This window comes from Ursus americanus, chromosome 24 (genome assembly GCF_024610735.1).
Source record: "Ursus americanus isolate L20-20 chromosome 24, mUrsAme1.1.p, whole genome shotgun sequence".
Lineage (NCBI taxonomy): Eukaryota > Metazoa > Chordata > Mammalia > Carnivora > Ursidae > Ursus > Ursus americanus.
In genome coordinates, this window is record NC_142150.1 from 4,360,866 (window position 1) to 4,649,223 (window position 288,358).

General features: G+C 39.4%; 2 protein-coding genes across 5 annotated transcripts; one reads left to right on the forward strand and one right to left on the reverse strand.

The window, feature by feature from the left end:
* The first annotated feature begins 31,651 nt into the window (after nucleotides 1-31,651).
* On the forward strand, nucleotides 31,652-202,896 carry PDE3B (phosphodiesterase 3B). 3 transcript variants are annotated; one of them, XM_045796544.2, is made up of 16 exons: nucleotides 31,652-32,655; nucleotides 130,608-130,658; nucleotides 147,429-147,677; nucleotides 150,153-150,298; nucleotides 156,900-157,006; nucleotides 167,931-168,141; nucleotides 168,684-168,760; nucleotides 174,630-174,781; nucleotides 176,143-176,280; nucleotides 177,234-177,345; nucleotides 179,835-179,948; nucleotides 185,552-185,751; nucleotides 193,699-193,902; nucleotides 195,778-195,939; nucleotides 199,578-199,830; nucleotides 201,065-202,896. In XM_045796544.2, exons 1-16 carry the CDS (start codon nucleotides 31,672-31,674, stop codon nucleotides 201,277-201,279), a joined length of 3,375 nt encoding a protein of 1,124 aa, XP_045652500.2. In that variant the 5' UTR covers nucleotides 31,652-31,671; the 3' UTR covers nucleotides 201,280-202,896. The 3 variants fall into 3 exon arrangements, with proteins under 3 accessions (XP_045652500.2, XP_045652502.2, XP_045652503.2); XM_045796546.2 differs by having other exon boundaries at nucleotides 150,156-150,298; XM_045796547.2 differs by lacking the exon at nucleotides 199,578-199,830 and having other exon boundaries at nucleotides 201,065-201,255.
* A 36,774-nt stretch (nucleotides 202,897-239,670) lies between these two features.
* Nucleotides 239,671-252,664, reverse strand: CYP2R1 (cytochrome P450 family 2 subfamily R member 1). Of its 2 annotated transcripts, none has more exons than XM_045796549.2 (5): nucleotides 252,417-252,664; nucleotides 246,910-247,051; nucleotides 242,858-243,349; nucleotides 241,783-242,112; nucleotides 239,671-240,954 (listed from the first exon to the last, which is right to left on the reverse strand). In XM_045796549.2, the coding sequence occupies exons 1-5, from the start codon at nucleotides 252,639-252,641 to the stop codon at nucleotides 240,779-240,781; spliced, it is 1,365 nt and encodes a 454-aa protein (XP_045652505.2). In that variant the 5' UTR covers nucleotides 252,642-252,664; the 3' UTR covers nucleotides 239,671-240,778. The 2 variants fall into 2 exon arrangements, with proteins under 2 accessions (XP_045652505.2, XP_045652504.2); XM_045796548.2 differs by having other exon boundaries at nucleotides 242,717-243,349.
* Nucleotides 252,665-288,358: the final 35,694 nt, after the last annotated feature.

The window sequence follows — 288,358 nt, forward strand, 5'->3', positions numbered from 1 at the left end:
TACGATGGCAGTCACTTCCAGTTTTCTGGAGTGGAGAAACTGTGGGCTTAGACTCAACTGTGAGAAATCACCCATCAAAAAATTAATCTCTCACTTCCAGTCTCGGAGGAAGAGACACATCTGCATACTATTTCCTTTCTCAGGGAGTGGCATTTGTGACACTTCTGGCTTCTAAAACAGTTGAAAGATCTTCACAGGATGGCCGCCCTAGTCAGTAGGCTTTACTTGAAGTGCCATTCCTTTCCTTCCTAACGTACTCAAAACCTCTTGATTTCCCTTTTCCCACTGAGTCTCATGTTTCCGACATTCCCATGCTGAAGCGTGGGGCTCCGTCTAGTTACATAGCCTCCGTGACGTCTTACGAACAGCATTTCAATCCCGAGCCCTGGAATTGTTGCTGGTACTTCTTGCCATAGTTAAGACGCCTGCCTCCTACGGATGACTTCCTTCTGCTTTCTACAGTTGTTTCAACAGAATAATCACTCTCAGCAGAGATCTGAATTAATGCTGCTTTTGGACCTTGTGGCCCTATGGGCCTGGTGAGTTTCTATTACCCGTGTTACATCCTACTTAAGACCTTGTCTTTCACTTTAAATGTCACAAGCCTCAAGTAGCATTTCTTTGAGCTACATCTTTTTCTGCAACCAGAGATTAGGCCTCTGGTGTTCTCTTTCCTTCCTCTGTTCCACTGTTACTTTTCAGCAAGACTCATCTGAGTTGATAACATTTCAACCTGTTTTTTAGCTTGTTCCCCTTCTTTTTCTACCTATGGGAAGGCTAGTACTGTGTGCTAGATTTGAGCATGCTTCTTTCTTTTGCTTTGTTACACAAACATTTTTCTTGCCTCTCTTTTTGTTTTCTGGCCCAGACATGTATCTTTCTTTTTTTCTTTTTTGACAGAGAGAGAAAGCCAGCGAGAGAGGGAACACAAGCAGGGGGAGTGGGAGAGGAAGAAGCAGGCTCCCAGCGGAGGAGCCTGATGTGGGGCTCGATCCCAGAGCGCCGGGATCATGCCCTGAGCCGAAGGCAGACGCTCAACGACTGCGCCACCCAGGCGCCCCCAGACATGTATCTTTCTTATACACACTTTAGGTTTTGCTTTCTGGGGTCTTTCATAGAGAGACATGTGAAATCAATACATTTTGTGTTTGCCAAAAGCGAAGAAATTCTCACCTTTCTAAGCTGCCTACTATTCCCAGGAGACAGTCTCCTAGCAAATCAATATCCAATCCAGGCCTGGCAGGGACAGGACCTTGACCACTCTGCTACTGGCTTGTCCAGAGCAGACCAGAACAGGTGCTTTTTGCAGGCTGGAATATCTGAGGGAGAATGGGGAAGGGGAAAGGAACAGTAGCTATATTTGCTGTTTATCATGGGCCCTCACCCCAAACTCATCAAAGTTGCTTCTCCTCTCCTGGGAAAAGTAAGTGGATACAGGCGGGGAAGATGCAGCAGTCCCTCCTTACCCATGATTTCTCTCTCAGCAGTTTCAGTTACCTGAGACCAGCGGCAATCCGGAGGCAGATCATCTTCCTTCTGACATCTCGTCAGAAAGTCAGTAGTAGCCTAACGCTACGTCACTGTCACTGTGCCTCCGTCATTCATCTCATCACGCAGGCATTTTATCATCTGACATTATCACAAGAAGAAGAGTGAGTACAGGACAATAAGGTATTTTGAGAGAGAGAGAACACATTCACTTAACTTTTATTACAATATATTGTTATAATTGTTCTATTTTACTCTTAGTTATTATAGTTAGCCTCTTACTGTGCCTAATTAGTAAATTAAAGTTCATCACAGGTATGAATGTATAGGAAAAAAAACAGAGTTACGTAGAGGGTTTGGGACTGACCACAGTTTCAGGTATTTACTACTGTACTGTAATGGGAGGAAATGTACCCCGTATGGAAGGAAATATCAGGGGGTAAGTGTTTGCCCATAAAGATATGTAAAATACTTAGCACAGTGCCTGAAAAGAAATTAGTACTCAAATGTTGGCCATTATAAATCAAAAAGGAATTGAAAAATTGAGATGAAAATTATTTCCAGTTCATCATTTAGAGGAGTAGGGCTACCAAGCACATTCTACAATATTGGATTTTTTTCCTCCAAGTCTCTTTTTAAGAGTAAAACTCTATGCCTTTAAAGTGTCCTTTTAATAATCATCCATGAATACAACCTGCTTCCAACATGGAACCCGACAAATGAATGCCATGAGGTCACTTGTGAACTTTTTTCCCTCGGATCTCAGGACCATAGAATTGGATTAATCCTAATCTTTGCTTATGACGCACTCTCCTCTTTGGTTCTTTCCTCTTTCCCTCTTTCCCTTTCTTTTCTCCCACCCTCTTTCCCTCCCTGCCCTTTCTGCCACCCCCCCCTCCCCCCCCCCCCCCCCCCCCGCCTTCTTCCTAACTCACGCCCCCTCCTAGGGAATCTGACCACACCAACACCACTTTCTGAGCGGAATAGAACTGGAGGCCTCTTTTGCCTTTCTCCTCCTTTCCCTCCTAGGCAACTGTCTTTATTTGTTGGGCTGAGTTTCAGATTTGAATAAACGCTGAAAGTGACAGACTTGTCACATCTGGAGGACACTGCTGCTGTCTTTTTGGTTTCTCACAGAATTCTAAGCGCATCCCAAAAGCTCAAAGGACGGGTGTGGTTTTGACTCAAACTTTGCCCTGTTTGCCAACCTCAGGGAGTCTAGGTTGAGTTAGGGAGACTGTAACAAAACCTGACAGTGGACAAGCCTAGTGTGGTTTGGAGTTTTATTATGAAACTTCCACGTAGTTCTGCTTTTCACCCAGTTGTGTCATAAGAAAACAGCCAAGAGTCATTTCAGTTTTTGCTCCCCATCTTCTAGAATAACACACACATTCAGTATCTAAATATTCTGCATTGAAACGAACATTTTATCCTAAGATGTTGAAATTGTATCATGGACTAGTTCACAAGTCCATGTGAAGCTATTTTCTTACTTTGTTTCAATTATGACCATACACACACACACACACACAATATACAATATCAAGATCTACATAAAATACACACACTAAAAACAAACAAAATATTGGACTTTTAATTATTTTTATTATATAAACAACTTATATTCATGAAAGAAAAATTGGATAATACAAAAAATTAGAAAGAAGGGAAAATTATATGTGGGGCAATTTCTTAATTCATTTCTCCTGGCAACTGATATTGTGCTGTGTGCTGAGAAAAATACATAGATGACTAGGACAGGGACTGTACCCTTTAGGAGAGAGATATAAATAAAATACATGTATTTTAAAAATTCAATGAAAGGTTAAGTTTGTCAAGCACTTGCAGTCCTTCAGAAGTTTCCTGTTACCTTTAACTCAGTCATTTGGAGGTAGGCTCTGTTTACCGAGAGATCCTATGATCTGTGGGAGCCTGGGTTGTATCATGATTTACCTTGAGGTCCAGTCCTCTTTAGACCGCATGTATTTGTGTTTTATTCTTTAGAGAGGCAGCAGTTGGAGAGAAATCTTTCCACTTGTTCCACCGGCTGGGGGGATGAGTGGTAAAACATACTGTTGCTAGTGCCCATGGGAGACAAAGAAACTACATTAAAATGAAGGTAGAAAGGGGACATGGTTACCCAGTGTATTAATGACTCATTCCACATTTCACAAGGACAACCACCAAACTAGAATGTTTTTTTCTAAAGCTATTTTGAATAAAATTTCAAAAAGAGGATTTTTTTTAATTAAAATTTTTTTTTTGAAAAGAGGATTTTAACAAAATTGGGTCTAGTCAATAATTTTATAATTTTCAATAGGTGTATTAAGACACCTATTGGGACACCTCGGTGGCTCAGATGGTTAAGGTCTGACTGCCTTCAGCTCAGATCTTGATCCCAAGGTCCTGGGATTGAGCCCCATGTAGGCGCCCAACTCAGTGAGGAGTCTGCTTCTCCCTCTGCCTCTCTCCCCTGCTCATGCTCTCTCTCTCTCTGTCTCTCTGTCTCAAATGAATAAATAAAATCTTAAAAAAAAAGACAGCTATTGATCATGTATAAATTTGGAGTCAAAATCAATTGACTGTTTATGCTATTAATGGTAGACCTACATTGGTTTCAGATAATTAGAACTACATGTCTAATATTTTTAAATAATTATGCTGGGAACTATACCAACGAAGTAAAGTAAAAGAAGTAAAGTTGAGAGACTCTGTACCTGTGATCATTTAACATAGCAAAAAAACTGGAAGAAAAGAGGCGGCCGGACATAAGGAAGACACTGGCAGCTGTCTAATTCTGGCTTTCTTCCATTGATGAAGCAAAACCAGACAGTTTCTAATTCTCTCTTGATCATATTTTTTACATACTTATGTGTGCATATCAAACTCCTAGCAGAATCATCATGATTTTAATATGATCCACTGCCTTCATTTATCCACGTGTCTACCATCCATTCATCCAGTAAATATTTGTTATGTACCTACTATGAGGGAGAGCGCTTTTCTGGACAGGGTATTACCAAATGCCTCAGTTGAAGAATAATTGCATGTCACTGAGATATGAGTTTATATAATAAAATGAAGCTGCTATGGGAAAGTTGGAGTTTATTTACAAAAGAAATGAGTTTAAATTTAAGGAGCAAATAGCACTCAGTCTTTTCAAAACGTAGGGTCGCTGGGTTGTTTGTTTTTTAAACTACCATGTGGTTCTGAGTTCTGAGTTTCTTTTACTCACGAACAAACGAAAAACCCTTCCCATGGCAAGGAGCATCAGCAATGGATTATTTGACTCTCATTGTGGTTTATTTCATTATACGATGAGTCACATTTTTTTCCTTTGTTAGTTACAGAGATTGAAAAAAAAAATCTGGTGGCTATATTTTACATAGGCTACAAAAAGTCAATTGCTCCTCAAGGTGTCTCTCTGGCTCCTCAGTCCCTCTCTGGAGTCCCTGCCATCTTTCACCATTGGCAACTAGACATTTCCCCGCTAGTGTTCCACAGGCATAGCAGACTCAGTATGTATAAAGCTGAACTGTATGTTGTCCAGTCTTCTTGAATTTTCTCCCATCTTTAGTACTACCACCATCTACCTGGTTTTTCAGACTAGAAATCTAGAGCCTGTCTTTGCTGGCATTCATCATAGTCCTTACTTAGGTCATCAAGTTCTGTTAATTTTATCTTCGGGATAGGTCCAGAATTTTACTTCATCATCAGTGCCCCTGCTTTAGTGCCATTCTTGCCTGGACTATTGGAAAGACCGCTGATATGATCTTGCTGCTTCTGGTCTATCCTCTATACTGCCATTCAAGTTATCTTTTTCTGTCTTAAATATGCTCATGCCTTTCTCACTCTCTCTCTGAAAGTCTTGAATGGATTCTCATTAACTATAGGAATGAGTCCAGTCATTTTAACATAGCACTTAAGAACTTTTGTAATCCAGTCCTGGATTTTCTTTTCAGGCCCATCTCTCCCCAAGTATTGTGTGCTTCTGCCAAATGGGACTGCTTGCCTAAATATACCGTACATGCCCTGTTTATATGTATGAGCTGTTGAAGATGCTCTTTGCCTGGAATGTCATTACTCACGTCTCCACTTGGTAAACCCTACTTACCATTCAGGAGATAGCTCAAATATGACCTCCTTTAAAAGGTCATCTTTGAAGTTCTCCGGAAATATTAATACCTCTACGTGCTAGGCTATATTCTTTGTTTGCCCCTGTAGATTCCCTGTCCGTCATTCTCCACCTGCCCTGTGCCATTGGAGGCTCACCTCTTTGGACAACATTAACCCGATTTTCTTGCCTTCTGACTTTTTGGTGGATTTGAATGACCGGAGTCACTGGAAGAAGTTCAGAGGGCACAGAAGATAGTGAGATTACAGTAATATTTCCCTAACTCTCTTCTTCCTGGGCTGGGTTTTGGTGGTAGCTCCTTTCCTCAGCCTCTTCAGGTCTAGGGGTGGGGACAGTTTCTCAGTGTTGACGCTTAATTATCCTTAACTCTGCCTCTACCTTTGTAAATAAATCCCTTAGTAAACTTTCTTTATTTTTTTTAAAGATTTTATTTATTTATGTGACAGAGAGACAGCCAGCGAGAGAGGGAACACAGCAGGGGAGTGGGAGAGGAAGAAGCAGGCTCCTGGCGGAGGAGCCTGATGTGGGACTCGATCCCGGAACGCCGGGATCACGCCCTGAGCTGAAGGCAGACGCTTAATGACTGCGCTACCCAGAAGCCCCTAAACTTTCTTTAATCACTCCTTTTAAGTATGCCATCTGTTTCCTGTGCTGACTGGTACACTCCTGTTTAGATAGCTCTATAACTGTTCGTAACACGTAGTATTCCAATTATTTTTGCCTATCTGTCCATTTCCCCCATTCAACTCCTTAGAAAAGGTCTGAATCCCGGGAAAGAATCCTTGTGACTAGGTAGAAAAGAGCATTCATTTCCTAGGAGGGCTTTGGAAAAACCAGGGTAGAACATGCAGAGGCCAGAGCAAGGAGGGATTCCCCAGAATGTGCAGGAAACCTGTGGGACACGGGTGTAAGCCTGGAGAATCAGGTAAGGAACTGCCTGCCTTCCTTAATCCAATGAGTCAATCTGGTTGAAAAGGGAGACTATACTTAAAAGGAAAATCAGAAAGCAGGGACTGAAAAATCTGACCCAACTAATTAGCTATGTCAGCCTCAATACCAACTTGGGCTAACGTCTGAGATGCTTGGCCTGGCATTTGGAATTCACTGATAGAGTCTTCCAGGTTTCATCCAGTAAGGACACAAAAAACTATGAACAAAAGGGCAATGACTCCAAGAACTTTCATAACTGTTAGAAGTGAATTGGAGAATCCCAATATAGCACTTCTCCTTCCTGCCCAAGTTTTCAACAAATTGAGAAAAAAAGACGAAGACAGATGGAGTCAAAAATAATAATGGTAGTAGTAATGACAGCTCAAATTTCTAGAGCACTTATTTTGTAATAGGCACTATTCCAGGTGCTTCAGATGTACGACCTAAATCTTCATGACAGCTGTATGAGTAGAGACCCTTAGTCCCATCCTGTAGATGGAGAAACCGAGGCACAGGGAAGTTGAGTGACTTGCCCAAAGCCACAGGGTTATATTGAATGGCAAATCTGGGGTGTTATACAAGTTTGGCTCCAGCACCTATGCACCTAGCCACTATGCTATATTGCCTCTGGAAGTATGACATTTATTTTGGATGACACTAATGTTGGAGAATGTGATTTGTACCAGTGAACAAGAAGGATTTCTAAGAATGAACCTTAGTCACAGATAGTGCGGGACTTCTGCAGCCTTCCTCGCATGGGGCCCGTCTCTGGAAAACGTGGGACATGGAAGAGCAGGCTTCTTCGCAGTCAGGCTGCCTGCAAGGAGAGAAAGAGAAAGAGAGAGAAAGAGTGAGAAAGAGAATAAACAGGGCTGGCCTAGGCATGCGCACTTTTTTTCATACTCATCAATCAGATATAGTAAATTCTCCTCTCCTGAGAGAAAAGAGTTGAGGGGTGGAGGAAGTTTTGGGGTATGATACTAGGGGAGTTCCCTCCACCAGGAAGGACACATCAGGAATTGGTAAGAGGTACTTCCCCCCAAGGTACTGTCCCTATATTTATTACTTTTTATTACCTATTTAGTTCTTAATATCAGTGCACATTGCACTGTAATCATTCACTTGTCTGTTTCTACCACCCCTTTCCTCACCTATGCACTTCCTAACAGCAGAAACCTTTTTCTATTAGCCTCTGGATCTCCAGTGCTCGACACACAGTAAGCACTCAATAATTGCTCATTAAACAGAAGAATGAATAAATAAGTGTTTTTCTCTCACCCCCGGAAAATACAGAAGTAAGAATTTAATACGCACTAGGATTAGTTAACTCAGAAACATATTAGCAGCTTCGGAACTTCCTATGAGCTCGTTCTCAAGCTCTTTAATTCCTGGCTTTTTTTTTTTTTTTTTTTAAATATAATGTCTTAGCAGGTGAAGTGGACAAGCTGAAAACTTCCTGCTTAACAGTGCTGCTCATCATGACTTTTCTGAAACTGGACTCAGAAAAGGTGGTGAGGGGGGCGCCTGGGTGGCGCAGTCGTGAAGCGTCTGCCTTCGGCTCGGGGCGTGATCCCGGAGTTCCAGGATCGAGTCCCACATCAGGCTCCTCCACCAGGAGCCTGCTTCTTCCTCTCCCACTCACCTGCTGTGTTCCCTCTCTCGCTGGCTATCTCTCTGTCAAATAAATAAATAAATAAATAAATAAATAAAATCTTTAAAAAAAAAAAAGAAAAGAAAAGGTGGTGAGGAACAACAGAGTAGCAGCTTGACAACTAGCTTGGTTATCCCTGTCCAGCAGAAAGTAGACAAGGGCTTTGGTGTCATTCAACCTGGTTTTTGAAGACCCACTTTACAACTTACCTGTGTGGCCTTGGGAAGATTATTCTTGTAGCATAGGAACTATGTTCTAGATGTTTTTAGGCAATTCCCTTCTGTGAGGACATCATCTACTTTTCAGAAAGATTCTCATTTGACTGCTTTTATGGAATTACACCCTGGCCCCATGGCCTCCTTTTCCATTTTTAAAACCTGCCTGCTTTATCTTCTAGACATCAGATTCTGCTGTCTGATAGCATGTGACTATCGAGAAATGTGATTATTCCACTTACTCCTTTAATTTATCCTGTTTTTCTGGTTTGTGATCATATCTCAATTAACTATTTCCCTGGTTACTGATTGACTTAATGGAATCCAGCTTCATTGACACAATTGTGAACTTTGGCTACCACTAACATCTATTTGAACCATAGTAGCTTGTCAAATTGCCTTGATATTTTTATTGCTTCTTCCCAAACCACTGAAGCTTACTACCAATGGTCACTTCAAAATGCTCCAGTTATTTTAGCATCTCAACAGAGTCATCCAAATGTAACACGTTTCCTTGACCAATCAGGCCTGTATATTTTGTACCTGGTAACACCTATTTCTGGGAATGCTGTGTGGAATTATCCAAGTCCTAAACATCTAAAGAAATGGTCTTTTATAAACCAAGACACAGAAATGAATAATCGAGGAAGACTTCAGCAAGACCCCGTTTTCCAAAACTGGACTCCCACTGTATTAGGGGACAACTTCTTGTCAACATGCTTCGTTTACCCCTTCATGGTCCTCCTATTCCAACAAGCCAGCTTCATTCCTGTTTTCACAGACTGTTGATTCACAAATTCAAAAACTATTCCCCGAGGGTTGCTGAATAATAAGTAACCGGGATATTTGCTCATATTCATGTAGGATTTCACAGTTTATAAAGCATTTCATGTCCATTCTCTTAACTGGATTTGAGTTCTAGAACAGAGGATTTTACATGGGTCCATGTTTAAACTACTAAAAGAATGATTCTCTGTTTTGTATTTTTGACATGCTGGGTATTTTTCTGCCTCAAGGCCACTGTTCATTCATTAATTCATTCATTCAACTAATTTATTGAATTTTCCTCTGTATTAAAAACTGTGCTAGAAATTCTGAAAAATGGGGTACCTGAGTGGCTCAGTTGGTTAAGCATCTGCCTTTGGCTCAGGTCATGATCCCAGGACCCTGGGATCGAGCCCCGCATCAGGCTCCCTGCTCAATGGGGAGCCTGCTTCTCCCTATTCCTCTGTTTCCAGGCTCGTGCTCTCTCTCGCTCTCACTCTCTCTCTATCTCAAATAAATAAATAAAATCTTAAAAAAAAAGAAAGAAATTCTGGGGAAAAAAAGATGAATCTGACATGGTCTTTGCATTTAAGCCAGGAAGACAGATTTAAAATTAACCAACAAAAATACAATGTTCAAATACTGTAATGTGCATCTATACAAAGAGCTAAAAGAATCCAGCAAGAGGAGAGGTTAATTCTAGCCCGAGCTTAAGGGATGCTCAGGCTTCAGGGGAGAGGAATTTATATATAAGAAATCGACGACAAAATAAAACCCTGAAACAAAGTAAGATAAATTTAAATTCATCTAAGTGGTTTTTTAAAAAAAATTCCGTATAATAGATTAATAATTTTTTCTTGAGGGTGTGATGAACAGTAATAGGCAGGATAGTTGTGAAATCTCACAAATAAGATAGGTTGTCACAACTTCAAAGGGGTTAGAAATCCTTGTCCTAGTACGCTAGAAGTTTCAGTGCTGGATTACTCAGACCTTGTTACATATAATTTTTAGTAGTAACCGGGAGCAATTTGTGCCAAATAAGCAGAACTAAAGGGTTTTAATAGCAATCACTTACTTATCTTTATCTTAATAATTATGATAAGGTTAGTACATGGCATCAGAACCTAGATGAGTATTTCCCATTTCATAAATAGGGACATTTAAAGTTTTATACCTGAAGAATATTGGCAAAATACTTCTAATTCTCACGTATCCAATAGTAAAGACAACAATGATGACCTATCTGGTTATAAACATTCTTGGTTAGGGTGTGTGTGTGTGTGTGCGCGCGTGTGTGTTTAATGGTGTTTTAGCATTATAACACAGCAAAAAGCTCTACTTGAGTTCTTTATAAATCCAACTATAACAGAAGGAAGAACAAATAGGATTTCCTCTATAACTAATATTGACTTAACTTTATAGGGTCCCACGCCTGAACTCCTCTGTTTATTCATGAAACCGATCCAGGCTATTGGTCCATTAGGATTTACTTCCAACCTCCACAGTTCAGACTGTACAGCTAGTTTAACTCTTGGCCTCTCAGGTGACTCGACTTAAAAGGGCCACAGCAGTGCTGGGAGGTTGCGAAAGAAACCCATGCCCTGGCCCCTAGCCCAGTAGACGAGAGTCCCTCCGCAAAAGAGACTTCTCTGGTGACACTTGGGAGTTACCCCGGGTCTAGCCTTTGTCTCAAACCATCTGGATGCCGAAAGTACTAACAAGCCACTGAGTCACTGGTAGAACAGAGCGACTTCCTAAGTTTCCAGGTCTTCTGAGCCCAGTTGTGAGATGGCATATTGATCACTGACACCTGTCCTAGTGGCCAAGCTCTTTGTAGATGAAAGGAGCCCTGTTTAGATTTTGCCTGACACCCTTTGCCTAGCTCTCTTCAAAGTAGCTGGTGTGGGGGCGCCTGGGTGGCTCAGTTGTTAAGCATCTGCCTTCGACTCAGGGCGTGATCCCAGGGTCCTGGGATCGAGCCCCACATCGGGCTCCTCCGCTGGGAGTCTGCTTCTTCCTCTCCCACTCTCCCTGCTTGTGTTCCCTCTCTAGCTGGCTGTCTCTCTCTCTCTGTCAAATAAATAAATAAAATCTTAAAACACACACACACACACACACACACACACAAAGTAGCCAGTGTGGAGCCCTTCTTAGAGACAGCTCTCACTGTGATAATTGTTGGGAAAGTGTAATGACACTTGGCAGTTCCCTGAGAATCATCAAGATCATTGAAAATTTGACTATGAAACTAATGCCGGAGTGTAATAGCTTTAAGTTGTCTCCATCACAGTAATATGCAAGAACAATATTTGTCCTAAGGAAGACTGTGTGTGTGTGTGTGTGTGTGTGTGTGTGTGTGTGTGTGTGTGTTCTGGGATACTACTTTTTCATTTTTCTGTACTGGCTCTTGTGCTAACTAATTTTTTACAATTTTTAAAAATAGGCTTGAACTCACAACCTCAGATCGAGGGTCACAAAGTCTACTGACTGAGCCAGCCAGCCACCCCTTCACTAACCTATTTCAGAGAAAAGAAAAATGTGAATATATATATTTTTAATATATAGAAACAGATGTTTAGGTAACAGAAAAATTTGTGGGTTTTTTTGTGAGGTGGCTACTAGGCACAAATGCATTTATTTGTTTTATTTCAAGATCATGTTTCCCTTTATTATTAGTGAGAAGCATTTGTCAAGCATCCCAATTTCAAGATTTCATGAAATTACAGCAACACTGGTAATGAATTGGCACACAGTAACCACCATTTCTTCCCATTAGGATAAATGTCTATTTCTATAAGTAATTATTTCTTTCCAGCTTTACAATCATTTTCTTTTGAGTTTTCCTTGGAAACGTCACACCCTCAGGAAAAATATTCCAGGCATTCTCACTTTAAAGGGCAACTCACCTTACTCACATTTCACTTAAAACTCTGGTCAAGGAGTTAGCCTGATGTCACATCTCTCTATCATCTGATAGTTTTCTATGACCTGGAAAATAAAATCAATAAGAAAAACGGAGTGCTTTTTAGGTGCCAGGCGCTGTTGTAAACACTTGGTAGGGAGCTCATTTAGTCCTCGTGACAACCCCATGAGTTAGGGGTCAGTTCATCTAAATCAGCCTGAGTAGCTATGTTCTTGAATTTGATTCCCAATTTATTAATTCGTTTATAAATTACTTATAGAATGTCTGTTAAGTGCTAGGTACTGTGCTAGTTGCTCTAGATACAAAAATAGATAAGGCTGCCTACCCAGTCTGCCTTTTAGAAGTTCAGGGTTAAGCAATTAGTAGCCCTAATTGCAGCTGATTTGCTGGACGTTGTGTAATAAGGCTTCAGACTCATGGTACGTGCAATCTATATGGCAAATACATTCTTTTCGGGGTGCCTGGGGGGCTCAGTTGGTTGACTGCCTTTGGCTCAGGTCATGATCTCAGGGTCCTGGGATTGAGCCCCACATCAGGCTCCCTGCTCAGCGGGGAGCCTTATCCCTCTCCCTCTGCTGCTGCTCTTTCTCTCTCTCTCTATCAAATAAATAAATAAAATCTTTAAAAAAATACATTCTTTTCTATTCCAATTAGAAGATAGATTCAGAAAGAGTTTACATTCCTGTAGGACAGACAATATTTGTTTAAGCTTTTGCCTCAGGGCTACATTTACTCTCCTGTACTCTGAAGAGATCTGGACTGCCTGGACATCCCACAGGACAGCCCACTGATGCATTACATTGATGGCATCATGCTGATAGTTCAGGATGAACAAGAAGTGACTAGTATGCTGAAAGACTCAGTGAGACACAGCGTTCCCTAGGGTTGGAGATAAATCCTATGGAGATTTAGGGATCTGACCCTTCAGTGAAGTTTTTAGGGGTCCAGTGGTCAGAAGCATGACAAGATATCTTCTTCAAGTAAAAGAATATTGTTGCATCTTGCATTTGCCGCTACAAAGAAGGGCTCTTTGGGTTTTAGAGGCAACACACTCCACATTTATAAATGGTCTGTATACTGAGCAACACAGAAAGCTGCTGTCTTTGAAAGGGGAGGTCCATGCCACAAAGCAAGTAGCCCCCCTGCTTGGGCTATACAGTCCAGCAGTTCTTATGGTGTTGGAGGTGTCTGCGGTGGGAAAAGATACAGGGTTTATGGCAAGCCTGTTGGGGAAAATAATAATGCAGGCCTCTGGGACTCTGGAGCAAGAACAAGCTATTTGTAGCATAGAATTATATGCCTTTTGAGAAATAGCTCTTGGTGAGTCGTTGGGACCAGGTGAGGCAGAATGCTTCATGGGGCACCAAGTGACCATGGGTCCAGAGCTGCCCATTATGAGCTGGGTTCTGGCAGATATGTCAGATCATAAAGGCAGACAGGCCAGACAGTAGTCCATGGTAATATGGAAATGATACATCTGGGATTGAGCCCGAGCAGGGCAGAGGACACAGGAAACTACACTAGCAGGTAGCTCAGACCTGCATGTCGCTCATACCCGTAGCAGCCGCACCCTGCCTCAGCTTGCTCTTGTGACCCTTTGGGGGTTCCTGTAAGACCAATTGAAGGAGAAGGAAAAGCCCAAGCTTGATTTATGGATAGGTCTGTTCAATATGTGGGTACAAGCTGAAAATAGGCCATGGCTGCATTATAGCCACCTTCATGGAGATAGAGAGGGAAAAATCTTCCCAATGGGGGGAGCTGTGAACAGTGCACCTAGTCATCTATGTTTTGTGGAATGAAACGTGGCCCAGTATATACAGATATGGGAAGTGGCTCAGAAAGAAAAGAATTAGAAAATTGGAAACAAGACAATAGAGGCAAGTATATGAACATGAAGAGTGCTTCACACCTTATAGCTCAACAGAAAGCATCCAGCACGAAGACGTACTGTAAATAACCAAGTAAAGGTAAGAACTAGATCAGTGGACATAGGCCAGCCTTTGTCATTGGCCACCCTGGAACAGCCACGATGGCACATGGACAAAGTTGCCAAGGTGGCAGAGGCAGGCTATGTATGAGTCCAAGAGTATGGACATCCCATTATCAACGCTGATCTAGCTTCTGCTGCTTCTGAATGTCCAAGCCTGTCAGCAACAGAGACCCATAGCATTATTTCTTGATGAGACCAACTGGTTAATTGGTAGAAAGTCAACTACAAGAACTAGTGGTTTGTTCTCACAGGCATAGTTACATATGCTGGGTACAGTCTTGTTTTTCCTAATTACAGTGACTCAGCCGGCACCACAATCCAGAGGCTTGGAGAATGCCTGATCCGTGCATATAGAATCCCACACAGTAAAATATCTGAAAAACAATTAAAAATTAAAAATAAATAAATAAAACATCTGAACAGGTGATCCACTTCGCTGTGAAGGAGATGCAGGATTGGATTCAAGACCATGGGAATGCACTATCATATTATATATCCTATCCTATCCTATCCTATCCTATCCTATCCTATCCTATCCTATCCTATCCTGCATCATTTTGAAGCAGAATACTGGAATAACTTTCTAACGGCCCAGCTGAAACACCAGCTCAGAATCAGTACTCTGAAAGGATGCAGTGCCGTCCTTCCTCAGGTTTTCTTCCTTCCCCGCTGGTCATATGAGACCGCTCTCCTTCTTGCCCACAGAAACCATCGGTATGAGCTGGGGGAGGAGCGTTGTTGCAACTGCAGCAGATGAAATGGGGATCTGGGCAAAATCAGAGACCCCTGTATGGTCCCCAGTAGGAAGAAGACAATGAACACTGAGGGGGTAGAATCAAGAATGTTCCCACTTACCATCACTCCCAAAATTTACTGGGAGATTTTGTGCCTCCTGTACCTGCAATTCTGGCCATTCTTATCCCCAGAAGCAGTGCGCTCTTGTCAGAGGATAGAGTAAATGTCTCACTGAACTGTAAGCCATGGATACTGCCGGGCACTTTGGACTCCTTGTGTCCAGAGACCAGCAGGTAAAGAGGACTCACCATCTTGGCAGGGGTAATCAACTCTGATCATCAGGAGAGGATAGTGCTGCTTCTAGACAACAGGGATAGGAATATGTTTGGAACTCAGGAGATCTACTTAGAAGCCTCCTAGACTCCCTTGATCTACTCTAACTGTGGATGGATATGGACAGCAACACCAACTTGAACAGGATGTGATTGCCAAGAACTGAGGCTCATCAGAAATGAAGGTTTGGGGGTGCCTGGGCGGCTCAGTCAGTTGAGCGTCTGACTCTTGGTTTCAGCTCAGATGATCTCGTGGTCCTGGGATCCAGCCCCACATCAGGCTCCATGCTCAGTGCGGAGTCTGCTTGTCCCCCTCCCTCTGCTCCTTCCCGTGCTCTCTCTCTCTCTCAAATAAGTGATTAAATAAAATCTTAAAAAAAAAAAAAAAGAAATGAAAGTTTGGTTCACACCATGAGATAAGCTACCTGGCTTGCCAAAGTGCTAGCTAAGGGTAATGGGAATTGAGAGTGGACAATAGAGGAAGGAGTGGATGAGTACCAGTTGTAGCCCCAAGACCAGCTGCAGCAAGGGGGGCTCTGATTTATCTCACTAACTTGCTTCTTCTAAGTTTTCTCTTGGGAGGAAAGGCCCATAGGAATCATGGAGGATCTGTTCTCTAAATCTGCACAGAGAAGCAGATTTCTCCATAGCATGGGGTGGACTGTGGCAACCACAAACATGTGCCACTCAGACTGTTGTGGGGGGCAAAGGTGACCATTGGACCTAACCCTACCCTCCAGATCCACTCCTGTTTTTGCACTGAGCTAACACTTCCCCTGGGCTTTGCTGAGCCAATGACGGCATAGCAGGGCTTCTAATGGAAGCCCATTTCTGGGAGACAGGGACTCCTTAAACAGGTGACTTTGGCTCAAGGGCTCATTGTTGGCCTGGTTGAAACTTAGAACTGTGCTGTCATGTAAAGCTGTTTCTACCTAACCTTGTTTCCTTCCTGCTCTCTTTCACTGGTGTCAGACTGGAATCACCCTCTGAAGGCTCTCCCTGCCTTCTCTGACTTTCTCTCCTTTATCCTTCACAGGCATTTCCCCCAGTAAATCCCTCACGTGTCTGATTCCATCTTGGCGTCTGCTGCTCGGAGGACACAAACGAACACAACGCTGCTGGGGAAATGAGACCTTAACTGATAGGAAAATGTAGGGTATGAAGAAAACAGACTTAGAATCTACCTTCCTGTTGGGTGTCTAGAAATTGCTCATATGGTGTTGACATTGTTGCCTGCAAATACCAAGTCACGATTTCTTTATTATTTTGCTACCTGAAAAAAAGGAAGTGCTAGCAAAGGGAGAGAAAATGAAAGTAAAGGAATCACTTCCTCTATCTTTAACTGCTACTACCCCCCCCCATTACAGTTTCTGTTATTACTTAAGCTGTAGCCCATTGTACAGTCTGGCATTCTGTAAACTTAATCACTTGGCATCTCGAGCAAACCCATTCCTATTACTAAAAAACCACTCAGAAGTGTGCACCCTAAAGAACCATAGGCATAATCTTAGTCCATATAAATGGGAGAATTTTGTTACTGCCTAGTCAATTGTTTGAGAAGAGAACTAGACATTAGGAATCTGTACAGTATTTTGAGCTCATCTTTGCTATTAATATTTGGGTACATTTCTTGAATTCCTGAAACCATATCTTACTTAACTAGAAAACAAGGGTAAAGCTATTGACTTCCTAAAGCTAAAGAAAGGTATTTACCTCGATGGGCCTTTTACATAATAAGCATACTTCATGGTGTGTGTGTGTGTGTGTGTGTGTGTGTGTGTGTGTGTGTGTGTGTGGTGTAGCAAAAGCAAGCTTAAGTTTTGGGTTTGGAAGACCTGAACTCAGCCCTACAACTTACAAGAAACCCCAGGCAAGTCCTATTGCCTTATCGAGTCTTGCTGACCTCAGAGTTTGTTGCAAAGTTGAGTGCAACAGAGCATGTGAAAAGGCTTTGTAAATTATAAAATGCCACAGAGGAGAGAGCTTTAAAGACAGTGATGATAATGAAGGATCTTCTTTGGCACTGTTTCTGATCTACGACAAATCTACATAGCTTAAGAGAAACAGGAAGTTAGTTCAGCTCATTGTACTAGTCTACTAGGGCTACTGTAACAAAATGCTACAGACTGAGTGGCTCAAACAACAGAACCTTATATTTTCAGGGCACCTGGGTGGCTCAGTTGGTGAAGCATCTGACTCTTGGTCTCAGCTCAGGCCTTGACCTCAGGGTTGTGAGTTTAAGTCCCGTGTTGGGCTCCACGCCCAACGTGAGGCCTACTTTAAAAAACCAAACCAAACCAACAAACAAAAAACCCATATACTTTCACAGTTCGGGATACTGGAAGTCCAAGATCAAGTTACTGGCAGGGTTGGTTTCTCTTGAGGCCTCTCTCCTTGGCTTGCAGATAGCCATCTTCTTCCCATGTCCTCACCTGGCCTTTTCTCTGTACAGGCACACCCCAGGTGTCTCTTCCTCTTCTAATAGGAGCACTAGTCATGATGGGTCAGGGCCCTACTCTTACAACCTTGTCGAACCTTAATTACCTCTTTAAAGGCCCTATCTCCAAATACAGTTGCATTGGGAGTTAAGGCTTCATCAAATGAATTTTTTTTTTTTTTTTTGGTGGTTCAGGTTCAGTCCTGTACATTAATCTTTAAGTATGTTCAAGGCTGTTCTAGGTCCACTCAGTACTGCCTTGGTCTACCTCAAGATAGTGTGGTTTCTGAACCTCCTCCAGGTGTTTGGTAGAAATGCAGATTCCTCAGTCCCATCTTGGTTAATATATAAAAACCAGAATTGTTGAGATCCAGCAAAATCTGCATTTTTACCATCTGGGTGAAATTATTTAGAAGATTTTTATGTACCAATTTAATCATTACGGACACAATGGAAAACACATAGATGTTTGGAGTCACACTGCCTGGGTTTGAATCCTTGCTCTACCAATTACTAGATGTGTAATCTTTGCCGAAATACTTCACCTCTCTGTGCCTCAATTTACCTAAATGTAAAATGAATATTATTACTACCTTCAGATTGCTGTGAGGAGTAAACATAGAGGATTAGCGGATGCTTCATAATTTATTTTTTTAACTTATTTTATTTCAATTCGATTAGTTAGGTGCTTAATAATTTAAACATGTTTATCATTCTTCAACTTTATATCCTGATAAAATAGTGGCTCCATGAAAACTTTCTTCATTTTATGTTCTGTTATCTTCCTTGCAATGTGCTCCTCTCTCATCTCTAATTCTATCCATCCTTTAAGGTGAACTTTAAATCCCACGATTTCATGGCATCTTTCGTGAGCCGCATTACAATCTGGCTATCTCTTAGTGTATTCCATTTTGCATCACGGTTATTTGTATATGTCTTGTTCCTGCTGGCTGCTGACAACTGATCCCATCCCAAACACATACACGTATGCAACACACACACACACACACACACACACACACACACACACAACATGTATCCTTGAGGGTAACTAGAATCAGGTTTAAATGAGTAAGTATTTGCTGAATGGGGTCAAAGGTGATCTACTTTTTTGAGCTGAAGATCTGGTTTAGTTCTTTGCAAACTTACTCTCTCTATGCTCATGATATACTAGGAAGTAGCTCATGATTTAGGGTCTGGTAGTGTACAGAAAAACTAGAAACAGAATTTTGACAAATGTAAATGTATTCAGGAAATGACACTAACATTGTTCTCCATTATTATACCCCAGTGGTTGCATAGAAGTGAATCCTAAAGGGGAGTAGATTTTGCCATCCCCAAATATGTCTCTTTGGCATAAGGATTATTATTATCTTTTTAAGATTTTATTTATTTATTTGACAGAGAGAGACAGCAAGAGAGGGAACACAAACAGGTGGAGCTGGAGAGGGAGAAGCAGACTCCCCACTGAGCAGGGAGCCCTGACTCCGGAGACAATGGATCCCAGGACGCCAAGATCATGACCTGGGCCAAAGGCCCACGCTTAACGACTGAGCCACCCATGCGCCCCATGGCATAAGGATTATTTTGAGCTAAAGGCAATCAAAACCCAGCAGATTCAGGAAAAACTCTTTGCTTTCCCCTCAATTGCCTAAATTTGCAATGGAAAAGGAGCCTGGACCAGGAAGAGAGCTATTGGTAGGATACCTTTTTACCTAATAAATTTATCTGCATAACAGGGCCATCTTTGTTTTCTAAACACCTCCTCTGCCCGCCTGGGACCTGCCTTCCCATTTTGGCTTTCCTTAGTTTAGGATCTTAGATAAACTTCAGTTACCTGGCTGCCGTATTTTTATGGGGCTCTTGTATGTATAAATTTTGTTTTTCTCCTGTTAATCCATTTTACATCAATTTAATTCTTGGGCAGCCAAAGAACCTAGAAGGGAAGAAGGGAAAATTTGTCTGCCTCCACCACCCCTTAGTTCTTATGAATACGTGGCCAGAGTGATTGCTTGCAATGTAGCCCTGGAAGAGTAAAGAGCTAGAGAACGAAGTTGATGAAGGACGAAGGAATTTTGATTGTTAGAGAAACTTGGAGCCTACAGTTTATTTTGAAACTATTTTTAGTAATGATTTAGTCAGGTTCATTCCTATGAAGGCTTGGAAATGTCTGGTCTATTTTATAGCACAATAAAACCTCATGGTTTCCTGGTTGGCTGGTATTTGTTTAAAGAGAGTGGGTTGCTGGTCCAGACAACATTTGAGAGGTTATAATGAGAGGAAATCTGATGTAAACCTTTTCACCTGTAAAAAGAAGTTACTAAGGAGTAAAAATCAGCCATACCCATGAGGTTTATTGGTTACAAATCATAGTTTTGGTTTATTTAAAGTCTTGTCCATATTCGAGTGGATGTTAGTCATCCTTTCAAATATGATTACACATCCCATCCCCAAAAGACAGTATTAAAATCTTGAATTTATATAAGGGTTCTTGTTATTTTTCACAGTTTGCACTTACATTTAATATAGTTACCAAAGCACCAAACCATGCTAGAGAGTTGTCACTGGGAACGGTCCAAACAAAATTGTAGTGAAGGCTGGTGGTAGGTTAACTGGAACACTGCGTTGAATCCTGGTTATTTAGCAGGAAAAGGACGTTAAATATGCTTGCTTTTGTCTGAATTATCTGACCAGATATTTTTTTAGAAATTCTCTAAATGTACAATTCCACCTCTTGTTTTTCATTAGATCTGGTGGCTTGTTTACTATTTACAGAGCTGGTGAAAATATCGTGATTTTAAGCAAAGAATATTGAACAAGGGCATTTAAATGATCTTATCAATGGAGTCTTCTCAAAAAATGACTTCTTGCCAGCTTCAAAGGGATACAAGAAAAAAAGAATCAGACTGAGTCTGCACTACTCATCAAAGCTAAATAATAACTGCTTAGTTAAAAAAACCTTTCAGAGATGAGTTAGACATTTATTAGCTTCTGTATCTGTCTTATTTTGTATTCCTTTATTGTAGGACACCACTATGAATACAAAATAAATGCTAGTTTATGATACCTGTTTATAAAGATATAGGGAAGGAGACACCTGGCTGGCTCAGTCGGTAGAGTGTATGACTCTTGGTCTCAGGGTTGTAAGTTCGAGCCCCATGTTAAGTATAGAGATTACTTAAAAATTAAATTAAAAAAAAAGATGTAAGAAAGACTGTAGATACACCATTAAGGGGAATGCTTTTATTTTTACACAGGAGAAGTGTGTGTGTGTGTGTGCGCGTGCATGTGTGAGCACGTGCGTGTGGTCTTTATATTTTATCAGTAAGCTATTTAAATGATGCTTTTTAGCTGAAACTAACAAGAAGTACTGATGAAACTAAAGGTAAATCTTTTTCCTGGCTAAACTTTCTAGAATGAAACTTATCCTAATGTTATCATAAATATGAATTCATATTCATAAATATGAATTCATGCTTCAATCCACTGCAATCTGGCTTCTGCCCCCACCACGGCAACGGTTCCACATGTGGTCAATAATGACTTCCTCTGGATTCTTTCCTGTCCTCATCTTTTTAGAAGGTGGCATTTTATGTCTTTTGTCCCCTTTCTTGAAATGTCCTGTCCTTACTTTAGTAAGGATTGTCTTTCTAACTTTGCCACTTCCTTTTCAGTCATCCTTTTGAGAAATTCTTTTGCTCCCTATCCCTTAGCAGTTGGTATTCCTCAGAACTCAGACACGGAATCTCTTCTTATAATATACACTCTCCCGGGGAATGTCCCATTTTACTTCGGGATATCCACTTCTACCTATAGACTACAGGCTTCCAAACTGTCTCTAGTCCAGACTGCTCTTTTGAGCTTCAGACTCATCCATTCAACTGCTAAGGAGCATCTCCACTTGGATTCAACCTGTTCAAAATGAAACCCATAATCTTTATTCTAATGATTCCTCTAGTACTTCTTATCCTGGCTAATGGCTTCAAGGTATTGTAGTCCCCTAGCCCAGACCCAGGGAACCCTCTCTGCAGTCCCCTTTTCCACCTGTGGAATTGATCAGAAAGTTCTGTAGTTGCTATTATTAATTCAATCCTTCCTTCCCAAATTTACTGCCATTGCCTTACAGAACTTTATGTTTCATTTAGTCTATTATAATTGTTCCTGAATTATTTTTCTGGCTTTGGGTTCACATTCTTCCAAACTATTCTTCATGCGGTATCAGCTTTGAGATTTGTAATACACAATTAAAATAGGTCTGCAAAAAAAATAAAAATAAAATTTGATCATGCCTGTTCCTTGCTTTAAAACCTTTAACAGTTCCTTATCACTCACAGAATAAATTCCACGCTCTTCAGAATGGCCTGTAGGGCTTCCCAGAATTTGACCTCCACCCATTTACCCACTCTCATTTCTCCATGCCCGTCCTCCCGCCATCCCAAATCATACTAACCTGGTTACAGAAATATTCGTGCTGTTTCATGCTTCCGTGTCTTTGGACATACTGCTCTCTGTCTGGCATGCTCAACTTTCTCTTTGTCTACCTAGGGGCCCCTATTATTCTTCTATACCTGAGCGAGCATGTCTTTATCTATGAACTCCTCTCTGTCCCACCACTGTACTTGCTAAGAGCTATATTAGAGCATTTCCTACTGTGCTGCACTTGCTTACATATTTTCTCCTCTACCAAACTGAGGGCAAGGACTATATCTTATTCGTATTTGTATTTTCAGTATCTAGGGCAATGCCCAGCACATGCTGAATGAATGAATAAACTTTTGCAAACATAAATGTTTTCTTATCTTCACTAAGTTTAATGCTACTATGGGTGAAATTGGTTATTGAAGTTTGATTTTTGTTTTTTTTTTCTGTTTCTCCATGTTACCACATATGGGCCTTAAATCAACATCTTTCCAGCAGAATGAAATCTAAGATGAAAGGACCACAAAATTATGACAGTAATATGCAGTCATTCCTTTAAGAGTTAATGTATTATAATTTTTTGCATTTATAGTGCATAATTAGAATAGAACATGAAAACTGCTATAGCGTTTGCCTTCTGATGAAAGAGAGTTGCTAATTTATCTATTTGATTGCATGGTGAGGGAGATAAAGACTTAGCAAAATGGCATTGAAAGAAAGCCTTGAAAATGAGTTGAACAGATGATATAATCTGGGGCTCTCCTTGGCAAAACTCAGAATTGATAGAATCTTGAAAAGCCCTGAAAGGATGGGGAAAGGTAGGGAAGAGGAGAGGATGTAAGAAAAATACATTTACTGGGGCACCTGGGTGGCTCAGTCGGTTAAGCGTCTGCCTTCGGCCCAGGTCATGATCCCAGGGTCCTGGGATTGAGCCCCACATTGGGCTCCCTGCTCAGCAAGGAGTCTGCCTCTCCCTCTCCCTCTGCCCCTCCGCCTGCTTGTGCCCTCTCCCTCTCTCTGAAAGAAATAAATTTAAAAAAATAACATATACTGAGCATCCAGTAATTTTTAGTCATTTTACATATTAATTTAATTTAGTCCAGGACAATGAGCCTATGGCAGAGACACTGTTATCCCCATTTTGTAGATGAGGTGGGTAACTGGAGACAGTAAGTGATCTCCAAGATCATGCGGCTACAAAGTGGTAACTAGATCTGACTGATGAGTTTCCTTCCTTCCCCGCACGCAGCCCTGACTTTCAAATAAAGTTTCCAGAGCGGCCTGCTGCCGGGTGCAGCTTACTGACACACACGGAGACACACACAGAGACACATTATTTGCTCCTATTTGCAATGATCACATGTAGGTGGCTCGCTTAGTAGTTAGGAGTAATATAATTACAATGTTATTTCCAATCTCAATGCCTATTTTAAAAAATTTATTAATGAAAAGAAGAGCCTCACATTTATCGATGATGCTAGATAATGAATCGAATGAATCTTTTCGAGCTGCTCTTGCGAAATCACAAGAATACACTTTCAGGAGGTTTAGTGGAGAAAGCATACTTCTAAATTTTTCTTTGGTGTGCCCCGCTGCTGGCTCTGTTTGGAATCCAGAAACGACTGCTGTCTGGGGTAAAAGGCAGTTTGCTCTTGCTGCCTCCTGTCTATTGCTTGGCCTGGCAGTTTGTCACTCTCCTGGGCAAAAATCCAGCTTGTGGTAGTGAGGTGGTTTTGTGGCAGAACTCCACAATTAACCACAAGTTCAGTGTCGACGGTAGGCTGCCCGTAGTGCCTGTGATCCTTCAGATCTGCTGGGTTAGCCAGAGCCGAAGAAACTACTGCTTGTCTAGGGAGGGAACAGGAAAACTTGGAAGGAGTTTGCATTGCTGTTTATTGTTCAAGGTTCAGGTTTTAGGTTTAATACACAAAATCCAGGAAATTTCAGATTAAGAGTTACGTATTTAATACCTTTATCGGTTGTTTTTTGTAAAAAGTATGGTGGATTTGTGTCATAGATGTAATTGTTGCTCTGAAAATGAGAAAGAGAGAAGGGAAAATTCTCAAAGGAATAGAATATATTCTTTCATAGCAAAAGACATCCAGGTACCATCACTTGAATTTAAAAAAAAAGTCACCGATACTCTCTTACACACTTATTTTATGTTGGAAATTAAACCAAGCATAAATATATGTATGATGTTTTCTGTAAGTCTAAAATAGAAAGGGTTCTTTTACTGATTTCGTGAAAATGGATGTTAATAAAAACAGTTTTCAATATCAGTATGGAAGCTTTTTTGGTATTAAATCATATATTAAGAGTTTCAATTTAAATTCATCGACTAATAAAAAATCCAAGGACATAGAACTAAAAAAATCTGATTTATTAAATTTTTTTGAGACATACAAACATACTTCAAAAAATATTGAGTATTGGGGTGCCTGGCTGGCTCAGTCAGTGGAGCATGTGACTCTTGGTCTTAGGGTTGTGAGTTTGAGTATTGGAGATTACTTAAAAAAAAAATTTTTTTTTGAGTATTAACTGAGTACTCTGTTAGTCATGGCATGGAGATTGAGCTCAGATTGAGTAAAACAGAATTCTTGTGTTTAAAGAGTAGAGTGAAGAGGTAGCCATGTAAATAAACAAATATGATAACAGAATATGAACTTTTATATAATAGTAACAATAAATTCCAGTTCCATATTACAGCTACGCCATCTCTCTAGCCTCCTCATTTTTGTTCTTTGTCCCTGTATCCCTTACACTCCAGCCACAGGGTACTTGAAATTACCTGAATACCCCGTGGTTGTGTTCCTCTGGAGTTTTGCCCTTGCTTGTTTCCTTTGCCCAGATTATATTTCTCCCTACTTTATGTAGGTAACTTCTCAACTTTCAACACCAAGCCCAGAATCTCTTTCTCTGACTCCCTAAGAGCATTATTCCTTACTCAATATTCCCACTGTGGTCTGGGTTAGGTGTCCCTCTGAACTACCAGACTACACTGAGCTTCCTTACCCCCATATCACAGTGCCTACTACACTGGGCTTTAGTAGTCTTTGTACTTTTTTAGCTTCCACTCTGAATCCGCCCCCTTTTTTCTCCACTATGAACCCTTAAAGCAGGAACTATACCTGTCATCATTGTGTCCTTGTCCGCTAGCACAGTGCCCAGCACAATGTCAGGTACTTAACAACTGCTGAATGAATGAATGAATTCATTAAGAGAGAGGGATTAAATGTTGGGGGGAGGGGAGTGGCATCTAGGAGAACTGAAGAAGTCAAAGAAGTGAGGGAATTAAACATAAAAATGAAAGAGAGAAGACAGGGAGAGAGGAGACAGGAAGATGGCCATGCAGAGAGACTCTGGGGAGGGAATTGGAACTGGGAGAGGAGAAACAAATTGTGAAAACAAGCTGAGAGAACCATACAGGGGGGAGATTCTGGAAAAGAATGATGCTCTTCTTCTTATTATTATTTTTAAAATATTTTATTTATTTATTTGACAGAGAGAGAGTGAAGAGCGCAAGCAGGGGAAGAGCAGAGGGAGAGGGAGAAGCAGGCTCCCCGCTGAGTAGGGAGCCTGACATGGGGTTTGATCCCAGGACCCTGAGATCATGACCTGAGCTGAAGGAAGACACTTCACCGACTGAGCCACCCAGGAGTCCCTCTCTTCTTTAATAGGTCTGAAGCACTGTTTTCCACAGTTTTTATCATATATTCTCTTGTGCTCCTTTACAGTCTATGTGCATAGGCCCTATCTCCCACATAGAGCTGCAGCTTGAGGAAGCTTCTAAAGAACTTTATTGTTCTTAATGTTCTAAATAGCAGCTGGCAGAGTGCTCTGCATATAGTGGGCACTCAGTAAATACTTGTCAAGATGAACTAAAGAGTGAGTCAAGGGCACCTGGGCGGTGCAGTTGGTTAAGCATCGGACGTCTGGTTTCAGCTCAGGTCATGATCTCAGGGTCTTGAGATCAAGCCACATGTTGGGCTCTGGGCTCAGCATGGAGTCTGCTGGTCCCCCTCTCTCCCCCTCTGCCCCTACCCCTGCTGGTAATCTCTCTCTCTCTTTTTAAAAATATTTTATTAAAAAAAAAGATTTTATTCATTTGAGAGAGTGAGAGAGAGAACAAAAGCAGGGGGAGTGGCAGAGGGAGAGGGAGAAGCAGGCTCCCCACTGAGCAGGGAGCCCAATGTGGGGCTTGATCCCAGGACTCTAAGATCATGACTTGAGCCTAAGGCAGTCACTTAACCCACTGAGCCACCCAGTGCCTCCCCACCTCTCTTTCTCAAATAAATAAATAGATAAATAAATAGGTAGATAGATAAATAAATAAACAAAATCTTTAAAAAACAGGAGTGAGACAAAGTGAGGCTCAGCTTCTGAGATGAGTGTTAGCTGGAAGTAAAATGGATATTTTAACATACTTAGACAATTGAGTTGCCACTGTGTATTGAACACAGGGACCTTTCTATACCAGAGAAAAGCCAATCTATTTGACTTTCAAATGTATATTTGTAAATGCTAATTCTTTCATTCTTTCAAAACCCTATATGGCTTTCATATACCTTAAGGAATGGCTCTAGTTTTAGGAACTTGGAATCTCAGAGCGGTTTATTTACTGACTATTCCCGAAAGTTTCTTTGATACTTAGAATTGTCAGGCTGCTTTATATCATTATTCCTCAGAATTTAGGGCTGCTTTATTACTGAATTCAGAAAAACTGCATTTTAGAAACAGCGCTTGGTTCTAAGCCTTTTTCCAAATCCAATTCAAATCCATTTTTTATGGTCTATTTCAGAGGTTTAAAATCTTCCTTCCTCCCTCCCTCCCTCCCCTCCTTCCTTCCTTCCTTCCTTCCTTCCTTCCTTCCTTCCTTCCTTCCTTCCTTCCTTCCTTCCTTCCCCAGCCTTTTCCCCCTCCTTCTTTTGCCCAAGGGTTCTAGAGAGGGGCTTCAGGTCAGAGTAGGAGGTGTCAGAACTGCCTAGTTGGGGTTGTCAGGCCTTGGGGGTACCTCCACTTCAATAAGAGCATTCTGCTTTTATTTGCATCATCCATCTTCCTTCCTTCCTTCTCTCTCTCTCTTTCTTTCTTTCTTTCTTTCTTTCTTTCTTTCTTTCTTTCTTTCTTTCTCTTTTGTAAATTTTTTTTTAAAGATTTTTTATTTATTTGACAGACAGAGACAGCCAGCGAGAGAGGGAACACAAGCAGGGGGAGTGGGAGAGGAAGAAGCAGGCTCACAGCGGAGGAGCCTGATGTGGGGCTCGATCCCAGCACGCCGGGATCACGCCCTGCGCGGAAGGCAGATGCTTAACGACTGCGCCACCCAGGCGCCCCTCTCTTTTGTAAATTTTAACTTAAATTCCAGTCAGTTAACATACCATGTTGTGTTAGTTTCAGGTGTACAATAGAGTGATTCGACACCGCCATACATCACCAGGTGCTCATCACAAGTGCCCTCCTTAATCCCCGTCACCTGTTTCATCCATTCCCCGCCCCCCAAACATCAGATTGTTTGCATAATATTTCTCTTGAAAAACGTTTTAAAATGCTGGTTGAGAGGCAGCAATGCTGTCATAAAAAGCTCTTAAAGAACGGGTAGCCAATTATTCCCTGCTTTTCCACTGCTCTTAGCAAATCTTTAGAGGCTGCCCATTATCATCCTGAGGAGTCAGATCCTGAGGAGTCACCTGACCGCAGGACAGCAATAATGACTGGACCGAGTCCTATTCCTCATCGGACCGCTTTACTACCCCTTCCTTCTTGCATTCCATGAGCATAACTGTAATAGTCACCAACAGGTGTAGCTGCTAAGATCCATTTAAAAATATTTAATTTTAGAAGGCAATTTCTGGGAATACTGCTTGAGACATGGATTTTTTTTACATCTGGATTTTAGTTAGAAAATAATCCTATCTTCTTAAGAAAGGTTGAAAACGCAAGTTACAAGGACAGATAATTGCACTTTATCAGAAGACAGGGAGAGTGGGGAGGAGCAGCTGAGACCTACCGTAAAGCTCAATTGTTATTTCACTTATCTGAGGATGAAGGTTAAGGAGAAGAACAAGGTAATTTATAGAGAAGGCAGTTTCCAGGCCAGCAATGGCAAGCACCAGAGGTCCCAGATGAAGAGGCAGGTGTTCTAACAGTTGGGCTGAGCCCAGTAATGGGACATGTGGGCAGGCAGTGGCATCTAGAAGGCCTATCAAGGGGGATCCTTAGCTACTAGGTTAGTGGACTAGTGTTCAGGGATACAGCTTTTGGCCCTGAGCCTGGAAAGATCTAAACAGGGTTTTAGTTCCTCCATAGTTAATTGGGGGCACTATCAGCTTACTGGTGTGGGTACCTAAAATGGAGAAGACAAATCTCATCCTACAAACTGAGGAACATGGGAAAACTGGTCTTTGGAACTTGACAGCAGGGACCCCATTCAGAATAGAGGAATACACACAGGGTTGCATTGCACCAGAACAACTCGGGAGCTGGATGGTAAGCACTGGGATCCCATGTCATGGATCATCAAACTGGAAGAATGATTCTGGTGGAGAGTTCATGGGTCAAGATGTGAGCAAAGGCAAAGTCAGGTAAAATAAGGTAGGGGTAGAGTACTGAGAAAAGTCAAAGGTATGCCGTGACTCTAGGTCTTTTTTTCCACAACAGATAATGGTCATACATTCCTGAACCTAAAGACAAGAGCTAAGTAATTCTATTGGTTGTTTAAATCTGGCAAAAGAATAATTAAATAATTTGAACTCTAAGAAATGCAGCTTACTAATCTTTGACATGGATTGTAAACAGAGAGGGGAGTTGCTATAAACATAGCAAGCTTATTCTTTTTGTGCGTATTTTTAGTTAAGTAAACTGATGGCCTTTGGTTATGTTCTTACATTTTATTTTAGAATCGTCTCAGGTGCTGGGGTTGGTGTTTAGAGGTATGCATTCCAAATATAGGGTATTGCAAGAGTTGGGCTTTTAGCCTTGGAAAGACCTGGGAAGACAGCCGAAAGAAGGTGAAAGAACTGGGGAGTATGAAGAGTATTTTGAATTTTATTTGCCAGATAATAATTCTTTGATACAAATTCTTTTGATTTGTCAACACTGAGAGTTTGCTTTAGTTTGATGGTACAAATAATTCCAGGGTTGCTCTTGGCAATGTGAAGCATGGATCCTAAGGATGCCTATATATTTTTGTCATACAGAAATCAAACTTTTTAAGACCAGGAGGGACCTTTAAGGTCATCAAAATTAACTTTCGGCAGTTTTACAGTTGAGGTGAACAGGGCCTGGAAATGTTATGTGACTTGCTTAATGTCAGGGCATGAATGGCTGGGCGAGGATTAGAAGCTATGAAATAGATTTCTAGCCCATTACTATTACCATGCCTATCCCACCTTGGATTATTAACTGAGGCTTTAAAACAACAACTTCAATCTGAATTTGTTCTAATTTTCAAATCAGTTTATTCTTTCTTTCTTTTTTTTTTTTTTTTAAGATTTTATTTATTTGAGAGAGAATGTGGAGAGAGCAGGAGAGCGGGGTGAGGAGCAGAGGCAGAAGCAGACTCCTGGCTGAGCAGGGAGCCCAGCACAGGCGCTCAATCCCAGGACCCTGGGATCATGACTTGAGCTGAAGGCAGATGCTTAACTGACTGAGCCACCCAGGGGCCCTGACAGTTTATTATTTCTTATGAGAATTTATAATGGGCATTTCAGTGATGCCAGGGCTAGTTTTGCCATGCCCTCTGTAAAAGCTCAAAATGTATCCACAAAGTTCCTACTTTAATCTTTGGCAGTGATGAGTGCTGTGCATATCATTTAAAAAATGTATTTGTTGAGTTGTGTTGAAATGGTACTTAAAAAAAACCCCCAAAAACACCCCCTTCCATTGTCATGGTGGAAAAAGGACACCATGGCTTTTGATCTTTTAAGGAAAGCATTTGAGTAATCAATTTGAAAACTCTTATTAAATATTTTTTCCTTTGTCCAAGAGACAGAAAAAGAAAGGGAATTCTGGTCCTTTTTTTCATTTGGTCAAATGCTTGTGCTAATTTCTCAGCGATTTCTGCTATGTATGTGAACTATGGCCATATACGAAAATGGGTCTGTTTTAGGTCATGGCTGTGGGCAGAGATTAATTGGTGAAAAATGGGCCTGTTTGTGGGATTTACCACACAGTAAGGTTTCTCATCTCCCTGGAAAAATGTGGAATTAGCTCTTTGAGAAATGCAGGCCTGTCATGAGGTTGAAGGGAGAGTTTTGGTGGAGGGAAACACAGCTCACTCTCTAAGGCAGTTATGATTGGTTAGATTCCAGAGCAGTCCCTTTGGTACAGCGAAGTTCTCACTTTCAAGTCAGTGTTTCCATGTTGCTAGTTTCACCAGTAATTCGCAGATAGCATCTTATTTGGCTCCTTTCGTGGCCAACCGATCCAAACTGGGCAATGGTCTTGGAGAGGACTCCTAATCCCCCCATTCCCCTTCTCTAGAACACGCTGTTACAGTGAAAAAGACTTCAACGTGGAACAACTTTGTGACAACAGATTTTCTATGCTTGTTTAAGGAGACACAGACGTGAACCAGTGGGCATGTATGGTAAGGGTGTGAAGTGGAGGATGGGACCTTAGTTCTTTGCCTGTGAAGACCGTTCTTGAGGAAGACAAGCTCAGTAACATCTACTCGGATGCTCCCGGAGAGCACTCCACGTGCACGCTCCTTCTTAAGTGCCGCCGCACATCTCCCGGGACTGCTGCGTGGCCCAAGAGTCCACGTTGCTGTTGAGGGCAGACCCAGCCACAGAGGTTAGGGAATCCTTTGCCATGCCCAAGGCGGTGGCTGGTCCTTCCCAGTCACAGTTCGGACGGTACAACGGCCCACCCTGAACCGGGATGAGTTAGAGGCGGGTCCCGCTTCCCCCCTCAACTCGGTTTCCCAACTAGGCACTCCCCTTGGGGGCCACAAACGCCCTCTCTCCCCCAAACCCCAGTGGTAACCTGTCGGAGCCTGGCTGTGTGTCTGTGCCGTACCCCCAAAGGGAACCTGCGCGCCTGGGACCCCAGATTGGCGGGCTTGCCCCCTCCACCCGGAGAGGACCCCGCCCGCTTCTGGCGTCTCCGGCCGGTCTCCGGGAAGCCCGGCCGCGCTCTCCCCGGGCCCGGCACGCTCAGCCGGCGGGGTCCGCTGCTCGCGTCCCGGACGGCGGCGGCGGGACGGGGCGCGGGCGCGCGCGCGAGGCGGGCGGGGCGCGCGCCCGGCCGGGGCAGGCACGGGGGAGGAGCGCCCGCCCGCCCGCCGCCGCTCGCGCGCCCAACGGACCAGCCTGGGGCCGGGAGGTAACTGTTGCAGCCCGCGGGAGCTGGGAGGCGACGCCGTGTCTCCAGTCCCGAGAAGTGCCCGAGGGACACGGAGGGGGCGGCCGCGGCGGTCCCGAGAGCAGTCCCTTCCCCCCCTCTCCTCCGCCAGCATGTCGCGGACCCCGCCGCAACTCCGCCCGCGCGGCGGGGACCCCGGGCCGCGGCGGCGGGCGCAACCCTGACGCGCCGCCGAGCAGAGCCGGGGGGCGCCCCGAGCGCGGGGGCGGGGGCTGAGGGAGCGCGAGCGGCCGCCGCGGTCGGAGCGGGGCGTGCGGAGCCCCGCTGCCAGCCCGGGTCCGGGCCATGAGGAGGGACGAGCGAGACGCCAAAGCCATGCGGTGCCCGCAGCCGCCGGACGGGGCCGGCTCGCCCCCCGAGAGTCTGAGGAACGGCTACGTGAAGAGCTGCGTGAGCCCTTTGCGGCAGGACCCTCCGCGCGGCTTCTTCTTCCACCTCTGCCGCTTCTGCAACGTGGAGCTGCTGCTGCCGCCGCCGGCCTCCCCCCAGCAGCCGCGCCGCGGCTCCCCCTCCGCCCGGGCGCGCCTCTCGCTGGGCGCCCTGGCCGCCTTTGTCCTCGCCCTGCTGCTCAGCTCGGGGCCCGGGAGCTGGGCTGTCGGGGCCGCCCGGCTGCGGACCCTGCTGAGCGTGTGCTCGCACAGCCTCAGCCCCCTCTTCAGCATCGCCTGTGCCTTCTTCTTCCTCACCTGCTTCCTGACCCGGAGCAAGCGGGGCCCCGGGCCGGGCCGGAGCGGCGGAGGCTCCTGGTGGCTGCTGGCGCTGCCAGCCTGCTGTTACCTGGGGGACTTCTTGGTGTGGCAGGCGTGGGCTTGGGCTTGGGGGCCCGGAGACGCGGGGGCCCCCGCCACGGCCCCGCTCACGCCCCCGGCGGTGGCGGGCAGGTTGTTCTCGGTATTGAGCTGCGTGGGCTTGCTGACGCTCGCGCACCCGGCGAGGCTCCGGCACAGCATCCTGGTGCTGCTCTTCTCCAGCTTCGTCTGGTGGGTCTCCTTCACCGGCCTCGGGTCGCTGCCCGCAGCCCTCAGGCCGCTGCTCTCCTGCCTGGTCGGGGACGCCGGCTGCCTGCTAGCGCTGGGCTTGGATCACTTCTTTCAGATCAGGGAAGCCCCTCATCATCCTCGCTTGGCCAGTGCCTCCGAGGACAAAGTGCCTGTGATCAGACCCCGCAGGAGGTCCAGCTGCGTGTCGTTCGGAGAAACTTCGGCGGGTTACTCCGGCAGCTGCAAGATGTTGAGGAGACCTTCGTTGCCTTGCATTTCCCGAGAACAGGTATGTTCCCAGAAAGCACGGCTTGGTGAGGAAGGGAGTGCGGTTTCCCAGCTTGAATTAGCGTACTTGAAAGCAGGTTCACTTCCAGGGTGAAAAAAAGTTTTGTTCTGGAAAGAATTCCTAAATGACAGGAGGCTTTTTGAACACGCAGAGGTACCTTTTATCGTGGAATAGAAATGAAAGAGCAGACTGATCATATTGCACTTTTTAAAGACTTTGCTCGCGCGATAGATGAGTTCTCAGGAATGAAGTGAATTGTTTGCGGTTTAATAGATCGGCGACTGCCACTTGGGCATACACTGATGTAGGTCTTTTTGATGCCATTTGTCTGTTGCTGTTATAACAGTGGTGTTTCCCCAACGATAATATACAGGCATTAGACTGAATACATATATATATATATATATATAAATTTTAATCAGTGCGGTTTCATACTTGATAATCGAGACGAAGAATTTGAGATAATACAATGAAGAGCGCTGCGCTTTGGAACTGAGGCGCAGTGTAGATGAAAAGATCGTTGGAAATAATTTTAAAGGGTTCTCCCCCCTCCCCCATTTCAGTACTATAGGCCATATTATAATCTTTTACAGACTAACTCATGGTCGTGTGTATTTGTTGCATAATTAGGAGAATGTTGTAACAATTTAACCTTTAAACTTAGTAATGTCTGGAAAGATGCCAAAAGCATTTCAATTTTTTTTTTCCCTGTAGGTTTACATGTTTTTGTTTTTTAAAGGAATTGAAATCATCCTCAGGGAAGAGTTTCTCTTTATGTGGTTTACAGAAATCTTGTTCTACATCACAAGGAATCAGTAAATATAGTCGTTATTCATTGAGCATGTGCTAGGTGCAAAATATTACGTATATTGTCCCAAATGCTCACAAAAACCCTGTATGGTAGATGACAACCTCAATTTAGAGATGAGTAAATTGAGGCTTGTAGAGGCTACCCAACTTCACACATCCAGTAAGTGGCAGTGCGGGGATTTGAACCTAGATCTCTCAGTTTTCAATGCTGTTCTAAGCAACTGAAAGGATGTGTATAGAGGTTTTTAAGTAGGAGAGCGGGAGTCTATACCATTGGTTTTCAGGGTTCTTAATTGGTGATACATTTTACACTGGTGTATTTGAAACAAAAGTTTCTTGTTCTTGCTGCACCTGGTGCTCTCTTTTCTTAATAATGTTCAAGCTACTACATTGATTTTATGTATAACATAGATCTGTAGTGTTCCAGTGAGACCACACTTTGCTTCTTGAAAAGTGTTCTCAGAGGCTGCTTTTGTGGTCTGTAGTTATTTGGCCAAACGCTAGAAAGAATTGTTCAAATAATGTTACGCCTTTTGTTTTCTTAATTTACAGCCAGTGATACTAGACAATGCTTAGAAAAATGTGTGTCAGGGGAAAAACTGTGTGAGAAGATTTACTGCAGAGCAGGGTAATACCAGCCCTTTTCATAGACTGAATGGCATTTGGTTTGAAGATATGTGAATAGTTTGTATTTTTTAACACCGGAAACGTGTTTTAGCAATCTCATCACATTTATAGGCAAATTTCCTGTACTTAACAGTATTACACTTTAATGTATTTTAATTGTAACCTGTTGGCATAGTCAATTATGGCTGTTCTCTTGTAAATCGAAAATTCCTGGTCTTAATCCTAGTCTGGTGCTCTTTCCACAACAGCAACCTTTTCAACCTTCTGCTAGGTACAGTGTTGTTATTGCTAGGTTGCTTCATTTATTATTTGTATTAGAGGAAAATACAATTTCACTTTCTAAAAGGGCATATTTTCTTATTTCAGAAAACTTTTTCACATTCCACAATGAATAGGAACATTTTTGGGGTCTTACATATGATGTTAGTCCAAGGGTTTAGACATGGTTGTTTAACATGCAGTGTCATAAAATAATACTGTTTTGGCATTACTAGAAATTACTAGGTATTTTTAACTTAGCAGAGATTGTAATAATACACATTTTTACTTATGCTAAGTTCCCGAAGTATAACAGTGGGTCTGTGATTTTGTTTTCATATTGTTTATGCTAAAGAAATTAAGGGGAAATCAGTACTTTTATGGAAGTAAAAGATAAGAGATTTTCTAATTTTCAAAGTGCTGGACTTCGTATATATGACAATTGTAAAGCCACCTTTTTGTTTCAAAAAGTGAAGGAAGACAAAAAAGATTTTGGGTAGAACCTGATACAGGGGGAAATGTCCTGAATTCATCGGCAGAGGGTCAAGGGTAAAGTCTTGGCTCTGCTGTGTAATCTTGGAAGAGTGAGTGAGTGAGTTTTTCTGATCGCAGGATCCTTTCAAGGTAGGGGATCCCAGTACATTAATTCTATAATAACTTTCAATTCTAGAATCCATTTCTTTTAGTAAGTTATAAATAAAAATGTAACTAAAACATCACAGGTTAGTAGTTCTTGAAGTTTTAAATGTTGAATGTTAATACTGCTAAGCTATATTTTTTAATTGGAAAAGATGAACAAATACTCTATTTTTTGAATAGAGAACTTCTAAAAAGTGTAAGTAGATTCATTTTTGGATTGATAGCAAAATTATTATACTTTCATTTCCTTAAGAACTTAAATGTTTTCATGCACATCTTTGAAAAACAATTGAAAACCCATATTAACATAAACGTTTTTAATTGTGTCAGAGTAGATTTAAAATAATTTTTAAGTTTTGGGATGTTAGGTACGATGTTGGAAACCCAGGGCATATATTTGTAAGACACTTTATTTTCATAATTAGATTAGTAGCATTTGTTGTAAATGCTTTGTCTGTGTCAGTTCTTAGTGAAGGGTTTTTGTTGTTATTCGCAAAGCATTTAGAGATTTAAAGTTTAAATCTAGTTACTGCTGGTGGATTAATGGAAAGAAGCACTAAGTTTGTAGTGCATTTGCTAGCAGTCAGCTGAAACTAATAGGAAGCTAAAGGAAAAAAAAAATCAGTTGTCTACATAGAAGCAGTGACCAGAATTTAACAAACTAAATATGTGTGCCATTTTACTTGTGTATTCTGCAAAGTAGTTTTCAGCTTTTCAACCAGATTCTTTGGTGTGTGATAGACTAGGTAAGTACGAGGTTTTGAAAGGTGTAAGTTAGTGTGTGAGAAATTTTTCTATACCTAAAATGCTAAGTGCTTTCTGAATGGTTGGGTAAATATTTAAAAATTGTGTGACCTTAGAGCCCATAAATATTATTTAAAGTGTTAATTTTATTTGAAAAAGTTACTGTATGAAGGCTTTTAAAAAAGATTTTAAAGTTTAAGTGATTATTTACCCCCTTTAAGGAATTTGCAAGGCAAACCCCACTATTAATTTCTTTAGTAATACTTTAGTGTTTGTGTGTTTATTTTATGTTTTTAATGAGTGAGTGTTTTATTCTAATTTCATGTTAATGTTTTGGTAGAAAAATATCAACCTACGTCATTATTTTATGCTCTATTTTGTAAATATTGTATGTACTCTGCCACCCACGTTATCTTTCAAAAACACAGATTTAATCAAATCACTCACTCTTAAAAATCTCTTAGGCTTTTCATTGTTCACAGGATAAAGTTCATGCTCTTGACCCTTGCTTGCAAAGTCCTTTACAACCTGCTTTTAGCCTTTTGCTTGTTTTGTTTTTAGAAAAGCCATCTGGGATTTACAGAGTACCCCTTCCTCACACCCATCCTTGGTCTGGCTGCTTGAGGACTGCTCATTGTTACTGACTTTTAGATATTTTCCTCTTGCTTCTACCATTCACACTGGTTGGAATCTCCTTTAAGGAAATCTTATTTAAGATTAAGAATCTTTAGAAAGTACAGTGATCCTCAAATCAATGTGTATGCTGAGGACGAAGCTCCATTATAATAAAGTTGGCTATATTTAAAAATAAAAGGTTAGAAAAAGAAGGTGACAAATCACGTAAAGCAGTGATGATGTGAGATAGAATATTTTCATTATATCATATGCAATAATAACATCTCCATAGTTTATGTTTTCCCATATGGTGAAAGGTAAGTAGGGTCAACCATGAGTAAGATCGTATAAGGTTTGTTTTCATTGTCCTCTGACTTTTTATCCTCCTCAGAGGGAGCTAAGAACTGACACAGAGGGAGGCCTATTTTAGTCTCTTTCCTTTTTCCCGTTCAGTTACCATGTCAGCCCATTTCCCTAGCACATTCTCCCATTTTCCTATACCCCATCCCAATCAAGAACAAACTATACTTGCTAAAAATTTCCAGTTTATTTCAACATAAATATATTCAAAATAGCTCTAGAAGAGATTTAGAATTTATGTAATTGAAATGTCATTTTATAGAAAGAAAAGTAATTCAACTCCAGAGAGATGATATCGTGTCTAGGTTATGCTGTGACATCCTGGGACACAGGGCCTAGAGCCCAGGTCTTGACTCCTGGTCCCTCCGTATTTGCCATAAAGAGCATATGCGCCTGCAGTCATAGTTTTCCAAGGCTATTTGATTTTGCCAGTTATCTCCAATTATGTGATAAATGATATTCTTGGTAAAAAGAGGTGGTGGGGGGTGGAGAGTGACGGGAGAGAGAAAGGAAAGATAGGAGAGGCTCTTGATCACGTGGTTCGTAATCACCTTGAAGACACATGGGTACCTGATGTGACAAGTCAGGGGTGACTCGTCAGGATGCAGCTGGTCTCAAACTCCACTGCCTTCAGAGGCCAGCTACATAGCACATTTATGTTACATGTTGGGGAAGGAGGGGAGGGTAAGAAGAATGGAAGTGAACTGACTATCGCCTGCTTTGCCTAAGGGCTTTCAATCTGAACAAAACAAACTGAACAACTGTGTTAGCCAAGCAAAACTTGAGAAGAGCTGAGTTCTGAGTCATTTCTGACAGTTTATGACATTGTTCACCTTATTATATACAAGTTAATGTATGTTTATTTAAGTGATTGTTAGAAGCTTGTTCCTAGAACTTGGGGCAGAGGAATGTATTTCCCGCTGTCTTTTTCTTTTACAACCCAGAACTTTCCCTTCACTAGCGCTACCTAGCAGGTATCTTATAAGATAAAGATATTCTTTATCCCTCCTCTGTCAGTGAGAGTACATTGTTTGACTACTTCTTCCTTCAGTTTCATACCACTTGCATTCATTGTATTTTACATTTATTTAGTTAACGTTTAAATTTGTAAATGAGAGATGCCATACATGAAAGACTATATAGTTGTATATTTTTATACAGTTTAAGGAAGAAAGTAAAACTAAAGCCATGTACTCACCACTCATTTTCTTTGAAGTTCCCTGTGCATCTCCTTCCTGAGCCAGAGTCGACACGTCTATCCTGCTTTCTTTTTTTTTTTTTGCTATTCATTCCCTTGCTTATCTTTATAATTATAATCCTCATGAATGTATTCCTAAGTAAATAATGTGTTGTTAGTGTTGCCTACGTCTGAACTTGAAGTAAATAGAATCATGCTATATGAATTCTTCCATAACCTGTTTTTCTGATGTCTTCTGAGATTCATCCATGTTGATTTGGATAGTTGTAGTTAATTTTTCAGGGCTATATAGTATTTCAGTATATGGCCATAGTAAGATTTATCCATTCCACCGTTCATGGACCCTTGGTGGGTTTCAGTTTTTATGTACAATGCTGCTGTGAAAATTCTTGTAAACGTCTCCTGGCGCATGTGTGCATCCAGAAGTACAATTGCTGAGTTGCAAGGTACATTTGTGTTCAACTTTACTAGGCAGAATAATGGCACCACAAAGATGTCCCTGTTCCAATCCCTGGAATTTATGAATTTGTTGCTTTTCATGGCAAAGGGGACTTTGCAGATGAGATTAAGTTAAGGGCCTTGAGATGGGGAGATCAACCAGGATTATCTGAGTGGATTCAGTGTAATTGCAAAGGCCCTTGAAAAGTGGAAGAGGGAGACAGAGGAGGTCACAGAAAGAGATGTGACAGTGGCATTACGGTTAGAGTAACACAGTGTGAGGAAGACCCAGTTCACCTTTGGCTTTGAAATGCGAGAAGGCGGTATTGGAGCCAAGGAAAACAGGCACCGTCTTGAAGCTGGGAAAAGACAAGGAAAGGGATTTTTCCCTAGAGCTCCCAGAAAGTCATGCAGCCTTGCCAATACCTTGATTTTAGCTTGGTCAGAGCAGCCTGACCCATAGAACTGTAAGGTAAATTTGCGTTGTTTTACACCACTGAGTATTTAGTTATTTATTAAAGGAACGTATTCATTTGCATTAACTGCTGTAACAGTTTGCATGGGTCGCTGTAACAGAGTACCACAAACTGGGCGGCTTAAACCACAGAGATCCACTGTCTCTGTTCTGGAGCCTAGAAGTCCCAAGATCAGGGTGTCCCCAGGCAGGGTTGGTTCCTTCACAAGGGCTTTGAGGGAAAAGCTGTTCCGTGCCTGTCCCCCAGCTCCTAGTGGTTTACTGGCAATCTTAGGCATTGTTTTGGATTGTAGATGCATCACCCCTATCTTTGCCTTCGCCTTCACATAGTTTTCCCTCTGTGCCTTTGTGTCCCAATTTCCCCTTTTTGTAAGGGCCCCGGTCATAAAGGATTAGGGCCCAAGCTAATGACCTCATTTTAATTTAATTACTTCTGTGAAGACCTTATTTCCGGATAAAGTAACCTTCTGAGATACTGAAGGTTAGGATTTCAACATCTTTTTGGGGGGAAACACAATTCAGCCCATACAAGTGGCAGTAGAAAACTAAGACACTCTGGCAATCTGAACTGTTTTTCAAAATAGTTATACCATTAATACTTTTGCTAGCAGTGAGTAAGAATGCCATCAAACCAGATGATTCCTATGTACTGGCTTTAACTTTTGTTAGTCTAGGGGGTGTGAAATGGTATTTCTTTGTGATTTTTTAAAAAATAATTTATTTATTTGACAGAGAGGGACACAGCGAGAGAGGGAACACAAGCAGGGGGAGTGGGAGAGAAAGAAGCAGGCTTCCAGCTGAGCGGGGAGCCTGACGCAGGGCTCTATCCCAGGACCCTGGGATCATGACCTGAGCCAAAGGCAGACGCTTAACGACTGAGCCACCCAGGCACCCCTGGACTACATTTCTTATTCAGGGATTACCTGTTTATATCTTTTGCTCTTTTAAAAATTGGGTGGTTCATTTTTTCCTGAATAAATCATGAGTTCTTTATGTATTCTGGACATTAATCCTTTATTGATTATTTGAGTTGCCAGTATTTCTTTCAGCTTTTATGGTGTCTTTTGATAACTGAAGTTCTTAGTTTAAATGCTGTCAGATTTGCCAGTCTTTTCCTCTAATGGTAAGACTCTGTATCTTTTTTTTTTTTTTTTAAAGATTTTATTTATTTATTCGACAGAGAGAGACAGCTAGCGAGAGAGGGAACACAGCAGGGGGAGTGGGAGAGGAAGAAGCAGGCTCATAGCGGAGGAGCCTGATGTGGGACTCGATCCCGGTACGCCAGGATCACGCCCTGAGCCGAAGGCAGACGCTTTAACGACTGCGCTACCCAGGCGCCCCATGTATCTTGTTTATAAAAAAACCCTTCCCTGTCGGAAGTCATAAAATAGACTTCTATATCGTCTTTTTAAAGTTTTCAAGTTCTGCCTTTCAAAATGTTTTTACCCACCTAAAATTAATTTATATGTGTGATGTGATACAGAGATCCAATCTCATTTTTTATCCAGTGAATATTCATTTATGTCAACACAATTTATTGAAGAATTTATTCTCCATTTATCAGCAGTGCTACCTCTGCATATATCAAGATTCAATGTATGTATGAATCTGTATCTGGGCTCTTTATTAGGTTTCTTCTTATTTTTAAAATACATTTTTAAAGACTTATTTATTTATTTGACACAGAGAGAGAGAGGGAGGGAGAGAGCAAGCACAAGCAGGGGTAGTGGCAGGCGGAGGAGCAGGAGCCCGATGTGGGGCTCAATCCCAGGACCCTGGGATCATGACCTGAGCCTAAGGCAGACGCTTAACCACCTGAGCCACCCAGGTGCCACTCTCTTAGGTTTCATTGGTTAGTTTATGCACCCTGTGTTGATAACACACGTCTTAATTATAATAGCTTTATAATAAAACAATATACGGTAAATCCCCTTGAATAGTTATTCTTCTTCAAGAGTAGGTTGGATTTTTTTTTGGACTTTGCTTTTCAATATAAATTTTAGAATAAGTCTGTCAAGTTTCACAAAAAATCCTGTTGGGATTTTGATCAGCATTGAATTAAATCTTTTGGACAGTTTAGAAAATAATTTGTTTCTGATTGAAATTTTTAAGTTGTATTTTTTCTAGGAATTTATTTAATGTAACTTTTCAAATTTTCTTGGTTCATAATATCTTTTTATTATCTGTTTAGTCTGTTCAGCATCTGCATTTATGTCCTCTTTTTAATTTCCAATATCCTTTGTCTCTTTTTTCTTTGTTTCTTACTCAGCCTTGCTAGAAGTTTATTTGCTTTTTAATCTTTTTAAAAAATCAGCTCTTTGGATTGGCACTTATTTTCTATTTTATTTATATCAGCTCTTTTGTTATTATTTTCTTTGAGTCTCTTTTTTTTATTATTTTTTTATTTTTTAAAGATTTTATTTATTTATTCGACAGAGATAGAGACAGCCAGCGAGAGAGGGAACACAAGCAGGGGGAGTGGGAGAGGAAGAAGCAGGCTCCCAGCGGAGGAGCCTGATGTGGGGCTCGATCCCATAACGCTGGGATCACGCCCTGAGACGAAGGCAGAGGCTTAACCGCTGTGCCACCCAGGCGCCCCTGAGTTTCTTTTTTTAAAGATTTATTTATTTCAGAGAGAGAGTGTGCATGTGGGCGTTTACGAGCGGCAGGGAGGGGCAGAGGGAGAGAGAGAATCTCAAGCAGACTCCCCCACTGAGCGAGGAGCTTGGAGCAGGTCTTGATCCTACCACCCTGAAATCATGACCTGAGCCAGAATCAAGAGTCAGATGCTTAACCGACTGAGCCACCCTGGTGCTCCTTCTTGTTCTCTTTCTAACTTTGTAACTGGGATGCCAAGCTCATCAATTTTTAGCTTTTTTACTGTATGCATTGAAATTATACATTTTTCTGTGAATTTTGCTTTAGTTGAATCTCACAAGTTTTGATGTGTAGTATTGTTATGGTTCTGCCCTAAGCATTTTCTGATTTTCTTTTTGATTTTCCTTTGACTAACAAGTTGTTTAGAAATAATAAAAACTTTTAATCATGCAGGTTTTCTAGTTGTTTTGTTGTTGTTTTCTTTTTTTTTTTTTAAAGATTTTATTTATGTGACAGAGAGACAGCCAGCGAGAGACGGAACGCAGCAGGGGGAGTGGGAGAGGAAGAAGCAGGCTCCCAGCGGAGGAGCCCAATGTGGGGCTCGATCCCAGAACGCTGGGATTAAGCCCTGAGCTGAAGGCAGACGCTTTAATGACTACGCTACCCAGGCGCCCCTGTTGTTGTTTTCTGATTTAATTGCCTTGTGGGCAAAGAATGTGGCCTAAAATATGATCAGTTTTCATGAATGTTCTGTGTGCTTGAAAATAATATATCTTTTTCAACTTTTAGGTGCAATGTTTGTGAGCTATCTGGTAGGTAAAAGTTGTAAAATGTTCTTGTCATATTTTTCTGTGCCCTTACTGACTTTCTTTTTATCTTCTTGACCCATCAGTAGCTGGAGAGAATATTAAAAATCTCATTCTACTGGTGGATTTGTCAGTTTCCCCGTCATAGTTTGCAATTCGCTTCTCATGTTCTTGAGTACATAGATGGAGGATAAAACTTTTCAAATTGGATAGAATTGCTTATCAAAGGAACAACAAAAAGGATACATGAGAGAAAGCACATTTCAAATGTCTAAAGAGTTAATGTAGGAAAGTAATGAAAAACTAATTTGATCAGAGTTAGCATATGTTTGCAAATTGCCTATTTTATGTGCCAGGCTCTGGAGATACTAAGATGATAAGCCAGGGTCTGTATTGCAAGGAGATCAAACTCTAATGGAGAGAAAAAGTAAATAAGTAATTACAATTCGTGTGGTAAGTGATACAGCAGAGGTATAAACAAGGTACCATGGGAACATTATGGAAGGAACAACTAACCCTTTGTTAGGGTTAGAAAGCCTTCAAAAAGTAATTAACAATTGACATTTAATCTTCAAAGAAAGTTTCATCTTGATACGAAACAAGTAAAAAATGAATTAAAAAATTTCACTTCTCTGACTTTAAAAATAATTCTTTAAAGTTTATTCCGGCTTAATTTCTACCCTATTCTAAATATATATAGAGGTTAATACTTCTTGTCAACTAAGAGACTGAAAGGTCACAGAAAACATACTCAGCCAAATCAGGCAAACTGCTCACTTTCAGCCATCAATCAATGCTGATAACTATAAAAGATGTTTAAGTTCTCTACCAGAAATGTCAATATCAGTAGTAAAAATAGGCAATTAAGCATTGTAACCCAGGATCAGAAAAGAGGGATTATCAGAAGATACAATTACCAAGTGCTTACTAGGGTGCTAGTTTTAACAACCCTGTGAGTAAGTATTGGGATCCCGTTTTGCATCTGGACACTAAAGCAGAAAGGTGAATTAACTAGCCCCAAATCGCTTAGCTAGTACATAGAAAATACCATAATATGCTAAGTGTCATTTCCATTTTAAGCAAATCCCTAAGAACTCTCCCACTGAAATAACTACAGATGAAAGGTTGTATAGAATACTTTTTGAAAGGAATCCCTGAGTAAGAAAATCACAGATCCCAAAAAAGAAGTGAAAGTAGTGTAGGGTAGGAAACATTTCCCTCCTTCTAGGTTCTTTGGCTGGTCTAATAATTAAATTGACATAAACAGATTAACAGGAGAAAAACAAATTTAATTTTGTGTATATTGGAGCCTCATAAAAACATGAAACTCAAAGAAGTGACCACAGCAGGAATCCTTTATACCTTTTAGACAGGGAAACAATAAATTTATGAAGAATTGACAAGACAAAGGCGTTTGGGCTTGGGGCAGTAAGTTGGTAAAGTTAGGTTTGTTTATACAGCTTTCTTGGCTCTAATTTCCCTATCTCTGGTGATAAGGATGCATTCTACCCTCCTAGCAGAGGGAGAGGCACCTTTCACACTAGAGATTTATCTCCGGCTGTTGGAGGTGGGGGAGATAAAAAGGAGGGTTAGAGTGTCCTTTTTGCACCAGCTGTTTCTCAAGTACCTTTATTTTTATTTATTTTTAAATTTTTATTTTTTATTGAAGTATAGTTGCCATACTGTATTATATTAGTTTCAGGTGAATAACATAGTGGTTTGACAATTATATACATTATGAAATGCTCACTATGATGAGTGTAGTTTGCATCTATCACCAAAGTTACTGTAGTATTATTGACTGTATTTCCTATGCTATTCAGGTATGTTTAATTCATAATAATCAGGATGTCAGCATATTTGGGGAGAGCATATTCTGCTCTCCTTCAGTAGGAATTCTGAGAGGGAAGCGGACAGTAAAACCAGTTTTCACTGGACAAGTTTCTGACCATCCTTAGAGACTTTGAACATTTGCTTCTGTTAGATATGGCTAGGCTCAAGAGATAAAATCTAGAGTCTGTCCAAAGCCAGGAATCTAATAAGAAACCTCTGCATAAAAGCAGAGATTCCAAAGTGCTCCTCCCCCAGTGAAAGGGTAAATGAGAAATAAATATGGCCATGGATATGGGATGCTTATCTTGACCTTGGCACAAGGGAGTTGAGGAGGAATAAAATATAGTAATGTATAACAACAAGAGGCCCTCACATAATTTTTTTTTTTTAAAGATTTTATTTATTTATTCGACAGGATAGAGACAGCCAGCGAGAGAGGGAACACAAGCAGGGGGAGTGGGAGAGGAAGAAGCAGGCTCACAGCAGAGGAGCCTGATGTGGGGCTCGATCCCGTAATGCCAGGATCACGCCCTGAGCCGAAGGCAGACGCTTAACCGCTGTGCCACCCAGGCGCCCCAATTTTTTTTTTTTTTTTTTAATGTAAGCTCTATGCCCAACGTGGGGCTTGAATTCATGACCTTATGAGTAATAGTTGCATGTTTAACCAACTGAACAGCCAGGTACCCCTGCCCCCCATGCCCCGTTTTTTTTTTAATTGAAGTATAGTTTGACACACATTGTTACATTAGTTTCAGTGATTGGATAACTCTGTTGTGCAATGCTCACCAGAAGTGTAGCTGTCATTTGTCACTATAATAATACTACTGACCATATTCCCTGTGCTGTACCTTTCATCCCTAAGACTTATTCATTCCATAACCAGAAGCTTGTGTACCTTTCAGTCCCTTTCACCTGTTTTGCCTATCCCATTACCCCCTGCTCTGGCAACCAGCAGTTCTCTGTATTTATGGGTCTCTTTCTTCTTTTTTTGTTTTTTCATTTGTTCTTTGGATTACACATGTAAGTGAAATTAAATGTTATTTGTCTTTCTCTAACTTATTTCACTTAGTATAATACCTTCGAGGTCCAACCATGTTGTCATCCTTTTTTATGGCTGAGTAATATTCCATTGTATATATGTACCACATTTTCTTTATCCGTTCATCTGTCAGTGGTTGCTTCCATATCTTGACTGTTGTAAATAATGCTGCAACAAACATAGGGGTGCATATATCTTTTTTTCTTTTAATATCTTTTCAAATTCGTGTTTTTTGTTTTCTTTTTTCTTTTTTTTTACTTCTGTGTATTATTTTTTTTTAATTAATTAATTTTTTATTTTAATGATTTTTTTATTATATTATGTTAATCACCATACAGTACATCCCCGGTTTCCGATGTATGTTTTGTTTTCTTTGGGTAAATACCCAGTAGTGGAATTACTGGGTCTTATGGTATTTCTATTTTTAATCTTTTGAGGAACCTCCATAGTGTTTTCCACAGTGGCTGTACCAGTTTATATTCCAATCAGCAGTGTATGAGGGTTCCTTTTCTCCCACATTTTCATCAACACTTGTTATTCCTTGTCTTTAAAAAAAATAGTTATTTATTTGACAGAGAGAGAGACAGAGCATAAGCAGGGGGAGTGGCAGGCAGAGGGAGAGGGAGAAGCAGGCTCCCCACTGAGCAGGGAGCCAGATATGGAGCTTGATCCCAGGACCCTGGGATCATGACCTGAGCTGAAGGCAGACGCTTAACTGACTGAGCCACCCAGGTGCCCCTCTTATCTTTTTGATACTAGCCATTCTGGCAGATGTTAGGTGGTATTTCCTTGTGGTTTTGATTTGCATTTCCCTGATGAGTAGAAATGCTGAGTATCTTTTCATGTCTTTTGGCCATCTGTATGTCTTCCTTGGAAAAATGTCTATTCAAGTTGCCTGCTCATTTTTAAATCAGATGATTTGTGTTTTTAGTGTTGCGTTTTATAAATTCTTTACATATTTTGAATATTAACCCCTTATTAGATATATCATTTGTGAATATCTTCTCCCATTCTGTAGGTTGCCTTTTAGTTCTGTTAATTGTTTCTTTGCTGTGCAAAAGCTTTTTATTTTGGTGTAGTCTCAATAGTTTATTTTTACTTTTGTTTCCCTTGCTTGAAGGGACGTACCTAGAAAAATGTTGCTGAAGCTGCTGTCAAAGAGATTGCTGTCTATATTTTCTTATAGAAGTTTTACAGTTTCAGGTCTCATATTTAGGTCTTTAATCCATTTTGAGTTTATTTTTGTATATGATATAAGAAAGTGGTTCAATTTCATTCTTCTGCATGTTGCTGTCCAGTTTTCTAAGCAACATTTAGTGAAGAGACTGTCTTGCCTTCTGTGTTGTAGATTAATTGACCATTTTAAGTGGATTTACTTCTGGGCTGTCTATTCTGTTCCATTGTTCTATGTGTCTCTTTTTGTGCCAGTTCTGTACTGATTGGATTATTACATCATTGTAATATATCTTAAAATTTGGGATTGTGATGCCTGAAGCTTTGTTTCTCTTTTTCAAGATTGCTTTGGCTATTGGGGATCTTTTGTGGTTCCATACAAATTTTAGGATTATTTGTTCTAGTTCTGTGAAAAATGCTATTGATATTTTGATAGGGATTGCATTGAATCTGTAGGTTGCTTTGGGCAGGACATTTTAACAGTATTAAGGCTTCTAGTCCATGAACACAGAATATCTTTCCATTTGTTTCATCTTTAATTTCTTTCATCAGTGTTTTATAGTTTTCGGAGAACTGATCTTTCAGTTTTTCGATTAAATTTATTCCTAGGTATTATATTCTTTTTGGTGCGGTTGTAAATGGAATTGTTTTCTCTTTCTGCTACTTCATTATTGTATGGAAACATTACAGGTCTCTGTATATTAAGTTTGTATCCTGCAACTTTATTGAATTCATTTATCTTAATATTTTTTTTGGTGGAGTCTTTAGGGTTTTCTATGTTTAGTATCATCATCTGCAAATAGTGACAGTTTTATTTTTTCGTTATGCATTTGGATGCCATTAATTAATTAATTAATGATCTGATTGCTGTGGCTAGGACTTCCCATATGTGTTGAATAAAAGTGACTAGAGTGGGTATTCTTGTCATACAGGGAAAGCTGTCTTTCACCCTTGAGTGTAACATTATCTGTGGGTTTTTCATATGTGACCTTTTCTATGTATATTCCCTCTAAACTGACTTCATTGAGCATTTTTGTCATGAATGGATGTTGAATTTTGTCAAATGCTTTTTTTGTATCTGTTGAGATCTTATGATTTTTATCCTTCATTTTGTTAATATGATTTATCACATTGAATGATTTGTGGATATTGAACCATCTTTGTTTCACTGGAATAAATCCCACTTGATCATGGTGAATGATCCTTTTAATGTATTGTCGAATGCAGTTTGCTGTATTTTGTTGAGGTGTATTTATGTTCATCAGGAGTATTGATCTGTAGCCTTTTGTTGTTTTGTTTTGTTTTTGTAGTGTCTTTGGTTTTGGTGTCAGGGTAATGCTGGCCTTGCAGAATGAATTTGGAAGCTTCCTTTTTCTTCTATTTTTGGAATAGTTTGAAGAGAATAAGTATTAACTCTCTTTTAAATATTTGGTAGAATTCTCCTGTGAATCCAGCTGGTCCTGGATTTTTGTTTGTTGGGAGTTTTTTGATTACTGATTCAATTTCATTACTAGTAATCGGTCTGTTCAGATTTTCTATTTCTTCCTGATACAGTGTTGGAGGATTGTATGTTTCTTTTATTTTTTATTAAAATTTTTTTTTAAGTTTTTATTTAAATTCTAGCTAGTTAACATATACGGTAATACTGGTTTCAGGAGTTGTATATTTATTTTCTTTCCCTTTTTTGTGGTAAAATACGCATAACCTAAAATTTACCATTGTAAGCATTTTTATGTGTACATTTTAGTGCCATTAAGTACGTTCTCATTGTTGTGCAACCATCACTACCATCCATGTCTAAAACTTTTTTACCTTTCTATATAAACTCTATATTCATTAAATAACTCTCCATTTCCCCTACCCCCAGCTCCTGATAACTGACATTCCACTTTCTGTTTCTATGAGTTTTACTACTTCAGATAACTCATATAAGTGGAATCATACAGTATTTGCCTTTTTGTGACTAATTTATTTCACTTAGAATAATCATTATTGGAATTTTCATAGGAATTGCTTTGAATTCATAGATTGTTTTGAATAGTATTGACACATTAACAGTATTACATCTTAACCTTCTGTTAACATGGGATGTCTTTCTATTTATTTGTTTTTCTATTTATTTATGTTTTAATTTCTTTCAGCATTGTTTTATAGTTTACAGTGTATGGGTCTGTTTCCTCTTTGGTTAAATTTTTTCCCAAGTATTTTTTTTGATGCTATTGTAAATGGAATTGCTTCTTTTTTTTTTTTTTAAGATTTTATTTATTTATTTGATAGAGAGTGCGTGCACAAGCAGGGGGAGCGGCAGGCAGAGGGAGAAGGAGAAGCAGGCTCCCTGCCACCAAGCGGGGACCCCAATGCGGGGCTCAGTCCCAGGGTCCTGGGATCATGACCTGAGTCGAAGGCTCACACCTAACCAACTGAGCCAACCGGGCACCCTTGGAATTGTTTCTTAATTTCATTTGTGTGTTGTTCATTGTTAGTGTATAGAAATATAGCTGATTGATATGTGTTGATTTTGTATTCTGCAGCTTTCCTGAATTTGCTTATTCTAACAATGTGTGTGTTTAATCTTTACGGTTCTCATTTAGTTAAAACATTTTAAAACTAAGGCTCAATTAAGTTACTATTATTTTTTAGACTTAATTTTTTTAGAGGAGTTTAAAGTTCATCGCAGAGGCACCTGGATGGCTCAGTTGGTTAAGTGTCTGCCTTCAGCTTGGGTAATGATCCCAGAGTTCTGGGATTGAGTCCTGTATGGAGCCCCACACGGGCTCCCTGCTCAGCAGGGAGTCTGCTTCTCCCTCTCCCTCTGCTCTTCCCTGCTGCTCGTGCTTTCTCTTGCTTGCTCTCTTAAATAAATAAATACATAAATAAAATCTTTTAAAAAAAGTAAAGTTCACTGCAGAATTGAGGGGAAGGTAAAGAAATTTCCCATGTGCACTCTGCCCCCATACTGGTGGAGTCTGTTCCGTTACCAGGATCTCCCACAGGATTACATTAGCTCCAGCTGAGGGCCTACCTACATTGAAACTTCATAATCACTCGGAGTATGTGGTTTACATTATGTTTCACTCTCCGTGTTGTATAATCTGTGGGTTTTGACAAGTGTATAACGACATGTATGCATCATTATGGAAAATAAAAAATATTTTCACTGCCGTAAAAATCCTGTGCTCTTGCATATTTACTCCTTCCCCCGCTCCCACCCTTGGAAACCACTAATCTTTTTACTCTCTTCATACTTTTGCCTTTTCCAGAATTATAATTGGAATTATAAAGTACTCATTTAGTTTCTTTATATAAATTAATGCTATATATGTAGACTGAGAAAATGCAAGTGAAAAGTGTAAAGTGGTCCCAAGGAAGGAAATTCATATTAAGGCCTCAGATAATTCCCACAGATCAAATTCTAAGGAGATTGAGCAGCGCATCATCAGGGATCCATAAAACCTGCAGGGAAACAAGGCACAATGAGTAAGATTCTGCAGGAAAAAAGTATACGGCTAAAAGCACACCCAGTCTTCAGAGGTCAGAACTATCATACACCAATGTAGAAAATATTAGTATGTTTAAAGAAATATGAAATTGGGAAAATGGGGAACAGAGGATCAAAAGAACAGTCATACAGATTTGAAAATGAGAACTTTTAAAGATGGAAAAAATAACCACAAATTTAAAAGCTGGTGCACATATTAATTAGCAGTTGAAGGACAGAATTTGTGAACCAGAAGGTAGATCCATAGAAACTATCCGCAGTGTTTTGCAGAGAAAAAAAAAGAGATGGAAATGAAGAGAAATAGAACAACTTGGAGAATGAGGAGAAAAGGCTTAACATGGATTTAACTGACGCGCTGAAGGAGATAAATGGAAAGCAGGCGATATTTGAGGAGATAATGGCTGTAAAAGAGAGTTTTAGAGCTCTGATGAAAAATACCAACTAGAAAGCCCTCTGAATCTTAAGCAAAGTAAATAAAAATCCATGCCAGATGTATCATCGCAAAATTCGGAACACACAAAAAGGGGAGTACTTACAGAAGTCAGAAGTCAGAGAAAAAAGAGAAATTTAACTACAAAAAAAATGAATGACAGTTATATTGAAAGGTGACTTACTAATGGCAATGGTGGAAGCCAGAACGCCTGCATGTGCTAAGGGAAAACAACTGTCAAACTAGAAATCAGTGTCCCGCAAAACTTTCCTTCTGGAAAGAGCACAAATTAAAATCATTTCAGACCAGCAAAATTTGGAAATTTTTCTCACCAAAAATACATATAGTTCAGACAGAAAGAAGAATTGAAAACAAGAAAAAATGCAGTAATAGACATGTAGGTAAAACTAAGCAACCGTGATGTTATAAAAACATCACTAACCAGACGGAATTTGCACTGGAGGACAAGCTAGGGCTAAACCACTAGAAAACAATAGCATTTACATTAGAAGGAGCAATTAGGAAAGTGAGACTGTCAGATCAGTGGGAGCAAAGACAAATTACAGCTATTTTCATGTGAAGAAAGAAGTCTGGCTTAGTCCCTTAAGGCCTGCCTGAGGCTCAGGTCATAATCCCAGAGTCCTGGAATCAAGGCCAATGCGGGGCTCCGGCTAGCCAGGAAGCCTGCTTCTCCCTCTCCCTCTACTTCCCACCCCCCTCACTTGTGCTCACTCTCCCTCTCTCTCGAATTAAAAAAAAAAAAAAAAAAAAAAAGCCTGAAGATATTTTAGGTCTGGCTGTGTGAAAGGTTAGTGGTATCATTAGTATTATTGGCTACCATAAGGAACATGGGGAAAGGAGCTGGTTCGTGAGAAGTGACAAAAAGGTTGGCTTTATCAAGTAATGCTTATTGTATTCTCATGTGTGTGCTTGCTCCCTGACACGTAAGCTCCCTAAGAACAGGGCTCAGACATTTCTGTTCTGTGTTTCTCGTAGTACATTTGTGAGTTCACAGCGGTTATCTAGTGCTGTATTTACTGCTACTGTCATTTTTTGTAGTAGTTCCGTGTTACCCTTGAGTGAAGGAAAGAACTGTAGGTGGAGGTGAGGCCTAGTCTTTGGCATTCTCAACAGTAAGTTGTGTCGCACGGTGTCGAAGCCAGATTGCTTTGAGTTTAAATGGCATCTCTGCCCCTTACAGGATATTGGGCATGTTATTTAACAAACTGTGTAAACTAGGGGTAATAATAGCATTTATCTCCCTGGCGTGAGATGTTGTTAGAGAATTAAATGAGTTAATAACCCGTAAAGTTTCTGAAAAGCGTCTCGTACCTGGCAAGCTCTCAGTAGGTTAGTTGTTGGTGGTGTTCTTATTTTTTTTTTTTAAAGATTTTATTTATTTATTTGACCGAGAGTGAGACAGCCAGGGAGAGAGGGAACACAAGCAGGGGGAGTGGGAGAGGAAGAAGCAGGCTCATAGCGGAGGAGCCTGACGTGGGGCTCGATTCCAGAGCTCTGGGATCACGCCCTGAGCCGAAGGCAGACGCTTAACGACTGCGCCACCCAGGCGCCCCGGTGGCGTTGTTATTAATAGTTAAAATTTTCATCTTCAGATTAGTTGGTAATTTATGCCAAATTACTCTAAAATCAGTGGTAAGGCTGATAAGTTCAGATCTTTCAAACAATACCTTTTTATTATCCCAATAGTTCTCTTGCAACCGTATTAAGTAAAATAATTCTGGGGGGACATTCTTTCAGCAATTGCCAGTAGTAGGGCAACAAGGAAACGATACAAATGATGATTTAAAAATTGATTGAAAGGGTTTATTGGGATTCCTTACCTTTTGAAGTTTCAGACTTCAAGGTTAAGAACCTTTGGTGTACGAGATGAAGAATTTGTCAGTTACTGCTACATAGCGTACTGTTCCCTAAATTTTTTGTTCCAGTTTTTGTCACTGTGGAGTTTGAGGTACACTAGAACCTGAAACAAATGTCCTTACCCATAACTGTTGTTTCACACATAGTTCACTACTGAGCATGTCGACAGCTATGCAACCCCACCCCAGGGATGGTGAGAGGGAGACAGAGATAAGAGAATAGAAGGAAGAGAAATGGTATGTAAAGACTGGCCTCCGCCAGCGCTGTTTCTCACTCCAGTCAGCATTAGGCACTGCGCTTTACTGCTCCTTCAATTTAACGCTTTGTTTCACTTTATTATTATTATTTTTAAAGATTTTACTTATTTATTTGACAGAGAGACAGCGAGAGAGGGAACACAAGCAGGGGGAGTGGGGGAGGGGGAGAAACAGGCTTCCCGCTGAGCAGGGAGCCTGAAGCGGGGCTCGATCCCAGGACTGTGGGATCATGACAGGAACCCAAGGCAAAAGCTTAATGACTGAGCCACCCAGGTGCCCCTTTGTTTCACTTTTTAGATAAAGTTCTGTGAAGATCTTCCACTACATGAATGGTAATGGTTTAAAGCAGCCAAAAGTAATTATGGATATGAATTTTTCCAAATATATGGAGAAATATTTTTCTTAAGGGGAAAAATGCCTATGTACACATTAGGAAGCACCAGTGCTAGGAGAGCTATGAAGAATCATGTAAGCATATAACACCCAGGAGTTTACTGTAAGATAAGTGAAGATTTTATTTTAAGTTAGAAAAAAAAATAAAGACACTGTAGTATTGTAATGTCTAAGGGGGCTCAGTAAATAACACCCATATTCCTTGCCCAAATTCCGAGTGACAGAGAAGAGATCAGAATACCACCTTCATTCCTGATAAAGCTTGTATTGGAGGACTTGCCTTATTGCCTTATCTGTGCAGGCAGTTTTGTTTTTTAATACTGAACCCCAGAGTTACATAGACAAACCTGCTCACGGGCGGGACGGGGCCTCCCTATTTGTGGAGAAAGCTAAGCATGGAGGAGCCCTGGAGAACTGCTCCCAGTTAGCAGGTAGGCTCCCAAGAGCAAAAAGCAAAGGGTACAATTATGCTTATGTAATTCTTTAGTCTAAATTTGCCAATCACGTAAGTCACCATTCCCCTTCTGGAAAAAAATAGCGAGGGGTTAGAGAGAGGCCAGAGTTTTTTAGGAGAATTCCCCCTCACAGAAGCCATAGGATTGAGGAAAAGGCATTGCCTTTCAACCTGGCAGTAGAAAAAGTCCTTTGTAAGCTCAACACCTTTCGCATAACAAATATTTTAAGTTTTGCATGTCCGTGTTTTTGCAACTAGTTTTTAGAGTCGTATGGAGTGTAGGTCGTTTTAAAACAGATTCTTTCTTTCTTTGTTTCCTTTTCTTTCTTTCTTTCTTTCTTTCTTTCTTTCTTTCTTTCTTTCTTTCTTTCTTTCTTTCTTTCTTTCTTTCTTTCTTTCTTCCTCTTTCTTCTCTTGACAAAATTGAGTCACTTCCTTCTCAGTGTGCATTGATTATTGCTCTTAACACTCAACTTTATTTGTGTTGACAGGTATCTCTTACCTCTTTGTTTTGTGTTCTTTAAATGCAGGGACAGTATCTTACTCATTTGCGTATCCCTGGTGCTTGGTATATACCAGATAGTTCATTGACTTGAATACTGTGGTGAACACTATGCTGTTTATCACTTACCAGGGCATTTTTTCCTAGTTGCTGCATAATATCCATAATTCCATTATTGAAAATAACTTGAAGAGGATGCCTAAAGAATAAGTTCTTGAAATGAGAGAACCCAGCAGTAATCTCTAGTGGGGACGTTTGCTGTAGGTAGTTGAATGCAGGAATTTATAAATGAAGCTTAGAAGAATATTCAACATTGGGAGAATAGAGACTAATGCAGGACTTTGTGGGTAGGAGTTGCCTCTTAAAAAAAAAGGTAGCATACAATTGATGATTTGAGGTGATGTTGTAGTGATTCAGTAATGTTATAAACGACTTTGACATTACTTTTCAGATACGGCTTACAAAAAAAATGCTTACAGCTTGGTAACAGATTCCTAGGTGTTTGGTTCTTAGCAAGTGTCTATAGAATCCAGTCAGTGCTTAGATGCACTTTTTAAAATTTCTGGGTAAACTTCACATTCTTTATACACATCTGCTAATTTTTATAGTTCACCAAGGAAGAAGATAGTACTAATTATTCGTCATAGTTATCTAGCAAACTCTAGAAATGTGATTATTTTATTTTTTATTTTATTTTTGGGACTATTTTAAATTAAGTACGTTTTTTGTCAGGTAACTGAGCTTTATCTTTTTACAAGTAATACCTTTTCAGTTTAAATACGTTTTTGTTGTGACTGTTTCTCCTGTGTTTACCCCCTTTTGTGCTTACCGAGATCTTGATGAGAATATTTCCTAATTTCCCTGATAACACTGTCCTACTGCGGCATGATACAGTGATGCTCTAAGTGGCTTATAAAATCTTCCTGCCACGTACTAAATGATCTCGGACTTTGTGTATCTTGAATTTTTACCTGTGTTTTAATAGGTATTATATTCGCTTCTTGCTGTTCGCTGTTATTTCTTGCTGTTATCAATCTTTAACAGACCCCCTGCCCCCTTCCCAATTTGTTACTGATTGTCAACAGTGGGTCAGGAAACTGGTTAACCAAGCTGATTGGAATTGGCCATGAAAGTAACAATGGATAGGCCTGAAAGTCTTCCTCGTAGATAAAGTGTATGGAGTTATAACATCTATCTTGACTGCACAGAGACCTTTTTTGCTTGTTTTGATAAAGAACCTCTGGATAAATGAGGTATTAGTCATATTGATTCAACATGAGCAGCAAAAAAAACCCCAACTTATTTTTCCTTTTTCTTTCTTAGTGAAGTATACTGTACATACCATAATGTGAACAAACGTTAGGTACACAGCTCAACAAATTTTTCCATATGTATACACCCATATAATTACCACTGGGATTAAAGTAAGGAACATTTCCAGCACCCTAGTTGGCTCCCCCGTGCCCTTTCCCAGTTGATAGCCCGCATCCAGAAATGTCCACAAATTTTGACCTTTATCCTAATAGATTAGTTTTGTCTGTTTTTGAGCCTTTATGGAAACTGAAGTTTGAATTTTATGTCATTTACTTTTGTCATGAAGTTTTCTTTTGAGTTTTACTGTTTTTTACTTTTTCCCATTTATTCTTGAAGCATTCATTTAGTGTCTACTACGGGCAAGAAATTGATGATTTGGGGCGGCGCCTGCGTGGCACAGTCCTTAAGTGTCTGCCTTCGGCCCAGGGCATGATCCCAGGGTCCTGGGATCGAGCCTGCATGGGGCTCCCTGCCCCACTGGGAGCCGACTTCTTCCTCTCCCACTCCCCCTGCTTGTATTCCCTCTCTTGCTGGCTGTCTCTCTGTCAAATAAATAAATAAATAAATAAATAAAATCTTAAAAAAAAAAAGAAGATGATTTGGGAGATTCAAAGATGAGTAAAAGGTACTTTGCCATCAGGAAACTTGGAATCTAGTACAAGAAAAAAAAATCTGTGCCATAAAGGAGGTATAAACAAAATATAGAGAAGGCTAAGGGAAGAGTGGTGCTGTGTCCATTTGACAGAAGTTTTGGCCCCTGGAAGAAAAACGGTGCTAACTAGAGGCGACTTTATTCGATACCTGGGAGAGTAAATAGCCCAGCTCACTTGCTGTCTTTCAGTTAGTTTCCTGCCAGTGTTTTCCATTGGCTGAATCCACTCAGAAGACAGGACAAAAGAGACCATTGCTACAGTTTATTCAGGATACCCTCCTGAAGAGTGGAGAAGAGTGGAGAATGGATCTGGAGGGGCGGGTGAAACATTCCCAGCACAATTGGCTATTTGAGGACAGACAGAGGATACCAGTCTCCGCAGAAATGGAGGAATGGCCGCTTAGGAAGAGAAAGTGGTACAAACAGGTGGAGGAGTATTGAAGTAGAGTGTAGAAAAGGCAGGACTGCTAGTCCTTTCTGTTCTTACAAAGAAGGATCTCCCGCCCAGTGAAGGGCTTATAGAAATGGTGATGAAGGATGCAGATGTGTAATGTTTCTATTAAGGCAGTTTGGGATAAAGGATTTCTTATTGCTCTTAATATATCTCATCTTTGTTATTGAATATTAGGTTAATATTGTTCTTCATTAGGTAGAACTGAAATTCTTGGAATCGCAGTTCAGGCTGAAAAGCTGCTTGAGAACCTTTTAGGCCTTAAGTCCCTCTTCCTGTTTCCAGGATTGTCTCCTTAAGAGATGCAACCTTTTTTTTTTTTTTCCCCTGTTAGGTAGTCAGTTATCACCTATTTCTCTATTTATTTTTCTTCTTCTTCTTTTTTTTTTCTTTTAAGAGGGTTGGTGAGAGGGGCAGCGGGAGAGGGAGAGAGAAAATCTTAAGCAGGCTCCATGTCCAGCGTGAGCATGGGGTTGACCCCATGACCCTAATATCATGACCTGAGCCGAAATCAAGAGTTGGATGCTCAACTGACTGAGCCACCAAGACACCCCAATTTCTCTTCTCTTTTCTTTTTTGAGATTTATTTATTTATTTTAGAGGGAGAGGGAGGGAGAGAGAATCCCAACCAGACTCCCCTGCTGAGCATGCAGCCCAATTTGGGGCTGGATCCCACAACCCTGAGATCATGACCTGAGTCGAAATCGAGTTCGACGCCTAGTGGACTGAGCCTCTCAGGTGCTGCAATTTCTCTGTTTCTTAAGAGCAATCATAATCTTTGGGTTGTTCTATTATAATCTTGATTCAAGATTTTTTCTTTCTTATTTATGTTGCTAATCACTTTCTGATTTGCCTATTTTTTAACATTCAGAAAATTTTAAATTGTGGTATAATTTATATACTTAAGTATCTAGTTCAGTGAGTTTTGATGTTTGCATATACCTACATAATTATGATCTCAGACGAGAGATGAAACATTTCCTCCACCCTAGAAAATTACCTTGAGTCCCTTTATAGTCAATTCCTGCCTGCCTCTTAGAGGTAGCCATTTATTGATTTCTGTTACCATAGATTTATGTTTTTTAATTTTATGTAGATAGAATTATATAGTATGCTTTCTTTTGTTTTGAGCTTCTTTTATGCCATGTAATGTTTGGAGATTCATCCATGTTGTTATATATATTAGTTCTATGAACATATTGAATGAATATGTTCACTGAATGAATATACTTACGACTATATTACAATTTATTTTGTCACAATTTGTTTATACATTTTTATGTTGATGTCTATGTTTCCAGTTTTCAGCAAATGAATTAGGCTGCTCTGAGCATTCTTGTACAAGTGTTTTTTGTAGTAACATATCCTTTCTCTTGGATAAATACCTAAGAGTAGAAGTGCTAAGTCATATAGTAGATGTGTATTTAAATAGGTAAGAAACCGACATACATTTTTTCAAAGTGGTTGTACCAACTTACTCTCCCGTCAGCAGTGTATGATGGTTCCAGTTGCTCCACATCCTTATCAACACTTGATGTTTTAGCTGTACAGTACCTGATGATATTGAATGTCTTTTTATGTACTTATTGGCCATTTGTATTATCTTCTTTTGTGAAGTATTGGTTCAAGTCTTTTCCTAATTTAAAAACTGAATGTTGAATTCAGTTCAAAATTCATTCAATTCAAAAATTGAATTAAAAATTTAAAATTATTGATTTGTAGGAGGTCTTTACATATTCATGAGTCCTTTTCCATATGTACGTATCATGAATATTTTCTCATAGGCTGTTATCTTTTTCTTAATGATAACTTGTGCTTAGCAGGAATTTTTTATTTTCTTCAAGTCTAATGTATTATTTTCCTTCACACTTAGTGCTTTTTTATATTCTAAGAAACCTTTTTCTACTTAAACATCTCAAAGATATTCTCTTATGTTTTCATCTGAGAACTTTATGGTCTATGTTATAACCTGAATTAATTTTTTTGTGAATGGAGTGAGGGTCAAGATTTCTTTTTTCCATGTAGATAACCAGTTGTTCCAGCACTGTTACAGACTTTTCTTTCCCCGCCATTGAATTGCGTTGGCACCCTTGTCTAAAATCAATTGGTAATATATTTGTGGGCTTATGTATAGGATTCTAGTCTTGTTTTTCTTTCTTTCTTTTTTTTTCCAATTTAAACTCGAATGAAACAAAAACTAGGAGTAGAACCTAGGATGAGAAAGATACTTAATGGTACTTAATTTGATTATATTTTATAGTTTTTTTGGTCTTATCATTTCAGAATACATTTGAATGTATCAAAAAAAGGGAAGAAACTTATCTCTTCTTCCTCTTTTTTAATCTCTTCTATTCTTATGCTAAATTACTCTGGAGATTAGGGAAGTAATCAAGGCTTTGGTGTGAGGCCCTTGATAAAGGGTGAGGTAGCCCATAATCTTTACCTTTTTGGGTTAGGACTTAATAAAAATAACTTACATATATGATGAATATTTCCTATGTGTTAGAATTATGCAAAGCGTTTTATTATGAACAGTCTCATTTACTGCTTCCCCCAAACCTTAGGTACTTAACTTTTATTTTTTAATTAAAATAAAATTTTTTTAAAGATTTTATTTGTTTATTTGAGGGAGAGTGCAAGCTGGGAAGAGGTAGAGGGAGAAGCAGACTCCATGCTGGGCAGGGAGCCCTATGCGGGGCTCAATCAGGGGCTCTGAGATCATGACCTGAGCTGAAGTCAGATGCTTAACTGACTGAGCCACCCAGGGGTTCCTAATTAAAAATTTTTAATTAACATAATAAAATGGACCTTTTCGGTCCATAGTTGGATGAATTTTTTTTTAAGTTGGATGAATTTTAACAAGAGTATAGATTTGTGGATCCATCCTAGCAATCAGAATACTGACTAGTTAGTTCCTTTACCCCCCAAAGTTCCCTTGTACTATGTCTTTGTAGTGGTATCTTCTCTCCTTTCCTAACCCTCAGCAGCCACTAATCCTCTTGCTTTCCTTGTAGTTTTATCTTTTTGAGAATGTCAGAAATAGGATCATACAGTATGTAACCTTTTGAGATTGGGTTCTTTCACTTAGCGTAATGCCTTTGAGATTCTTCTAAGTTGTTGTGTGTACCAACATACTCCTTTTTATTGCTGAGTAGTAGTCCATGGGCTGGATGTCCGTTTGTTTATCCATTCACTTGTTGAAGGATATTTGGGTTGTTTCCAGTTATGTTGATTATGAATAAAATTGCTGTTAACATTCATGTAAAGATTTTTGTGTTTTTATTTCTCTAGCATAAATACCTAAGAGTAGAGTTCTTGCCTTTTTGAACTGGCTAGGACTTCCACTACCATGCTGAATAGGAGTGATGAGTCAATACCTTTTCCTGGTTCTTAATCTAGGGGGAAGGCATCCAGTCTTTCACCATTAAATATTGTATTGACTGTACCTTTCTTATAGATGTTTTTTATTAGCTTAGGGAAATTTCTTTCTATTAGTTTGCTAAGAGTTGGATGTTGTGAAATGCTTCTTCTGCATCAAGTGATATGATCATATTTGTCTTTTTTTCTTTAGACTGCTAATATGGTGGATTACACTGATTGGATTTTGCATATATTTTTTAAAGATTTTATTTATTTATTTGAGAGAGACAGAGGGAGGGCATGAGTGTCAGGAAGGGGCAGAGGGAGAGGGGGAAGTAGGCTCCCCCATGAACAGGGAGCCCGATGTGGGGCTCGATCCCAGGACCCCCGAGATCATGACCTGAGCTGAAGGCAGACAGTTAACCAACTGAGCCACCCAGGCACCTCTGGATTTTGAATATTGAACCAGCTTTGTATTACTGGGATAAGTCCCACTTGGTTGTAGTGCATTATTATTCTCGTATATTGCTGGATTTGATTTGTTAATATTTTGTTGAGAATATTTGCCTCTGTGTTCATGAGGGATATAGGTTCGTAGTTTTCTTTGTGCACTGTTTCTGTATCAGGGTAATGGTGGCCCCCAAAATGAGTTAGAGAGTGTTCTCTCTTCTATTTTCAGAAGAGAGTACGTAGAATTGATTTTATTTATTTTTGAAATGTTTGGAGAAATTTGCCAGAGATACCATCTGGGACTAGAAATTTCTTTTTTCTCTTTGGAAAGTTTTAAACTATGTATTAAGTTTATTTAATAATTATAGGATTGTTCAGAGCATCTTTTCCATCATTGGTGAGTTTTGATAGTTTGTGGTTTTCAGGGAGTTGGTCCATTTCTTCTGAGTTGTCTGTATGCAAAGTGTTGTTTGGAGTATTCTTTTGTTACCCTTTTGCATTCTGTGGGGTCTGTAGTGTTATTCCTTTTTCATTCCTATTGTTGGTAATTAGTGCTTTGCTTTCTTTTTTCTCTGTCAGTTTTGTTAGAGGTTTATCTGTTTGTTTGTTTGTTTGTTTGTTTTTTACATTTATTAACATCACCACCAATCTACTTAAAATTTTTTAAGGTAAGCTCTATGTCCAGCGTGGGGATTGATCTCCCAGCCCTAGAGGTCAAGAGTCACATGCTCTACCAGCTAAGCCAGCCTGGCGCCCAAGGTTTATCTTAGTTAAAAAATCTTTTCAAAGAATCAGCTTTGGTTGTATTATTTTCTGTCTGGTTTTTCTGTTGTCACTTTCACTGATGTCTGATCTTACCATTATTACCTTTTTTCTGTTTGCTTTAGGTTTATTTTCTTCTTTTCCTAGCTTGTTAAGGTGGAAGCTTAGATTATTGATTTTTTCTTTTTTTAATTTTTCTCCTTTTCTAATATAAGCATTTAATGTTTACTTTTCCCTGTGAGCAAAACCCTATCTGCATGCCATAAATTTTGGTATGTTGTATTTAATTTTTACTCAGTTCAAACTGTTTTCTAGTTTCCCTTTGAACTTCCTGTTTGAACCGTAGCTTACTTAATTTAATTTCTAAGTGTTTGGAATATTTCTGTTATCTTTTTGTTACTGATTTCTAGTCAAATTTCATTATGGTTGGAAAGTATACATCATATGATTGCAGTTCTCTGCATATATTTGGTTCACAGGCATGATATTTCCCTATATTTACCCTGGTTGGACTTACTAGATTGTAGGTTGTATCTGTCTTCAGTTTTGCTAGGTACTGCCGAACTGTTTTCCAAAGTTTGAAAACAGTTGTATTAATCTGTTACTACCCCCACCACACACCCTGCCCCAGATTGGATATGGATGTACTATATCCTCCTCAGACCTACTGTGCGTTTGATTCACTCATTATCTCATTTAATTTTAAACTTTTCTAGTCTTGGAAGACAACTAACCCCTAAGGTAACATTTTCTCATCTTTCTTGAATTGAGGTTATACATTCCCCCAAATTTAGGGTTATCACATTAAGCATCCTGAAGCTGAAATTTCAGGTTTTGGTTATCATCCTCAGTGACTTGAAGTTTCTCATTGATCATGGATTTTTGTCTGTGAAATGAGCCCTAGGACTGCATGTGGCCAGAGTGATTCCACCTGTGCTACAGGTGGGCATCGTAAGCCCTTTTATAGTTGCTGAATTAAGTCCGTACCCTAGGGATGAGATTAGACTTTCATCCATATTTACTTCAAGCCCACATGATTTAAGTGATCAAAATTTTTTAGTTGGATGTAGGTAGAAGAAATTTTGCACCCATACCTAGTTTATAACTAACCTCTTCCACCAGTCTTTTCACTGCTTAATTGAATTTTTTTTTTAACATTCATTTTATTTGATGGGGATACATGTCTTCCATTTGAATTCTGCAGATCACTCATAGCTTTTTTTGAACCTGAATTTTTTTCTTTTTAAGATTTTATTTTTCTGAGAGAGAGAGAGAGTGAGAGAGCACGGGCTGGGTGAAGGGCAGAGGGAGAAGCCGACTTCCTGCTGAGCAGGGAGCCCAATGTGGGACTCAGTTCCAGGACTCCGGGATCATGACCTGAGCAGAAGACAGACATTTAACTGACTGAGCCACCCAGGCACCCCTGAACCTGAATTCTTTTTTTTTTCTTTTTTTTTTAAAGATTTTATTTATTTATTTGACAGAGACAGCCAGCGAGAGAGGGAACACAAGCAGGGGGAGTGGGAGAGGAAGAAGCAGGCTCCCAGCGGAGGAGCCTGATGTGGGACTCGATCCCGGAACGCCGGGATCATGCCCTGAGCCAAAGGCAGACGCTTAGCGACTGCGCTACCCAGGCGCCCCTGAACCTGAATTCTTAACACTTAAGTGCTAATGATAAATATTTAATTCTGTCCTTAAAGAAGAGCTGATTGTGGGCATCTACTATATTTTATAACCTCCCTAATACAGGTTATGTAACTTTTAGTGCTGAATCTATACTTTAAAGAAAATAATGTTAGTGATTAGTAGAAGTTGCTTAGGCCCCGTAATTAATTTGAGAATATTGAAATAGTGGTCAGTTTCTAAGATATAGAAGGAAGGTTTTCTTTCTTGGGAATAATTTTCTTTCTTAGAATAATTTACCTTAAATTGAGACATTATTTTCAATTTTAAATGGCAGGAAAACACCTAGCTTTTTTTTTTTTTTTTTTTTTTAATGAGCTCCATTCCCAGTGTGGAGCCTAATGCAGAGCTTGAACTCATGGCCCTGAGATCAAGACCTGAGCTGAGATCAAGGGTCAGATGCTTAACCAACTGAGACACCCAGATGCCCCAACATCTAGCTTCTTCAATCATTGATTAAAACTTGAATTCAAGGGACACCTGGGTGGCTCAGTTGGTTAAGTGCCTGCCTTTGGCTCAGGTCTTAATCCCAGGGTCCTGGGATCAAATCCTGCATCGGGCTCCCTGCTCAGTAAGGAGTCTGCTTCTCCCTCTGCCTGCCGCTCCCCCTACTGGTGCTCTCTCTCTCTCACAAATAAATAAAATGGTTTAAAAAAAAAAAACCTTGAATTCAGTCAAGATGAAATTACCTTTATGCTCATTTTAAATTATAAAGCACCTTAATATCTGTTTATCTTAAAAATAAGGCAATATGTTAGTTTACTTAAAAAAAAAACTTGAGTTTTAGAGTTAACTTAAAAAAATAAGCCAATGTTATTTGTTAACGCCAAGTGTCATTTATTAAAATAATTTATAAAATAATTTGTAAAATAATTTGTAAAATAGAAGAATGCAAGCTTATTGTTCTAAGTAAATTTTACTTATATTTGTTCCTTTTGATAATGGTGATTTTGTAAAATTGGACTGAAATATCTCCCAAATACCCCTGCTTTACTTACAGATGTGAGAATGAAAAGCCAGACACTTGGAACAAAAATTAAGCTAATAGCCATTTAGGGTGCTTTTTACTAAAATGGAACTCTGATTTGTGAAGAATATTGTCAGGGAGTGAAGATATAAAATTTTGTATAGGTAGGAAAATTATTAATTTGACTTCCTCACTGTTATTTAAATAACACATTCATAATGAGCTTATAATAAGTTAGGTTGAATTGATTGGAAATATTTGAATCTTGAAATAAAGTGTGGAAGTTGCATTGTAAAGTATCTAAAAACTGAAAAATATTTAAATGATGGAAAACCAGTGGGGAATGTGAAGCAGCATTGTTTACTGCTGCTGTTTTCCTAACAATGAAACTGTGTTGTTTATTATTAAATATTGAGCTTCTGTATGTTTTCCTGCAAGTTTGATTGTTTTTGCTGTCAACCAAAGGTATTTCAAGCCCACTTGATGCATCATACCTGTGCCGTACCAAGAGAAAATGCAAGTTCCTGGGGGGAACTTTCTTACCCTAATTTGAGACAGGATGATAGTTATGGAACCATAAAAAATAGTCTGAGGTTGACACTATTTCTGTTTTATTTGCCTAACAAGGAGATTTCTTATTTCTTCTCTCAAAGATTATGTAGATGACATACAAGTCAGCTTATTTATTAGTATCTAATCGATGAACATATTTTAGGATTATAATTCCAAAGGTGAAATGGATGCTAACTGGAGCAGCGTCAGGAGTTCACTCAGATCACCACATAATTTCTTTTTTTGAATATTCCAAAATGCCCTTTATGATTACGGAGATTCAAAAAGTTTCTGAATAGGCAGGAGCTATTTTCTTTTAAAGCTGCGCTCAGCATCTTCTTACGGTGATGGTAACTTGAAAGTATGCAGTTTGCCTTTTCATTTCATTTTGTTGAAATTGAGTTTTGCTGTTGTTTTTGGTAAAGAAAATAAAAATTTCACTTCCGTTTGCTTTTTTTTTTTTTAACCATAGAGAAAACATGATTGTTTTCAAGAAATTAGAGATTTTATTTGGGATTTTTTTTTTTTTATATATATATATCAAGCTTTTGGTCCATCTTCTGCTTAACTATGGAATCTTTAGACCATGGAAGAGTTGCATGTTTTAAAGCCTAGAGAGAAATGGATACACTGAATCCTAGCAACTGAAGGCAAATAGTCAGCTACGTCAGTGACACACTTAGCTCAGCAGTTTGTTCTGTTTGCTTGGGAACTCTTTTGTTTTAGGAGTGTGTTTACAATGAGGTCTTTCAGTGGTGCAGGACTACATGACTGCATATGTACTCTGTATTGTCTGAGTACACTCTGTGTATAAACTTTAAGACTTATGTATACAGGCATATTTATTGTTACTTAGCTATTGATATTTAGTCTTACTGTATTTTCTTTCCCCAGAGTATTTTATTGGTTCATGTTTGATAGCTAGCTGGAGGCTTTGCATTTCTAATTATGGTGTCTTTGTATAGGGCACTGAGTATGTTCCCAGATAAGTTATTAAAATTAGGTCCATATGGCTGAGCCACTTAACTTGTTTTTAAGGGATAAATTTAAGCTATTAGAGGTAGAATAATATGGATTTTTCTTGATCGAGGCCTATAATTTTGTTGTATCTTAATTTCCTTAAAGGCTACTGTGAAAATTACTTAATAAGAGTTTCGAATGTATCATTGAGTTTTTAAAATGAAATTCAGGATATTCCGTGTGCTATGGGATTTTATGTGTGTTTTCCTGAGGGTAGGGGCAGAAGTTACCTTGGTGGGAGAAGTGCGTAGGCAGTTTAAGATGGCAGGTTTGGAGTTGGAAAGAATGAGGCCAGAGATACACTTTGGAAGTTAGTGTATTTCGTGGAGGGCTTGCTATAAGCCCCCTGGAGTTCATGCAAACCACAAGACTGGCTTTCTTCCCTGTGAATTTGATAGTCTAGTCCCTAGATTCTAGAGGGAGAACTGTTAGCCTGGAAGGTCATAGATGAAGCTTGGTAATGGATGAGACTGAGAAAAAAAGAGTGTAGATGGAGTTAAATTAAGGACAAAATGACTTCGGGAAGTAACTATACTGTGCAGGTTTTGGGGAGAAAGGCAAAGATTATGGGAAGTACCTATATTTTGTGGTTGGCATGGTAAAGAGGAAGACTGAAGAAAACAGAACTAGGGTAGTAGGATGTGGAGAACTTACCATGAACCTAATTAAACTTAAGCTTCAGGTCTCTCACTTGTGCAAAATTTCTTCCAAGACTTTGGGAGAAAGGTATTCACGTGGCCATAGGTTTCTGTAGGATTTCAAAAAATAAAATACTTTAAGTTTGCTGTCTCTTTCCATTCTTGACTTACCCTCATGTTATGTGGCATTGAAGTACTGCGGACATTTTTGGGGTCTAGCTAGGGGAAAGTTGAATTAGAGTTATAATTAGGTTGGGTGGCATATATTTATTTGGTTCATTGTCATGTACGTTTTTGCCAACCGTTCTGCTATAGGAATGACACCTAGAAATACTCTTCTTGTCCTCCGTGCTGGTTCAGTGTTTTGGCACAAAGATGCCAGGCCAGAGATCACAGGTTATATGAACATATTCTGTAGGGCCTGATGGTAGAAGTATGTGGTTAGGGCAAGAGAAACACAGTTTAAAATATACAGAGCCAGAAGCTATTTTGGGGAAAATTCTTCTCAAAGCTTGTAAATAAAAGAAACAATACCAAAATTGTATGATATGGGCCAGTAAGCGTTTGTGAACCTAAAAGAATATCTTCTAAAATATAAATAACAATTGAGTCTATAGGAAGTTTTTAAAATCGCTTTATAGAAAATCTTACATATCATTGTCATGGAAGAGAGGATCGTGAAACATGCAGTAAAAATGTGGAAAACATATTCTACACGTGTGTCAGGGAATTTATTTCTAGAATTATATTGTTTTTTCCTGAATTTTTGTGATGTTTCTGATATGTTTTTCCCCCTCTTTTGTATAAGTATTTGCCTTTCTTCTTTTTTTTTTTAAATGATTTTATTTATTTATTTATTTGAGAGAGACAGTGGGCGTGAGTTGAGGGGGAGGGCCAGAGGGAGAAGCAGCCTCCCCGCTGAGCAGTGAGCCCGATGTGGGGCTCGATCCCAGGACCCTGAAATCATGGCCTGAGCCCAAGCCAGACACTTAACTGACTGAGCTACCCAGGTGCCCCAAAAAGTATTTGCCTTTGCACCTAATTTTGTATTTGTAATCCTACTTTTTTCCCTTAAAGAGGGCCTCCTAAATTCCTTTGAAGTTCATACCCAACAAAACCTGCAAGGCATGAGATCATGCATGTCAAGAGGAGACAGTTGAAAGATGGAAGATGTGTTCTGTTTTAAATGATGCATCGAGGGGCATGTCTGGGTGGCTCGGTTGGTTAAATGATGCATTGAGGTAGCTAAAGAAGGCAGTTTGATTTGGTGATGGATATCATTATTGGCAATTTTTAGGATTCAATATGATTTTGGGAGTGAGAAGTAGAGGTTATGTAATTTTTGGAGAAAGTGCCAGTGGAGTCAAAAGAATGGCATTTTGGGGGAAAACAAGAAACAAGAAAGATGTGTGTGAAATGTGTGTGAGCGTGTGTGTGCACACACACACTTTAAAAATAGGTGTACATCTAAATGTGTTAAAGAGAGGGACAAAGATACAGCAAAGAAGGAAAAGTTAAAGACCATAGCAAGAGAGGTTAAAGCAGAGCAGAGATAGTGGCTACAGCAGGCTGGTCAAAGGAAGTGGGATCAAGGCGTAGGAGTGTCCTACGCAGTAGAATTCCGTGAAAGGGCCACCATCCATCCCTACAGACGTCAGGAGTTCTTTAGTCATCACCCTGTTAGCCCTGCATCAATGCCGAGTACAGTAATTGGTCTTCAGGATGCTGGTCCCAACTATCTTTTTCCTAAAACCATGATGTACGCTATGCTTAGTTGGCTCCACAGTTCTAAAATTTACATTTGGATGGTTATGTTGTTCATGACATAAGTGGAAGATAATCATCTCTATTAGTTTAACATGCTAAACATAGTTTTCCAAATTCTTTTTTGACTATATGAAGTAGTTGTCCAAAATCAAAGATCTATATCAAGGTTATATAGATTAATATATTTGTAAAATAGGTTATTTCTTCGTTTCATAGATGTTATAGCAAAGGGTACAGAATTGAGTAGGATGTTTGTGATTCCATCCACTCCTATTTGTTAGCTGTTCATTATACGCCAGGCCTAGGTTTAGGTGCTAGGGGTAGAGCAATGAACATCATGGACAGTCTCTGACTTCATGGAACTTATATTCTAGTTGGGGAGATAGAAAGTAAGCAAATAGGGGGCGCCTGGGTGGCTCAGTCGTTAAACGTCTGCCTTCGGCTCAGGGCGTGATCCTGGCGTTCTGGGATCGAGCCCCACGTCAGGCTCCTCCGCTGGGAGCCTGCTTCTTCCTCTCCCACTCCCCCTGCTTGTGTTCCCTCTCTCGCTGGCTGTCTCTCTGTTGAAAGAATAAATAAAATCTTAAAAAAAAAAAAAAGACACTGTTTAAAAAAAAAAAAAGAAAGTAAGCAAATAGGCACAAAAATATATAATTTATTATCAGAAGGTAGTGTGTGTCATGAAGTAAAACAAGGGAGAGTAAGATGACCGAGTGGTGGAGGAGGAGGAGGTTTAGATAATGTGGTAGGAAATTGACATAGCACTTTTTGTTAGTGTATTTAGAGAACTATTTTATGCAAGACAAATTGTGTTTACTGAGATCAACTGATTTAAAATTTCATAAGAGCAAATCTAGTCATCACTGTTTTCTCATCTCTAAAACTACTAATTAAAAATAGTAACTACTGGGGCGCCTGGGTGGCTCAGTTGGTTAAGCGTCTGCCTTCAGCTCAGGTCATGATCCCAGGGTCCTGGGATCAAGCCCCAAGTCGGGCTCCCTGCTCAGTGGGGAGTCTGCTTCTCCCTCTCCCTTTGCCCTTCCCGCCTGCTTGTGCTGTCACTCTCACGCACTCCCTCTCTCTCTCAATAAGTAAAATCTTGAAAAAAAAAAAAAAAAGTAACTACCACGGGTGCCTGGGTGGCTCAGTTGATTAGGCATCCAACTCTTGATTTCTGCTCAGGTCAGTGATCTCAAGGTGAGATCAAGCCCTGAGTCAGGTTCCACGCTAGAGGGGTTTAAGATTCTGTTTGATTCTCTCTCTCCCTCTACCCATCCCCCCACCAAAAAAAGTAACTACCAAAACAAAACAAAACAACAACCAGTAACTATCTAGTAGGTTTGTTGCAGGGCAGCAATTAATGTCTAGATTATATGTGTAGGTATGGTTTTGGTACAGTGCTTAAGATATTATCACCTCCCAATAAATGTTGACTCTTCTTTTTAATATGATTTTAATTTCAATTAATTATTATCTGTGCCTTTATGTGAACCATGTAAATTGTAAGATGACTAGCTCTTAAGTAACTTCTTTGCATATACGTCCAAATTCCACGTTGAAGCTTCTGTTTTTTTTTTAAATTTAGGGATCAAAAAATTTTTTTTCCATTGAGGTAAAATGTGCCTACTATAAGTATACTAATCTTAAATATACTGCTCAGTGAAAGTTTTCATAGGCATATATACCTGTGCAATCACCAGCCAGAGTCAAATACACAGCATTCCCAGGACACTGGAAGAAATCTTTGTTCACCCTTGGAGTCATTGCTCCCTTCATGTATAACCAATATTTTAACTTCTGTCTCCTTCTGTTTCTTTTGCCTATTTATGAATTTCATATAAATCAGATTATTGGTATGTCATCTTTTATATTTGTTTTCAGTTACTGAAAAGAATGCCTGTAAGATTCATCCATGTTACTACATGTCCCACTAGTTTCTTTTATAGTTCTGTGTGGTATTTGTAGTATAAATGTACCACAATTTATTTATTCATCCTGTAGTTTATGGACATTTGAGTTATTTCTATTTTTGGGGGACCATTAATACCAAAGCTATTGTGAACATGTTTATGTTTGATAGTTATATATATTAATTGTTGTTGACTATATACTCAGGAGTAGGTTTACTGAATTACAGGGTTGGTATATATTTAACCTCTGAAGAAACTGCCAAGCAGTTTTCCAAAGTTGTACCAGTTTACACACTCAGTAGCAATTGATGAGAATTCCAATCTCCATATGCTAATTAACATCTCGAATGAGTGTTTGGCTGTTCTGTGATATGTGTAATTTGCATTTCATGGTGCTTGAATGCTTTATATATGTTGACTGGCCATTTGGATATTCTGTTCTGTGAAGTTCCTATTTAGATCTTTTGGCCCTTAAAAAAATTGTGTTGTTTTGGGGGCCCCTGTGTTGTTCAATTGGTTTAGCCTCCAACTCTTGGTTTCAGCTCCAGTTGTGATCTCGAAGCGGTGAGCTCAGGGTTGTGATCTCAGGGTCATGGGATCAAGCCCTGTGTTGGGCTCTGTGCTCAGCCTGGGAGTCCGCTTGGGATTTTCTCTCTCCCACTCTGTCCTGTTCCTCCCCCCCCCCCCCGCCCCAAACCCCCCGCCGCTCTGGTCATGCTCTCAAATAAATAAATTTTAAAAATCTTTTAAAAATTGGATTGACTTTTTTATTATTGATTTATAGCAGTTCTTTATATTCTTTAGGAATTCTATATATAAAATCGTTTCTGGATTTATGTATCGGAGGAAATATCTCCTGGTGGTCTGTGGCTTATCTTTTTGTTCTCAGTGATAACTTTTGGTGAACAGAAGTTTTTAATTTTAATGTAGTCCAGCTTATTTTTTTTTCCAGTATGTTAGTAGCTTTTAGTAACTTGGTAGCTTTAGTTTTTAGTGAGTAGTTAAATAGTCTTTTGAATATTAACTTGAAAAATCTTTGCCCACACAGAAGATCATAAAGGTATTCTCTTATATTTTTTTCTTGAAGCTTTACAGTTTTACCTTTCACTTTTAGATCACTTTTTGTGATCTATCTTGAATTAATTTTCATTCATGGTGTGAAATTGGGGTCAAGGTTCATTGTTTTTTCAATGTTTTTCAAGGTTCGTGTTTTTCCAGTACTCTGGCTCCATTAATTGAAAAGATTGTCTTTTCCCCCACATATTTGTGGTGATGTCTTTTTCAAAGGCTGAGTGTCTATATATGTGTGGATTTATTTTTAGACTTTGTTTCATTGGTCTTATTTGTCCATCCTTTGACCATTGTCATACTATCACATTATAGTAAATCTTGAAATCTGTTAGTGTAAGTACTTCAAGTTTGTTCTTCTTAAAAGATGGAAGAAGAGCTTGGCTACTCTGGGATCTTTGCATTTCCATATAAATTTTAGGGTCAGTTTGTTAATTACCACAAAGAAGGTTCCTAGGATTTTGATTGGGATTGCATTGCACCTACAGATTAATAGGGGAGAATTGGTGTCATAACAATATTTAGTTTTCCAACTGAACTGTGGTCTGTATCTCCATTTATTTACATTGTTAAATATTTTTCTCATTTTTAAATTTACTTTTTAATAATACATTTTATTTTTGTTTTTATTAGTCTTTTTTTTTCTATTGAAGTGTAATGAACGTAACACATTATATTAGTGTCAGGTGTACAATATAATGATTTGACAATTCTATAACTTAGTGTTCATCAAGATAATTATACTCTTGATCCCTTTATCTATTTTACTCCTACCCCCAGTGCACCTCCTGTCTGGCAACCACTAGTTTGTTCTCTAAGTGTGTTTTTTTGTCTCTTTTTTCTTTGTTTACTTTGTTTCTTAAATTCCATATATGAGTGAAATCATATGGTATTTGTCTTTCACTTATTTCTGAGCATTTTACCCTCTAGGTCCATTCATGTTGTTGCAGATGGTAAGATTTCATTCTTTTTTATGGTTGAGTAATATTCCATTATATATATATATATCACATCGTCTTTATCCATTCATCAATGGATAGGCATTTCTGTTGCTTTCACATCTTGGCTATCGTAAATAATGCTGCAGTTAACATGGGTGCATATATCTTTTTGAATTAATATTTTCATTTTCTTTGGATTAATACCCAGTAGTGGAATTGCTGGGCCATAGGGTAATTCTATTTTTAACTTTTTGAGGAACCTCCATACTGTCTTCTACATGGCTGCACCAGTTTGCATTCCCACCAACAGCGTGAGGGTTTCTTTTTCTCCACGTCCTTGCCGACACCTGTTGTTTCTTGTGTTTTTGATTTTAGCAATTCTGACAGGTATGAGGTGATATCTCATTGTGGTTTTGATTTGTATTTCCCTGGTGATGAGTGATGTTGAGCATTTTTTCATATCATTTCTGGTTTTTTGTTTTCAGTATATTTTACCCATCTTAGATTTATTATTTGATTTTTGTTATTATATAATAAATGGTGTTTCCTAAATTTCGTTTTCTGTTTATTACCCCAGAGAAATATAATAGAAGTCTTGAACTTACATCAGACAGCCTTACTAAATTCACTTGTTTATTATAGTTTCTTGTTTGTAGATTTCTTTGCATTTTCTATGTATATAATCATATTAGCTATGAGTAAAGGCAATTTTACTTCTTTCTGATCTTTATTCTTTATACCCACCCTTTTATTACCTTATATTGACTAGAACCTCCAATGTAATGGTGGATAGAAATGATGATAGTGGACAGTGTCATTTTTTCCCCAACCTCAGGGGAAGGTATTCAGTATTTTACCATTACGATTGATATTAACTGTAGTTGGTGTGTGTGTATGTGGTGTTTTTTGTTTGGGGGTTTTTTGGGGGGTCATAGATACCTTTTATCATTTTAAGGAATTTATGTTCTATTCCTAGATTGCTGAGAGGTTTTTTAAATGATGAATGAGTATTAAATTTATCATACACTTTTTTCTGAATCTATTGAGATGATCCTGGGATTTCTCTTTTTCATTTTGTGTATGCAGTGATTTACTCTGGTTTATTTCTGAATGTTGAGCCAACATTGTATTCTTAGAATAAATCCTACTTGGTCATATATATTATGCTATATATATGTTGTAGGATATATCTTGCAAAATTATATTATTATTCTTCGAATTTTCATCTATGTTCATGAGACGTGTTGGTCTGTAATTTTCTTTTCTCATAATGTCCATGTCAGATGTTGGTAATAGGATTATGGTGGCCTCATACAAAGACTTAGTGTTTCCTTTTTCACTGTTGGCTGAAAAAATTGTTTACGATTGGTTTCAGCTACTTTTAATCCGTATGATCATTTCTTTATCCTCCCTTTTATAAAGTTTGTGAAGTAGTCCTCCAAACAGGGTTATGGTTGTCTTCTTTATAATTGAGGAAACAAGCTTAGAGAAAGCAAGCAGGGTTAGGCAGCTGGTATTTACTGAACTGGTATTAAGAACCAGTTCTGCCTTTCCTCAGAGCCCATGCAGCATGGTGCACCTGGAGGAAAATGACTGACCCAAGTCTTCATAGGTGATCTTAAGAAATGTTAGAGGAGTTGTTTTTCTGAAAACTTCTTTTGAAACCTGACTTTCTCCTCATCTGAGATTCACACTAATGATGCCTGCATCTTAGCTGGTTGTGGCTTAAAGGAGCTAAGCTTTATAATTCTCTGTTGGCTCTGTCAAATGAAAAGTCCATCCATTCCAAAACTGAACAAATCAGTTTTATTTCTCTGTGGGAACAAATGGTTACTTGGAATTTACTGGAATTCCTCTTTTTCCAAATCCACATAGTCCTGGCAAAAATTCTTTGGCTTTGTAGAAGTTCAGATATTTCCAACCTTGACTTTTTCTAGCATATGATAGGTTAAGATTCTGCTTACCCTATACTGACAGGTCCAAGCATATGGGGAAAAGCTTCATACAAGGGAAATACAAGGTGATTTTTGAGACTTATTTAATACTTTATATTTACCCAGGTTCAATCATTCTTATCAAGGAGCCTTTCTTATAAAAATAAATTTTAACTTTTATCTCATGTGGAAGCATCTTTTCTGTTAAGTGATATAAAATACATGAAAAAGTATACCTTGTTTGTTGATTACCAAAGACTTCAGATTTGCAAATAACTCTTTACTAATGACTTCTCATTCTATAACTGTTTACATTTTATTTTTAGGATTATACTGGAAATGTTTGACTCCTTTATGAGTTTTCAGCAAGTTATAATGTTGTTTAATCACCGAAGTTTATACTGTGCCAATCACATCATTTTATTTCTTCATATGAAAGACTGAGTAAGTTTGTCTCATTTCCAGTCAACTTAGGGAGAAAGTCTGGCTCCCTTTGAAACAGCTTCTCATTTTTAAAGCATAAAGTGTTATTTAGTGAAACCTACAAAAGAATAATATTAGAGTAGGTAGTTCTGTTAGGGGGAAAATGTTCTATGTTAATAAGATCTCAGTACCTTAGAGCTGGAAACTTTCAAGAGACCATTTAATCCTTCTAGTAGATATTGCTATCTCAAGAAGGTTATTTTCCTGAGAAATATAGTATTTACTGCTGTTAAAATTCTTTATTAATTATGGGTACCTCCAACAACAGAGATAGAAATTTAGTTTAAAGGAATAGCTGTTATTTTTAGTCTTATCACTTTAAAAATTTAAAGTATTGGCCTACTGGTTCTTTTCCTTCTCTTTGGTTCTGCTGGGAATAGTAGACCATTATTCTCTTCACATTCTATAGGTCTATTATGTGGACTGTAATATTTAGTAAGGTTATTTATTAGTGTGAGAATTAAGGATTTCATTTTGATTTTTATATAAAGCTAAACACAAATCAACTTGATAGTTACTTATTTGTGCTAGATAATAAAAGTTTAAGTTTTGAAGGTTCAATATTTTAATAGAATTGGGAACATTTGCTCTAGAAGTTGTATTAAAATTCTGAGACAGAAGAAGTTGATTGATTTTATTACAATAATGCTGTTAAATGAAAAATAAAAAAAAATATCAAGGTAAGCTGCCAAAAACAAGTATTTAATAAGGAATATTAATGTTGAATTACTTATGAACTGAAAACTATAATTCTTTGCCCAAGATTAATATCATAGTACAGTGCTTTCACTATCCTAGAGAAGGCTTGCCAGTTTTTCCCATATTTAAGGTATTATTTCTTAAAATATTTGGTGAATTAAAAAAAAAAAGATTACTGAAATTCCTGAAGTTTTTCCTCTCTATGGTCTCACTTCTAATGTTCAAGTGATACTCTCACTAGTAAGATCTCCTAATAAGAGTGAATTTATTCCCCTGTTGTAGACGTTCTGATGTCATTATTTCCTTTTCTGTGTTTTATCGTGGTTCGGTTATTTAATGGGAACCTGACGCAGTGAAAGGGCAAAAGGTTAGCTGGAAGAGAGGAGAGATGAAACTGAAACTAGAAGTGGTTAAATATACACTAGTCAGTTATCAGTTACTCCTTGCGTAGTATCCACGGTCAGTTTTAAATTGGTACTGTCATTTCCTTGTTTTTCAGGAGCGTGGCTTGCAGAATCCCCTTTGATCATTTTGTTAACAGATCCGAGCGTCTATTTTGTACATTTCTGTGAACACCCAGGTCACTGATTGTCCTCAAGTGATAGGGATCAATTTTAATATTAATGTTGTAAAACATAAAGAACTTAAACTTCCCCACTGGTTTTATTTTGTGTATTTTAAGGACAAAAATAAATGAATTTATTAATATCCTACTTCTCTCTCATCGGAATGAATGAATAGGTTTAGCTGTTTTTCCTGTTAGCATTTTCTTATGTTTTACTAAATGAGAAGGCTAAAACGAGTAGTAGATAATTACCTACATTGCAGTTATCTCTGGATTCCAGTTACTTATACCATCTCTTTACAGCTAATAATCAAAAATAGTTTCGAAAGCTCAAAAAGTTTTAATATAAAATTTCTCAATTTTTGGCATGATTTTATTTCTTTCAAAGTAACCCATGCACACAGTTAAAAAATGAAATGGTACTAAAAGACTTAAAATGAAAATTCCAGTCCCCTTTCTAGTTCTTCCCTACACTCTAGCCTTGCTCTGCAGACATAATCACTCCAAATTCTTTTCACTGTTTATTATGGTGTTTGTCTGCATAATTTAAAATAATCTGCCTCTGCCAATATGTTGGTTTCAGCAGTTCTTACTATTGAGAGTTTAGGTTTCTCAGATTCCTGTCCTTCCACTCTTCTTCCATTCTCTTACTGTAGCTATGTCACAATTTTAAAACCTATTTTTGGTGTTTGCATGCTTTGATTATGGAACTAGTGTTTACTATTGAAGTCAGTAGTCTTTTTTCTTTTTTTCTTTTTAAATACAGTGTTACTGTTAAAGAGGTCAAAGCCATTCTGATTTCTCTCTGGAAGCATTTAGGATTTTCTTTACCCTATATTGTGGTGGTGTGTCTTGGTATAGGTCTTTTTTCAATCATGTGCTGACATTTGATGGGTCTTTTTATTTAGAAGATTCATGCATTTTAATTTTGGGAAATTCTCCTGTGGTTTCTGGTACTTTCTTCTTTCCCCTTTTTTCAGTTCCTCCTTTCTGGACTTCCTATTAGTTGGACACTGTATCTTCTAGGTTGACATTGTATCTCCTAGAATAATTGCTTAATTAAAAAAATTGTTTTTTCCTCCCAGGGACACTGGGGTGGCTCAGTTGGTTAAGCGTCTGCTTTTGGCTCAGGTCATGATCCCAGGGTCCTGGGATCAAGCCCCGCAATCAGGCTCCCTGCTCAGCGGGGAGCTTGCTTCTCCCTCTCCCTCTGCCTGCTGCTCCCTCTGCTTGCGCTCTCTCTCTGTTGAATAAATGAATAAAATCTTAAAAAAAATATTTTTCCTCCCAGAGTCCACCTCTTAGGCTTTTTGTTTTTCTAGTTGTCCTTTACTTCATCTTCCCATCCTCCTACTGAATTAAAAAATGTTTGTTACCATAGTTTTATTTTCTCAGAGGACTTTCTTGTTCTCTGTTCCTATTTTAATTCAATGTTTTGTTTCATGGAATAAATATCTCCTCTTACCTCTCTGAGATTATTAATAACAGTTTATTGATTTTTTTTGTTTTTGTTTTTCTCCCATTTCCTAATTTCTTGTGGTTCATTTTGGTTTTTGACTTTCTATTACTTAGTCCTCTCCAAAGCATACTCATAAGTACTTTGATTTGGTTAATTCAGGAGATGATTCCAGGAATTATAATGAGAGAATAGGGAAGTGAGAACAGAAAGAGAGGAAATCTAATGAAGTGTATTGATTGAATGGTTTTCTTCTGTGGGCAGTTGAGGTTCAGTATTACTGGAGACCCTTGGAAAGACTATAGAACTGTGCTGTCCAGTACTAACTACTAACCACATATGGTTATTTAAATTTAAATAAACTAGGGGCGGCTGGGTGGCTCAGTCAGTTAAGCATCCAACTCTTGATTTCAACTCAAGTCATGATCTTGGGTCATGAGATCGAGCCCCACATGGGGCTCCACACTCAGCAGAGTTTGCTTGTCCCTCTATCTCTGCACCTCCCCTTGTGCTCTCTCTCTCCCTCCTCCCTCTCTCAAATAAATAAATAAATAAATAAATAAATAAATAAATAAAATCTTTAAAAAAAATTCTCTCTCGCCTTCTCCCTCTGCCCCTCCCTGCCTCTCTAAAAACAGTAAATAAATTTAAATAAACCAAATAAAATTAAGAATTCAGTTTTTAGTCACACATGCTTTATTTCAAGTGCTCAGTTGCCATTTGTGGCTAGTGGTTACCATATTGGACAGTACAAATACAGAATATTTCCATACTGGTTTAGAACATACCTCAGAATTTCTGCCCCACTGCGGTGTGGGAAAACTGGGCTCTTTATCTACCAGCCTCTGTCCTTTACTGGTTAAAGGTTGCTCCTGGAGTTGTGAACTTCCTATCACTTCTGACCTGCTTCTAACATAGATTGTACCAGTCTACTTACTATCTCACCTCTGTTTTCTCCTGAGCACCTGCCGACACCAAATGCAGAGTTTGTCTAGTTGATTTTCACCAGTTTGAGGGAAGTAGTCACTTGATTCAATATGGTGGAGATAGTCTTTTATAAGCAAAAATAATGTAGATTTTCAACCCAACGCCCCAGATTTTAGTGGGAAATCTTACTCCAAAATTCTACGGCAATTGCTGTCTTTAAGTTCTGTCTTTGGAGGGTTCTGTGGAGTAAATTGACTTCTTATTCAAATCCCTTACTGTAGGCATTTAGGTTTCAATCTTCTTTGATCTACAAATTACCACCCCTTTAGAACTTAAGAAAAAAATTATGACATACAGTAGACTTTTGAACAACATGGGGGTTAGGGACATCAACTCACCTGTGCAGTTGAAAATTCATGTATAACTTCTGACTCCCCCCAAATTTAACTGCTAATAGCCTTCTGTTGACCAGAAGCCTTACCAATAACTTAAATAGCTGATGAACACATACTTTGTATGCTATATGTATTATGTACTGTGTTCTTACAATAAAGTAATTTAGAGAAAAGAAAACATTAAGACTATCATAAGGAAGACAAAACACATTTATAGTACTGTATGTATATTTCTTGAAAAACATCCATGTGCAAGTGGACCTTCACAGTTCAAACCTATGTTCAACAGTCAACTATGTAATGTTTCAAACATATGGAAAAGCATGAAGAAAAATATACTTGTAATTCATATAATGCTGACATAAACTCAGGTTTGTCCTGATCATTGTCTTTTTTTTTTTTTTTTTTTTTTAATGCCCAGAGTCTTTCATTTGATTAAATTTCAGGAGACTTCCACCACTTATTGATAGCAAGTCTGGTAAGATTGTATGGTTTTTTTCTCTTCTACCTTGCTGTGTTAGTTTGCTAATATCTTATTGAGAACTTTGTCTCTATTTTCATAAGAGATCTTGGCATATAATGTTCTTTTCTTATAACAGCTATTTTCATTTTAATGTTAAGGTAATACTAGACTTATGAAAAAAAGTCAGTGAGTGTTACCTCTTTTTCTGTTATCTGGAATACTTTGTACAAAATTGGGATTAGTTATTCCATAAATGCTTAGCTGAACAACCCAGTTTAGGGCTAGTTGTATTTGTGTGTGTGTGTGTGTGTGACACTCCTTTGTTCTAATATTTTTCTTCCTAAAGTACATTTTAAAAAATAGTTCTTTCACTTATGATCTGCTAGTAGTAAGCTCTTTTTGTATATTTGACGGTTTCTTTTTAAAACACTCTTGAGGGATGCCTGGGTGACTCAGTTGGTTAAACGTCTGCCTTCGGCTCAGGTCATGATCTCAGGGTCCTGGGATTGAGCCCCGCATTGGGCTCCTTGCTCAGTGGGGAGCCTGCTTCTCCCTCTGCCTGCTGCTCCCCCTGCTTGTGCTCTCTCTCTCTGACAAATAAATAAAGAAAATCTTAAAAAAAGGAAAGAAAACACTCTTGAATGACAGTTTAGCTAGGTATTGAATTCTAGACTGACAGTTGTTTTTTCTCTTGAGCTTTTTTCCCCCTTCTTCCTCAAATATCTTTGAAAAATTTCCAAATTTCTTCTCTTTACAGTTTGGCATGATGACCAAGTGGCTTGATATTTAGTCTGAGTCTTACTTAAATTTTAAGTCTTTACATTTATAAAGTAGAAACTAATTTTTAAATAGATACCCCAGTTTCTAGTTAGATACCAACAATATTTATGACAAAAAGCATTTTATAATCTCAGATCTCTTTAGTTTTAATGGTAAGAATTGTTTCAAAAGGTTAAACCAGCATTTCTGAATCATTATATTCTGTATTAGAACCTATTGACTTAATGGGTTTGGGGTAGGGGTCCAGGCCTGGATTGTCTTTCAGCGTACCCCAGATAATTCTGATATATAGACAAGGATTAAGAAATACTGAGCTACAAATTGATCTGTACATTCAATGAAATTCTAATATAAATTTCAGCAGTCTTGTTCCTTTTTTTTTTTTTGAAAGGAATTAAACATATAGGGAAGACAAATTAATAGTCAAAGAAATAAAGAAAAAACCATAGTTGGACTTATGTTACCAGATTTTAAAGTTTACTTAAATACAGCGTGGTAGTAGTGATAGGAGAGACATGGTGGATCAGTGGAATAGAATTGAGTGTCCAGAAATAGATCCACATATAAGTTCAGTTGTTTTTTTGGCAAAGGTACCAAAGCAATTCAAAGGCGGAAGTTACAGTCTTTTCAAATGTACTAGAACAACTGGATAATGTGTGTGGAAAAAAGTAAACAGTGACTCTTACCTCATACCATACACAAAAAATGGGTTATAGGCTAAAATTTAAAAATAAAAAAACTGTAAGACATTTAGAAGAAAACATTGAATATGAGAAACACAAACCATGAAAGAAAAAATTAACTGGATTTCATCAAAATGAAAGACTTTTGTTCTGTGATATCTATCAGTAAGAAAATGGAAAGGTAATCTCTGACATGGGAAAAATATTCATGATACATATATCTGGCAAATGACTTCTATCCTGAACATTTAAAGAACTCTTACAACTCAATAAAAAAGAAAACAAATGATCCAGTTAAAATTAGGCAAGAGATCTGAATGTTGCTGGAAAGCATGTAAAATGGTACATACCTGTGGAAAATATTTTGGCAGTTTAGCATACAATCTTTGATTCCTCTACTAGGTATTTGCCAAAGTGAAGTGAAAACATATATCATTAAAAAAATTTGTTCATACATGTTTATAACACTTTTTTTTCATAATAGCCCCAAATTAGAAACAACCCAAATGTTCATCATAGGTGCATGAGTAAACCAATTGGGTATATTTCTGTATGGAATACTAGTCACTAATAAAAAGGAATAAACTTTGAATACACACAGCAACATGGGTGAATCTCAAAACATTAACAAAATCATCATGCTTAATGGAAGAAGCCGTATACAAAAGAGTAAATGCTATATAATTCAATTTATTATATTCTAGAAAATAAAAACTAATTTATAGTGTCAAAAAGCAGATCATTATTGGGGCTAGTGATAAAGAGAATTGTTTGCAGAGGAGTGTTTAGGAATGTGAAGGTCTTTTAAAATAAAATATTTTAACCTTTAATTGAACGTTGATATAGCATGAATGTTAATCATATGTTACAATTACACCCTGTTGTATATTACTGGGAATCTTTTATTACTTATATAATAATAAGGTGAAAAGACTGTATACAATCTTTAAAAATGTAGAGAGTAGGTATTTCTAGATCTTTAATGTGAGCCTATTAAAGACAAAAAAGTTTAACCACTGTTTTGTATATGTTGAATTAACCTCTGAGCAAAATAGGATTCAATGACCATATTGTTAGACTGTTGGAGTAATTGGACACAAATGAGGAAGTGCTGAGTCAGGCACTCCAGGACTTCGGCTGTTGCCCTGGAAACTGTTTGCATCAAACTTGCTAGCAATAACCTCCCTCCCTCCTTCTCTTCCATTTCCCCGTCTCTTCCTCCCTTTCATTTCTCTCCTCCTCTCTCTGCTTTCTTTTTGATGATGGCAGTACAAGTTAAATTTGTGTACTCATCTAGACTCATGGTTGTGTAAATAAAATTTATTTTTTAAAGATTTTATTTATTTGAGAGAGGCAGAGAGAACACGACTGGGGGAGGGGCAGAGAGAGAGGGGGAGGGACAAGCAGACTCCCTGCTGAGCGTGAAGCCCCAGGGGCTGGATCCCAGGACCCTGAGAGCATGACCCGAGCTAAAGTCAGACACTTAACCAACTGAGCCACCCAGGTGCCCCTTGTGTAAATTTTGTAAAAAAATTGAGTTGAATGAAGAAGGAATATCAAAACTATAGTTTCAAGTAGACTTTATTATACAGAACTTGATTAATTTTTTAAAGTATTACATTTTCTTGGCATCTATAATTCAGTTAAGAAGATAGATTGCAGTTTACTGAGGGACCTTGGGTAAATTACTTAAGTTCTCTGTCACTCAATTTCTCATTTGTAACATGGCAGTGATAACAATACCCTAACTCCTAGTGGTATTGTAAGGATTAGCTAAATAATATTTGTTTCACATCTGATCATGACAATTTTTATAATTTTAAAGAAAAATACTGATGTGCCATTTTCAAAGAAATGAAAAGATTTGTATTGTGTATTTTAGATCATATATATGATTGAATTTGTAAAATTGTATATGTTGCCAGTATATTAGGTTCATGTAATAATCTTATAGATTAGTGCAATATTTACTCGTTTTTAGAGTTTTTGGCCACTTTCATAGATTTCAAAGTGGCTGTAAAGACATAATTATAGCTTTCATATATATACATACATTAGCATCTTTGTGTATGCCATATTAGAATATATCTCAGACATCTGATAGCATGTAATGCCAAGATTGATTTCTCCCTCATTGTTAGTCATCTAGCAAATATTGAGTACCTATTGTATATCAGAGGCTGGGGGTACCACAGTGAATAAGACTGTGAAGATCCCTGCTGTCATGGAACTCAGATTTCATTGTTGAAGAAGATACCAGGAAGAAGTGATTAGAGAAGAAAACACAAGGAGCAGGATAACTTGAGATAGTGGTAAGTGCTGAGATGAAAATAAAACAGGATGATAGGAAGGACTAGAAGGACACCATAGCTTACATGGCTGTAGAAGGCCTTTGTAAGAAGACGACATTTGATCTGAGACTTGAATGATGAGGATACGGTCTCATGAAGACCTGTGCATGGATTTTCTAGTCAGTGGAAAAGAGCAAAAATTGAATTGTACATTTTATCCCAAAGATGACAGTTATAGTGCTCAGAATTGTTGTTAGAAAACAACTCATACAGACCATGAATGAGCTGGTGATTAAAATTAATATTTTTAAAAATAATAAGTTATATGCAAGCTAAAGTTCATATAATTCAAGTAACAATAAATACATTTTTTAGACTCCACAGGGTAGACTTTATCTGTCATTACATAATAGTTAATATAAATTTAAAATGAATGATTAAAATGGATTTAAATTTTATAGCCATCATAGTACTGATCGGATCAGGCAAGAGTCATCAATGGATGCTAAATATATGAGAAACTTTTAATGAGGAGCGGGATATTTACATGATTTTAAAGTGTTCCCTCACAGAATGCTTAGTAGTAGCAAAGGAAAAAAATAGTAACCATACAGAGGAGAAATCAGGCAGCATCTTGATCCAATGTCATGAAAATTAGTATTAACAGTAAGGGGTAGGTGGACACCATGTGGTTCCAGATGTGATTCTCTAAGCAGCATTAGTATTTCAACCAGGAATGAATAATCTGAACCTAATTATGAAAAAACAGACAAATCCAAAATGAGGAACATACTATTAAAAATAAAAAAGTTGGGGCACCTGTGTGGCTCAGTCAGTTAAGCGTCTGCCTTTGGCTCAGGTCATGATCCCAGGATTCTGGGATCAAGCCCCACAATGGGGCTCCCTGCTCAGCAGAGAGCCTGCTTCTCCCTCTCCCTCTGCTGCTCCCCATGCTTGTTCTTCCTCTCTCTCTGTCAAATAAATACATAAAATATTTAAAAAATTAAAAATAAAGTAATATTCTCTTTTTTTTTGAGAGAGAGTGCAAGCATGAATGAAGGGGGGAGGGGCAGAGAGAGAAGGAGAGGGAGAATCTAAGCAGGCTCCACACCCAGCGCAGAGCCTGATGCGGGACTTGATTTCACGACCCCGAGATAATGACCTGAGCTGAAGTCAGGAGTTGGATGCTTAACTGAGCCACCCAGTTGCCCCAAAAGTTATATTCTTAAAAAAGTCAGTGTCATGAAAGGTAAAGAGAAGATTTAAAAAGGCATAAGATTAAAGGAGACTAACGAGACATAACTGAATGTAATATTTGTAGGAAAAACTATAGGGTATTATTGGATCAGTTGACAGAATTGGAAAAGTACAGTAGATTGGTACAAATATTTAGTAATGTTGGTATTTCTGAAGTTAATAACTATAATGTAATTACATAAGAGAATGTCCTTATTCTAAGAAATTTACACTGAATGGAGCGCCTGGGTGGCTCAGTCGTTAAGCGTCTGCCTTAGGCTCAGGGCGTGATCCTTAAAAATATTAAGGGCGTGAGCCCCATATCAGGCTCCTCCGCTATGAGCCTGCTTCTTCCTCTCCCATTCCCCCTGCTTGTGTTCCCTCTCTCACTGTCTGTCTCTCTCTCTGTCAAATAAATAAATAAAATCTTTAAAAAAAAATGTACACTGAAGAATTTAAGGATAAAAGGCATCTTATAAGCAGTATTCTCTCAAAACTTTCCAGGGGAAATACATATGTGTAGAGAGAGTGTGCACAAAAGAGTGCGTAAATGATAAGGCAAATAGGACAATGTTAACAATAGATGAGTCTGGGTAAAAGACATACAGGGCTTCTATGCACTAATCTTAGTTTTGCACAACTCCTCTGTAAGTTTGAAATTATGTTCAAGTTAAATGTTAAAAAATAGATTAAAGGGCGCCTGGGTGGCTCAATTGGTTAAGCGACTGCCTTCGGCTTGGGTCATGATCCCGGAGCCCCAGGATCGAGTCCTGCATCGGACTTCCTGCTCAGTGAGCAGTCTGCTTCTCCCTCTGACCCTCTCCCCTCTCATGCTCTCTTACTCTCAAATAAATAAATAAATAAATAAATAAATAAATAAACAAAATCTTTAAAAAAATAGATTAAAGGCTCTTTTCTTTGTTTGTAAAGATGACTCCCAAGAGCTGTTTATAAAAACAAAGATTTTTGATCAGTAGTATTTTATTATGTATGAAATAGGGAGGAGTAATTCCAAAATGTAGCTAAATCTCAATAAGTCAGAAATGGTACTAATTCTGTGTGGAGGAATGTCTCATGCAGAACAGCAATGGCTGCCATAATTAGCAGGTGTTAAATATTGGGTTACAAAGTAAATATTTTTAAGAATCTTGAGCTGGGAAGGATTAGTGTGGGCTCTATGTAAGGACCCTAAAGAAGTTAGTGTAGTAGTACTGATGGTTAGGTGAGAGAGAGAAAGGGAAATGGAGAAAGTGAATTTGGAAGTTATCCATGTAAAGGCTGCCACTGTAGAGCAGTGATTCCAATCTTTTCCTTCCAGAGGTCACTTACATCTCATTCATTTTTTTAAAAAAAGATTTTATTTATTTATTTGAGAGAGAGAGTGCCTGAGTGGGGGGAGGGAGGGGCAGGGGCAGAGAAAGAAGCAGACTCCCCACTGTGCAAGGAGCTGGATGTGGGGCTCAATCCCAGGACCTTGGGATCATGACTTGAGCCGAAGGCAGATGCTTAACTGCCTGAGCCACCCAGGTACCCCATATATCTCATTGATTATTAACATGAACTTTTTTTCTCTTCACATTTAAAACCACTGAAGTCTGGATGTGCCTTACAATCAATGGCATCTGACCATCAGTGTCCGTGTGTGTAGGAGTGCCGACCACACTGACTCCATCTTTTTCTTCATCACCCCTCACTCCTTCCTGCAAGGACCTCCCTCGGGACTACATGTCCCAGGCCTCTTGGAGGTTAATGTGTGCCTTGACCCGAGTGTGAGAAGGCTTGCTCTGATCTTCCTGATGTGGAGCACAGAAGGCGCCACCTGAGGGGACTGGTGGAGACCCTCTGGCACACAGATGATGGCACTTGACAGAACTGCCTTGTGACCTCACCACCATACCCCTTGCTCTGTAAAAGCTGGGGATTAAGGTCTGGATTTGGCAGGGCATGGGGTCAGAGAATGGCTGCAGAGTGCCATGGGTCGTTGGCATGCCCGATAGCCCTCTGTCAGTAAGTTATGCTGAATAAAACTCCGTGTGAATGGTATGGAGTGATGGTGACATTTTTCTGTCCCAGAGTGCCTTCTCGGTCTGGAGGATACTTTACTGACCATTCTTCACCCGGTAAGAGTGTGGATTAAAGTTAATTCTTCCGTAAAAGATGTGCGTTTGCTTCTGCCAGTAACAAGAGGCCATTTTATTTATTCCTTGGTTTTTTTAAGATTTTATTTATCATTTATTTGAGAGAGAGAAAATGAGTGGGCAGAGGGAGAGGGAGAAGCCAGCTCCCCGCTGAGCAGGGAGCTCCACGAGGGGCTCCATCCCAGGACTGGGATCATGACCTGAGCCGAAGGCAGACGCTTAACCAATCGAGCCACCCAGGCTCCCCGACCAGAGGCTATTTAAAATTAAATTTTGTGGTTGAGTTCTTCCATACTAGTAGTATGAATTCAGATTACAAATCCGTGTAAGCTGTCGGTGGTAGTTCACCTTTGGAGAGGAGATACCCCCATTCCAGTAGTGCAAGATTCAGAAGACAAGTTTCTGTGTTGTTGCTTTCCATGTACAGTAGGCCCTTGAACAATGCGGGGGTTGGGGCACTGACCCTGCCTCACAGTCCAAAATCCACGTACAAGTTTTGATCCCTCAGAGCTTAACTGCTGATAGCCTACCTACTGTTGATTGGAAGCCTTACCGAGACCTTGAAGAGTCAATTAACACATGTTTTATATGTTGTGTGTGTTATATACTGTATTCTTACAATAAAGTGACCCAGGGGAGTCCTTCTAAAGGTAAAACAACACCCTGCATCTGTAGTTCAAACCCCCTTAAGCCATTTGTGTTGGCAAGAGTTTACAGTGTGAAGGCACGGTCAGTTTTCGGTTTTGAGTACATTTCGGATGACATTGTAGAATAGATGAGTGAGCATACAAAGGCCTTGGCGTTGGAACTGGTTTTGAATCCTCTGCTGCTTACCTTTGGACGTGACTTCACCTCTCTGAACCTTACTTCCCTCATCTAGAGAATGGATATGCAATACTGTTCTGATGCCATATTGTGGGCCTTCAACCAGACAGTATATGTAAAGGTCTAATGAGGCATCTGGTACACGTGTGGTGTTGGATAGATGATTCTTTTTTTTTTTTTTTTTTTTTGGTTGACTGTGAAACTTGAGGTTTTTGGTTTTCCAGGATATCCCCTTCTACTAATCCCTTTTGTTTTAGAAATACATCGTGGTCACTCATTTCCCATTGCCCCCGAAGGGATGGGCACATTACTACTCATCCTGGCCAATCTAGGTAAATCTGAATTATAGATATAACGGGTACAGGGGATAAAATGACATTTGCAGTTATTTGTGGATTGAATCTTTACTGTCTCTACTTAAGAATCTCAGAGTGAGTAGGGCCTAATTGGTCTGAAGTTTAACGGGTGACCCAGAATGCGGGTGAAAGGACCAGAAGGGTACTGAGTCCATGTCAGCATTCTGAGCTGGTAAAAATGGTATTTGTGTTCTCCATTGGGATAGTCAGCTAGAGATCTCGACGTGGCCACATTCACATAAAAGATTGCAATTTGATTAGGATTTGAGAACATGTTAGGGAAGGAAAAAATTCCCCTTGAAATCATCCTGGACACTGAGTAGTGTGGTAGAAATGAATATAAGCTGAGAAGCCAAGAAAAAATGTCATTCTTCCAAGAGTAAGGATAGCTATATCTAGAGAATAGTATATAAACTCCTGCCATTTGTACTTGCTTTCTTGTTTTGATGTCCACTAGTTTTTAAATTTTACTCAAGATTGGAAAAGCGGTTTATGTGGGTGTGTCAGAAATATGTTTTTAAATTAAGTGATAATCCTTGGGGCACGTGGGTGGCTCAGTCCGTTAAGCGTCTGCCGTTAGCTCAGGTCATGATCCTGGGGTCCTGGGATCAAGCCTTGCTTTGGGCTCCCTGCTCAGCGGGGAGTCTGCTTCTCCCTCTGTCTCTTAAATAGATCAATAAAATCTTTAAAAAAGAGTAGATGATAATCCTGTGGGTTGACTTAATTTTCTTTGTAAATGGTTGCATGGGAGAATCGAATACATGTCCTCCTACTAATGTCAGATTCAAATAATGCCTTAATATAATGTCTTAAATAATGAACTATCTGGTTATACTACAGATTGTCCCATGATTCTGTTAACATATCTTGTAAAGTTGTACAAAAGAATGAGATTGAGATTCTTTACCGTCAGGCACTTAGATTTATTTCATTTAGTATTTATTTAAAAAATGTGAATACTAGTTATATGCAAGACACTATCATAAATACAGAGGATACAAATAGTCTTATGCCTTGGGCCAGTTATATTCTCAGAGAGATTTAAAATATATTTTTTTAAAGATTTTTTTTTTGAGGGGCTCCTGGGTGGCTCAGTCAGTTCAGTATCTGCCTTTGGCTCAGACTGTGATCCTGGGGTCCTGGGATTGAGCCCTGCATTGGGCTACCATATCAGTGGGGAGCCTGCTTTTCCCTCCCCTCCCCGCTGGCACTCACTCATCTTGCTTATGCTCTCTCTTGCTATCTTTGTCTCTCTCTCTTAAATAAATAAATAAAATCTAAAAATAAAATAAAATAAAGATTTATTCATTTGAGAGAGGCAGAGAGAGAGAGCATGAGCAGGGGCGGGGGGGGGGGAGAGGGAGAAGGAGACTCCCTGCTGATGCAGGGCTTGATCTGAGGACCCCTGGATCATGATCTGAGCTAAAGGCAGTTGCTTAACTGATTGAGCCATTCAGGTACCCCAAGATTTAAATCTTTACACAATATCTATTACTCAAAGCACTGATATTAAGTGTATTTTGCTGAGTATAAGCTAAGTGTTTTAGGGTCTGAGAAATGTCTTTGAAGTCCATTTGGGGTATGTGATGGTTGATTTTATGTGTCAACTAGACTGGGCCATGGGGTGCCCAGATTTTTGGTCAAACATTATTCTATGTGTTTCTAGAAGAGTGTTTTTAGGTGAGATTGGCATTTAAATAGGTAGATGGAGTAAAGTAAATTGTCCTCTCTATTGTGGGTGGGCCTCATCCAATCAGTTGAAGGCCTGAGTAGAACAAAAAGATGACCTTCCTCCCAGTGAGAAAGAATTCTTTCCTGTTTGACTGCCTTCAGACTGGGACATTAGCATTTTATCTGCAGACTCAAACTGAAAGATCAGCTCTTCCTGGGCCTCAGGCTTGCTGGTTGACAGACAGGAACTATATCGTCAACTCTCCTAGTTCTCAGGCTTCCTACTCAGACTGGAACTAAACCATCAGCTCTCTTGGGTTTCCCACTTGCTGACTCACCCTGCAGATCTCGGGATTTGCCAGCTTCCATAAATTGTTGAACCAGTCCTTTATAATAAATATCTTTATTTATTTATTTATTTATTTATTTATTTATTTATTTATCTTTTTTAAAAATTTTATTTTTTATTTGTTTGACAGAGCGAGAGACAGCTAGTGAGAGAGGGAACATAAGCAGGGGGAGTGGGAGAGGAAGAAGCAGGCTCCCAGCGGAGCAGGGAGCCCGATGCAGGACTCGATCCTGGGACCGTGGTATCATGACCTGAACCAAAGGCAGACACTTAACGACTGAGCGACTCAGGTGCCCCTAAATATCTTTATTTTTTTTAAAAGATTTTAGGGGCACCTGGGTGGCTCAGTAGGTTAAGTGTCTGCCTTCGGCTCAGGTCATGATCCCAGAGTCCTGGGATCGAGTACCACATCGAGCTCCTTGGTCAGCAGGGAGCATGCTTCTCCCTCTGCCTACTGCTCCCCCTGCTTTTGTTCTCTCTCTCTCTCTGACAAATAAAATCTTAAAAAAAAAAAAAAGATTTTATTTATTTATTTGAGAGAGAGCAGCAGAGAAGCCGGGGGATGGAGAGAGACAAGCCAATTCTGCAGTGAGTGTGGAACCTGATGTGGGGCTCCATCGCAGGACCCTGAGATCATGATCTGAGCCGAAATGAAGAGTCTGGCACTCAACCAACTGAGCCACCCAGGCATCCCTGTAATAAATATCTTTATATCTGTATATTTCCTCTTAATTCTGTTTCTCTGGATAACCCTGACTAATATGGAACAACTCAGGAGGGTATCATGGAGGAAGTGAAATTAAACCACAGGCTAAGCTATTGTATAAGTGGGATTTCACTAGGTGAAGATGTTAAAGGAGAATTATAGGCAGAGGAAATTGTGTATTTGACAGGGGCAATCTCGAGTAGTATAATTTGACTTGGATTTTAGGGCTTTTCTACTGCTGTTTTGTATTTCAAAAGAGTTGTAGGCGAACACTAGTTATAGTACAACCTTGCTACTACTGGGTGGTGGTGATGTATATGTACTTTTTTTTTTTTTTAATTGTAGCAAGTGGGTTGATTATTGGATAAAGAGGAAAACTACTTTCTTAGCATCCTAGTTCATCTTACCTGTGATCATTTTCATTACTTTGCCATGCTCTAGTTCCAGGGAAGGGATGGTTAGATGCAGAAAGACAGACTGTACAAATGTGTGTAAGTGTGTGTGTGTGTGTGTGTGTGTCTGTGTGTGTGTGTGTGTTACTATTTGTATTGGTCTCGGCAGTTTGCAAAGTCAAGATAATTGTATTCTTCCTTTAGTCCCATTTTAAGTTTGCTTTTCTGTTTGTGGATCTAAGTTACAGAAAAGCAAAGGTTTATATAGCTTTGAAATTCATGTTTATTATTGAGCCCATGAACTATGGCTAGTGTGGCTGAGAAACAGAATTTTTACTTTTATTTAATTTTAATTAAATTTAAATTGCCACATATGGCTAGTGGCCACTGTATGGGACTGCACAGTTCTGGAGTTCAGGCAGTTTTGATGTCTTTCTAGCTCTATGGAGTTTAGAAGGGCTGACCAAAGCAGTATTTTCATTCACATATAGTAAATACGTATTTAGAATAGAATATTATTTTAAATTTATTTAACTGTGTTACTGGTGGCTGTGCAGTAAGTGAATTTTTATTTTTGGCAGTTCTTTAGTAAAATTAGGTGTTAATTGATTTATTTATACTCTGCTAACACCAAATATTGTATGTGAATGTTAGAAAGCAATATATTGATAATAGTCTTAGTAAAATAATGATAAAAGGAAAAAAGCCAGATAATAAAAGAAGTAAGAATAGGGGCAGGAGAGGGAGAAAAATCTAAGAAAGGCTAAGTGGAGATAATTTGGCAAAAATCTGTCTGAACCAGCTGTTAGGGGAAAAGGAGACCTCCAATAAAAAAACAGTACTTTTATAGATAATAAACATGCTGTTTTTGTCAAGAGAGAAGCTTTTCCCAAAGAGGAAACACAAGGACAAATTTATTGCAATTTTTTTTTAAAGATTTTTATTTATTTATTCGACAGAGATAGAGACAGCCAGCGAGAGAGGGAACCACAAGCAGGGGGAGTGGGAGAGGAAGAAGCAGGCTCATAGTGGAGGAGCCTGATGTGGGGCTCGATGCCATAACGCTGGGATCACGCCCTGAGCCGAAGGCAGACGCTTAACCGCTGTGCCACCCAGGCGCCCCTATTGCAAATTTTTTGTAAGGGATGTTGAATAGCATAAGGATGACACTGTTTTATAAAAGTTTTATAAATGATAGAGACATTTTCATCTTGTGTCCACATTAAACCGTGTTAGAAATTTGTGAAGCCCGAAAGTCTGCTAGCAGCCATGTGCGGGAACTTACACGTGGACCCTTCATCCCTCGTTGAGTCTTGAGATGGCTGAAGCCCCAGCTGACAGCTTGACTGCATAGCCTTTTTAGGGAACTTGAGCCACAGGTACTCCACTAAGCCACTTTCAGATTATTTACCCACAGCTGTGAGATAAAAATGTTTGTTGTTTTAAGCTGCTACGTTCTGGGGTACGTTTTTCACACAGAAGGAGATAACTATATACTGTATGTTTATTTTATGCTATGGTTTTTTTTTTTTTTTTTTTTTTAGGGTGAAGGTACTTGATCTTAAGCTTTGAACAGATACAATTTTCAAAATTTTAAAAATTATTTATGGAAATATATTTACTGCTTTATACAGTTGAAGGTATAATTATGAAAAGGGCTGAAATTAAGTTAACTTTTACTAAGCCATCCTAAATGGCATCTGACCATTTGAATGAATGAAGATTGCTAATAATAACTGCTAACATATATTGAATTTTTCTCTGTGTCAGAAACCGTGCTAAGCATACTCATGTACATTACCTTGTTTAATCCTCACGAAATCCTATTAGGTACTTGAGGTTTTAAGAGGTTACGCAACTTTCCTAAAGTTACATAGGCAGATTCGTTCAGGACTGAAACTCTTCATGCCAGTATAGCCAGAGTGCCATCTGCTATCAGATAACTTCTCCCGTGTGGAGATCCATGGAGCAGCCATCGGAAGAATTCTTAGATTTTGATAGATGCTGGAGATACAGTGGTGAAGAAAGTGAGACAGTCTCTGCTCTCATGACACTTACAGTCTCTTCTGAAGGAAATCGACATCCTAATAAGCATGTATTTACAAACCGAGGTGGGTGCGATGAAGGTGAGTTCTGTGAGACCCTTGGATAAAAGCAAGAACGTGTTATAGGTATTAGCATGTCTAGGAACTGAAAGAAGGCCAGTATGTTTGTAGCACAGGAAACAAAAAGGAAGAGTGGTGTGAGAGGGCCTGAAAAGAAACATGTGGGTTAGATTGGCAAGGCGCTGGAGGTGATGTGTCGTTCTTCTTCCTGAGGCCCAGGAGAAACTATTAAAAAGTTTTATGTAGTCGATGTTGCAGTGTTCTTTTTGAAAAGACTTCTGTAGCCGAAACACGGACAGTTCCGTAGATAGGGGTACCAGAGTGGCTGGGGGAGACTATTAGGACGCTGTTGCAATACTCCCAACTAAAAGGTGAAGTAGGGTGATGGCAAAAGTCTTTACAGAAGCAGAGACAGAGGGGCGCCTGGCTGGCTCAGTCAGTGGAGCATGCGACTCTTGATCTTGGGGCTGTGAATTTGAGCCCCACACTGGGCGTAGAGATTACCTAAAAATCAAAGAAGAAAAAACAGAGATGGATATTTGAAAGACGGTTACAAGATTAAATCAACAGGACTTGGTGATAGATTGATTACCAGGGGATGGGGGCGGGTGATAACGAGGATGATGAGAATATTTCCAGCTTGCCTCTTGGATGGGGGTGGGGGACAGGTTTGGTGGCAAAGCTCACTATTAGCTCTAGCCAAATTTGAGATACGTTTGAGGTATGTATCCATGATGAAATCTTGAAATAGGTTGGATCTCAGAGAATTCTGGGCTGGAGATAAAAATCTCCAAAACGTGGGCAAATCGACGGAAATTGAAGTGGTAAGTAAGAAATGCCTTTTGAGAGCTAGTGAGAAGAGAATAGGTTCTAGAAATTGAGGCGCTCTAATATCAGCTGGCCAAACTGAGGAGAATAACTCACAGAGGAGACAGTACGAGGATTCTTTGAATCTTTGAATTTGAATCTCTGAATCTTTGAATTCTTTGAATCTCTGAATATACTGATCCATTCAACAAATGTTTATCAAGTGCCTGCTATGTGCCAGGCAATATTATAGGATCCAGGGATCCAGCAGTCGACCAGACGGTTAAGTAAGGTCTTTGCCCTCATAGAGCCTGCACTGTAGTGGATGTAAAAGTGATTCGGATAGGGGCAAGTGCTGGAAGGAGATAGGAAAGGATTATGTGACAGCAGCTGAGCTGGGGACGACTAGAAGAGGGACAAGGTTTTTGATGAAAGCAAGAATGTCCCTTTAGCCGTGCTACTTTTGAGGGGTCGGGTGGCCAAGTGATTATTAGTGGCTGCTGCGTGCTAGCAGAGAGCATTACCGTTCGCCTCCTTTGGCAGGTCAGAACCCCAGCAGTCATTGTTTATTCCTTTCTCTTTATCTTTTATCCCATGTTCAGTCATTAACAACTCCTGACAACTCTATCTTTAAAATGTGAGCTCAGTCTGATTACATGGATCCTGGTACTCTCTATTTAGGCCAAGCCACCATTTCCTCTTGCCTAGACTATCATTGCAGTAACCTTTTCTTTGGTCTTTGAACTTCTAGTCCTGTCTGCATGTAGTCTGTTCTTCGCATTGCAGCCAGAGTGATTTTTTTTTTAAGATTTATTTGTTTTAGAGAGAGTGAGCAGGGGCCTGTGTGCACATTCCTGAGGGGGCAGGGAGGGGCAGAGGCAGAGGGAGAGAATCTCCTGCAGACTCCTCCCTGAGTGCTGAGCCCAACATGGGGCTTGATCTCACCAGCCTGAAATCATGACCTGAGCCAAAATCAGGAGTTGGACACTCAACTGACTGAGCCACTCAAGCGTCCCCAGAGTGATCTTTTAAAAACTGAAATCTTACCATATCGCTTCCTCGATCAAATGTTCCTGTTTTTTCCCATAACAATTAAGTGCTTTACAACAGTATAATGCTCTGTAAGATTTGATCACTTTCAACTTTTCTGACTTCATGTTCGAATGTTCTTTCACTCTACTTCAGGACCCCTCGCTCTTCTTTCCAGGTATCAGAACTATTCCTGAGTTTAAGGCATTTATTATTTCTTCTGCTTAGAATGCTCTTCCTCCATACGTTCATATAGCCTGCTCCCTTCATACTGACTTCTGTTCAGGTGCGACCACGTAAGAGAGGTTTCTTTTTTCTGACCATCCTATATAAATAAGCCTCTCTCTATATCTGCCTTTTGTTCTGTATTCCCTTAACCCACTTTACTTTTCTTCATTCCACTTATCAATTATATATATATACTGGCAGGCCAAAAACCCAGCAGTCATTCTTTATTATTTATATATATTATATTTCTTTTTTTTTTTTTTAAAGATTTTATTTATTTATTTGACAGAGAGAGTGACAGGCAGTAAGAGAGGGAACACAAGCAGGGGGTGGGGGTGGGAGAGGAAGAAGCAGGCTCCCAGCGGAGGAGCCTGATGCGGGGCTCCATCCCAGAACTCTGGGATCATGCCCTGAGCCGAAGGCAGACGCTTAACGACTGAGCCACCCAGGAGCCCCCTATATATATTTCTATATAATTTATCATATGTAGTATTAGCTTATTTTATATATATATATATATGTCTGCTTATTATCTTTCCTTTTCTCTAGAATACAAAGACATCTGTCTTATTTAAAATCTCTGTATCCCAGAAGCCTGGAATAATACCTCATGCATAATATATGTATTCAATAAATATTTGATGAATGAATGAATGAATATGTTTGTCCAGAGCTCAGGGGAAAGTTCAGTGCTGAAATGTAAATTTAGGAGTCTATAGTACATAAATCGTTTTTAAACCATAGGATTGGGGCGCCTGGATGGCTTAGTCAGTTAAGTGTCTGCCTTTGACTCAGGTCATGATCCCGGGGTCCTGGGATCGAGCCCCATGCCTGCTTCTTCTCCCTCTCTGTCAAATAAATAAAATCTTAAAAAAAAAAAAAGGCAACGATAACATGGAATGAGATTATCAAGGGACAATGTGTAGCTGTACCAGAAAAGGGGACCCAGAATTTAGCTTTGGGCTACTTTTCCATCTATAAATCAGACAAAGAGGATCCAGCAAATTAGGAGGAATGCCAGAAGAGATGAATCATTGAAACTAAGAGAGGAAATGTTACGAGGACACAACTGTGTTGAATGATACTGAGAGGTTGACCAAGATGAGGGTTGTGAATCAACCACTGGATTTAACAAGATAAAGGTTGTTCTCTGGCTGGCAGGAGTTATTTCAGTGGAGTGCGTGGACTAGAAACCAGATTTTAGGGCGCCTGGGTAGCGCAGTCGTTAAGCGTCTGCTTTCGGCTCAGGGCGTGATCCCGGCGTTCTGGGATCCAGTCCCACATCGGGCTCCTCCGCTGGGAGCCTGCTTCTTCCTCTCCCACTCCCCCTGCTTGTGTTTCCTCTCTCGCTGGCTGTCTCTCTGTCACATAAATAAATTTTTAAAAATCTTAAAAAAAAAAAAAAAAAAAAGAAACCACATTTTAGAAGAGTGAATGCTAGGTCAAGAGGTAGAAAGAGCGAAGTAGAGAACTCCCTTGAGAGGTTTTGCTGTGAAGGGGAACAGAGGATTGGGTGATTATTGAAGGAAAGAAATGAAGTCAAGGCAAGGCTTAACTATTTCTCAGAATTTTCTGAATTTGGAATGTACCCATCTTGGTTATCTCCTCTTGTACTGAGGTCTAGGTGTCATGAGTTAGCTGGCTGGAGGATTGGCTTATACTGTCTTTTTGTGAGGTGGTAAAGCCTAGCTTCCTCTCCCAACCTTCTGTCTACCAAGGTGCTCTTTCTTCTTCCATTTCTTAGAATCTGGTAAATGCTTCCTGTTTCTCTAAATGATAATTCTTCAGTAAATTAAAGTTTTTCAACTGATGTCTTTTCTTGATGATTTTATTGCATTGTATAACCATTGTAGTTTCTAGTGTCAATATTGATAGTAATTGAAATAAGATGCTAATGTATATTGATATTTACTATGTGTTTGGGACCATTTGAACAGATTTATATGTATTGTATTCAAAACAGTTGTGGGTGACAGGTACTGTTATTATTCTCAACGTAGGATCCAAGGGTATGAGGTATAGAAAGTTTTAACTTAATTTCCTCAAGATTATATAGTTAAGTGGCTGTCAATGTGGTTGTAGAGCTTTTGCTCTTAACCACTCTGCTGTTGTCTCTACATGAAAAAAAAAGTCTCCTTTTCAAAGCAAATGTCTCATTTCCCAGTTATGTTAAGTAAATATGCCTTTGGTGAATTACTTTGATAAAGTCAAGAATTCTCCACTTTTTAAAAGATTATATTTTCTTATTTGAGAGAGAGAGAGAGCGCGCGAGAGTGTGCGCGAGCATGAGTAGGGGGAGGGGCAGAGGGAGAGGTAGAGGCGGACTCCCCACAGAGTATAGAACCCAACAGAGGGTTCAGTGCCAGGACCCTGAGACCATGACTTGAGCCAAAGTCAGCCACTTAACAGATGGAGCCATCCAGGTGCCCCAAGAATTCTCCACTTTTATATCTATTATATGAATGTATGTTTTGGACTGGGTTGATGGTAATTCCATTATTTTTTTAATAATCAGGTTTTAGAGCTAGATGGGACATTTAATTAAATAATGAATGGAATAAAATTTACTAATCAGATAAACCTGTTTTCTAAATTGCTTTCTCCCCCAACCCCTGTATCTTTTTTACCTACCTCTTTTGGCTCTGAACTTTAGTTTTAAATTTATTTGTGCTTGCAACAAGAAGCAATATTTATTTAATGTGTAATTTTACTAGCCTTACAAGGTTCACGATTTCCAAAATGTCAGAGTAGCCATTATCAAGTTTACACTTCTCAAATATACTCTTTTGGGTTCGTGACATTCCATTTTGACAGTGGTAAAGAGCATGCTCATAGGCATCACAGAAAAGGAATGTTAGAACTATGATAGCTCTACAAGTTTCTTTCATTTATCTAACAGAAGAAGGTCTATCGACATGCTTACTATAGACTATATAATACATAGGTATGTTTTTATAAAGTTATTAGTAATATGCTTCAGTGGCAAATAGAAGAATGTGTAGGAATTCACATTTTGGAGATATTTTAGGACTGGAATTTAAATTTTTAAATGATAAATTTAAATAAGCTGTTTCATTTCAGGTGATTGGCCAAACCACCTATGGCTGATAAAAGTTATAAAGTTGTTCTAATATTGAAAGGCTAAAAGCCTCTTTAAATAAGTTTTTATGCTTTTGTGAACGTCGCACTTAAAATTGAATGAAAATATTATTACTGCTGCAGCTGTGAAGAGCTTGCAAGAACAGAGGTTTAGTCAGTAATCTTCACGCTAACGGTATAAGAATGCCTCAGAGGCAATGGGGAGGACCAAGAGAGAATCAGAGAAAAGGAAGAGAAAGAAACATTTTTTTGAACACCTATTGTATTCTAAGCAAGTCAGTGATAGGACTCATATTATCTCATTTAATTCTCACAGAAATATTGCAAGATAAGTATTAATCATTCCCCTTTTACAGATGAGAAAACTGATGTTGCAAAGGTTATCTTGATAAAGATCACGTAGATAGAATTCAAATCTAGATCTATTTGATGTTCAAGCCCAATCTCTACTGTTGCTTCATGAGTTGTTCTTGGTGACATCCTTTTTTTTTTTTTTTTTTTTTTAAAGTAGGCTCCATACCCAGTGTGCAGCCCAGTGGGGGGCTCGATCTCATGACCCTGAGATCATGACCTGAGCCTGAATCAAGAGTTGGTCACTTAACCACCTGAGCCACCCAGGTGCCCCAGAATAATTTTATTTTTATTTTATTTTAATTTTTTAAAAGATTTTATTTATTAGAGAGAGAGCAGAGATAAAGCACGAGCAGGGAGAGGGACAGAGGGAGAAGCAAGCTCCCTGCTGAGCAGGGGGTCCGATGTGGGGCTCAATCCCAGGACCCTGGGATCATGACCTGAACCAAAGGCAGATGCTTAACCGATTGAGCCACTCAGGCGCCCCAATAATTTTCTTTTTAAAAAGGACCAAGAGGGGTGTGTTGGTGGCTCAGTTGGTTAAGCGACTGACTCTTGATTTTGGCTCAGGTTATGATCTCAGGGTCCTGGGATTGAGCCTCTTGTGGGGCTCCGAGCTCAGCGTGGAGTCCGCTTGAGATTCTGTCTGCCCCTTTCCCTGCTCGAGCTTACTCTCTAATAAATAAATAATATCTTTAAAAAAATTATTCTATGTCATAGCAGAATTTCTATGATATTTACATTTTTATTCACTTGGCTCTCATAAACATCAAGGTATTAACACTCCTATATAAGCCTGCCAGTCTTTTCAAATACAAGTACGGAGTTGCACAACTGCCTGATCTATCAGAGTGCTATGGTATAATTAAAAGTAATTGAAGTAGATCTGTCAAGTGTACATGTCGTTGGTGTTTTGTTGGAGCTCAGACAGCTTTTATAGAAGCATGCTTTCAGACCGTGTTCACTGCCACATTGGGGATACCCAGAAACAACCTCCTATTTACCTCTACCCAGTTCATTTATTTTCTGTAGGAGTCCCTGAGTTAGAGAACCTTCCCTATTACCTCTGATACAGTTTCAGATAAGGGGAAGATCACACCTACCTACCTTCCTTCCTTCCTCCCTCCTTCCTCCCTCCTTCCCTTCCTTCCTTATTCCTTCCTTCCATCCTCCCTCCCTTCCTCTACCTCTTTCTTTTCTTCTCTTTTCTTTTCTTTTCTTTCTCCATGCCCAACGTGGGGCTTGAAATCATGATCCTGAGATTGAGAGTCTCATGCTCCACTGACTGGGCCAACCAGGTGCTCCAAGATCAGACATTTATTTCTTGGACATAATTTTCCTTAGCATTTATTTTAGAATGCCAACAGTAAATGCATTATTGATCAATGTGGATATGTAAGAAAGCATCTCAGTCCCTTTATTGATCAGATTTATAGTTCAATTGTTTTAGGAATTTCAAATAAAATGATACTAATATATTAATCTGATGATGCTGAAATTAACTTGAATATACTGACTTTTATGTTATTGGTTTTTTGTTTGTTTGCATTTTATAACATTCAAAGATCACATTGTGCTTATTTTCCCAGTGACCTCTGACCAAGAGCAATAAAGTTCTGTCTTGGGTGGGACTTGGCTAGTTTTAGTTTCTATAATAAGGGATTTTGCTTTAGCAAAAATAAGTCCTACATTTTACTGCCACCTTTGCTTACTTCTCTATTTTTCCCATCTTGGTTGTAGAAATTAAGTACTACAGATTAAAATACTTATTAATTAATAACCGACCTTATGACTTTTCATATTTTAATTTGCAAGCAGAAGGTTTTGCTGAAACATTTGTAAGACCAAGCTACCGTGAGATAAACAAGATTGATACTCAGCAGCTGGTTGATGTAACTTTCAGGACTAGACCCAATGTACGATATGTACTTTCTATATGTAAAGACAGAAACCAATGTTGAGTATAGAATCATAGTCCTAAGTTTTGTTCTGCATTTGAGTGTTCAAATGCTTTGTAACATAATGCATGACTAAAAAGACCAAATAAATTATTAAGTAGGGGTATATAAATTAAAGTTCTTAGTTGCGAATAATAGAAATCAGCTCTGGCTGTTTTGAGAACTGAAAAAAAAATAGGGGAAAAATATTGAGAAATTCACAGAATTACTGGGAAGGCTGGAAAACTAGGCTCAAAAAAAGTGAGGAGAGATCTTGCAGTATCTTGGAAGAGAACAATAAATGCAGAGAGAAGGGCAAGGTCAAAGGCCCTGAGATGGGAGTGTGTCTGACATGTTCAGGTTGAGGCAAGGGAGACAGTATGTCAAAAGCTGGGAAAGCAGAGGAAAGAATAAAAAGAGAAAGATAAAAATAATGAAGAAAGCTTATAAAAGTGTGCCTTTATTCCTTATGTCTAGATTGCATACGGTACCTAACTTTAATGACCGTTTCAGTTGTTAATAGGAATTGTCAGTGCTCAATCAGCTTGTCAGGGGATGGGGTTTGAGCAACTGCATTTTTAATTGGGGCAACTAGATTGAGGTCAAAATGAAAACAGATCCAATTAAATATACTCTGAGGGACTACCTTTTTAATATATGATTTTGGAGGTCTTTTTTAGTGTCCTTTTTTTTCATGTTAGATACCATTGAGAGGAAAATAATGATCTTTTAAAATATCATTGCTCAAACTGACTTACTAGGATGGATCATCTGTGTTTGCCAAATCAAACAGAACAATTTAGAATGTATCAGGTTAGTATTCTAGAGCTGCTCTGTTTTGCCTTGTATAAAATATTGATCTTTAGATTGATTACATGATTTCTGTTTCGTGTGGTTTCATAAAGACAGAATGCAATTATTTCAGTTCCCATTGTTTAGATGCACTTATTAATATTTTTAAAAGGCACATTATGAAAAATTCATTTTGGCAAATTGATAAACTAAGCTTAATTTGGGACAGTAGTATCTACATTGCTTTACAGAATGACAATATAAAAAGTGGCATTCAGATTCCTCTTTGTAAGATGCGTGAACATCTTACTTATTCGGTTATAGGTTTCACTGATACTTGTCAACAAATAGCTACAACAAGAAATTTATGAGGACCCTATAGTGTCAGGAGTATTGAAATTTTAGGAATGTGTGTTTTATCTTACAAAAAGTTATCTTTTAGGAAGGTCTAAAAGAAGAGACAATAAAACTCCAATTGTGTATTTTAAAAATTTCTTTTTCTGTTTCTGTCTTGTCCTCTACTTTCTCTATTTTACTCCTCATCTCTCCTGTTTCTTTTAATCCATCAAAGTTGGAAATTGACCAGTAGTTTTGGTATATTATGAGATCTGAGGTCTTTGTGAATTCTCAAATCCACAAGTAGAATTGTAGTAATTGCTAAGTAATTGCCAAAGCTTTTAATTACTTTTAATTACATACTACTGCCCAAGATGGGCTGTGGGAGTCTCCTGGCCGCGGAACCCAGTTGCTGTCCTACTTTAGAACTTTCTATATGTCCTGTTGACAGTAACTTCCATGAAGTGATAAAGGTTTTTTGTATAGGGTCACTTTGTGGGAAACAGTCCTGAAAAGGGAGCCATTGGTAGTGATAACAGAAAATGAAAAAGGCTAAGAAAGATCTGACTTTTAGCTAGAAAATACAAGTGTAAGTGAGATCACAGCGTGGGGTATCATTCTGTGCAGAAGCTTGGATTCAGCCATTGTTAGGGCCACCACCATTACTTTTAGGAGGAAAAAGAAAAGAGATTCTGACTGTTTCAGAAAGCCTTCTTCTTATATTGAAAAGCATTTGAAAGAGAATACTTGGGGCGCCTGGGTGGCTCAATTGGTTAAGCCTCTGCCCACAGCCCAGGTCATGATCCCAGGGTCCTGGGATCGAGCCCCGCATCCGTCTCTTTGCTCAGCAGGGAGTGTGCTTCTCCCTCTGCCTCTCCTGCTCCCTCCCCCCCCCCACTTGTGTTCTTTCTCTCTCTGTGAAATAAATAAATAAAATCTTTAAAAAAAAAAAAAAGAAAGTGTTCTCTTTCTTTACTTTACTGAAAACTAAAGATTATTAACATTCAGTGTGAGGATATACATAGGAATCACCTTTCTCAAAATTTTAAGTATCGTTTTGACTCAAACATATCATTTCTTCTCAGACTGAAATTAAATGTAGTTTGTATATTGATGACAATCTTGCTGAACTTACTGGTTCTTATAACTTTTAGATTGTTTTCCTTGGAGTTTGCAAGTAAATAATTTTATCATCCGTAACAGTGATAATTTTTGTTTCCAGTCTCAGATTTTACTTTTATCTCTAATTGCACAAAGTCAGGACTTCCAAGACCATATTTTTCAGCATCTATTGAACAGTTACATGCTTTTCCTTTTGTTGTGGATTAATAATGTGAAGTATTTGAATAGGTGCTCAATATTGAATTATTCTTGAATTTTTGGAGCATATGATTCTATTCTTTTTCTACTAGTGTTTTATTACGAAAAATTTCAACACAAGGAAAGTGGAAATAGTTCAGTGAAAATCTGTATATCCTGTGCCTGAATTCAGTAATTGTTCACATTTTGGTGTATTTGCTCAATTTTTCTAAATTGTTTGAAGCCAGTAGAAATTGTGACACTTTACCCTGTATACTTTATGTAGCATACATTTCTAAGAATAAGGACTCCAACATAACCACAAAATCCTATCACATCTAAGAGTATTAATAATGAGTCTACATTGTCTAATATCTATTCTTTATTTTCCCAAATGTCCCAAGAATATCTTTTATAGCTCTCATTTTTTCCAGACTAAGCTAGGTTTATACATTGCGTAGTTGTGTCTCTTTCATTTTATTTAATCTAGGACTGCACCTGCCCCACCCCTCTTTTTTCCCCAATGAAGTGACTCTGAAGAGTCTAGGACAGTTGTCTTGACAGATACTGTCCCTGTTCTCACAGAGCTTTTTACTAATACAAGAGACAAACATTAAATATACAGTTTCATACATAATTTATAAATATGTAGAACTATATAGATGAGAAAACTGGGAAGTAGTGTGATTAAGTTATATCTTATTCAAGATAACACTGTGGATAAGTGGCCAAGCTGTATTTGAACTGGGTCTGGTTTCAAAAGTCATGCTGTTTCAACCATTATCAAGATACATCTAATTTTAAAATGTTAAAGAAAAATTTGAGCCTGTAAAATTCAGGTGAGATTTTTACTTTTCACTGATGTGTATTTCTCATTTATAAATTGTATACCAATAATGTTTCTAGATAAAAAGTAAAATCTTTTTTTTTTAAAAGATTTTATTTATTTATTTGTCAGAGAGGGAGAGAGAGAGAGTACAAGCAGGGTGAGTGGCAGGCAGAGGCAGAGGGAGAAGCAGGCTCCCCTCTGAGCAGGGAGCCCGATGCCGGACTCATCCCAGGACTCTGGGATCATGACCTGAGCTGAAGGCTTAACCGACTGAGCCACCCAGATATCCTGATAAGAAGTAAAATCTTAAAAGACACATTATATTAAGGATTGTCAGGCTGTGGGCTTCTGAATAACGTACAGGTTAACTTTGGCTCAGAGATGCTGTGGTCTGCTGTCTAAAGAAGTAACTTCATGTAGAACTTTGTTTTAGCATCTCCTTTGGTTCAGTTTTGACAGAATTTATATGTTTTTTAAGATTTTATTTATTTACTTGACACGGAGAGAGCTAGCACAAGCAGAGGGAGCAGCAGGGAGAGGGAGAGGGAGAAGCAGGCTCCAAGCTGAGCAAGGAGCCAGATATGGGGCTCATGACCCTGGGATCATGACCTGATCTGAAGGCAGATACATAACAGACTGTGCCATCCAGGAGCCCCAGTTTTGACAGAATTTAATCTTCTCTTCTAATTAAAAAAAAAATTGTTACACATAATCTGTTATCTGGTAAGAAAGACTCATAGGCAGTTAAATTCTCTTAAACACCTGCAGATCAGCTATGTCGGTGATCCGAGAAGCAACCCATATGTTTGTAATTCTTTTAGTCAGGAATTGTTCTAGGCTTATAGGTGATTTCTGTGAAGTATGGAGACTAGAATAAATTCTTTAACTCTTTCCAACTTTGGTTTTAAAAGTTAAGCTACAAGTTCTTTTGTTTTTTGTTTTTTTTAGATTTTATTTATTTATTTGACAGAGAGAGAGAGACAGTGAGAGAGGGAATACAAGCAGGGGGAGTGGGAGAGGGATAAGCAGGCATCCCACCAAGCAGGGAGCCTGATGTGGGGCTTGATCCCAGCACCCTGGGATCATGACTAGAGCCAAAGGCAGACGCTTAACTACTGAGCCACCCAGGCACCCCTAGCTACAAGTTTTAATTAATGTTTGCTTTGGACTTAGGATACAAGCAGGCTCGTTATTTTTTGTGACTGCCATAGCCAAAAAGCCAGAAGTAATGAATGCGTGGATATTACAATAGAGGTGTTGAAAATAATCCATTTAATTTTTCTATAAGATCTGCTGGCTATTTAGGTACTACTAAATCAAATTTTTTTTTTTCCAATATGTTCAGTGTTTGCAGGTTTTTTTGGTCATTAGATCCAGATTGTTAACCTTTGTCGGAGGCAGGGGTGGAGGTGTGTGTGAGGTATTTAAAACACATCGGCAGAGTATTAATAGCATTAATATTTACTGTGCACTTTTTGTTCAAGCACAAGCACTGTGATAAGTGATTTCCACCTGTTATTTTCCTTAATACTCATACTACTAGCCCTTTGAAACAGGTACCATATTAGTTCCATTTTTACAGACACTAGGCAAAGTCAAAACTTTGCCAAGGTCACATGGCTGTTATGTATCAGAGTCTACGTTTGAACTCAGCTCTGGGAAGGACATACTCTATCGCACTGCTACTCCTACCTGTTCAACTCTATTCTACAGAGGAGGAAACTAAGTTACAAAGAGGCTAAGTTATTTCTTTCAAAGGACTTCCTTTGCTACTTAGCCCATCTGAGAATTCCTTGACATTTTTTCTCTCCAATAAATGCAAAGAATGTGCTGCTTTTCATGATTCTAAACATTAATGAAATTTGGTTTGTTTGATATATTTTATATGTAAAAATAATATAAACATGGGCAAAAGCATGAAAACATAAGAAACCATCTAGAAAGTCTTAACAAAATCAGTATTGTTTTGGAACTGCAATTTGAGAATGTTTTTACTTGGATATTAATTTTGGTCCTTTTTAACCAAAATGGGGTACAGGGATAACTAAGGGATGGTCCCTGCTTATGTTGTTCTCTTTTCTGAAATGAACTAACCTTCCATACTGCTCCACTCCCACTGCCCCCATTCTTTCTTCCCCTTTTCTCCCTCTTTCCTGTTTGGAATAATCAAATCCCATCTACCTTCTTCCTCTGGCTCCCTTAGAAACAAACTCTTCTTCCTTTGAATTTCTCTAATAATTTAAGGCTTAACTGTTTTTCTCTTGCTTACTATACTCCTTTGTTTTGCTAAAGCACATTTTCAAACAGCCTTTGAAGAAAGAATACGTGGACCATATGCTTTCTGAGTTCTTCCATACTTAAATATGACTTTATTCACTCCCAGACTTGACTGTATAGTGTAAGTGTAGTTTCTAAGTTGTTGAGCATTGTTTTTCAGAAATACGAGGGTTCTATGATCTTCCTTCATCCAGTATTCCTGGAAGTTGGATTGTAGTCTGATTCTTGGTAGGTGGATTTTTTTTTTCTTCTTGGAAAGTAGAGGGAGTGGTTAGTGCCACAATTCCCTTCTTTGTTGACAGGAAGGTTCTGAATTGACTTTGATACTTTCAATCCTTCATAATAGAGGGAGTGTAGAACAGTAGTTGAGAGCGTACATTCTGGAACCAAATTGCCCAGATTTGAATCTCAACTTCATCATTTCCTTGCTGTAGGACCTTGGACAAGTTACTCAATCCTTCTGTACCCCACTTACCCCAGCTCTAAAACGGAGATGATGGTAATAAAAACACCTGCCTCCTAGGATTGCTAGAATGATTTAATATTCGTACATCCTTAGGATTATAGCAGGTATATAATAATGAGTTAATAAGCTACAACTTATGGGCCAAATCCAGCATATGCAAACTAAGAATGGTTCTTACACTTTTAAAGGATTGTTAAAAAAAAAAACAACAAAGAAGAATATGCATGGCACAAATTCTGAATATTACTGTCTTACCCTTACAGAAAAAATTTGCTGTCCCCTTAACATATGTGTTTGTTAAAAAAAAAAAAAATTGTAATAACCTAACTGCTGAAGAAGGAGGAAGATAGGAAGAAAGTACTTAAAGTTCAGATAATTTTTGGTTTTCACCCCAAAATTGTTTTATCCCACCTAACTTTTTTTTTTTAAGATTTTATTTATTTATTTGAGAGAGAAAGCAGGAGCAGGAGAGGGAGAGGGAGAAGCAGACTCCCTGCTGAGCAGGGAGCCCATTTCTGGGCTCAATCCCAGGACCCTGAGATCACGACCTGAGCCGAAGGCAGACGCTTAACCAACTGAGCACCCAGGCGCCCCCAAAGAAGTGTATTTTAAATGTTGTAGAATTATGTTTCGATATTTATTAATTTGCCTTTTAGCTTTCTTTTTTTTTTTTTTTAAGATTTTATTTATTTATTTGACAGAGATAGAGACAGCCAGCGAGAGAGGGAACACAAGCAGGGGGAGTGGGAGAGGAAGAAGCAGGCTCACAGCAGAGGAGCCTGATGTGGGGCTCGATCCCACAACGCCGGGATCACGCCCTGAGCCGAAGGCAGATACCCAACCGCCGTGCCACTCAGGCGCCCCTGCCTTTTAGCTTTCTAAGAACTAGAAGGCCCTTCCTTTGTCTTCCGTGTAGGGTCTGGATAACTTGTTTGCTGAATAACCCAATTTCTCTTTTGTTTCTTTCCTTTCATTATAATTAAAGTTAAGCTCATGGCAGGAAAAATTTAAAGGGTAATTTCAAGGAATTGTTATTACAGAGAAGAAATTAAAAATCTGTTTAGTTTTAAGTTTGCTGATTAAATAAACCAATACCCAAAGATGTCACGGGGAGGTCTGTGGAGTACGCCGTGGTACAACAAACCAAGGGAATATAATAAGGAAAACTGAGAAAGAAACATGGAAAGGAAGAAAATAGGAGTAAAAAGAAGATTTGGCAATGGTAGTACATAACTAAGAATCGGTCCCTTGTGCTGTTTGGTTATATTCCTGGTTAAAGAATTTTAGGAAATTTGGAAACTGAGTCAAATATTGTTCTAGTCTCCTCCTTTGAAAAACCAAGTGACAAGATATGCCTCAACTCTACTGTTTTCTGAAATAGGGTGTTTATGCTTGAGATGTGCCATTATGGAGCAAAGTTAATTTCTGATGTAATATATCTGATCTTCTTCAGCTTGTGGCATTTCTGTTTTCTCAAAACACGTGTTTGTCATTACTCTGTCTTTTAGAAAGTTTGTAGGCATTCATCCAGGAAAAGAAACTAACTACAACCAAATGAATCTATATTATTGCCTAGGATAAAAAAACTTTAACTTTTATAACTGTACTTTGGTATCTCTTCCCCCCCCACCCCATTTACATTTTGCATTAGGAACTTTTGGGGTAGAATATATACACCGGATTTTATCATTATATAAGACCCTTGTTGTTTTTCCTAAAATTACCGTTTTGTCCATCTATAAGCAGCTTTCATACTTCAGACAATCAGAATCAGTGTTACACTCAGTGGTATTCCTAGTGTTTCTTGCTGAGATCAGAATTTTTATTCTTCATTTGTTATAGTTCAGCTTTCCTTTGATTAGACTTTAAAATCCACTGTTGGCTTCCACCTAACTGGATTCTTATGTTTAACAATTTTTGGACTCTTAACCTAGCAGCAGTGAATTGATTTTAATCTTACAATTAATGAATTATTTCAGACTGTGTCATGTGGCTCAGAGGTTGTAGTTTATTAAATTTTTAGAAACATATAGAATAATTAAGCACTGTGAATTTGTTTTAACACACTTCTATTGAAAAATCTTTCAAGTGTATTACATACATCCCTTAGTTTAATAACCACAAATACACTCTATGATATTTAATTTCTCTTGGTAATAAGGAGCTTTAACTATTAATATACTAAACTAGTACAGTATATACAAGGGATTTCTTAGTACAATATATTCATTTTAGCTCAGTAGTGTCCTACAGATGAGGAAGATAACATATACGGAAGTTACGTGACTTGCCCAGGGTCCCATGGTTAGTAAATAGTAGAGTCAAGTCTTTGGACCTTTGTGGAGTGCTTTATCCTTTACTATGATTTCTATGCCTAGAGAAGGTATGAGATAATAGATTAGCTTCTTCTAGTCCTAGTAATAATATTGCTAGACTAGCTGTTTTGAGTACATTCCTGATATTCCAATTTATTCTATAGTTGGTCTCATTATCATAAAGGCAGAATAAAGAAAGCACAAATATACAAACCATGGAATTGAGAACTAGAAAGGAACCTTAGCTTTTTAGTGCAGTGGTCCCCATAACTGACCATACACCAGGATCAGCTGAATAGTGCTTAACAGTGCGGTGTCCCTGTGCCTGTTCCCAGTGATTCTGATTTAATAGGCTCAGTGTGGAGTCTAGGGATTTGTACTTATTAAAAGTTTCCTAAATGATTCTCACAAAGTTTGAGAACCTCTGACAGCCCATTCCTTTCTTTTATAGACAAGGAAACTGAAAGCCAGAAAGGTTAGAAGATAGTGCTAGTAAGTGGTAAAACTTGGACTCACAGGTGTTCTCTCGAATCTTAGCTCAGTGCTTTCCCTGTGTCAAGGACTTACCTATAATTCTTTAGGTACTCTCTTTTGTCAGGGACATTGATAGGTCCTCCATAGGTGTTATAATACTGAAGAAAAGGTAATAATAATAATGATAATAACAATAATAGTTTTTGTCAATTTCTTTCTCTATTATGAAAATCATTGTTTATTTCAGTGGTACTTACACACCGTTGGTTTAGCCTCCTTTTTAGTAGCTTTCTTCTTTTTCACCTCTCTTAGTTTTTGTTGCTTGGTAGTTTGTGATACTGTATTTTCTACTTCAGAGCTTTAAAATACTTCTTCAGAAGCTAATCCATAAAACTGAATGGACTTAATAACAGAAGGTGGAAAAAGTTAAATAATAAGTGATAGACTTTCTTGTAATTGGGTAGTTTACAATCTTGTAACTGTGTCTGACAGACTGTATTGATTGGTAATAATTGGTGTTAATTTTTTTATGAAGAACCAAACCATATGTTTGGCAGAAGGAGTACCCAGTAGTTAGCAGGAGGCTAATAATTAAAATGGCTACCACTCATTGAATTCTTAATATATACTAAGCCCTGTGTTAAATGCTTCACAGACATTACTTCATCTAATCCTTTACAATAATTCTTGGAAATAACTGCCCCTTTGGAGATTTTTTCTTTTTTTTTAAATCAAGGATATATGGTCCTTATTTGTCTCTTAAAATCTTTTGTTTACATGTCTGTTTTGTCTTGTATTAGTAAGCCATCCCAGCTATCTTTTGCTTACTGTTTGCATGGAAAATCTTTTTCCATCCTTTCAGTTTCAACCTATTTGTTTTTTGTTTTTTCCTTAGTAGTTACCCTGGGGGTTACAATTAACATCTCATTACAATCACGTTTGTATTAATACCAACATTTCAATAGTGAACAAAAACTGATCCTTTACAGCTCTGTTCCCTTTTCCCGTATATTACTATTGTCACAAATTACATCTTCGTGCTTTATGTTCCCTCTTTAACACAGTTATATAATTATTGTTTTATGCATTTGCCTTTTGAATCCTATAGAAATAAGGGCGCCTGGATGGCTCAGTCAGTTAAGCATCTGTCTTTTTTTTTTTAAGATTTTATTCATTTATCTGACAGAGAGAGAGAGAACAGAGGGGGAGCAGCAGAGGGAGAGGGAGAAGCAGGCTCTCCCCTGAGCAGGGAGCCCGATGTGGGGCTCAATCCCAGGACCCTGGGATCATAACCTGAGCCGAAGACAGACACTTGATCGACTGAGCCACCCAGGTGCCCCAAGCATCTGTCTCTGGCTCAGGTCATGATCCCAGGGGTCCTGGGATAGAGCCATGTCGGGCTTCCTGCTCAGCAGGGAATCTGCTTCTTCCTCTTCCTCTCCCCCACCCCTCGCTATTGCTTTCTCTCTTTCTCAGATAAATAAAAATCTTTAAAAAACATAAATCCTATAGAAATAAAAGAAGTTACCAAAATATGATACTACTGGCTTTCATGTTTACTTACCTCAGCTACCTTTACCGTATGATTTTAAATCACTTTTTAGTGTCTTTTCATTTCATCCAAGAGGACGAGGATGGGTCTAGTAGTAACTAACTCCTTCTGTTTTGAAAAGTGTTCGGAATGCCTCCTAGAATTTCCGTCTAAAGGACTGGCGACTGGGACCTTTATCACTCAGTCTTGTCCTACAGTGGTTGAGGATTGTCCTTCCCCTTCAACCTGGGGAACCTAATTTGCCCACATTTCTAAGATGTGTTTCCTCACGGGCTGAGTGGACCATTGTAGTGCCATTGAAAGTGCTGAGATGGGAAAATGGAAAAATGAGCAAATGCAGGTTTGAAGTGCCATTCTGTTAATACGAGGCGAATCTTCCCAGGACAGTCCACCAGAGCTATGACTAGAAGTGGACTGAGGGGCTGTGACATGGCACCTGCTACCCTCATCTCTTGTATTTTACGGGATCTGTCTTCTCTTTTAAAATAAATTACATTTGTTTGTTTCTAGGATTCTTCAGTGGTCACCAGTCACCTCATGTGCTACTGCTCTTGGTATCCTAGAACTAATTCATCTTGACAGGGGCTTCGGGCTTCCCTGTTTTGGGCTTTAGTTCCAGCACTACAGTGTGTGTTCAGCCTTTTCAATCCCTGACAGAAAACTGGGACAATTCAGGAGTTAAAGAGTTTGGTTTTCTCTTTCTTGGGGTTATCTTTTGAGATAAGCCTACTTTTTTCTTTTGTACTTTAAGCCATCCAAAAATTTTTTTAAAACAGAGACTTCCTTTCGTTTTCTCTTCTGTTTTGCAAGTGATAGATATTTTTGAGGTTGGGCCTTTTTGAATCCACTGGTCAACTTAAATTTCTTTTCTTGTCGGTCTCAAAGTGCCTCCCTCCATGGAGTTTGATGCTCTGGAATCATGGCTATATTTACTGTGAAATTTTTGAAATGTTCTCTCAAATGTAAGGAGAGAGACACATGACTGTGTCCAGACTTTCCGTATGACCGTCGCGAACACTGAGCTGACGTGGTCACTGTTTGCGTCTTCTCCTTGGTTCCGGCTAGCCTCGGGCCCTTCAGTACGTATTTCTGTCCACATGCAGTACACACGCCCTGTCATTCTGTCATTTTTGCTCTCCTACCCCATTCTCTTCTTTTGCCTCATCCTCCTTCCCCTCTTCCTCTGAAAGCTATCTAGAAGGGTCTGTGGACTTTTACGTCTAAACTATCCTCATTGCTCTCATTTTTGCCCCTTGCCTTGGGAGCCTTATTCAGTGATTAGAGCTAATCTGATAAACTATTTGTGGCTCGAATATTTGGAATGATGGTGTTTGGAAGTGGCAATATAACTTATTTGTGTTTTGTCAGTAACCTAGGATCTCTGTCCCCACCTCCTTTATTTTTTTCTTATCCGTGAGGCTTTGGGTCACAGGAAGTATCAACTGGCTTTTACATAAGGGAAAAGTAATTTAGTTCTTTGGAAGGAGAACTATGAAAGTTTCTACTCAGGTGATTCTAAAGTGGACATGTCTATGTAGTTTTATCAGTATATATTTTGAAATCCTTTTATTTTATGACTAGTTAAAAGAAAAGTTGAAAGGAAGGAGAAAGGAAAGCAGTGAGTAGCACAGAAGAAAATATTTGAGGAATAGAGAAGACAAGGGCAAATCAGAGGGTATGTTGAAGGGTCATTTTAAGTATGACAAAGTGAGTTCTGCATTTCTTAGGGTAAACTGGAAGAGAGGGTTGGGGGAGAGAGGCCATCCTAGGTACCAGCCCTAATCACTGTCATTCGAGGGCCAAAGATGTGATCGATTTTTGGGATTTCAAGCAAGCCACTATGGAGAGAGAGAGAAGGGAAAGGAGGGAGGGAATGGGAATGAGTGTGACCATACGTTCATCCTGGTCACAGGAAATCACACATAACAGTTTTCAACAAGTGCTTGTTAGTTATGGTAAAGTGATATAGGTGGAACGATTGTTGTGTAGATGTAGTGAACTTGGTATATATCCCAAGTGTAAATGGTTACTAATACTAGCACAGTGGTGAAACTTACTTTCTTGGAAAAGAGCTATCATAGTAATTTGTCTCTTGTTCACTTGCCTTTCCCTCATACATGTGGAATGAAATGTATGCTGCATGACTTTCTGAGTATTGTAAAAGCTTTTTTAATTTTAAAAACCATGCCAAACCAGCCTAATCTCAGAATATTCAGTAATTTTTGCTAGGGTGTTTGGAGGAAACTTTTCCAAAGTGTGCAAAAATTTCATGTTAAGAAGGTGACGTTCCTATAAACATTTCAGCAGGTCATAGTTTTCTTAGGCTTGCTTTGATAGCTGGTTTTTATTTTCTCATTTATCGAGTTTTCATTTATTTGAGTGCCTTCCACGAATCATGTACTTTGTTAGTCACTGAGCATAAATAAAGCAGGAAACCTTGCCATCAAAGAATCTAGGAGATAAGATGGAAACGTAAACAAATACTGAATTTTATTTTGTTTTATTTTTTAAAAAGATTGAGTTTTGGGCACCTGGGTGGCTCAGATGGTTAAGCATCTGCTGTCAACTCAGGTCATGATCGCTGGGTCCTGTGATGGAGCCCCATGTCAGGCTCTGCGGGGAGTCTGCTTTTCCCTCTCTTCCTGCCTCTCCCCCGGCTTGTGCTTTCTCTGTCTCTCTCTCTCAAATGAATAAATAAAATCTTAAAAAAAATTAATAAAAAGATTGAATTGTAATTTCAAAATACAATTGAATGCTCTCAGGATTTTTTAAAATGAAATCTCTTTTGTAATAACAATTTGATATTCTGATAATCCTTGGGTCATAAACCATTTGTGCCTAAAGTTGACATGTTATTCTCAGATACCAATTCCAGTTTCCTTAGGCTGAAAATTATGTTTGTCTAAGAATCCAATAACTTTTTCCTTAAGTAAAATGTTAAGCTAAACATCCATCCCCGTATCATCAGCATTTTCTACAGACAGAATTGTTACTTTTATGCCTCTCTACTTAAATGATAGAGGCAAGGTAATTTAATTGAAAAGATAATGGAAAACTTAAACATACCCATTTTAGGGGATCAAAGGGGAGCAGGAACTCGCCATCTGGTCACAGCTGCCATATTGTTTTCAGACTTTTTTTTAGCATAATAAAAAAGTAAGTTTATAAATATGGAAGTGGTTTAAAAAATTAAAAACTCCCTCAAATTCATTATTGTTTTCCTTAGAAAGGTAATAAATAACATTTTCTGCATTGTTCATTCATTCAACTCAAGTGTTCAAATATTTTATTAAGTAAAATGTACATAAAGCCTTAAAATCATTACTTTTCCGGGAAAACTTAAGCAAGTACTAGAGAATTTTAAATCTTCTCTTGATGTTAGATGACTAAATGGTGTCTTGCTTTGGAAGTTAGAAAGCCAGAATTATTATGAAAATAGTTTATTTCACACCAGTAAAATCTTATTGGCTTATTTATTTTTATTTTTGAAGAAAATAGAGTGAATTTTGGAAGCCTGTGTTTTAGGAACTTCCTGTTTAGATTGTGTTAAATAACATACACTTTTTTTTTTTTTCCACAGCAGCTCTTATAAACAAAGAACTAGGCAAAGTAGTATGGATTGTGAGAATGAACTTGGCTCAGTAGATAGGCAAAGACTTTAGAAAGCATTTTTGGCATAGAGGGATAGTTCACTTTTCATGCATTAGTTGTTCCTTTCTGACTTGTGTGGATATTTATGGAAATTCAACTTAATTTTTCACTTGATAATTGGATACTTTAATTTGATAATATAAATTTACTGGCTAGTTTCTTTAACACTTTAGTTTTAATGTTCATTATTCCTTAACTTTCTATAAACCTTTAAGTCAAGAGAACTCCTTATTAACATCAAATAGTAGTAGTAAATAATATTAACATTTATTGAGATCAGTTTTTACAGTAATACGTAGGGCCTTCATGTGATCTGAATAACCTGAGTATGAGTATTATTACTATTTTATAGATGATATTACTTAAAAGAACTCTGCAGTTAGTCCTTTGGAAAAATGAACTGTATTTAGGAAAGTGAGCAGCCACACCTCCAATTTATCTGCTTTATACACAAGGATTTTTGTATATGATAACATTCCTGTTAAACTTGCTGTTTGTAAATCTCCTCATCCTTAATTGTTATTTTTACTAATGTCATTTTATAATGTAAGTCTCTTTAGACTTGAACTTTCTAGGCACCTTTGTGCACCCCTGGCCTCCCCTTTAGTCTCTCGCAAATCAGGATGTAGCTCAGTTTTGGAAAGACAATCACTGTAATATATCCACTATTGTCTAGTGTGTACTTTGAGCTCAGGGTTGAGATTGAAATTTTTCTGAATGAGAGAACCACCCTCCACCATTGTTAAACACTGAATGACTTTGGACATTAGCTTAGGGTGCAGGCTTGATAATATTTCTTAATGGATTCAACGTAAAATTACAAGGGAATAACAATACTTCAATGCCAAATTTATGCTGCAGTAAAAGTAATTTTGATGAGAATGAATGTTGCTTGAGTCACAAATAATGTCGCGCTGTTTCGTATACTTCACATGTCAAAAGTTAAAACGAGGTGGGATCTACACTTCCACACCGATTTGCAGCACATATATTTCCAAGATCAAAATACAGTTTGAGCAGTGGTTTTCGGAACGCAGTGCAAGTAAAGGCTTTTTTTTATTTCAAAGTCCATTTAACTGCCCAGTGAAGGAACAAGTAACCTTCCATTGGAACAATGTAATGACAAGCTGAAATGCACATACCAGGAGAAGAATTTAATTCTATGAATACCTTTCAAGTAATGAATATGCTCAATTACAATATATGCTTGGGGGCTAGTGTCAATATTTGGCAGCATTTATATCAATGAAAAGACATTTCCAAGGGTGGGATATGTAAGATCATATTATAGACGAGCATTTATAATAGATGAACATTGATTTTCATGGTAGAGAGTACCAACTTTGAGTCACAAGGAAATGAAATGTTCTCATCCCCAAATAATTCCATTCTTCTTTTCGGCAGACTGGCATTATAGAAATTTATACTCACTGTTATATTTTGTATTTTGTCAATAAAAACTATACATTTTTCTCTTGTTAATAGAAGTACTTATACAGTACTGATTTTGTTTCCTGGCTACACAGCCTAAAATATTTACTGTCTGGCCCTTTACATAAGAAGTTTGCCAACATGGAGCTAAACAGTGATTACTTTGTTTTTAAGTGATACCATACTTATCCAAACACAAAAGAGAGACGTCTCTGTTGGTGGGGTTTCAACTATTAGCAGAGAAAAAATAACTCTACATCATTCTTGGAACAGACGTTAGATGACCATTTGATCCAGTTTAATCCAAATTCCTTATTTTGCGATTAAGAATCCAAGGCTTAGTGGGAGCTAGTCATTGGTAGAATTGAAGGTAGAACTAAAATGTTCTTATTTTTTGTCCAGTGTCTTTTTTTTTTTTTAAGATTTATTTATTTATTTTAGAGAGAGGGGGTAGGGCAGGAGTGGGAGAAGTAGAGGGAGAGAGAGAAAGAGAGGGAAAATCCCAAGTAGACTCTGCGACGACATGGGGCCTGATCTCATGACCCTGACATCATGACCTGAGCCGAAACCAAGAGTCTGACACTCAACCGAGCCACCCAGGCGCCTCTGTCCAGTGTCTTTTTAGTATCCTTTATTCGTAGGCAAGTGTTTATGTTTGGTGCTAAGGATGACCAAAAAAAGTATGAGAAGCAGTATCTAAATCATCAAGGAACATAATCTAGTTGAGTAGTGTATCAGGTTCCCAGCAAGAAACAAATGGCACACTAAAATGGAGAGAGGATCGTTAAACAAAGGACAATTTATAAAAGTGTGAGGGAGTTAAGGGAAACAACCGTTATCACCACCCAAGACCTAAAGAGACAAGGGGTAGCTGTAGGAGCTCCAGGAGAGGGTCCCCAACAGAAACTGTGGCTTTTTGTGGAGGAATCCAGTCACTGCCAGCCTGTGCTGTGTAGGAAGGAGCACCTCCTTTTCCTCCTGCCCTTTCGTCTCTGCTGGTGTCTCCCGTAGTCTTCTGCGAAGAGCCAGATGACAACCTTTTGATGCAGGCCAAGAAGGTCAGCCTCCCAGGGAAAACTGCCATTTGGAGAGTGGATCTGAAGGGACGATTGGAGAATATCCAGCCAAGGAGCACGATTGTTTATACAATACATGGTAACATATACTAAGTGTGAGCAATCCAGACAAAGATATTTTAGACAATGGCGTATTGACACATAAAGTATTTTATGAGCATTTTTGTAATGCTTTACATTTTATAAAATATACTGTTATCTTACCTTCATGATAAATTTAAGACAGTGCCTTCTTTTCTATACCGACATCTGGAACAAAAGTAGTGCCATCGTTGATATTCTAAATTGTAGGCCAGTCTCTGCATAAAATTGTTCTACCCTCTAATAGAAACAGATGTTGTTTTAAGTGGTGAAGAACTCAACTTTAGCAGAAGACCGAGTAATAAAAACCAGGAAGGCAAGTGATGTTTTACAAGTATTTATCATTTGAAAATTCATCATTTTCATATTTTTATACACCCATCTTTTCTATAGGGCGAAAGAGACTCATGTGGTAGAGATTCTCAGGATAATAATGAAATGTGAACATTCCAGTATAATATTGAGATTAAAATTCTAGATTTTGTAGTTAGAAAAGCCGCAGTTCGAATTCTGGCTCTGTCACTAACTTGCCATGTAAACTTGGGGCAAATTATTAGTGTGTCTCTCGGCCACAGTCAACTGCCAAAAGGAGAACAACAGGTCTTAAGTGCCCTAATGGCGTATAGGATGCTCTCAATAAATTTTAGCTACTAGTAGTAGTATCGATAGGTTCCATGATTTATAAAATGTGACGAGTGATATTTATAGGTTAATTCACTTTACAAGTATTTGGTAAGCAACTGTTATGTGCTAGGTACTCACTTTGCTAGATATTGGGATTACAGTTGGGAACAAATCAGGCCTTGTCCTCCTAGAGACTGAAGGTACATAATTTGTGTCTGATTTGTATTAATAATTGGTGAATTAGTAAACAGTGCTGATGCTGACATACCTGTCGCCAGCCTAATGGTTTATTTAGCTATCCTCATTAACCATCAGCATACCAAAAAGGCCAGGTTAGTTTATTTTTTAATGGCTTTGTTGTCAAGAATTAGCACAGTTTGTCACTGTGCTAGCCTCACTAATCTCAGCAAAACACTAGGTTGGTGTGCTTTTGTCCCCTAATGAATGAGCAGTTGTTAATTTAGGGGGGAAAAAAAGACTATCAAGTTAAAAATAGAAGTATTTTTAAAATTCTAATATATTGATCATTGACAGGTCTTAATGTAACTATCTGGTTTCCTTTTTTATGCCAGGTGGAGCTACTAATGGTGACTATTACTTGTGCAACACTATCAGAAAGTTCAGTGTTTGCGAAAATCAGTTTATTCCACACATAACAGTCTGCAGTTGCTCTCAGTTTGTAGAGGATTTCTAGAAGTTACTTGAGGCTTGATTTTGATCTGTTGGTTTCTTTAGCTGATCCGTATCACTTTATAATAAAACTTAATTCATGTTAAGTAGTTCTCAGATTTTTTATTTTATACATGGGAAATTAGTGTTTAATGGTCTCCAGCATGGTGATGCTTTTCTTAAAATGTAGTGTCAAATTTATCTCTGTAGTTAAAATTTATTTTAAAAAGTCCTTTTGCTCATACAAAGCATAAAACTTTTAGTACACTTTGTTTCACAATTTTAGGATATACTGTGAGGATCCTTGGGGTCTGATTTTTTTTTTTAATAGACTGGAGGTTGTATTTTCATTTTCACGTCAAGTCTCTATGGGGCTAGTATCTTTGTTTGCTTAATTTTAAGCTCTGTTACCATGACAAAACTTATTTACTCAACTAATGCCTAGCAGTGTCAAACAGATACTGCTGGCAACTTGAATAATTTCTATCTGACCAATAAAACCCCAAATAAAAATGGTAAATTTTCATTTTAAATGCAAAAGAATAGTTTTGTTACTATACATTGATTTTAAAATCTTTCTTGGTTAATTACAATCTACTTTGATGCTTTTATGACAACTTTCTTTAATATCTTTATCTCCTAAATTTAACATTCAGTTGTAATATAAAGGCAGAGAAGGTCCCGGTAAATGTAGCTCTGTTAAAATTATTAACAATAATAACAGTAATTATTATTTAAAATTTCATCCATGTGAAGTTGTTTAATTTCACACAAGTGACAAGAAAATATTCTTAAATATACCTGTGCTGCTTTCCAACAGAGTCTTTTGTGTGTGAAATGTCTTCTATGCTTTGGAGATGTCACCGTTTGGCAGAATCAGAGTTCTTTGTTTCTGGTCTTGAATCTTTACCATGCTGGCAATGTGCTTGTTCATACTGAATCATCTATTTTTGATTATTAGTTTCAAAATTAGCTTGCAGTTGCTGTTTGCAAAAAGCTCTGTTGTTTAAAGAGTACTTTCACTGTGGCCTTCAAGTATGTCTTCCGTTTGAAGAGGCCAGATACATCAACTGAGATTAAGAAATAGGAAGTAGACGATAAAACCAAGGAAAATAAGGTTTAAGTCAGATGTAGAAAGTGGTAAGTGGATTTTTTTTTTTTTTTTTTTTTTTACAGATCTACCTCCTCCCACCCCCACCCATGATGAGTTGGTAGAATTATAAAAGGTAATCAGAGAGAGATGTTTCTATTTTCTTTGCAGAAAGCTTGTTTCACTTAAAACCAAATAGTTCCTTTTTTAAAATTTAAAAAAAAAATTTTTTTTTTTTTTAGTTTGAATGTCTGCCTATAAGTAGATTTTTTTTTAGTTGAATGAGGTTAGACACAGAGGTAAGAAAGACAAGGAAAATAGCTTAATTACTCTGGTCCTTGTTTTGTTTATCTGAAAAATGAGAATATTGGAATTCTTGACTTCTGAATTCCCTTCAGCTGAAATATACTCTCAATATTTATAATAGGATAGTAACATGATACAAATGGTTTTGAAGATTGATTCTATTATATAAAGTAGATGTAATTGTCAGAGAGTAAAACTGATTGGAGGTTGTTTTAAGTGATCCAGGCTTGATGTAATAAAAATGTAAAAAATATACTGATGACAGAAAATCAGAAATATCTAGATTGAATTAGATTGATATGAAGAAGAAGAGAGAGGAATGTTTTAAATGAGTAATTCATTCAACAAGTTATTTAATCTAAGTTTCATTATACATTAACAAAATACTGATCTCACAGGATGAATGTAAAGGTTGAATGTAATAATGTAGATAAAGCCCCCACCGGAGTGCCTACCATAACGGATATACATGTTTTCATTCCTTCTGTTGCAGATGGTTTGCCAGACCATATGATTTGCATATGATGCCTCTTGTCTTTTAACTAGGTTTTACTTTGTTTTAGTTGCAATGAGACAGAAATCCGAGGACACTGGAAGACTGAGACTGACGGACCATTTGTTCTCTCTCAAATGCATGACCCAAACAGTATTTAGATACTACCTACAGGGCTTCCCTCCCTCTGTCCAAAGGTGGATTGGACAGAACTCGTGTTTGAAAATGGGAAACTTCAACAGCCTGAATGGTCGTGGGCCCATAGCTGGCATTGATAGTTCTAATGATCAAAGACAGGGTAGGATGGGTAGATTGCGGAGAGGTAACAAAGCCTAGAGTTGAGCCCTTGAAAGGAATTTCTAGCTTTTTCCTCTTTTTTCTTTTCTTTTCTTTTTCTTTCTTTCTTTCTCTTTCTTTCTTTTCTTTCTTTCTCTTTTTCATTGTAAAGACTTAATTAATTAATTAATTAATTAATTAATTAATTTATTTGACACAGAGAGAGACAGCCAGTGAGAGAGGGAACACAAGCAGGGTGAGTGGGAGAGGGAGAAGGAGGCTCCCAGCAGAGCAGGGAGCCTGATGCGGGGCTCGATCTCAGGACTCCGGGATCACGCCCTGAGCCGGAGGCAGATGCTTAACGACTGAGCCACCCAGGCGCCCCCTTTCCTCTTTTTTCTAAAAGAGTATTCCGGTCTTCTTCAGTATTCCTCTTGAGGCCAGGGATTACACATTAATGATGAAATATAATCTCTGCCCTTGGTAAAATACCATTAGGACTCTCCATTGTATTATTTGGGGATACAAAGATTATGTGTCTCTGTAAACACATTAGACGAGACATAGAAACGAGCCAAAGAGCAGAATTTCTAAACAAAGGGACTTCCAGCAGATTTTGCATGTGTTATTTTTAAATTTTTCCTCAATACATATATGTAACTTTTACCAGTACTGTTTGTGTCTTGGTTGGCTCACCATTCTTAAGTTTAAACTATAATTTATCTGTGCCCAGATAAATTTTAAAGAGCAGCCAGAGAAGAAATACATGTTGTATTTGCTTTGTTAGTCAGAGGGTGTGCCTGTCTATAGGACCAGCTAGTTCCTTTTTTTTACTTGAACGTCTGTTAATTTGTGGATCTTTTAGTTGTCTGAGTTGTATAGAGTTGATTGGGAGGAAAAAAAAGCGACTGAGACTCCTCTGTTTGAGTCTTAAGTAGGTGGGAAGCAGTTTAGTATAGTGTCTGAGAGCCTGGGCTCTAGCATTCGTCTACCTGTTATTGAATGAAGAGATGAGGGTGTCTTTAGGTTTGGTTGTAAGACCACCGTCTTAGGTTGATCTCACATCCCCCCCAGAAGGCCTTTGTGATTGTCTTTCTAGACCCAGAATCAAGTTTGTAGCATATCTTTGTTATCGAAGTGAGGAGCCATTTTTTCTCTTTTGGTCTTGCTCATAAACCACACTTAGAATTCTAGGATATCTATTAGGATATTCCTTATGCAATCCTGAATTATTGACGTGTTTTAGTAAGGTTTTAAAAAATATTAGCTATTATTAATTTAATCCTCTTATTTGCTTAAATTATACCAAAAGTCACATTGTAACTTAAAAGGAAGACATTTTATTTATTCATGGTAGGGGGGAAATAGAAATTGTTTTCTTTAAAGGTTTACAATTCCATTTATTCCAGTTATATTTGGCACATTATCCCCAGAAAGTATATCCTTTGGTGTGAATGTAGAGTCCGTGTCAGGGGTGGAGGTAACATTTTGTTCACTCATAGGCTAGAGAAGGCAGTTGAGGCATGCACCGAGATAGACATCCAGAAAGGCACAAGAGGTCTGGAGGAGGAGCAGGCAGGTAAAACTTTGAAAACCTCTAGAGAGAATAAGAGATTAAGAACACTGGTAAAATAGAAGCTATTACATATTATAGTTAGAAAGTGGCTCTCTGTGCTTGAATTCCCTCAGCACACTAATTAGGCCATGGTATGTGGAACTGTTTTGTAACTTTTAAATGATGATGAAAAATTGTAAGGTTTTAAAAAAGACATTTTACTTAATTTCAGAACATCAAATGAGAAAAACAAAATAGTCTCCTAAGAGCTAATGAACAAAAATTTTAAGTGCTTATTAGTTTATCAGTAGGACGTAGAGATTTAAGTAATTGGTACTTTCACAGGTCAAAGCTCTGTGTATTTCAAACAGTGTATGACTTCAGTACTTTTGTGTTATACTCGCTCAACCTGTGTTTATTCCTGTCCCTTTAAATGTCTTTGTCTCAGATTTTTGTACTCTTGACAAGAAAAAAATGAAACTTGTATTTCAGGTGCTACTTTATAAAATCTGAATTATCAGTCCAGCTTCAGAAAATCACACCTTATAATACAGTATAATGCAATTTATTTCCTTTTGAACTTACTAAGAAAAAGGAAAGGGAAGTGAATTTTATTGGTACTCGCCTGGCGTGTTCAAGGACCAGTAAATAAACCAGTGTAGCTAGATCAGTGTTCTCTTAAGAGAGAATTATAGGGGAGGAATTGGAAACAACAGGCAAACATCACTCCTTTGAGGAATTTTGTTCTAAAGGGGAGCAGAGAAATGGGACAGTGGCTGGGTGCAAGTGTGATCCCAAGAAGGTATGTGTAGGTGAGCTGTGAGAAATTGCAGCACGTTTATAATCTAATAGGAATGATTTTGTAAAGAGAGAAAACGATGTTAGGAGAGAGGGAGAGAGTAGCTTGTGAATATCTTCAAGTAGGCAACATGGGACTGGATCTAGTATGTTTATGGAAAAACTGGTCATTGACTAGAGCTCAGAAAGTCCATCTGTAGTAACTGCATGAAACGCAGGGAACGTGGGATCAGATTTTAGAGGGTGACTTGATAAATAAAAACAAGGTCTTTGGGAAGGTTAAGATCTCATAAAAAGCATGAATAATTATCCTTTTAGCATTAGTGGAAAAGGAATAAAATTGGAAGGAGATAAAATTTGAGTTCACATTCTAGCTCTGTGATTTACCACCTGACATGTGAACTTAGTACAACGGCCCTGTACTGTTTAGGGGTGCAGAAGTAGAATTCATTTCAAGGTGGTTCAAATAAAAAGATTTTAATGACGAATTGACTTTGAGAGAATGAGCAGGGCTGAGAGACTGGACGAGAGATGGTTAGAGGCTAGCAACCCTAAAAAGCTGTTACGTCCCCTGTGGCTGCAGCCACAGGGGTGGGAATGGTGTTTTCAGAGTCACAGCTTCAGCTGGAAGGGAAAGCCATCTGGTCAGAGCTGTAGTCACGGGCGGAGGGGGGGGCCGGGGAGGGGGGTGCAGGGACACACCAGGAGAGACAATGGTGCATACGTAGGCAACAGAAAAGAAAGAACCTTGATTTCTCTTTCCTCTCAGATTCCAGTTTCCTGTTGGTGGGTCCCAGCCTAAGCAGAAAGCAGGGGAGCTTCGGTGAAGCAGAATATGGGGGTCAGCCTCTCTAGGATCGAGGGAAGGGCCAAGAAGGAGTCTGGGAGGCAAATGCAGAATTATTAGTATAATCACCAAGCCTCAACATCTCTGTATAGAAAATGGGGTGACTTGAAAAGCTGTTGTGATTTTACATGGCTGCCGAGGGCCTGGCACACTGCTAGCATATAACAGTGCTTAGTAAATGATAATGAGATGGTATGGCATCACGGTTAAGAATCCTTAAATCTTTGGAGTTAGAGCCCAATTTAGTTTCTGTCTCTGCCACTTACCGATCATGTAACTTTGGGCAGGTTCCTTAACGTTTCTTAGTCTCTGTTGTGTCATCTGTAAAATGGGTAAATAAGGCTTACCACAGAGAATTCTAGTAGAGAATAAAGGAGACAATATGTATTAAGTGTCTAACATAGTGCTGGTACATAGTATACAGTCTGAGTTACCATAATCATATTGTTTGTTGGACTAGTAGGAGCGGTATCCAAGTAATACTAGTCCTACCACCACCTTCCCAACATATACACACACACCTTTTTTCTGCTTCTCAGTTCTTCTCTCTGGGGCCCATCGTTGCCATGAGGGGTCAAGGATACTATCTTTGTGCTTTTAGACTGGTAGAAAGTACAGGTTAGTTAGTTTAACACTTTGGCTATCCATTTATGTTTTTGGTTTATGTTTAATAAACATAATCACAGAGTTAAATGGTTTCTTTTTGGGCCTACGTTGGAAGGCATAGAAATAGCAAAAGTTGGAAATACTGAAATTCAATCAGTTTCATTAGCATAGATTTATACACAAAGCTCAAGTAAAATGTCATTAAAAATATGAGAATAAAGGGTATTGTAACAGTTAATTCACAGCTGTACCATAATAAACATTTTTTAAATTTCACATAAATAATACAGTTCTGTGAGTTTGACTTGAAGGCACATATATGTTTTTCTTTTTTGACTACATAGGGAACAATGAAATAAAACCTCATTGACGTAATTGAACCTGATAACATCTCCTGGTTGTACTGCTGATGTTTCACTGTGGTATTGGTGGTTTTGTAGAGCTCTGTAAAGCATGTTGGACTTATAAACACATTCAAACAGAAACTTATCAGGATTCAACTTTTTAAACCACAAAGTTGAATTTATATGAAGGCATAGTTTTGGGTTCACTTTATCAAATCCACTAAAAAAATTCTTTTAGTAGTGTATACCTCATATGCTACTTAGAAAGAATGCTGTGTTTAAAATTAGTATTGAACAGATAACCACAGCCCGTGAAAATGTATCATAATTTCTGATACAGTTTTTGAGCTTAGAAGGAAACACAAATATTGGAAGCTCCTAAATCAGCAATTAAAATTTTATACTTTCGTTAAATGATGCCTTCTAATATAGTAGAACCATGTTCTGGAAACATACTACCTACTATAACTTCTTTTTTACTGTGATTAGAAATTTAGCTAATTTGAATTATTTATTTTTATATTTAAATTATTTACAGAATCTACTTTGGTATTGATACTAAAGTTTAGATGCCTAAAGTTTTGCTGACTTGGGAACAAGGTATATACAGGACATATACTGTTTGCTTTGAAGTAAGACTTTAAAAGAGCTGTGTGTATTATATTATATGGAAGGAGTGAATGTTTCCGCCAATTTTTCTTAAACTTTTAATATCCATGTACCACATACTATGTATTCAAGTATGCATGGTAGGCACCTGCCAATTTTAGATAAATGTATAAAAATGATTCATTATAATTTTTAAAAACTAAAAAAAATCCACAATATTTTTATATCAGTGAACATTGCAACATTAAGGGTATCTCTCTTGTTGCTCGCTGATGGTAAATAGGTTGTGTGATGTAGATTCATTCTATATCCAACAAATTCTTTTCTCTATTTCTCTTAAATTAGAAAAATCCAAGCAAAATCATAATTGGGCGATGAAAGGCAGCAAGTGTTTTTGGTTATCGGTTCTCAATAGTCAGATTCAGCATGGACCCCGCAGTTGTAAAGAGATTTCTCACTGAAGATTATTTTCGGAGTTGTGTCAGTTGCTAAGTTAATGGCCATTATCATACTTAAAAGCTTGGGAAATAGGGGCGCCTGGGTGGCTCGGTTGGTTAAGCACACGACTTTTGATTTCGCCTGGGGAACATGATCTCAGGGTCGTGGGACTGAGCCCCACATCGGGTTCCCTCTCCCTCTGTCCCTCCTCTCTCTCTCAAAAACAAGTAAATCTTTAAAAGCTTGAGAAGTAGGGGCGCCTGGGTGGCTCAGTCGTTAAGCGTCTGCCTTCAGCTCAGGGAGTGATCCCAGAGTCCTGGGATCGAGCCCCACATCAGGCTCCTCCGCTGGGAGCCTGCTTCTTCCTCTCCCACTCCCCCTGCCTGTGTTCCCTCTCTCTCTGGCTGTCTCTCTCTGTCAAATAAATAAATAAAATATTTAAAAAAAAATAAATAAAAGCTTGAGAAGTAGAAGTTCTGTGCATTTTATTGAAGAAAATGCTTCTATTGCATTTGCTATGTATGTTTATATCTTACATTTGTTTTTTAATATATTTTTATATTTGTTCCATTTTCCACAGCACACTGCAAGGATGTATATACTGTATGGCCAAAAATTGAGTGGTTACATTTATGCTATTTCTTTCACACTGAATTATGACCAGCATATGTGTTTCAACCACCAGCTGTTTTCTGTGAATACAGTAGTGTATAAACTTGCAGTGAGGAGATAGTCTCATTGTTTAGCAAGATTTCTCCTTGCTGTACAGATAACTGATTCTCCCAGAACTTATTCTAACACGCATTTCTCAGTTTCTGTCAGAGTTCACAAAATAATCATTCAATGCCGGGGGGTGGGGGTTCCACTTTTGTAGTATGGGTTTTTGGTGATAGACGCATAAAAACTTGTCTACCACCCTTCCTCATAAGTATTGCACATAACGAGAGTAGATTCAGACTTACCACAGGATTGCTTTTATCCAGCAATAAAGTAAAATATCTGCTGTATGCAAATGTGGCAGTAATTACTCTTTTGCATCATATTTCTTTTCAATTCTGTGATACCCCAAGGTGTCATATGGTACGTATATGTTGGAAATTATTTGATCTGTTCTCTCTTCCAGCATAATGCTTATCATCTGTGTGACTGGTTTTACAAGTCTCTCGGCAATAGTTTCTCATTTTTTTTTATACGCATTTGCAGTGAGGAGCATAGAATCTGGATGGTGCCTCTGTAATTTTTGTCTCTTCTGTTAAGAACAAATGTCTTCAGATTCATATAAGAAAGCATTATGTTCTTGTTCTAGAAAAATTCTATTGGTTTACCAAAAAGATTTTTATGTTTTGTTTGAATATGTCCTTAAAGTTTCTGTGGCTTCCTATTATCATTATTCGATAAAGTTTCAAAGTGGAAAATATGGGTAAATGAATTACAAGTCTAAAAATATTTAGCTTTTTAGATAGTTGTGTGTGCTAAAATATTTTCATTTTTGTGGGTTGGTGTGGTATTTGCATTAGATTTGTATTCCATTTGCATTAGAGTCTTGTTCTTGTTTTGTTTTGTTTTAAGATTTTATTTATTCATTTGAGAGACAGAGCACAAGCAGGGGGAGAGGCAGAGGGAAAGAGAGAAGCAGTTGACTCCCTGCTGAGTCGGGAGGACCTGGAGAGCAGGATGTGAGCGGAAGGCAGACACGCCCAACCATCGGAGCCACCCACGCGCCCCTAGAGTCTTGTTCTTGACCTACACTTAGCATTTATTCTGAGTTATTTATGTTTCTTTTTTTATCAACACCTTAAGCTTTAGGAAACCAGCTTTGAGCCATTTCTTTTTTTGATTGGAGACAGTGCAACACAATGAAAAGAATTTAATAGATGTAAATAATAATATTCCAATGACATAAAAATACTTCAGATAAGATGGTTTGTAAAGAACAACATAGGCCCTTAGGGCACCTGCCCAGCTTTTAAAAATATAATAGTTATTACAATGAAGATGATGAGATTTCTATGGAAATAAGAATTAATCTTATATTTCATAATTTTGAAATATATGTAAACTACATAGATTCCTTTTTTCCCTCTAAATATTCCAGACCACTGATGAACAAGTGATTTATAGATCATAATCTGATAAATAATGGCTAATACGCCATTACTGTTCCCTACTTTAGATTTTATCTGAGTCCTAATATTATACAGCCATTGAGCAGTATTTTCCGTAAGGATTTTGTTATTTTGAATATCTCTCCATCTATCCTGTGTTATTAGTTCGCCTACTGTCCTGGATCATTCCTATCAGGTACAGACAAGCTCTAGAACGTAGAGCTTTTGTTGACCATGTCAGCAACAACAAGAAGTGTTATCCCCACATTCTTTTCCAACTACTGTCTCTTTTCATTCTTGCCATTTACAGCACAATTTCTTAAGTTTTCACTAGCCACTCTTCACTTCTTTACCTTTCTAAATTCTTAATTTTTAGTTAAAGCTTAATAAATACTTATAAAATATGCAGTCTAGACGAAGGATAACAAACACCATCTACTCTCCATTACCATTAATTTTGAACATTACCCGTCACTTTGAAGTTCCCTATATGCCACTCCCAGATCCAGTTTCTTCTCTTCTCCCTTAGGGACAGTCACCATCATGAATTTCTTACAGTTTCCCATATGTTTATATTTCTAAAAAAGTGTATTTCAGTATAGTTTGCATGTATGAAATTATACTGTGTGTATTCTTCTGTGACTTTCCTTATTCAATCTTGTGTTTCTGGGATTTATTTATATAGTACGTAACTGCACTTCATTTATTTTCACTGTTGTATTCCATGGTGTGAATATACCCAAATTTCTCCATTTTGTTATAGATAGATATTTGGGTTATATCTAGTTTTCTCGCTACCCCAACAGTGCAGTTACGCGCATTTAGGTTAAACTGTATAGCAAAGTTCAAGTTTTGGAAAGGTTTTTCTCCTAATTTGTTGTGGATTCATGCTTTTGTAAAATACACTAAAAATGTTTTGGCAATGTTAAATTGCTATAAAAATTTCTAAACATGGTACTCTTAATTTCTTTTTTTATCTTCTCTTACTGTGGCTCGCACTTGGAATAACGCTGCCTTAACATATTCCAAGCCGCAGAATTCCTGGCTCATACATCTTCTACTACTTGTGCAAAAATTTTGTGTTCTCAAAATCACTAATCGCTGGTTGTTCAGATTAAACAGAAGATGGTCTACTAGCAGTTTGTGACTTTCACTGTATCTTTTCTCAGTTGCTAACATGCAGGGGATTTCAAAGACCTCCAAGAGCGGTTAGAATAGGGTGTGTCACCTCTCGTGTTACCACTGCAGCTTCTGAGTGCGCATCCTCAACGCGGTCTCTCAGAATATAGGCTAATGGTGCTTTTATAAGCAACTTTATATCAGTATTTATATCAGTATTTCTCAACCTTATTTTTATTATCATTCTGCTCCTTCCCCCCCCCCCAATCATTCCTCCCCTCCTGTAAAATTTCAGAACTGTAGATTGACAGCCTGTCTGTTTATGTACTGTGGCATTTGGAGGACTACAAACATTTTATTATTTTTAAGATTTTTTTGGTGGGGGGGGTCTCCTAAGAACCAGTTTTCGCCTGCTTGGGAGTGATAGGACTACCTTAAGAATGCATGGTATGAACACAGATACAGTTTGGGCATCAGAGTACAAGCATTTACAAAGATAGTATTTATTTAATTATCATCAGGTGAATGAAGTGGGGAGCAAGGAAGACTCAGTGTTAAGAAACTGTCCTAATGAAAGTGTGCTTGATATAGCAAAAGCTTCTACTTCGACTCCTGAATTGGGAGAGTGAGGAATGAGCATTTGTCATTGATGGCATGCTTTGTAGAAGAAATGTGGAAGTATGGATTGGAGCACGGTACAGTTAGGCAAGTTTGTAGATTCAGAATGCAAATTAGTGAATTGATGCCTATCTCCTAGGTAATTTTTGGTGACCCATCATGAGGTTCTGACTTCACGCCTATCTATTCTGTGCTTTTATTGGTGACTTAAGAAAACCTCAGATGTTTATAAGTGATGAGAGGAATGGTGAATAGGCTAGTCGACATCCTCAATCTCAAAAGAAAACTTCGACAGGCTAAATAAGGACAGAAGTAAAGTTGCAGCTGGGTCTAAAATACCAATTGTAGGGGCACCTGGGTGGCTCAGTCAGTTAAGTGTCAGCCTTCAGCTCAGGTCATGATCCCGGGGTCCTGGGACCAAGCCCTGTGTAGGACTCCCTGCTCAGCAGGGAGTCTGCTTCTCACTATCCCTCAAATAAATAAATAAATACATACATAAATACTTAAAAAAATTGTATGAGAGTAGCATGGACAAAGTGAGCATAGCAATACCAAGTATAAAAGAAACTTAGGGATTTAAGTTACATTACTCTTTAAAAAAAAAAAGATTTATTTTTTTTAGAGAGGGAGAGAGAATGGGGGGGGTAATGGTAGGGGGAGAGGGACAAGCAGACTCCTGGTTTAACTCAGAGTCCCACGCAGGGCTCAATCCCAGGATCTTGAGATGTTGACCTGAGCTGAAATCAGCGGTCGGCTGCTTAACCAACTGAGCCACGCAGGCGCCCCCAAGTTATGTTACTCTTAATATGAGTGTTCTGAGAAAGTAATTAACATCTTAAACTGCATTAATTAATGTCTCTAGAATCTAGAATGTATGCTGGTCAAATCACAACCTGAAATAATTATGTCAGGATCACACTTAAGGCCATAGAAAACACTGAGTAAATTTCAAGAGTCAGTACTACTAGTGTTCGTGAAGTACTTTGCATGTAGTTACACCATAGCCATTCTGTGAGTACTGGTCCATGGATTTTAGATGTAGTTATAGTATGTCTGGATATTCGTTGGGAAGAAATAGGTTTCTTTTCACTGGCAAGAGATGACCTTCTGCAAGGATGTTGACAAGGAGATGGTGATAAAGACAACTGACAATTTTTTGAAGGATTAAGGGTGGGTATATCATCTAAAATAGGGGTCAGCAAGCTGTAGCCCACCAACCAAATCCAGCCAGCAGCCTGTTTTGGTTCGGCTCTCCAGCTAAGAATGTTTTCGCATTTTAAAGCATTGTAAAACAAACAAGAAAAGATTATGTCGCAGTGACCTTAGGTGGCTTGCAAAGCCTAAAATATTTACTATCTGTCCCTCTACAGAAAAAAAAATGCGAACTCCTTATAAAATATTGGACCAGTGATACAGTGGGTAACACTTCAAGATCTTTTACAGACAGGAGACAGAAGACCAAGGATAAAAAACAACACGAATAGTTCACTATTCGGGTGCGCCTGGGTGGCTCAGGTTGTGAGTTGGAGCCCCCCGTTGGGGGTAGAATTTACTTGGAAAAAAAAATAATAGTTCAGTATATAAAAATCAGGTGATTGTGTTACAAATTAACTAGGTTTAAATTTGAGACTAGGGTTCAAAGCTATGTAGAAAATTGCAATTATAATTTATGTTGGCAGAAGGAGACCTATTAAGAGAAATTTAGGATTAATTATAGATAGCAGTTGTAGATGGCTAAATTAAAGCTAATGTTTTCTCCTTGAGCATAGTGACTATTGGAAGGAGAAGCAGCCAGAAAGCTTGCTGGGAAGAAAAAGGACAGGAAAATACTAGTCTTGGACTAAGACGTTATCACTGATAGCTTATAAAGGAGATAAACAGGAAAACCATCACTAATTATCTGCGTATCAAAAAGGGTTGAGTGTTGCTTTTTATAATCCATTACTTTATACTTAATCTAACCTCAAGGACAAGCTTTTTAAACTGCTTTTGCCAGAACTGCCTTATTAGTAAGGAAATAGCACCACCCATTGACCCTGGTGTAGAATGATGACTGATGATCCTTTGAGGATGGGAGGGGGGGAGGGAGAGTGTCTGGTGATTTGTAATTTTTCTTGTTAACGGGGTGTTATTTTGATTTATATTTTCCTTTTTGTGGTAATGGATTTTTTGAAGGTGAATATAATTTATTATAGTGACTTTATTCTGACAATTTTCTTGATTTCCCAATCACAGAGTGTATAATTTATGGAATATTCTTTCTGTAGATAATTTTATTCTCACATTCCCAGTTGCTCTCCCAAACTGTAAGCTATCTTAGGTATCTGTAATTGAAGATGTTCCATTTTGTCTTTACATATATTTGTTTATTTCTGGTTTGTAACTAAGTGTTTTTGTTTTTGTTTTCCAGATGATTCTTTGGGATTGGGACTTAAAGCAATGGTATAAACCTCATTATCAGGTAAATATAGTAAATATCACTAATAATGTCTGTAATGAAACTTTTTTTTTAATTGAAGTATAGTTGACACATAATGTTAGTCTCAGGTATATTGTAATGAAACTTTTAACATTTTGTTATTTTTTGTTTTTTAAAAGATTCTATTTATTTATTTATTTATTTATTTATTTATTTATTTATTTATTTATTTATTTGAGAGAACACGATGGGGGGTGGAGGGCACAGGGGAAGGGAGCAGCAGGCTCCCTACTGAGCAGGGAGCCCAATATGGGGCTTGGTTCCAGGACCCTGGGATCATGACCTGAGTCTAAGGCAGATGCTTAACCAACTGAGCCACCCAGGCGCCCTGAAACTTTTGACATTTTAAAAAAGTTACTTTCATAAGATTTCTGTGTCATAAGATTTTCTTTAACTGAACTAAAATAAAGAGAACTTTCATTTAGGTGATTTAAAAAAAAATACATTTCAATCATGAGAGGAAAAAGAAAATGATACGAAACCATACTTGTTTAAGAATTATTTTTTAAATGTTGCTAATATAATCTGGGCTCAGAATAAACTAATAATTCTATATTAAGGGTGGGATTTTTTTTCCTGATTGTGAGCAACTGCTTCAGAGAGGGGAAAATAGATTGAATGCCATATATGAGAAAAGGCAAAACAATTGGCAGAATATTTTATTAGGGAAACTAAAACACAGTTTTTGGTTAAAAAAATTTTTTTTAAGTTTTTGGTAAACTTTTAATTAAATTATACATACAGAAAAGTGCACAGCTTGATAAATTTTCACAAACTAAACATTCCACATAACTAATACCCGTTTCAAGAGATAGAACTTCACCACTATTGCAGAAGCCTCACTTGTGTACCATTCTCATTATTGACTGTATCCCCAAGGATAATGTCTGTCCTGACTTCCACCAATTAAACTGGTTTATTAATGAACTTTATATATATAAATGGAATCATATAATATATACTTTGAAGCTTTTTTGATCACTTAAGTAGTATATATTCATATCAGAAGAATTGAAAATATAAGTATATGAGAAAAATCACTCCTAAATATCAAGCAATAACTGTTAATTATGTTAACTTTTGATGTATATCTTTATAGATCTTTTCTCACCGTATTGAAATGTGTTTGTGTATTTTGTTTTACAAAAATAGAATGTTATAATAATGATAAATTATATAAAATATATGTAACATATTAACAAAATAAATAAAAACATATAACTATAATTATATATAATATAAAATATAATCATATTTATTGTAATTGTGTTATGCTGGTTTGAAACCTGATAGTTTTCACACTAATAGATAAACATTAATAAATGTCAAATCTCTGTCCTTTATATTTACAGAAACAGTACCCCTGTTTATTAGATTTAGTTAGTTCTCTCTATCCCAATTTTTGAAAAATGATTATTCCTTTCAGTGGGTTTTATTTTTAAGGTGTGAATGGAAGAGCCACAACACCCCATAAGAAGAAAATATTCTCTGGGTTTTGGTGAATAAAAAACATAACTATTATGGTCAGATAAAATCAAGAAGGCCACTTCTGACCCAAAAAAGCCTGGTTCTTTGACCTACACAAGGGCTTTCTCATCAGTCATACTCACCAAGATCCTCACTTTCCAATTAAAAGAGTATTTAAATTACTAGTAAAATCTAAAGATAAATAAGCAGTAATGGTTAAGAGCATAGACCAGTAGTCAGACAGACTGATATGTGGTATTAGGCATCTATCTCCCTTTTTCCTCCCTCTCTTCATTTACCTCTTTCTTTCTTTCTTTCTTTCTTTCTTTCTTTCTTTCTTTCCTTCCTTCCTTCCTTCCTTCCTTCCTTCCTTCTTTCTTTTCATTTATTTGAGTGAGAGAGAGCGAGAAAGTGCGTGCTCATGCGTGCAGGGTGGGGTTGGGGGTGCAGAGGGAGATGGAGAGAGAAACTCAAGCAGACTCATCACTTAGCACAGAGCCTGCCGCGGGACTCGATCCCACGACCCCAAGATCACAACCTGAGCCAAAACCAAGAGTCAGAAGCTTAACTGCCTACACTACCCAGGCACCCCTCCTTTTTGTCTTTCTAATTATCCCTTTAAAAATTTTTTTAATGTAACATTCATATATAAAAATGAGTAAATCATAAGTGTACAACTTGATGAATTTTCTCAAAGTGATTATATACATGTGACATCTTTCAGATGAAGAATTCAGCTCTCCCAGAGTCCCTCTTATGCTCCCCTACTGGTCGTCAGCTTCTCCCAAGCATTATTTCCATCCTGATTTCTGTTATCACAACTTAGTTTTTCCTGTCTTTGAATTTTATATAAATGGAATTAATGATGTGTATTTTGTTTTGCTTCTTTCTTTAAAAAATTTATTTATGAGATGAATTACTGCTATGTGCAATAATATTAATTTTCATTGTATTTAGTATTTCTTTGAATGAATATACTCCACTTTTTTCATTTATTCTCTATTAGGTGGACTTTTTTTTTTTTTTAATTTTCAGCTTTCTGGCTGTCAGGAAGCAAGAATTTCTATCTGCTCAAAGGTCCTGTAGCTGGGCTAAGAATCAAATTGATATAAGACAGATTAACAGGAAAAAATGAAATTTAATAAGGAATCCTTATACGTAATCCACATAGACGTGGAAATTCCAAAGACAGTCGGGCAAAATAAGGTATATCTGTCATTCTCAACTAAGGAGAAAGGGGGCAGGGATCTGGGACGTCAGAGGAAAGGGTTGTAATTCCCAGGGTGGTTAGAAGAGCAAGTGTTTGGTAATTAGATGTTTGCCCTGCCATACAGTGGTTCACTCAGATAAAATATATCTCTGCTGGGGCACCTGGCTGGCTCAGTCAGTAGAGCATCTGACTCTTGATCTCAGGGTTGTAGTTTTGAGTACCATGTTGGGTGTAGAGATTACTTAACATCCTTAAAAAAATTATCTCTGCTAATAACCCTTATTCTGGGGAAGACCCCCCAATTTAGATTCTTCTGTGTACTTAAAGGAGGGGTAGAAGTTTCTCCTGAGGCCACAAGATCTCAAGTGCTTTCAGCGCAAAATAATACCCATGCCAAAGGGGTACATTCTGGGAGGGCCCATCCTGAACCCCTTCATGGCTATTGTAAGTAATGCTGGTGGCACTCGTGATGTTTTTTGTTGGGTGTGTATCTTGGAGTGGATTGCTGGGTCATTGGGTCTGCATATGCTGAGTGTCAGTAGATAGCCCTCTGTAATTTTCCAAGAGGTCGTATCAATTTTTACCCAGCCATCAGCCTTTGAGAGTTCCAGTTGCTCCACATCCTTGTGAACACTTGGTAGGGTATGTTTTAAACCATTCTGGTAGCTGTGGAACAGTGTATCATTGTGCTTTTAATACTTGCATTTCACTGATGACTCATCAGGTTGACTATCTTTTTATATGTTAATTGCTACCCAGATATTCTTGGGTCTTTGACCTATTTTTATACTGATTTACTTGGTGATCAGTAGGATTTGTTTATGTATTTCAGAAATGAATATATATATATTCATATATATATAGTTAAAATGTGTGGGTTTTTTCAAAGATTTTACTTATTTGAGAGAGAGAGAGCAGGAGTGTGGGGGGCAAAGGGAGAGGAAGAAGCAGGCTCCCCGCTGAGTGCAGAGCCCCATCCCTCGACCCCAGGATCATGACCTGAGCCCAAGGCAGACGCTTCACTGACTGAGCCACCCAGGCTCCCCAAAATGTGTGTTTTTTAAAAAGTCCTCTCCTAGTCTGATTTATCATGATATCTTTTGATGAAAATATCACTAATGTTTTCTGTAGATACCCTTTATCAGATTAAGGAAGTTCCATTCCAATCCTAGTTTACTAAAGGCATTTTTTTCTCTTTTTAGTCATGAATGGGTGTAGAATTTTTATCAGATGCTTATTCTGCATCTATGGAGATGATTCCTGGATTTTTTTCCATTCTATTAATGTGGTGAATTATATTGTTTAATCCTATGCTTGTGTTAAACCATTCCCACATTCCCAGAATAAAGCAAATTTGATCAAGATATTTAAAAAAATATACATATATATGATATGGCTATATACCACTGGATTTTATTTTTTGTTTTGGAATTTTGAATTCATGTTTATGAGAAAATTGGCCTATAACTCTTGCTTTTCATAGTGTTTCTTGGCATGTTTTTGGTATAGAGGTTTTAGTGGCGTTATAAAGTGGAATATTCACTCTCTTTCTATTATCTAGAAATATTTGGTGAGATTGGTATTCTTTCTTTAACGTTTGAAAGAATGCTGTGGTGAAGCCGTCTCGGTTTGGAGCTTTTTTTATGAACAAATGTTAAATTATGTATTCAGTTTCTTTAATAGTTTTAGGCCTGTTCTGGTTTTCTGTCTCTTCTTGTAACAGTTTGGTTAGTGGTGTTTTCTAGGAACTCCTTTTTTTGTCTTTCCCTCCAGCACTGAGACTGCTGAAAGCTCTATTTTACTTTCAAAATCGAAATCTGTTTGACAATTTTTGCTTGCTTTTTCAACTCTCAGCCACTGTTTGCGAATTGGCAAATGCCTCTGGGGGAAAGCAGGTCTGAATTCAGCCTTACTTCTTTTTCTTCTCTCTGAGATCTGGCTTAGCCTTTAAAGCTCTGCCTATCTTGATAAGCCTGAACTCCAGTTATGGGCTTCCAGCCTCGGGTGACTACAGAAAGCTCTGCTCTGTTTCCTAGCCTCTTAACTGCTCTGGTTCCTATCCTCTCTGCCCCGTCCAGGTACGAGTCCGCAGCAGAGTCCTTGACGGAAAAGGTAGCACAGTATGGCGGATTCATTTTAATTTATTAACTCTGAGTTCTTGTTCTTCCAAGGTCCGGCTGCTTGACTGTTCCCTGGTGCCTTGAAATGGGTGCTGTTTTTATTTTATTTCAGCTTTTCTAGGCTAGTTATTCTAGGCAGAAGAGTTGGTTTGATACAGCCTCCTTGCTGAAAAATAAGGCAAGCCTCTTAAGTCACTCTGAACCTATTTCGTCATCTATAGATTGGGAATAATACCAGTTTCCTCAGAGGGCTGATTACGACAACAACAATAATAAGTGCCTGGTGGATAGTAGCACTCAATAAAAATGTGAGCTAATATTAATTTCAACAGCAATGAATTCCAAGTATCTCTGAAATTGTAGCATAAGACAGGGTTTAGCACAGTTTTTTCTCCAAAGGGCCAGATAGTAAATATTTTAGCATTTGCAGGTGATACACAGCCACCTACCCCCCCTTCAATCATCCTTTATTTATTTATTTATTTATTTATTAAGATTTTATTTATTTATTTGACAGAGATAGAGACAGCCAGCGAGAGAGGGAACACAAGCAGGGGGAGTGGGAGAGGAAGAAGCAGGCTCATAGCGGAGGAGCCTGATGCGGGGCTCGATCCCCCAACGCGGGGATCACGCCCTGAGCCGAAGGCAGACGCTTAACCGCTGTGCCACCCAGGCGCCCCCAATCATCCTTTAAAATGCAGAATCTATTCTTAGGTCTCTGGGCAAAAACAAAATTTGCCGCATATAAGCTAATGGGAAATAGGAATTTAACTTCAGATTTAAAAATTTGTCTCTCTTGCTTACTACACTCCTCTCGCCCGGAATAAAAGTTGAAGTCCTTATCACGGACCTACGTGACCGTGCACGACGCGGTCCCTCACTTTATTCCCGCTCACTTCTCTGACCTCGGGTCGTACTCATTTCTCCTTTGTTTACTCTGCCCCAGTCACTCGGGCCTCCTTGTTATTCCTCAAGTAGGCTGGGTAGGCTGGGCCTCTGGGTCTTCACACTTGCTGGTCTCCCTGCCTGGAATTCTCTTTTCCCACATCTCTGTCAAGTTCTTAACATAAAGATGGTCTTTTCACCTTCTCTAACCTTTCAGTGCCCTCCATTACTTACTTTTCTCTTTCCTCGCTTTACTCTTCCTCTTTAAACTGCTCAAAATCTGTGATTCTCCCTTCCTCCTGTCCATTAGCCTGGAATCTGGTATTCTCAAAAGTTTGGTCCCAACATGCCTTTCCAAACATATTTTCCAGTGCTCTTAAAAAAAGAAAGAAAGAAAGAAACCTGTACTTTAATAATTTCATGATCCCTGTACTTTGCTATTTTACTGCTTTTGTACCTTTATTTGCATTCTTTCTTGATGAGCTCCCCCAAATAAATTTTTAGTTTTATTGTAAAAGAATTATTTCTCCCTAATCTTTATAAATAAAATCCTACAAATTAATATCTCAGCTCAAATGCTACCCCTTCCATAAAGTTTCTGTTAACCATTCAGATTAAAGTTTATGTATCTTCTTTGAACTCTGATGCCACTTTATCTGTATTTTTATTCCATCACTTTCCATAATATTAATAATAGTACTTATTGTACTTTACCTTTATGCACTATACATTGCTCAATGTGCTCTGCATGTATTGCCAGATTTAATTCTCCCTTCTTCTCTCCACTAAGTATCACTATAAACTCTGGAAATAACAGGAGGCAACCAAAGGAGAATTCTGAAAAATGGAAAGAGGAGGGTGGACTAGTTAGGCACCCCAGTAATGGAGAAAAACTATAGTGATAGGGTTTCTTATAACCCCTGCCTAACAGCAAAAGGTCACCAAGTCCTGACTCCCAACCCAGTAACAGAGTATGATTCAGATAGGCTCCTTCCTTCCCCAAGATTAAATGAGAGTCCTGCCAATAACACCAAATGAGTGTAGTTGCTCTAGCAAGGGAAAACTAATCAGGAACTCCACTGAAAGTAAGAGGTCAAGGAGGGATTCTCATTCCCTGCTGAGCAGGAGACTCCCCTTACCTAGTGAGAGACTGGGTGGCCAGGGGGCCTGGCAGAGGGAATACTGCCAATAATGTGTCTAGTCCAGTAGGTGCTGTTTGTCTCTGTGGCCTGGAGACTCTCTTGCCCCACCGAGAGGTACCAGGTGGCTCAAGGGGAGGAAATTCCTCCCTCCTCCTCCCATCTCCTCACCCACAGAGGTACTGGTAAGGACCAGTGGGAACCCTAGTGGCACCAGAAAACAATCAAACTGAAATACCACTGTGAATGCCCTGAAAACTAAATTGTCATTAGAACCACAGCCTGAAAAAGTAGTCTAGGACCTGTTGCTAAATCTAAACAGAGACACCACCTCTAAATACAGAAGATTTAAATAGGACCCAGAGTCTTCTAGGATAATCGCGAAAATGTTGATGATAAAGAAATCACTTTTCATACCAAGAACCAGGAAAATCACAATTTGAATGAGAAAAAAACAATCCATGCTTAACACCAAGATGAATCAGATTTGGAATTATCTGACAGATTTTTTCTTAAGATTTTATTTCTTTATTTTAGAGAGAGAGAGAAAGAGAGCATGAGCAGGGGGAGGAGCAGAGGGAGAGGGACAAACAGACTTCCCCACGGAGCAGGGAGTCTGATGTGGGACTCTGAGATCATGACCTGAGCCAAAATCAAGAGTCAGGCGCTTAACCAAGCCACCCAGGTGCCCCTGACAAGAAATTTTAAAGCAGCCATCATAAAAAGCAATTACAAATAAACAAACAGAAAATCTCAACAGCAAAAATACAGGCACGCCCCCTTTTACTGGGCCTTGCAGGTACTGTGGGTTTTTTTGTTTTGTTTTGTTTTTACAAATCAAAGGTATGTAGCCACTCTGCATCAAGCAAGTCTGTTTTTACTTTTTTTTTTTTAAAGATTTTATTCATTTATTTGACAGAGAGAGACAGCCAGCGAGAGAGGGAACACAAGCAGGGGGAGTGGGAGAAGAAGAAGCAGGCTCCCAGCAGAGAAGCCTGATGTGGGGCTCAATCTCAGAACGCTGGGATCACACCCCGAGCCAAAGGCAGACACCCAACGACTGTGCCACCCAGGCGCCCCTGTTTTTACTGTTTTAACAACTGCATTTGCTCACTTCATGTTTCTCTAACACATTTTAATAATTGTTAAAATATTTCAGACTTTTTCATTATTATACTTTTTTTTTTAAGATTTTATTTATTTATTCGACAGAGATAGAGACAGCCAGCAAGAGAGGGAACGAACACAAGCAGGGGGAGTGGGAGAGGAAGAAGCAGGCTCATAGCGGAGGAGCCTGATGTGGGGCTCGATCCCATAACGCTGGGATCACGCCCTGAGCCAAAGGCAGATGCTTAACCGCTGTGCCACCCAGGCACCCCTTTCATTATTATACTTGTTAGGTGATCTTCGATCAGTGATCTCTGATGTTACTATTGTGATTGTTCTGGGTGCCACGAATCATGCTCATGGAAGACGGTGAACTTAATAAACACTGTGTGTGTTATGACTGCTCCACTGGCCGCTGTTCCCCATCTCTCCCCCTTCTCTCTGGGCCTCCTCATTTCCCGAGATGCAACAACACTGAAATTCGGTCAGTTAATAACCCTAAAAGGCCCTCTTAGTGTTCAGGTGAGAGTCACACATCTCTCACTTTAAATGAAAAGCTAGAAATGATTAAGCTTTGAGAGGAAGGCATGTCGAAAACTGAGCTAGGTCAAAAGCTAGGTCTCTTGCATCAGACATCCACGTTGTGAAGGCAAAGGTGAAGTTCTTAAAGGAAATGTAAAAGGGCTGCTTCGGTGAACAGGTGAATGACAAGAAAGTGAGGCAGCTTTATTGCTGATAGGGAGAAAGTTTGAGTGGTCTGGATAGACGATCAAACCAACCACAACATTCTCTTCAGCCAAAGCCTAATCCAGAGCGTGGTCCTAACTCTCTGCAGTTCTGTGAAGGCTGAGAGAGGTGAAGAAGCTGCAGAAAAAAGTCTGAAAGTAGCAGAAATTGGTTCATGAGGTTTGAGGAAGGACGCCATCTCCGTAACATCAAAGTGCAAGTGAGTGCTGACGGAGAAGCCACGGCAAGTCACCCAGAAGATCCCAGCCAGTTAATGATGGTGGTTACACTGAACAACAGATTTTCTGTGCGGGTGAAACAGCCTTCTATTGGAGGAAGATGGCACCCAGGGCTTCCACGCCAGAGAGGAGAAGTCAGTGCCTGGCTTCAAGCCTTCAAAGCTTCAAAGGATAGACCGATTCTCTCACTGGGGCTAATTTAGCAGCTGGTGACTTGACATTGAAGCCAGTGCTCATTTACTGTTCTGAAAATCCCAGGGTCATTAAGAATTATGTTAAACGTACTCTGTAAATGGAACAATAAAGCACATCTGTTTGCAACGGTTTACTGAACATTTTAAGCCCACTTTCGAGACCTCCTCAGAAAAAAAAAGATTGAAGTATTACTGCTCGTTGGCAATGCACCCGATCACCCAAGAGCTCCCATGGAGATGTACAACAAGATTAATGTTTTCATGCCTATTAACGCAAAGTCCATTCTGCAGCCTGGGAGCAAGGAGTAGTTTTGACTTTCAAGTCTCATTATTTAAGAAATACATTTTGTAAGGCTGTACCTGCCACAGACAGTGATTCCTGTGTCGGATCTGGGCAACGAAAATTGAAAACCTTCTGAAAAGGATTCGCCATTCAGGAGGTCAACATACCAGCGTTAACAGGAATTTGGAAGAAGTTGATTCTAACCTTCACAGACGACTTTAAGGGGTTCAAGACTTAGGTGAAGAAAGTAACTACCGCTGGGGCGCCTGGGTGGCACAGCGGTTAAGCATCTGCCTTCGGCTCAGGGCGTGATCCCGGCGTTGTGGGATCGAGCCACACATCAGGCTCCTCTGCTATGAGCCTGCTTCTTCCTCTCCCACTCCCCCTGCTTGTGTTCCCTCTCTCGCTGGCTGTCTCTGTCTCTGTCAAATAAATAAATAAAATCTTAAAAAAAAAAAAAGGTTAAAAAAAAAAAAAAGAAAGTAACTACCGCTGTGGTAGAAACAGCAAGAGAAATACAATCACGTGGGCCTGACGATGACTGAGTTGCTGCAATCTCCTGATAAAACTTGAACATATGAGGAGTTGCTTCTTTTGGACGAACAAAGAAAGTGGTTTAATGAGATAGAATCTACTCCTAGTGAAGACGCTGTGAAGACTGTTGAAATGACAACAAAGCATTTAGAATATTAGGGAAGCTTGAGAAAGCACCAGCAGGTTTTGAGAGGATTGACTCCAAGTTTGAAAAAAGTTCTGCTGTAGGTAGAGCATTTATTTTGTATCCTGCCACGTTACTGAATTGCTCTATAACTTCTAATAGTTTGGGAGTGGCTTCTTTTGGGTTTTCCATATAGAGTATCATGTCATCTGCAAAGAGAGACATTTTGACTTCTTCTTTGCCAATTTGAATACCTTTGATCCCTTTTTGTCGTCTGATTGCTGTTGCAAGGACTTCTAGTACTATGTTGAATAATAGTGGCGAGAGTGGGCATCCTTGTCGAGTTCCTGATCTTAAGGGAAAGGCTTCCAGCTTTTCCCCATTGAGAATAATATTTGCAGTAGGCTTTTCATAGATGGCTTTTATGAGATTGAGAAATGTACCTTCTATTCCTACACTCTGAAGGGTTTTAATCAGGAAAGGATGCTGTATTTTGTCAAATGCTTTTTCGGCATCGATTGAGAGGATCATATGGTTCCTGAGTCTTTTCTTGTTGATATGATGTATCACGCTGATTGATTTGCGAATATTGAACCACGCTTGCATCCCAGGTATGAATCCCACTTGCTCGTGATGGATAATCCTTTTAATGTACTGTTGGATTCTATTAGCAAGTATCTTGTTGAGGATTTTGGCGTCCATATTCATTAGGGAAATCGGTCTGTAATTCTCCTTTTTGAGGGGGTCTTTGCCTGGTTTGGGGATCAAGGTAATATTGGCCTCATAGAATGAGTTTGGTAGCTTTCCTTCTGTTTCTATTTTTTGAAATAGCTTTAGGAGAATAGGTATTATTTCTTCTTTGAATGTTTGGTAGAATTCCCCAGGAAAACCGTCCGGGCCTGGAGTTTTGTTATTTGGAAGGTTGTTTATCACTGACTCAATCTCTTCATAATTAATTGGCCTGTTTAAGGAATCAATTTCTTCCGGTTTCAATCTTGGTAGTTTATAGGTTTCCAGGAAGGATTCCATCTCTTCCAGATTGCTTAGTTTATTGGCATATAGCTGTTGATAAAAATTTCTAATAATCCTTCCAATTTCAATGGTGCTCGTCGTGACCTCTCCTTTTTCATTCATAATTTTAATAATCTGGGTCCTTTCTCTTTTCTTTTGGATAAGTCTTGCCAGTGGTCTGTCAATTTTATTGATTCTCTCAAAGAACCAGCTTCTAGTCCTGTTGATCTGCTCTACTGTACTTCTGGTTTCTGCTTGATTGATTTCAGCTCTAATTTTGGTCAACTGCTTCCTCGTGCGTGGATTAGGCCTGTCCCTCTGTTGCTGTTCCAGCTTCTTGAGGTGAGAATATAAAAACTGCATTTTAGATTTTTCTATTCTTTTGAGTGAGGCCTGGATGGCTATGTATTTCCCCCTTAGGACTGCCTTTGCAGTATCCCATAGGTTTTGGACTGTTGTATTTTCATTCTCATTGGTCTCCATAAATTGTTTAATTTGATTTTTGATTTCCTGGTTTATCGAGTCATTCCTGAGCAGGATGGTTCTTAGTCTCCAAGTGTTTGAGTTTCTTCCAAATTTTTCCTTGTGGTTGAGTTCCAATTTCAGAGCGTTGTGGTCTGAGAATATGCAGGGGATAATTTCAATCTTTTGGTATCGGTTGAGACCTGTTTTGTGTCCCAGAACATGGTCTATTCTTGAGAATGTTCCATGGGCATTAGAATAGAATGAGTATTCTTTGGTTCTGGGGTGTAGTGTTCTATATATATCTATGAGGTCCAACTCGTTGAGTATGGCATTCAAAGCCTTTGATTCTTTGCTTAGTTTTTGCCAGGGTGTTCTGTCTATTTCTGAGAGTGGAGTGTTGAGGTCCCCTACTATTAATGTATTTTTATTTATATGTCTCTTTATTCTGGTTAAGAGTTGGCTTGTGTATCTTGCTGCTCCCCTGTTGGGGGCATATATATTTATAATTGTCATATCCACTTGTTGAATACTTCCCTTAAGAATAATATAGTGCCCTTCTGCGTCTCTAACTATAGTCTGTAGTTTAAAATCCAATTTATCTGATATGAGAATTGCTACCCCAGCTTTCTTTTGAGGTCCATTTGCGTGAAAGATGGTACTCCATCCCCTTACTCTCAGTCTGAATGCATCTTTGGGTTTGAAATGAGTCTCTTGTAGACAGCAAATGGATGGGTCATTTCTTTTTATCCAATCTGCAACCCTGTGACGTTTTATGGGATGGTTCAAACCATTTACATTAAGACTGATTACTGAGAGATATGATTTTAATGTTGCCATGTTGCCAGTAAAGTCTTTGTTTGTATTGGCTGTGACTTTCTGTTCTGTATCACTCTTGGGGCCTTTTTACTTTTATAGAACCCCCCGTAATATCTCCTGTAGGGCTGGTTTCATGGTTACAAAATTGGTTAGTGACTGGCGATTCTGAAATGTCTTTATTTCTCCATCAATTCTGAATGACAGTCTTGCTGGATAAAGGATCCTTGGCTGCATGTTTTTCTCTGAAAGAGCTTTAAATATGCTCCCCCAACCCTTTCTCTCATTCCAGGTCTGTGTAGACAGGTCTGACGTAATTCTGATGCTTTTGCCTTGGTACGTGAGAAATTTCTTTGCCCTGGCCGCTTTCAGTACTGTATCCTTGCATCTAATATTTGTGAATTGCACTATGACGTGACGTGGCGTAGGTTTGTCATGGTTGAGCTTGGGAGGGGTCCTCTCTGCCTCTTGGACACGAATGTTTGTTTCCCTTGCTAGATTAGGGAAGTTTTCAGCTACAATTTGTTCAAATATCTCTTCTAGACCTCTGTTTTTCTCCACCCCCTCGGGGATGCCGATGATTCTAACATTGGATCGTTTCATTGAGTCAGTAATCTCCCGTAACCTACATTCGTGGGCGTGGATTTTTTTAAGACCATCTTCTATTTTCATTTTTTCTTCTATTAACCCATCCTCCAATTCACTAACCCGTTCCTCTGCTTCTGCGACCCTGGCCGTCAGAGCCTCTAGTTTTGCCTGCATTTGGCTCATAGAATTTTTAATTTCTGTCAGATTCGCTCTCATTTCTGTCCTTAGGGATTCTATATTCTCAGTAACCTTTTCGTTAATAGTTTTTTCAATTCTACTCATCATTTTGACCATCGTTACTCTGAATTCCATTTCTGATAATTTGGTTACATCCATATCCATTATTTCTGTGGCAGAGGCCACAGACTCACTGTCTTTTCTTTGCTGGGGGGGGGCTTCTCCTTCTTGTCATTCTGATGAAGAGAGGTTGCGGGGTTTCCAGAGCCCAAATTATTGACTGAGTCCCAGGCCGTGCCCCTTGTTTTATAGGGATCTTAGGGATGTGGGCTTCTTCTTTAAAGATTTTATTTATTTATTTATGTGGCAGCCAACCAGCGAGAGAGGGAACAGAAGCAGGGGAGTGGAAGAGGAAGAAGCAGGCTCCCAGCGGAGGAGCCCGATGAGGGACTCCTTTCCGGAACGCCGGGATCACGCCCTAAGCCGAAGGCAGGCGCTCAATGACTGCGCCACCCAGGCACCCGGGTTGTGGGCTTCTTGATTTTTCAGCCTGCCTTCTGGGGGAGGGGCCTGCCGCGCTGATACTCAGGCAGCCCTGTTTGGGTAGAGTCTCGGCGTCCCCTGCGAGGGGGGATGGGGATGGGCACTCCCTGAGCCGGTATTTCCAGGCTTTTGTTCTCTGGCGGCTTTCCCTGGCGGTTTGCTGTGCCTCTTCTGAGAGTCAGAGCAGCAGCGGCCAAATTTCAGCCTCTGTCACAGAACAGAGGGATTGCGGCCCGTTCTCCACTGATGTTCTGGCCACTTTAACTCTGTTTCTGTTGGTGCTGCTCAACCCTGCAGCGTCCCGGGATGTGCGCCCCACACCCGGCGTCCCAGCCCTCACTTCCAGGGCCGGCGTCTCTGTCCTTTGTGTTTCTAATGCCGCCAGCCACCGGCCGCCCCGCGCGCGCTCCCGGATCTCCCGGTCTCAGTCTGGATCCAGTGAGCGCACCGGGATTCCGGTGTTCCGCGAGATGCCTGGTGGCGCGCGCACCCGGCTCACGGTCTCAGTCTGCTGTTTTGTGGGTGCCGTCCGCGAGCCCCGCCCGCTCTCCCGTGCAAGTGGCTACCGCTTCCCGGCGCCCGAACACGGCGGCTCCCTCCCCCTTCCGTTTATCTTCCGATATCTGTGCGCGGTTTCACGGCTCCCCGCTTCGTACCTCAATACTCAGCGCTGGAGATGTTCATTTGTAGAGATCCAGATGCGTCTTCCTGCGTCTCAGGCTGGTTCCGTGGTTGTTTAGGCTGGTCTGGTACCTATCCAGCTCGACTCGGAGGACCGGCTGAAAACGGTGTCTCCTACTCCTCCGCCATCTTGGAAAGCCAATCAGGTAGAATGCTGTCAAACAGCATCACATGCGACCGAGAAACTCTTGGTGAAAGGAAGAGGCCATTGAATGCTGCTAACTTCGTTTATTTTAAGAAATTGCCACAGCCACCCCAGCCTTTAGCAATCACCACCTTGATTTGATCAGTCTGCAGCCGTCAACATCAAATTCAAGACCCTCCACTAGCAAAAAGATGACAACTCACTGAAAACTCAGATGATGGTTAGCATTTTTTAGCAATAAAGTATTCTTTTTTAGAGGCGGGGAGAGTGTAGAGGGGGAGCAGAGGGAGAGAGAGAATAGAGATAGAGAATCCTAAGCAGGCCCCACACCCAGTGCGGGAGCCTGACACAGGGCTTGATCTCACAACCCTGAGGTCATGACCTGAACTGAAGTCAAGAGTCAGATGCCTAACCGACTGAGCCACCCAGGTGGCTAAATAAAGTATTTTTAAATTAAGGTCTGTACATTGGTTTGGTTTTTTTAGACATAATGCCATTGCACACATAATAGACTACAGTATATTGTAAACATGACTTTTATATGCACTAGGAAACAAAATTTATTTGACTCACTTTATTGTGCTATTTGCGCTGTTGCAGTGGTCTGGAACCAACCCTGCAACATCTCTGAGGTAGATCTGTAGAAATTATAAAAAAGAAAGAAATGAAAACTATGAAACTGAAAAATGCAATAACGGAAATGAAAAATTTGCTGCATGGGCTTAGGAGAGTGGAGATGACAGAGGACGGAATTTGTGAGCTTAAGGATAGAGCAACAGAATTTACTGATTTGAACAACAGAGAGGAAATAGACGGAAACAAGATGAACAGCTTTAGGGACCTGTGGGACAATAGCAAAAGATCCAGAATTCATATTGGTGTCTGAGAAGGAGGGAGAGTGAGTTTAAAAGATTATTTGGAAAAAAAAAAAAAAAAGGCTGTAAACTTCCCCAAATGTTGCAAAAGAAGTAATCCTACAAATTCGACAAGCTGAGTGAATCCCAAATATGAACCCCCCCCCCCCCAATATCTGCAAGCCGTGTCATATTTAAACATTCAAAAACTAAAGACCAAAGAAAATAACTTGAAAGCAACTAGAGAGGAATGACACACAATCTGTACGGGAACACCACCTCCGGTATCAACAGGCTTCTCATGTGGATGTCGGGAAGCAGATGCTGTTGTAATACAATTTATAGAAGAAGAGATTTAGCCAACATACAGGAGCGCAGTTTTATAGTAATGATCGAATTGTAACACATTAATTTACTATGGTTCAGCAATTCAATTTTATGGGAAGCTATTTATCAGAAGTATGCTTAATTATCTTATAGTGACATATATAGGGAAACAGATTAGAAATGGCTGGGCTATCCCCTAGTAATAGGGAATGTTTTCAGATAAAAGCTAAGACAAAATAATACTTCACAAGGAAAAAAAAATTCCCCAAAGAGCAAAGACATTATCTAGCTATATATTGTTCTAACTTCCATGACATTTCTTAGTTCTGAAATGTGTTGAGGATACTTAATAAACAGTTTTCTGGTTAAGTCATTAAATGCATTCGATAATTATGAATTTTGGACACACTCAAATATAAGTTCAAAGTACAATAAAAGCAACGAAAGTAACATTTAATTCACTGTTGATTATCCGTGCACTCATTTCTATGGGCAATTGAGTTGAACATTGTATATATATATATTTTCAAGAAGTAAAATTATACCATATGTACACATCATGTGAAATATTTATTGTAGATTTTAAAAATATCTTCCCTAGCCACTCTTTAAGGCCACGTGCGTTGTTAGCCCTTCCATGAAGTTGTTGGTGACCAATCAGTTCAAAGTTAATCACCATCTCCTTCAAACTCTGACACCTTTTTTCCTGTATTTTTATCTTCTTACTTTCCATAATATTGTTGGTTATACTGTGATTTATTGCACTTTAAATATATTGCCTTATGTGTTTTACATGTATTCTCAGACTAAAGTCTCCTGTCAGCCCTCAATGAGATAGTTGTTATAATCTCCGTTTTATGGTAAAGAAACTGAAAAGTTAAGATGTTAAATAGCTTGCTCAAAATCATACAATTAGGATTAAAGTGTAGATTTCAAATTCTGATGTCTTTGCAACAGAGCCATGTCACTACGCTCGGTGCCTCTTAAGTGCGTCAGGTTAACTGGAAGAACTCTGTGGATTTATATTCTGTGTATATATTGATTTAAAATAGAGTGTTTCTTCAGTGTTGGAGTGTTTTCGTAGCAAATCTATAATATTACTTTTTCTTTTCTTTTCTAGAATTCTGGAGGTGGAAGTGGAGTTGATCTTTCAGTGCTAAATGAGGCTCGCAATATGGTGTCAGATCTTCTGGTCGATCCGACCCTTCCCCCACAAGTCATTTCCTCCCTTCGGAGTATCAGTAGCTTGATGGGTGCTTTCTCAGGTTCCTGTAGGCCAAAGATTAATCCTCTGACACCATTTCCTGGATTTTACCCCTGCTCAGAAATAGAGGACCCAACTGAGAAAGGAGATCGAAAACTTCACAAGGTCAAGATACAGTAATCAGCCAGCCCTACTTACCATGTTTTTTGTTTTCAAATTAAAACTGCTCCTTTATAGCTTAGATAAAATACAATTTCTTTTTCAGGGATCAGCTTTTTTATACAGTATATTGAGCTCCTTGGGACTTTGGAGGCAGTTGTAAATCTCAAATAATTCTAAATGAGTATTCAGCTTTTATTCTAAATAACTTTGCTATAATCAGCAGTTAAAACTTCATTGATTACAACTATTTATCATCATTGTTATTGTTTTTAAGTGGAAAACAACACACAAATTTAATTTCAGGCTTGCATAACAAACTAGTGGTCCTATCGTGTCATTAATCTGTTGTATGATTTAGAATCCAGGAATTGTTCTTCCTGAACCACAAAGAATTGATTGTTACAGTATTCATTTTACGAATTACATAGCATTATCTTAAATTAATTTTCACATTTTTTTGGTCTCTGCTTTTCCCCCTTTACGCACTAGAGATTGCTATCGCCCAATAGACATGATTTTTCCATCATTAAAATTGGGATTAATTTTTCTTTAAATATCAATGCTTCGAAATAGGATTTTCTTTAAGAAATAATAAATACTGTTCTAAGTAGGTCTACATTCTGCTTGTTCAGAGTGCAATTAAAATTGCTTTATTTGACTAATCAATATCTTTATCAATAGCTAAAATCATAAACTGTAGAAATAAAAACATTTTAGAGATTATTCTAGATTAATTTACTCTACAGGTCAAGAAACTGTTCAAGAGAAGATAAAATTCAAATCAGTTAATTTCGTTCATTGTAATAATGTTATATACATTATTGAGCTTAGAAAAAGTTAAATATAATTTTGAAAGGATTTCGGTCTGTCAGTTTCATTTTGTTAGTTCTCAGCATTAGGATTTAGAAATGTCGAAAAATTAAGCAAGCCCAATTACTGATCACAAATCTAGACGATAGGTGATTATGTGATGCTTTTATTTTTAAGAAATACATACAGTAACACTTGCCTTCGTCAAAATCCAATTAACAATGGTGCTTAGTTATATGGCATTCTTCTTAGCTCTCTACCTATGAGAAATAGTTTAATCGCAAGCATGACAAGTGACAGTAATAAATTCATCAATAAAATAACTCTAATATATTCTTTGGTTTTCACTTGATACGTTGCTCTTTGTGTTTTCCATTGATATTTGATGTTTTGAATAGTTTTTCTCTTTTTTCAATTGAAGTATACTTGACACAATGGAAGAGCAATTTTTAATAATAATTCTTAAAAATCTTAATCAGAAAAATATTACTGATATCAGTATTATGTTTGTTACTATGTTTATTGTGTAAAAAAAAGTGTACTGGTACATTTTAGAAGAATTTTAAACAATATTAATTAAACAGGATGCCTAAGTGCCTCATTTCCTGACCATTCTAGTTAATCAGGCTTATTTTTGGTACTGGAATCTACTGATAGGAGTAAGTTCTATAAGAACCAGGAAGTAACCCTTGTTTCTTTTCTTTGTGTTCTTTAAACTTCTTTTTTGAATTTCACATCTAATTTGTCTCTGCTTTTGGGAAAGAATAGAAAAAGGCTGATACTACTCCAGAAAACAACAATAGCCATTTATGAAAAGATAATTAGTAAGGAAAAGGGCGTTGTAAAAGATAATTTAATGTAAATGTCCTCTATATGTGTTAAGAACTAAAAGAGACTATATGGACCTAAATTATAGCCAGAAAGGATTATGTTCCACAAAGAACGTTTTCACTGTGAGTCTAACTAACTATGAAACTTTACAAAATCAACATGCTTGGGAAACTTAAACATAGGAGATATTTATCTCTGAGATGGTTTCAGTATTTGCTAATGGGGGAAATTCAGAAGAAGCAAAGACTTTTATGTAAATCTCGGTAAAACACCTATTCGGTGATAAAAAAGAAATAAATACATCGGTTAATTATTTGGATCACTTTAGAATATTTTCAAAAGTTAAGGTAAAATATTAATGCTAGTGGTGTTCTGAGTTAATTGCTAATTGAAAAGCTAGCTCTGCATCTTTCAGTTTCTCCAGGTTAACCCTATGTACATAACCTTTTTTATGTTTAGGATATAGGGCTTATAGTCCCTGATCCTAAGCTTGACCTCTGCAATTGCTTTTCAGGGTAAATCTTTCGTATTTGCCTTTGAAACTATCAAGTGTTTATTTCTCATAAAATGAGGGAGTAAAGTATACAAAAGAATAAAGATCTTGTTAAATTGTAGGGAGTTCAGAAATCATTTTTTAGTGGGAGGAACACTAAATAGAACAACAGTATAGAATGTAAAATTTGGAGTAAATCTGACATATTTTCAGAGTAAAATGTTCTATTTCTCCTGTACATGTTGAAAATAGACTTCGTATTGGTATTTTTTACGTGTCATCTTTACTAATACATACCCAGCATCTCTGAGGGTGACCGTTTTAACCATTGTTAAATCGTTCAGCAGGGACTAAACAGCAGGAACAGTTTACCAACCCCGCAGCTGAGGAGGAGTTCCGCCACCTCAGGTCTGCCTCCCGTTGAACAGGCTTCTTCAAGGTGGGAACGCAGTAATGGCAAGAGGCCACACCAAGAGTTTGGCATTTCAAGGTAAAATCCCCAGGCTTTTGAAGAAACTTGAGTCAAATACATCCATTTTGTCTCTGTTGAATGACTTCGAAATAACTAAAAGCAGAAAGGAGCAGTCGAAATATTTTAGACATAAGACAGCATGAGTAGTAATAAGGCATAAAGAGAAAGATTCTCAAAAGGAAGCTCAGGTGTCTCCTCCAAAAAGTGAAGTACGTTGGGCGTAAGGCATGGTGGGGCCTTAAGAAGAAATCGGGGAGGCCGTTTAGGGAAGCTAGGGTCAGTTTAGGGCAGGCAGTGAGAAAGCTTTAAAGTGAATCTCAGTGGCCGTTATGGGAGCACACGCATCCAGTGCACAGTGTCCAGAGAGGGGTCAACAGACTTACCTTGTTACTCGTTAGAGGAGGAGCTCATTCCCAGGGCTCGTTTCAGATGTTAGATACAAGGTAGCAAAACTCTTCCAAACCCTGGTCTGGCTGGAGGGCAAGACTACTGATCCGTTCTGTACTCACCCGAGGGCTGACTTGGAACTGACCAGTGCTAATAGGACACATGAAAGGCATCAGTAACTCCAGCTAAACGAAGCTGGGAAAATGCAGGGGCTGAACTTTTCTGCATCTAAGTATACCCATTTGCCCTCATACCAAAGGATTCAGTACTTTGTTTTTTAATAGCCAGGAAACATAGTGATCTCCTGGATGAGTTATGAACTTCTCTTTGGTCACTCATCTGACTATGTTAACAGGGTTGGAATTAGTGTAAACTTCCTGTTAAGCCACTGTTGTTACTGGACGGGAGTTGTACTTCGTTTAGCTCGACCTGTGTAGTTACACGTTTGAAACAGCAGATGGCAGGATTGGATCAAACGGATTTGTCTGTTAAAAGTGGTATTAATGTTTGTGTAGGAAATATCAAATAATTATAATGTTCCAGATTTTTGTGTGATTTTTAAATTTGAATTTGTTATATTCAAGTAGATGAGCTCCTTTTTTATAAAAGAAAAATTGAGTGAAATAATATGTAAAACAGGAAGGGATTGATATATAAAAAGTATAGCCCAGGAGAATGCAAAGCTTGCCCAGAGCCTAAACATGACAGTCTTGGTTTTTTTGTTTTGTTTTTTGTTTTTTAATGGAGGCAGGATATGGGGAAGTCAGCAATGACAGGAACTGAAAATATGACATATTTCTTAACCATGGGAAACATCATCATGAGAATACTGTTTGGCTTAAAAAAGAATGATGAAAATGATTGCTTCTTAAACTTTCAGAATCACACTGATGTAAAAGCAGTACATTTGCAATTAAAGAAACACTTGATACAGTGAGTTAAGGTCAGTTTTATCCTGCTGACTTAAGATGATTGATGTTAAAATAGAACCATGGTCCAAAGAAAATTCACTCTGAGAAATGTTCATGTAAAAGTAAGTGTTCGCAGGTTCAATATAATTACTTAGCTCTCGTTAAAACAAAGCCATATGCCTCAGAAAGATTTGGAAATTTGGAGAGTAAAGTAATTCATGGGATTATGCAGCATCTACTTAAAAGAGGTAAGGCTAGAAGTAACTTTGCTAGTGTGCAGACGCTGTAGCGTCTTAGTAATAAATTTCTAAGTGTACTTTGAACATAGGGTAAGGAGTGTATGAAGCATTTACAATATATTCCTTTTGAAATTCAAGTCTCTAGATCAGTGCCGTCCAAGGGAAGTTTTTGTGACGATGAGAATATTTTCTATCTGCACTGTCCAGTATGGTAGTCCCTAGCTACGTGTGGCTGTTGATCGCTTGAAATGTGTCTGGTATGTTTAAGGAACCAATTTCAAATTTGATTTAATTAACTAAAATACAAAGAGCTGTGTATGACTGTCATGGAGACCTGTATGGCAACCATATTAGATGGCATGGCCATAGATCTTTCGTGTATGGTAATGTTTTGTTCAGGAACCTTTAGGCTTTAGTAGCTTTAACCGAAGAGACTTTTGTATCTGGAATCATGAGGCGTTCTTCTTGACTTTATTAGAGTGCCCCAAAACTGAGATCACATGTCCTACATTTTTGAGTCTGGGTTTGAAGGCAGCCTTGGATTCTGACTATAGCTACTCTGACTGTGATTTTAAATGACCCTGACTGTGCTTTCAGCATGGTTCCAGTGTTGAACCTCTCATTCCCTGAAGTTCTATGAAACCAAATTTCTCATCCCTCCAGATGCTTTTTCATGTTAGTATTTTTCTGCCCTTTTTTTTTTCTGACACAATGCTGCTACCCTCTAGTTTCGTGGTTGCTTAAAAAAACGGATTTAGCTAGAAAACGTGGTGTTATCTCTGCGTCCTGTTACCTTATCCTGTAGATACCAGTTGTCAGGTCTGTGTCTGCATCTTGTTTTCTCTCTGCTCCCTCTTCTCCTTTACCACTTTGCTTACACTGTTTCATGATTTCTTTACTCTTTACCTGGGCTATTATCCTCTTAATTGGCCTTTCCATTTCTAATATCCTTCACTGTCTGGATCCATCTCCTACCCTTCCACCACAAATCTTCCTTAAAACCTTGATGGTAGTTTTTCTGGTCATTAAGTTTTGGACCCTTTACCAATGCCTATAGAATAGTGCCCAAATACCTAGCCTGGGATTTGAAACCCAGTCATTCCCTCATGACAAAGCTGCACCAATTATTAGTTGGAATAATTAAACAAACTAAAAGACATGAGCTGTCTTGCAAAGAATGAGAACCGAAAAATAACATGGAAAGCTCTCTAGGTGAAAACAGCAGGCATGTGACTTGAGTTAAAGTCTTCCTTGAACTTTCTCTGATAGTTTCGTGTTTAGTTTAACCTACTTGAAAATTAAGCTGAATTATAGCTTCCAGCCCACCTTGTTTGAGTAAAGAGTAATGTAGGATTCAATTTTGCTGTTCTTCATGCTTTGCCTGGAGAAAGAAGTGCAGTATTATAAACCTCATGACAGCTACGATAAAAGCGATCTAAAGGAAGAAAACCACAAGGAGTAAGAGTTACCGTATTTGAACAGCCACTGCATTACCTACCCTGAAGAGTCTATCACTGTTCATCTCTTATAGAACTTGAAATTTTAATTAAGAGGGCCATTACAACACCGAAACACACCCGTTTTTCTCTGCTTATCTGAAACTCCAGTCAAGTGTAACTATTTGCTATTCCCTCTGTCTGTCCGCTTCTGTGCCCCCCCGGAACAGGTCTCCTCACTTGAAGAATAACACCCTGATATCCTCCTCCCTTGGTTTCAAACTGTTTCACCTCTTAATCTCCTAACACCTTTTCTTTGCCCCTTTTATGGCACTTTCACTTTCTACCGTGTGTTAGTCATCACCGCTCTTCTGAGGCCTCCTTGATCACTGTGACAAGTTGGATTGCGTTAAAATGGATCTTGGAAGACAAACAGCTGCTTCACGAATGCCCTGCAGAAGTGCGGTGTCCATATTGGATTATGACGGCGGTGCCGCCTTCCACTGAAGTTTCAGATGACGGTCCTCTGGTCAGGAAGTTCCAGGAAATGTGGGAGAATGCTTTTTGGGTTAGCTGACAATTGGATTGCCCATCTCTGAGTTCCAGGGTTCGTAGCTATGGTTAAAAAATGGCTACACTTGTACCCTTGGACTGCTGGGCCCCCTCCCTCCTTGTGGACAAACAGAACACATATTTAGAGCTCACAGCTCATTTCCTTTGAACAGGCTTTCCCTGGGGGAAAAATAGGCATGTTGTTTTCCAAAACTCCATGGGCTATCAACTCTGGTTACTCCTACACTAACTAAAAAGACTTGCCTTTAACCTATTCCCCAGTTCATCCTTCATCTCCATAACTGCTCTGTAACTCAGTCTAATAGTTTGTTAGGAACTATGTTCCCTAAATAAGGTACTAGGGAACCAGCTTCTCAGTTCTGTGTCTCATAATTTCTTAGAGATTTATACCAATGCCTGGACCCTATTTGAACTGCAGAGGTTCAGGAGGGCCAATGGGGTCCTCTCACTCAGTTTCTCAAGAGAATAGCTCTGTGAATCTAAGGTTATACGCTTCTCACACACCCACACAAGATGATACAGACCTTATCAAGGTAATTTGCAATGGTTATCTAAAAATCAGCTCTTAACATATGGCTTAACTCTGTGCCCATAACTTTTGACAATCTCTTATAAGTCAAATCTGACTTCAATCATCCTCCAGCCAACTATTGATAAACCTTGAGACTCCTATCCTTCTTGTCCTCTGCTTTCTTCAGTACTGTTTTATATAATCTCATTAGAGTGTACATTTATCTGGTTGTAGGCCAGAAATTAATGAGAGGATTCTAGAACTCAGCTGAAAACCTATAATTTGACCTGTACCTCTCAATTCTAAACAGCTAACTGAATGTATAGTGTACTTCAATTATTAGAAGACCCTGGATCAAGGCAGGAAACTGTGGAACAGTGCAGTGGGTCTGTTTGGAAAAAGAGAAAGTCGTCTTTGTTTTGAATATTAATCAGGGAGTAAACTTTGGTAGAGTACACAGATTTTTCTGTTTGAATATAGCCCTGAGTGGTATTCTTACTGTGCTTTCCTAGTCTCCCCCACTTCACATGTGAGCAAGGAGTACTCAGATACAAAGGATGATTGAGCATGAGCAGGGACAGTTTATCGGGTGGTATTGCCTCTTTTTGTGACATCATTACTACTGGCTTGAGAATAAAATATGATAGACTCTGAAAGTTAGATGTTAAAAGTTCTTACCTCTAGGAGGGATGGTGGGTGGGGGGATGGGGTAACTGGGTGACGGGCATTAAGGAGGGCACATGATGTAATGAGCCCTGAGTGTTATATAAGACTGATGAATCAATAAATTCTACCCCTGAGACAGACAGACAGACACACACACACACACACACACACACACACACACACACACACTCAAGTCCTTATCTCTAAACCTCTAATTTTACAGATGGACAAACACACAAAGTTAGAATCAGAGCTGTGCTATGGAAGGTACAGGCAAGATCTTTGAAAATAGGTAGAAACTAAATGCTTTTGACTCGTTTTAGAGTCAAAAAAATTAGAGGTCGAATTTTAGCTCTGCCACTGTGAACTTCAACTGTGTGAATGGGGGGACATTACTTAGCTTCTTGAAGCTCGATTTCCTTATCTGTTACATAGAAGATTAAAAGAGATAAAAGTGTGTAAACTACCGAAAACAAGGAATGGTTCATAATAGACTCAAAATAGTGCTGTTGTTATAGTTTTTGTTAATGTCAATAAGGAAGTTTTAATGGTTGCTAACTGGTTTTACATGCCTTCTCTTTTTGTAATACAGAATATTTTTTCTCCCATGAGGATAATAGAACAAACTAGATTTCTAGAAAAAGGTCCAAGGAGAGCCTCAAAGCAAGAGTTAGTGAAAGAAAAAGAGTCCATTCGCCCAAAATCGGGGAGCAAAAATGATCTGTTTTCTAGGAAATTGAGACTAGGAACCTGAAAAGAAGATCATTGACTTATTCCACAGTATCTGTTGAACACCTGTGTAAAGCGCTGTGCTGTCTCCACCGAGAACGTAGAGAGATGTGTTAGAGCCCCTAAAGAAAATCACAAAATAATGAGGGAAAAGAATCTGTAAGCCGTGAAATCATAGTACACTGTGGATAAGTGTAATAGAAACACGAACAAAATAGGCCTTCCTTGAATGGCAGGGTTTGGAAGTACAGAAAAGATAAAGCAGTTGGAGAGGGCTTATTGAGAACTTAGCCCACACTAAAAAATACTGAGTGAAAAGTAGAGAATCTAGATTTGTCCTTGAGCCTGTGGCAAAGTGCCCACGTGAGGAGCTGACAGAAGAAAACAGATGAGTGAATATCGAAGAAAAGGTAAAATGTATGGTGTACTTGCTACATGCTTGGCGCTGGAAAGCTTTCAAATATATAATCTTAAATAGCATTTGATGTATCGCATTGCTGCACTATGTGATTACCTACCTATGTTTAATTTCTTCATAAGCGCTCTAAAACCTATAATAAATATTTCAGTTTTAGGAAATGACTGAGTTAATGGGTAATCAATAGCTGTGAAGAGAGGGAGCAGGAAATAGTGAAAACTGTATTAGGCCAGTGATTCTCAGTGAGGTCCCCAGACCCAGCAATGTCAGCATCACCTAAGAACTTATTAGAAATGCAGATTACTGGCCCTGCCCCAGACCTACTGAATCAGAAATCCTGGGGTTAGAACTAGCAATCTGTGTTCTAAAAAGTTCTCCAGATGATATTGATAACCTGCCTTATACCAGGGTTCAGCAAACTACAGCCTGTGGGCCTAATGTGGTCCATAACTGTTTTTTTGCAAGTAAAATTATATTGAAACACAATCCTACTTATTTGTTTATTATTATTTGTGGCTACTTTTATATTACAATGGCAGGGGCGAGTAGTTGCAAAGCCAAAAGTATTTACTACTTGGTCCTTTACAGAAAGCATTTGCTGGCTCCTGCTTTAGGCTTTAAGCACGAGATAGATGTCTAAACTCTGAATGTATAAGCAGATGTTTCCTAGTTGAACTGAAGACCATAAATGAAAAAGAGGAAATTTCCCGTGGCTTTAAAATTCTTAATCTGTTATCTTTCCCTTTTAGTCAAGGATCCTATCTAAATGGGCCTTTTAGTTCAAATCTACTGACAATCCCGAAGCAAAGGTCATCTTCTGTATCCCTAACTCACCATATAGGTCTAAGAAGAGCTGGTAAGAAATTATTCTTTATGATTTAAATGTGGGAGGTCTCAAAGTGTATGGTAGTGCACAGTTTTTTCATTATACATTTAAAGCTAATTTGGAATACCATTTTATGTGTCATAAATTAACATGATTAAGCAATTTGGATTGGCTATTAGTTGACCATTTGCTCATTCATTCATAAACACCTTTTGAATATTCACTATGTACCAGGCACTTTGTTAGGCACTAGAGATTCAGGGATAGAATATAGAACTACTTAGCTGATATGAATACTTGCAGATCCAGATTCACATATCCAGAACAAGGAAAAATTCTATGGAAAGGGTATTCTTTTGCAGTGTGGCAATTATAGAGAAAAAAAAAAAAAACCACAAACAACTGAATATGAGAGTGGAAAAAACCTGACTGAATCCAGTAAGTCATCCTGATAGAATTTTCCCCATTATTTATTTAAGGTATAAATGACATGTAACAGTATATTAGTTTCAGGTGTACAACAATGATATTTGTGTATATTGCCAAATGATCACTACAGTGAGTCTAGTTAACATCTGTCCCCATACATAGTCACGGATTTTTTTCCTGTGATAACTTTTAACATCTATTCTATTAGCACTTTTCAAATATACAATCCAGTAGTATTAATTGTAGTCATCATGCTGTACATTACAGCCCCCTGATTTATTTATTCTGTAACTACAAGTTTTTTTTTTTTTTTTTTTGATCCCCTTCACCCATTTCACCACCCTCACTAATTAAGGAATTTTCTTTAACTCAAGAGATTATAGAACACTTCAAAATATTTTAGGTGGATGATAGAGATACAAATAGCAATAACAGAACAGCATTGATACCTACTTTTAAAGTACATTGTGTCTGGTATTAGGGGCAATGGAATATACAATTACAAATTTCTTTTATATACAATTTTTGGCATGCAATAAAAAACATGTAAAGAGGCAGGAACATGTTATCGGTAAGAAAAGCTGACAGTAGAAGGAGATCTACATGTGATACTGATGTTGGATTTAACAAAGTCTTTAAAATCACGATGTTTTAGAAGAGATAGAAGGAAAGAAAGATGGACAAAAAATGGGTGGATAATTTTAACATCGACCTGGAACACACAGAAAAGAAACAGTGGACAGTCTAGAACGGAGAAATGTGGTCGAATAAACGAAAAGCTCATAGGATGGTTTAAGAACAGATTGGACGCGGCAGAAAATAAGGGTAGTGACCCTGAAGACAGAAAAATAGAAAATATTCAAACCGAAACACAGAGAGGGAAAAAATATATAGATAACAGAATACTTATGACTTCTGGTTCTGCGTGTTAAGGAGCTTTGAAGCTGTCATTCTGTCCTAACAAGTAAAAAGCTGAACAGACTAAAAAATCAACTCTCTAGAATTTGTGAGAGAGATGAGGACACAGGGCAGCTGGTCCCTCCACGGTTGGAGAGACAGGCAAATACAGGAAGTAATGACTTACTGGAGCAGAGACTCACAAGGGGAAACTCAGAACCACTGTCTGGAACCAGTGCTGGGGTAGGGAAGCCTGAACTGTATCTGGCACGTTGCTGGAGGATAACTCTGAGAATTAAAAACTCCAGGGAGACCCAGTCGGAAGGAGCCCCCCACAGTTTTGTGAGATTCACCTCCAGGAGCTTAACCAGATTCTCTCAGAAATAGCAGAGAAAATGCTTCTGTCAAGGGGAAGGGAAAGGAACCATGTTTAAATACATCAGAGCACTTTCTTCTTCTTAACCAGGCGGCCCTCAGGAGAAACTAGTTAACCAGAGCCTATTTGGCTGAGGATTTATCAGAGTCCAACTAACCTGGGGGAAGGGAAATACTCAACTTCAGTCAGCTCTGGTCATTCTTCCACCAAAGGGAGAGGCAAAACCAAAAACCAAAACGAAACATAAAAACAAACACACCGAAAAACAACCTGAGAAACACTTGTGAAGTTCTTAGTCCAGCGGCACAGGCTTACTGAAAGCCCGAGACCTAATTGCAGGACTATAGAGCACTTCTCCCTTTACACCTCAGCACCGTTAATAAAGGCTTATTTACAGCATTTTCTTTTACCTGGTACATCATGTCTGGCTATCAAGAAAAAATTGCAGGGTGTACCAAAAAGTAAACACAATTTGGATAGACAGAGCAAACTACCAGAATCAGATAGGGTTGTTGGAATTGTCAGATGGGGAACTTAAGACAACTATGATTAACATGCCGAGGGCTCTAATGGATTAAGCAGATAATATGCAAGAATGTATGGGCAATGTAAGCAGAGAGGTACAAATCCTAACATAATAAAACAAAAACGAATGCTCACAATCAAAACCCCTGTAACAGAAATTAAGAATGCTTTTAATGGGCTCATGAGTAGGCTGGACACAGCTGAAGAAAGAACCTCTGAGCTTGAGGCTATGTCAACAGAAATCTTCAAAACTGAAAAACAAAGACTGAAAAAATAGAACAGACTATCCAAGGACTGTGGGCAACTACAAAAGGAATACCAGAAAAAGAAAGCAAGAAGGAACAGAAGAAATATTTGAGACAGCAATGACTGAGAATTTTCTCAGATTATTATCAGACACCAAACCATAGATCCAGGAAGCTCGCAGAACACCAGACAGGATAAATATCAAAAGAACAATACCTAGACCTGTCGTTTTCAAATTACAAAAAAATCAAAGATAAAAAATCCTTAAAGAAGGCAGAGGGGGAAAGACACCTTACCTGTAGAGAAACAAAATTAATAAGTACATCGAACATATCTTCATAAACCGTTCAAGTGGAGTGAAACATTTCAAGTATTGAGAGGGGGAAAAAACAACACCAACCTAGAATTCTGTACCCTTTGAAATTCTCCTTCAAAAGTGAAGGAGAAAAAAGGCTTTCTCAGACAAACAAAAATTGAGGGAACTTGTTGCCAGAAGATGTGACAGACAAATATTCAAAGAAATTCTAGAAAGAGAAGAAAAGTAATATAGATTAGAAACTCAGATCTCCATAAAGAAGGGAAGAGCATTGAAGAAGAAATAAGTGAAGGTAAAATAAACTTTTTCTTTTTTATATGATCCAACAGATAATAGTTTAGAATAATGATAGCAACAATGTATTCAATTATATGTGCTTATATATATATTGTATGTGTGTATGTGCACATGCTTATACATGAATGAAGTGAATGATAGCAGTGATGCAAGGCGAGAGGAATTAGGGTTATTTTGTTATTTTCGGGTACTCATAAAGTATCTGTCAAGTGGTGTAGTGCTACTTGAAAGAGAACTTGGGTTAGTTGTGAATGTATATTGCAAACTCTAGGGCAACCACTAAAAAAAGTTGAAAAGAAGTGTAATAGTCTAAGAAAAGAGAGAAAGTGGAATCATAAAATGCTCAATTAAAATCACAAAGGCAGAAGAAGAGTAGAAGACAAAAATAGGAACAAAGAGCAAGGGCAAAAAATAGAAAACAGTAATAGGTATGATAAGTATTATTAATCCAGCTGCGTCAGTAATCAGTGGTCTAAATGCACCAATTAAAAGACACATATTGTGGGGCGCCCAGGTGGCTCCGTTGCTTGAGCGTCCAACTCTTGAGTTCGGCTCAAGTTATGATCTCGGGGTCGGAAGATCTAGCCCTGCATTGGGCCCTGTGCTGGGCGTGGAGCCTGCCCAAGATTCTCTCTCTCCCTCCTCCCCAACCCCCACTCACCCCTGCTCACTTTTGCTCTCTCTCTGTCTCTCTAAAAAACAAATAAATGAAAGACGTCCTGTTAGAGTGGATCAAAAACTATGACCTAACTCTATGTTGTCTGCAAGAATCCCACTTTAAACATAAAGACACATAAAGATTAAAAGTAAATGGATGGAGAAAAATACACCATTCTAACCCTAATCAAAAGAAAGCAGGTGTAGGTATATTAATTTCAGCCTAGGCAGACTTCTAAGCAAAGAAAAGTTATCAGAGATAAAGAAGGGTATCACATAACAAAAGACATAACAGTCCTTAACATATACGAGCCCAAGTAACAGAACAACATTTAAGAGACATATTGGGCCCAATTAATGGTTTAATGTATGTATAAACAAAGTCCCAAAAGGGAAGGAGAGAGACAATAGGGCAGAATAATTTTCCAAAATAATAGGGGAATTAACAAATTCCTGAAACTCCATGAACCTTAAGAAGATAAGGAAAATTATAGCTTGGGATTTCAGCCAAACCCCTGAATTATAACACAACAAGAAAAATCTCAAAAGCAACCAGATAAAAAAGGCTATTTTCCAGGAAACAACGGTAATATTGATACTGACTTTACAACAGCAAATATGAACTCAAAGACAATAGAATGATATATTTAAAGTATTGAAAACCTGAAAAATGCCAACCTGGAATTCTTTATCCAATGAAAGTATCTTTTAAAAATTAAAGCAAAATGTTATTTCATATAGACAAAAGCTGATAGAATTTATTGCTGGTAGGCCTGCACTATTAAGCTTCAGCAAAGGAGGTAGCTTAGGTAGGAGGGAGATGATCCAGATTCAAGCATATAATGGCAGGAATGAATGAAAAGCACTAGTAAGCCTAAATACGTGGGTGAATATAAGTGAATATTGATTAAAAAACACAATAGGAGCTTCCTTTGAGCATGCATGATATATGAAGAAGTCAAATATATGGTAACAATGGAATATAAAGGGTGGAAGAGGGGTAAATGAATTTAAACTAGTAAAAGGTACAAATTTGGAGAAAGTAATACTTCAAAGATGCACATTGTACTATCCAGAGAGACAATTAAAAGAATGAAAGGAAACCGTATAAATAAAAAATGAATATAGCAGGTAATATTGGCATGGTTTTTTAACAACAACAACAACAAAAAACAATCCAAAAGCATCCAAGAAAAGATAAAAAACAGAAAGAAGGAACAACTAAAAAAGAAATAGCAAGATAATGGATTGAACACTATATCACATTAAACATACACTTTGGGTGTGGGGGGAGAGAGGCAGGGATCTGCCAGAGTTGTTAAGCATATTTTAAAAATACCGTTTTCAACAAAAAACTGAAATATACTCCCGTTAAAAGATGAAGATTGTCAGGCAGTTAACAACACAAGACTCAAGCATATGCTCTTTACAAGAGGCACACTCTAAATCCGAGGATGCAGGGGGGTCTGATGTCAGAGCTGTAATATACATGAGCTAAAAATCGACAGAACTCAAGGAAGAAATAGACAAATCTATATGCATATTTGGAGATTTTAACTCCCCATTCTCATTAGTAGGATAAGTAGACCAAAATATTAGTATAGATACGTGAAAGATTAGAGCAACCTGACTTAACTGACTTGACCTAATTGACTGCAAAACACTACATTTAACCATCACAGGATGAATATGTTTTCCAAGAATACACACAAGATCGAGGACAGCAGACCATTTGCTGGACTATGAAACTAGTCTCGATGAGTTTTGAAGTATTAAAATCCTATATGGAGATTGACTTCAGGAAGAGCAGAGAGAAGATCTCCATAAACTCGCTCTGCTGCTAAAACAACAAAAAGGCAAAAAATGAAATTCAGCCATTTCAGAACATTGGGAATTAACAAAAGCCTGAGAAAAAACTGGGAGTCCTCTGTACAAAAGAGACTGCTGAACCTGGGTAAGACCGTGAGTCCTGTGACATTTTATTTGAGGGCTACCCCATCCCCTCTTTCTCCCTCAGTGGCACTGTTGTTAAAAGCAGGTAGCATTGCTACCATCAGGGAGATCTGACCTCTTCTAGAACGCCACTGAGAGTACAGTAAACACTTTGTCCCAACTTGAAGCTCCTGGGGAAATCTCTGTTCCCCGGGTGTTGTGGGTATTTGGACCCAGAGCTCAGTTCTCTAAAAAAAACAAACAAAAACCCCAAACCCTATGCCAGGCAACATTGTGATGGCCTGAGGCTGTGATTTCAGTGGTGGCCAGCAAGAGCTGCTTGGGAATTTAAAGGGAAATCCTGGATACTACTCGATGACCATAGGGAACTTGAGAACGTCTGAGAGATTCCTGGGGGTCTCTGAGGCTATGCACGTGTGTAGGAGAAGGCCCCAGTCACTCACGTGGAGCGGACCCAGGGGCCTCTCGCAAGCAGGACGTGAAATCCAAGGCTGTTTCGAAAACTGAAGTTTGAAGGTGTATCTTTTTCAACAGATACCCTTCTGTAGTTGACATATAAGCAGGACATTTTAAGAAATCTTCAGACTCATCATTGATTGACCACAAAATGACTCTGACCCATGGGTGGCTTACAGGAAGTCAAGCTTAAAAAATAAATCAAGAACGTAACGGTTAAAAAAAACAAAACAAAACAGTGACTACACATGTCAGAGAAAATAGAATCTACGAAATTAGTCCCGGAAAGCCATTCAACAACCAGAAGCAAGAAAACAAACACAATACAACAACTAACAAACCTTGGATGTGGGAGGAATCTGATACCAGAATTGTTAAAATATATTACCTAAAGTGTCCAGTTTTCAACAACAATAAAATGAAACATGAAAGAAAATTTTTGCCATGTACAAAGAAACAAATTTTTGTTAACAGAAAATTTCCCTGATGGGGCTTGGATTTTGGACTTAGTAGACAGTGACTTTAAATCTGCTATTATAAATATGTTTAAAGTACTAGTGGAAACCATATCTACATTTTTTAGAAGATTTTATTTATTTGAGAGAGCACAAGCCCAGGGGTGAGAGGGAGGAGCTGGGGGAGAAGGACAAGCAGACTCCCCACTGAGCAGGGAGCCCAATGCAATGCGGGGCTTGATCCCAGGACCCCGGGATCATGACCTGAGCTGAAGGCAGATGCTTAACTGACTGAGCCACCTAGACATCAATATCTACAGTATTTAAGAAGAGTTACAACAACAGTGTCCCCATCAAAGAGAGAATATGGAGAACTAGAAATTATAAAATAAAACTATAAAATAATTTTAATACTTAGAAAATAATTGCCACATCTATTCAATATTGAATTGGAGGTTCTAGCCATAGCAGTCAGGTAAGAAGGAATAAAAGGAATAGATAAAACTCTATTTGCAGATGACATCATGTACTTATAAAATCTGAAGAAATCCATTAAAATCTATTACAAACCAATAAACAAGTTTATCAGTATGGCAGGAAGCAGGATCCCAATGCAAAAATCAATTCTATTTCTATATACTAGCAATGAATAATGCAAACTGAAATTAAGAAAATAATTCCATGTAAAGTTAGTATTAAAAAAGAGTAAAATACTTGGAATAAATTTAACAAAATAGCCTAAGACTGTAAACCATAAAACAGTGTTGAAAGAAACTAAAGGTCTAAATAAATACAAAAATGCCCTGTGTTTATGGATCTGAAAATATAATATTGTTAAGATGAAAATACTCTCCAGATTGTTCTCGACTTCATGCCGTCTTTATCAAGTTCTGAGATGATTTCTTCGCAGAAATTGACAAGCTGATCATAGCATTCAAATGGAGGGTCCCCTGGGGGGCTCCGTCGGTTAAGCATCTACCTTTGGCTCAGGTTATGATCTCTGGTCCTGGGATTGAGCCCTGTGGCAGGCTTCCTGCTCAGCAGGAAGTCTGCTTCTCCCTCTCCCTCTGCTCCCCCCACCCCAACTTGTGTACTCTTTTTCTGAAATAAATAAAATCTTTAAAAAAAATAAAAAAAAATTCATATGGAAATTCAAGGGACCCAGAATAGCTAAGGCAGTTTTTAATAAGAAAGAAGAAATTGGGGGACTCACACTTTCAAATTTAAAATTTACTACTAAGCTATAGTAATCAAGACTGGTACTGGCGTAAGGGTATTCCATCTCAATGGGGTAGAATTGAGAATCTAGAAGTAAGTCCTTACATGGTCAACTGATTTTCAGCAGGAGTGCCAAGATGATTCAATGGGGGAAGAAACAGTGTTTTTAACAAATGGTGTTGACACAACTGGAAGAATTAAAGCCTAAAACTAGTAGAAGAAAACAAAATTTTAGTGACTTTGGGTGTTGAATACAGCATTCTAATATGACAGCAAAAGCATAGTTCATGAATGAGAAAAACTGATAACTGGAATTCATTAAAATTAAAAACATTTGTATTTCTTCAGACACCTAAAGAAAGTGAAAAGACACAGGATGGGAGAAAATATTTGCAAATTGTATATTTGATAGTGGCCTGGTATCCAGAATATACAATGATGTCGTACAACTCAATAATAAAAAGACAAACGACCTCATTAAAAAAACAGGCAGAAGATCTGAATAGAGTTTCTCCAGAGAAGATATACCAGTGGCCCATACCACATGAAAAGATGTTCAATATCATTAATCATTAGGGAAATGCAAATCAAAACCACACTGACCTAAGACTTCATACCCACTGTGAGGCCTGTAATTTTAAAGACAGACAAGAACAGTGGTAAAAGTGTTCTGAAGTGGGAACGCTGACACATTGATGGGAAAGTGAAATGCTTCAGCCACTTTGGAAGACGATTTGGCAGTTCAGTACTTGAACAGAGAAATAAAATTGTGCTATCTTCATGCGTACAATTTTATACAGCCTTGAAAATTGGAGAATTGCAATCACACCCAACTGCCTGGAAAGATCTTTTTAAAATGTAAGCAAGGCATAGAAGCATTTATATTTACTGTCTAATTAAGTTTATAAAGCTAAAAAAAAAGGGCAAAACTAATCTAAATTGTTAAAAAATGTGTACTTACATGGTGTAAATATAGAGAAAGGCAAGAAAAACAATACCATACAAATCAAGATAATGACTTCCTTTAATGAGAAGAAAGGGAGCTAGAAGACAGGGTTTCTTGAGTGGTGAGCATTCCCATTGTAAATTTTCTGTATGTGTGTTATATTTCACACTAAAGAAGGTTTAAAATTAAAATGGTGAATCTATATTGTAGAAAGCATTTTTTAAAGGGTTACTAGGTTTTTCACTGTTATATCAAATCTCTACCCTAAGATTATGTTACCCTTTATTCTTCTTAGCCCATCTGTCAGGATTTTGGACACTCACTAGTATAATTAGAGAAAAGAGGACTAGAAATTGGACCCTTAGTTTCCGGTTAGTAATTTATCATTATGACAGGCAAGACATTTCTTGTCTGGTCCTCGGTTTCCTCTTCTGAAACATTAAATTGGCTGACCACATTTAAAAAAAAAAAGAATCCCATTCAGCTCTAACACCGTATGAAATTATAGGAACCTCTACATAAATCAGTCTGATAGAACAGTTGTGGCGCCTCTGGAGAAAGGCATATGGATCTCCCAGTGTTAACTAAATCAAGTTTTTAGACTTTTTTTTTTTTTGTAGTTTTGTTTCCCCACATGTGAAAATGAAAATACTACTTAGCTCCAAAGGTGATGAAAATAACACATTGTATTAAATAAAAGAACACATTGTATTCAGGTTCTCGAGAGAACTAATAGGATGTGTGTGTATGTATTTACAGAGAGAGAGAGAGAGATGGAGGGATGGTTTATTTTAAGCAATTGGTTTGCAGGATTGTGAGGGTTGGCAGGTTTGAGATTTGCAGGCCAGGCTGTCCAGCTGGAAATTCTAGGAGGAGCTGGTACTATATTCCTGAATCTGAAGGCGGTTGGAGGCAAAATTTCCTCCTCTTTGGAGGACCTCAGTCTTCTTTCAAGGCCTTCACCCAGTTGGATGAGGCCCACACACATTAGGGAGGGTAATCTGCTTTACTCAGTTTACTGATTGAAATGTTAATCACCTCTGAGAAATAGTTTCACAGCCACAGCTAGCCTGGTGCTTATCTACACCATAGAGAGCCTAGCCAAGTGACACACAAAATTAACCATCACACACATCCATAAGTGTTGATACCACCATGATGCCCGAAAATACCAGAGCTCCCCAATAACTGTTACTTGCTTTCCCCTCTGATTCACACTTTGCTTGGATCTTTAGTTCCAAATAAAGTTTTAAATCTGCCTACTTTTCTCCAGATATACCCATTCCACCCATTCAGGGCACTCGGTGAAGGTTTTTGGAGCGAATCAGTGATGTTAGAGATGTATTTCTGAGGCACTCTGGTTTTTTCTTTTTCAGCACTGAGCACTTGTGTGTATTCTCCACTAGTCCCTAGGTTTGTTGAGTTGCAGGGATGGTATCTTTTTCTCCATTGTGAAACCCAGCACATATTCTACCATATAGAAGAAGGCTCTCAAATATTTGTTAAATGAATGAATGAGCTGGAAAGATTTGGATATATATATATATTTTAAGATTTTATGCATTTATTTGTCAGAGAGAGAGAGAGAGAGAGAGAGCACAAGCAGGGGGCGTGGCAGGCTGAGGGAGAAGCAGGTTCCCTGTTCGATGTGGGACTTGATCCCAGGACCCTGGGGTCATGACCCGAGCTGAAGGCAGACGCTTAACCGACTGAGCCACCCAGGCCTCCCAAGATTTGGATATATTTTTAAAAGGAACCTGCTGTTGTGTTAATATATAATTTTGTCATTGTTCAACTTGCTTAATGATGTTAAGAACTTTGATTCTTCAATAAAGTTTGGTAGCAATACTTTGTTCATATGGATAATAAGCTGGTGGGAATATAAAATGTGAAAGATAAAGATCAGTGTGAATTAGGAAAATTTGTGTCTATTTTAGTTACACTGTTAATATCTGTGCCATCTTGCCACAAGGTATTTATTTCACACTTGCTGATGATGACAAATAATGCCTACAATGTCTTGCAATAGCTCCACCTGGAAATCTCCTTTATCATTTAATTGTAAATACTTTGCTTTATTTAAAGAAGGAAAATGTTCTTTATAAATACACAGAGACAATAAATGCCTACACATGCTTACATATTTATTTATCGATCTCCTTCCTCTCTTTTAATTTTTTAAGGTGCTTTCCCCAGCCTGAGTCCTGTGAATTCTCCCAGCCATGAACCAGTGTCTGCTGGCTCTCTAACTAATCGATCACCCATAGAATTTCCTGACACTGCCAATTTTCTTACTAAGCCAAGTGTTATTTTACACAGATCTCTGGGCAGTGCACCCAATTCACCAGATATTTATCAGCAACTTAGAAATTCTGATAGCAGTTTGTGTAACAGGTAAGTTTCCCAAATGTTCATTATTCTATTTCCAAATATATGTTATTTTAATAAAGTATTACTAGTTTTCTGTTATAACTAGTTAATGAATTAAGACTATACATTCTTTATTGAGTAGTTTTTATTCTTAATTTTTTCTCATTTTAGTGCTATTATTTTCCAATTAAGTGATCTCCATCGGAAGTGATATATAGTGGTATTCTATCCATCTCAAGATACCAGTAAATTATGAGAATTATTTTCATATATAATACTGTAGTACCCAGTTCATATGGTGTTTGTTTTCATTTTTCCATTTTTTATCAGTAATAAGTGTTTACTTCAGACCTCAGTGTTGACTTTCAAAATACATTATTTTCTTCAGGGGCACAGGATGCCTTCCAGGATAAAGCCTGCCTATTAGGTTTATTGATAGATTGGCCTTGTATGATGTTTTGCAGTTAGGATCTTGGTTAAAAATTAAGCAGATTTTCTAATTGTATTTAGGTCAAAATTTGCTTGCCTCATTTATAAATATGTATTTATCTGTTTTATTCTATAAGCTGTGGACATCAAATATTGAAATATGTGTCAACGTCCGAATCGGAGTCTGGGACAGACTGCCACAATGCAAAGTCAGGTGAGATTGCAAAAGTCCTGTGTGCTTGAATTTTGGAGCAATTTCTGACATTGTTTTAGAAGTGAATAAATGAGTGAGTTTAACTTCGGTTTACCCATCTTTAAAATGAAGATCTGATGTTTTGCCTACTTAGGAGGTAAGTAGAGGAGTTACTAGGAACAAGTTACGAATAACAGATGGTGAAAGTGTTTTGAAGACTACAGTGTGCTGTAGAAATGAGGGTGGTCTGTTCAGGTTATGGCGAGGGTTCATAAACAGTGAAAGTAATTACGTTAAGGTTGAACTCTAAGCCCAAAAGAGTTTGCATACATTTTTTTTATGGCATAGAGAGGAGTTGTTCTAAATTTTAACTTGTTGTATGACACCGAAACATTTTATATCCTCAAACAAGAAATGTTGTTGGTGATAAAATTTTGGTTGTTTTATAACTTTAAAAAATTGATGACTCAGGCCTACAGTCATAGTTAAGTAGGTGGTCAGATCATCATTCCCCCTGAAAGTAGTTAGAAAAGCCAGACAAACTATTAACAACAAAAATCTGCTTAAAACCATTGAAAACTAACAAGCTCCTCAGAATTACCAAGTACAAGATCTGGAGGGGGATAGAAATTTACGAAAATGAGCCTGGAGTTTGGGACCATCAAAAGGGTAGTTCCTCCTTCTAGAGGGGCCGGTGACTGATAGAACGAGTAGTCCTTTTGGTAGTTCTGTGGGACTAGGGAGACAGAGATTGGAGTTGCAGGCTTATCATAGTAGGGGTAACTCGGTAAACTCTGTAGCCCTGCCCCAGAAGTGTAAAGGTAAACCGGAAATAGATGGGCCCCCCCCCCGGGACTGGGGGCTCTTATCGATCTCTTTATATACTATGAAAGTCATCCTTGTAAAGTGATGTCATAACCAGACAAAGGCATCCAAGGATACTACAGACCAATACCCCTTATGTATATAGACACAAAAATCCTTAACAAAATAGTATTAAACTGAATCCAGCAACATATGAAAGGGTCACACCATGACCAAGAGGCATTTATCCCAAGAATGCAAGAGTAGTTTAACAGTTGAACATCAATGTAGTACAGCACGTTAATAGAACAAAGGGGGAGAAAAATACATGATAATCTAAATGTGTGCAGAAAAAACAGTTGATAAAATCCAAGACTCTTTCATGATAAAAACAAACTAGTTAGAGCAGGGAAGTTCTTCAGTCTGATAAAGGACATCTTTGAAAAACACACACCTGAACATCATCCTTAATGGAAAAAGACTGATGCTTTCTCCCTAAGGTCAAGAATAAGATAAAGATTTTTGCTTTTAGCACTTCTAGTCAACATGGTACTGGTGGTTTTCTGCAGGAAAAGTAGAAAGAAAAAGAAAGGCATCCTGAATGAAAATAAATAAAACTGTCCCATATTCTTAGATCCTATGCACCTTTGTGTAGAAGACCCCAAAGAACACACATACACGCACTAGAACCAAGAAACCAGCTCAGCAGAGGTAAGATGCGAGGTCAGTGACATTCAAAATTGCATTTCTGTACACTAGCAACGAACCATCATAAATGGAAATCAAGAAAACATTTCAATTCATAATAATATTGATAAGAATGAAGTATTTAGAATAATTTAACAATAGAAGGAGGGATTTATAGACCGAAAACTACAAAACATTGTTGATAAAAATTAGAGAAAATCTAAGTTGAGAGGCATTTCATATTACAAGATTGGAAAACTCAGTATTATCAGTAGGGCTCTTCTCCCAAATTGATCTATAAATTCATTGTAATCCTTATCAAATTCTAGCAGGCTTTTTTTTTTTTTTTGTAGGAATTGACAAGTTGGTCTTAAATTTTACATGAGAAGACAATGACCAACAATAGCCAGATCAATCTGGAGAAAGAACAAATTTGGAAGACTGACACTACCTGATTTCAAAACTTATTATAAAGCCACTCTAATTAAGATAGTGAGGTATTGGCCAAAGATGAGCCTAGATCAGTGGAATAGAACTGCAAGTCCAAAAATAGATCAACTGAATTTTGATACCAAAGCCAAGACAATTCAGAAGAGAAAGGATAGGTTTGTTTCACCACACGGGGCCAAGACAATTGGATATCCACTTGTCAAAGGAAGAATTTGGACTCTTACCCTAACTGTATACACAAAAAGTAACTCAAAATAGATCTGAGACCTAAGTATAAGATTTAAAACCTTGAAACTTGTAGAAGAGAATATATAGTCTTTGTGACCTTGAGTTGAATAAAGCATTCTTAGATACAATACCAAAAGCACAGTCCATGAAAGGAAAAAATGACAAATTGGGCTTCAGCAAAATTAAAAACTTTTGCACTTCAAAAGACAACCATAAGAAAATGAAAAGACAAACCACAGATTGAGCGAAAATATTTGGAAATTATATATCTGATTAGGCTTTATATCCATAATACATAAAGAACATTTATAATTCATTATTAAGTCAGATGACTCAAAAAACGGGCAAAAGATGTCAGATATTTTGGTCTGAGTCATTTGGTGAAGGATGTAAACAAATGGGTAATGAACACATGAAAAGATGAATGACATCATTGATAATAAGGAAATGCAAATTAATACTACAATGAGATACCACTCTACTCAAACCAGAATAACTATAGTAAAAAAGACAGACCAATACCAAGTGTTAGCAAGGAGGCAGAGAAATTAGAACCTTTATGTATTGCTGATGGGAATATAAAATGGTATACCACTTTGGAAAACATTGACAGTTTCTTTAAAAGTTACACATAAATTTACCGTATCAGCCAGTAATACCGTGGCTTAGAATTTATCCACGAGAAAACATATGAACACTCAAAGACAGGATTGTGAGAAAACATATGAACACTCAAAGACAGGATTGTGAGAAAACATATGAACACTCAAAGACAGGATTGTGAATGCTGACATTATTGATGCTGCTGCAAAACCGGAAATGATCCAAATGTCCCTTAACTTGTGAATGGATAAATACCATGTGGTATATCCATACAGTGTAATTTCATTTAGCAACTAAAGGAACAAACTTTGGATACATGCCACTACATCGATAGACTTCAAAACATTATTCTAAGTGAAAGAAGCCAGGCTCAAAAGATTCCATGTTGTAGGATTCCATTTATATGAAATGCTAGAAAAGGTGAATTTATAGGGACAATAATCAGAACAGTAATTGCCTAGGATGAAAATAGGGATTAACTGTAAATAAGCAGGAGGGTACTTTTGGGGTGATGAGAGTTTCCTAAAACCATATTGTCATAATGGTTGTACAACTCTGTAAATTTACTAAAATTATTGAATTATACACTTATAATGGGTAGATTTTACAGTATGTTATTATACCACACACACACACACACACACACACACACACACAGTTCTTTGATTGACTGGTATCAGCTAGGAGATGCTGATTTGAGGACTCTCGTGTGATTGCAGTCAGATATTGGTAAGAGCGACAGTCATCTGAAGGAATGATTGGGCTGAATTTCCAAGCTGGGATTACTCATGTGTCTGATGACTATTGACTAGTCCATCTAAATACGACCTCTCTCTGGGCTTCTTCTAACATGTTTGCTGGATTCCAGGAGAGGAGGAAGTGGAGGCTGCCAGTCAAGTTAATGGCTCAACCCAGAACAGACAAGTGTTACTTCCGCCATATTCTGTCAATCAGAGCAGTGTCACAGGCTGTCTGGATTCTAGGGGATTAGGAAATAAATGCTGTGTCTTGATGGAGGAGTGACAGGAATACATTTCAAAAGCATGCAAGGGGAGTAAGAGACAGTGTTGTGGACAACTTTGGCAAAGAAATTATTACATTTATTTCAACTGTTTTTATTACTGTTCTATATAAGATATAGTTACTAGGAGTTTGGATCATTAAAAAGTATGAAGGGGGCGCCTGGGTGGCTCAGTTGGTTAAGCGTCTGCCTTCAGCTCAGGTCATGATCTCAGGGTTCTGGGATTGAGTCCTGCATCGGGCTCCCTGCTCGGTGGGGAGACTGCTTCTCCCTCTGTGCTCTCCACCCCCCCTTCAAATAAATAAATAAAATCTTAAAAAAAAAGTATGTAATGAACCTCATATGTCATGATGGCTATTTTAGAATATTATTATAGTAGTACTGCCTTGTCTTATCAAGAGTAGTTGCATATTCTAATTTTCGTTTCTTAAATGTTTTTCATTGGGAAAGAATAATATTTTCCAAAGAATATTTCCTGACCATCATTAGTTAATGATTTTTTAATATATTCAGTGTGTTAGATTCAGATTTGACTAACATTTATTGATCATTTATTATATGTAACATCTAGTAAGATAGATGTTATTACCCGTATTTTACAGGGGAAGAAGCTTGCCATTATCAAGTACAAAAATCAGGATTTGAACCTAGTTCTTCTGAAACTCATTTCCAATATGTACTCTTAAAAACTCTTTTACCTAGGGGTGCCTGGATGGCTCAGTTGGTTAAGCATCTGACTCTTGGCTTTGGGTCAGGCTATGATCTCAGCGTCGTGAGAGGGAGCCCCACATGCTCAGCATGGAGTCTACTTGAGATTCTGACCCTCTCTTCTCCCCTCTCCCCCGTTTGTTGTGTGCCTGTGCACGCTCATTCTCTCTCAAATAAAATAAATAAATAAAATCTTTTAAAAAAACCTTTTACTTAGGAAAACCCCTAGGTATTGAAAAGTGAATGAATCATAACTTTATAACTAGATGAGTATTCATACACTTAACATACCTGTGTAATCACCCAGATCAGTAAACCAATAAAATATCACCAGCACCTCAGAATTTCTCCTCATGCCCCCTTCCAGGTGTACCCTTTAAAGATAACCTTTGTCTTGGCTTTCAGTACTCATATGTATCAGTTTTGGTCTGTCGTTGAACTTTTCACAAAGAGAATCAGTAGGTACCTTTGTGTCTGACTTCCTTCATTCAACATTATATATATATTTTGGTTTTAAGATTTTTTATTTATTTGACAGAGAGACAAAGCGAGAGAGGGAACATGAGCAGGGGGAGTGGGAGAGGAGAGTCTTCCCGCTGAGCAGGGAGCCCGATGCGGGGCTCAATCCTAGGACCCCCGGATCATGACCCGAGCCGAAGGCAGACACCTAACGACTGAGCCACCCAGGCGCCCCCCAACATTATATTTTTAAGAATCATCAGCTCTTGCACGTTGTTGCACGTGGCTGTGGTTCGTAGTGCTCGGTTGTGTGAATACACTACAGTCATTTATTCTACTGTTGGTGGGTTTCAGGGAAATTTCCTGTTCATAATATCACCAAGAGAATGAATATGATTTTTTTTTAACACGTGAATGAATGCTGTTTAGCTACCAGTGCTGCTTCCCTTTTCCATGAGATTTGGGAAAAAAGAGTATTCTTAATCACATTGGTAGAGGAATAATTCACAATAAATGATACTGTGTTTTAATTTTTAGATGTGCCTTGATCTCATTCATTTATAATTATGAATCTAGAGTTTTCATAGCCAAAACTCAAACAATTTCAAATGTTAGACATGGCATACATCAAATTACTAACAAGTTCCTATTGATAGGGACTGATTTTTCCTTTTTTTTTTTTTTTTTTTTAGGATTTTACTTATTTATTTGACAGAGAGCGCACAAGTAGGGGGAGGAGTTGGGGGGGAGCAGGCTCCCCACTGAGGAGGGGGCCCAAAGTGGGATCATGACCTGAGCCGAAGGCAGATGCTTAACCGACTAGCCCCCCAGCTGCCCCATTTGAATATTTTTTATAAGTAAGTTTCCTTATAAAATTATGCATATAGGGTAATTTTTATTCTTATTATTACTATATGTCTTTTTTGAAAGGTGATGAAGACAGCGCTGTTCCCTCAAAACCGTCATTCAACTGTACAGAAGTGCAACAAGAAGTGGAAACCGAGAACAGAGACTGCAGGAAATTATCTGTGGAAGGTGATAATCACCTAACAGAAGAGGCCCAGCATGAACAGCAGCCAAATGTAAAAGATAAACTTTCCGTATGATTATGTTAAGGTGAAATATGACATTAGTTTAGTGCTAGTTTCATTAATCTTTGCCCAGAGCAAGATTTTTAATGTAATAGTATTTTTAAATTTTTTACTAAAAAGTCATTATATCGTATTAAAGGAAACCTAAGGTTAAAAATAATTTAATTACAGTTGACCCTTGAACAAGGCTGGTATTGGGGTGCTGACCCTCCCACACATAGTCGAAAATCCCCATATAACTTTTTTTTTTTTTAAAGATTTTTACTTATTTATTTGACAGAGAGATAGCGAGAGGGGGAACACAAGCAGGAGGAGTGGGAGAGGGAGAAGCAGGCTTTCCGCTGAGCGGGGAGCCCGACACAGGGCTCGATCCCAGGACCCTGGGATCATGACCTTAGCCGAAGGCAGACACCGAACGACTGAGCCACCCAAGCGCGCCCAAAATCCCCATATAACTTTGACTCCCCCAGAACTTCATTGCTTATGACCTTCAGTTGATCCGAAGTCTTACTGATAGCATAAACACACGTGTCAGTTAACACGTATTTTGTATGTTGTATGTACTGTATACTGTATTCTTGCAATAAAATAAGTGAGAGCAAAGAATGTGGTTAAGAATCACAAGGCGGAGAACACGCAGTACCGTATGTACTACAGAGTTGCACGCGTAAGTGGACCCGCGTGGTTCAGACTCATGCTGTTCAGGGGTCATCTGTCCTTCCGACCGTCATCCCAGAGCAGCAAAGGGCATTCGTTGTAAAACGAACACGCGAACACGTTTGATTTAGTTTTATAGTAGACATATTACTTTCTGTGCTGGTATTTTCTTCATTGTACATGTTAAAGTACGAGGAGCAGGTGCATAAAGCGTTAAAAAACGGAATCTGTTTACTATAGAATAGCAGTTTTTTTGTTCTTAAGTTCCAAATTTAAGCTTTTTGGGGAAAAAAAAATCCATTCCTTTTGGGAAGTTAAACTAGTAATAAATGCCAGTATAAGGATAGGAGTCTCTTTCTATTATCCTTTGATACCTGTAACTTCTCAAATGAAAATAGTGGATTTTAGATTTGTATATAGTGTTTTAGAAATACAGTATTTTTATTTGTAAAAGTACTGTAGAGATGAATAAATCTTCTCATGCCTAGAAGAGATTCTTACATTTTCCCGAAGATAGCATTTTACAACGAGGGGAAATCGGAAGTACAGATTCAATCTGAGAATAACTTTTGTATCAAATAGTATTGACCATTTTTTCATGTTCAGTTTTAAGTGTTCCCATTTAGATGTGGATTTAATGATATATTTAAAAGGTACGGTTAAGTTGTTTGGGTTTTCTCCCCCCGTATGTACAGGTGGAACAGGGAGCTTCACTGGACCTGATTTTGATAGAAGATTATGATTCCCTGATAGAGAAGATGAGCAACTGGAATTTTCAAATATTTGAAGTTGTAGAAAAAATGGGAGAGAAATCAGGAAGGATTCTTAGCCAGGTTTGTTTAAAATCTCTACTTTTTTTTACTATAATTTTTTTTAAAAATGTGTAATATTGGTTTAGGCACAAGTTCAACATTGTTCGCTGAATTTTTTTTTTTTCACAAATGAAGTTTTCAGTAGAAAATTTGAAAAGAGAAACATATACATAAACCCATATATAAAAATAATTATATTATTGTATGTAATGTATTTCATGTAATTTTATTTGAATAAATGAAAAGTAGTTTTTTGGCCCATATTGTAGGATTTAATTTTACTACAGAATAAAGTTACTTTATATTGAACCCCAAGGTTGAAAAGGGTATGAAAGGTGAGCTGGATCTAACCACTGAAACCTATGCTTTATTTTTTTTCACCTGTCCTCCCTGTACTTTACCCAAGGCCAGATGGTTCATTTCATGCTAGGACCATGGAAAAATAGTTGCTTTTTAACCACCCAGACTCAAGGTCCCCCCTGAGGGGTTCATACAACAGCATCAGATTAACCTTCCCAAAATATCATTCTCATTCTCTTCAAAGTATCTTATTTATGAAATGTACAAACATAAGGGTAAATTACGTGGAGGGCATATAGCTTCATCTCACTGTAGTCTTGAGGGACAAAATGTAATAAATACATTGTTCTGACTTCTGTTAACACCTAGGACTAGAGTAGAATTCATGTGCCCCTTAATAAATTGTAAATAAAAAAGTTAAAGGGAGGAATGGAAAAATTAAAAAACTGGGATATGCTATGGTAATCTTTCTTTGGTTTTCAAGGGTTTTAGGGTGATGTCTTCCTTTTTAATGTTTTGAAAAGAATTTCTCATAGAGAAATTTTTAATAAATTATTAACTTAAAGACACATACATGGGAACATTCCCAAATGCAAATCACAAAAACATATTCTACTCAACTACAAGTAGAAATTCTGATTTTTAAAGTGTATTTTATTTTAATTGACATTTAGGTTATGTATACCTTATTTCAAGACACTGGCCTGTTGGAAATATTTAAAATCCCCACTCTGCAGTTCATGAACTATTTTCGTGCATTGGAAAATGGCTATCGAGACATTCCTTGTAAGTATCAGCAGATCTTATTACTTAAGTTCAGTTAATACTGGTTTTGAAACTAGTATGTTTCCCTTCAGATCTAAACACTTTTTAAATTACATGTTTGGAAAAATTTTAAATAGGGATTTTAAAAAGTAATCTATATCCTGCTACCTAGAGTTAACAGACTATTAACATTTTGGTATATTTCCTTATTTATGTTTCATAAAGTGAATCATAATACAGACATATATTTATAATGTGCTCTTTCCCTTAATTGTTATATGGTGTACAATTTATCTTTTAAAATGTTTAGTAATTAAGTCAAGAGCGTCAGAAAATTCTTGACTTCAAAATATTTAAAAATTATCCATAGAATTTCTGTTTTTAACTGTATCCTGACTTACGGAAGTAAGTAAAATATAATTTGAATTTCATATTAGGAAATGATACAGATTTCTTTATACATGTATATATTCTACAGTTTCCTTTCATATGGACACATTTTGGGAAATCACTTGTATAAACACAGAGCAAGTTATTCTTAAATTGGTATAACTCATAAATAATAATACTTAATGTGAGTTATATGTACTATAATTTCCACTTATAAAATATGCTTTTAAAAATGACTGTATTTTATAAATAGAATAAAGTGATAGTTTATTTTTTTTTTAAGATTTATTTATTTATTTGAGAGAGAAATGAGCATGAGCAGAAGGAAGAGGGAGAGGCAGAAGCAGGCTCCCTGCAGGGAGCCCAACTCAGGGCTGGATCCCAGAACCTCGAGATCATGACCTGAGCTGAAGGCAGACACTTAACAGACTGAGCCACCCGCGTGACCCTAAAGTGATACTTTAAAATGGACTTCAAAGGAAGGGGAGTGGGGGGAAAAAAGAGGCAATAAAGTCTTCACTATCAGCTCCAAATAGGGTGTTAAGAAAAGAGCCTCTGGATCTAACTCTTCTAAACTTTCGTGTCCAAATTTATAAATGGAAATTAAAATAGTCCCTACTCCATAGGTAGTGATAAGACAAGCCATGGAAAGCACATATCAGAATTCCTGGCACATAATACATGGTCAGTAAAAGGTGTTGACTGCATGAATAATTAAGCTCCTTGCAGACTGACATCATGTCGCGTCGATAGCCTGAATACTTCGTATTGTGTCATCGGCTGATTCTGCCTGGTACTCATTAGATGTGTGTAGAAGTGTTGAACTTTTATTGAATATCAGCTGTGACTATCATCGTTAGATCCATGAAGATTAAATCATTTAATGTTTGTTGGAAAGTTTATGTTATCTACCTTTCACAGGTGGGAAGTAAAAGCTCAGAAGAATCTTTCCCAAGATCCTAAAACTTCTGTAGGTCTTGCCTTTTCACATAGTGATGTTTCAGTAAACTCATGTTTTCTTGATTACGTACTATGTCTCAGACACTGTTCTGGATGTTTTCCTATGCCATTTTAACATTTCATCCCTATAGCGGGCCTGAGAGAGAGTTATGTCTCATCGCTTTTTTTTGTTTTTTGGGGTTTTTTGGTGCATGTGTTTTTTTGTGGGGGGGGAGGGGAGTTCAAATATCCAGAATTTGTAAGTGTTGCCTGTGTGCAAACATGGGTCTCCATAATCCAGACGCTATTTAGGTAGTATTTTTAAAGCTACAAAATTAGGGGCGCCTCGGTGGCTCAGTCAGTTAAGCGTCTGCCTTCAGCTCAGATCATGATCCCAGGGTCCTGGGATCGAGCCCCATGTCAGGCTCCCTGCTCAGCGGGGAGCCTGCTTCTCCCTCTCCCACTCCCCCTGCTTGTGTTCCCTCTCTCGCTGTCTCTCTCTCTCTCTCTGTGTCAAATAAATAAACAAAATCTTACAAAAATAAAAAATAAAAAAATAAAGCTAAAAAATAGCAACCATCAATAAATTTTTCAATGCCTTTCAATTAGCCCTTGTTACTTGCCTTTTCTTTGACTGTCTTACTATGTTTTCATTGTATATATGAAAGGTTTTTTTTTTTTAAAACATTTTATTTATTTATTTGACAGAGAGACAGCTAGAGAAGGAACAGTTAAACAGGGGCAGAGGGAGAGGGAGAAGCAGACTCTCTGCTGAGCAGGGAGCCAGACATGGGGCTCAATTCCAGAACCCTGGGATCATGACCTGAGCCGAAGGCAAATGCTTAACGACTGAGCCACCCAGGCACCCCTATATGAAAGTTTTTAGAGGAGAACTTTTTAACACATTAAGAGACTTTAAAAAAATAAGATGAAACAAGGGTTCCTGGCTGGCCCGGTCACTAGAACATACAGCTCTTGATCTCAGGGTCATGAGTTCAAGCCCCGCATTGGGCATTGAGCCTACATAAAAAAAAATAAGATGAAACCAAAATATAATTGTGGGAAGTTACTCCAAGCCATACATTTTGCTTATGAGGATATAGGATAGTAGAAAATTCTTGTACTTTAAAAAATGTCCTATGTTAAACATAACATTTTGTAAAACATTTTGGTGACTTTAGATCACAATCGCATACACGCCACGGATGTCCTACATGCAGTTTGGTATCTGACGACGCGGCCAGTTCCTGGTCTACAGCAGATCCACGGTGACCGTGCAGCAGGAAGCGAAGCAGGTACCTCCGTCTACGAGTCTTCCTTTTAATTATTTGTCTAGAAGTAATAAATCACGCTATCTCATTTCATTACCTCTGTTCTCTTAAAAATTTCACTCAGTGACCTTTGGTACATGTAAACGACTATATAAATTTTGGTGCATAATAATGGCATGCAAGTTAGGAGAACTACGACTCGCCTTAAGAGCTAGGTTGAGACGTGGTACTGTTGGACCTACCATGTTTCTTTTCTGTGTCCCATCCTGCTGCTTGCTATCCAGAATGGCAAGAGAATCTTTTCTTTGCTCTTTTCTTTCAATTCTTGGTTTTCTGTTTTAGGGGTATCATGTAAATTTAACTATATAACCTTCACAGTGAAAGCGGCCATACTTAAAAGCGTCATGTAAGCATTTAAACGATGACATTAAAAACCTTTCATTACATTTATGTTTTGCTCCCAAAGCCTGGTTAATTGTGTTCCTCATCATAAATACAATTATTTATACAAATGTAATGAATTTGCATAACATGGTTCTCTTCCTCTAGTTTGTCAAAGAGGGGAGAACTACTCCAGTGAGGTACACACACACACACACACACACACACACACACACACACCAGGACAGACTCTGCTTAGTTACAGATGCCTGAGAAATACGATTGTGCTAACCCGGGCGAACGTCATAGGCTCAGCTATTGCTTTATTGCTTTACAGTCTTCGGTCATTGAGTCCAAAGTACTGCCATTACATTTTCTGCCATTCCATGTTTACTCTTTCTTAGTCTCCTCGTTCCTTCCCTTAGTTCTGTGCTCCCATCAGGTCACTTGTTTGTAGATGTATTTATTTTCTTAGAAGAATATCTTCATATTTTAGCACATTTGACGATAGTGATTGATTTTGTCCGATCCTTATTATCGAGAGGAAATGAGGTTCCTGCTGTACATGGGAGGATGTATGTCAGTAACCCAGGGGATTTTTTGGCCTTTTTGGTACTCCCATGGCCAGTGACAAAAGGTAATGGAAAACTACAGTGATGCAGTATCATCAGAATCACAATAGTGCAGAAAATAGAGGTCATTCCACCAGGCAAAGTACCATGATCAGCAGAGATGCTGGCTGAGGACAAAGGGAACACGGAGTTGTTGATGGAATAAGAAGATGATACATCTGAAGTACAGCTATGTGACTGGCCTCAGAAGTGAAATCTATAATAGCTATATGTATTTTCCTCATTGATACTTATTTTATGTAGTAAGCAAAATTTTTTTCCCTCTTTCTCATTCTCCTACCACCCACCCAAATGTTGGTGGACTTTTGGGTTCTTTCTACTCTGGGGCTGTTGTGAATAATGCTGCTCTAAGTGTCCTTGTACTAGTTTTTGTGCGGATGTGTTTTCATTTCCTTTGGGCGTATACCCGGCTGTGGAATTTCTGGGTCATAAGATGAGTCTGTGCCTAACATTTTGAGGATCCGCCAAAGTGTTTTCCCAGGTGGCTGCACTATTTTATTTTCTCACCAACGATGTATGAAGGATCCAATTTTTTGCCACTTCTTGTTATTATCTTTTTGATAGCCGTTCTAGTGGCTGTGAAGGGGTATTTCGTTGTGGTTTTGATTTGCGTTTACCTAATGGCTAATAATGTCGAATGCCTTGCCATTTGTCTGTCTTCTCTGAAGAAATGTCTATTCATGTCTTTTGTCCATTTTTAAATTTGGTCATTTGTCTTTTTATTATTGAGCGGTAGGAGTTCTTTGTATATTTTAGACATAAGTCCCTTATCAGATTTATGATTTGCAGCTATTTTCTCTCATTCTGTATGTTGTCTTTTTGCTTTCTTGATGGTGTCTATTGAAGTACAAATCTTTTAATTTTGTTGAAGTCTAATTTATCTTTTTCTTTTGTTGCTCATGCTTTTGGTACCTATTAAATGTTTGGCTAACCCAAGGGTTTTGCCTAACCCACGATCATGATGATTTACTCGTATGTTTTCTTCTAAGAGTTTCATAGTTATAGGAAGTTTAGGTCTGTGACCCATTGGAACTAATTTGGGGAATAAAGGAAGAGGTCTTTCTTTTGCACCTGAATATCCAGTTGTTCCGGAACCATTTGTTGAAAAGAGTTGTCTATATGTACTCCACATAGTCGGCTCTTAAATGTCACTAAATCAGTTTCTACCTTGTAAGATGTGAGCATTAAATGAAACAACACGTATGAAAGAGCCTAACATCATGCAGGGCCATAGATGGCTCTCAGCATGGTCTTAGCACTCTTGTACGAAATCAGTTGGCCATAAATATGAGGGTTTATTTCTGGACTCTCAGTTTTATTCCATTGATTTTTATGTCTGTCCTCATACCAGTGCACTATCTTCATTACTAATGCTTTGTTAGTAAGCTTTGAAATTGGTAAATTTAAGTCCTCCAACTTTGTTTTTTTTCAAGATTGTTTTGGCTGTTCTGGGTCTCGTATTTCCATATGGATTTAAGTCCAGCTTGTGAATTTCTACCAAAAAAAAAAAAAGAAACAAACAAACAAACAAACTAGGATTTTGATAGGGATTGTGTGAAATCTGTAGGTCATTTTGCGGGAGTACTGCTATTTTAACCATATTAAGTCTTCTGGTCCATGAACATGAGTATTTTTTTTCACTTATTTAAGTCTTCTCTAAGTTCTTTCAACAATATTTTTTAGTTCGCAGAATACTGGTTTTGTACATCTGTTAAGTTTGTTCCTAAGTATTTTATTCTTTTTGATGCTGGTGTAAATGGGATCGGGGTTGTTTTTTTTTTTTTTTTGGCTCTTTTTTTTTTTTTTTTAATATTTTATTTATTTATTTGACAGGACAGAGACAGCCAGCGAGAGAGGGAACACAAGCAGGGGGAGTGGGAGAGGAAGAAGCAGGCTCCCAGCGGAGGAGCCTGATGTGGGGCTCGATCCCAGGACTCTGGGATCACACCCTGAGCCGAAGGCAGACGCTTAACCACTGTGCCACCCAGGCGCCCCTTGGCTCATTTTTTGATTATTCATTGCTGTCGTATATATAAATCATCGGTTTTTTGTATATTGATCTTTTATCCTGCCATCTTGATGACCACCTTTATTCTAATAGTTTTTTTAGTGGACTTCTTAGGATTTTTCTATATACAGGAGCATGTCATCTGTAAGTAGAGATAGTTTTACCTCTTTATTGTGTGTTGGTTTTAGCCTGTCAATAACCAGTGTTGTGGCTGGACCAGTTCTTGTGATTATTATAATTGCAAGATGCCCTCTAGAAATAACCATCAAGAAACTTAAAAAAAAAAAAAAGGTTTATTACTTATAGGAATTGAAAATTACCAGCATAGCTGGGACCCCAGAGCCAAGGTCACAGGGGGAGAGAGAGAGAGCACGCGCGAGCGTCCATGCGAGCAGACATACCTGAGGCTCTGTTTTCTGTCGGGGTCAAGAGTGGGGGTTTCACTGGCTCACTGTTTATTGGTGAATTTAAAGCATAAGAGGAATTTTTTTTTTTTTTTTTTTAAGATTTTATTTGACAGAGAGAGACACAGCGAGAGAGAGAACACAAACGGGGAATGGGAGAGGGAGAAGCAGGCTCCCCGCCGAGCAGGGAGCCTGATGCAGGGCTCCATCCCAGGACTCTGGGATCATGACCTGAGCTGAAGGCTGATGCCTAACTGTCTGAGCCACCCAGGCGCCCCTAAAGCATAAGAGGAATTTAAAGCATGGGTACAGGAAAAACCAGCAGCCCAAATGGTCAGTTATATTGAAATCAACCAAGATTTCTAAAACAGAAGCGGCCTGGCTCTTTGTCTAGATAGGTGGCTGGCAGGGTGTTTCTTTGCCATCGGCATCTTTAAAATGGATGCCGGGGAGTTTAAAGCTTAAATCAAGCACTTATGTTACAAAAGCGGGGGGCTGTCAGGGTTTAGACTCTGCTTTTCTCTTCCAGTCTGGATGCCTTTTACTGAGGCCTCCTTTTAAATTAATCAGCCAATTAAAAGAATCACCATTTTCTGAAAGAAAGTAAACAAATGGGATCTGTGATAGTTATGTTAAACTGTCCTTGCCAGCTATTTTATTTTTCATACTATTAATTTCATGTTAAACAAAACAAAAAATAAAACTGAATGTATTAGGATCCTAATATGTCAGTTTTAAGTAATTGAGTTTAAAAGGATGTCTTTTGCCATTTTTTTATATTTTATATGTATATTTATAATTCTAGGGAAATCCAGAATGCATATAACATAGGGAAAATTCAAATTACTAGAAATTTGAATGTTAAATATATCTTTATCCATACATTTAACTGTCTTGCTTTTATTTTTTATAATTATTTTTTAAAAGTTCTAGTGTGGCTGATTCTAAAACTCAATTTAATTAAAAACTATAAACAACATAAAAATAATGGGGTATCTTTATAATTGTCACTAGTGTGTATTAAAGCCTTTAGGTTAAAAAATTCATGTGATGGCAAATATTGAGTGAAATAAATTATGATGAAGATCATTTTGGACTTTGACAAGCCAGGACATTATTCCTCGTTTCCTCCTGGGGAAGTCAGTCAGTGAAACTTTGTATCTCTCTAATATCTTTGTGGTTTTATTTGCTGTCTACTCTAAATATGGTTTATTTTTTCCTTCTTGTACTTTGAGATCATTTCAGCAAAAATAATAGAATGACCGTCTAAATAGATAAAGCCACTAAAATACAAAAGAAAATGAAATCACTGGCAAGATATTAAGACACAGAAAGCACAGTGTTGATAGTGAAAATACTGTCTAACTAGAGGATAAAAAGAGAATTGTTTTAAATGAGACATTTCTCAGTTTCCTGCATCTTTTCATTTTCCATAGTTTTTCCTGCCATTGTCTTTTAAGGGGCTTCAAGGAAAGAAAAAGGGAAGGGGAGGAGTTGTAGTCAGGGCTACAAATGAAATGTAATCTCCTGGTAAGGTTGGAAAAGCACCGATGTTGGGAAGCTTAGTTTGTTAATACATTAGATTCCTAAATCTCCCTACAGTTTTCATGAAATTTTATTCTCTAGATTGCTTTTTCCTGTTACTTCCTATGCCCTGGCCATTTATCTGTGTCCTTAAATAATAAATGTTAAGAAAACCAGAGGTTTTTAAAGATTATTAGCCCAAGTAAGAAGGCATCATAAAAACCTCATAATGCTTATAAAGTAGGTGACTTCCGCGTCATGTGTAACCTTGTTCCTCTCTAGTAGCATGGAAGCTGGAAAGAAGAGACTGTTTAAGTCCTTGTATATAAATAGAGTTTATTTCTTTTTTTTTTTTTTTAAGATTTTATTTATTTATTCGACAGAGATAGAGACAGCCAGCGAGAGAGGGAACACAGGCAGGGGGAGTGGGAGAGGAAGAAGCAGGCTCATAGCGGAGGAGCCTGATGTGGGGCTCGATCCCATAACGCCGGGATCACGCCCTGAGCCGAAGGCAGACGCTTAACTGCTGTGCCACCCAGGCGCTCCAAATAGAGTTTATTTCTTAGCTTAGTCAACAAGTAAGATAAATAATCATATCACCTATGGGGGAATCCCGTCCCTAGTCTCATTTTGTGAGGAAGTTACGTGTAATGCTGGTTTATTTTGCTTGTCCCTCAGACGCTGATGGTAGAATGAACCCCGGGCCAATTGCTTACCTCTCTTCGAGAAGCTGCTCGATTCCAGATGCCAGCTATGGTTGCCTGTCGTCCAACATTCCCGCGCTGGAACTGATGGCTCTCTATGTGGCAGCTGCCATGCATGATTACGATCACCCAGGGCGGACAAACGCGTTTCTGGTGGCTACAAATGCCCCGCAGGTAGGAAACACCTTCTCGGAAAGTTTCAAGCGTGATTCTGAAATTTTACAACCGGGGCGCCTGGGTGGCTCAGTCGTTAAGCGTCTGCCTTTGGCTCAGGTGTGATCCCGGAGTTCTGGGATCGAGCCCCACATTGGGCTCTTCCACTGGGAGCCTGCTTCTTCCTTTCCAACTCCCCCTGCTTGTGTTCCCTCTCTCGCTGGCTGTCTCTCTCTCTGTCAAATAAATAAATAAAATCTTTAAAAAAAAAAAAAAATTTTACAACCGCATAGGATATCCTTTTGTAACGCATCCTCCAGTGGAATCAGATAGCCCTTCCATCTGCATTGTAATTACTTGGATTTTGACATGTGGCCTGGACATGAGATGTGCAAAAGAATGAAGGAAAAGTTACCTTCCTCCACTTACAAATAAATAAAATGGTCATGAAAGAGTAATTCACTGTTTTATGAAATTCGGGAATCCTTGCCGCCAATATTTTTTGCCTTTGATCGAATTGATAAGACCGACTGGATGTCAGCCTGATTCTTCCTTCTTCCTTTCTACGGCTAAAAGCATAATGATGAACGGTCATTTTCGTTGATGTCCTCCTTTTCCCTAAAGACTCCGATTCTAAAGCTCTTAATGCTGCATGTATTGGTGTATGTAAACATTTCTTCTAGTACCACCTTATTTTTGTATCCAGTACAGCTGGTAAGGTGCAAGATTACTTTATGGTCCAAATTTGCGTAAGAGGTGAGAGTTACCACAAATGGATACTGTCATTGCAGTAGCTTTAGACATTAGGTCTTGGAACTAAATCCTTGGTTTTAAGTGGTTGTGGGTGTTTGTTTAAGCTGGTGGTTCCTGAAATGTCCTCTTTGGAACCGTGTGCCTTACAAAGAACGAGAAGTCAGTGACTGCTTGCTGAGTTCATCTTACGTCTTCACCGCTCCGTGTATAAACTTCACTTCTCAAATTTTTTTTTTCATCTTCTGTAGTCATCCTGTGTTGCTCTCCCCACTTCTCTTTCCCACACTCTCACTATGGAAAAGAGAAGAGCCCGGTTCTCGAGTCAGAACAAGACTAGGATTCAGAGACAGAGAGGGAGAGAGGGTTAAAAATGCTGTGTGATCCATTTCTCCAGCAAGGATTTATCTGTTAACAGCTCATGATTTCCACAGGTAACTTTTTCATGAATTTCAGTCTCGATATTAATATTTGCCCACTCTCGAAGAATAGCTGTGGGAGAGATTACGAGTAAGGGGCACATGCCCCCTGTGTGCCGTGCCACTCGGCCCAGAGCAGAGGTGTGTTCTCTCTCTTGCTTCACACTCCGTCACCTTTAAAAACCTGGTCCTGTGGGGTGTCGTGGACCTGGGTGGACGTGGCACACTGCAAAAAGCACTGGTCTTGCAATCAAGGGACCCAAGTTCGATTTCTGATTATGCAGTCGTTAGCCGTGTGATCTCGGGCAAGGCACCCTTGTCTTTCTAAGCCTCCAGATACGGACCTGATATGATTAGGGGTAAAGGGATAGCGTGTGGGAAGTTTTCCATTTCGTGTGTTTGAGAGGCTCCTGAATCAGGTATCATATAGACAGAAGTTACCGACTCTTCTCGTTCATTCTTGGCTTTAAGTCTTTCATCAGCTTCCAGCACAGGTGAGGCAGACTTAACTACCTCTCCTCCAAGGATATGAAGCGTGAGCGAGCTCCAGTGTTCTCTGTCTCACTTGCAGATAAAGCAGTGATACGTGAAAATCATTCCTGCAAGTTATATGCTTAAGACCGTTGTCCTCATCAAAGTAAAAATGTGAAGTCTGGATATAATATCAATAATACGTGGAATTTCTAACTTCCCATTGTTCAGGACTGCCAGCAGAGGAAGCCATGGGAAGTGTTGGAATGGAAAGGAAATTGACAGGGAGTTCAGCTATTGGAAAAGTGTCGTCTTCCACCCAGTCTCCTTGCTTTCTTCCAGCTCCCCGCTGGTCTGTTCTCACCCCACAGCAGCGAGAGTAACCCTGTTTAAATGCGAGTTACAGCACTTTCTGTTCCAGACGCTCCAGAGGCGTTCACCTCACTACTAGTAAAAGGCCTTCTAATGGCTCGGTGTGGCAGACATGATTTAGCCCCTGTTGATTCTTCCGCCTTTATTCACCCAGGTCCGGCCTCTGGCCCCCTGGCTGTTTTCTTCCGTGTCCCGGGCGCACTCCCTTTCTGAGAGCCTTTGCACTTCCTGTCCTCCCTGCCCGGACTGCTGTCTCCCCACGCATCTACATGGCTCACTCTGTCACCTCATTCCGTGTAATACTGCACAAGCCCCCTCCTGGCACTCATGTTCCTTCCCTGCTTTATGTTTTCCATAGCAGTGATCGTTCAGCATACTGTGTATTTTATTATAGGTCTCTCCTCAGTGGAATATGTTTTCATGGGAATAGGGATTTTTGCCTTTTATTCCCTAATACCTAGAATAGTGCCTAACACATAAAAGTCATTTAGTAAATATTTGTTGAATGCTGAAGGATGCCTGATTTCTTTGCTCTGCAGGACTGCTAGCTTGTCTGAAATATACTCTGTTCTTCCCAAAGTAATGAAATTCATGAGATTTTCTTCAGCTAGCGTGAGTGAGATAAGGACCCTTCTGTGAAAGCATGAGGCGTGTTTATTAGGTAATAAAGTAGGTCCTCTCATCTTGGGAAGCTCAGTGGGTCTGATTAGGCCACAATTAGTGAAAAATGTTATTGCTTCAGTGGTAGTGTGTAATACCACCAACTGGATCAAATGTTCTTCACTCTCATGGTAAGGAAAGTACGCCGAGAAGGTATAGGAGGATTATTTTAAATTCTTGCTGTAAAAGAATGTGAAACATTTAGTCAGGTTTATTCTGAAGAGATGCTAGTATTAAAATTCTAAGAGATTTCTGAGCTATTTCCAAATGAAAAGCTGGCTAAAAGATGGAGATTAGTGCCTAAGGTATTAGAGGTTGAGAATATTTTCATGATATTTGAGGTAAAAGGAAATGAAATTTGAGGTTGAGATTTGTAAATTGGAGACACTCATAAATGTTTTATCCCACAAAATACGGATCAAGATGGTGACTAAACACATGCATTTGACTCCTCATTACAGCAGAAGAATAGGTGGGGAAGAGTATTATCATCAGAAGATTAAAGAGCTTTCCAGAAATTTCTATTTCTGGAAAATGAAAAAGATGAATATTGAGAGGTGAAAGTATACTAGAGGAGGCTACAGCTTAAGTGAGAGAGTCCTGATGCCATTTGCCCCGGCTTGCTACACACACACACACACACACACACACACGACTGTGTGCACATGCACCCCCAGTCCCCTATGCACATACACTACACATCTTTAAATAAAGCTACTACAACCCTGCATTTACCTCCAGGCAGAAAACTCATCTCTTAGATATTGAAGGAAACTGCCAGAAGAGAGTAAGAATTACTAGTAGTGAGTATTAGTACTCCAGAGAAAATCCTTCTCATCCTGGACACCTGAGGGCTGGCAGCTGGTCTCATAACTCTAAAGCAAAACCGACTACATAACAAAGGCCATCCACATTCACAGAGTTCCTACTCATCTTTCCCAATTAAAGAAGAGACGCAACACTGAAACAGAAGAGAATCTAGAATTCTTCCCTTTTTTTTTTTTTTAATATCAACAGATAACCAAGGATCACTGGACATGACATTAACCAGTAGCTTGGAAAGAAAAGGCTCAAATGGACAGGGTAACCAGCTACAGAGGAAAAAAAAATCTAGGGAATAGAAAACTGTTAAGTTTTTCTAAAAGGTATTCTCAGAATTTAAGAGACACTGTATCCCTAAGAATAGGAAGCTATGAAAAAGGAACCATCAGAGGACAAGTTAGAGCTCATAGGAAGTAAAATATTACTGCAAAAAGATTTAAAAATTCACCATAAGCCCTGGAAGTAAACTCCAGGTAACCTGTCCCGGAATGCAGACTAAAAAGAGAAGGAGATGGAAAGTATCGGGAAGGGGAAAATGCGGCACAGTGGCCCAGGTCAAGAACTGACTATTAGAATTCCAGAAGGAGAGGGTCTTTGGATGGAAGGGGTTCTGCAGGTGCCAGAGAAGTTGAATGGGGAGAAAACACCAAAAACCTCACGCGGAGTGTCATGGTAAAATTTCTTAAAAAAAAAAAAAAGAATTCCTGAGAGAATGACAACAGTACACGTGTGAAAGAACAAAATCCAACTGGCAGCATATTTTAGCAACAATGGAGGCTCGAGGGTACTGGAATAAACAAATATTGGGCGCCTACTGGGGAGAGGCACTATTCTAGACATTATTCTTCAAACAAAAGAGGCCAAAAAACACCCATGCCCCCATAGAACGTACATTCCGGTAAAGCAAGAACAAGAATAAAGAGTATATGTGGGAGGCAGAGAGAGAGAGACGATTACGACGTAGGTGCTAGGAACGAAGTGACCTGGGCGGGGGGGGGGGGGGGGGGGGGGTTGCCGGCGTGAAGGTGCTATTTTCAAGTTCGCTTTCCGCATCCAGCGAAGCTACAGCCGAGCGTTAAGCGCAAAATGAAGAGAATCTCAGACACACAGGTAAAATAAGCCGTGTACCCATCCACTTCGAGAGTCAGCTAAAAACATGTCTGAGCGAAACAAGGTTGGTAAGGAAGACAGAGGACCTTAGGAGATACAGGGTTACCAGAAATTTGAGAACAAAACCGGAACTTGAGGAGAAAGGGATCTCAGGATGACAGCTGTTCATCTTGACTGTTTCTTTAGGAAGTACCTTCTGTCTCTCTTTTTCCTTTCCAGAACTAGCTGCTTTGTTTTCTGTAGCACCTGAGTCACTACCTCCGTGGGATTTTTTAAGCTAAGAATTTTTTTTAAATGAAAACAATTTTTCTTCCGGGTTTTCACTTTCCAGAAGTCGCCTCTTTAATCTCATGACTGTGACCTAGAGATTTGTTTACTGTTTCCTCCTGTCTCTTGTGTTTCAAAAGGGACACATTCGTTCAGATTTGTCAGCTCTTCCTTTGTGTGATCTAAGTCTCCGACAGGTCTGAGGGGTTTTCTCTTTTCACTTATTGAAAGGTGTTTATTATTTGTGAAGATTAATTCTATCCGTTTGTATTAAACCTGCTTTCAGACCTTTCCAGCTCAAAAACAGGGTGAAAAAGCAAGTTTATGATCAGTGAATTTGCTTTGCTGGATTAGAGACGAGCCTGTGGAGGCAAGGAAGGGGGGGTCCCTGGTTAGAGAGAGCAGGCATCCAGATGCTTTCGTGAAACGTCCCAGCAGGTGGTTAGCGCAGCTCCCAGTCAGCTGGGGTGTGCGCTTCCTTCTCGGGGCGTCAGGCAGCCCTCAGCGAAAGCCTGCTGCGGCTTCCCAGCTCTTTTACCTGGAATGTTGTTCTCACCAAGTTTAAGCTCGGTTTATTGTTCTGTGCGTTCACCGAATATTCGTCCAAAAGTGGAACGGACATTTACCTCCTACTTACTGCTCCATGATTGTTTCTCTACTCCTCTGTGAGGTCATGGGTTTCTTGGGGTCCAGCGGGGGGACTCCTTCCACTTACTCTCCAGGTGGGTTTTTCCTTCTCATGCGATAACTTAGTTGGCCTCTCCCCTCAATCCGTTCCCACTTCCCCATGTATTTGAAGTTTCCAGTATGGTGATACTATCTAGATTTTAATATTGATTCAGATTTTTTTTTGCCCCATTTTATATTTCTTTAGTAATTTCAAAGGGCGATTTGAATGGTGAAGAAATTCTGAATTTACTTATTTCTTTTACTGCTCTTGTTAGCTAAGAGTTATTAAGTGAGGGGCGCCTGGGTGGCACAGCGGTTAAGCGTCTGCCTTCGGCTCAGGGCGTGATCCCGGCATTACGGGATGGAGCCCCACATCGGGCTCCTCTGCTGGGAGCCTGCTTCTTCCTCTCCCACTCCCCCTGCTTGTGTTCCCTCTCTCGCTGGCTGTCTCTCTCTGTCGAATAAATAAATAAAATCTTTAAAAAAAAAAAAAGAGTTATTAAGTGAGCCAGCTGTACAGGGCACTTATTGTATGTTGTGCTTTATTGAGCTGGAAGTTTGATTACTTCTTCCTGAACAGACAAAGCTGTTCTAATAGTTTCTCAGTTTTCATCAGATTTGAATATGAACTAGTGAAATCACTATTAAATATAAATTGACCCCTTAGGGAGTCATCAAAGACTTATTCTTTCTCTTTGAGACTGATATTTGGAAGTTGTAATAAGGCTAGTATAAAATGCCTTTTTTATTGACATATAATTGATAATGTAACATTGTGTTACGTTTAAGGCGTACAACATGTTCGTTTGACGCATGTATCATTGTAATGCTACCACCATGGCACCTAATATCCTATCTTTTTTACGGTGAGTACACTTAAGATCTAGTCTCTCAGCAACTTTCAAGTATATAATCTAGTACTACGAACTATAACCACAGTGCTGAGCGTTAGCGCCCCAGAACCTTTTCGTCCTGTAACTGGAAGTTTGTACCCTTTGGCCAACATCTCCTCAGTTCCCCCAGCCGCTGGTAGCCTCTGGGTTTCCATGAGTTCAGCTCTTTAAGATTCCACACATAAGAGATACCATACAGAATATCTTTCTTGATTTAACTCACTCAGCTTCATGCTCTCAAGGTCGATCCATGTTGTCTCAAATGGCTGGATTACCTTCTTTCTCGTGGCTAAATATCCATCTCTCTCTTTCTCTCTCTCTCTCTCTCTCTCTCTCACACACACACACCCCTTTATCCATTCATCTATTGATATTTAGATTGTTTGCAGCCTTTGTATGTTCCATAACAAAGCTTAATTCATCGTTACTTTCATAAAATCAAATGGTGTTATCTTACATTTAGACTATAGCTTATTTTCACAAATAACACAAACTTGTTTAAGTTCCCAGAATATGTATCTTTTTTTTTTTTTTTAAGATTTTATTTATTTGAGAGAGAGAACACAAGCGGGGAAGGGCAGAGGGAGAGGGAGAAGCAGGATCCCCACTGAGCAGGAATCCCAACGGGGACTCGATCCCAGGACCCTGGGATCACAACCTGAGCTGAAGGCAGACGCTTAACCAACTGAGCCACCCAGGCGCCCCCTCCCAGAATATGTATCTTAATGTGGATTGCATTCTATTGTTATCTTTCCTTCTTGTTAACAAGCAGCTCTATGAAAACAGGGACAGGTTTTTATGTTTATCCCCAGCCTTTACCACTGATTGTGGAAGTTTTAAAAATAATTACTATGCTTATTTAATAATTTTTAATTGCTTAATTTTTAGAGCTAGAAGACGCTCTAACCTATAAGCCACTGCTTTTTAAAATCTGTATTCCAAAGTCCTAGAGTACCGAGGGTCTTGCACTGAAATGAGGTGGATAAGAAGTGAATAGTTGCACACCACCTGAACAGAGAGAGTTGTGTGTTTACCTTACTCCCAGGCACTGTGCCAGGATCAGAGTGGAGGACTGTGTCCTTCCTGGACACGCAGGACTGCTGCTCACCCGGGACAGTGCTGCTGCTTCCTCCTCTTCGGTCCTGAGCACCACTGATTCCACGCTAGCTGAAGAAGAGAAGTGTATCCCTAAACCCGCTCTCTCTCTCTAATGACTTCGCTAACAGAAGCTTTATCTAAGAAGGCTCACGGGTTCAATGAAGTGGACCTCCAATATCAACTTGACATCTCTTGAGGGCAGCAAGCTGTCTGCAAAGACGAACTTTGGAGACGACTTATCCTTTCACTGGAAAGGTCTGCCTTACCCTTCCTATACTGCAGTAAACTCATTTAGAAAATTCTCACAAGCCTTCTTCAGATATTAAAATGCTGGGCATAGAGTAGTTACTCACTGTTTGTATTCTTCCAGCCTAACGCTGTTTATTATTAAAGATTAATATCTCTGAGACGCCTGACTCATTTTTATTACTTTTCAGGCAGTTTTGTACAACGACAGATCTGTTCTAGAAAATCATCATGCGGCATCAGCTTGGAATCTGTATCTCTCTCGCCCAGAATACAACTTCCTTCTTAATCTTGATCATGTGGAATTCAAGCGCTTTCGTTTTTTAGTCATTGAAGCAATCCTTGCCACAGATCTTAAAAAGCATTTTGATTTCCTTGCTGAATTCAACGCCAAGGTTTGTGATACAATGTACTGTCTGGTTTCAGTGGTGGAAATCATTATTGTATTACTGATAAGTTTTTTATAATGTTAAGTGAGAATTAATACTACTCATAAAGTCATAATATCTGATGTGAGACAATATATCTGTCAATATTTTTGAAATAACTCTTACTATAACATGTCCTAAACATACTCTCTCTTGCTACCTTTCCTTTCTGACACATAGTCTTATAACTTTCTTTCGCATGGTGATAAGCCAATTCATGACGTCAAAAGCTTTTAGGGGCAGATTGGAGAAAGTTGTGCAGGGTGCCAAGTAAGCTATCTTAGGAAATTAAAGATGTGTTTCTCAGAAGCCAGTTATGCTTCCCTCAGGCACCTGTTAGTCCCTTCTTTCTATCAGCGTTGAACTGGCTGGTGTGGGAGAGAAGTGCCCTCCACTCTTCCACTTGAGAATAATGCACTCATCGGACGACTACCTGGGATCTCCCTCAATGTGCAGTCGTGCCAGCAAAGAATAAGGAGAGAACAGGTGGAAATCCCTGCCGTCAGGAATTCACACTCAGTAGGGAATGGGGAACCCCTGCCCTGAGGCGATAGGGGTACTCATTGGAATGTGTTCTATCCCTCAGACATCGGGGGGTGGGAAAATGTAGAGAACCACTGCATTACGGATTACTGACGGAAGGATGCTCCCTCTTTGGCTGGCAGGAAGCTGTTGTTTCCCTGATGACATTTGTGACGTATAGGAAAGGTGTACCTTCAGGGGAGAGGAACTGATAACAAAGGAATCCTAGATTTAACCTTCTAGGCGGAGACTCTGTCTGTGGCTGTCATGATATTAATAAAATACTTCTAAAAATCAGTGAGAGATCCATATGCCTTTAAAATTATTTTATAGTTGTGTGGCTCTGTTAACTTCTACTTAATAATAAAATTCATTTAAGCGCTTCAGTCAGGGTAATAGAAGTTTTCACAGGTAAAGGATCACCTAGTCCAGTACTTTTGACTCTGGGTTCCTCAGAGGTTTCTCTTCTGTAGTCTCTCAGGAAAATGCCATGAGTGGGGCTCTAGGGCCCCTGCATGGTTTCAATCAAAAAAGCTCTCCTTGTGTTTTCTATAGTGGTGGTCTACATAAATTCTCCTTTGACAAAAGGGTTTGGTGTTCCAAAAAAACTGCCTTCAAACCAAAGTTCAAAAGCCACTGCTCTGGCCCATTTAACTTCATTTTTTTACAAGAGAAAATTTGAGTTTTTGAAAGGCAGAGTAATATGCCAAATTAGTGATGATAATTACATTTAAATAACGGTGTTAGCATTTAGTATTTACTATGAACAAAACATTTTTCGTTTATTAATCCTCATGGTAATATGGCTAGATTGGTACTACTTTTCCTGTTGTATAGATGAAGACAGATTCAAGGAGATTAAGTAATTTTTCCAGTATTACACAATGAATAAATCATTGAGTCAGGATTTGAAACCATAAGGATCAGCGTTTAAGACTTGTGTTCTTTCAACTATATCATATTTTCCTTTCACAGCTGAAGCCAACTTCTCTGTAGATCCTAAGTGTTCTTTTTGAAGTAGAATTAGTTAGAATTCATAAATGATTTATTGATGTTTTGCATATACATATAATTATGTTAACATATGTTATATGTACACACGTTACAATTTTCTGTGGTAATCACAGATATTGAAACTCCTGGTTTGTTATGTTTTTATGGTGCTCTGCTTCCAGTGAAACAAAATTATAATGACACTTCAAAGGGAAACTTAACCCATATTCCTTCCTATAATTTAGAGAGGAAACAGTTTTAAGATGATTTGGTTAAAAAAACAAAACTGTGCCCTCGGAACCTAAAATAATTGTTTTTCCAAAATAGGCCAACGATGTAAATAGTAATGGTATAGAATGGAGCAATGAGAACGATCGCCTCTTAGTATGCCAAGTGTGCATTAAACTGGCAGACATCAATGGCCCAGCGAAAGTTCGGGACTTGCATTTGAAATGGACAGAAGGCATTGTCAATGAATTTTATGAGCAGGTAAGTTGAAACGTGAGATGGGCGGGATTTTTGAGAGCTGCCATCTGAAGACATTGGTCTTTGGGATTTGGATAGCTACATTAAATGTGTGAAGTCTGGTTACTTTGACCAGAAACAGTTAGAAATTGTAGAACTTGCACTGGTCTTAGTATTTTCTCAGCTCTTTTTTGCTGATAAAATTTAAAAAATAGCTTATTGCCTATCTGACACGGGTCGAATGTCCCTTGAGGCTAGAGGTAAGGCTAGGCTACATCATGATTCCAGGTCTCTTTTAAAACCCTGAGCGCCTCTAACTTAGGATAGTTTATTTCCAGATGAGGTGGTTTTTAATCGATCCAGGGCATACTTAGATTATATTTAAAGAATAGCAACCCATTTTCAACTCTGCTGTAGAAAGACTGCCTGACTGCCTTAGAAATAGCAACTGGGTGGAAGTCTTGGCAGAGGGTAAGGTATTTGAGGGCTAGAAATGGGGAGAGAGTAGGTATTTCATGGTTTTTAAGGATTCAGAGATAAAAACATGCTCTTACAGGTTTTAAAATCTTTCAGATAACACTCCTGTAATTGAACTCGTTTGTATGCCCAACACGCAGCAAAGCCGGTCACCGAGATGCTGTGTGCATCAGAGAGTTTATTGGAGAGGCAGCCACACTAGGAAGGGCAGGCCTCCGATTTGCCTCCTCAAAGTGGGAGAGTCGGGACTACGTAAAGGCAGATGAAAAGGGTGTGGGTAAAAGGGAGAGGAGCTGTGTGATTTCAAAATCAAGCGAAGGAGGTTAGGAAGTGTCGGGAGGGGTTGAAGTCATTTCGTTGTCTACACCTGCGTGGGTCTGCCGCGTGTATTTTCATGTCAGTGAATGACCCCTGACCAGAAAAAATGGCATCCTTAGCATGATGGGAGTTGGGGGAGGGGGGTTAGGCCCTTCTACATTAAAAGCTTATCCATTGGACACTTGTCCGTGCTCAGAGAAGGTCGGTGGTCCTGACCGGTTCTGGCTGGTTTCTTGGTAAAGCCTGAAGTCTCTGCCAAACGACTAACTCAGCATTTTGCCGTCATGATGTCAGGCAGGGTCATCTATAGCAGCACGGTGGCAAGCTGCATTCCAGGAAAGAGCAGAGTTGGGTACAAAGTTTCGGTGGCACTTATGAGTCCCGTTAACCCTTTGGTTACTGGTTTCACTACCACGTTGCAGAATCTGTCATTTTTTGGGTCCAATTCTGAAGCTCCCTACAATGTGGAAGCATATGGATTTCCCCACAGGCCAGCATTTCATTTTCTCCCAAATACCGAACACGTCTTCTTTACTTTGGAATTGCATTCCTTGGGAATCCTTGTTGCCCGTGATAGTCAGGCAAGATCAAGAGGTCTTCGAAATGAGGCCTTCGAGACCGTTTTCTTACCCCGAGTAGCTGCTCCAGCAGGGGTGATGAATTTGACCCCTAAACCGTGTGTACTTATCTGTTATACCGTGTTACGCCCAAACGGTATGGAATAGTGACTGTGCAGTGTCTCTCGGCCACCTTAGCTGAACATCCTACCCAAGGCTCACTCCGCTATTGACAAGTTACAAAATGCTATATGGTGAAAAAACCGCGGGAATACCTAAGTGTTCCGAGATTAATGTTTTACTATTTTGATACATTTGAACTAAATTATATATAATTTGGAGATCTAAAGGGTTATAAATATTTACCTAGAGATTACAATATAGTATTTGCAAATTACCATCTCCATTCTCAAAGATAATTGAAGCTGATCTCAGGCTTCAGTTCGTATTTGCAAAAGAATTTTACACTAAGGAAAATGCCATCTTGATATTATCTGTGCAGAGGTAATAAAGTAGTAGTATATGCCGATTTAAGACTCACAAATTCACTTAGACCCAGTTTATAATTAAAGTTGGAATCAATGCTTGAGGTTGAATCCTGGGTTCTCTTCTTTACCAGCAATGTGACCTTAGGTAAGTTACTTGACCTCTCTGTGCCTCAGTTTCTTCATTGATAAAATAGGAATATTTAATCGTACCTACCTCATAAGGTTGCTGTGAGGAGTAGGTGAACTAATAAAGTTCTTAGAGCAGTTCCTGACACATAAGTGCTCATTAAAGTTCAGCTATTATAATTCTAGATCACTAAAAAATATTATTTCAGACAGTTTTACTTAATCTAAGTATTTGTATGTTAAAGGAAAAAAAGGTCCTCTGACGCCCCACCAGAGTGGTCACGAGGGTTAAAGGTACTGATCTGTATGGAAGGCCTGGTCCGTCTTCATCAGCGCTATCCAGTCTCTCAGTCTGGTCACGCTGTCATCCGGCATCTGCAGATGTGGGTGCACAGTTCTAATCTTGCCCAACTTTTTATTTATTAATTATCCTGTCTTTACACCCCTATAGTCATGTGAGTGCCATGGGCTTAGAAAAGCCAAATTCCTATTAAAAAAAAAAAAAAGCCTGGGGCGCCTGGGTGGCACAGTGGTTAAGTGTCTGCCTTCGGCTCAGGGCGTGATCCCGGCGTTCTGGGATCGAGCCCCACATCAGGCTCCTCCGCTAGGAGCCTGCTTCTTCCTCTCCCACTCCCCCTGCTTGTGTTCCCTCTCTCGCTGGCTGTCTCTATCTCTGTCGAATAAATAAATAAAATCTTTAAAAAAAAAAAAAGCCAAACTTTTAAAATTGTAGAATCCTGTGGATAAACCCAACTGAGATTTTTTTCCTGGTTTTTTTTTTTTTTTTTGTAAACAATGGTTTTTTTGGTCACAGAAAGTAAAAATCATAGCTTTTTAATCATGGGCCAGTCACTAGCACAGTTTCCGGTTCTTTCCCTAGGACAGTGTTGCCTCATCAGAGACGCTGCTTGCCCACAGTTTATACATTCTGGAGTTTATTCCTTCCCCACCAGTTCAGATGCCAGCAACGAAAATGTCAGCGGGGGGAGCGCTCAGCACTGGGCTTTGGGGAGCGCTCAGCACTGGGCTCGGTACCGGAGCTAATACTGCTTTTCCTCCTCACAGCAGCCTCGTAAAGTAGGTTGTTAAGATTCTACACATGAAATGGGCATAGAGCTTGCTCAACACCGCACAGGCAGCAGGTGGCAAAAGCAGGGTTCGGAAACCACATCCGTCCCCTCAGACTGCGCTGTCCGGAGCCCTGGAGACCACGGGGGAGGGTGTCAGAGGGCAGGCGGTGGAGCAGCGGACCACGCCCCTCACCTCAGCCACTCCTGCCTCTGCTCCCGCTGTTAGAAACGGGTAGGGGGTTGAAAGGCATTTGCAAAATTCAACTCTGGGCATTTAAGGTACAACACTAGCTTTCCTGATCCCATCTCCCCCCAGGAGAAAGAGACATAAAATTTTTCAGGTTGTTAGATTTGTTGATTTTTTTTTTTTTAGTGTATATTTTTCTTGTTCACTGAACATCAATCATCCTGGTTGGTGGGGTGTGAAAATAAAGTCTTGCTTAGGATTTTTCAAATATTGGAGAAATTCTTACCGTTGAAATGACAGAGTAATTAGACACTTCTTTGTGAAAATTATTTTGATGTAGACTATGCCTGTTAAAAAATCTCAAGATAATTTTAACAGCAAAGCTCAGTGGTTATTCTTTCAACAGTTCAAAATGTACTTTTCTTCTTAAAATGATCAGGGAGATGAAGAAGCAAACCTCGGTTTACCCATCAGTCCCTTCATGGATCGTTCTTCGCCTCAACTAGCAAAACTCCAAGAATCTTTCATCACCCACATCGTGGGGCCCCTGTGTAATTCCTACGATGCTGCGGGCTTGCTGCCGGGTCAGTGGATAGAAGCCGAAGACGATGAGGACACGGAGAGCTGTTCCGGTGAAGATGGTGACGAATTAGATACCGATGATGAAGAAATAGAAGACAATCTAAATCCTAGTAAGAGTAGAGGGATGCTGTGTTTTCTTAAATGGATAGTTGCAGTTAATAACATTAAATTTGGATCTTTGTTTTTTGGGGGGTGTGTATGTGTTTAGGGAGAGAGAGAATCCCAAGTGGGGCTCGATCTCACAACCCTGAGATCCTGGCCTGAGCTAAAATCAAGAGTCGGACGCTTAACCGACTGAGCCACCCGGACGCCCGTGGATCTTGGTTTTTAAGATACGGATCCAGTAGTTGTATGTTGAGTAACTACTCTCTGAATGTTCAGCTCGAATAGTCTCTTGAGTAACCCCCGAGGGCCGGGGAACGTGCTAGCGCGGCCCCCGTGGTCTTGGTTAAAGTAGCGTCTCCTCGGGGCCAGTCCACTTCAGGAGGCTCTGCTTCTGCACGCGCCGTAGGGCTGTCACCGTGTCGGAGTCTGTGAGGTGAGGAGGTGCGAGGGGCTGGCGCTGCCCCACCTGCTCACCTGCCCTTCCTAACGACTGGGAAGATGGATGCCGATAGTGGGGAGAAGAGGAAACGTATCTTCTGTAGCTTCTCAGGGGAGAAGCAAGTTTTGTGTTATTATGGATTTGGACTGCCAAACTGTAGGGACGTAGTTTCTGTAGAAAGCAGTGAATATAAATGGAAAAAGAAGTGTCACCGTTGTAGCCGTGACCGAAGTCCGTTGTTTGCTCTTTAAAGATCTGAAGTTACACCTAGCATCCCAAGCATGCTGTAAACGAGAACAGGTACCATGATTAGGAAGACCCGCCCCCACGTCCGGTTGTACCAGGACTAGCGTAACGAAGAGTAGTCTTCTGCCACCACCGTCTGAGCATCGTCCTGGACAAGCTGACTGGCTTCCAGAAATTGCTTATATTCACTGAAACCTAGATAAGAGTGTTTAATTCAATACTTAAATCCTAAAAAGGTGGTTTAACTTCACATTGCTATTTGTCCTTCAGAATTTTAGGACCATCCTCCTCTCTCACCCCACCCAGTCTCCCCTAATCCCCTTCTCTGCTTCATTTTCATCCAGTAACAACTTAACATCGTCTCGTGTTTCGCTTACCTAGGTCTTTCCCTTAGAACAGGAGCGCCATAGTGCAGAGATTATTTCTATCTTACTGTTTATGACTGCAACCCCAGCGCCTTAGATAAGTGCCTGGAAAAAAACAGGCACTCGGATATTTAGTGACTGAAGGAATTGTATTGCTATGATTATAAGTATTGCTTTTACATTTCGCAGAACCACAGAGGAGGAAAGGCAGACGGCGGATATTTTGTCAGCTAATGCAGCACCTCACGGAAAACCACAAGACATGGAAGGAGATCATAGAGGAAGAAGAGAAATGTAAAGCTGATGGGAATAAACTGCAGGTGGAAAATCCTTCCTTACCTCAAGCAGATGACATTCAGGTCATCGAAGAAGCAGATGAAGAGGAGGAGAGACAGTTTGAATAGAAGAGAAGGCCTATCGAAGAAGCCCCGAGGGCTGCGCCCGGGGTCAGAAAACACCGCCTGGCGCTCGGTGGGCAGACCCGCAGCGGGCCGTTCCTGCGGGGACAGGCCCGGCTACCGAGAGGCTGCTCGCCGTGCCGGCGGCTCCCGCTGCTGTGCGCGCTCGCCGCACGGGCTACGCAGGTGTCCTTAGAGCGCGGCTTCCGTTGACTCATGTTGCGAAGCGCTGCTTGAGGCCTTCGCCGGTATCCCAGCACTCTGTCGTAATCATGCTTTGCCGGGTAGTAAACTCTTCTTTCTCGTGAGCGGTAGCTAGAACTAAAAATTCAAGTGACTTCAGTTTCCAAAGTGGCCGGAACTTTTTGCTTTCATGGAAACAGGATTCATATTGTTGTTGTTTTTTTTTTCTTTCCCCCAATTTGTATTTTAGGTCTTTGAACATTTTGGTGGGAGGGGGTAGGGCGGGGGAGCCTGTGCCTATCTAAAAAGGAATCCAGTGTTGCCTTTCAGAGGGGTCTGTTCAGTGCAAGACACTGTTCGGTGCTCCGCTCCCAGCTGGGTTTATCCGTGAAAGACCGAGTGACCTTTGTTAAATATAACAGAATCCAGGTGCATCGATTTCTGATGCTTCTTACTGTTGTGTGTTACCTACTATGTGTGTTCGATTCCCGCTCAGAGTACTCAGGTTTGCCCGGGACATCAGAAGTCTGAATTCCAGTCTTACTGACTTAATTCCACGGCTGAGTTTCTGAAGCTGTTCGGGTGTAACAATGAAGCGACTTTCTTCTTCAGTCAAAACTGTTCTTACTACTGTTGCTCAGGATTCGTATTTTTAAACATTTACTTAATATAAACGCAGATTTGTCAGAAGAAAAAAGGTTAACATCTTTAGGACAATTTATGAGATGAGCATTATTCTTTCTTAGATAAATCTGAGTCTAATCAAAAGAAATAGTAGGAGCTCCAAAAGCCACAGCGAATAATTGGAATATGTGCTTATGTCCGGATCCGTATGTTAGGTGTCCTGAGTTTAGTCACTGGAAAACTGATGCTCATCTTTGTGGATTTCCTGCTGCCTTGAGACTACATGACAGAAGTGACCTAGGACTACTCAGTACTGCTACAGCCCAACTGTGAGTCTAATTCCTTTAAAAAAATGGTGGGAATACTTAATTGTGAAGAAAATGGACCATATTTACAATGTTCACGAACTCCTAAGGTACAGATGGGTACCTGAGTCGTGAAAGATTTTTGATGATCTAAAGAGCAGCCTAAATGATAACAGGATGGGAGACTAATCTTTTTTTTTTCTCCTGGAGACCATATTTTGGATCTGTATAGCTTTTGTAGACAGTAAAACCATTAATTTTCCAAGATGATTCCTTTTAAGTATGATGTCAGGCAATTTCTTACCTACCTAAATATTTGGCATATCTCGGAGATATTAAAGATCTATGGGAGTGTTGGAAGTTTTGATCCTGTATAATATTGAATGAATCACCGAGCTTTATTTATTAGACATGTTGAGTGCAAAGTTCCTTCCTGTCACTTTTGCTACCACTGCCACATAATTTGTAACCTGGTCGCACATTACTAAGTAATAAAATTTTAACTAATTTATTGAGTTTGCACTTAAAATGTATATATCCTGTGCTCTTATTTCCTTGGTACACATTTTGCATCCTGCGTAAGTATATTTCTGCTATTGCAAAGTCCATGTGTATAAATTCACATGTGCTCATATGCCTAATGAGACTCAGATTTCCTTTCTACTTTATTAAAATTTTGTACTGGGGTTAATGTATATATTTTCTCAAAAGAAATATTTTTATTAAAAATACTATTACCGAGAACTCATTTTTAAATAATTTAACTTTTAAATTTAACCTTTGCTAAATAATTGACATATTAAAATAGACCAAAGAAACACGAAGAAGTATCCTTGCTGAAACAAATTCATAAACTTTAAGAAATGAATGTGACTATATTAAATATATACAGTGCTATTAAATGCAGTCTTACTTGAAAAGTTGCCATAAGGGGCGCCTGGGAGGCTGTCGGTTAAGCTTTGTCTGCCTTCGGCTCAGGTCATGATCTCAGGGTCCTGGGGTCGAGTCCCACACCGGGCTCCCTGCTCTTGGGAGCCTGTTTCTCCCTCTGCCTGCTGCTGCCCCTGCTTGTGTGCGCGTGCTGACAGCTAAAATCTTTAAAAAAAAAAAAAAAAAAAAAGAGAGAAATTGCCATGAGGTATATTACGTATTCTATTTTGGTTACTACTGAATCAGATTAATTTTATTATAATATCGTTTTAACTCACTGGTCTTAGGAATAATTTTGTAGTGCTGTATCTGTGTGCTTACCCATACATTCTTTTTCCATATAAAACAAACAAACTACTTTTTAAAGTTATTTCCTGATTTGAAGGCTGTTTCCTGCTATTCTTTGGTGCTGTTGGTCTTTTCTTTTTTTATAAGAATCCTGTAAACTCTAGCATTGCTGAGGTCAAACATTTCCTCTCTCTAGATTGCATCTCATAGGAAGGAACTTCACAAAAGAGACGAATAAAGCCAGCCCTGGTTTATTCTAGTTGCCAGGCTACTCTGAGCAGCTCTAGAGAGTGGGCGGGGATGGCGACTGGCCTGTGGAGCCCGGATGAACAGCTTCCCAGAAGCAAGAATTAGGATTTACCTTGGAGGTAGCTGCTTGTGGAGAGATTAACTGTGTGTAGAGGCCAGGACAAGAGCGCAACACCCTTGGAGGAGCGGAAGGAGGTTGAGGGTGGCTGGAAGGCAGTGGTGGAGAGAGGGCGGCTAATGAGGGCCTTGGTGAAGCATGACGTGCCATTTAAACTTTATTCCCTCGAGGAAATGGGGAACTGAAAAAGTTTTAATCTGGAAGAGTGACCTGATTGATTACATTTTATGAAGATCATTCAAATAATATACTATGTCAAATAGAAGAATAAGATGAGACATGGGGAGGTCTCCCTGATCTGGACATGGAAAGATTATAGGAGAACAGAGAAGTGAGTAGACTGGAGATCGGAGATGGAGAATCAGTTTGCCCTGGCGATTAACTGGATATGGTAGTCAGAAGACCACAGGGACTTTGAGATTTCTGCTCCGGGCGGCCGGGTCCATGTCATTCTCTGCGAGCGGGTATACCAGAGAAGGGGCAGACGGTGGATGTGGTGGAGGGGCAGGGGTATGTGTATATCCTATTGGCTCGCTTTTTCTGGAGAACTTCGATGAAAGTCACCAAACCCAAGAAAACAAGCCTGAAGGAGAAGCGCAGAACTCAGGAGCAGCTTTAGATCACCCAACGCCTGTGGAGGCTGCCTTGCCTCATCAAAACAATGTAAAATAACCATGCACGAAACGTTTAAGGAAATGAGATACAGAGTGACAAAAAATGAACAAGCAGTTAGAAATTTAAAAATCACCAGGTACAAGGGCGCCTGGCTGGCTCAGTTGGTGGAACATTTGCCTTCATCTCAGGGTCGTGAGTTCAAGCCCCATGTTGGGCGTGGAACTTGGGGGGCGGGGCGGAGATTCACCAGGTACAAAGAGCCATAAGACTGATGGCAAACTTGTCAGTACCAACAGTGGAAGCCAGAGGTCACTACAACATTAACTGCTAAGTGCTGGGGGGGGGAGGAAGCCAATTACAGTTAGTCACCAAGACTACCAAAAGTGAGGGTAAAATAAAGAGACATTTTCAGATAAACACTGATCTTTTCCCATCAATAGACTTAACCTATGAAATTTTTAGAGCAGTGCTTCTAAAGCTTGCTGTAATATACATATAAATCATTTGTGATCTGGTTAAAATGCACATTCTGGGGGGTGGGAGGATGGGGTAGCCCGGTGAAGGGTAGTAAGGAGGGCACGTATTGCATGCAGCACTGGGTGTTACATGCAAACAATGAATCATGGAACACCACATCAAAAACTAATGATGTACTGTATGGTGACTAACCTAACTTAATACTTAATTTTAAAAAATGGGCAGAAAGTGAACAGGAATTCCATAAAAGCAGCAGAAATGGCTCATAAAAATTTAAAAATGCATATTCTGATCTAGTAAATTCGTAGTGGACCTCAGGAGTCTGTATTTCTTAAAAGTAGTTCCCTGATATTTTTTTAAAAAGTTCTCAGGTGGTGTAATGTTGATGCTACTGGTCTGTTGACCACACTTAAGAGTAGCAAGAGTCTCAAGTGTATACTTCAGAAGAGAAGAAACAGGACCCAGAGGGAAGACAGGCAGTGCGGGAAGGAAAAGTAAACATTAATAAACCATATATTTAGGTAAGTCTTAAATCATTCATCATTTATATGAACGAAAATATTACTCTGTGGCCTTAAAATCCTGGATAACAACATGTCAATCAAGAGATAAAAGCTCTTATATAGTTTCAAAATGGAAATTAAGATATTAACTTTAGACTTTGTTAAATCAGGAAAAATGCTAGAGTTAAGGGAAACTACTAACATTTTAAAAAGTATATAACTTCTGGGGCACCTGCGTGGCTCAGTCGTTAAGTGTCTGCCTTCAGCTCAGAGCGTGATCCCGGTGTTCTGGGATCGAGCCCCTGGGAGCCTGCTTCTTCCTCTCCCACTCCCCCTGCTTGTGTTCCCTCTCTCGCTGGCTGTCTCTCTCTGTCAAATAAATAAATAAAATCTTTAAAAAAATAAATAAAAATAAATAAAAAGTACATAACTTCTAAACTGGTAGTGGTAGGGAAGTAAAAAAACCTGAATTGATAAAAATGTCATAAATGAGAAAAGAGGAACAGGACAAATGGGAAAAAAACTAGGTAGGAACTAATTTTAAAATATCAATACCCACCAGAGATGTAAATAATCACTATTTTGGAGCAGCACATTGAATCTATCAGGATTTTTAAGCAAGCATTTAGGTAGCACTTACAACATTGTTCTCAGTGATTTGTGATTTGATGTCAATTTATATTATCACCACCCTTTTAAGGTTGATATTGTATTATTATCTCTGTTTTGCAAAGGATATTTACCAGGTACATAAAATACATGTACTTACCTAATGAAATAGTCTCAAAGATGCGTAAGTCAAAAGTTGGCAGAACTACAGAGAAAAATTGTCATGTCTACAACCTGTATGGGAGATGTAACACAATAAGTTAAACAGACCGAAACTTAATAAAAATATAAGACAGCACAGTGAACAGTCTTATTAGACATATACACAACATAAAACCCAACAATTAAAGATTTTTGTCCTTAAAAAAATCCAAGAACACTTATAAAACTTGACCACATACTTGTGTATAAAGCAAGTCCCAATAGATTTCGAGAATATGTATCATACAAACCATGTTCTCTGACCACAAGTCCATTAGGCTTCAGTTATTTTTTGTTACTTACTTCTGTGTATGCTTGATAGATAAAGAAATTGCTCCTAAACTCCAGGCTAAATAAAGAAATCATAATGGGCATTTAAACATAAGTAGAGGTGAACAACTAGAAAACCTGTACTACCTTCCAAAAATTAAGATGTAGTGAAAATGGCACTTGAAGAGAAACTTAGGGCATCAGAGGTTAATATTAGGAAAAAAGGCTGATAAGCTGGATCCTTAGCTCATTAAGTTAGACAAACAGAATGTAGGTACAGTACATTCACAAAACGAAGGATAAAAATCATATCTCAAGAGAACAGAAAAAACGTTTGATAAAATTCACCATGTTTATGATAAAATCTCTCAACAAAGTGGGTAATGGAAGAAACATAATAAAGACCTTATATGGACAAGCCCACAGCTAACCTTCTAAAATAAAAACCAGACGAAGATGCCTACACTTACCACTTTCATTCAGCATGGCGTTGGAAGTCCTAGCCAGAGCACTCAAATAAAAGCTTCCAGTTTGGAAGGAAGACGTAAAATAGTCTCTACTGGCAGAGGACATGATATTATACGCATATAGAAAACCCTTAAGACGTCACCAAAAAACAAACAAAAAACAAAAACAACCCACAAAAACCTGTTAGAATAAACAAATTCAGTAAAGTTGGTGTGTACAAAATAAAAAATTGTTGCATTTCTTTAAACCAATGAAATACCTGAGAAATTAAGAATCCCATTTATAATTTCAAAGAGAAAATACATAAAAATACAACTAGGAAGGTGGACAACATAGGAGCACCCGGGTGGCACGTCGATTAAGCGACTGACTCTTGGTTTCAGGTCTGGTCATGATCTCAGTCTTGTGAGATCGAGCCTGGTGACCGGTTCCGTGCTTAGCACAGAGACCACTTGGATTCTTTCTCCCTCTCCCGCACCCCTCCATGCTTGCGCACATGCTCTCTAAAATAAATAACGCCTTGGGGCGCCTGGGTGGCTCAGTCAGTTAAGCATCTGCCTTTGGCTCAGGTCATGGTCCCAGGGTCCTGGAATGGAGCCCTGTATCGGGCTCCATGCTTACCAGGGAGTCGACTTCTCCCTCTCCCTGCTGCTCTCCCCGCTTGTGCTTGGTCTCTTTCAAATAATAATAAAAAAAAAAATCTACATCAAAAACTAAAGATGTATTATATGTTGGCTAATTGAACATAATAAAAAGTCTTTAAAAAAAAACAACATATGCACTAAAAAAAGTAACACATTGAAGAAAATTGAATAAATGCAAAATTCAGTGCTCATGGTTGAAAGAATATTGTTAAAACGTACAGACCACCAAAAACAATCTACAGATTCAGCGCAATCCCTACCAAATTCCAGTGGCATTTTTAAGATTGAGATAGATATAATTGACAAACTTGTATGGAACCACAAGACATAGCCAAAGAAATCATTAAGAAAAAAGCAAAACTAGGGGTGCCTGAGTGGCTCAGTTAGGCATCCATCCACCTCTTGATTTCGGCTCAGGTCATGATCTTGGGGTTGTGCGATCGAGCCCCACATCGGGCTCTGCACTCGGCGAGGAGTCTGCTGTTCTCTGTCTTTCTCTGCCCCTACTCCTGCTTATGCTCACTCTCAATAAATAAATCTTAAAAAAAAAAAAAAAAAAAAGCAAAATTGAAGATAACATGCTTCCTGATTTTAACCTATATTATAAAGTTATAGTTATCAAACAGAATAGTCATGAGATAAAAACAGACATGGATACAAGAACGAGAGGAGAGAGCCCAGAAATAAATCCACAAATAGGGTCAATATATGAGAAAGAAGCCAAGGATATACAATGCTAAAAGAATAGTCTTTTCAAGAAATGGTGCTGGGAAAACTGGGCAGCTGCATGTAAAAGAATGAAACTGGACCACTTTCTCACGCCATATACAGAATAACCTCAACATGGATTACATGTGAGACCTACACGTGAGACACGAAACCATAAAACACAAAGAAAACAGGCAGCTAGCTCCTGGACACTGATGTTGGCATTGATTTTTTTGATAGATCACCACCAGCAAAAACAAACAACTGGGACTACATCAAGCTGAAAAGCCGCAGTGAGGGAAGCCAGCAGCAAAACAAAAAGGCAACTCGAGGAGTGGGAGAAGATATGTGTAAAGGCCTATCCCCTAAGGGGTTAAGATCCAAAACACACGAAGCACTCCTACGCCTCCACAGCAAACCACGCACCACAACAACCAGAGCCCGCTCCGATTCTACAACTGGGCAGAGGCTCTGAACGGACCTTCTCCAGAGAGGAGACACAGATGGCAAGAGGCGCATGGAAAGGTGCTGGACACCCAGTCAGGGAAGCGCAAATCAAAACCGCAGGGAGTGGTCACCCCCACCTGTCAGCTCCTGTCTGTCTGAGAGTAACCACTCCTACAAGTGCTGGCGAGAAAGGAGAGAAAAGGGCATTCTTTAAAAAAGATTTTATTTACTGTGACTCCTGGGTGGCTCAGTTGGTTGAGTGGCTGTCTTTGGCTCAGGTCATGATCCCAGTATCCTGGAATCAAGTCCCGCACTGGGCTCCTTGCTCGGCAGGGAGCCTGCTTCTCCCTCTGTCTGCTGCTCCCCCTGCTTGTGCTCTCTGGCAAATAAATAAAATCTTAAAAGAAAAAAAAAAAAAGGTTTTATTTGTCAGAGAGAGGGGGAGCTGCGGGTTCCCTGCTGAGCAAGGGGCTCAATGCAGAACTTAATCCCAGGACCCTGGGATCATGACCAGAGCCAAAGGCAGATGCTTAACCGACTGAGCCACCCAGGAGTCCCAGAAAAAGGAACTCTGGTGTGCTGTTGGTGGGAAAGTAAACTGGCACGGCCACTATGACAAACATATGAAAGTTGTCCCCAAAATAAAAAGAACTACCGTAAGATCCCACAAGTCCACTTCTGGGTATTTATCCAAAGGAAACAAAAACACTAACTCAAAAAGGTACATACACCCCTCAGTTCACCATTCTTTGCAATAGTCAAGACATAGAAGCAACCTAAGTGTCTGCTGATGGATGAAGAAAGAAAGAAAATGTGGCATAGATGTCCAACAGAATATTATTCAGCCATAAAAAAGGAAGAAATCTTGCCATTTGTGAAAACACGGATGGACCTTGAGGTCCTTAAGCTAAGTGAAATAAGTCAGAGAAAGAAAAACACCATACAATCTCCCTTATAGGTGGAATCTTAACCAATGACAACGAACTCAGGTACACAGAATAGATTGGTGGTTGCCAGAGGTGGGGAGGTAGACAGAATGGGTGCAGTTCATGAAAAGCTACGAACTTCCAGCTATAACATAAGTACGTCCTGGGGATGCAATGTACAACATGGTGACTATAGTTCATAATCCTCTAGTGTATATTTGAAAGTTGCTAAGAGTAGATCTTTAAAAATTCCCGTTGCAAGAAAAAAAAAATTCTAACTGGTGATGAATGTTAAGAACACTTATTGTGGTGATCATTTCATACTATATACAAACATCAAATCATTATGTTGTACACCTGAAACTAATATATATCAATTATATCACATTTGGGGGTTGGGAGGGGGGAGACCTAGTAAAGTGGTCAGGGGAAACCAGCATGGTAGACAGCAAGATGATTGCTGCTCATGACTGCCAGACAATTTCTAGATCCTGCTTGCTGGCAGACATAGGGCACTCAACGTGTTGTTACCACTGTGTAATTTGAGTCCACAAATGGGCAGGACTGAGCTTGCCAGTGAAGGTCCCATGCCTGCAGCGGAGCTCAGCAGGAGAAACACAGGCAGGAATACCTGCAGTGCCTTAACCCTCTAGAAAGAACACAGACAATTTTAGGATCGAATGGGAAATAGTTAATAGTTGATTGCCTACTTTCCCTTTCTTGGGAAAGTTCTTGGTCTCTATGTGGTTGAGACCACCATGTTGAAACCATATGATCCCACCCTTCTGTTCACATCTGACGGATTCAAGAACGTATACCTAACCCAAGTAGAAAATAAGTCCATAGACTAAACTTATTCCATCACATTCCTCAAGAATTTGAACTAGTAAACTAAGAAACCAGGATTAAGAACTATGAACGACACTATCAGATAGTAGAGGTATCGGACTTATATAAGGTCATTGCAACAGACTGAACTTTTGTGCCCCTCCCCCAAATTCGCATGCTGGAACCTAATCCCCAATTCCTAATCTAGCGGTGTGTGAAGGTGGAACCTTTGGGAGCTAATTAGGTCAGAAAGATGGGGCCCTCGTGAATGGGATCAGTGCCCTTCAAAAAGGGACCCCAGCGAGCTCCCTTAGGACTTCACCACATGATGATAGAGGAACAGGTGGCTACATGTTACCCGGAAGAGCGTTCTCACTGTAACCCAGCTGTGCTGGCACCTTGGTTTCAACTTCTAGCCTCCAGAGCTGTGAGAAATTTTTTTCTAGTATTTTAGTTTTTCTTTCTTTTGTTTAAAATAAAGAATGGGGGTGCCTGGGTGGCTCAGTCGTTGAGCGTCTGCCTTCGGCCCAGGGCGTGATCCTGGCGTTCCGGGATCGAGCCCCACGTCAGGCTCCTCTGCCAGGAGCCTGCTTCTTCCTCTCCCACTCCCCCTGCTTGTGTTCCCTCTCTCGCTGGCTGTCTCTCTCTCTCTCTCTCTGTCGAATGAATAAATTAAAAAACTTTAAAAAAAAAAGAAATTAAAAAAATAAAGAATGGAATGTGTAAAGTACAAAATGACAGGATAAAGAAAAAAAAAAAAGCCAATACAATAAAGAACCTCGACAAAACCCAAGGCTGAAACAAAACCAAAAGAAAGAAAAAATACAAAAACAAAAACTCAAACATCAAACTCTGTTTTAATTGCTTAAGGACAAAAAAGAAATATAAATATTAATACTAGGAATGAAAAATCTCTGGAATAGGAAGATAAAGGAATATGTTGAGTAACTTTATGCCAAAAAATTTGAAAACTCAGACAAAAGAAAAAACTCCTAAATAATAAACATAACTTAACAAAATTCATGGGGCGCCTGGGTGGCTCAGTCATTAACCGTCTGCCTTTGGCTCAGGGCGTGATCCCAAGGTCCTGGGATCGAGCCCCACATCGGGCTCCCTGCTTGGCAGGAAGCCTGCTTCTCCCTCTCCCCCTGCTTGTGTTCCTTCTCTTGCTGTGTCTCTCTGTCAAATAAATAAAATCTTTATAAAAAAAAAAAGTTACCAAAATTCACTCAAAAAGAGTTAGAAATCATGAATAGGCCTATAGTAAATAAAGAAATTGTATCAATAGTTAAACATCTACCCCAAACAAACTTCACCAGGTCAAGATGATTTTATGAGCAACTTCTACAAACACTCAAGGAACTGAGTTCCCATCTTATTCAAAGTATTCTACATTATTTATACAAAGGAGGAACCGTATCTGATGCATTCTACGGGCTACTATTACTTTGATATCAATCCCAACTAATAGTGTAAGAAAGGAAAAATTATAGGCCAATCTCAGTCATGACACAGATGTGGAATTCCTAAATAATAGATTTGCAAGTTGGGCTTATCCCAGGATTGTGGGAGGTAGGGGGCGTGGGGCGGAGATGGAATCACCATCAGAAGTTTACTAATGTAGGGGCGCCTGGGTGGCTCAGGCGTTAAGCATCTGCCTTCGGCTCAGGGCGTGATCCCGGCGTTCTGGGATCGAGCCCCGCATCAGGCTCCTACCCTGGGAGCCTGCTTCTTCCTCTCCCACTCCCCCTGCTCATGTTCCCTCTCTCACTGGCTGTCTCTTTCTGTCAAATAAATAAATAAAAAATATTTAAAAAAGAAGTTTACTAATGTAAAAAATGCTGTCATGGAAAATGCTGGCATAGGAGGATCCCAAACTCACCCCCTCCCATGAACACAGCAAATCTATAGCTACATATGGATCATTTTGCTCTGAAAAAAGATCTGAAGACTAGATGAATTTCTCGCCACGACAAAGGATAAAAAGACCACACCAAGATGAGTAGGAGAGACAGAGACATCATCTGGTGGGGAAAAACAAAAGATTCTGTATAATACACATACATACATACATACATACATACACACACACACACACACACACACACACCCTCAGCACAGCGATACACAACAGGGAAGGAGCTCATTAGACAGGCACTCTCCCAGAGGACCCAGGGGTTGGTACCCCGCATCAGTTACCCCAGCCCTTGGGATCTGCAGGGGAGAGAGAGAAGTCCCCAGAACATCGGATTTGGAAACCCACTGGGGCTGACACCCAGGGGTCCCACCGTACTATAGGAAATGGAGGTTCCAGTCTTAGAGGGCTTGTATGCAGGTTTACTCTCAAGACCCAGTGAGAAAACAGTGAAAACACTGAAAAACAGTTTGAGAAACAGTTTGAAAAGCACCTCGCTGTGACCCACAAGTAGGAGGGAGAGGTGCGAAGACCCCCTGAGCGGGGAAATAGGTTCAAGCTCCGTATCAAGCAGCCGGGCCCTGAGGACCTGCACCGAGAAGACTGCCCCCATACTGTCTGGCTTTGAAAATCAGTGGGGCTTAACTCTGGAGCGCAGCGGGGTTCTAGGAAACAGGCTCCACTCCCCGGGGTCAGTGTGCAGTCTCACTCACTCAGCGACCCAGCACAGAGGCACCTGTTTGTAGTGACTGATTTTAGGGTGTATGCCAGAGGGCCAGGGATCTGTAGGAAACTTCTCCAGGAACAGAAGAGCTGATAGGCACCATTTTTCTTGCCTTCCTTCAGCCCAGCTGGCCTGACATCGACGGGCATCTGTTCTGACACTCTGTCTATATTGCTAGCTGGATCCACCTCGCCCAACCCACCCATCCTAGCAGGTGCTCTCAAAAGCTGCTTCAGCCCCGCCACACCTGGCAGGCAGCCTCCGTTAAAACCAGTGCCCATCCAGGGTGACTCCTAGCCTGGGGAGGTGGGGGTGCAGCCCTGTGCACCAACGCACCTACAACAGTTTCAGAGCCCGTCTGGGCAGCCAGCCACACAGAGGGGGCCAACCCTGCCCACCAGCACATCTGTGGCAGCTGCAGCCAGGCTCAAAGCCAGCCATGCTGGGCGCTAGTCCCACCTGCCAGTGTACCTGCAGCAGCTGCCACTGGTCACTACAGGAGAGCACACAAAGTCCACACAGGGGACACTCCTGAAGTGACTGGGGACCAGTGACCAGGAGGGATTGTGCTTTTGGGCCCTGCAGGATGCCTTTTACATAAGACCATTATCTTCAAGAACAAGAGACTTAGCTTAAGTACCTAATACATAGAAACAGACAAAAATAAAGAGACAGGAATACGTTCCAAATGAAAGATCAAGACAAAACCTGAGAGAAAGAACTAAATGAAATGGAGAAAAACAGTTGATCTGATAATGAGGTCAAAGTAATGGTCATAAAGCTGCTCATCGGACTTGGGAGAAGAGTGGATGAACTCAGTGAAAATGTCAAAGAGAAAATATAAAAAAGAACTAGTCAGTGCTGAAGAATACAATAGCTGAAATGAAAAATACACTAGAAGAAATCAACAGCAGATTAGAGAAGGTAGAAGAATGGATCAGCAGTCTGGAAGACAGGGTAGTAGAAATCGTCCAAACTAAAGAGCAGAAAAAAAAAATTAAGAATTAGGATAGGTGAAGGACATCTGGGACAACATCAAGCATACTACATTCACATTACAGGAGAAAAGGGAGGGCGGCAGGAAACTTATTTGAAGAAATAGTAACTGAAAACTTCCCTAACCTAGGGAAGGAAACAGACATCCAGGCCCAGGAAGCAGAGAGAGCCCCAAAGTGATGCCAAAGAGATCCACACCAAGAAACATAATAATTAAAATCAAAAAATCAAAGACAAAGAGAATTTTAAAGTCAGCAAGAGAAAAAACAACAACAACAACTCGTTACAAACAAGGGAAACACCCTTAAGGCTATCAGCTGATTTTTCAGCACAGATTTGGCAGACCAGAAGGGAGTGAGGGACATGACATATTCAAAGTGCTGAAAGAGTGAAAAGAAAAAGGAAAAAAAATCTACCACCAAGAATACTCTACCTGACAAGATCATCATTCAGAACTGAAGGAAGGATAAAGAGTTTCCCAGGCAAACAGAAGTCAAAGTTCATCACCACTAAACTGGCCTTATAAGAAGTGTGAAGGAGATTCTTTAAGTGGGAAAAGAATAGGCCATAAGTAGAAGAACGAACATTATGACAATAATTTCACTAGTAAAAGCAGTAGATCGAGACTGATCACTTATAAAGCTAGTGTGAAGGTTAAAAGACGAAAGTGGTAAAAATCAGCGTATCTACAATATTTAGTTAAGGGATACAGAAGTAAAAGGATGTAAAATATGACAGCAAATACATAAATGGGGGGTGGGATGAGAGTAAAAATGTACTGGTTTTAAGTATGTGTTCAAACAGGGGCGCCTGGGTGGCTCAGTTGTTTAAGTGTCGACTCTTACTTTCAGCTCAGGTCATGATCTCAGGGTCATAAGATCAAGCCCTGACACTCCCAGCTCATGGAAGTCTGTTTCCCCTCGCCCTCTGCCCCTCCCCCTGCTCATGCTCTTTCTCTCACTCTCTAAAATAAACACACACACCCCCCCAAAAGGAATGTGTTCAAAAATTAACTATCAACTTAAAATATACTGCCATATACATAGAGTCATATATGAACCCATAGGAAATGCAAACCAAAAACTTACAATAGATACACAAGGGCACCTGGGGGCTCAGTCAGTTGAGCATCTGCCTTCAGCTCAGATCATGATCCCAGGGTCCTGGGGTTGAGCCCCGCATCAGGCTCCTTGCTTGGTAGGGAGTCTGCTTCTCCCTCTTCCTCTGCCTGCCGCTCCCCGAGCGCGTGCACGCGCGTGTGTCTGTGTGTGTGTGTGTACTCTCTCAAATAAATAAAATCTTAAAAAAAATAGACACAAAAAATAGAAAGGAATCCAAGCATGACACTAAAGATTGTTATCAAATCACAGGGGCAGACAGAGAAAAAGAAGAAACAGAACTACAAAAACCACCAGAAAACAATAACCCAAATGGCAATAAGTACATACCTATCAATAATTTTAAATGTAAATAATTACTTTCAATGTAAGAGAACTAAATGTTCCAATCAAAACACAAAGGGTGACTGAAGGGATTAAAAAGAAAAGAAAAAAAAAGGCCCATCTGTATGCTGCCACAAAAGACTCACTTCAGACCCAAGGACACACAGACGCTGAATATAAAGGGATAGAAGATAGTCCATGCAAACAGAACCAAACAAAGAACTGGGGTACCAATACTTCTATCAGATGAAGTAAGCTTTAAACCAAGGACTGTAACAAGAGACAAAGAAGGGCATTACATATTACGAAGGGATCAACCCAACAAGAGGATATAAAAATGGTAAATGTCTAGCAGCCAACATTAGAGCACTTACATGTATAAAACACATTAACAGAAACGGACAGTATTCTAATAGCAGGGGACTTTAACACCCCACTTACAACAATGAATGGAGACAGAAAATCAAGGAAACCGTGGCTTTGAATGACATTAGACCAGATGGACATAACAGACACATGCAAGACTTTCTATCCAAAAAAACAGCAAAATGCACATTCCTTTCAAGTGCACATGGAACATCTTCCAGAATAGATTGCACGTTAGGCCTCAAAACAAGTCTTAATAAATTTAAGAAGACTGAAATCCTATCACATATCTTCTCTGACCACAACATTTTGAAACTAGAAATCAATTACAAGAGGAAAACTGGAGAAACACAAACATATGGAAATTAAACCACATACTACTAAACAATCAACGGCTTGATGAAGAAACCAAAGGGGAAATCAAAAATACCTAGACTAAAGAAAATGGAAACACAATGGTCCAAAATCTTTGGGACACAGCAAAAGCCACTCTAAGAGGGAAGTTTAGAGCAAGCAATACAGCCTACCTCAAGAAACAACAGAAATCTCAAACAACCTAACCTTACACCTGATATAACTGTGGGGGGTGGGGGGAGAAAAGGAAAAAAAAAAAGTCAATAGAAGGAAGGAAATAATGATCAGAGTGGAGATAAATGAAACAGACTAAAAATACAATAGGAAAGATCAGTGAAACTAAGAGCTGGTTCTTTTTTTTTTTTTTTAATATTTTATTTATTTATTTGACAGAGAGAAAGACAGCCAGTGAGAGAGGGAACACAAGCAGGGGGAGTGGGAGAGGAAAAGCCAGCTTCCCTCTGAGCAGGGAGTCTGATGTGGAGCTCGATCCCAGGACTCCAGGATCACGCCCTGAGCCAAAGGCAGATGCTTAATGACTGAGCCACCCAGGTGCCCCAGAGCTGGTTCTTTGAAAAGATAAAATTGATAAACCTTTAGCCTGACTTAAAAAAAAGAAAAAAAAAAAGTTGGGGGGGGGGGCTCAAATAAATAAAACCAGAAAGGACAGAAGTTATAACAGACCTCAGAAATATAGAAGATCATAACTAGAGAAATTATATCAACAAACTGGGCAACCTAGAAGAAATAGATAATTTCCTAAAAACATACTACCTTCCAAGATTGAATCAGGAAGAAACAGAAAATCTGAACAGACCTATTACTAGTAATGAAATTGAACCAGCAATCAAAAAGCTCCCAATATAAAGAAGTCCAGGACCAGGTGGCTTCAAAGGTGAATCCCACCAATAGTTAAAGAGTTAATACCTATTCTTCTCAAACGTTTTCAAAAAAAAAAAAAAAAAAAAAAAAAAGAAAGAAAGAAAGAAAGAAAGAAAGAAAGAAAGAAAGAAAAAAAATGGAAGAAGAAGAAACACTTCTAAAATTCATTCTATATGGCCATCATTACCATGATATCAAAACCAGAGAAAAACACAAGAAAAGAAATTTACAGGCTGATATCCGTGATGAACAGATGCAAAAACCCTGAGCGAAATATTAGCAAATCAAATTCAACAATACTTTAAAAGGATAATTTACCACGATCTAGTGGGATCTATTCTAGGGATGAAAGTCTGGTTCAGTATCCACAAATCAACCAATGTGGTATACCACGCTAACGTTATGAAGAATAAAAATCGTGTGATCATCTCAACAGATGTAAGAAATGCATTTGACAAAACTCAGCATCCATTCATGATCAAAGCTCTCAATAAAGTGGGTATAAAGGAAACATACCTCAACATATTAAAGCCATATGTGACAAACCTATAGCTAAATAATACTCAATGGTTGAAGGCTGAAAGCTTTCCCTCTAAGATCAGGAATAAGCCAAGGATGCCCACACTCTTGCTACTTTTATTCAACATAGTATCAAAAGTCCCAGCCACAACACTCAGACAAGGTAAAGATATAAAAGGCACCAAAATGCTAAGTAAAACTCACCATTTGCTGACGACATGATAACAAATATAGAAACATTAAACATACTACCAAAAAAACTATTAGAATGAATGAATTCAGTAAAGCAGCAAGACACAAATATACAAAAATCTGTTGTGCTTCTATGCACCAATAACAAACTGGCAGGAAAAGAAATCAAGAAATCTCATTTGCAATTGCATCAAAAAGAATAAAATATCTAGAAATAAGCTTAACCCAGGAGGTGAAAGACCTATACTCTGAAAACTATAACATACTGATGAAAGAAACTGCAGATGAGACAAGTAAATGGAAGGATATACTATGTTCCTGAATGGCAAGATTACTGTTAAAATGCCCGTACCACCCGAAGCAATCTACAGATTCAACGCAATCCTTATCAAAACACCAAGAGCATTTATTTGGAAAACTAGAACAAATAATCCTAAAATTTGTATGAAACCACAAAAGACCCTGAATAGCCAAAGCAGTCTTGGGAACGAACGAAGCTGGAGGTAACACAATCCCGGATTTCAAGATATACTACAAAACTATAATAATCAAAACAGTATCATCCTGGGGGTGCCTGGCTGGCTGGCTCATTGGTGAAGCATGTGTTTGTTTTTGTTTTTTTTTTTTTAAAGAGACAGAGCGAGCGAGTGAGCAAGCACAAGTGTGCACACTAAAGGGGATAGAGGGAGAGAGAGAATCTTAAGCAGGCTCCATGCTCAGTGTGGAGCCCAACTCAGGGCTCGATCTCATGACCCTGAGATCATGACGTGAACCAAAATCAAGAATTGGTTGCTTAACTGACAGAACCGCCCAGGAACCTTGAGCATGTGACTCTTGATCTCAGGGTCATGAGTTCAAGCCCCACGCTGGGGTAGAGTTTACTTTAAAAATATATATGAACTTTAAAAAAAACACCAACAAAGATAATGGTTGACCATTAGCATTCAAAGAAGCCAAAACAATATCATCCTGGCACAAAGCACATAGATTAATAGAACAGAGAACCTGGAAATAAACCCATGCTCATATGGTCAGTTAATCTATGACAAAAACATACAATAAGGAAGACACCATCTCTTCAAGAAATGGTGCTGGGAAACCGGGCAGCTGCACGTAAAAGAATGAAACTGGACCACTTTCTCACGCCATATACAGAATAACCTCAACATGGATTACATGTGAGACCTACACGTGAGACACGAAACCATAAAACACAAAGAAAACAGGCAGCTAGCTCCTGGACACTGATGTTGGCATTGATTTTTTTGATAGATCACCACCAGCAAAAACGAACAACTGGGACTACATCAAGCTGAAAAGCCGCAGTGAGGGAAGCCAGCAGCAAAACAAAAAGGCAACTCGAGGAGTGGGAGAAGATATGTGTAAAGGCCTATCCCCTAAGGGGTTAAGATCCAAAACACACGAAGCACTCCTACGCCTCCACAGCAAACCACGCACCACAACAACCAGAGCCCGCTCCGATTCTACAACTGGGCAGAGGCTCTGAACGGACCTTCTCCAGAGAGGAGACACAGATGGCAAGAGGCGCATGGAAAGGTGCTGGACACCCAGTCAGGGAAGCGCAAATCAAAACCGCAGGGAGTGGTCACCCCCACCTGTCAGCTCCTGTCTGTCTGAGAGTAACCACTCCTACAAGTGCTGGCGAGAAAGGAGAGAAAAGGGCATTCTTTAAAAAAGATTTTATTTACTGTGACTCCTGGGTGGCTCAGTTGGTTAAGTGGCTGTCTTTGGCTCAGGTCATGATCCCAGTATCCTGGAATCAAGTCCCGCACTGGGCTCCTTGCTCAGCAGGGAGCCTGCTTCTCCCTCTGTCTGCTGCTCCCCCTGCTTGTGCTCTCTGGCAAATAAATAAAATCTTAAAAGAAAAAAAAAAAAAGGTTTTATTTGTCAGAGAGAGGGGGAGCTGCGGGTTCCCTGCTGAGCAAGGGGCTCAATGCAGAACTTTATCCCAGGACCCTGGGATCATGACCGGAGCCAAAGGCAGACGCTTAACCAACTGAGCCACCCAGGAGCCCCAGAAAAAGGAACTCTGGTGTGCTGTTGGTGGGAAAGTAAACTGGCACGGCCACTATGACAAACATATGAAAGTTGTCCCCAAAATAAAAAGAACTACCGTAAGATCCCACAAGTCCACTTCTGGGTATTTATCCAAAGGAAACAAAAACACTAACTCAAAAAGGTACATACACCCCTCAGTTCACCATTCTTTGCAATAGTCAAGACATAGAAGCAACCTAAGTGTCTGCTGATGGATGAAGAAAGAAAGAAAATGTGGCATAGATGTCCAACAGAATATTATTCAGCCACAAAAAAGGAAGAAATCTTGCCATTTGTGAAAACACGGATGGACCTTGAGGTCCTTAAGCTAACTAAGTGAAATAAGTCAGAAAGAAAAACACCATACAATCTCACATTTTCAATCTAAAAACAAAACAAATGAACAAAAATAAAAACAGATCCATAAATACAGATATTAAACTGATGGTTGCCGGAGGAGAGGTTTGGAAGGATGGGTGAAGTAGGTGAGGGGCATCAGTAGGTATGAACTTCCAGTTATAAAATATATCAGTCACGCGGATGTGAAGTGTGGCTCGGAATACTGTCGATAACAATGTAATAACATCGTATGGTACAGAAGGTATGGGGCGCCTGGGTGGCACAGTGGTTAAGCGTCTGCCTTCGGCTCAGGGCGTGATCCCAGCGTTATGGGATCGAGCCCCACATCAGGCTCCTCCGCTATGAGCCTGCTTCTTCCTCTCCCACTCCCCCTGCTTGTGTTCCCTCTCTCGCTGGCTGTCTCTATCCTGTTGAATAAATAAATAAAATCTTAAAAAAAAAAAAAAAAAAGAAGGTAAACACCGTGGTAAGGGTTCCCAATATTTACATGTTGAATCACTGTGTGGTATGCTTGAAACAAGTATAATATTGTATATCAACGATATTTCAATTAAAAAATAAACATGTTAGCCAATTAAAAAAGAAAAAAGATTATCTCAAGAGATAAATAATTCATCCTTTTATCATTTAAGGGGAAAAAAAGAAGTGAAAGAAGGAAGGATGGAGGGTAGGAAGGGGGAAAAAGACAAACCTAGAAGAGAAGCAAACTGAAGTTCTAGGGGCATGAAGAAAAACTACAGTAAAGGTCATATTAACAGTGAAATGTCATTCCCTTAAAAAGCTAAGCATGCTCACTATCGTCACTTTCATCAACATTGTCCTAGAGCTTCTAACCTTAGTAAGAAAAACCACCATAATAATTGGAAAAGAAGACACAAAACTGTCATCATTTATAAATGGTATCATTGTTTAAGAGAAAATCCCAAGAATTGAGAAACAGGATTTTTTCAAATTAATTGAAAGTTTAGAATTTTGTCATGTGCTATCAGTGTACAAATTTCTACCGCATTTTTATAGAACAGTCTCAAATCCTGCTGTTACCAATTTCAGTTTGGAAACAGTCCCCAAGCTTAGGGTCTTAGACTTGTTTTAATTCTCTTGAACAAGCTTCACCTGGTCAAAATTCCCATTGGGGTTTCCCAGATTTTTTAGGGAAAGATTTTAATGAGAATATTCACAGTTAATTTCATCGGGAAAACAATTAAGTGGGTATCTGTCTGCTGCAGTTTTATCTTTATTTTCCCTTAACAGCTGTCTCGGTATTACCAGCCTGAATGAAGACACAGAAGATTAGTAAAGATATGAAAATCCACCATTAAGTTGATGAAGTTTAAGAAGAAAAAACATGATTCCTTGCATTTAAACTCAAATAATTGCTCTTAGTAAAGGATAAATGAAGGGCTGGTTTAATAAGACCACTACTGATAAAAGCACTGGGAGCTGTTGTTAATTACCTGTTGTTGTTTTTTTTCTGGTTAAAAAAAAAAAAAGACAAACAGGGGCGGTTCTTAAACTCCATTCCTCAAAATACAGTGTCCGCATCCACTCCATTCTGAACTAGATGATAGGTTTAAAAAACCAAAACCCCAAAACACTGGTAAGTAAAAGAGGTCCAGAGAAGGGGGATAAGGATCAAATAATATAAAGAATCTAGAATATTTTGCCTGTAGAAGCAGATTCACAGTGGGACGCAAGTGAGAGCTTTCTTCAGATGTTTTAAGTGGAGGTCACATATTTAAATACCTACAAGACCAGATAGAAATTACAAACTAATGATGTGGACTTGGCGCAGTAAATATGGATATAGCATGTAAAAAGCCGCAACTAAAGTATACTTGATTTTTGCCATTCGAAATGCCAGTCCAGCTTTGATAGAACTTCATTTTTAAAGACAAGGTTAAAAATACAGATTTTTAGGGTCACCTGGGTGGCGCAGTCCTTAAGCGGCTGCCTTCAGCTCAGGGCGTGATCCTCGCGTTATGGGATCGAGCCCCACATCAGGCTCCTCCGCTATGAGCCTGCTTCTTCCTCTCCCACTCCCCCTGCTTGTGTTCCCTCTCTCGCTGGCTGTCTCTGTCGAATAAATAAATAAAAAATCTTAAAAAAAAATACAGATTTTTATAAGAAGTCTCAATTTTTAAGTGTTAAATTTTATTTTAAAATTAAACCTAAAATTTCTAGCACCAATTCCAATGTGGTTTGTGGTTTTCTCACATTACCACCAAGTAATGAATTCTCCAACACCAGCTGAGTGTCCTACAATTCAACTCAATTTCGACACTATTTACCGAGACACAGCATCACATTCCACAAGGTAAGGGCTGAGTCCCACAAGACTGTCCTCTGCTTCAGACGCCATTCACTGACTGACCCACTGACTACAGATTGGAGGTTCCCACAGCCCCCTCTTTGGGTTCCATTAATTTGCTAGAGTTCTTCACCAAACTTAAAAAAAAATCCATTTACTCACAAGTTACCAGTTAATTACAGAGGATATTAGAGGATACAAACCAACAGCCAGATGAAGAAATACAGAAGGTAAGTTCCCCAACAACGGAGCTTCTGTCCTTACGGAGTTTTAGACCCAGCACAACACCGCATGAAGCATTCTGATTCCCCAACTGGGAAGCTCTCCAAACCCCTTCCTTCTGGGATTTTAAGGAGGCTTTATTCCACAGGTGTAGCTAATTAAATCATTTACCATTGGTGATTGATACAACCTTCAACCCTGTCCCCTCCCCGGAAATCAGGGGGTGGGACTGAAAGTTCCAACCCTTTGATCATGATTGGTTCTCCTGACAACCAGTCCTCACAGTAAGGCATTACTCCGACGTCACCTCCTTTACATAAACCCAGCTGGGGTGGAAAGGAGCTTGTTATGAATAACAAGAAACCCATTACACCTTTATGGCTCTGAAGGGTTTATTTAGAAACCGAAGAGGAGAGATCAAACAGTATAGTAAAAGATGCTCTCTTTGCTCTTATCGCTCAGGAAATTCCAAGGGGTTTGGGAGCTGTAAGCCAGGAACTATGAATGAGGCCCAAATATATATTAGAAATGTATTTTCATTGCATGAATGGCCAGATATATTTCTTATAGATCTCAACATTGCTGACCTTGTATTCATCATTACTACATACAACATTTGAAAATATTCAGTATTCTTCATTCAGTATACAGGCTCCTCTGCTTTAGAAGATAATTTATAAATGAAATGTTTTCACATTAAAAGTGAGTACAAATGGGGGGAGCCTGAGTGACTCGGTCTGTTGAGCATCTAACTCTTGATTTCAGCTCAGGTCATGATCTTGGGGTCCTGAGACTGAGCCCAGCTTCCTGAGTTGGGCTCAGTGTGGAATCTCCTTGTCCCTCTCCCACTGCCCGTGCCCCAGTAGCACTCTCTCTCAAATGAATAAAATCTTTTAAAAAATGAGTACAATGGGTAAAAATTGATGTTTTTGTGCAATATACATGGGAGCATACAGAAATACATACAGCAAAATAAGACGCTCTGAACACCCCATGCAGCAAACCTTGCTGTCTACCCAGAAGCTCTCACATGCCTCTTCCCCACCTCAGTCCCCTCTTCTCCCTGCTGAAGACACTCACCTGACTTCTCTTTGTTTGAAATGCCTTTCACCTTTTGGAGTGAAGCTTATCAAGGCGGAGTGTCATATTCCTAATTATTTTCTTGCAGCATGTAAAGATACCATGCCTTTGTCTTCTGGATTGGCACTGCTTCTATTATGAAGTAAGGGATCAGTTTTATTGTTGCTTTGAAGTGATGTTTTTCTTCTTTCTATTTATTGTGTATGGTGTTCATAGGGCTTCTTAAGTCTCTGGCTTAAACTCTTTTATCGGTTTTGGAAAATTCTTAGCCATTACATTTTCAAGTATTACTTCTGTCCCATGCTTTCTCTTCTCCCCCTCCAGGTTTTCAAGTTCATAAATGTTAGATATTATTATATCCCTTTCATCACTTACACTTTTTTCATTTTCCATCCTTTATCTCTGTGTTTAATTCTAGGCCATTTCTTCACTATATTGCAGTCCACTACTAAATCTATCCACTAAGTTCTTATAATTTAGCTAATTTATGGTTCAGTTTTGGAATTTCTATTTTATAATTTTTAATTCCCTGATGAATTTTTCAATCTTAAACATTATGTTAGGTTTCCTAGAAGCAGAGCCTGAGCTAGGGAATCCTGTGCAACTGATTTATTGAGGGAAAGCTTCTGAGAGGAGCAGAATAAGGCATGGGAAGAAGCCCGACATTGATGTGGCTGAAATCCTCAGCCTGATCCCATAGGATAGTTCTGAAGCACCAATAGCATCACAGAGTTGTGCTCTTTGAGGCAAATCTCAGTACTCCTGGATTAGTGAGTTACTGCCTTCTGGGGCAGGGATGGGGGCGTGAGTTCAGGCTAACCTCCTAGGGAATTCCAGGAGAGAGGACCTCATCAATTGTGGACTATTCTTCTGGGAAAGAGTATGAGCAGCTTACACGTGGGGGTACGAGTAGGGGCATAGGTGGAGTGAGTGAATCCACCAAATAAATACATCATGGTAGAGGACTAGGAGTGGGGCGCCTGGGTGCCTCGATCAGTTGAGCGTCTGCCTTCGGCTCAGGTCAGGATCCTGGGGTCCTGGGATCAAGTCCCATATCGGGGGCTCCCTGCTCTGCGGGGGGCCTGCTTCTCCCTTTCCCTTTGCCTGCAGCTCTCCCTGCTTGTGTGCTGTCAAATAAATAAAATCTTAAAAAAAAAAAAAAAGGACTCAGAGTGTCCACTACAAATGTATTAAGCATATTTATTGTAAAGTTAGCAGTTAATAATTCTATTATCTGGATCTGTTAAAGGTCTTTCTGTTGTCTGTTGTTTTTTTTGATTTGTCATCATCTTGTCTCCTTACATGCTAGTTATCATTGACTGCCAACAATGTATATGAAAAAATTGAAGAAATATTTAAGGCCTAGGATTTTTATCCTCCTCCAGAGAGGATTTGTTTGCCTCTGGCAGGATGCTGGGATTAGGATTATTAATCTTGAATCACCTTCGTCCCACCAGGGACTGAAACAAATCAAAGCTGGTGGTCACTTTCAATGTAGCCCATTTTTTCACTCTTACTCTGAGAGTATAGCTTTTTAGGTCCCTTGGTAGGCTATATTTATTCTCCAAGTGTTTGGCCCCCAGCTCTGTGAATCCATCAAAACCTGTGCTTAACTTCTTAGCCTGTGAGTTACCTCCCCCAGATTGGTTCACAACTCAAGGAGAAAATGAGTGTGACAGTCCAAGCTCACGTCTCCAGATTTCCTCTTTTGTTTAGATCTTGGCCACAGAATTCTTCATTACCTTGTTGTTGTGAGCTTACTTGTATTCCCCCAAATCCATGTGTTGAAGTCTTAACCCCCCAATTGGAGACAGGGCCTGTAAAGAGACAATTAAGTTAAAATGAGGCTATGATGGAGGCCCTAACCAGATCTGATGGGTGTCTGCATAACAACGTTGGTTATATGTGTGATTTACACATATATATTTCTTCACATCTCTGTTCATGAGTGAGATTGGCTTATAATTTCCCTGTCTTTAAATAGACATGAATTTGGTATCAAAGCTATTCTAGCATGGAAAAAAAAAATCATTTGGGGGGTGTGCCTTTTCCTATTCTCTAGAAGTATTCGTATGATTGTTGTTAGAATTCACTGGTGAATTCATTTACACATAGAATTTTCTTTGTAGACATTTAAAAAAATAATGCATTGTTTCTTTATTACAGAACTGTTTAAATTTTCCATTACTGTTCCTGTCAGTTTTGGAAAGTTGAAAAAGAGCTTCTCCTAAGACAGTGTTTAGTTGCATATTAAAATCACTTGGGACCTTTGAAAATAACCATGCCTAATTTCTGTCCTTAGACTAAGCTTCCAATTTAATCTGGGTATTAATACTTTGTAAAAAAAAAAAAAAGATGATGAATTTTAATTTTCAAGAATACCTTTGTTTTTTGTGGTTTCAATTCTATCCATTTATATTTATATATTCACTATGTGTTTGTTTTATATATATAACAAATACAATTACTGATAATCAAAAACTTAAGTAATCAAAGATGGACACAGTAAAATGTCTTACTTCCACCCCATCCTCATCTACCCTTTTCTCTCAGTTTCCTAGGAATGACCATTTTCATTAGTTTGTATTAATCCAGCTACTGCTTTTTATTCAAATACAAGTGCATACGTGCACACACACACACTTTTATTCTCCACTTCATACAAAAAGGGGACATATTTTTTACATCGTTCTTTGTATTCATTAGCCAATGCTAAGAAATCACCCCAAAATATACTGGTAATAATCATCTATTGTAGTTTTTGTGAGTCAGGAAATGGCCGCGTGAGCAGTTCTGGCTCAGGGTCTCTCCCAAGATCACAGTCAGATGCTTGCTGGGTCTGTAGTCATCTGAAGGTCTGAGGAGGATCTGTTTCCAAGGTGGCTCACTCACATGGTGGGCGAGCCGATCCCGGCAACTGATGCTCCCATCAGTTTCTCCGTATGTGGGCCTCTCCACCGGAGTCCTTGAGCGTCCTTATGACATGGTGGCCAGCTCCCCACAGAATGAGAGCTCAGAGACCAAGGCGAAAAACTGCAGTGCCTTTCTTTAGGCAAGCCTTGGAAGTCACACAGTCACTTTCGTCACATCCTATTGGTTACATGCACCAGCCCCGATTCACAAAGCTCTGTTGTTACTAGGTGGGGATCATTTCTACATAGTGATATGGAGCGATCACCAGGACAAATCCTGTCAAACAAAACAAAACAAAACAAAACAAGGCAGGCCAACATACGGAATGTGGACCCAGTCTCCAAAAATGTATGTCTTACTTTATAGCGTCTGGATTTTGAGTTGTAATTAGAAAGGCTTTCTCCTTCCAAAGTTAAAGAAGGATTCATCCGTGTTTTCTAGCATTTTTATGGCTTTTATAAATTTAAACTTTTAAGTCATTTATAGTATATCAAGGCACAGGCTATGAAATACGAATCCAAATTTTTAGCTGTTTCCAAATCACTAGAGAGTACTCTCAATATCAATACCATTTATTTAAAAGTCCATCTGGGGCGCCTGCGTGGCTCAGTTGGTTAAGCGTCTGCCTTCGGCCCAGGTCATGATCGCAGGGTCCCGGGATCAAGCCCCATGTCGGGCTTCCTGCTCAGTGAGGAGTCTCCTTCTCCCTCTCCCTCTGCCCTTCCCCCTCGCTCATGCTCTCTCTCAAACAAAACTCTCAAAAAATAAAAATAAAAAAAAATTAGAAGTCCATCTTTGTTTCACTGACTTGACTTTTTAAATGTAGATTATTCTTTGTTATTTTTCTATTTATCTATTCATATCATTATTATGCTATTTTATTTAAAAATTATTTTAAAGATTTCATTTTTAAGTAATTTCTACATCCAACATGGGCTCAAACTCACAACTCTGAGATCAAGAATCCCATGCTCTACTGACTAAGCCAGCCACGCACCTCTATTAATAGCTATCTTATACTAGGAAGATCGGTAGGGGAAGAAAGGGATAAAGAAAGGGGGGTAATCAGAAGGGGGAATGAAGCATGAGAGACTATGGACTATGAGAAACAAACTGAGGGCCTCAGAGGGGAAGGGGTGGGGGAATGGGATAGACCGGTGATGGGTAGTAAGGAGGGCACGTATTGCATGGTGCACTGGGTGTTACACGCAACTAATGAATCATCGAACTTTACATACGGAAACTGGGGATGTACTGTATGGTGACTGACATAATATAATAAAAAAACATTAAAAAAAATTAAAAAAAATAGCTATCTTATTATTCAAACTTTATACTAGAAACAGGTCTATTAAAAAAACAAAACACCTGACCACATTAAACGTATACATTAACCTATGGAGAACCAACGACTTTATGTTGTCTTTTTACCCAAGAATATAGCGTCTACACATTTGCACAAGTCCTCTTTCAAGAGTGTTATGTTTTTCGACTCATCTTTTACATATTCTTGTTATATTTATTGCTATTTCATTTTTATCAATATTGAAAAATGGTACTTTCTCTTTCATACATCTAATGGTTGCTGGACATATAATAGCTATTGATGTTTTTGTATTTTAATTTTATATCATTACTTTATTGAATTATCTATTCTCACGGATTCTATGGGATATAGTTATACCATCTGCAAATAGAAATACTTTCATTCTGTTTTCCCCAATTCTTTCAATCTAATGTTCTCTAATTGTGTTAGCTAATACAATGTGAAAACAGTAGTGATGATAGTGGACTCATTTTCTTGTTAACGTTAAAGGAAGGTCTCCAATATTCCCACACCAGATTTGGAATGTGCATATATACTTTACATACATATATTCGCAAATATACATATCCTTTTTAAATAGGTGTACATATGTATATATTCATTCCACGATTTGTATTTTACTGAGTGCTGAATTTTATCAAATGACTTTCCAGCATCTATGAAGATATCCACCTCAATTCTTTGTATATGATTAATAATATTGCCAAATGTTGAACCATTCCTATGTTCCAAGAGTAAACTCTATTTGACCATATGCATTAATTTTTAAATGTAGTGGTGGATCTTTTCTGAAGAATTTATTAAAATTTTTTGATTTCAAAAGGATTTAAGAATTTCCTTTTTGTTTTTATGCTATGCGACAGCTCAAATATTTTTTTTTTACATTTTATTTTATTTAACTCCAGTATAATTAACATGCAGTAGTATATTGTTTCAGGTATACAGTATAATGCTCGTCGTAAGTGTACTGTTAATCTCCCTCACCTATTTCACCCATTCCCCCTTTTGCTTCCCTTTGGCAACCATTAGTTCTTTATGTTTAAGACTCTCGTTTTTTGTTTGTCTTTTTCATTGTTTCTTAAATTCCACATACGAGTGAAATCATATATTTGTCTTTCTCAGACTGAGTTATTTCACTTAGCATTATACCCTCTACATCTATCCATGTTGTTGCAAATGGCAAGATTTCACTCTTTTTTATGGCAAAGTGATAGTCCATGGTGGATATACATACCAATCTTCTTTATCCATTCATCTATCAATGGATTCTTGGGTTGCTTCCATCTCTTGGCTATTTTAAATAATGCTGCAATAAACATAGGGGTCCATATATCTTTCTGAATTAGTATTTTCATATTCTTTGGGTAAAGACCCAGTAGTGGAATTACTGGAGCATATGGTAATCCAATTTTTAATTTTTTGAGAAACCTCTATTCTGTTTTCTATAGTGGCTGCCCCAGCTTGCATTCCCACCAACAGTGTATGAGGGTACCTCTTTTCCACATCCTTGCCATTCAGTACGTTGTCTTTTTGTTTTAACTGTTTCCTTTGCTGTTCAGAAGCTTTTAATTTTGATGTAGTTTCAATAGTTTATTTTTTATTTTATTTTTTTAAGATCTTATTTATTTGACAGAGAGAGAACACAAGCAAGGGGAGCAGCAGGCAGAGGGAGAGGGAGAAGCAGGCTTCCTGCTGAGCAGGGAACCCGATGTGGGGCTTGATCCCAGAACCCTGGGATCACGACCTGAGCCGAAGGCAGACACTTAACTGACTGAGCCACCCAGATGCCCCCAATAGTTTATTTTTGCTTTTGTTTCCCTAGCCTGAGGAGGCATACCTTAAAAAAATATTTCTATGGCCAATGTCAGAGAAATGATTGCCTATAGTCTCTTCTAGGATTATTATGGTTGTGGGTTTCACATTTAGGTCTTTAATCCATTTTGAGTTTATTTTTGTGTATGTGTAAGAAAGTGGTCCAGTTTCCGCAACACTATTTGTTGAAGAGACTCTTTCCTATTGCATATTCTTGCCTCCTATCCTGTAGATTGACTATAAAAGAGTGGGTTTACTTCTGGGCTCTCTATTCTGTACCATTGATTTATGTGTCTATTTTTGTGCTGGTACCATACTGTTTTGATTACTTGTGGTAATCTTGTAGTGTACCTTGAAACCTGGGATTGTCATACCTCCAACTTTGTTTTTCTTTTTCAAGATTGCTTTAGCTATTCAGGGTCTTCTGTTGTTCTATACAAATTTTAGGATTACTTGTTCTAGTTCTGTGAAAAATGCTGTTGGCATTTTGATAGGGGTTGCACTGAATCTGTAAATTCCTTTGGGTAGTACGGACATTTTAACAATATTTTTTCTTCTAATCCATGAGCATAGAATATCTTTCCATTTATTTTTGTCTTCTTCAATTTTTCATCAATGTCCTATAGTTTTCAGAATACAGGTCTTTCACCACCTAAGTTTATCCCTAGGTTATTTTATTATTTTTGGTGCAACTGTAAATGGGATTGTTTTCCTGATTTCTTTTTCTGCTACTTCATTATTAGTGTATCAGCTCAAATAGGTTTTTGAAGGCTACATTTTGGGCAACTTCTTGTTTTATGAAAACTGATCTATTGAAGCTATTTCTTTTAGAGTCAATACTGGTAAAAAAAAAAATATATATATATATATACACACACACATATGTATGTATATATATATATATATGTGTATATATATATATATATCAAGCAGACTCCACACTGAGCCTGGTATGGGGCTCGATCTCATGACCCCTAAGATCACAATGAGTCAAAACCAAGAGTTGGGGGCGCCTGGGTGGCACAGCGGTTAAGCGTCTGCCTTCGGCTCAGGGCGTGATCCCGGCGTTCTGGGATCGAGGCCCACATCAGGCTCCTCCGCTATGAGCCTGCTTCTTCCTCTCCCACTCCCCCTGCTTGTGTTCCCTCTCTCGCTGGCTGTCTCTATCTCTGTCAAATAAATAAAATCTTTAAAAAAACAAAAAACAAAAAAAACCCCAAGAGTTGCACACTTAACCGACTGTGCCACCCAGATGCCCTAATATTGGTTCATTCTATTTTCATAGCTTATCAATTAATTCAGATCTTCAAACTTCTTTGCATTGAGTTACTTAAATTAATTTCGTGTGATTATTAAAATTCTGTTTCTGTGATTATTTTCCCTTATCATTTCATATTTGAGTATTTATTCTGTCTCCCTTTTCCTTGATTAATCAAGCTAGCTAGTGCTTAGTTTGCTTGTCTAATTCCAGAGTCACGATGGGGTGGATAGTAAATATTTTAGGCTTTGCAGGCCAAAATATTATGTAGGTACTTATAGAACAGGAATGAAAAATTTCTAAAAAATTTTTATTTATGACATTCGAAATATAATAATAATTAAGTACTGAAAAAATAATATTGATTCACTAATGAGAAAAAAGGAATCCTTTTCCAGGAGATAAAATTTTGCTTAATTGGGGTTCAAAGTTCGTGCTTCCCATCATCAAAACATTACAAATGTTCATCTGTTAATGCTGATCTGTAATGAGATTTACAGATTTCATATTTGAAAGCACCTTTTCACAAAGATGGGTAGTGTCAAATACTGATATCAATCCATGAGCATCTGATTTTAACTGAGTACATTAATTATGGGGAAGGCATTTATGGAATTCTATTAAATTCTTCAATCTTTGCCTTTTTAGCATGTCATTACTTTACAGACTAATCACTTCCAACTGAAAGTTAGACGGAAGCTCTTTGATCGCAAGGTTAAATAAATTTTGAAATATGGAAATTTCCTTTGCACTTGCATTCAGGTCTGAAAAAGTGCTGCTGGAACTTCAGTTTGAGCTCACAAACATACCGGCTGGAAAGATCTTTGAGAATGAAGGCCTCATTTCTCGTTTTAACTTTTGACAGCACAAGAAGTATATAAAGTAGCTTGATGTCAAAATCTACACTTGAACCACACAGGTCTGGACTGAGTGGGTCCACTTATATGCATATTTTTTACAGTACAGTACTATGAATATATTTTCTCCTTATGATTTTTTTTTTTTTTGAGAGAGAGACTAAGCACATGTAAGTAAGGGGGGAGGGGCAGAGGGAAAGGCAGCGAGAGAATATTAGGCGGGCTCCATGCCCAGTGTGGGGCCCAAGGGGCTTGATCTTACGGTCCTGAGGTCATGACCTGAGCTAAAATCAGGAGTCAGACACTTAACCGACTGAGCCACCCAGGCGCCCCTCTTAGGATTTTTTTTCTTTTTAAGATTTTTATTTATTCATTTGCCAGAGAGAGTGAGAGAACAAAAGCAGGGGGAGTAATAGAGGGAGAGGGAGAAGCAGGGTCCCCGCTGAGCAGGGAACTTGATGTGGGACTTGATCCAGGACCCCGGGATCATGACCTGAGCCAAAGGCAGATGCTTAACCATCTGAACCACCCAGGCGCCCCTTATGATTTTCTTAATAACATTTTCTTTTCTCTGATTTATAACAAGAATACACTATATAATATATACAACATACAAAATATGTGTAAATCGACTATTTCCGTTATCAGTAAGGCTTCCGGTCAAAAGTAGGCTACTAGTTTTTTGGGAAGTCAAAAGTTATACCCAGGTTTTCAACTGCACAGGGTTGGTGCCCCTAACTCTTGTGTTGTTCGAAGGTCAACTAGACTGTGATTCAAAGTGTTCTTAGGTTGTTGGAACAACTTCACCTCAGTATGTTTCCTATAGAAGTACTGTTTTGCCATATAATTTTAGGTTAAACTCATTAAGAACGATCAAGTCTGCTGTAAAAGCTAGTGTCTAAAGCCATTCCATATTTGATCACAGTGGTTAAGGGTGGTTGTTCTTATTCAGAAAAATTTCAATTTTGGTCCCGAGCTAAGAAACTTGCAATAAAAAGTGACTGCTAAGTCACTGAATTGTGACTTGGTAGAGCAAGTCAGGATAGCTTCTATTTCTAACAAAAAATCACAAAACTTAAGATGGTTAAGTCCCTGGGAATAAATGAAGTTCACCGCTTGACAACACCAGTTTTGTACCACATGATAGATTCAAGTATTTTGTGCAAAGTACCTGCTGATGAATCACACTTGTCCATGCCTCTTTCTGTTCCACATGTATTTTCACTATCAGTTGTAACACATCTCAGCTGATTCCATAGCAAGTTGACCTGAATTAGTGTTTCCTCATCTTCTTTGAGAAGATCCTCTCCTGTAGTTGTTTCACGCAGACCAGTCACCGAGGCTAAATTTTTAGTCAAACTTGGCATGGATTTCTTGAATAAACAACCGAACAGTATGGGTAACATCTGTTCACCCATCAAGAGCCATGGAAAATCACTCAGAATCACGTGCATTGTTTTTAACTGACTATCAACATTGCTCCAATGTCCTCAACTTTGAGCAACTGTTCTCACTGAAAGACTATTAGTCTTACACAAGTTTGTTTTCTGGACATATTTCTTTGGCTGCTTCAATTAAACACAATTAATTCACAAGTAATAAATGTCTTTCTCTGCCTGGATAACAAGTGAACCACTCAGAAACTTACTTTGGTTGCAGCTTTGTTTTCATTTTTCGTGAAGAAATTGTTAGGATGTTCGATTGTTAGATATCATTAAAAATATCTAATTTTTCTGACCATTGCCTCCTGAGGGATATTGTGCTGAGTGCTTAGTGTGGGAGTGCCAGAGCATACTGTATTCTTCTGGCAGAGCTACAGTGTTATTCTATAATAAACATAATGTTTTGCCACCTAAATTGGTTAAAATAATCCACACTCCACTATGCCCTAAAAGCAGGACATTCAAAATTCACTTTTCTCTCTCTTCTTGTTCTTGTTTGATGTGATGACCATGCGCTGGCAAAAACATTAAATTTAAGGTTTTTAAATAAAATGCTACAATACGGAGATGTGCATAGAGCTGGGAGTGCTGCCATGTTCTGACCACATCACTGATCTGCAGTGTGTCAAGCAGCATGCAAAGGGTAAGACATGAGAGTGCCACATACACTTTCTGTCACAACTACTCAACTCTGCCATCATTGCACAAAAAGCAGCTATAGGCAATGTATTTTTTTAAATGAGTGTTTCTGCATCCCAATGTAACTATGAATACTCAAGTTGAAATTCAGAATATCTTCATGTGTCACAAACTATTTTTTCAAACACTTAAAAATCTGAAAGCCATTCTGAGTCTGTAGGCCATACAAAACAGATAGGAGCCAAATGTTGACTGTAGAGTATAATCTGCTGACTCTTGATCTAATGTACTGATTGACTGATAAGTAAGTAAGTAAATAAGTAAGATCCAGAGCGCCTGGGTGCCTCAGTCGGTTAAGTGTCTGCCTTTGGCTCAGGTCATAATCCCAGGGTCCTGGGATCCAGCCCCTAGTCATGTTCCCTGCTCAGCAGAGAGTCTGCTTCTCCTCCTGCCCCTCCCCTCTGCTTGTGCTCTCTCTCTCTCAAATAAATAAATAAATTTTTTTAAAAAAAGATCCAACTTATTAGTTTTATTTCTCTACATTAATTCCTACCTGTCGGGAATTTATAATTGCTTTCTTATGCTTTCCTTTGGTTTGTTTCCTATTTTGAAAAAATAGAGTATGCTTAATTCATTTTCAACATTTCATTTTTCACTGAAATAAGCATTTAGGACTAGGAGTTGTCTTCTGAGGACTACTTTAGGGGATTCCATAGATTCTGATAGTCAGAGTTTTTATCATTTTCTAGAAATTCTGCAATTTTGGTTTATCTTTCCCCTTTGCCCAAAGTTTGTAATTTTGTAAAAATTTCAAGATATATGGGACACTTGGGTGGCTCAGTAGGTTAAGTGTCTGCCTTCAGCTCGGGTCATAATCCCAGGGTCCTAGTACTGAGCCCCACGTCGGGCTCCCTGCTCAGTGGGGAGCCTGCTTCTCCCTCTGCCTGTTGCTCCTCCTGCTTGTGCCCGCTCGCTCTCTCTGGCAAATAAATAAATAAAATCTTTAAAAAAGTAAAATAAAATAAAATTTCAAGATATAGGGGCAATTTCATTTTCTGGCTTTGTTATTAACACCCATTCTTAATGTATTATTTTCAGAGAATGAAATCTGTATTATTTATACTTCTGGAATTTATCAAAGTTCACTTTTTATCCACTGATAAGGTCAGTTTTCGTGAATATTAGATGGCACTTGTAAAAATGGCATTTCTACTAATACATACAGAATTTGATGTGTATTTGCCAGATCTACCTTATTGACTATGTAATATGGGTCTTCTTTACTTCATTTGTTTTTTCTTTTTCTGGGTCCACTTGATTTTCCTAGGCTGAGAGAAGTGATTTAGTCTCCTAGTATTAAGGTACTTCGCATATCTCTCCATGTAGCTCTTGTCGCCTTTTGCTTTATGAAAGACACTATTATGTTATTAGGTGCAATCGTTATTCAAACTATCATAACTTCCTTGAGAATTAGTCTTTAGGATTAGAAAGTGCATTTCTTTGTCTTGCTTATGCTTTTCTGCTTTGAATTGTACCTTGTTTTACTAAGATCATGAGTCCTGCTTTCTTTTTATTTGCATTTGCCTGGTATGCCTTTGCCCATCCCTTTTTCACTTTTAATCTGTTTAAGATGTCTCTTATGTACAGCATGATATAGAATTAGGTTTTGTCTGTGAGCCAATCTGAACACCTTTTTATTTTAATAGGTGAGATAAGCCTATTTACATTTCTTCATGTGACTGTATGTACAGACTTAGTTTAGTTCTCTCATATTATTTGCTCTTTCCGAAAAAAGTAATTTTATTTTTATTTTTTTTTTAAAGATTTTATTTTTATTTTTTTTGAAGAGTTAGAGACAGCCAGAGAGAGAGGGAACACAAGCAGGGGGAGTGGGAGAGGAAGAAGCAGGCTCCCAGCGGAGGAGCCTGATGTGGGGCTCGATCCCATAACGCCGGGATCACGCCCTGAGCCGAAGGCAGACGCTTAACGACTGCGCTACCCAGGCGCCCCCAAAAAAGTAATTTTAGCTTTAACACTTACAAAGGTTTGTATTTTTGATTTAGCGGTTTTCTTTATCCTTGCACCTTTATGTAATATCTTTGAATCCTGTTTCTTTGGACAGTATCTGCTTTTCTTTTATGAGTAACATCAGCTTGTACTTCTTCTTCCTCCATACCTTCCACTACCCAAGTTTAGGTCATGTTACTATCCTTTACTTTTGTACTCTTAAATAGACTTAAAATTCTACTCCTTGCTTTGTCAGTTTTAAATTACTACCTTTGATTTGATTCTCATTATATATGGGGCAATCAGGGAGCTTATTTTACATTCTACCTTTTTTCCTTTTTTTTTTTTTTTGTTGCTGTTGTTAGATGCATTCTTTCTTTCTTTCTTTTTTTTTTTTTAAGATTTTATTTATTTATTTATTTGACAGAGAGAGAGAGAGACAGCCAGCGAGAGAGGGAACACAAGCAGGGGGAGTGGGAGAGGAAGAAGCAGGCTCCCAGTGGAGAAGCCTGATGCAGGGCTCGATCCCAGAACGCCGGGATCACGCCCTGAGCCGAAGGCAGACACTTAACGACTGCTCCACCCAGGTGCCCCTAGATGCATTATTTATACACTGTCAGAGAGTAAAACATTTAGGTATTCCTGTCACACTTATTCCACTTTCGTTTTAGTCTTAGTTGATAGTTAAATATATTAAATTCTTAATGCTAGCCCTTTTGCTGACATTTCCCCTATAATTACATGGAACTTGGAACTTGCCCCCACACCTGATGAACGGTTTGAATGACGCAGAACTTTAGGATCAAAATCAGACCAAACTAGGGGGCTGCCCATCTAGGGCACCAATCCCTCTGTAGGAACACCATCATCTCCTAGGCATAGCGCTCGATTTATTTAGATTTTTACTTCAGCACTGGGGGCAAGTCCTACAGCTGCACAAACAGGAAGAGAAAGTAGAGTGAGGCCAGGGCACTGGCTTGATGTCTTTCCACTCTTTTTGTCCTCATGAGCTCCTCTCCTTATCTACTGATTTTCTCCATAGCTGTCCTGTGAAGAATGAGCTCTCATCTTACCTCAGCCTTGGACTATGCATGGTCTTGTCTGTAGTTCTTGCAATATTACTCCATTTGCCTTCCACCTTTTAGAACTTGGAAGTACAGAATTCCTTAATATGGCCCTCCATCCCCATTCTCAATGCCTTTATCCCTTTTTCTATCCTTAGAGTTATTTCAATGGCATTTGAGAAGTATGCTCAGTTGCCATCTTGAATCAGAAGTTGATTTCCTACATTCTGGGTAGGAGCTCACCACTGACTGATGAGAAAGAAGGCATTTCCACTGCAGGAGATGCACAGTCTATTACTACATAGTTCCCCAAAATAAATATTTTCCATTATGGATTACTTACTAATTCATGTTAATTTATATTTTTCCGGGGTGCCTCAGTTGGTTGAGTGTCTGCCTTCAGCTCAGGTCATGATCTCAGGGTCCTGGGATCATGCCCTGTGTTGGGCTTCCTGCTTAGCGGGGAGTCTGCTTCTCCCTCTCCTCCTCACTCATGCTCTCTCGCTATCTCGCTCTCTCTCTCAAATAAATAAAACCTACAAAAAAAATTTTTTTTAATTTGTATTTTTCCAAAACTGCAATATTTTATTTTTACCACAGTTACTTGGTTCCAAACAGTCAAGAGTTGACACTATATAAAAAACAGCCTTGGGTTGCCTGGGTGGCTCAGCTGGTTAAGCGTCTGCCTTCGGCTCAGGTCTTGATCCCAGGGTCCTGGGATTGAGTCCCGCATTGGGCTCCCTGCTCAGTGGGGAGTCTGCTTCTCCCTCTGCCTGCTGCTCCCCTATTCTTGTGTGCGCTCTATCCCTCTCTTTCTGACAAATAAATAAAATCTTTAAAAAAAACCCAACCTTATAATAAACTGTAAAGCACAGTATAAATCATTAAGAGTAGAAAGAATATGGGATGAAGGACATGCATTTGTTATGAACTAGAGGAATCACTTCCTCTGAACTCCTATTTCTTTGGCTGTAACATGAGCACATTAAGTGAGATTAAAGTTCTTTCACCTTTAACAAGTTATAAGTCTACATTTTAAAATTATTTTTGTCAGGATGGCATTAACTTCAGTAGGAAAAAATAAAACATTTCTTTAGATACAAGGTAAAGAAAATAAATAGCATGTTCTTTATTCTCTGTAGATTTATGAAGGTCTTAATCATTCCAGAAAAAACAGTGATAGTCTTCAAGAGCAAAATAAGGCCTCCTTAATTTTTTTTTTTTTAAAGATTTTATTTATTTATTTGACAGAGGTAGAGACAGCCAGCGAGAGAGGGAACACAAGTAGGGGGAGTGGGAGAGGAAGAAGCAGGCTCCTAGCGGAGGAGCCTGATGTGGGGCTCGATCCCAGAATGCCGGGATCACGCCCTGAGCCGAAGGCAGACGCTCAACCACTGTGCCACCCAGGCGCCCCAGGCCTCCTTAATTTTGATTATACTCTATTCTAGTTCAATAAATTTCTTTGCTAAGACCACCAAGCTTCCAGAATCCCTAGTCTGTAGAGTTCAACCTAGGCATTTATAGGAGAATGATAGAAAGTAGGAGGCCCAGGGATGAGAGATTTGCTGTGCCAAAGGAAAAGCAAAGATCAAACATTTTCAAGAGTCAGTGAAGCAGGTGGGAAAGTTGCTTGGGTTAGCAAGTGGTTAGAGGGCAGTGAGGTAGATGTTGTAATTAGTCTGCTGGTCAGGAGTTCCTCTTCTCATAACTCTCCTTACTGTTGTTTAGATAACTATACTGCCCCAATGTAGCACGTGTACTTTGGCGGAAGCCAACTCCATCACTGGCTCTAGTAGTCAGGCCAAAGTGAACCATAATCCCACTCAAAAGACCTAGTTTTAAAAGATGGGCATGTAACTTAGTTAGGACCTATGGGACACAGAGAACAGTTTTGGGAGATTATCTGAAAAGCTCCCTCACTCCCCCAGAAACAACCCAAGCTCAGTTTCAACAAGGAGGCAAAGCACATGTACTTCTGTGAGTCAGTCTTAAGGTATAAGCTGATCCCATCTGGGAGGCAAAATCGAGGGATGCAAACAAGCAGACCTTTGATGACGCCATGGAGCACGCAGGTCACACCTACTCTAAAACTACCGCACTACCGCCAAATTTCTCCTTTATCGTAAGTTTGCCCAGGACTTCTTCCTCTTGCAACCAGAAACATCTTAATATATCAGAGATGCAAGAACTCCTGATTCACCATACAGAAACTTGAAAATATTCAACAGATGAGGTTATTATGGTTAAATTCATATTCTTAACAGAAGTCATCGTTATGTGCATTTATTCTAAGGCTGCAACTACTCAAGAGCCAAGTTATAAGAGCAGAAATCCTTGATGTACAACCTTAGAAGAAATCATGTTAAAAAACTATAAATGAGAGAATATACATACCAGTTTGATCAGGACAGTCATGGTTCATACTTATTTTCCTGGCATCATTATTACTAGAAGCCCATCATTCTCAAGTGTCCCAATGTATACACTTACCCGGGCTATAAAGCATGTTTTTTGGATTTGTACAGTATTCTCTTCAGAAAAATAACAGTAATCCAAGGAAATGGCTGGAGACCTTTAAAAGGTAAAACAATTCCATCTTTAAGACCTGTGACTGGTTTAGGAAAAAAGTGTACTAGGAAAAATGTCTGTGCCTATGAAGAATTAATGATTATTTTTGCAGTGTCATTTTTTATTATAATTACATTACTGTAATTTCCTTCTACTGAACTGGTGCTATGGGGATGAATACTCGGGTCACAGGGACCCTCATTTGTAATAAGAACAAGGTAATTCTCACGAAGACGTAATGGGGGCAAGATTTGAAAGCACTGTGGCAGGTTCTTAAATACATAGATATTTCTTCTATTATCTGCCACTATGTCTAAAATACCTCTGTACTCCAAACTCATTTATTTAGGTTCTAATTTATTTAGTCCTCTATTAAACTGGACGCCTACCACACCACCCATTAATAATATCTTACCAGAAGGGAACTGGCATTGGCATTTGGAAGCAAAGGCCCCAGGACAGGAGCAAGATGGAGTCAAGAAGGGAAAAGCAGTACCTGGTGCTCAACAAGAGGCTGAAAACTCAGGCTCTGCTTAGGGCATCCATGGCCCGGCTTCCTGAAGCAACACCTGTCATTTGCACCTTTGTGTTCCCCCAGAGATAATTCCACCTTAGAGGTCATGAAAGCTTGGAAAAAACCATAGCTAATGCTTATTATTGCTTTAGTACTATTTTCAAAGACATGCCTGTGTTCCTTTGGCTTTATGATGCTGTGAGTTTTGTCCACACATACACACTGATTAGATAAATAAGGTTCAGGGGTAAAAGGCAACCAGGTAACCTTTTCCCACAAGACGTCCAGCACTTTCAGCGTCTTTCTGCACAGATGAGGTAGGGCTGGGGTTGCAATGTCATGCCTAATCTGGGCTTCAGATCCGGCACCAGCCCGTGTGGGAAATGCAAGTGAAACCGCTGGAGCAATGCTGTGAAAAACAGGAACATCTCCATCCGAGCCAGCTGCTCTCCAAGGCAATGTCTTTTCCCTAAGCAGAAAAGAATAGACGTAATCTTTAAAATTCATAATATTAACCAAAATTTATATCTACTACATGGGTACCATTCAGGAAATCTGGTATTTAAAGAAATTTAGAGGAGCCATGTTTATTAAAAAGAATAACAATTGGCACTTCAGCTCCCAGAGTCCATTTCTTTACCTTCTCTCGTCAGATCACGGACTTCTGTAAGCATATTAATGCCCTTCCACACTTCCCTTGCACACTGCCACACAGCCCAACGTATGCCATGAAAGATCAAACTTCAGGCACGCCATTTTGTTCTATAGATTCAGGAGAAGTGCATTTCATTTCAGATGATTAAATGTGAACCTTTCCCCAATGAAAGGAAGAGTTTCCAGTCTGTCTTCCATGGGTGTTGTGGTCTGTGTACTTTTTCACAGCAGAAGCAGTATTTTTGGAGATGAGGTACAATAAACAAGGAGCCGAGAGAGCTACATTTCAGTTGCACTTCAAATTATGATGTCATTTCTACCCCTGGGTCTCAGTTTCTCAAGCTACCTATTACTGACTTCTAGCTCCACAGGTTTTGCTTACAAGCCAAAATCCACAAGCAAAAAAAGTTTCAGAAGAAGCCAGAGCTTCTCAACAATTTCTTTCTAGTTACTAAATTAAGTGTTGAGTAGAAACAGGTGTTAATGACCTCTAATTACACCAATCTCTCCTGTAGGAATCACTGCTGTGTTTTCAGAGTTAGAATCTTTAATTCTGCAACAGAATGCTTCAGATTAAGATGTCAAACATGATCATTCATCATGACCCTCTGTCCTAAAGCTGTGTCCCTGTGAAAGTTCTTACCTAGGGAAAAAGGAACCAAAGCCTCCTTCTTGGCAAAATATCCACTGCTGTCCAGAAATCGCTCAGGAGAGAATATTTCTGGGTTTCTCCAGTACTTTTCATCAAAGTGTACAGAATAAAGGTTGGTAATTATTGTTGTGCCCTTAGGAATGGAATAACCACGTACGACTGTGTCTTCAGAGGTTGCGTGGAAAATCCCTAATGGCACGATATTACAGAACCTTAAAACTTCGTGCAGAACTGCCTCCGTATAAGGCATTTTGCTTTTGTCATCCCAACAAGGCTTCCCAGTGGGTCCCATAATTAAATCGATCTCTTTCTGAACTTGTCCTGTCAGAGAAAAAGTGTTCAAGTCATTATGCAATTCTTAGAATTATATCCAAAGTTATTTCCCTTTGGATAACCTGCAATGTAATAAGTCAACAAGGTATGGGTACAACCGGATTCAGATTTTTCATTATCTGGGAGTTCTATTTGAAAATATGCCACATATTGTGTGCCACCAGAAACCAACGTTCTGAGTACCTTTGTTGTGAAAAACACACTAAAAGTCATGGAAATAAAAATTAAACCAACCTACAATTGGAGTAACATCACTTTCACCAAGGGAAAGAGTGAAACATAAAACCTGAATTAAAAAAATAAATAAATAAAAACCAGGGTTCAGGTCCCAGTTCTGCCACTTCCAGGGGCTGAGCTTAGGCAAGTCAGCCATTTAGCCTTTCCCCTCATTTATAAAACAGGCATAATAAGGCCTATCTCTGAGGTTCTTACATGACTTGAGAGAACAGATGTGAAACTCTTTATAACTATGAAATATTTTTCTTCTTGGCTAGCACAGCAGAAATTCCTAAAGTGCTTTGTATATAGACAAAGACTCCAAAACGTGTGAGCCCTAAATGGAGGGACAGCCTGAGATCAAGAGGACCCTCACCTTGAATGTTAGGGTAAAGGGCCATGAAAAGAATTGCCCACCGTAGCACATTGGTGGTAGTTTCGGTTCCCGCAATGATGAGTTCACCCACGGAAAAAATGAGGTTTTCTTTGGAGAAAGTACATGATGGGTCATTTTTACCTTGATCCATCTCATCTAAATAAGCATCGACAAAATGCTGAGGTGACTGAGGCTTTCTGTTGATGGAAGCTTCTTCAATAAGCCTGGAGAGAAAATCATAGACCACAGCTGCATTTCTAAATAGCTGTTGATGTTTTCCAAAAGGTAAGATGCCAATCCATGGAAAGGCATTATACAGGAAGACGGAGGCACTGGCAGCCAGTTCCACATTTTCACTAAATAACTCAATCATGTGCTGAAAATCAGTGTCTTCATAAGTGAATCGTTCTCCAAAAATGATCAGATTGGTTATGTTTGAAACAGCATTTGTTATTAACTGTTTAAAGTCAAAAGGTCTACCTTTGTATGTTTCAATAACATCAGTAAAAAATTTGGTTTCTTCTAAGATTTTAGATTCAAAAGACTTTTGGCCATATCCAAAACAGCGAAAGCTATTTACAGCTAATTTTCTGTGATCAACCCATCCTCTGCCGTATCTGGAATTGAGTAACCCTGAAAAAAAAAATAAAGTATTAAAAAAACTTTATCATCCCTACATTCGTGTATCGAACACCTGAAAATGCTATAGAGTAAAAAAGGATGGTTAGTCACTCTTCTCCAAACTATCTTTCTCTAGTAAGACTAAAACTAGACCTGCGGTTAAGCCCTGTTCTCTGTTCATCATTAGCCACAGAATATTGTCAACAGATAAAACTTGTCTCCTTTTTATCTGGGGATAGGCAGAAAAGACCTGTAATTCTCCCACCGCAAGAAACTGGACAGTCCTATGTAATTCAACCTGGGTGAACCAGACACGGTGATTTTATCTATTACTATAAGCCTCATCGACAAAAGACAAACCATTGCATGTTCTATGGGCACATTTTATCTTGGACTAAGAAAACAACTGAAAACTATCCTTGTAGGATTCGAAATTTTGTTTGTTTCTAGATTTTAGAACACAGATTTTCTCCTGTTAAAGGCATATGTTACCTGACAAGGTAACTCTGGAAGAGGCTAAGGAAGCCTGAATGAGGTGTCAGTGTGGTGGAAATATTCAAGCCAAAAGGAGGATAATATGGATTGAGTGTTTGTGTCTCCACAAAATTCTTATGTTGAAGCCTAACACCCCAAAGGTGGGGCCTTTTGGGAGGTAATTAGGTCATGAGGGTAGAGCTTCATGAGCTAGACTGGTGCCCTTATGAGAAACACAAGAAGAGATGACTGTTCTCAGCTATGTGAGGATACAGAGAGAAGACATCTGTCTCCAAGTTGGGAAGTAGGTTCCTTCTAGACACCAGATCTCCTGGCACCCTGATCTTGGATTTCCCAACCTCCAGATCTGTGAGAATCAATGATTGTTGTGTAAGGCACTAAGTCTATGGTATTTTTACTAAAGCAGCCCAAATGAAGACAGAGGGCAAACCTGAAACTCAAACTTCTAATGTTGAAATTGCTGCCTTAAAGTTTCAGAGTCTCCACAGTATACCCCACTCTTATGATGTGGCTACTATAGAATATATTCCCTTTAAATTATCAAGATGCACCCCTATGTTTATTGTAGAATCATTTACAATAGCCGAGATATGTAAGCAACCCAAGGGTCCACTGATAGATGAATGGGTAAAGAAGATGTGGTATGTATATATACAATGGACTATAACTCAGCCCTAAAACAGAATGAAATCTCGCCATTTGAAATAGCATGGATGGATCTAGAGAATATAATTCTAAGTGAATAGGTCAGTCAGAGAAAGACAAATACCATATGATTTCACGCATATGTAGAATTTGAGATAAAACAAAGAAAAAAGAGACAAACAATAAAACAGATTCTCAAATAGAGAGAACTGGTGGTTACCAGAGGGGAGGTGGGTGGGGAGAAGAGTGAAACAGGTGAAGGGGATTAAGAGTATGCTTATCATTATGAGCACTAATATATGGAATGTTTAATCATTACATTGTATACCTGAAACTAATATGACTATAGTTAATTATACTTGAATTAAAAAAGTGATTTGCAAAAAATTTTTTTAAATTACCTATCAAGAGAAAAACAGGGGCGCCTGGGTGGCTCAGGTGGTTGAGCACCCAATTTTTGATTTCAGCTCAGGTCACAACCTCAGGGTCATGAGACAGAGCCCCGCCATCAGGTTCTGAGTTCAGCGTGGAGTCTGCTTAAGACTCTCCCTCCCTCTCCCTCTGCCTCTCCCCACCACGCTCTCTCTAAATCAATCAATCAATCTTTAAAAAAAAAAAAAAAAAAGACAGGAAAACAACATCTTTAGCACATTTATGTAACATGTACTTTACTCAAAATTTCATTCATAATTGGTACATACACATACCTTTGATGAAAAATACCACATTCTCTTGTGTACATGAGGTACCTATAAAATTTATATCTCAGCAACCTTTATGCAGCGGTTTTTGAATTTGGAGCTTATGATAAAGCTAACCATACAAGAAGGGGTCTTTAGCGCTATGTAGCCATCTTATGTTCCCACAGTCCATTGTCCTTCCTAAACTCCCAGATGACCATTCAACAAATAGTCATTCAACATGTATTTATGGAGCACGTACTGTGCTCCAGGCAGTGTTCTAAGAGTCACAGATATAGAGGCAACGATGCCTGCTCTTCTTACACACTAGTGAGAAGAGGCAAACAAATAAATTATACAGCAAGGAAGGGGACACAGAATAGTCAGGGAAAACCTCACTGAGAAAGTGGCATAAGTACAGATATAGGACATGAGGGAGTGAGTCAAGCAGATATCCAGGGAAAGATCCTTGCTATAGAGGGAACAGCTAGTGCAAAGCCCTAGAGCAAGGTATGCATATGGGATCCATGTACAAGAGGGTACAGAGGAGCTGTGTGATAACTCTATGCTGGCCAAGCATGGGCTGAGCCCACCTATAAGACAACTTCTACCCAAAGAGTGGGCTAATGGTGGCTCTGAATTCTCATTTCCAAGTTCCGTGCATATGTATTTACAGTAACACATAATTTTCTACTTCTTTCTCTCACTGCTTTATGCAAATATCAAGTCAAACTACAGCTTTGAAAAATATATATAGTATATACTTTATCCCAAACGTTACTCTGATAACATCATCTTTCATTTTCACAATTTTTTAAAGATCTTCTATTATAATTGTGGTATAATTTCTTCTTTGGTCTAATTATTATTGAGAAGAGTATTTAAGAAGCTGGAAACTGGTGTTTTATTTATTTTATTGCTTCCAAGTATCATTATACTCTGGCCTGAGAATTTGTCCTTTAAAACTGGTGTTTTCTTTGTATTAGTTGATCTGCTTTGTGATTTAATATATGGTTAATTTTTATCTTCTTTTCAATGTCTTCATTTTTAGTCTATGTAAGCCAAATTTTGTTACATTTTTCTTGGAAATTGAGTGTGAAGCTCTCATCAGAGAGTTCTGGACACCATCACTGTAAAACTCTTACACTATTAAGTATTCAAATTACTGCATCTGACTTCCACATTCTAGTTTAGGCTTTCTTCTCACCAATTCTTTTAACCTTCAGCCTTTCTCCCTTATTGAATATCAAATCACCCAAGGCTGATCAACACTAAACCAAACAGAAGCTAGTCCTTTACACAAATCCCACAATTCTTCGTTTACATGTCATACTGGTTAGTAGTTAAGAAAGGCTGCTTCGTATTCTATTCTGATGGTAAAAATGTCACCAGGTACTCAAGAGTGGCTTTAAAAATCACTTCTGATTTCAAGTGTGCATGCACGTGTATGTAAACCTAACTTGCTTCACAAAACCTGCAGGTATTATGAAATGCTAATTCTTTAAAACATTATTTACAATATTTATTAGACAGGATTACAACAGTAGAATGAGCATGTACTGGTCTAAAATACGGGTGTAATGCAGCCTGAAAGGTCTTCAAACATTAAGTTCTGTAACCTAAATTAATTAATTAACTAATTCTTTCCTGCTAATCAGTACAACAGAATCTACACTCTATATACTAAACTTACATAAGATAAGGAGCGTAACTTAGAATAGTAAATCACTAAATAGGTGAAAATAAACATACCTCCCATTTTTGTCATCTTCATGAATAAAGGAAGGCATGGTCTGTCTGCAAAAATCTCACTTTGATGAACAAGGCATTCCTTTACTACATCATAGCCATTTAAAACCACAGCTGATATACCTCCAAGATCTAAACTGAAGATCTTTGAAAAGAAAAGAAAAACAATATTTAAATGACAAAATGGAGAAACAGAACTATGGAAATCCACATGTGCTAAACCCAGTTCTCCCAGTATTTGTTACTTCCCAGAAAATGGAAGGATTTATTATTCAACTGACAATGTTGAGTGCCTTCTCTCTACAAGGCATAGCAAACACTACAATTTCATCACCCAGTCAGTACCTGAAGACATCATCTTATAAATGGTATAAGGAAGAGAGTACCGGGCTCATGAAGCCTGGGTTCTAGTTTAAGCTTTGTCACTAAACAAATATAGGACCCTGGGCAGAACCCTTAACCTTTTTGGGCTTCAGGATTGCTACAAAAAATATACTTGATTCAGATGCTCTTTTAAGATTCATTCCAACTCAGTGCATTGAGATCTAGGAATCTCTTTTTATTTCCAAGATAAATCAGGAAGCAGCACCATCTATATATGATTTATTACTCCAGGCTTAGATAGGGGAGGGGATTACCTGAGACAGAACTTTGAAGTATAAACATTATAATTAGGCTCATTTGGATTTGGGTCCCTGAATTCCATGGAGTTAATGAAGATGGCCCCTAAGGGAAACTGACCTTGGAGAAAAGGCATTTACCACACAGGCACAGGCGGGTGCCCCTCAGCTAAGGGGAAGGCGAGTATCCACCCTATGCCTTGCTGGAGCGTCTCAGTCGCTTCCCCTCAGGTTCATCTACCACAGAACACCTCCTGTAGTCTATACTAGCTAGTCCAAAATAAGAGGCTAGTCCGGTGACGGAACAATGCTACTTTATCAGTGGGGTGCAAAGATGGCTTATCTTCATCCTCGCAGGGCTTGGCTGAGAGCTTTTTAGGGCCAAAATACTGAGTCAACCCTCATCTCTGTGCAAATAAGTAGAGCAGATTTAACTACAGTTTACACTACTTTGGGGGGAAAAACAAATAGGAGGTTTAATGGAGAACAGAAGTTCAGTAGAAGTAATTACAGGAAAAAATATGATGACCTCCAAGTAGTAACAGAAGCAACCCACTGAACAACGGAGTCTTTGGCTTAGGGAAGGGCTCTGCCAACCAACCGAGTAGTAAGAACATCTAGAACCTTGGGGAAGTAGCACGGACTGCGTGTGACAAGCAGTGGTATCAGTCAAAAGTGGCAGTGGAAGAGTTTCAGTGTCAAGAGACTGGCTACCAGCTGAGCAAACGTGGGACTCTTTCAGTTCCCAAAGCAGTAATGGAATAGTCTTAAAATCATTTCCCAGAAGTGTAATTTTAACAGATATAAAGGGAAAATGCCTCCTCCTGTGTGTCTCCTCTAATCTCAATACTTTAACACCAGCTGTGTGGGTTTTCCACGCCTCAACAATCTGGGACACCAGCTAGGTGTCCTAGAATTTAACTCAATTCTGACACTATCTACCTGGAGATAGTGTCAGATCCCGTAAGTTAAGGGCTTGGTCCCAAAGGATGCTTCCTATCTCTTCAGATGTCATTCGCAAGTCCAGGTGCTTCTGACCAACAGACTGTAAATCAGAGGTTCCCACGACCTCCCCCTTGGGTTCCATTAATATGCTAGAGTGACTCAGAGAATTCAGGAAAATAATTACTAGAATAACGGTTTATTATAGAAGGATACAACTCAGTAACAGCCATATGAAAGATATGCATAGGGAAGGTACGGGGAAAGGGGAGCAGAGCTTCCATGCTCTCCCCAGGCATGCTCTCTATTCTCTGCTCACCTCCACCTGTTCACCAACATGGAAGCTCTCTGAATCCTGTAATTCAGGGATTTTTATGGATGCTTTATTACCTAGGCACAACTAATTACATCATGGGCCACTGGTGACTAATTCAACTTCCAGCCCCTCTCCCTTTCCCAGAGGTAGTGGGGGTATGACTGAAATTCCAACCCTTTAGTCATGATTGGTTCTCCTAGCAATAAACTCCCATTTTAGGGACTGTCCAAAAATTACCTCATTAGCGTAAACTCAGGTGTGGTTGAAAGGGGCTTGTCATGAATAACAAAAGACACCTTTATTATTTTTAACACTTAGGAAATTCCAAAGACTTTAGGAAGCATATTCCAGGAAAGGGACAAAGACCAAATATGCATTTCTTATTATAAATCACAGTATCACAGCAGGAAAGGATGGCATTAGTGAATGCAGGAAAAAAACGGACTGATGGTTTCACAAGCATGGTAGAAGACCCCAGAGTTGAAAGCTGTGCTAATATGGAGTGAGAACAAACAGGAGAGTCATATTGTATGGTAAAGCTATCAGGTGTGGACACTATGGATTACAAAGACCAAAGAGGAGCCATGGCTTGAGAAAGTTGTTATACAATCCACTTTGACTCAAAAATTTGGTCCCCTATTTGAGGCTAGAACTGGGGAAACTGTCATTTGAACTAGCATCTATTCTGGTATATGCTGTTTTCAAGGACTTTTGGTAATGGTTTGCGAAACACTTTCCTTCTCTTCTAGAAGTCACTCTGTGATTGTCAAGTTTCTCCCCCCTCCCTGCAAACCAGCTCTGCCCATAATTTTTCACTGTCTCAGGTAATGAACACTCCATCCATTCTTCCAGCTGTTCAGTACCCAAACTGCCTGTGTTGACTCTATTTTTCTTCCCAGGCCCACATCACTGCTTAAAGTCACGTTGCCCCTATTTTCAGAATATAAACAGGAGATGGCAATTTCTTACCCTTCCATCCCTGACACTCTGATCCAAGCCACCTTAATCCCCCCCCATGTTATCACAACAGCATCTCAATTTGTCTCTTTATAGGTGATTCTCAACAAGGCATACTCCTGCTTCATGGCCTTTGTACGTGTTCTTTTGGTCTGGAATGTTCTTCCTCTAGAGTTTGCACCTTCCATTTCCTTTAAGCCTTTGCTCAAATGTCTTCTTTGCAGTGAGGCCTGCTCTACCCCAGTTAAAATTCCACCCCTTAGCCTTCTCCATCTCCCTTCCCCTAATTTAGCTGACTTCACACTCTGTACTCTGATATATTATATCATTTACTTATTCTATTTATATTGTCCATCTCCCCCCACCCCCAAACCACCTCAGCCCCCAGGAGAACATAAGCTACACCAGGACAGGGTTTTTACCACTGTTTTGTTTACTACTATATTTTCCCACCTATGACAGTACGTAGCAGATGCTGATAACTGATAAGTGTATGTTGAATTACTGAATAGTGGTGAAGACATACATTTAAGTATACTATTATAGAACACCATGGCTGAAGGGCTAGTAAGAGAGGGATGTGAAAACTGCCATTGATGAAAACTGATAAACAACGGTCTCCCACTTTTCAACCTTTGCTTGGGCTGTTTTCTCATTTGAAATCCCCCTCGACTGCCAGACTGTCCAAACCACACCAAGTCTTTAGGGAACATCCTCTACGAAGGCTTTCTTGGTTCACTCTCCTCTCTCTCTCCTTTGAACCGCCACAGCACAAGCAGAGATACTCCCACGGCACTTATTTAATACTACCTTGCACCAGAAACCAGAATATTCTTGTCTTCTGCTTGGCTGCTAAATTATAAACTCCACAGAATCCGTGATTTCATCTCTTTCATCTTCTGAACCTTCCATAGAATCTCACTCAGTGCCTTGAATAAAGGTCTCAATAAATGCGTACTGTATAAATAAATTAATAAGTTGGCAGATCCACTTGCCTTAAAGTAAAGGAATTGCTTTATTGTCCTTACATGCATTAACTGAAAATATTCCGTAAAAAACACTTTTACTACCTTGCTAGCTAGGCAATGCTTCTCGAAATTTGGATTCAGATTAAAGTAATTTCAGAAGCTTACACATTCTGAGTGAATCTCCAGGGAAATGATACTTCTTGATGTGGTATATTTCTATATAAGATTCCCTTTAAAAAGAATGTATGAGACCCAAGGACTGGTTGCTTTCCCTTCATGAATTATAAAAAAAGAATTGAATTCACAGACTTCATAAAAGTAGGTGTCACTTAAGTGACCACCACTTCTCACAAGCAATTTTCAAGTCCAGGTTTTCCCTATGAGCATACATCTCCAATGAAGAAGATAGTGGAAAAATAAGATTCTATTTACAAATAAACCCTATAAACAACTTTCCATAACCTTTCAGAAGCATAAGAGGTAACAGTCTCCTCCTACTTCCAAAATAGGTAAAGTATTTTAACAACCTACACTAACTGTGAGACTTCATCAGAATTGCATAGTATCTCTAAGGCAATGAGAGCCCTTTAGGGTGCTTCACGGCTAAGATAAAGCTCAAAAGTTGCCAGAGAGGAGGGTCCAAAATGGAGCTATAGGAAGACCTGGAACTCACTTTCTCCACAGACACACCAAATCTACAGCTATTTAGAAAGCAATTCCTCCTGAAGAACTGAGGGCTATAAACAGCTTCTATACAAAAAAAGAGAGGCCACATAATGAGTGTGGAGAGAAAATGGAGACACGGTAACAAAGGGAATCCCCAGCCCCAATGCTTCAAATTGCAGTGGAGAAGGACATCCATGAGGGACTGAGAGGAGATTCACATGCCTCGGGGCACAGAAAAAAAGCCATGGTTTGAAAGGGCAACTAGAATATATTGGGGCACCTGGGTGGCTCAGTCAGTTGGGCGTCTTTTTTTTTTTTTTTTTTAGAGAGATTTTATTTGAGAGAGAGAGAACATGAGCAGGGGGAGGATGGACAGTGGGAGAGAGTGAAGCAGACTCCCCACTGAGCAGGGGGCGCCACGTGAGGCTCAGTCCCAGGACCCTGGGATCACGACCTAAGTGGAAGGCAGACACTTAACCGACGGAGTCACCCTGGCGCCCCTTCCAGAGCCCATCTTGGCCAGGGGTTTTACCTGCGCTTTCTAATCCCCACAGCAGACGCCCAGACCAGCCATCCTTAGATGCAAACATTTAGGAACCTCCTATTCAACATTAATCTGGACCTAGAATTTGGATGTCTCATTTTCGCGAGAAGCCACGGGTAGAACCGCGCACACGTCTAGGTCCCACCGGCTGACCACGAGGAAAAACCACTCCGCAAAATAGCCCGGGGCCCCACTGCGCAGGCGCGGAGCACATCCTTGGCGCCCTCGGGGCCGGGGCCCGGGGCCCAGGGCGCAGGCGCGCGAGCACCACCAGGGGATTCCTGCTAGGCGTCGGAAGGGTGGAGGTCCTGGCTGGGCGGCGTTCCCCTGGCGGGGCACGGCCTCCAGGACTCCAACCCCACTCCCGGGAAGCCGGTTTCCCTTTAGGTAGCTAGCACACGGAAAGGGCGTCTCGACAGGCCGGGCCCGGGAGCGGCCGTCAAGTCCACCCCTGAGGAAGGCCGGGCCCTCCCAGCCTGCAGCCCGTTGGGCTGTACCTCGCCGTACAGCTGGCTCTGCTTGCTCATGTAGACGTGGGGGAGCTCGCCCGAGGCGGCCAGCGAGTAGATGTTGCCGATAAATGGCAGCCCCGACGGCCCGGGGGGGAAGCCAGCCGGCCGCCTCTGCTTCAGCAGCTGGCGGATCCCCAGCGCGAAGAGCAGCAGAAAGAGCGCGCCTCCGAACGCCGCGGCCCATGCCTCCGCACCCGGAGGGTCCCACATAGCCCGGACGGGGTCTGGGGCTACGAACCTCGGGGCTTTGGAGCAGGCCCGCCCTCTTGCCCCACTTCACTCCTATTGGTCGGACACCCCGAGGTCCCGCCCCCGTTCCCTGGCTATTGGGTGGCGGCTCTGGCCTACTCCTCGCTCGTCGGGCTCAGAGTCTAGGTGCGGGGGCGGGTGCCACCCTTTGGATCTGGGCGTGGCTCCAGGCGAGCTGGAGCCTGGGGCCCTTTTCCAGGGTTGTTGACTCCCGGCTTGGGGAATGCTGCATAGCCTCCGTCACTAGGCTAGCAGGATCCTTCCTCCTTTGTGGCCAACTCTTTTCGAAGGTGAATTTTTAGGAAGTTTTAAATAAGGAACTCTTAAATAAGCTATTTAAGAGTGAAAAAACTGCAGAGGTTATCAGAACTCAGTCTTGAACTAAACCTGATAATCTTCACAATTAACACTTGAGAACTGACTCATCAATATTAAAAAAAGGTATCTGTCCTGTTTTACTCATTTGTTCCTTCCTCATTATGAGGCATTTTTCTTCTACGTGTTCCCCTAGGAATTGTGATTTCACAATATTTAGGCAACCTGAGTTAATCGTGTATCTTTTCATTCCTTCCTGGTCTTCCCAAACTGGTTACTTCTTGGCAATCACAGAGGACTCGTTAGTCTGCAGTTGCCTAGGGAAGGTACTTGATGGGGGAAATAGAGGCAGAAGGAAATGTAGATGAAATTAAATGTCCTTATAACTTGCTGCCCATTGACAAATACTTGAGGCAGGCAGAGTATAACATTCCTTTAGGAAGCTCCCAACTGTCTTAACGTTAATGCCTTGCTAGAGGGAAGAAGAGACAATCGCGGAGGCCTCAGGCATCTTGTGAGTTTTCTTTAACATACGAACAACCTTTTGCAACCTCCCTTATCTTTACCTTCTCCAACCCCGAAGTATATAATCATTTGCTCCTCCCAATACCTGGGGGCAGTAGCTCTTTGTGCCTGCGAGTCCTGTCCTGGACTTTAATAAAATCACTTTTTTGCACCAAAACGTTTCAAGAATTCTTTCTTGGCTGTAAGCTCTGGACCCCAGCAACACTACTCCAAAAGCACGTCGTTTGGCGCTGGAACATGGGGCTTTGAGTCTTTTCATCTGGACTCTGAGCCACAGTGCCAATTTGGTGAGTACTTTCCTCTCCCTTTACTCTCGTTGCAGGGGCTTTTCAAGGAGTACGGTCTTACTGGAACGTTTTCAGGTAGATTGCTCAGGCTGCAATCATCTAGGCCATGGGTACTCTATGGGGAGGAGAAACCTGCCTTCTGGCTGGTAGTAACATGGCCTGAAAGGTAATAAGACCCAGAAACTTGATGCCCTCACTTTATCCCTGTCCTTATACAAAGTTGTCTGTCTCGGGCGCGCGGCGGCCACAAAAGTAACCGGGACGGTTGCCAATCTTAAGACTCCAGCGTGAATTTTCCTCCTCGTTGGTCTAATGTGAACCTCTCCACATCTGTGCTCTAGCCACTTCTGGCCCCAAGACCCTCACTGGGAGCCAGCCGAAACCGGTACCCGATTGGGTTAAAACCCTGCTGGGGACCATTTCCTAGCGAAGTTGGCTCTAAAGACTTCCTGTGTTGGGATGTCACTTAGAGCATGATGGATTTCTGTCTTTACGATTGTCAGTGTCCTCTGCTAACTACTTAAGTTACAAAATTGGGTACTTGCGTTTTGTAAAACTTTCCTAGTCTCTTCTGTGGGTTAAAAATGGTGAGATCTCTGTGGCCTTCACGGTGGGACCTTCACAGTCAGTCAAACTCGGTCCATATGCCCCACCCATTGTAGTCTAGAATGCGATGGGGAAGCGAGGGGACGGCAGGCCTTCCTCCTACAGAAACTTTACGGTTGGCGGTGATCTTAGAGATTTTGTTCGAGGGACGCTTCCAGTCGCTTCGACACCAGGAACCTCTGACCTATCCTGCAGGTGGGGCAACACCCAGGAGTGGGGGTGGGGTGGGTGCAGATTTTCTTGGTAATGGACCTTCTCTCTTCAGTCCCTAAGGACTGTCCCTTGGGATCCCTTTTAACCCACTGGAAACAATTTGGATTGCAAGATTTAAGGGAAGAAAATCTGTGTCTGCTCCTCTGTCCAAGCTGACAGGCTTTAGAACGGGGAGACTTCTTCCTGTGTACTCTCCACTTTTATCTGCCTTCCCCTCCCCCACCTATTTCAGCACCACCTTGGATGCAGCCTGCCTAACTGGTTCCTACACCATCTGGGTGCCCTTGGCACCATTGGCTCCTCGGACTTAACACCACCCACTACAGATTTCCCCACCAGTGTCCCTGGTAAAAACTGAGAATGGGGAACAATTTGATTGACTTTTAAGTGGACCCAGGTGGAACATAATTCGGTGTTTAAAGTAATTGAAACTTTGTATTCTACCAAGATTTACTAAAGATCAAATAAGCTCATGTTATCTCTGTTGCAGCTTGTTAGCAAAAAGATGACTTAAAATGATGGTTAATTTTGTCTGCCTCAAATTTTCATGGGTGATTGTTAAGGTAGCTTTCAAAGTCTTTAGTAACCTGAAACTTTAAAGTTTTGCTTAGATAATAAATAGGATCGAATTCATTGGACATCCAGGCCTTTTTCAAATGGGCTAAAATACTAAAGCACTGATTGCTGAATGTAGGTTTGTGCCTTTGACTTCTTATTTCAAAGAAACTAAGGATATTTGAGTCTGTTTGAAAACATGCTTTGTGCTTACTAGATTCATACATTTGCCATCTAAAGACAGTTCGCAATTGGCTATTGCTTACTACTTTTCACTGAGACTAAGATCTCTAAGAGTTAAAATTCTGCTAAATGTAATTAAGACTGATGAGAATAAGGGAAGCAACTCCGAAAAAGTTGTAGATTTATGAGGGAAAGTCTTTGGAAGGGAATTTTATATGTGGTCAGGAATAAAGTTGAAATGAATGGATTCTAAAAGTACAGCGGTATAAGATTGAAATTCTATCTTTTCTGTTAAAAAGACAAAGTTTTCTTGAATTGTTGGTCTGTGCTTGATAAGAAAATGTAAACAAAGTTTTTTCTCCATCTGCCTGGAAAACCAGTTTCTAGGTTTTGTCTTTGATCACTTGGTTAAAACTTCTCAGTATTACAAATGGCTAACAGACACATGAAAAAATGTTCAAAATCATTAGCCATCAAGGAAATTCAAATCAAAACCACACTGAGATACCACCTTACGCCAGTTAGAATGGCAAAAATAGACAACGCAAGAAACAACAATTGTTGGAGAGGATGTGGAGAAAGGGGATCCCTCCTTCATTGTTGGTGGGAATGCAAGTTGGTACAGCCACTCTGGAAAACAGTGTGGAGGTCCCTTAAAAAGTTAAAAATTGAGCTACCCTATGATCCAGCCATTGCACTACTGGGTGTTTACCCCAAAGATACAGACGTAGTGAAGAGAAGGGCCATATGCACCCCAATGTTCATAGCAGCAATGTCCACAATAGCTAAATCATGGAAGGAGCCGAGATGCCCTGCAACAGATGACTGGATTAAGAAGTTGTGGTCCATATATACAATGGAATATTACTCAGCTATCAGAAAGAACGAGTTCTCAACATTTGCTACAACATGGACGGCACTGGAGCAGATAATGCTAAGTGAAATAAGTCAAGCAGAGAAAGACAACTATCATATGATTTCTCTCATCTATGGAACATAAGAACTAGAATGATCAGTAGGGGAAGAAAGGGATAAAGAAATGGGGGGGTAATCAGAAGGGGGAATGAAACACGAGAGACTATGGACTATGAGAAACAAACTGAGGGCTACAGAGGGGGTGGGGTGGGGGAATGGGGTAGGTCGGTGATGGGTAGTAAGGAGGGCACATATTGCATGGTGCACTGGGTGTTATACACAACTAATGAATCATCGAGCCTTACATCGAAAACTGGGGATGTACTGTATGGTGACTAACATAATATAATAAAAAATCATTATAAAAAAAAAAGAGTAAAACTTCTCAGTATTAAATGAGCTAAGTTTTGCTAATAACTATATAACCCTACATATTTGGCTTTGGAATCGCTTATTGTAATATTGGTTAAATGAGTAAGTTTTGTAATGATCTGTAATCCTATTCAGGCATGTATTACAACTTCGAGGTTTTTAAACAAACTTGCCAAGATTTAAATTGTAAATGAAGTCTCTGACTCCTTAGGCCTGGAAGCACTGTTAAACAAACAATATGCCTTAGATTGTATTACTCTTCCTATCCTAGAGATGATATGCAATTCCTAAGGTTTTAATATGTTCTGGTGTAAGGCCACCATTTAATATTCGGATTTTTGAAGTGTTATGTGTCACAGAAATAACCACATTTCCCTGCCACCGATATTGTAACCTCTCATCAGATCCTTAACCATGTCTATTCTTGGGTCTTTCTGTCATTTATAATTATTGTTCGTATTCCCTTGCAAAACGTGTTTCATCTTCAAGGAGATTCATAAAAAGGACTTTTGACAAATACAGGTTTTTAATATCTTTAAAATCCCCAAACTGAAATTGGTAAGAAGTACCAGAACTAATTAAACTGAGGAAGATCATAGTTTTTGTGACTTTTGTTTAAAACATTGCTGGTTCTCTAATTTTTGCTCTTCCAGACTAAGAAAACTTTCTCTTAAGATATCTATGGTATAGCCTGGGTGGCTCAGTTGGTAGTGTCTGCTTTCAACTCAGGTCATTATCTCCGGGTCCTGGCTCCCTGCTCAGCAGAGAGCCTGCTTCTCCCTCTCCCCCTGCCTGCTGTTCCCCCTACTTGTTCTCTCTCTCTCAGTATCAAATAAATAAAATCTTTTAAAAAAGATATCTGTGGTATAAAAAATAAGATAAATTTTGTGAACAAATTGAAGACTAACTTTTCTCTCTACTCGAACCCTCTACTATTCTTTATTTCTTGGCAGTTACAGTCATTTGCATAAGTTCAATAAAAATGTGTTCTGCTTGTAACAGGACACCATTGGAAACATTAGTTGTTTTACCGAGGCTTTGACTGGAATGTCATATTTGAGAACCATCCATAGACTCAGATATAACCAGACAGCTTTAAAGAATTAAGGTTGACTTTATGAAGCATGAAGCCAGTCAAGCCCCTTGGAAATGTTGGCCTGATACCTTTTTCCTTAAGTTATTTATTTATTTATTTATTTATTTATTTATTTATTTAAGAGAGAGTGAGTGAGTGGGTGAGGGGCAGAGGGAGACGCAGGCACCCCGCGGAGCAGGGAGCCCTATGCGGGGCTCCACACAGGGAATTCGGGATCATGACCCCAGCCAAAGACAGATGCTTAGACGCTTAACCGACTGAGCCACCCAGGCACGTGGTTGGCCTGATACCTTCCTTACAGAGTTCCCCGGGGGTCTTACCAGGTGAGTAAAGAACGTCACTTCCTGGCAGGTGCAGGAAAGTCAAGATATATCGGGGACCTCCAGAAGAAGAATTTGCCCAAATCTACAGGTATTCCAGGCATGTCTGGTGGCAAGCACTTGGCTCGGCTTCTGGCCTAGAGAGGCTACTAAAAATTCGATCTAGAGACTCCTTATTAGAAGAAGATCCAACCAAATTCTAAAAGGTCTGTATGATCAGGCACTACTTTTGCTGAGCTTACATAAGCCATTAGGCCAACTTTGTAAAATTAGACTTGTTTTATAATCAAATTAGTCCTGAATTGGCTATCTCTGGTTGAAAATGAGGGTTATTGTAGAGAGAAAATGTTTCAATAACACATCTTGGGGCGCCTGGGTGGCACAGCAGTTAAGCGTCTGCCTTCGGCTCAGGGCGTGATCCCGGCATGATGGGATCGAGCCCCACATCAGGCTCTTCCGCTATGAGCCTGCTTCTTCCTCTCCCACTCCCCCTGCTTGTGTTCCCTCTCTCGCTGGCTGTCTCTATCTCTGTTGAATAAATAAATAAAATCTTAAAAAAAAATAACACATCTTTGTAGATATTAGATTTTAGGCATTGAGGCTCAAGAAAACTGGATTACTCTTTTACTGTTAGGGCTTCTCAGAAGGGGGATTACCCCAGAACAATCAATAGGGTTAAGTCCCTTTGAGTTACTATATGGAAAACCTTTTCTCACCGTAGACCTATCAATAGACAGAGACTATAATACTGTGTAAAAGTGTTCACTTAGGGCCAGGTTAATTCATAAATCTCTAAATGAATACACAAACCACATCCTCCCTAAACCTGATCTGACAGTCACTAGCAACTCACCCCATACGAACCCAGAGACATGGTTTATTTAAAGGATCGCAAGTCTAATATAGCAGGGGATTTAACTCCAGAATGGTAGGGCCCCGACTGGGTGGGTCATATTATGTGCTCCCACTGCAATACAATTAGAGGGGCACTCTTCGTGGGCTCATAGATCTACAATGAAACCTGTATCTCCTTCACAGGAAACCAATGAGCAAACTAATGTGACTTCTTATTCCTGTGAACCTGTGGAAGACCTCAAATTGCTCTTCAAATAACAAAGGACTGGAGGGCTGGAAGAAAACTTTATAGTTAACTATCATAGGTTTTTTTATTCAGAATTCTCTTATTATAATACTAACCTTCCTTTGTTGGCTTTTCCAGTGTCTCCCTCTCTGGTGCCAAGACCCTTTCGCTGCCATAACTTCCAGCTGACAGATGATCCTTTCTACTCAAGGAGGTTCATATATGTTGTCTGTCTTGGATTGGCTGCCTCTGCCTTGGGTAACTCCTATAGATAAATTCCCCAACTGACCAATGTTGACCCATAGGAAGGGACATTTCTACGCCCCTATTCAGCAGGAAGAAGTTACAGAAAATAAGATCTTTCACCCTCAGCAACCTTAAAAATTTAAGGATCAGAATGTTTGGGGGGGGGGATGATGTGGGAAAACAAAAGCAGGAGGAAATGTAGTTAAAATTAAATGTCCTTCTAAACCGCAGCCTATTGATAAATACTTGAGGCAGGCAGAGTATAACATTCCTTTAGGAAGTTTCCAGCTGTCTTAATGTTAATGCCTTGCTAGAGGGAAAAATAACCTTGGTTTGACAATAGCATGGCCTCAGGTATCCTGTGAGTCTTAAGCATATGAACATCCTTTTGGAACTTCCCTTACCTTTACTTACCCCAACCTCAAAGTATATAATCAGTTGCTCTTCACAGTCCTAGGGCAGCAGCTCCTTCTGCCCATGGGTCCTGGCCCCGTGCTTTAATAAAACCACCTTTTTGCACCAAAAGCGTCTTAAGAATTCTTTCTTGGCTCTCGGCTCTGGGCCCCAACAACACTACTCCAAATCACATCCGTACTTACTATTCAAGCTTGCTAAATTATCTGATATCAAGCAGCTGATTGCTTATTTGGGAATTCCCACTTGGTATTTGCTCCTATTCCTCTTTACTACTGAGCTCCTTACAACATAGCACCTATCTAGGCATGGGACTCCACTGGAAACAGCTGCCCTCTAGCCGTGATCGGCAGTGGCAAGAGTGTTACGGTCCTCAATAGCTTAAGGCTCATTGATACAACAAATACTTATTGGATGCCTACTACGTACTGGTATCCTAAGCGATGGAGATACACAGGTGAAAAGAGCAACAAAATCCCCACCCTCCTAGAATTAACATTCTTGTGAAAAGGAAGAGGAATAAACAAAATAATTTTAGGTAATTATAATCAAATGAAAAGAGTGTGGTGAGATACCTTTGTGGGTGAGAGATGTCGAGAAATGTCTAAGAAGATGATATTTGGGAAAAAAATGACATTTGAACTTAGATCAAATGATAAGGAGGTGTATTAATTTCCTACTTCTGCTGTAACAAACTACCACAGTGGCTTAAAACACGCACACACACACACACACACACTCACACACACTCACACACAGACACACATTTATTATCTTAGAGTTTTTGAACTCAGAAGTCCAAAATGGGTCTTCCTGGGCTAAATGCCAGGTGTGGTGCGGCTGCATCCCTTCTACAGGCTCCAAGAACCCGTTTCCTTTCCTTTTCCGGCTACCCACGTTCTTTGATTTGTGTCCCCATTCCTCCATCTTCAAAGCCAGCAACATCAGGCTGTCCTCGTCACGCTGGATCTGACGCTCTTCTGCCTTCCTCTTCCACTTATAAAGACCCTTGTGGTTATATTGGGCCTATGTGGGTAATCCAGGTGATCGTCCTAGTGTCACCTGTTTAGCAACCTTAATTCCCCTTGCCATGAAACGTAACCTATTCATAGGTTGTGGCCATTAAGATGTGGACATATTAGTGGGGAGGAGCAGTATTCTGCTTACCACAGGAGGCAGACCTTAGGGAATTCTGGGGGAAAATCTTCCAAAGAGAGTATCAAGAGCGCAGGTCCCAACATATTAAGCAAGCCCTATCCTCTGAGAGTGTTTCCAGTTTCTCACATATTTCTGATGCAAATACAGCGGAGATGAAGCCAGCCAATTAGGTAACCTTAGAGTTTGGCTGTTCAGCTGTGTACGGCTCACTGGTGTGTGGATATGCCCAGGGTCTGAAGATCTATTTCACAGGATCTCCAGGTATGGAATGTCTACCTATTGAAACAGGGTGTTTCATAGCATCTCCAGCCACAGAATATTTACTGATTACCTATTACAAATGCCTGATACATTATTATCTTTAGAGATTCCTTAAAATTCTTAGTACTCAAGAATCTTCTAGTAAAAAAAAAAGATCATTGCTAAACTTAGTCCTCAATGTCTTACCAAAGGCCAATGAAGATGACTGAAGGTGGCAAGTCAGGAGCGTTCCTTCTTTGGGAGTCTCCCCTCCACATTCACAGGATAACTGGAGTCCTGACAACAGTCTGACAGACAACAGCACTAATGAGATGCTTCCTCCTTCACCCACACACCTCTTGAGACATAGTCATGGTAGACAAGGGTGGTCCTCAGGAATCATTAAACGTCCCTCAGAACACAGATCCTTTCTTGTCTCCATTTATTATGTTTTCTTACTGCTCAGCAAAGAAAAATAGCTCACTTTGCTCCCCTTCCCCGTATTTTCTCCTTGAGTGATAGAAAATAATAAAGTTTGTCTATGGATTTTATTAAGACAAAAATGTTGGGTGCTACAGGAAGTAAAGGATTTTACTGTTTTCATAGCAGGAATCCCATCATCAGTTTGCAGGGTGAAATAGATGCTTGGGGAAATGTGAAAACCCTGTATATGGCTCTGAATGCTTCTGTGCATGGAACGGTAACTGTGTCAAGAGAGGACAGTGTTGCTGGGCTGGAGCAAAAGCCTCTTTCTTGGCCTTTGGAAGCAGTCCCTTCAGGGCTCATTCTGAGGGACAGTGACAGATGAGTGTCCTGAGGGCTCCCTGCCAGTTCTTGGATGGCTGCAACTCTGGCCTGAGCCCTGGGTGCTCACTTGATATTCCTCCCCCAGTATACAGTGTTGGCAACCAGCACGAATGCATTTCTTTGCATATTCCATTATGTGCACTCACACCTGTGTGTCACCAGAGTGGGAGGAAATGTACTGAGGTGAGCTGTATTGGAACCTGAGGCAAAAGAAAAAAACAATACTGATCTTACTTTTAAAATTTTGATGTCTCTCTCTTAATGTAAGCTCTATACCCAACTTTGGGCTCAAATTCATGACCTTGAGATCAAGAGTCTAATACCCTATTGATTGAGCCAGCCAGGTGATGCAAAATTTTGATACCTTGTTCATCATGGATTTTTGCATTAATTTAGATTTTGGAGTGTTACACTGAAATATTTTCTTGATTATGGAGCTTTTTGGTGCTCCCTTAAATTTTGCTCCCAAAGTGAATGCCTCACTTGCCTCACCCTAGTCCTGACCATGGGAAGCAGAGTACCAAAATGATGGTTTCAATGACAAAGTGGTATGTAGGAACAAGAATGAGAAACTTCTTTCACAATTTTCCCAAAGTCTAGACAGCTGTAGAGCGATCCCATTTCTCCAAGGAGTCATTCCTGCCATGTCCTGGGGAAGCTCAGCTAACCACCCCTGCCACTGCCTCTTCACCAGCTTCCTACTGGACCATCCTCTAATCCTGACATCTTCTATCCTTTCCTTGTTTTTAAATAGAAGTCTGAAGTCGATGAACCCTTTATGACTATCTTGTTGAGGACCCTCTTCCAAATACAGTATCTGCAACTCAGAGGAAGTGTAATGCTCTATCCAAGGGCACACAAGACAATACCAACACAACCAGAAATCTGGCCTCTGGACTTGCCGCATGTTCTTTCTGTCATTCATCACAAAATTATTCAGCACCTACTAGATTAGTTGCTAGGGATGTAAGGGGAACAAAATCGGTCATGGCCCCCACCTTCCTGGGATTTACAGTTTATTAGAAAATGCAAACATCAGTCAAATAATCCCCAAAAGATATACCATTACAGTTTTCTGAAGTAAAGAACAGTTCTTTTTTTTTTTTTTTTTAAAGATTTTATTTATTCGACAGAGATAGAGACAGCCCGGGAGAGAGGGAACACAAGCAGGGGGAGTGGGAGAGGAAGAAGCAGGCTCATAGCGGAAGAGCCTGACGTGGGGCTCGATCCCATAACGCCGGGATCACGCCCTGCGCCGAAGGCAGACGCCCAACCACTGTGCTACCCAGGCGCCCCAAGAACAGTTCTGTAAGCATGTATATACCACAGGAAATGTGATCAGTGTTGGGGGTCAAAAACTGAAGTCTGGGGCATAGAGCTAACTTATTCCCAGGGACTTATCTTTCCCAGGATTACGTTCACTGCAAATTTTACTGAAATTCCTCAAGCTACTGGTTGTCTGTGGGACGTTGAGTGCCAGGTAGGAAGGAAAAGGGATGTGGGTGTAACAAAATTCATTCTTTAAAGTTTGTGAGTATCACAGTCACTTAAGTACCAGTTTGAAGCCTTCTTACTCTTGCTTTGCAAATGATTTTGATAAAAATTCTTATAGTGTGTTTCTAAAAACAGTAACTTACAAGCAAAATAAACAAGATGAAATTGATTGAACGTGCTCATGGAAGATTAGTTATTTTAAGAACATTCTTTTTTAAGAGTATAGGGGGAGTGTGTAAATGTGTTGTTGGGTGATTTGGCTAAGTTTCTTTTTTCTTTTAAAGATTTTTAAATTTATTATTTGCTTATTTGAGAGAGCACGAGGAGGGAGAGGGGCAGAGGGAGAAACAGACTCCCCACTCAGCAGGGAACCCAACATGGGGCTCCATCCGAGGACCCCAGGATCACGACCCGAGCCAAAGGCAGATGCTTAACCGACTGAGCCACGCAGGTGTCCCAATTTGCCTAAGTTTCTAAAACACAAAAAACTGCTAGAACTTGAAGGATTAACTTCAGTTACCTAGAAACCTTGCTTTGGGAGCCCTGATTCTTCAACAAGGACAATCACGATAAGAAGCCTTACAGCAGTGGCTCCCAGAGGACAGAGGAGAATCACATGGCTTCTGCTTTTGAGCCAAAAAAATAATTTTAATCATTGTGGAACATAACCCAAACCATTCTTTGATGTCATGTGTGGAACTTATCCACCTCTCGGAGTGACCAACCTGGTCCATCACACTGCATCTTGGACCATCTTATTCAGCTCATTTTCCCCCAATATTTTTGAAAGTATCTTCTGTTCTTCAGCAGAGACGTTTGTAGGTGGCCGGTGGGACAGAAGTTTATTTCTCTGGGGTTTGAAGACCAGCATTTTGAGTATGAGAGAGGGAGTGAGCAATTTTCTGGGCTTATAGGAGATGGAGGGCCAGTAAGATTTCCCACAGGAATACCTGGCTTCCTACTTTCTGCCTATCCCAAATTACCCCACCCCAGGCCCGCTCCAGACTGCCTTCATTGGGGAGCCTTAAAATGCTCTGGACCATAGTGACCTACACATCTGAGCCGCTCCAGCCTTCACGCTCGTTATCACTCTGATCAGCTTTCACCTCTCAGTGCCTTCTCTTTTTCATTAATCTTTGATGAGAATGATTTCTGGAGGGTAAGATTCCTGTCTTATTCTCCTGAATCCCCCTATCCTTAGACATGGTTAGGCACCATGGGCCCCAAATCCATGCCAGATGATTGGCACTGGGAAAGTCTCCTCTGTGAAGACTAGAGGGCCTTCTGGGGAGAGTGTTGCAAGCCAACCTGCAGGCTCCAACAGAAGAGATGTTTTGTCTCTAGGTTGCTTGGGAAGCATTTGTCCACAACAAGGCATGGTACTGTCAGCACTCAACTTGTTTTCGGAGAAGCAAGGGCCCAGACCCAAGGGCAGGTGTGTTTCAGAGAAGCAGGAACAAGGCCCACTGACACCTGGTCTGAAGGGCCTAGTGCTCCTTCCTCTTTAACACTCTCTTCTGAGAATCTCTTACTCCTACCTGGGGATGGAGCAGTAATTCTCTTGATTATGCCTCCCACCACAGTGACACAACCTTGCACCCCTTGGCAACACTTCTGGAAGGCATAGACTGAACTGATATTATAGAAAGGTTGAGTAGGGTCAACGTGGCACAAAGCTTAAGGCAACGTTAGAGGATTTCAGAATTGGAAGGAACCCTAAAAAACATTCAATCCAATTCAAGTTCTGTTTTACCCATGTGGAAGCTGAGGCCCTGAGTGGACAGATTGACCCAAGGTCACATACTCAGTTGGAGGCAGGAACAAGAACACAGTGTGCTGGTTCTTGGGGCTGTCCTCTTTCCATTCGCTCAGGCTGCCTCAATTGGGGCACAGTGAGTTACACCTCAGATTTGACAATATGAGGCATTCCAAAGTCATTTCACAGGTGTGTGAGTTCCAGTTTAAGCAAAATGGATTAATTTGGTTAAGCAGATTTATAAACACAGAATAAATTGAGTGAAGAAATTTTCTGCTGGTGCAAAATGTCTCTTTCACTTTAATCTACTTAATTAGGAAATTTTAGGATTTAGTCTGAAATATGTGAGTAAATACATAATTTTCTGCTGCAAAACTGAAAGTTTCCCATACATATCCCACACATATCTTTGGGTAACTTATGTTCTGACATTTTGTCTTTCACTATAATCAGTCTGGTTCTGAAAGACCTATGTTTTCTTTTGAACACATCTATTTCCCTAGAGGACCAGATGCATTAGCAAATACGACAGAAAATAGAGAAGACTGTTTACTAATGTATTTTAGTAAAAAGCCTATGGTGAAATTGCATAAATGTTGACTTTTAAATTGAGACGAGTTGGGACTATCATTCCTGAATTTAAGTTTAACAATTCATAGAATGTAAGTATCTCATTTTTGGTCTAAGTTGTAGTTTGTGGGTGTTGTATTTATGTGTTGATATCTTTAGAACACAATCCTACAATTAGGTTTATAGTCAAGCTTCCAAAATTTCCCTGTGGTAAAGCTATATAGATACTATAATGAATATCTTCCTTCATACTGGTTCTCTGTGTTTGAGATAATTTTCTTTGTGTAGATTTCCAAATGCAGAATTATTAAACTTATTAGTCAGGGTTCTCCAGGGAAACAGGACCAGTAGGATTTAGATTTAGAGATAGTGATAAAAATATAGAGACATGTAATTATAAGAGGAGATGTATTATAGGAATTGAGTTATGTGATTATGGAGGCTGAGAAGACCCGTGATCTACTCTCTGCTAACTGTAGAACCAGGAAAGCTGGTGATATAATTTAGTTTGGGTCTGAAGGCCCGAGGAACTGGGGAGCTGATGGCGTAAGTCTGAGTCCAAAGTCCAAGAACTAGGAGTGCCAATGTCTGAGAGCATGAGAACATGGCACAGCGACAGCAGTTGGAGTCATCAGCTGGTTAAGTTTACCATAATCCACTGTCATTCTCCAAGATTTGTCTGTCCTCTAACCATCCAAATAGGAAAATTGAATAGGGATGTGTGACAATCACCAGTCTTTCAAGTCCTTGATGGTGGCACTAATCTCTGTAATCCCTCCAAGGATGCAGTATTGCATTCAATTTACTATTTTTCTAGGTAGAGGCTGTTCCGATGACTTTCACTCGGCCTTTCCCTCACTCCACAATTCAGGAAACTAAGGTGGGGATTCTGCTACTTCTAAGTATGTCTACTCCAATTATAAATTCTGGAAATGGGGAAATAACTACGGAATGGGTTCAGAGACCCATTGGACCACTGTGAAATGGACCTGAGCTAAAACTCCATTGATCACCTGACCTCCATAAGCCTATACTCTGACTGCAGGGCCACAGTGACATTCCGGGTCCCCTGGAATTAGTGTCAGTTTGAAGCCAGTATCCAGTAGCCTCTAAAAGATAAGATTATTTCATTATCTTCAATGTACAGTTATGCTGGTAAAAGGCTGTAGGTCTCTTTGAGGAAGGCTGGGAAAAAGATTAGCAGTATGAATTTTTGGTAGTGTACCATAGTCCTTCCTCAAGGACCTTTATTCAAAGGGTTCTTGGTCTCTAAACTGTCTCAACTCCGAGAATTGATTGAGGGTCCATGACTCTCTGTTTTCATTATTCAAGTTAGGTTTTTGTTAAAGTGATCTTAAACTTTTCTGCTTATCCAGGTCAAGTAAGAATTTAGTAGGCTTCCGTTCTATCTTACTTCTAGGAATCCCATGATAAACTAGGTAATGCTGTAGGTCTGCATAAGTCAGACTATTTTGATTGCTGCTTTGACTCTTGTCCATTACAGTAACCATATGCACTTTGCTTTTGATGGTGAGTGTCGTCACATGGCTCCTGCCACCCTGGGATCCAATTACTCCCACTGCATTTAGGTTTCTCAATTGAGTGGCTGCAGTTCTCACTGTAAGGTCTGGCCTACAGAGAAGAGCGACCACAGAGCTCTTCAAGGATGCTAGGGCTCCCCTATGAATTAATATCTCACGGTGTTGGTGAAAATTATGTCATCTGGGCCCTCCCACTGTGAGGGAGTAGGTTTTAAATGACCAATTCACTCTAGCATTCCAATCTCTTTAAGCCTCTGGCATCCCTTACTCTACATTAAAGCAAGGGAGGTCACACATTTCCAGTTCACTCATGATGGACCATCTTTTGGTCCACGTTTCAGCCAACTAAACAAACAATTAGAGCCCCCCCCTTTTTAAGTACCTGAACTGCAAGATTAAGTGCAGAATTTCCGCTCAATGAGTTCATATCAATAAATTTATCCTGATCCAACTTTATGTTCCTTCCACTCTTATCTCATACTCTTAATATCCATTCCAAAACACATTCCCCAGATTTCTGCTTGTATAAATTAGAAAACTCATGGGTCACATTTAGAGACTGGCTGGGACTTGAGTCTAGTTAGAGGTCTGGAAGGAAAGAGGGGAGGTGGGGTTGGGTTCTGAGGAGAATCAGTGTTGTGTTGCCTGTCAACTGCCTCAGTTGGGGGGCATTATTATTTCCTCAGCTTACATATCTTTTCATCTGGCTTTTTATCTGTATCCTTACCATCTCTTTTCATAAACTGGTAAATATGTTCCCTGAGTTCTGTGAGCCACACTGGAAAACTAGTTGAACCTGAGGAGAGGCTCATGGGGAAACTCTGATTTGTAGGCAAGTCAGACAGAAATTGTGGGTAACCCGAGGATCTACTACTTGGGATGGGCATCTGAAGTGGAGGGGGGAGCACTCTTGTGGGACTGAGCCCTTAACCTGTGGGATCTGACACTATCTTCAGGTATGTAGTGTCAGAACTAAATCGTAGGCCACCCTAGCTGGTGTTGCAGACAATAATTTGATGGGGGGAAACCATCACACGTCTGACGTCAGAAGTGTTGGGAGTGAGGTAGTAGTGTGAGAGTAAAGGGGATGTACGAGGAAAACTGGGTTTTCCCTAATACGCTGCAGGATTACTAGGAGTTCCCATGTGGGTACCCTGCTACCTGGATTCTGGGTTTGTTGGCTTCCCAAGAACATGTGCGACATTTCTCTCTGATCATACCCTAATATACAGCGGACTAGCAACCATTTCATTTTCTTTCTACTTTCTTTCTGAATAGGCCCTTTGATAGAAGGCTTTTGGTTCTATCCTTCCAAAACTATAATCTCTATACAGTTTGGAACACTCCAGTTAATTAGAGCTCTTCAAATCCTGTCAAGATAGAGAAAGGGCCAGGCTTAGAAAAATATTGTCTTGCTCACACATGGTTGATCCAAAAGCAGTATGTTATTATTATTATTTTTTAATAATAATTTTTTATTATGTTATGTTAGTCACCATACAGTACATCCTTAGTTTTTGATGTAGTGTTCCATGATTCATTATTTGTGTATAACACCCAGTGCTCCATGCAATATGTGCCCTCCTTAATACCCATCACCGGCCTAGCCTATCCCCCCACCCCCCTCCCCTCTGAAGCCCTCAGTTTGTTTCCCAGAGTCCATAGTCTGTAGTGGTTCATTCCCCCTTCTGTTTACCCCTCCTTCATTCTTCCCTTCCTTCTCCTACCGATCTTCCCAAAAGCAGTATTTTAACCTGAGCTCTGAAATATAATATTTCACTAACTATTATCTTGGAGGAAATGAAACTTAGAAAAAATGTATTTTTGCCTTCTTGATATTTTACTCAATTTCAGAACTTCATAGTAAGCTCTCAGCTATGAACCTAGTGGTTGCCTAGAACTTGCACATAAATTTAAAATCAAAGTTAAGCCACTTATTTTGTCTCTGTAAGGGGTGTGTGTGTGTGTGTGTGTATGTCTGTGTGCGTATATGTGTGTGTGTGTGTTCCTGTGGTAATGGTATTAAATTACCAAATAGAACAAAATTTGTTTAAAATAGATATAGTTAACCTTCTCAGATTATTTTATTTATTTAGTTAGTTAGTTAAAGATTTTTTTTTTTAAAGATTTTATTTATTCATTCGACAGAGATAGAGACAGCCAGCGAGAGAGGGAACACAAGCAGGGGGAGTGGGAGAGGAAGAAGCAGGCTCATACCAGAGGAGCCTGATGTGGGGCTCGATCCCATAACGCCGGGATCACGCCCTGAGCCGAAGGCAGACGCTCAACCGCTGTGCCACCCAGGCGCCCCTAGTTAAAGATTTTTATGTATTTATTTGAGAGAGAGACAGTGAATGGGTGAGAGAGAGAGCACAAGCAGGGGAAGAGGTAGGCAGAGGGAGAAGCAGACTCCCCACCGAGCAAGGAGCCCCATGTGGGGTTTGATCCCAGGACCCTGGGACCATGACTTGAGCCAAAGGCAGCTGTTTCAACAAACTGAGCCACCCAGGCACCCTATTTTAAAATATATTATAAAATAGAACCTCTATTTTATAACTATCTTTTAGGATTGGCCATCACTGCCAAAATAAAAATTAGGAAAACAGTTTGATACCAAACTACAAGTAAGATAGTTACAGAGATAATACTTTTACTATTTAAAAAAGTTTTTAAAAATGTTTTTAAAAAGTTTGAAATTATAAGAAATTATTAAACAAAGAGCATAAGTAAATATTTAAATCATTAAAAAGGAATTACAACTTAAAGAATGAAAATGTATAGCCTTACTCTTTATAATAAAAGCAAAATAAAACAACTCTGAAATTCATAGCAGCTTTGTTCAGAAAAGACAGCTGGTGGGGTGCCTGGGTGGCACAGCGGTTAAGCGTCTGCCTTCGGCTCAGGGCGTGATCTCGGCGTGATGGGATCGAGCCCCACATCAGGCTCTTCCGCTATGAGCCTGCTTCTTCCTCTCCCACTCCCCCTGCTTGTGTTCCCTCTCTCGCTGGCTGTTTCTATCTCTGTCGAATAAATAATAAATAAAATCTTAAAAAAAAAAAAAAAGAAAAGACAGCTGGACACAGCCCAGGTGTCTATCAACAGGAGAATCAACAAACACCTATGGTATATTCATGTCATGGGATACAGCTCAGCAATAAAAGGGAGAAGAACACCTACGCATACTTGAAACAGTAGGGAGGAATCTCAAAAACATTTTGCTGAATGAAAGAATTCTTATCCCAAAGAGTACATGTTTGTATGATTCCACTGATGTGAAGTTCTGGAATTGGTGCAAATAAACTATGATTTAAAAAGTTGAAAACAGTGGTTGCCTTTGGGATGGGTGCTGGTATTAGGGGCAGGGTTTGATGGAAAGAGTCATGAAGCAACATTTGGGCATAATGGTGATGTCCTGTATCTTGATAGAGGTTTGTGTTTCATAGGTGTATGTATTTGTCAAAACTCATCAAATGGTACATTTAAGACCCTGAACAGCCAAAGCAATCTTGAAAAGAAAGACAAAGCTAGAGGTATCACAATCCCAGGTTTCAAGATATACTACAGATCTGTAGTAATCAAAACAGTATGGCACTGGCACTAAAACAGACACATGGATCAATGGAACAGAGTAGAGAGCCCAGAAATAAACCCATACTTTTATGGACAATTTATCTATGACAAAGGAGGCAAGAATATATGGTGGGAAAAAGACAACCTCTTTAACACATGGTATTGGGAAAACTGGACAGCTACATGCAAAAGAATGAAATGGGACCACTTTCTTTTACCATACACAAAAATAAACTCAAAATGGACCAAAGACCTAAATGTGAGACCTGAAACCATAAAATTCCTAGAAGGACACATAGGTAGTAATTTCTTTGACATTGGCCATGGAAACGTTTATCTAGATATTTTTCTAGATATTTTCTAGATATTTTGGCAAGGGAAACAAAACCAAAATTAAACTGTTGAGACTACATCAAAGTGAAAAGCTTTTGTGCAGTGAAAGAAACCATCAACAAAACAAAAAGACAACCTAAAGGGGAGAAGATATTTACAAATGATATATTCAATAAAGTGGTAACATCCAAAATATAAAAAGAATGTATACAATTCAACACCAAAGACACAAATAACCCAATCAAAAATGGACAGAGGACTTAAATAGACATTTTACAAAGAAGACATCCAGATGGCCAATAGAGACATGAACAGATGCTTAACACCACTGATCATCAGGGAAATGCAAATTAAAACCAGAATGAGATAATCACTTTGTACCTGCCAGAATGGCTAAAATGAAAAACACAAGAAATAACAAGTATTGGTGAGGAGAAAAAGAAACCTTCGTGCACTGTTGGTAGGAATGCAAAATGGGGGGGGGGGGCGCCTGAGTGGCTCAGTTGGTTAAGCAACTGCCTTTGGTTCAGGTCGTGATCCCAGAGTCCTGGGTTTGAGCCCCACATCAGGCTCCTTGCTCAGTGGGGAGTCTGCTTCTCCCTCTCCCTCTGCCTGCTGCTCCCCCAGCTTGTGTTCTCTCTCTCTCTGTCAAATAAATAAAAATAAAATCTTGAAAAAAAAAAAAAAGGAATGCAAAATGGTGCAGCCACTGTGAAAAGATGTGTGAAGGTTCCTCAAAAAATTAAAAATAGAACTACCATATGATCCAGTAATTCCACTACTGGGTATTTACACAAAGGATATGAAAACAGTAATTTGAAAAGATATCTGCACCCCTATGATTGCAGCATTATTTACAATAGCTAAGATATGGAAGCAACCCAATTCTCCACTGAGGTAAATGGAAGAAGATGTGGTATATATACACAACGGAATATGACTCAGCCATAACAAAGAATGAAATCTCGCCATTTGCAACAACATGGATGGATCTAGAGGGTATAATGCTAAGTGAAATAAGTCAGTCTGAGAAAGACAAATATCGCATGATTTCACTGAGGTGCAGAATTTAAGAAACAAACAAATGAACAAAAAAAGCCAGACTTTTCAATGAAAAGAACAAACTGGTGGTTGCTTGAGGGGAGATGGGTGGGGGGAATGGGTGGAACAGATAAAAGGGATTAAAGTACACTTACCTTGAGGAGCACTGAGAATGTTTGGAACTGTTGAATCATCTTGTACATCTGAAACTAATATAACACTGTATGTTAATTACATTTGGATAATAATTTAAAAAACCAAACAATGTGCTTGCTGTAACGCTGCAATGCAGCTTCAAGACAAGGAGCCTGCCCTCGGAACATCACTGCTCCTCAAGTCTCTCACTTATAGATTCTTTTTTTTTTTTTTAATTTTTAAAAGATTTTATTTATTTATGTGACAGAGAGACAGCCAGCGAGAGAGGGAACACAAGCAGGGGGAGTGGGAGAGGAAGAAGCAGGCTCCCAGCAGAGGAGCCTGATGTGGGGCTCGATCCCAGAACGCCGGGATCACGCCCTGAGCCGAAGGCAGATGCTTAACGACTGCGCCACCCAGGTGCCCCTCTCATTTATAGATTCTTAAACGGCCGCGTGCTTACCAGTTTGGGGAAACATCAAGTTATACTCAAAATGTATATTTAAAAATTACAAGTTTATTAAATAACTTTATAATAGTCATATACTTTAGGAAGTAAAGTTGAGAGTTTTTATATGTTTAGATATAGTGTCTGAACATGAATCTTCGAAAGAATTCATAAAGAGAAACGTCAATACATAACTTCTGTACAAGAACCAACAAGTCACGGTGAAGTTAAAAAGAGCAGGACAAATATTTGCTTTAAATGTTAGAAAAATGGATTATTATATATAAAATATAAAAGTTTATTCTGATATATATAAATATCATAAATGCACCCTTATGGGCAAATGACATAAACTTTCTTTCTTTCCTTCTTTCTTTCTTCTTTCTTTCTTTCAGATTTTTACCTGTTCATTTGACATAGAGAGAGAGAGCGCACAAGCACAGGGAGCAGCAGAATGAGAGGGAGAAGCAGGCTCCCCACCAGCAGGGAACCTGACATGGGACTCAATCCCAGGACCGTGGGATCGTGACGTGAACCAAAGGCAGATGTTTAGCCATCTGAGCCCTCCAGGCGCCCCGTGCTCATACCTTTCTGACAGTGGATATAAAACAAGAACTTGATACTATGTACTAAGAACCATGAAACGGTCCACACCTTTTGACCCAGTAATTTCATTCATTGTAATCTAGGTGGAGGAGCTAATTCACGCAGAGGGCAATCCCTAGGTATAAGGGTCTTCACCGTAGCATTCTCTATAATAGCAGAAATTCAACCAGCTAAATGCCCAACAGAAGGGAAAGTAAAAGCAGTGAGGTAAGTTGTAGTACATTAATGGGATGGAATATTCTACAGTTAACAGAAAAAAATAACTATGAAGAATATCAGATAGGTTAAGGAGTTATTCAAAATAGAATTCTGAAAAACAAAATATTCAATTACGTAGATGCGTTGCTTATAGCTTTGTAAAATATGCCAGTATGTAAACAAAGACACTGAGAGAGCAGAGAAAAAGAGATTGTTTGCTGCTGCTCCTTCTCATTGAATCACGAAGCTGGTAAATTTTCTTTTGGCATCGACACACTCCTCTACCTGCATTGTTTGCTCTTTTTTTCATCGTTCTGTCTCACCCATTTATTGAATGAATATACTTCTGCAAGGGCACCCATGTCACCTAGAAAGAAAATCAACAGATACATTTATTCATTAATTATGGAGCCTTTGTTTCGTATTCAGCACTGGGATACAATAATGATCAAGATCTGCTCCCCTCTGCTCATTGAGCTCAGTGTACGCAAACACGGATAAAGAGATATTTGCAAGATAGTATAGAATTTCATAAACTGAAGGAAAGACAAAAGGGAAGCTAACTGGGAACCAGAATTCTTAGGTGTCAAATATTTTATCTCTTCAATGGGATTTTTCATTTAAAAGGGGCTCAAGGGATTTGCACTTTTAATTACTTCACTTTTCTCTACATCACACATTTCCCTCGTTCTGGCTTCTCCCTGAGAGACATAAAAATGCTCCTCTCTCCTCCAAGGCAAAAATCGAATTTTTACTTCCACGCTCCCTCTCATTATTTTTCCTATTATTCTCCTTCCTTGTCGTCACAATTCCATACTAGTTGTTTCTAATTTCATGTACTCATTCACCCAGTAACAATTATTGACCATGAACTAGAGATGTACCAGCTCTGGACTAGGTGGTCTCTGGGGCAGAGGCAAGAGCATAGAAGATTAATGACCACTGGCTCCCTAGAGGACAAATGAGACAGGATTTGACCCCATCTAGGGAGATGCAGCCTGACTAGGGACCTCACAACATCTGACCAGGCTGCATTGTAGGCCCTTGGGCAAGAATTTAGACAACCTCCTCTCAAGTCCCAAACCTTGAGACACATCTCTTCTATTTCTTGTCCTTCCTCCCCTAGACTTACATCTTCAGAACTCTGATCTTCATGGCAATAATAGGAAGTAGGTAGAATAGATGACAATACCCATTTTACAGGTGAGCAAAATGACACTTGACCAAGGCCACATGACTATAAGTGGAAGAAGGATGGTAAATGAGAAAAGTTAATTGGCCCCGGAAACACATGAGATAAAAGTGATGGTCCTCTATTTGTAACCAATCCAGGTAGGCCTGTTGCTTCACCTGAGAAACTGTACTCTGTAGGGGTCTTTCCGGCTCTCCACTCTGAAGTGACAAACTCTCTCCATTCCCTTTTGGCCTCCTTATGGAGGAGGAGGAAGCTTCCTAACCCTGAAGCCCAAGCCACAAGCCAACCAATTTAATCCGAGTCTGGAAGAACCTGAGTATCAGGATTTTGTAAAGGTCTAGGAGATTCCAATGAGCATTCAAGGTTGAGAGTTAGTGTATTAAAAACTCCTGAGGGGCAGGCATGAGGGCCACCCAGATCTGTGTTGCCCTGCCCCTCCCTCCTAATCTTTCATCACCTGCTCCCCAGGTGACTCCTCCCTGTCCTTGGTGGATGCAGAAGAGGCAGTCAAGCCACACCCCTTAACCGCTTTCCACAATATTTACTGTCCCCTCCTGTTGGCAGCCCTAATGGATCCTGCAGATTAAATAATCCCTGTGATTTTGAGTTGCCCCCCCAGGGTTGGTCTGTCAGACCACAGTAGAAGCCACCCTTGCTTGAATTGTTTGCTGTAAATAGCCTCTCTTCCTTCCAGAGTCAGGCTGTAATGGATGCAGGAGCAGAAATGAGCTGCCCATATGGACCAGTGGTTGCAGCAGCCACAGCAGCCATTGGCTCCAGTGAGAGACACAAGGCTCCAGGTCTTTCTTGTAAACTAGCCACTCCTGATCAGGGAGGCACAGCCAGGAACCCTGCAGAAAATGTTCCAGGCTTGGGGTGGGGAGGGGGGTGGATTTTCAATTAGCAAAGGCCCCAAGGCAGGTGATGGGGGGAGTTCCCTTTTCCCTGCTTTCTTACAACCTTCTTCCTCCTCCCCTCTCCTCACTCCCTCTCCCAGATACTCAGCCCTGCTCTGTCCTAGTCTCCCAAAGGATTCCGTATCATCTTTTTTTTTTTTTTAAAGATTTTATTTATTTATGTGACACAGAGACAGCCAGCGAGAGAGGGAACACAAGCAGGGGGAGTGGGAGAGGAAGAAGCAGGCTCCCAGCGGAGGAGCACGATGTGGGACTCGATCCCAGAACGCCGGGATCACGTCCTGAGCCGAAGGCAGACGCTTAACCGCTGTGCCACCCAGGCGCCCCGGATTCTGTATCATCTTATTCCTATTCAGTTTGAGAAGTTCTTACTCTTTCAAACTCTTGCTCTGAGATCGGGTATCCTCCGCCAGTGTATGGGAGGATCCAAGATGAAGATGCCTGATATCAGCTCTCACTGGTGCCTTCCTGGGATGCAGGACACTTGCATGAAGAGAAGAATCATCCACCAGGGAATGTTTTCATGTTACTAAACTTTTCCATCTAGAGGGATGTGCACAGGGTTATATCTTATTTCTCCATCCTTAATCCACTTATTCAATGCAGATTTATTTTTACCATAAACACGGGGAATTCCATCTTTCTTTCACAAGTTGTGTCCAGCCCAGCAGCAGAGATAAATAATGTTCATGTGGCCACTCACTGTATCTGCAGCGGGCTGCCACAGCACTATCACTCGTGCCTTGCCCTGTGTGTTCAAGATCATGGTCATGAAACCGTACCAGCTGGAGTATACAAGGAAGAACTCTGGGAGGAAAGAGAATTGGACTGTAGCCACTCCCCTGATGGAACCCCCAAACCCAGGATGGACTGGGCTGTCCTGGCCAAGGCCAAAGGACAGGAAAAAGCCAGGGCAATGAGAATGGTGTGAGAGCCCCCTGGGGTGGACTGGATCCCATGGACTAGGTCAGCTGGAAGAAATGTTGTTTCTGGACATGGTGTGCTGCTGGAAACAAGAAAATCCCTAATTAGTGGCCTGTGTGCACACTGGGAGAAATGAAGAGTGTGTGTGAGTATAACTCAGAGGTGTTATAGCAGCACCTTAAGACTGAATTTCAGAGCAGAAAAGCTCCCCTGAAATTGGGAACAAGGCATCACTGGCTCCACATTTCCTGGAACTGTGATTTACAACCAAGGCAGGCCCACTCTGTTTTTATTCCTGTACCATTTTACATACGGACCCTTTTCCCAAGATGTTCCTCATCTTCTCTCTTAGATTTTAAGGCTCAGATTGGATGGCTTTCCACTCCTCCCTCCAAAGGAAATAATCCCTCTCTCTTCTGTGTTTTATTTTTAAAAATTTTTTTATTTGCTTAATTGAGAGAGAGACCGAGAGAGAGCAGGAGCAGGGGGAGGGGCAAAGGGAGAGGGAGAAGGAGAAGCAGACTCCCCGGTTGAGCAGGGAGCCTGATACAGGACTCTGTCCAGGGACCCTGGCATCATGACCTGAGCCAAAATCAAGAGTTGGTCGCTTAACCAACTGAGCCATCCAGGCTTCCTCTTCTGTGTTCTAAAGCACTTGTTCATATCTCAAATGAAACGCTGTCAACACTTTTATCAGCTTAAATCTGTACTATGTGTTATTTCCACACTGGACTATGTGTGACCCTGATGGCAGTATTGTCAATTGCACCTACCTTAGTGCCTAGCATATAATAAATATTCAGTAAGCACTGAATGAAATAGAATTATGTACCCAAGTCAAATCAGTATGTTGTGTATCTGAAACTAATACAACATTGTATGTTAATTATACTTCAATAAAAAAACAAAGAAAAGAATTATGTAGCCTGATATTTTGTTAGAGAATGTTATATATTAAATAGAAAAAATATGTTTTCCTACATAGGGTAGTTACCAAGAGAAGGGGAAATAGATCGCAGGGAGTCACCCTCTTGTCTATTCACTATAGGGCCTATTGTCTTCAAAAGGCAAGTGGGATTTACTACCTTTAAACGAGGAGTGCTCCACAATACCATCCCAGAGAGCAGTGCACCAGTTTTTGCCAGGAGTCCCCATCAGGCAGGCTGGTTAAAAAGCACAGCAGGGCTGAGAGATAATTTCTCTTTATCTACCATTCGGGCTTGGAAACAACTAAGGGCCTCCTTCCTTCCGGATCCTCCTGAAAACATGCTAACAAATTCGTAGTGTTTGGTATCCATTTTTTGGACTTGGTTATCACCTTTGTCATATTCTTTTCTTAGTGTATTCATTAACGATCTCAGTCTTCTTCCAGATCAGTTCTCTTCAGAGTCCACACCTTGTTCTCTACAGATGCTGAATCCCAAACATGAAACGTGGGATTACTCATTTTATCTGAAAGTACTGGGAGAAGCTCATTCTAATCCCCTACGCAGTAAGCACCTTCCTTGTCTATCCTTTCTCTTGATGGAAAACATTAGATGAGTTTAAGGATGTGAAATCATTTCATAAAATCCAAAATACTATGCAGAAGAGATTAGCATTATATATGCAGGGCTAGAAGGCCAAGATTTCATGAACCCCAAATCAGGCAAGCCTCCTTGCCTCCCCCCACTAGTCTCCCCCTAAATGGACATTGCTGTCAAGTCTGGATTTTTTTTAAACTTTTTATCTTGAAGTAAATTTAGTTTTACAAAAGGGTTGCAAAGATAGTACAGAGAGTTCCTGTCTACCCTATCCCAGCTATCCTGGTGTTAACATGTTTCACAAACACTGTCTGTATATTAAAATAATATATAATTAATATACATATATTTAATATAATATATTAAAATAACATTGGTATAGTAAAATTAACTAAAATATAGAATTTATCCAAATTTTACCAGTTTCCCCACTAATACCCTTTTTTTTTGTTCCAGGATACCAAGTTGTATTTATTTATTTACTTATTAAAAAATTTGAGATATAAATGACACATAATGTAGTATAAGGTTAAGGTGATTCCACAACCCTGAGATCATGACCTGTGCTGAAATCAAGTCTCAACCAGCTGTGCCACCCAGGTGCCCCCCTTGACTTTAATTCTGTGTTCTCCTTAAGGCCCTTGTAAGCAGCATATAGTTGCTATTATTTATTTTTTAAAAATATTTTATTTATTTATTTGACAGAGAGAGAGAGATAGTGAGAGAGAGAGCACAAGCAGGGGGAGCTGCAGGCAGAGGGAGAGGGAGAAGCTGACTCCCCACTGAGCAAGGAGCCTGATGCCTGGCTCAATCCCAGAACCCTGGGATCATGACCTGAGCTGAAGGCAGATGCTTAACCACTGAGCCACCTACGCGTCCTGTTGCTGTTATTTTTTAATCCATCATCTACTCTGTGCTTTTAGTTGCTGTATTCAATCCATATACAATTAGAGTAATTACTGATATTAAGGACTACTAATGCCATCTTATTAATTGGTTTCTGTTTTGTGTGTGGGTTTTTTTTTTTTTTTTGTATTTCCACTGTTTCTTTTTCTGTTTCTTTTTTTTTTTATTTTTTTTATTTTTTTAAAGATTTTATTTATTTATTTGACAGAGACAGAGACAGCCAGCGAGAGAGGGAACACAAGCAGGGGGAGTGGGAGAGGAAGAAGCAGGCTCATAGCAGAGGAGCCTGATGTTGGGCTCGATTCCATAACGCCGGGATCACGCCCTGAGCCGAAGGCAGACGCTTAACCGCTCTGCCACCCAGGCGCCCCTCTTTTTCTGTTTCTGCCTACTTTTGTAAATTGGTTATTTTTCACATTGGTATGGTCTGTTTCCCCTTTTTTGTCTTGTGAATCTACTCTAGGTTTTTGCTTTGTTTACCATGGGGCTTACATAACACATCTTACAGATAACACAGTTCATTTTAGGCTGATGGCAACTTATCCTGGTCACCTATAAAGGCTCCAACATTTACTCCTCCCTTTTATATCATTGATGTCATCATTTACTTCTTTTTATATTGTCTATTCATTAATAATTTATAGTACTATAGTTATTTTTACAACTATTTTCCTTTAAACTTTACACTATAGTTGAGTGGTTAAAATAGTTATCAAAATCTGACTGTACATTTTTCACCTATACCAGTATGCTGTGTACTTTCATACGTTTTCATGTTGATTATTGTCTTTTCATTTCAGCTTTGAGAACTCCTTTCAGAACTCCTTGCAATGCAAGGAGTAGTGGTGATGAACTCCTTTAGCTTTTAGTCTGGGAAAGCCTTTATTTCTCCTTCATATCTGAAGAATAACTTTGTCAGATAACATATTCTTGGCTGGCAATTCTTCTCTTTCAACACTGTGAATATATCATTCTACTCTCTCTATCTATAGAGTTTCTGCTGAGAAATCCACTGATTGCCTAGTGGGGGTTCCTTTGTAAGTTACACTGGCTCCCCCGACCTCAGCTGCATTTAGGATTGTTGCTCTGTCTTTGATTTTTGATAATTTCATTATAATGTGTCTTGGGGAAAGTATTTTTTCATTAAGCTAATAGGGTGATTTATTAGCTTCCTGGACTTGTATGTACAAGTCTTTCCCCACATTTCAGAAATAATTTGCTATTATTTCTTTAAATAAATTCTCTTCCCCCATCTCCCTCTGGAACCCCAATTATTCTGATATTTGTATTTTGATAAATTCCCATAGTTCATGCAGGTTTTCTTTGCTTTTTAAAAATTGATGTTCTTTTTTTTTTTTTCCTGTGTTGTTTCAAAATTCCTATCTTTCAAGGCACATATTTGTTCTTTTATCTGGTCTGCCCTGATGCAGAGGCTCTCTCTTGCATTCTTCATCTCATTCATTGACTTCTTCAGCTCCAGAATTTCTGTTTGGTGCTTTTCTGTCATTTCAATCTTTTTGGGAAATGACTCATTTTGTTCATATATTTTATTCCAGATTTCATTGAATTGACTTTCTGAGTTTTCTTATAACTCATTGAATCTTCATAACTGCCACTGTAAGTTCCTTATTGGTTAGATCTCAGTATTCCGTGCTTTTCAGCTCAGTTGCTAGAGACTTGTCATTTTCTCTTTGTGATGCCATATTTCTTTGATTTTTTCATATTCCTTATTTGAAGTAGTGGAGAACTCCTTAACTCTGTGCTCATTGCCTTCAGAAGATGGGGTGCTATAGTCTATGGCATTGTTATTATTTGAGTTTTTCCTCTGTGTTTGTGAAGCTGAACCTGCTTCACTCTTTTTGCTCTGTCCTGTGGCAGGACTTTTAAGTTTTTATGTTTTCTCTGGTTCTTGAAATTCACCAGGCTGGTTACTGGAAACCTCTCCTATATTCCAGAAGGTGGTGCTATAGCTCAAGTTTGTGGTTTCTTTCTTGCCTGCCAACCACGGACTATTTTCTGAGGGTGCTGTCTGCAGAGAGCTCTAGCAAACACACCCGGAAGCAGGCACAGGGAGCCTGCCGCAGAGTGCCCAGACGTGTGGGTTTAGCAGTAGTGCGCTGGGAGCACCTGGCCACCGGGTAGGGAGATCTGGTACCCTGGTACTCCCAGAGGTTGGTGGATGGACTTCCCGCTGAGCACAGTTGCTTTAAGGTGGTTTGAACTTCTTATCTGCCTCTTTCCTAATATCCTCCCTCCCCCCAAGTCTTAGAGCTCCCATTTTAGTACTCCCAGTGCTGATGGAGACAAATGGGTTTCTCCAGTCACATTCTGCCAGGCTGGGGCAGCCAGGTGCTCACTCACCGCTTTCCTTTTCCCTGTGGGAGAGGTCACCACGCCAGATAAATCAGCCTTGTTCAGTGTTTCCTTGGGGGAGGAGGACAAGCGACAGGAAATTGTCTCTTACTGCCTCCACTGCAACCAAATTCATATTTTGTCTTTTCTTCTCTTTCTCCAATGGCTTGCCTGAGTCTGGACTTGTACAAGTTGTCACTCATGTGTGAGTGCCTGCCTCCGGCAGCACGCGCCCGATGTTTGCCTGAGGGCGGCTACAGGGGTCTAGGCTCCGCTGTTCTGTGTCCTGTTGTGGAGGTTTGTCTGTCTCTTACCAGGGGCCCTTGGTGGGTGAGATTCCTCCCAGGTCCCTTGGAATAAAGTCCTAGGACCCCAAAAGACCAATCAAGGCAATTTTGTTCGTGTATCGATGACTACTTCAGTGACTAAAAAGGGGGGATAAAGAGGAAGAACGGCTTACGCCGCCATGTTGCTGACGTTAACTCTCTTGCTGCTTTTAGTTATCTACCCCCAGGGTCTCCTCCGTTCAACAGCTTCGCAGTTTTCCCAGCTTTTTCACGACTTTGACACTTTTGAATGCGCTGATCATATATTTCTTGAACTGCCCCCGATTTAAGTTATCTGATGTTTTCTCATGATTAGAGAGAGGTTATGGATCTTGGGAAGGAATATCCCAGAAGAGAGGTGCCTGTCTCATTGATCCTACCAGGCAGTTCATGATGTCGATCTGTTTCACATTCTCTCTCCCTTTCCCGTACTCTATTTCTCTCAAATAAATAAATAAAATCTTTAAAAAACCCAAACAAAACAACAGCTTAAAAAAAAAAAAAAAGACATATTTACAATGAGCCATAATATGATGTGGTATGAACCACGATAGTGACATGAGCCAAAACTCTCAGAGGGCAAGGACAGTATCCTTCACCTCTCTGCCCTTAATGTCAGGCAAAATATGTGGCATAGAGGACTTCAGCACAGACTTATCCACCAAATGAATGCATGCCCTGGGAGCTCAGAAGACAAGTAGAAGCCTTGGATGCACTGTCAATTAAATCTCTTAGGATTTACTATAAGCTCATTGAGGACAGTGGTTTATTTTCTCTGTATTTTTTTCAAATATTTTTAAAATTTATTTGAGAGAGAGAGAGCAAGCACGAGTGGGGGGGGCAGAGAGAGGGGGAGAAGCAGGTTCCCTGCTGAGCAGGGAGCCCAATGGTGAACTCGATCCCAGGACACCGAAATCATAATCAACCAGAGCTGAAGGCACTCAACTGAGCCACCCAGGCGCCCCACTTTCTCTGTATTTTGTTGATATATGTTTGGGATTATTGTTAGGATGTTTTATTTATCTTTCATGAAACTTTCTTTAAACTCATTGTTAATCACATTTTTAAACAAAAAACTTTCCTACCATGAAGCATACTATAACATGAAAAGGGTAAAACTCATGCTTATCTTGAGAACAGTAAATTCCTAATTATCTATTTCCATCTGAGTCACAGATAATATGGGACAAATTTAATTCTCTCCTGCTCCCTTTTCACACTACCTACCTGCACCCTGGCCACCTACCCTAACTCCTAGCTGATGTGCATTGAGGAAATCAGAGTAATTTTATTCTTAGCCTGAGCAATACACCGGTAGAATGGTGTGAGAATCCTGCAATGTCAGGTAGAGTAAATGACTGTGAGGTCATAACTAACACTGTTTCCTCTATTAATGTCTGTAGTTTACGCTAATGTATTTCATTTCTGAGGCCAATTGAAAGATGAGGTACGTAATCATGTTGGCTATGGGAACACTTAGCATTATTGTGGGAAATTAAAGCTGTTTTATTCTTGTATTTATGGTTCTTCAGATGCTTATGGTGGAGTCAAACTTGGTCAAATTGCTTGCTTTTTCTTAAAGAGTTTTATAACTCTGGCTACCTGTCCTCAAACCTCACTGGAGTCGGCGGCTTCGTGTGTGATAGCTGTCATGCACCAATATGATCACCCAAAGAGGACGAACACACTTCAAATACCTACAGTGCCCCTCGGGTAAGAAATACTGTTTTAAAGAAAACGTGGAAAGTAATTCTGATACTTCATAACTAATCTGTACTGTGTAGATGCCTTTGAAAGTATATTTTATGATAAAACCTAAACTCGAAGTAAGAAATACAGGGAATGTAGAAAAGGAAATACAAGTTCCTATTTCCCAATTCTTAGGTCAACAATTGTTGATTTTTGAATCATGGATATCCATATTTTATTGTTTTCTCTGAATCTGAAGATTTATTTATTTATTTTTATTGAACTGTAAGTGTGGAGGTGTAATGCTAACGGTAGTCCCTTGTGTCAAAAAGCTATTGTCGTTGCATGATCACTGGTATTTCTTTAATGAATGAGAAGCAATTTATTTTGTTTTGCCTTTTACCTTCCATTTGGCACAGCACTCAGTTATTATTAGTTATTCTTTTTATTATTTTTCCATATGAGATATTGTATCCTGATGAGTGACTCTAGAGTGGAAAGGTGAAGCAACTTTTCTAAAATCACATTAATGTTGCAGATGGGATTTGAATCTAGATTGTTGTTCTAAGCTTAGGTTCTTATTGCTAATTAAAATCTGTCTAAAGCTTTGGGTCAAGAATTAGATGTTGGGGCGCCTGGGTGGCGCAGTCGTTAAGCGTCTGCCTTCAGCTCAGGGCGTGATCCTAGAGTCCTGGGATTGAGCCCCACATCAGGCTCCACCGCTGGGAGCCTGCTTCTTCCTCTCCCACTCCCCCTGCTTGTGTTCCCTCTCTTGCTGGCTGTCTTTCTCTGTCAAAAAAATAAATAAAATCTGTAAAAAAAAAAAAGAATTAGATGTTAAGTTTATCAGTAGGAAAATCCTTGGTCATGGTTCAATCCAAGTGAGCTGTGACACGCTCCAAAAAACTGTATCCTTGGGTCTCTCATGCCAGGGATGTGGGCTACATACAGATTTGCATTTGAATATTACTATGTCTGTTGTTCTGTGTGAGAGAATACTTAAACTAATATAACAAAGCAAGATCTAAAGATATAATGTGGAGCGGACTAAAATATTATGTTGCTTCTTCTCCATTCTTTTACCAATTCAATTTCACGATTCTATAACACATTGATTAAATGTCATAATAAGATGAGGAGTTAGGAGATAAAAGGAAGTACAGAAATTTTGTTAATATAAAACAAATTACAGAATGCTTCCAGAATGAAGCTGATCTTGATCAGTGAGAGGAAGGAAAGGGAGGATCTTATTGTGAAGATTGACAGTCTAGAGTTAGTTCTCCAAACTTGCGGGGCATCAGAATCACCTGTGGCACATAGTAACTCTAGTGCTCAGACCTGACCCCTGCAGATTCAGATTCACTTGGCTTAGGGTGGGGCCTGGGGATGCTGCATGTCTTTATCAATACTTGGCTGATGCTGGTATAATAAGCCTTTGGACGTTTGTTTTTGTTTTTTTGTTTTTTTTTTGAAAACATAGGTTTAGGACCCAGTCCAAAGTTTTGTTTTTTTTTCCTTAAATTTCTTTTTTTAAAAAAAGATTTTGTTTATTTATTTGAGTGAGAGGGAGAGAGAAAGAGCACAAGCAGGGGGAGTGGCAGAGGGAGAGGGAGAAGCAGGGAACCAGAGGTGGGACTCGATCCCAGGACCCCAGGACCTCAGGATCATGACCTGAGCTGAAGGCCCACGCTTAACCAACTGAGCCACCCAGGCGCCCCTTTTCTTAAATTTCGATCTTCAGCATTTAAAAAAAAAATTGATGTCATTCTCTCTTATCATCAGATTTTTTTCTGGCTTTCTTTTTTTGGAATATGTACAAGGTAATGTCTGTTCTTTAATAGAAGCCAAGATTCTGATCCATTTTTGCTGTTATCACATTAAGTTATTCTAATATCTCTTGTGCTAAATCAGATGAAAGTCTATTTTCTTGTTTCCTTGGAATTAAAAATGGAATAAGACTCTTAGAATATATGATTATGGGCTATCGATAAATTCGTATTTACATTTCCTTTAAATATCAAGGTTTATTGCCACAAACACCAGTAGTGTTTGACTGAACCTTCTTTTTTAGTACAGAAATGACTGCTTTCCAGAATCAGCTTTCTTTCTTTCAGTGTTTGCTATAGCTTTGAAAATTGGATAAATATACTCCAGTGAATTACCAAAAGGATTTCTGCAAGTAGTAAACTATTACTATTTAGCATTTGTCAGTATTTCCTAAAAGCATCTAGAAATCTCTTAGCCCCTTCCTTCTCCAATCCTGTAGTGCACTATTGGAGGTTTCCTTAAGCTGTTTTGATACTGATGTTTGAGATATATATAGCACACCCAGCATGGAGCCCAGTGCGGGCTCAAACTCATGACTCTGAGATCAAGACCTGAGCCAAGATCAAGAGTCTGACACTTAACTGACTGAGTCACTCTGGCACCCAAAAAGGGTTAAAAAAAAGATTTTATTTATTCATTTATTTGAGAGAGAGCGAGAGAGAGCGAGCAGGGGGAGGAGCAGAAGGAGGGGGACAAGCGGACTCTATGGTAAGCGTGGAGCTGGAGGCAGGGCTTGGATCTTGCATGAGATCATGACCTGATGATCGAGAGGGGGGAGGATATTGAGGGATTTATTGCAAGCAATTGCGGGGACTGCCTAGCCAAGTTCAAAATTCCTAGGGCAGGCAATTAGTTAAGAAAGGTTGGAATCTCTCAAGCAGAGATGACACAGCATTTCATAGGTGAAATTTCTTATTCTGCAGGGAAACTTTGTTTCTGTTCTTAAGGCCTTTCAACTACTTGGAATTGACCCACCCTGACTGCGGGGATAATCTACATAAAGTCAACTGACTATAGATGCTAACTGCATCAATAAACTACCTTCACAGTAACACCTCAATTAAAGTTTGATTAAATAACGCAGCACTACAACCTAGCAAGGTGCACATAAAACAGTATCACAGCAATGTTTGGAAAATGCTATGGCAGAAAAAGTATAAAATACCAAGGGCAGACATAACAGGAGCATTTATCTTAGACTAAGGGAGAATCACATGTTTTCCTGAAAGAGATGACAATTAAGAGAACTGAGAGATGAGTAGGAATTAGATAAAGAGGTAAATAGAGAATATTCTGGGATGTGGGAAATGTAAGCAAATACCCAGAGACCAGAGAGAGAGAACTAGAGATGTAATTTTCTCTTATCAGATTTTTTTCTTTCTTTTTTCAAAATACCTTTGAGGTGATGGTTATTCTTTAATGGGAGCCACAATTTGATTCTTTCTTTTCTTTTGTAATTATTATATTAACTTGTAATGTCCTTAGTGCTGAACCAGATGAAACTCCATTTTCATGTTTTAATTAGCATTCCCAATTACTGGTGAGATGAAGCACCTTTCATAGGTTTAGTTGACATTCAGGTTTCCTCCTCTATAGATCGCCTGTTTGTAACATTTGCACATTTTCTATTGGGTATATTTCTTTTCCTTATTCATTATGTGTGATTTGGATATGACTAGAAGCCTCTTGTCTTTACATGCACTGCAGATATAGTCTCTCAGAGAGCACCAGTCCCCACTAGAGGAGCTTTGTACACTACAGTTTGCAGGTGAGTGCACGGGGACCTCATTAAGTCAGAGAGTACTGGGGTGATCTCGATTGTGGACCCAAGTCTCACTTATAGGACGAGACCTCATATTAAGCAGGAACAATAGGGGCAAAGCAAAGAAGAGGGTAAAGGAAACAGCACATTTCACAGAGTATTTTTAAACAATTCAAATAAATGACAGAAGAGGGCGCTCTAGAATCTCGAAGCTAGGAAAACTACGCCGGCTTCCTTCTAGTACAAAAAATTCATCTCGCTGAAATATAAGCAATAAGAAAGAAAAGCAGCCAAACACATTAAAAATTATTATTAGTGGGAACCAGGACAAATTAAAAAAAGGTGCCTGACTGGCTCAGTCGGTGGAGCATGCGACTCTTGATCTCAGGGTTGTGAGTTCAAGCCCCACACTGGGGGTAGAGATGAGTTAAAAATAAAATCTTAAAAAGATCATTATCAGAAAAAAAGGAAAACTAGAAGAACAACATTCTTTCAAGCGATGTAAACACACCAGAAAGACATGATAAAATAAAGGAAAACTATATTCTAATATTTTAAATAAACAAGCTAAAAGAAGTTAAGAAGATAATAGAAGGTATAAAAGAACAACTTAAATTGGAATCAAAATAACTCAGAAAGAATATTATCAGAGAAAAGAAAACATGAAGATTTGAAAATGAAGCTTAGAAAACCAAGGAAAGTGTTAGAAATAAAACAATATTGTAGAAATGGAAACTAAACTTGAAGCAATATAATAATTAATAAATACCATGGGCGGTACGTAAAGGGAAACAGAAAATGGGAAGGACGAAAATTTTAAATTAAAAATATGAAAGAAATGAAAAAAGGACTTAAGAGAAAGTGACACAGAACCTCACCAAAGTGTTTGTGTGCGTGTGCATTTGTTTGTAAATTCCTGAGAAAGAAAGCCAAAGCTACTGAACAGAACAGAGCAAATACTAAAACTACTAACTGAAGAAAACCATTGTGAAATAAAAGGCACCTTGAAGTCATATATTGAAAGAATATGCTGTATAGCCTGGAAGATCAACCCAGAGATGATATTCTAGGAAAATAATTAGAACTAAAGAAAAAGAAAAATGAATTAAAAATAAATATTCAATAACAAAAAGTTTAAGAGTCTCTTTCAGTCTCCATGCTCCAGGATTCATTCTGAGGGGTGGCATTGGCTGAGTGTCTTATGGGCTCTTGCCAGTTTTTTTTTTTCTTTT

What these genes read in the sequence shown, in the direction of transcription:
- PDE3B (XM_045796544.2), top strand. Translation starts at nt 31,672, where the DNA reads ATGAGGAGGGACGAGCGAGACGCCAAAGCCATGCGGTGCCCGCAGCCG. An exon ending in GGTATAAACCTCATTATCAG is followed by an intron (nt 130,659 to 147,428) that starts GTAAATATAGTA and finishes TTTCTTTTCTAG; the next exon opens with AATTCTGGAGGTGGAAGTGG. An exon ending in TGGCTATCGAGACATTCCTT is followed by an intron (nt 177,346 to 179,834) that starts GTAAGTATCAGC and finishes TGGTGACTTTAG; the next exon opens with ATCACAATCGCATACACGCC.
- CYP2R1 (XM_045796548.2), bottom strand. Translation starts at nt 252,641, where the DNA reads ATGTGGGACCCTCCGGGTGCGGAGGCATGGGCCGCGGCGTTCGGAGGC. An exon ending in AGAGCCAGCTGTACGGCGAG is followed by an intron (nt 247,052 to 252,416) that starts GTACAGCCCAAC and finishes TTCTTTTCAAAG; the next exon opens with ATCTTCAGTTTAGATCTTGG. An exon ending in GAAGATGACAAAAATGGGAG is followed by an intron (nt 243,350 to 246,909) that starts GTATGTTTATTT and finishes TTTTTTTTTCAG; the next exon opens with GGTTACTCAATTCCAGATAC.